At 54.7% G+C, this 232,346-nt stretch overlaps 5 protein-coding genes and 3 long non-coding RNA genes across 53 annotated transcripts in view; 5 read left to right on the top strand and 3 right to left on the bottom strand.

Moving 5' to 3' along the window:
- Positions 1-5,496: 5,496 nt before the first annotated feature.
- TXNRD2 (thioredoxin reductase 2) lies at positions 5,497-71,951 on the bottom strand. The gene is given in 17 exon segments (NM_001256472.1): positions 5,497-7,201; positions 8,059-8,156; positions 8,335-8,406; positions 10,149-10,241; positions 10,592-10,687; positions 13,326-13,462; positions 25,423-25,597; positions 28,048-28,139; positions 29,048-29,067; positions 40,390-40,460; positions 44,214-44,276; positions 44,762-44,840; positions 47,151-47,225; positions 47,868-48,012; positions 49,173-49,229; positions 60,968-61,036; positions 71,660-71,951. Coding segments are annotated over 17 exon segments (1,575 nt in total). The 5' UTR covers positions 71,763-71,951; the 3' UTR covers positions 5,497-7,071.
- Positions 9,062-11,600, top strand: LOC134761197 (uncharacterized). Its single transcript, XR_010139495.1, has 2 exons — positions 9,062-9,463; positions 10,026-11,600. It is a non-coding gene; the product is annotated as an uncharacterized LOC134761197 (long non-coding RNA).
- COMT (catechol-O-methyltransferase) lies at positions 71,717-98,583 on the top strand. 8 transcript variants are annotated; one of them, XM_063722972.1, is made up of 8 exons: positions 71,717-71,856; positions 80,221-80,313; positions 90,790-90,880; positions 91,826-91,996; positions 92,120-92,408; positions 93,159-93,352; positions 93,706-93,837; positions 98,100-98,583. In XM_063722972.1, the coding sequence occupies exons 5-8, from the start codon at positions 92,120-92,122 to the stop codon at positions 98,298-98,300; spliced, it is 816 nt and encodes a 271-aa protein (XP_063579042.1). In that variant the 5' UTR covers positions 71,717-71,856; positions 80,221-80,313; positions 90,790-90,880; positions 91,826-91,996; the 3' UTR covers positions 98,301-98,583. The 8 variants fall into 8 exon arrangements, with proteins under 8 accessions (XP_063579042.1, XP_054399652.1, XP_024096010.1 ...); XM_054543677.2 differs by lacking the exon at positions 91,826-91,996; XM_024240242.3 differs by lacking the exon at positions 80,221-80,313 and having other exon boundaries at positions 71,719-71,856.
- On the bottom strand, positions 95,736-155,343 carry ARVCF (ARVCF delta catenin family member). 20 transcript variants are annotated; one of them, XM_054543657.2, is made up of 20 exons: positions 155,174-155,282; positions 149,037-149,090; positions 120,086-120,313; positions 111,447-111,605; positions 110,725-111,251; positions 109,257-109,756; positions 108,426-108,609; positions 107,489-107,606; positions 106,948-107,119; positions 106,248-106,265; positions 105,233-105,304; positions 103,659-103,786; positions 103,188-103,338; positions 102,687-102,885; positions 102,493-102,604; positions 102,305-102,395; positions 101,928-101,981; positions 101,456-101,541; positions 97,061-97,232; positions 95,736-96,979 (listed from the first exon to the last, which is right to left on the bottom strand). In XM_054543657.2, exons 3-20 carry the CDS (start codon positions 120,293-120,295, stop codon positions 96,936-96,938), a joined length of 2,997 nt encoding a protein of 998 aa, XP_054399632.1. In that variant the 5' UTR covers positions 120,296-120,313; positions 149,037-149,090; positions 155,174-155,282; the 3' UTR covers positions 95,736-96,935. The 20 variants fall into 20 exon arrangements, with proteins under 20 accessions (XP_054399632.1, XP_054399642.1, XP_054399634.1 ...); XM_054543661.2 differs by lacking the exons at positions 95,736-96,979; positions 97,061-97,232 and adding exons at positions 99,465-100,313; positions 100,787-100,906 and having other exon boundaries at positions 155,174-155,280; XM_054543667.2 differs by lacking the exon at positions 97,061-97,232 and having other exon boundaries at positions 155,174-155,281.
- LOC134761196 (uncharacterized) lies at positions 129,146-136,344 on the top strand. The gene is made up of 2 exons (XR_010139494.1): positions 129,146-129,305; positions 130,769-136,344. It is a non-coding gene; the product is annotated as an uncharacterized LOC134761196 (long non-coding RNA).
- Positions 155,344-155,589: 246 nt separating the features above from the next.
- On the top strand, positions 155,590-203,687 carry TANGO2 (transport and golgi organization 2 homolog). 17 transcript variants are annotated; one of them, XM_063722961.1, is made up of 10 exons: positions 159,690-159,714; positions 174,148-174,242; positions 177,766-177,899; positions 181,061-181,149; positions 190,171-190,290; positions 191,141-191,255; positions 193,638-193,708; positions 199,284-199,437; positions 201,081-201,185; positions 202,294-203,687. In XM_063722961.1, the coding sequence occupies exons 3-10, from the start codon at positions 177,772-177,774 to the stop codon at positions 202,412-202,414; spliced, it is 903 nt and encodes a 300-aa protein (XP_063579031.1). In that variant the 5' UTR covers positions 159,690-159,714; positions 174,148-174,242; positions 177,766-177,771; the 3' UTR covers positions 202,415-203,687. The 17 variants fall into 17 exon arrangements, with proteins under 17 accessions (XP_054399623.1, XP_054399629.1, XP_009232391.1 ...); XM_054543648.2 differs by lacking the exons at positions 159,690-159,714; positions 177,766-177,899 and adding an exon at positions 155,590-155,785; XM_009234116.4 differs by lacking the exon at positions 177,766-177,899 and having other exon boundaries at positions 159,653-159,714.
- Positions 200,216-208,332, bottom strand: LOC129052712 (uncharacterized). Of its 4 annotated transcripts, none has more exons than XR_008517845.2 (5): positions 208,178-208,332; positions 207,684-207,804; positions 203,640-205,684; positions 202,904-203,039; positions 200,216-200,900 (listed from the first exon to the last, which is right to left on the bottom strand). It is a non-coding gene; the product is annotated as an uncharacterized LOC129052712 (long non-coding RNA). The 4 variants fall into 4 exon arrangements; XR_008517844.2 differs by having other exon boundaries at positions 200,217-200,900; positions 203,793-205,684; XR_008517842.2 differs by having other exon boundaries at positions 200,234-200,900; positions 205,532-205,684.
- A 10,310-nt stretch (positions 208,333-218,642) lies between these two features.
- The window catches only part of DGCR8 (DGCR8 microprocessor complex subunit), a 31,296-nt gene continuing 17,592 nt past the window's right edge, over positions 218,643-232,346 (top strand). The window contains exons 1-8 of the mRNA XM_054543646.2: positions 218,643-218,809; positions 224,124-225,116; positions 225,592-225,751; positions 228,102-228,244; positions 228,409-228,691; positions 229,858-230,055; positions 230,292-230,393; positions 231,232-231,330. Of these exons, the coding sequence (XP_054399621.1) occupies positions 224,397-225,116; positions 225,592-225,751; positions 228,102-228,244; positions 228,409-228,691; positions 229,858-230,055; positions 230,292-230,393; positions 231,232-231,330 (1,705 nt within the window). The 5' untranslated portion in view covers positions 218,643-218,809; positions 224,124-224,396. The remainder of the gene's footprint in view (positions 218,810-224,123; positions 225,117-225,591; positions 225,752-228,101; positions 228,245-228,408; positions 228,692-229,857; positions 230,056-230,291; positions 230,394-231,231; positions 231,331-232,346) is intronic.

Here is a 232,346-nt window from a genome sequence, read left to right as displayed (position 1 = left end):
GGATTTTCACTCCTGTGGGTGCCCAGCCCCCTGCCCTGCCCCTGTGGGAGTCAGCTACCAACCAAAAGGCACAGCGGGGGAAGTTCTCTTCTGTCTCCAAGGAGTCTCTGCTTGTCCCCCTCACTGGGAAGTAAGGGAAGGCTCTGGGAACGCCGGCTTGGGTTTTGGGATTAGGGTAACCCGAGCACCGTACGCCATGTCAGGGCTGGGATCGGGCAGGCTCGGGCCTAAGATGCTTTGCTGGGCCCCACAGACAGCCCCCTCGCTGTCCTTATAGGCACATGGGATTGGCCGGGGGCCAGGACAAGCAGGGCTCCAGCACCCTCTGGCGGCAGGACCAGAGGTCAGGGAGATTTGAGGGAGTTAGGCCTCGCCTCGAGAGCAGGTACAGGGGAGGACGAGGGGCAGAAGCGTGGTCAGGGTGTGGCAGGAGTGAGGCTCGGCTGCATCTGCAGGAGAGCACCGAGGGCCCACAGGCACCAGGCCCAGGTCTGAAGCTGCGGCCCTGACGGTTCCCATGATCAAGTGTACAGGGATTAAGAAGCAGTGTCTGGAAAATGGGCCCACAGTCTCGCCCCTCTCTCCCAGGGTTGGCCAGAAGACCCATCCAGAGTGTTGACAGCAGCAATCACTGGCATTTAGTGCATGGACCTGGCCGCAGGGCGTGGGCACCGTGTGGGTTGTCATCTTCCACTCCTGGCCAGTGCAGGCAGTCTCGGTTGCTGTCGCCTGTATTCCCTGACGACCCGTAGTGACAGCGTGAGCTGGATGCTGTCACCGCCTGACGGAGCGCAGGGTGTCTGTGGAAAGTCCTCAACTCTTGGCCAAACTTCACCCTGCATGGTGGATTCTGGGAACAGAAAGCGATGATGCCAGCCACGCCTTCCGGGCTTGGAGGTGGGCCCTGTGGCTGACGCTTAGGGGGCTGCTGCAGGTGAGGCCCAAGGAGCACCCCACGTGTCCGGGGTCCCATCCCTCCCACACTCTGCCTCCCAGAACCCCGTCGGGGCTGCATCACATCTATTTCCTGGGTTATCAGTCTCATGGCAGCTCTTGCCTGTTGAAGAATCTTCTATCCAGTTATTTCCCAAGCTGAACATTCCAGGTTGTGGCTGGACAGGCCCTTGCCCACCTGCCCCCAACCCTGAGCTCCTTCCTTCACTAGCCCATCAGCAGATTGGCTCCTTGCAGCCGGCCCCGTGGGACCTGGTCTGGGCAGGGGCAAAGCAGAGCTGGGGTCTGCACAGCACTGGAGCACTGGATCCTGCCTGAAAGAGCACAGCCCAGAAGCCCCAAGCACAGCGGGGAGGCCCCTCAGCCCAGGCGCAGAGGGACATGGGGGCACACTGAGCCAGTTCCTCCCTGCCTGCCTTCTGCTCAGGGTGGCAGCCAGGACGCCAGCGTGTACCTGTTTACGCCCCTGCCTGGTCCAGGAAGGACCTCAGGCAGCTTGCAGGGCCATGCAGTGCCCAGCCAGAGAGACCAGCTTGAAGATGCTGGTAGAGGAAGGAGACGAGGCTGGGCATAGAATGCTCCTGTGCCAGGCTCTGTTGAGCTCTGGGCTTCCACTGGGAGGGCTGGGGAGGGGAGGGCCAGGGAGACAGAGGTGGGCTAGCCCAAGGACGCAGCCTGGGGACCCATGGGAGGGGTCTCGTGTGCCAGTGGCCCTACCAGGACGGGTGTGGGGCTGCTGCCTAGGGCTCCATGGAAGCCCAGGGAGTGGGATCTGGAAGTCTCTCTCAGCAGCTGGCTGGCTCCCTGGCCCGGCCAAGCAGGCAAAAGTAGGGGCCAGGGTGCTGGGTGGATGGGCTGCGGGGTCCCTGGTGGCATGGGGGCCCACGTCCAGGCCCTGCTAGAGCAGTCCCAGGTACGGGGTAGCTTGGCTGTGGAGAGGGACAGCACCCCAGCACACTCCCATTCTAGTCTTCACCCCATGTGAGTTGGGCTGAGGCCCCCACATGAAGTGGGAGGTCCACAGCCTGTGCATTTAGGGCCAGGAGATGGCATCTTCCTCTACCGCCCAAGAGTAAGACCTGGCCCAGGCCCATCTGGATGGAGAGGCAGTTTAGAGGGAGATGCTTCCTGATGGGGCTGGAGTTGGGCCCATGGAGGAACGTGCTTCTGCCTCAATAGGCCCTGTGCCCGGGCCTTAATACCTGTAGGGGCTGCACCACCTGCCCTGGCCACTGTTGCTGGCCCGCTGGCCTTGGGTGTGGAACCCCTGCTGCTTCCTGCTCCAGAGGGTGGGGATCCCCGTGTCTGGCAATGGATGACCCACAGCAACCCTCATGGACCCTGACTAGGCCCAAGGGTGGGAAGTGGCGATGAGTGAGGGCAGGTGGGCAGAGGCCAGCAGGTCTCATCAGGCTGGGCGGGAGGATCTCTTGCCCAGGGCAGGGGCACTCAGGGACCCTGGGGAGGAGAAGTGGCTCCCAGAGGGACACGGGGTGGGGCAACAGCCTGGGACCGAGACCAGGAGGTTCAGGTGACTCTGAGCTCTGGGAGGCAGGAGTGGCCCCCACCCACCAGCCCAATGCAGACACCAGCACGCCTCTCATGCCACCCACTGGAGCCAGGTGCCAACCTGCGCTCTCTTGGGGAGGGATGTGAGCATGGGACGGTGACGCCACTAGGATGGAGCCTCAACCTGAGGTGGCCCAGGCACCTGGAGCCTCAATAGGGCCTGGAGGGGTTAGTGTGGCCTCAAGGCCCTGCCCCGATGAGCACACTGCCCAGCCACCTCAGGGCATCCCTCCTTAAAGGTCTTGGGTCACCTCCAGTTCTTGCCCAGTGTGTGAGGGGTAGGTGGGGGCCTCAGGCCTGCCTCTGGGGCCTGCTTCAACCTGGGGAGGGGACCAGGGCCCAGGGCCCAGGCACTGGCAGCACCTCCGAGCTGCTGTACTGGGGCTGGAGTGGCCGTGGGCCAGGTAAGGCAAGCAGGTGTCAGCTGAGGTGAGCTCATGTGCCAAGACCCTGTGGGAGAAGCCCAAACCTGAGGCCAGGAAACAGGTGCTGTCAACTGCAGCCCCGCCTGACGCTGCTGCTCTCACAGGGCCAGCTCTGCCTGAGGGCCTAGCCAGCACTAAGGTCACCTCACGGCCAGGAGAGCAGGGCCGAGGCGCCCGATGGCTGCCAAGTGAGGCTAGGGCCAAGCAAGGCTGCAGCATGCTCAGGGAGGGGGCTGCAGTCTGAGCATCTCAGTCACCCCTCCCCTTGAGCTGATGACCCCTGCTGTACCCCCTGTCCATTCCTCAGAGCCCTGCCAGGCCCTGCCCTCCCCTGCTGCCCCGCTCTGGCCCTCGAAGCCCTCCATAACTGTGTGTCCCTTCCCCTGCATGTGGACCACCCAGGGGGCCTGGGGAACTGCCCAATGTCACTCAGGGGTGTTGGGGGCAGGAGAGGGTGACACTGCCCCATGCAGGGTGTGGCAGAGAGGGGCCACTCAGCCTCGCTGGGCAGCACCCCCCGCCCACTTCTCCTGCTCCCACGTCTTTGCGAAATCCGGTGCCACAGCAGAAGTGTGGAGGATGTCGCCGGGGGTAATTGCAGGTTACACAGAACAATCTGAGGAATTAAAATCATATTTTCATTGCACCATAAAAACGTGAAGGCGGCGGGAAGGTGGCCCCGGGGTCAGGTGGAGAGCACCCTGCTCTGGCTCCACCCTGCACTCCCTGGGCCGTCCCCAGGGAAACACAGGATCGAAACCACTGTTGGCCCAGCACACTGGTCCCGCACTGGGCAAGGGAGACTGGGAGAGCGGCCGCTTTGCCCACATTGCCCTGCTGGGCCCTGGTTCCTGCCCTGGCTGTGCAGCTACCTGGGTGGGGGCTCTGGGCCAGTGTCCCACTAGAGTAGTGAGGTGTGTGGATGGCCAGTGCCTGCGGGGTCCCCTGGGCCTGGTCTGCAGCCAGGTGCTTGCCAGTTCAGCACCAGCCCTGAGAGGGCCTGGGGCAGCAGTGCTGGCCTCTTTGTGGCAACTCTTCACCTGCGGCACCCATTGCTTGTAAACTGGGCTGGACCCCTGCCTGCCACTTACCAGGAGGGTATAAGCCCCTGTGCAGCAGGAGCCCAAGGACCCACGGCTGCCTGGGATGTGTGTGGTGGATGGTTTGGTCCCTCCTAGGGGATGCGCAGGCCGGCTGAATGGGCCACACAGCGTGGGAGAGCCGAGGTCACAGAGAGCAGGTTTGCAGTACATGGTGTGTTCTGGGAAGAAGGGGCACGCAGAGAAAACCACCTGGAGGGGCCAGTGGGGACATGGACGTGTGGGTGGCTCTCAGGCCACCAGCAACAGGCACTCCTGGTCGGCTGGGCGGGCAGGGAGGCGAGAGGCCCTCCCGGCAGAGTGCGGCCCAGTGTGTACTGTGGGCTCCACACAGCTGCATCCTCTCCATCACCACAAAAGCACCAAGGCCATTTCAAGTTTTCCCCGTGCTCCCTGGCAGGGGCTGATCCCAGGGCCGAGGAATCCACAGGCCCTCTGCCCCCTTTCTGGCTGCTGCCCACAGCCACCCCCCAGAGCCCAGGCAGCAGGTGTAGGCTGACCTCCCAGCCTGGTGGTGCCTCCAAGGCAAAAAACTTGCAGGCCTAGAGGCGAGCCCCACCCACAGGATCCAGCCCAGGCATGCCACCAGCCGTGCGTTAAATGGGACATGGCTGATCTGGAGCTGCACTTGTGGGAGGGCCTGGCCCAGCACTTGGCATCTTAAGTGGGCGTCTGAGAGCTCACGCGCACGCTTCACACAGCAAGTCGGGCTCCTGCAGGCCCATTAAGGTGCAAAGGCATTCCTCTGTGTGCTGACAAGCAGCGTCCCATCCAGGGCTCCGGGCCGGCAGACTAAGTGATGTTTTCTTAAGGAAGACACGCGATTAGCCACAGCTAAAGCCCCAGCACAATACAGGGCCGGGCCGTGGCTGTCAGCGCTGTCTCTCGGCAGTGACTGACAGGCACTCCCCAGCCCATCAAGCCTCAATGCACAGGATTAGCCTGACGCGGCCGACAAGCTGACTTGGAGGGCCACAGTGGAAAATCGGCAAAGTGACTGACATCCGGGGACAGAGAGCCTCACACAGCCCTGCTACCTCCTGTCATGGGCCTGCCCGCTGGCGGGCTGTTCCAGAACAAAGCCGGTGTTGCCGCCCCTCCCGAGAGCCTGCCCGGCACTGGGCTGCCCTTCTTGCTTCAAGATGCAGAGACCCAGGCAGAGGGTCCCAGGAAAAACCCTCAGTGGGCGTCTTCAGGCCAGAGGCCAGGCAGCTGTGGGGCAGGTGGGGCAGCTCCGCCTCCTGCTTAGGTGGGGTCCCTAGCACTGCAAGTCTGCTCCCCTCTGCCCAGGGCTGCTTGGAATTGTGCTCGGGGGTTCAAGGGGCCCCAGTGGACCCTGGGCTGCCCTGGATGGAAGCTACTCATGATTGAAGAGGGGCCTGGTGGCCTGGCCAGACCCCACCCACCTGGTCGATCCTAGGGGACCATCAGGGACACCACAGGCAGAGCACACTTCAGAAAAAGCACCCTCTTTATTTGCATTGCAGAAATGCCAGGGGGCTCAGACATGGGTGCCCACAGGGTAGGTTTCCACCCAGGTCGTCATCATCTGGCACCAAGGAGCCTGGGGGGGTGCCCAGCGGCAGAGGCTGAGAGGTGCAGGGGTGAGGTGGACAGTCCCCTGAGCCATCCCTGCGGGGCACACGGGCCACCTGTCCAGCACTTGCGCTCCATGCTGACCGTCTCACAGGCACTCCAGGAGAGGGGTGAGGCCCCCCAAACCTGGCCTGCAGCCGTCCTGCCAACAACAGGAAGGTCAGCACAGGGCAGCCACCCCCGCCTCACATCAGCCTAGCTATGTCTCCCACTGCCACACCCAGGGACCCCCAAGGGAGATGGGTGAGAAATAAACCCAGCAGAGAGTGGCCCCACCTCAGGGCGATGCGTCACAGGGAGCGACGCAGTGCTACAAAAATATTTTGAAATGATAAAAATTTATAGCAGGCTCCTAACAAAACAGCTCTGGGAGGTGTAATGTTCTGATAAGAGTTTCCTCAGGATGCCCTTTGTTTATCCCTATCAAGAGCGGCCCCGCCGGGGGGGAGGCAGCCACAGTGAAGCTGGGGGCCCTGAGTACCCCCAGAGAGGCCTCCCCAGAGCCCCTCGGCACCATGCGGACCCCAGAGCCTGTCCACAGGCATCTTGCGGGGAGCCCACTGCTCTGCCTGGTCTCCACCTCAGCCCCAGGGGAGAGATGGAGCCCAAACACCCCAACCCGGGAAGGGGCTGACAGCTGTGGGGGTGCCCCAGGTGGGCTGGATGGCACGGGCTGAGGGCCCACCCTGCCCCGGCCCCCGCCCTGCAGCCCGGGCCGGAGGATGCACTATCAGACCATGAGGCGAGGGGGCTCTGGCACAGGCATCCCTGGGGCAGAGGCCAGGAGCCCTCGCCAGTTTCTTCCTCCCCAGAAGAGGTCACGATGAACAACACACCCTCCAGTCAGCCTGGCTCTGCAGAGCTGGAACAGAACCAGATGTGCAGGGCAGGCTGGGCAGGGCCGGCCATCACAGGGCAGCGTCTCCACCTTCTGGGAGACAGGGAAACGAGTGGGTGCTGAACTCTGCAGGAGCCAGGCCTTGGTGGGAGGCCAGCTTCCCGACTGCAGCCCCTTGTGGAGCAGCAACTTGAGATGCCCGACTTTAGCCCACCTGGGACACCTTCCACGCCAACATCCACCTGGGATAGGCTGCTAAGGATGAGCCCCGTTTCTTGATACCTCCTGTGTGTGGGGAGCAGCTGTGGCCAGGCCGGGGTCTGGGGTCCCCCGGGGAGGTTTGGGCCCTTGGGGACTTCCCCTCCTGCCTGTCACTGCTCTGGCCTGGTTACAGGACGGAGCACCCATTCTGGGTGGCATGGCAGGTGCAGCCTTGCTGTACACCTGGAAGGAGCCCATGGCCAGGGCTCCTGCACCCCTGCCACGTGCCCTGTCCTCAAACAGAGCCAGCCCCACCTGCATACCTGGGTCTGGCCTCCGAGGAGCTGGCGGCAGGCGCACCATGTGCCCCGGCCTGCAGGGATGGCGCTTACCCTCAGCAGCCTGTCACCGTGGGGTCCAGGCCTGAGCGCTTGGAGATGCGCAGCTTGACTACCTCCTCAGAGCATGTGGGATGGATACCCACGGTCCGCATCACCTGCGCATAGGAGGCCCCACACCTGCACATGGGGGATGGGGGAGGCAGGCGGGGTCAGCACAGGGAGGGGGGTCCACAGCATCCCATCCCTGGGAAGAGGAGGGCCTCAGTGGCCGCTGGTCTCCTCACTGTCCCCTGACCCCCAGCCAGCAGCCAGGACCCCTGCCCACACCCGTGGGTGCCGTCCACCTCCCTCCCAGCAGATGCCTAGTGCTCGTCCAGCCCACCTCCCACCCAGCCACGCCCTGGCTTGCCCTGGCCTGGCTTCCTGCTGTTCCATCCTCCGCCCCTAGGCACAGTCCTGCCTTAGGCCTCTGCTCTCTGCTTTACCCACGGACAGCGCATCCTGGCCTCACCACACCACCACCTCCCAGGCCCCACATCCAGCCAGCCACCTCTCTCAGGCCATGCACAATGTCCCAACCTCCAACTACCCCTGTCAACCACCTAGAGGCTTTGCCACGGCTTCCTTTGACCCCGGGACCCCGAAAACACACAGCCTGAGCCCAAGACCCAGGCAATGGCCCCAGCTCCAGAAGACACACAGCACCCCTGGGGTGGCTCTCCAGGCATTGGCACTCTGCTCATGGTGGCGTAGTGCTTGGCCAGGTGGGCAAGGGCCCTAGCAGTGACCCGGGGCCACAGGGGACACCTCACCTGGCTCTGGCTGGCTCAACAGTGTCTGGCTGGGGCAGAGCCACCTCTTGTCCCCCCGAAACCCGCCCTGTCTGAGGAGGGGCCTGAGGAATCTCTGCTGCAAACCCACGAAGGCCACATAAATGCAGCAAGAGTGGCAGCAGCTCTCCACTGTAGGACTGCCGGCACTCGAGGGACACCCGGCTGCGCATCGCATCGCGGCCTGCATTCCTCGGGACTTACTTGATCCCCAGAGCAAATCCTTGAGTAACTTCGCCTGCGTTGGGGCCGAGGAAGTGCAGGCCCAGCAGCAGCTGCGGGGGCTCCCTCAGGCACACCATCTGAAAGCCGCACATCTCAGCCACCAGCCCAGGAGGGGGCTGGGTTGCGTCCACCCTGCATCCACCCTGCACCCTGCCTGGGGGGCATGGGTGGGGCCAGTCCTCAGGTGTTCACCCTGCCAGGCTCTTTGCCACCCTCCCTCTCATCCTCAGCACCCTGGGCCACAGGGATGCTCACCTTTACATAACACTGGGATGCATCCCGTCCAGCCACCGTGAACTCCAGTGGTTTATAATGGGCGTGATAGACCTGAGGACAGGATACCAACCCTGGATCAGTGCTGGGACAAACAAACCTCGTGGCACCTGCAGCTCCCACAGGCTGCATGGGCAAGGCAGGGTCATGGCGGGCAGGAACCATCCATCTGGCCTGAAGGTCTGGTCTGGGATGGGGATGAGGGCTTGGCTGGCCACGGGGTGTGTGCAGGCCCTCTCACATGCAGGCAGCCAGTGGCTGGAGCCATGCTCTGCAGGACAGACCCTCTCCCACCCAGGCCTGGGACCCCCGTAGACCACAGCAGCAGAGCAGGCATCAGACAATCCAAGCAGCCAGGCCGAGCACAGCAAACCTGGGAGGACATAGCTCCCCTACGACAAACGGCGGAGGCAAGAATGGGTGAGCAGGCGGCCTCCTGGGCTCCCTCAGGCACCCTGGTGCTCTCTTGGCCCTCACTGGAGCAAGGCCGCTGCGGCCACACTGGAGCCAGAGCTGTTGGACAAAGGCTTTCTCAGCACCTCTGAAGGGCTCGACAGCGTGTCCGAGGCTGCGGCCAAGTAAAAAATGAGTGGGGCCCTCACATGTGCTGCACAGCCATTATTAATTAATGGAACTTCAGAGAATATTGTTCTAACTAAGACAGAATTGAAAAGAAAACAAACAGAGTATTTGGCCATTCAACATCGTGGAACATAAAACAACATTATAAAATGCCAGGAACACATGTCCCAGCACACTTGTGATGAATCAAACAAAAATAGCAAATAAAGTGCCTCGGGGAAGGCTGGCCTGTCAGGTCCGTCCTGTTGATGGAGAGTTCTGGGGTGCAGGGGGAAGGGGCCAGCCCTGGAGCCCAGTGACTCATCCTCAAAGGCCACAGGCCCCACCGCCCAGGCCGCAGGCTCCGGTTTCTCTGGGTGCCTGCAAGCTGCTGCGGCAGCAAGATGAAACCGCACCAAAGGCTTCCAGCTACCATGGCCCAGCAGGCTTCGGAGCCCCCGCATCCCTCCATGCCACCCCAGAGCCACAGCCACCTGCCAGAGCAGACCCCCAAAGCAGCCTTGCTCGATGAAAACCCCTTTCCTCCAGGGTGAGTGCCTGAGCCTGGAAGAAGCTGGAAGGGGATGGGTGTCAGGATGCGGTGGAGGGCAGGGGGGTGAGGGGCTCTCGCCTGGGAGAAACCCTGGGCAGTCCAGGAAGACGAAGTGCAGGGTGGTGGGGGGCTGGGGGTGGAAGCAGAGGTCGGAGGCCCCTGGGAGAAACCTTTCTGGGTAGAGTGGGATTCACGGCCCTGCGAGGTGGGGACAGCACAGAGGCACCTTCGGGCCCTGGTGCTTTCAGGGACAAGCGGCTGTGTGCTGCAGTGGGGCCAGCGCTCAGCTGACCTCAGCAGGGGAGCGGGTGGCACCATGGTGGTGACCCTGCTGGTGCTGGGCACCCCTGCAGCATGGCTGGGGTGGGGCTGGGGGTTTCTGGGCCACAGGGCTTCTCCTTGCCCTCAGAACAAGGCAGCCAAGGGCCTTCCCCTCACTGCTGTGACACATGGTGGCAGAGACCAGAGGCACCTAAGCCCAGTCACCCCAAGGCTGCCAAAGCCCAGGCACCCCCACTTCTGAGGCTGCCCCCAACGTGTCCCTTTCCGCTACACACAGCCACTGCTCAGGGCCCCTGGAAAGGAGAGACCTTGACACCCTGCTCACAAGGCCTCCGCCCAGAGCGTGGGGCGAGGTCTCGGAGTCGCCACTGTCCTCAGCTGTGCTGCTCCCGGGCCTCACCTCAACATGCTCCTGCCCGTGGCGAGCCACTGCCTCCTCCTCGGACAGCCCCACACAGCCATACTCCAGCGGGGTGAAGACGGTCGTGGGAACCTGAAAGCAGGTCTGGAGTCAGGGAGGGCCCTTGGGCCCCCAAAACCGAAGTTCCCCACTGCATGTGACACAAAGGGCAACGATCACAGACCAGGACCAGATGCGCCCAGAGCAGGCTGCAAGCACAGTAGGCGACCCACCTGCCCGCGCCTGCGCCACACTCTCAGAACTGAGCCCCACACGCATGCTTGCACACACACGTGTGCACAACACACCCGCATAAGCGCACACACACACATGCCCACACCTACATGCAGACACACAGCGCACAAAGGCCCCTCACCCCAGAAGAGCTAGCCTCGAACTTGGCCTCTCCCGGGCTGTACGTGGCGTCCTGCTAGAGAACTCACATTGTCGTAGTCCATCAGATCTGAGGACCCGCCGAAGAGCCGCTGCACCAGGAGCCTCCCGGCCATGATCGCTGTGGGTGTCAGCTCAGGCCGCCCCTTGGGGAAGGGACAGGGGGCCACGTCAGCACCATGTCCGGGGTTATATGCAGCCCCCATGCCATCACCCTTTGCCCTCCGAGTGGGCATCTCCCTTTAGAAAATCCCCAACACTGGCACCGAGCACGGTGACGTACAGCATTCCCTCTAGAGCTCGTCCTCCTGCGGGGCATCCCAGGGACCTAGGTAGGTTGCTCATTCTCCTGTTTGCTGTCCTCCACCCTGCCCTGGGAAAGGAGTCCGCTGCTGATGAGGCTGGCCGTGCCACCCTCACACGCTCAAGCCTTCTCTTCAAACCCCTTCTGCACATTGCTGACCTCAGAGGGCTGCCCCATGACCAAGCTCAAAAGAGCCGCTGCTACCGTTTTCATTCACTGGAATCCCCGGCTAAAAAGGGACCCCAAAGCATTCTATGTGCTCCTGATGTGCAGCTTGACCTGCACGTCACAGTCCATAACAAATTCCAAATCAGAACGTCGCTGTGCTGGAGATCCCTCCGTCCCAGGGTGTGCCCAGCCTTGGGGGTTCCAGCACCGTCCTCTGGGATGGGCTGCCAATCACCTTGGCAGCAGGAAATGCAGATGTTGTTTGGCATTCCAGAAATGCATAGAGATCCGTGGAGATAAACTCAGAGCGCAGCCTGCGCATTCCAGCAGGCCTGACTAACTACGGAAACATCCCGGCTGCGCACAGCACACAACATCTCATTAAACAATAGCCCCCGCCCCGCCCACAGGCTCTTACATCTCATTAAACAATAGCCCCCGCCCCGCCCACAGGCTCTTCCCAGCCGCTCAGCGGACCACTGGTTGGGTGTTAACTCTTTGGACTATTCAGAATGACCTTTCTGACAGAGTGGATTTAATGTTTAAATAAAGAATGCCTTTGTGTGCGCCATGCATTTCTGGCAAAACAGTTTGAAATGTTCCAGTTTCCAACACAGAAGCCTGGGAGCTACACACTTGCAGAGGGAAAACTCAGACTCCCAGACAGAAGGGAGGCTTCCCGCTGTGCACAGAGATGCACATGGCGCTGTCTCAGGGTGCAGTGCCCACAGGATGCAACAGACCCTGCAATCAGAGACCACTGCACCTACATGGTCCACAGGCAGAGGCTGCGCTTGCAGAAATCACTGAGCAGCTGAAGCATGCAGCTAAGCAAGCTGGGGCTGCAGGGTGACTGAGGCACATGGAGCCACATGCTCTGTCCACACAATCAGGTCAGCTAGATGGGCCCTACAGGACCCTGCAGGGTCCGCCTGGAGCCTCAGAGTGTGACCTTATTTGGAAATAAGATCTTTGCAGATATAATTAAGGTAAGGATGGAGATGAAGTCATCCTGGATTAGGGTGGACCCTAAATCCAATGGCAGAGAAACTGTAAGAGGCAAATCAGGGCCCAGAGACACACCCAGGAGACTGTCACATGATGATGAGGCAGAGAGAGAAGTGATACAGCCAAAACCCGAGGGACGCCTGGGGCGTCCTACCCCAGAGGCTTCTGAAGGAGCCTGGCCCAGCTGACACTTTCTGAGATGGAGTCTCGCTCTGTCACCCAGGCTGGAGTGCAGTGGCACGATCTTGGCTCACGGTAACCCTCGCCTGCCTCCTCCCGAGTTCAAATGATTCTCCTGCCTCAGCCTCCCGGGTAGCTGGGATTACAGATACGTGCCACCACGCCTGGCTAATTTTTGTATTTTTTTAGTAGAGACAGTTTCACCATGTTGGCTAGGCTGGTCTTAAACTCCTGACCTCAAGTAATCTGCCTGCCTCAGCATCCCAAAGTGCTGGGATTACAAGCATGAGACACTGCACTCAACTCCAGCTGACACTTTGATTTCAGACTACTGCCCCCAAACGTGAGAGAATCCATGTCTGTTGTTCTGGGCCACCCGTGTGTAGTGATTTGGTACCACAGCCCCAGGACGCTGACACTGACAGGTCTCGCTACAAAGAAGCTCTCAGGGACCCTCCAGAGCCACTTTCAGCAGCAGGCGCTGGACACATGCAGGACAGGCCGAGCACTCCTGAGGCTGCCGGGGTGCAGCATCCCAAGACTGACCACCCAGGTCCCTCACTGGGGCCATGGGTAAGGAGGGCTCCAGAGCCCCCACCCAGGAAAGACTGGCGCTGGTCTCCATGTCACAGCAGCAGCTGAGAGCAAAGGACCTGCCCCGGTGTGACGCCCAGAGAGGCAAGCCAGAGGATACTGAGGTGGGGAGGGCGGGGCCAGGTGGGCCCGAACTGGACCTGCCTCTCAACCCTGTGGGGACAGGACGGCCCCAAGGCCATGGTGGCATTTCTAAGCCTATGCCTCTAGCCTACCTGCCAGGGTTTGGGGCCTGCGTGCAGAGCTGACCCACGCCCCATTCCCAGCAGGCATCTGCTGCTGGTGCTTGCAGCTGTCTTTAGACCGTCCACACTCCCACCACAGAAAGGAAAGGAAAGGCAGAGAGCCGAGGCCCATGTCCAGGTTACCCCAGAACTCCAGACAGGCTGGCCCTGGGGTTTGGCCCAGAGCCTCTGTGATCAGAGAAAGTGTCGTTTCTCTCCCACAGGATGGCAGCAGCTGGAGCCCAGCGAGCAGGGGTGGTGGAGCAGGCAGGGGCAGGGGCCCTGGTCCCAGGACGCATGCCATACCTCCACCACGTCACCAATGGCGTAGATGTGGGGCACAGAGGTGGCTTCCCGGGAGTCCACCAGGATCTTCTGAGTGTCGGGGCTAGTATCTACCCCAGCCTTCTCCAAATTCAGACTTCTGGTGTCTGGGACTCGACCTGAAGGAAATAAAGAGGGGGCTGAAAGGTCATCTTCAGTGGCTTTGACCTAGAGCCGTTGTGTTTAAACTATTTCTCAGAATGTCCACTTAGGGACTGGGTGCAGTGGCTCATGCCTGTAATTCCAGCACTGTAGGAGGACGAGGTGGGCAAATCACCTGAGGTCAGGAGTTCGAGACCAGCCTGGCCAACATGATGAAACCCTGTCTCGGCCAGGTGCGATGGCTCACGCCTGTAATCCCAACACTTTGGGAGGCCGAGGCAAGTGGATCACCTGAGGTCTGGAGTTCAAAACCAGCCTGGCCAACATGGTGAAACCCCATCTCTACTAAAAACACAAAATTACCTAGGTGTAGTGGTGCACATCTATAGTCCCAGCTACTTGGGAGGCTGAATCGCTTGAACCCAGGAGGCGGAGGCTGCAGTGAGCTGAGATTGCACCATTGCGCTCCAGCCTGGGCAACAAGAGCAAAACTCTGTCTCAAAAAAAAAAAAAAGAAACTAAAAGAAAGAAACCGCGTCTCTACTAAAAATACAAAATTAGCTGGGTGTGGTGGTGTGCACCTGTAATCCCAGCTACTTGGGAGGGTGAGGCATAAGAATAGCTTGAACCTGGGAGGTGGAGGTTGCAGTGAGCCAAGATCACACCACTGCACTTCAGCCTGGGTGACAGAGTGAGACTCTGTCTCAAGAAAAAAGAACGTCCACTCAGAACTGGCCAAACGTGAAGCACCAGCAGCGTAGAGGGGGTCCTGGCCTCTGCAGGAGGTGGCAGGCAGGTCTGAAACGGACGCTGGTCAGATGAGACAAGGCACATGAGACAGCCGGCACAGGAGACAAGGCAGGGGTGCCACCCGCGGAAACTGGAGTCGGCCTTAGACTGGTTCTTGACACTCGGGAAAGGAAGAGGCACTTGCCAATGCTGGCGCTCCCTGACATCAAAGAGTGCTAAGCGCGGGACTCCAGAATCTTCCACATGCCCAGGCCTCAGGCCCTGCTACAGGGCCACCAGCACAGTGCCAATGGCTCTGGTACTGACTTCATCCGGAGAAACCAGCCCTTCGTGGGGAGCTGTTGGCACCTAGCCTGCCTGGCCTCCCTGCATCTGTCTGCAGCACTGCAGCCTGATACCTTCAGGCAGTGAGACCCATCAGCTCCCAGGCCTCAAGAGTCCAGAAGGGCCTCCTTCAAGGGACACCTGCTGGCTCCCGATGGCCTCCTCCCTATCTGGACAAGCTGAAGAGGAGCCAGCCACACCCTGGACTGTACCCCAACGATGCTCAAGTCCTGGGATCTGGTCCTCTGCCCAGGTAGGGCTTGAAGGTCTCTCCCCATTAGGAGAAAGCAAGAACCCACAACCCGCTAGTAGAGGGCCAAGTGAGCAGAGCTAGCAGCCAGGTCTCCCGCCTGCTCCGTGCTGCAGCCCCTCGTGGCTGCCTGGCACACAGCCCCAGCCTAGAGACCTCAGGGCCAAGGGGAGCTGAGCTAAGGGGCAGCGTCCAAACTAAACACCGTGCCCATTCTAGGGGGCAGCTGGCTCAGCTGATCCTGCTCTTGGGTGCAAAGGCCAAGAGGGGCAGGGGATGGCCAGTCCAGGGGGTCAGCACAGCTGCCCCCTGCGTCTCCACATAGCCTGGGGCCTGGAGAGAGGGCACCGCATGGGCCTCTTCACAGCTGAACAGCCAGCAGAGGTCCCTTTCTCCCCTAACTCAGATGGGTGTGGTTTTGCCAGGCCAGCGGGCGGCCACAGCAGCTTTTCCCTCCCAATCCCAGCTGCTCTCAGCTCCCAGGGGCTCAGGATGATCCACCGATGGCAAAGGCGATTTGGCATCAAAAGCATAGCTCCCCTACTCATCGTGGCTGGGACAAACCAGCTGCTGGCCGGTATGCGGGTGGCGCCCACCTAAGCATCTGGAAGCTGAAGCTCCCGTGAGAGGGAACCCTTAAGTCTCCAGCTGCTGTCCCAGGGCGGGAGTCAAAACATACCAGCTTGGCTAAGCCAGCTTGCGGGAGGCCGGCTCCAGCCTCTGTGCTCTGCTCAGCCGCAGGAATTGGGTGCCGGGAGGGCTGGCACCGGTCGGGGATCAGCCCAGACACAGGGGATGCCAGCCCACATCAGAGGAAGGAGCTGGGCCCCACGGGCAGGGCTGGGGCACAAAGGAGGGGCCGTGGTCCCTGCAGGCAGGGGGCTCACGCTCAGCCGTCTGGTCCCTCTCCAACCTGGTATCCAGCCCACCAGGCCCAGCACTTCCTGGTGCCTGCTCCATGCCAGAACAGAACATCTGACGCTGCACCCACACTCTCCTTTGCACGCTTGCCTGGCTGGTCCTGGGAAGCCAAGAGCACTCATCATGTTCCTCATGGTAACTACGGCAACTATAGACCTTGTAGGTGCTGACCAAACCCTGTCCCCAGGTCCCGAAGGAAATAAAGATAAATTTAAAAGTAGTCACGAGATAAAAGAGGCATGGAACTAGGTGGCCCATCCAAAGCCAGGACTCTTCCGCACATGCTGTGTGGATCACTCTGGGAAGTCGGTGGGAATGTAATGGAGCCACTAATGTGAAAAGCATGACAGCTGGACAGGCTGGATGGCCAGGGGAGAGTGGGCTGCGCGGCACAGACAAGCCTGGCCCCGCAGGGACTCCACAGCCCTTCGGGAATGAACAGCAAAAGAAGAGTGAGTGGCCTGTGGCAGGCAGCTGGCTCAGCCCTGAGGAGGGCAGCCCAGGGCACTGTAGGGTTAGAAGCTGGGCTGGTGGGAGGTGGCTGGGAGTGGGTGCAGGGAAGAGGCCAGCTCCACTTGGGTGAGGCCACATCCCTAGCTGTGGCCAGCCCTGATGGCAGGACACCAGGCCCTGAGCCCCACTATGGGTCTTGCTGAGCAAAGGACTGGGCAGTGGCCAGAGACGGGCCAGATCTCCCTGCTGGTGCTGGACAGCCAATCAGGTGTCCTAGGCCCTACTGGCTCAGGCCTGGAGCCCTGCAGGAGGTTGGACGACTCGTGCCAAGGTGGGGACCCAGTGGGGCCCGAATGGTGTGAGCAGCAGGATGCGGTGGCTGTGCCCAGTCAGCTCCCCACCATTTCCCTCCTATGCCAGGATAAAGCAGTTGTGCCTGGTCAGCTCCTGACCATTTCCCTCCTATGCCAGGATAAATGTGCACCACTCAGGCCATTTGGGGAAAGAAGGGTGCCTGCACCGGTGTCTTTTGCCCTGCTTGTTGTGCTCAGAGCTTTCCCAGCTGTGCCTGTGGCCCACTGCAGGGCTCCCCATGGGGCGGCTCTGTGCTCCCTGCAGCTCCGTCCTCGCAGCCTTGGCTTTTGAGCGCCCAGTGCAGCGTTTGCCAAGTGCTGCTGAATGGCCCCTCCTGGGGTAGGACAGGCGCTCTCGAGTCTCTGCTTCCTAGACACCACCAGGATGGAGACCTGGGGCACCGGCTTGCCATGTGTCAGTTGAGTTCCTGGGGCAGATCCTCAGAGGAAGGGCGGCCAGCTGAGTGGGGGCTTCCAGGCGCAGGGCAGTCCTTAGACTCTGTTCCTTCCTGGGGCAGGCGGCGCACAGCACTCTCTGTCATGCTGCTTTAATTTGCACTTCTTTGATGACTAGTAAGATGAAGTAATTTTTGGCCACGTGTTTATGAACCGTATTTCCTCTTTTGTAAATTGCCAGTTCCTGCCTTTTCTCATGCATTTATAGGCGTCTTCACCATGTTCCTGCTTTGTGAGAGCTTATTACGTAATGGATACATGACACTCTGGCATATTTTCTGCAAACAACAAGGGCATTAAAATTCCAGGTACAGCTCTTCAGGCTGCACTCATGAGCAGTTGTGGGCCACGGGATTCGTGGGCAGAGGAAGGGCACCAGCTCTGTGTTCCTTGCGCACATGAAGCATGAGGGCTCATAGGCCTGCATGCTGTGGACTTTGCTGAGCGGCACAGCTACATCAAGGGCACCTTGAAGGACATCCCCCTGCTGAGATGGTCTCCAGGATCCACACCAGTTTAAGCAGCAGACAGAGGTGTCCATCACCACCAAGGGCCTCCACACGGGCCAATTTGTGTTTGTGTACTGTAGCAAGAGGGCCCAGCTGGACGTCGGCAGCGTCCTCCCTGCAGGCACCACACCTGTACCATCAAACGCTGCCTGGAGGAGAGGCTGAGACTGGAACTTGTTGGCCTTTGAGAACTACACCGCAGTCACCAGGGAGACTTAAATGAAGCTGCCCTCCAAGAGGATCATCTCAGCCAACAGAGCTGTGGTCAGCGTGGGAGCCAGAGGTGGCCGAACTGACCAGCCATCCTGAAGGCAGGCCATGCCCACTACATATAAAGCAAAGAGGAGCTGCTGACCATGGTGCAGAGTACGGCCACAAGCCCCAAGGAACGTCCCTTCGGAGATGGCAACCACTGGCACGCTGGCAAACCTGCCACTGCAGAGATGTCTCTGCTGGTAGCAAAGTGGGTCTCATTGCTGCCCACTGGACTTGGTTCAGAATTGGGGCTGACGGGCCCAACACAGTTTGTCCTTCTGCCAAAAAAATAGTAATTCCAGGTACAAATGGACGTTCTCACTTCCTGTGTATATGTGTGGCTGGCCCACAACACTGACACTCAGGAAGCACTGGGCTGAGCACCTTTGCAGCCCGGAGCTGCCTCCAGCCCCAGGCCCAACAGTGCAGCACCCCTGACGCAGGACAGCCCATCTCCGCGTGTGGCCAGTGCTAGGAACAGCCATGCAGGGCAGCCCTCCTCTGATCACAATGAGAGCCCCACCAGCTGCTGTCAATGGCCCAGGAGATGGAGGGCAGCCACCATGCTTGTCCAGCCAGCCTGGCCCCAAGGAGGGACCAAAGAAGGCTGAAGCCCAAAAACCACCCACACAGTCACCATGGGTCACTTCCACCTGTTCTGATGGACACAGGGACAAGGGGACGGCCAGCCGCATGCAGTATCATGCGCCTCTCTCATCCGTGATGGGAAGAACAGGCATGCCTTCTGATTTCATGCCCGCCTGGGACACATGTTCCCAAGAGAAGAGCAAGGAGGAGGTGCCCCAGGTGAGAGGTAAGTGCCAGCAGGAGTACAGCAGGGTGAGCCAGTGGCTGTGATCCAGACAAAGGCAGCCAGGGCCAAGCACTGCGCCTGAGGACGAGGCTGTGGGAGTGGGAGGCTCCAGGGCCGGTGGGCGATGCGAGGCGGGCACGGCTTCACACACAGGCCCTGTGGGCCACCTGGCGACTGTCTCATGAGGCATGCGGCCCCCAGAGCCAGCCACTCTCACGGAGCCTGGCCTGCCACTTGACCCAATGAGGCACCTTGGACCAGGCACAGAAGAGCATGTGCCTTTGGAACTGGACTTAGATTCTTGAAGCTTATTTTTTAAAAATATTTATCTTTTTTTTTTTTTTTTCTGGAATCGCCCCTTCTCAATGAGCCCCAGGCCCCTACCCGCAGCTATGAGCCCACCAGGGGGAAGGGGACGCACCTGCCCTGCTGGCCTCAGGTCCCATCGAGACTCCATGTTAGCTGAATAAATAAGTGAGCCCCTGGGCCTCAATGGGACCTGATTGGCCACTCGCTGTGACTGCCAGCAGCCACCAGGGACCCCTAGGCCATCCCAGGGGTGTCTCATACCCAGGGCGGCTCCTCGGGGAGTGAGGGTGAGCTTCCCCGCAGGCAGCATAAGGGCCTTTCCTACTCAAGCTGCCTATGTGCATTATGATGCGTAAGACCCCACAGTCAGCCTTGGAGTACGGCACAGCCCCCAGCTCAGGCCCAGAGGACCCCCAGGAAGGAGCGTGCTCTGCGGCGAGTGGTCATTATTGCTTTAACAGTTATTATTAGACCAGGCGCAGTGGCTCACGCCTGTAATCCCAACACTTTGGGAGGCTGAGGCGGGCGGATCATGACGTCAGGAGCTTGAGACCAGCCTGGCTAACACAGTGAAACCCCGTCTCTACTAAAAATACAAAAACTAGCTGGGCGTGGTGGCGGGTGCCTGTAATCCCAGCTACTTGGGAGGCTGAGGCAGGAGAATCGCTTGAACCCGGGAGGTGGAGGTTGCGGTGAGCCAGATCACGCCCCTGCACTCCAACCTGGGCAACAGAGCTAGACACCGTCTCAAAAACAAATAAAAAACAATTATTATTATTATTATTATTATTATTAATTATTTGAAAAGAGGTTTCACTCTGTTGCTCAGGCTGGTCTTGAACTCCTGGGCTCAAATGATCCTCCCACCTTGTCATTCCAAAGTGTTGGGATTACAGGCATGAGCCACCTCACCTGGCCCTTTAACAATTGTTAACATAATTACAATTGCAACAGGTTGGCTGCCCCAGAGCACCTGTAGACATTAGAGGGTACATGGTAATATGCATAAATGATGCTGACCTATCTCTAGAAGACTTTTCACCATGTTGTTCTTCTTTTTTTAAATTGGTTTCCACTCAGTTCTAATCATAAGTACTGAATTTGACATGGTAACAAGACCCAGCTCGACATCTATGTATGCAGGTGCCAGCTGGCCTGTCAGATAGCTGTGGGCTCTGGACATGAGTGTGAACTAGCCCTCAAGCCAAGCGTGGGGCACCAGGCTGGCGGGTAAGCACAGGGCGCTGCCTCCTCCTACTCTGGCCTGGCCTCTGTGAAGTGTTAGCACCACCATGAGCCAGGGCTGAGCCAACAGTGCTGTCTCAGAAGTAGCAGCGCACACCCGGGGCCACGTGGTGTGGAAGGGAAGGCCGCAGCCACCGCTCATAGGAAGAGCTCCATGAATGTTCATCTTGGCCCCACTTTAAAAAATATCAAACTCACAATGCAGGCAGATTTGGGTCTCTCTTGATGTCATTAATTACAAACTAAATTTGCACTAAAAGAAAAAGGTGTTAGACTATCAAAGAGGGGCCTCCAATCCGTGTCACCTGCTCAGGGATGGCCACTCCACCCTGAGAGCATGGAGGCGTGTGGATGCCAGGGTCACTGCTGGGCCCATCCCCACCAGGAAGAGCATAGCCACAAACTTGGTTTCACGCAGCTGCAGCAAGGCGCATCCCTGAGAGCAGTCCTGATGGGCCCACCGCAGCCCCCTCGCCCGGGCAGCATCCACACCCACTGCGGCCCCTAAGCCCCAGCTGCACCCACACCAGCATGGAGGGCATCCAGGAGGAGCCGCCCTTTCCCTCTCACCAGGCTTGGGATGCTCCCACCCATCCCCAGCTTGGTTCTTGCTTTCTGCCCTTTCCTGCTGCCTGGCACTCAACAGAGGGACAATCCACAGGGACTTGTGTAGCTGAGTCTGTGGTATACGGGAGCCATCAGCAGAGCAGAGCTGAGCAAAGACAGTTGCCTGCCACGTACATGCCAGCAAACAGTGCCTGGGTGGAGAGAGGAGCCCAGGGCTGCAGCCCAGCCTGTCAACAGCTCCCCTCCTGGGCACCGACAGCCCCCATCATCATCTCCTGGGCACCCCAGTCTCTCCGGCTGTGGTCCAGGCACACGTGCCACGTGGGGCAGACTATACACGGGCAGCTTGTGGGGGTGGCCTCTGTGTGGTGCCAAGAGGAAGCTGGGAAGCCAAGCTCCCATGCTCCACGCATGTTGTGTTTCAGGCTCTGATGCTGGTTTACACACAGGTGGACATCTCTGAGTTATCTAAGAGAAAGCCCAAAGAGGAAATGGCTTCAGTGGCTGGGGTAAGATCCAGACGGATTCCTTCCCTGGGTCTCGCCTCACCTGCCATATCACAAGGCCCCAGGCAGACCCGTGGCCACCCTCCCTGGCACTCAGGCACAACAGCTGCCTGGCTGTGGGATCCCCAGGTTTAGCGAGTCCCCTCCTGTGTCTGCTGGCTCTTCCGGCTGTGGGCAGGACTCCTGTAGTGCAGAGAGGGATACGCCAGAGCCTTCAGCATCTCACCCTCAAGAGAGGGACAGAGAACCATCCAGAGGGGCTGGGGACGCCAAAGGGGCACACGACGATCTCAACTTCCAGTTTCTCAGGGCTGCAGTCCAGAGGCAGTCTGTCCCTTCTTTAAAACCAAATCTAAACTTAACTGCACTTAGAAGCCTTTGCACTGGGAGGCGTTTGCTCAGGACACCCCAGCCTGGCCCTGCTCCCCTAGACAGCCAGGGATTCAGGCCACAACTGGTTAACTCAGCGGGCGAATTCAAGCCCGCAGCGGTGCTGGCTGACTGTCTTCACTCAGCGCTGTAATCGGCACATCTGCAGACAGGAAATCCTCCTCACTGAAGTTCCCAGTCTATTATCTGAGACACCTGGTGTGGGCGGGTGATTCAGAGACAAACAATGAGCGGGGGCCCCCTGCACAGCAATTAACTGCTTTAACTGCTAATATGTTTAATCCACCACGTGGAGATCAAGGCTGCCTCGAGGAAGGGGCTCGGGTCCTCCTCGGCTTCCAGACTGCAGGGCCCACTTCACAATGCCAACGTCCATGGTCCTCGCCAGCTGCGGCCAGGCACCAGGCACACAGGCAACGGGCAGGGCCAGCACTCGGCCCCACACGGGAGCTCTGTGCAGCACCTGGGCTCCTGCTGTGTGTGTGTGTACCGGGCACGGGGGCATCCCCCCTTCCTGTCGGAGCCCAGCTTGTGCGGACGTAGTGCACACTCGGGACAGGAAGCGGAGTCGGAGATGTTGGCATTGCCAGCTGTGCCACCCCTAGGGCGCTTTATTTTAACCTCCCAGAGTGGATCATCCTTTATTGCAAGTAGAAATAAAGCTTGGTTAAAGGCTTATCGTACAAACCAGCAGAAAACGCTCGCAGTTGCTGACCGGGGAAGCGGCTCCTGAATGTTTACAAAACCTGGCTCTGAGCAGCAGCGAAGTCAGCACATGCCCGAGCGGCCCCCAGCAGGCGCGCAGAAGCCGCGCCGCCCTCGGGAAGCAGGGTCAGAGGCCAAGGACTGCGAAAAGCTTCCACCCCCAGCATCAATCACGCCAGGCAGACTGTCTGGGGGATGCTCATTTTGAAAATACAAAAAAATAAAACAGACTCCTAGCAAGGGAGGATGGGCGAGCAGGCCACCGCAGCTCTGCAGAGTAGGGAGGGGCCTTGCTTGTTGCCTGCCAGGCTGACGCCCCGGCTTTCCAGGGACACAGCCCCCAGCCCATTGGTCTGCTACAACCCTATGGGCTCAGTCGAGGGCTGCCCCTCGGTTCAATGGCAACAGCTCCCTTATGCTGTGGGTGAACGGAGGTGTCAGCAGACAGAGGAGGAGGGCTAGGGCGCGGTGGGAGGGAAAAATTCACCATTTCCCCTTTAGAGTGGAGTTTATTTGGGAATGATAGTAGGAGGATAAATTTTGAAAGAAAAATAAAGTGGAGTTTAGGATGAGAACCATCAGTACACTTCAGAGTCCAAAATGTTACCTAATCCTTCATAGTGTTTATCATAATAAACTTACTTAAAATCTACTTTTACAACGTGACTGAGAGCATCGCTCTTGCTGACTGATCACCTCCGGGCCAAGAGCCCTGCGTGCGCTCAGGCGTCTCAGGTCCTCCCCGGTCATCACCTCTGCGCTTGTGTCCACTGCACAAAAGTGAAGCCTCAGCCGCTCCAGGCTGGTTTCCTTTCTGATTTCCCATTCCGAGTGACTGCTTCAGAAGTGCATCACCCTATGACACAGCTTGTGCCTCCGGGAGCCCTCCCCCAGGGGACACTGACACCTGGCCAGCCCCATGCAAGCCCGGTTAGCTGATGGAGGTGGACCCAGGTGATCTGAGAGGGACCCTGGCTCTGATCTTGGGCTCTCACAGGAGACAACAGACCAGGCTCAGCACGGAAAGGCCTCGGAGAACTAACAACATTGACTAGGTTGCTCCCGCCTTCAACATGCAAGTTGACTGGGCGATTGGGAAAACTAGGAGCCTAAACTAGACGGCCAGGCACCGAGGTGGGTAGGACATCTGAGCAGGCATGCTGTATGTGCCGCCACCCACCCTGACGAGGACCCGCAGCCCTCCTTGCGGCAGCCCATCTGCAATGGCCTCCGCGCCCAGCTTTGCAGCAGGCCTGGGACAGGGCAGTGTCTGGGCGATCCCTGTTGGCTCCAGCTGCCCCTCGCCAGTCCCCTCAGACAGCTCCGGCCCAGGCCTGGGCACAGGTATCCCCTGGCTGCATCTACACTCCCCACACCTGCTCGGCCTCTGCCCCATGCAAAACTGGACCTACACCTTACAGAGAGCAAGAAGGTGAGACCAGACTGTGCCCAGCAAGTTGTAGCCAGCCCACGCCTGGCCAGGAAACGCCCAGGCCTCTGCCCAGTACTGGAAGGGTGATGTCTTTGGAAGCCTTCGAAATGTGACTTCTGGAAAGGCCTGCAAGATGCCACTCCTGGCATGTAATGACCTGCCAGGCCCAAAGGGACCCACTGGGAAATACTGAAAGCCACGAGAAGGCTGGGCAGAACTTTAAAAAGTCTGCATCATTTTCACGTGCTGAAAACAGGCGGCCTGTGCACACCCATGTTCACAGCAGCATGATCCACAACAGCCAAAAGACGGAAGCAACCTAAGTGTCCACTGACAGATGATGGACACACATACAACTCAGCCTTCAACAGGAAGGAAATGCTGGCACATGCTACACAAATGCTAACTCTAACAGATGCTGCAACATGGATGCGCCCTGAAAACATTGTGCTAAGAGAAATGAGCCAGTCACAAAAGGACAAACATTGCATGATTCTACTTACGTGAAGTCCCTGGAGGAGTCAGATCCATAGAGACAGACAGTGAAGGCTGAGTGCCCGGGGCAGCAGGGAGTGAGTGTTTAATGGGGACAGAGCTCAGTTTGGAGATAATGGAAAAGTTCTAGAGATGGATGGTCATGCTGCTTGTACAATATGAACGTACTTAACACCACTGAACTATATACTTTAAAATGCTTAAGATGATGAATTTGATGTTATGTGTATGTCACCACAATTTTTAAAACTTTCAAATACATATCATTTTTATGTTAAAAACAACAAACTAGCTTGGCTGGGCACAGTAGCTCAAACCTGTAATCCCAGCACTTAGAAGGCTGAGATGGGAAGACTGATTGAGCCTGGGAGGTGGAGGCTGCAGTGAGCTATGATCACACCACCGCACTCCTCCTAGGCAACAGAGAGAGACCCTGTTTCACACGCAAAAAAAAGAAAATAACCTAGCTGGAAAGCCTGAAGCAGCAAAACATTTAATATGCTAAAGAAAAAATACATACTGGCCAGGTGCGGTGGCTCACACCTGTAATCTCAGTACTTTGGGAGGCCAAGGCAGGTGGATCACGAGGTCAGGAGATGGAGACCATCCTGGCCTACATGGTGAAACCCCGTCTCTACTAAAAATACAAAAATTAATCAGGTGTAGTGGTGGGTGCCTGTAGCCCCAGCTACCCAGGAGGCTGAGGCAGGAGAATCGCTTGAAGCCGGGAGGCAGAGGTTGCCACTGCACTCCAGCCTGGGCGACAGAGCGAGACTCCATCTCAAAAAAAAAAAAAGAAAAGAAACATACCAAGACTTAAACCTGGAAGATGACAATCTTCCAGCACAGGACAATCTTTCAGCACAGGATTTATGTGCTGAAACCTTAATAAGCAATCGCTCAAGGGCCAGGGAAGGTGAGGACGATTGCCTAGTTGCTCCTCGATGAGGACACCTGGCTGATGCTGTCTCAGTCTCTTCTCTGGTTTTTTCCAGCACGTCCCACAGTGGTGGGGAGACACACAGAGATGCGAGGTGCTGGGGATGGCAAGATGGGCACAGCCTAGTGTGAGTGCTGCCCCACAGGCCTTCACGGTTGCTCTCGAGGTGCACTGGGGAGCGGCCAACCCGCCTGGCAGCCAGCAGGATGGGGGAGCCCTGGGAGGTGACAGGAAGTGGGGCAAAGATTCTCCATGCGCCTCAGGGAGACCAGAGACAGAGGGTGTGGCTCGACATGCCCTTACCTATGGCCCACAGGACGGTGTCGAAGGTGCCCATGTCCTCCTTGCCGGTGGCGCGGTCCTCCCAGGTGACCTGCAGCTGGCCATCAGGGAGCCTCCTGACCCGGGAGGGGGCACAGCCCCTCAGGAACCGGGTGCCATGAGATGCCATGTGCTCTATGACCAAGGAGGACATTTGCTGCAAAGCACAAGAAGACAGGCCATGAAGACCAGGTGGCCGTGGGAGAGAGGCTCTGGCCCTGCCCTGCTCTCCAAGGCCTCAGTGAGGGGTGGAGAGGGGTCTGTGCGGAAGACGGGGTGAGACACCCCGCCCCCTGCTCTACGTCCTCTTGCTCTCTGTGGAGTGTCTAGCCCCTGTCCTGGCTCCAAGCCCTCAACCCTGGGCCCTATGGTCAGGATTCACTCAGCCTGTGGGCTCCACTCTAGATGCTAATTAACTAAGTCTTCATCAGCCAGATATGGCCACACCTGTAATCCCAACCTTTTGGGAGGCTGAGGTGGGAGAATCCCTCAAGCCCAGGAGTTTGAGGCTGCAATGAACTGTGATCACGCTCTGCACCCCAGCCTGGGCAACAGAGTGAGACCCTATCTTTAAAAGAAAAAATAAACAAGGCCGGGTGCGATGGCTCACACCTGTAATCCCAGCACTTTGAGAGGCTGAGGCGGGCGGATCACGAGGTCAGGAGATAGAGACCATCCTGGCTAACACGGTGAAACCCTGTCTCTACTAAAAAACACAAAAAATTAGCCAGGTGTGGTGGCAGGCACCTGTAGTTCCAACTAACTGGGAGGCTGAGGCAGGAGAATGGCGTGAACCCGGGAGGTGGAGCTTGCAGTGAGCCGAGATTGTGCCACTGCACTCCAGCCTGGGCGACAGAGTGAGACTCTGTCTCAAAACAAAAAAAAAAAAGAAAGAAAAAAAAGAAAAACAAACAAATCCTGGTACATCTACACATTTCTTACAAAAACAAAAAACTTAGTCTTCACTAAAACCAATGGCAGAGAAGCGTGCCTTCTCCCAGGAGCTGTGCCCTGGTCCAACAAGATGGCCCCTGCTCCCGGCCCACCCCTCCACATGTGGCCAACATGCCCCTCTGCCATCCAGGAGCCAGGAGTGTAGGGAGGAGACTGCTCCCACCTAGAAATGTAGGCACAGCAGGCTCAGGTCCAGATCGGGGACAGAGAGAGTCCCGCTTCTCCCTCCCGGCCCAGGAGGCCTGTGTGCCCCAAAGTCCAGCTACAGATGGGGGCCCTGTTCCTAGGACAATGGGGCCTTGCACGGACCAGCAGTGAAGTTGGCCACGGCTTCTGGTTTCAAGAGGAGATAAACAGTCACTGCTAACATCCTCTGACACATGTGCGGGTGCGCCAGCTGGCTCTAGATGGCGTGTGTGGGAGTCTTGCCCGCGGGGCAGGGCTGGCTGTGCTGCAGAGGGGCTGCCACACAGGCTGTTCATCACTCCCGCACCCCTCCAGAGGCCTGGCGGGCATGGCCATCCCAGGCTCTGAGGGAGAACCATGGGGCCTGTCCAGGACACAGGGTCCCTCGCCCCTCAGCCTGGCTGCCTAGATGGTGCATCCTCCTTGCCTGGGCGCGGCCCCCATTCTGCAGGCCCCTTTCCTCCTCTGTCCACTGCCAGCTCACCCTCCCCGCATCTCAAGGCTCTGAGGCCTTCCTAGACACTGCGTCCCTACCACAGGGCTCAGTGGGTTTGCACTGAGGGACACGATGGGAGTGTGCCACAGCTTTAGGATGGAGCAACACATGGCCACATGGGTGGAGAGGCACGTCTCTGAGTCAGCCTGGGGGTGGCACTGGGAGTCTGGAGATGACAGGCCTGGCTCCTCCCACCTCAGGTGACCTCCTCAGGCTCTGTGAGCTGAGGGTCAGCTGAGGACCTATAGCAGGGCCTGCAGATCTGCACAGCTCACCCTGCAAGGGACCTCCTTCGTGGTAGTCATGGAGTGTTTGGTATCTCCACAACGACAACTCCAGACTTCTATTTTAACAGGAGACTTTCCCTTGAAGGGTTTTTAGCTAAAAAAAGAAAATCTCTATTGCTCCAATCTAGGAGCTCGTCCTGCTAGCCACATGAGTGTGTGCACCCCAGACACAGATGAAGGCCGCTGTACACAGCGTACCTGTCCGGAAGCCAAGACCCCACGGGCTGTCTCGGAGCCAGCGCTGCCCTGTGTCCCTCACCCCAGCTCACACATTACAGCTTATTTTACCCCCACTCCCTCAGAGGGGACAGGCAAGGGGAGAGCAGGGAGTCGGGGGTCTCTGAGGTGGAGCTAACACTTCTGCAGCACACACCAGCCTCTTACTAATGGGAAGACCCGGAGGGTGACCTGCTTTGCCGGCACAAGGCTAGGCCGAGCCTCCCTTCACTGCCTGCGGTCGGCTGGAGGCCTCTGGGCAGCTGTGCGCCCCACTGCCACCCTTCTCCCTCGCTCCAGCCGAGTGTTTGCATATTTCCTGGACAACCTCCTCATCCAATTCAAGGGTTATCTCTAAAGATTCAGGCATCACTCGTGGCCCATGACTGCATTGCACCTGCCTGGGAGGGGGCTGTGGGAGGAAGGCTGCAGAGCCACAGGGGCGGGAGCTGGGGCCTCCAGCGCTACCTGGTCAAAGCCGCGGAGGGGGATGCTGCGCATCATGATGGTGGTGTCCAGCCCAATCCCGGTGAGGAAGCCAGCACACTCCAGGGCCACATCTGTGGGGTGCCAGCTAAGGAGCACTGTAGATCCCAATTTTGGAAGCGATGGGACAACACCCCAGGGCCCTGTGCCACAGCCCACACCCCACCCATCCATGGCTGGCCCCGGAGGAGGCTCCCAACTCAAGACCCCCACCTCCACATCTCAAGTGCACAGGCTGGGGTTAGCAAGGAGCCACCAAGCAGCACCCACGGACTAGGCCGGCCTCTGGCCTCTGCTCCCATGGGCTGTCCATCCCGGCTCCAGGGCGAGGCCTGCATCCTGGTGGATTCCAGTTGGGATGGAGAGGAGTGACTGGTTCAGGGAGGACCTCGGCCATGGGAGATGCCAGGCAGCTGCTTTCTTCTACCTGTGCTCTCAGCCAGCGGCTCGGGGCTTTTTTTTTTTGAGATGGAGTCTCACTCTGTTGCCTAGGCTGGAGTGCAGTGGCGTGATCTCAGCTCACAGAAACCTCCGCCTCCCAGGTTTAAGCGGTTCCCCTGCCTCAGCCTCCCAAGTAGCTGGGACTACAGGCGTGAGCCACCGCGCCCGGCCAGGGGCTTTCATCTCCCTCAGATGTCCCCTTGACCCCAGGCCCTCCTGCAGCTCCTCTCCTGACCCTCCCTGTCTAACTGTCCCTTCTGAAGGAATGGGTCCAGGCTGGGGCTGCTCTTGAGGGAGGACAGCCCAGCTGCCTCATGGCCATGTCCAGCTGTCCCAGCTCAGGAAGAGCCTCCAGAAATTCCTGGCCAGAGGTCAGCCTCAAACTGTCCCCAGGCACAGTAGATCCTCCACACCGAGAGGCCCAGTAAGTGCCTGATCTGAGGCAGCAAAGAGCCTGCCGGAAGGGCGGGCGGCAGGGAGGGACTCAAGGGAAGGAGTGTCCAGTTCCCAGGACGGCCACCTGCACGCTTGCAAAGGATACAGCTGGCCCCAACCACCAACCTGTTAAAGAAACAGACAGAGAGAGAGAGCACGTGTAACTGAGGCCCTTATTAACCAAGTGCAGTCAGAGAAGAACCCTGCAGCCTTCGCCCAGGCCCTTGGTCAGCTCGTGGGCTCCAAGGTTACTGTTCAAACAGCTTGCCCCCGGGTGCAAAGCCCACTTTCCAAGGCTACACTGTCAAGCATGTTGTGAATCAGCAAATCGCCTGGTGGTGAAGGGCGTGTGTGTTAGTGACAAGTGGTACCTGTCCCCTGGAAAGCACCCGGAGGCATGGAGAAACATCCACCAGAGCAGCGCACGGCTTTCCTTCTCTCCCCCAGGGCCTCCTGGGCTAGGGTGGAAGCTGGGAGATGCCTGGCAGGATGGGGAGGCCACCAGACCGCAAGGGAAGACATCATCTGAGCAAAGCATTCTCAAGACCACAGAAGGCCAGGCCCTTCCATGTGCCAGAGGCACATCCAGCCCTATCACAGCTAGGCGCAGGGCCAGGAGGGCCAGCTCCCCAGAGAGGGGACTGAAGGACCCCAGGGACAGGGGAGGCAGCACAGGACGCTGTGACCAGCAGTCATTGGAAATATTTGCTCTTGTAGTGAAAACCGTCTATTGTTCAACCCCACACTCCACATGTGTTTTGCATGCACATGTACTCACGCACACTTGTATGTGCACACATGCCACACACCTGCATGCACATACTCTTATACGGGCACACACAAATGTACACACACACGCACACACTCACATGGGTACATTCATTCATATACACATATGCACACACTCATGTAGACACATGCATGCACACACATGCAAACGGGCACAGAACCTAACATGAACAAGAACTCCCAGCGGGGCAGCTGCACGTGGGTGGGCTCCCACATTACCCTTCAGTCTTTGAACAAGAGGAGGTGATGTAAGGACGGATAAGCCCAATGTCAGTGCTAATCCCAGCAGGTACTAATGATATAATTCCATTTCAAAACACGGTGTATCCCTTGGAATCATTCTGCAGGTGCCCTGCGGGAAGCATCTGGCATGCAGCTTCCTCACTGTAGCTGGGGACAGAACCGCGCCACTGTCAGGATTAGGGTGAGCAGACAGAGCTCTGTTGGCCGGTTGAGCACAAGGTGATTACACGCCTCACTCAGCATGTGAGGACAGTGAAGGGGGACCCTGGGACCCCCAGCCAAGGAGGACTGCAGAGATGCATTCCCAGCCCCGCTCAAGGCCAGCAACACTTGGGAAACAGGCACCATGGTATGCACACACTTCCACACGTGCACACACATGTAGGCACCACGTACACATCTCTACACGGAGGTGCACTTCCAAAATGGCAAAACCAAACTCTTTTTGGACTTGCTATATGCAGTGAAAGGTACAAGCTTTTGTTTAAGATATGAAGTTAGGGCTGGGTGCGGTGGCTCACGCCTGTAATCCCAGCACTTTGGGAGGCCGAGGTGGGCGGATCACGAGGTCAGGAGATCGAGACCATCTTGGCTAACACGGTGAAACCCCGTCTCTACTAAAAATCCGAAAAATTAGCTGGGCATGTCGGTGTGCACCTGTAGTCCCAGCTGCTGGGGAGGCTGAGACAGGAGAATGGCGTAAACCCAGGAGGTGGAGCTTGCAGTGAGCCCAGACTGTATCACTGCACTCCAGCCTGGGCAACAAAGCGAGACTCCGTCTCAAAAAAAAAAAAAAAAAAAAAAGATATGAAGTTATGAGTTACTGCAAATATAAACAGAACTCTGCTGCTTTGCATATCCTGCCCTAAATGCAACGGTGTAACTGGGCGAGAGCCCATCGTGCGGTGCCCCTTGCCCCCTGCTCCCAGAGGTGGCTGTGCATGGGCTAGATGCTTCCTGCTGGGCTGTGCAGGCACTAGGGGAGTGAGGCCAATGCATACCCTCTGTGGGCAGCCGGGCCCCTGAGCATCAGGGCCTTCGTGGCCCTGAAGGCCAACCCTTCTCCAGGAATGGGCCCTGCAGCCGCAGGACAGGGGCCAGGCTGCTCTCCGGGCCTCCTACCTCATTGCTAGGGATACAGCAACACACACTCCTGATTTCGCCACAAATGTTTGCTGTCTCTGCCACCGACGTGTACATCCCCACCTCCTACACGATGCTGACCCACCAGGCCTGGATTGGGGTGGGGGCAGGTGACTCTCCAGGCCCTCCCTCGGAGCCCCCCCAGTGCCCAGGCCTCCTGTCCTGGCACCCACGGGGCACAGGAGAAGCTCCCGCCTTAAGGGCCACCTTCAAAGTCACAGGTGCCCCCATCCCTCAGCTGCCAGCTCTGAATCAGCAACTGAGGGCACAGCTAGGAGGAGGTGGGCGCGGTGGGCACATTCCCAAGTGGGCATCCTTGACTGTATGTGTTTGGCTGAAATCTCTCAACAAAAGCTCACGTCTCGCTCGTGTGGAGGGTCATTTTGGGCCTCTTCTTGTTGTCATGAACAAGGATTATTGACAGCATTGGTTTTCACTGTACCCCTACCCACATTGATCAAATTATGTGAATGTTTAACCTTTGAAGAATGCAGGATATGAGAATTCAAACAGAGAACTCCGTTCAGACCAGCTAAAGTAAGAAAATGCCCGAACAAAATGAGACAGACACCAAATCCTCCAGATCACAGGGATAGAGAGTACCCAAAGACAGGGACCTGCAGACACCTTCTTCAGGCCACTCACGGCCCAGCAGGGGTGGGGACAGACAGGAACGTGGTGCAGCAACCAACTCAAGCCATGGCTGGCCACAGGAAGTCAGAGGTGCTGGCCACAGAAGTCAGGGGACCAGCTCACAGGACCTGGGGGTAGGGGGCTGGAACCACCCAGAGGTTGGGCGTGGTGGGTCACGTGTGCAATCCCAGCACTCCAGGAGGCCAAGGTGGACAGACTGCTTGACCCCAGGAGTTTAAGACCAGACTGAGCAACATAGCTTGTCCCCATCTCTACAAACTAAAAAAATTACTGGGGCATGGTGGTATGCACCTGTAGTCCCGGCTACTCGGGAGGCTGAGGAAGGAGGATCACTTGAGCCCAGGAGTTTGAGGCTGCAGTAAGGTGCACTCCAGCCCAGGAAACAGAGTGAGACCCTGTCTCTAAAACAAACAAAACAAAACAAACAAAAATCAGTTTTCCATGTGATCCCAGCAGCTCCACTCTCTGTGCTTTTTGGTGTGCAAACATTTTCCAAAGAGGCATAATAACTACTGCAGGATTAGCCTAATCACAGGGCAGGCTTTCTTGTTCAAAATTGGAATGGGGGGAGGAAGCAGAAACAAAAGCATTAATTCAGGCCCACGAAGCCTAGGCTTAAAGAGCAATCCATCTGCCTCTTGAGCTTGAAGGCCTGCTCTCCAGAGGGAATACTCACACAAAGTGAGTCTCATGGGAGGCACCTGGCCCCTTGGAGGTCCTGCCAGCCCAGGAAATACCAGATGGGCCGCCAAGCTGCAGACACCCCAGGGAGGCAGCACAGGGCTGGGGGTGCTACAAAGGCCTCCTTCCCTGGCTTGGCTGGGACCCCACCAGCCCCACCCAACCCCTCAGGGGCAGATGCTGGGCCGGAGCCTCTGTGCGCTGGACCTGTAACAAATGCCACTGAAAGCCCTACCTTGTCATGTCTTAGCCACAGGGACGCACACAGAGAGGTGGCGGGGGCTTTGCAGTCTGGTAACAAGCCCCAGGAGGACAGCTGGTCTCCCTATTGCCAAACACAAGGACATCCCATCACATCAGCAGAATGTGCCACTTAAATTAAATTTTCTCCCCAAATGGCTGTGGTTCTTCCCAAGATAAAATTTATCTTCTTCCCTCTTGCGCTTAGGAAGAGAGAAAAATGATCGCAGTACCTTGCTGGCTTCCGGACTTCCTAAGGGTCAAATGAAAGCTCTTTCCATGACACACTGACAGGCAGCCTTAAACCAGCCCAAGTTATAAAAACACTCTGCCTCTTGGAGCCCCAGGAGTGCGAGGACAGACAGCAGCAGGCTGGTGGAGCAGCCTCAGAGGGTGGACAGGCCTGGCTGGCTGCAGCCCCTCCCCCAGGGGCCAGTGTGTGGGCTGGTCAGCCCCTGACCCAGTCTGGCAGCTGCAGGAGAGGCTGGCCCCATGCTCCGTAAACCCCCACAGGGACCTGGGCAGGGGCTACAGAGCCGGCAGCAGGAACAGGCAGGCCCTGGTTGTTTCCGGGAAGCAGTACCTCCATTATCGGACCTGAGAGGACGCTGCGGTCTCATTCACGCCCTCTGCCCATCCCAGTGTTGCCAGCTCAGAGCCCTGCTTTGCAGAAAGCGGACCTACAGACACAGCAAGAGGGCGGACTAGAATAGAGTGACCACAATTCCCTATATTGGGGTTAGGGCACCTGAGCTCCAAAACCCGGCACTGAGGGAGAAGACGAAGCCCAGGGCCGTGGGCATGCAAGAGGCAGAGACAAGGCACACTGGCGGGGCCCAAGTCCCTGCCGGGTGCAGAGGCTTCCCGGTGGAGGCAGCCCTCCAGGTCAGGGAGTGGCAGGAAGATTGTGTGGCTGTGGGACTGGAGTTGGAGCTCAGCTCCTTGGCCCCCCTTGATTGCCAGGCCCCTCTGGGCCTCGGGCTCCTCTTGGCTGCACTTGGATCCCAACCCCCAGTGCCTGCCTCTGTAAAGGAGCTCCCCGGTGTGGGCTCATCGTCCTCGCCTTCCACTTTCCTCCACCTGCCGGGGGCTTGCTCTGTGGAATGGAAGGTTTGGTTTGCAAGGCTGCACGCCCCCTCTGAGCCTAGTCATTTGGGGTCACGTGCCCCTCTGCACCCCTGCCTCCCTGCAGTGGCCATTGCTCCCAGAGGGGCTCCACTGCCTGCCCAGGGTCGCTGTACCTCCCCAGAAACCTCCTCTCTTCTTCAACCTGTCTTGCAGTTTCAGAGAAGGAAAGACACAACACCAGCAGAAAAGGCAAACGGGCTGGCACAAGGCGGGCGTCTGCATGGCAGAGGCAGAGCAGGAGCCGACCTGCAGTCCTTCCCAGGGTCCCCACCAAGACTGGGAGGACAGCCCCTTGCGCCGGGGCGTGGCTATGGGACTGGGGCAGCCAGAACATCCCCCACCCCACCCCAGTGCACTCAAGGGTCCTGCTCACCCACCCACAAGCTCACACTGCTTTCTCAGGAGTTTTCTGAGTTTTCTGCACGTCTTCCTCACCTCCTAGGTTACAAACCAGGTGCTCAGCCCACTCTGGTCAACAAGTATAGCCCCATCTTGCCAGCATATGGCTGTTTAGTGAAGGGCACTGTTTAATTCTGTCTCCCCTTGCCTGAGCTTGGACACGACCCCCCACCTCTGCCATCTGTCCAGCCCTGGGCTCCCTAAGACCTGGATGCAAACAAAGGAAGAAGGGGGCTCCCAACTTGGGGCCCGAGGTGCACTGTGATGCCTGAGTGGCCTCTCTAGGGCAAAAGTGGCATGGTACGACCTTGCAGGCTGGGTCCCAGGCTCCACCGTGGGCACCACTCGCCAGATCTGGAGCTCCTGGGAGTGGGCCCCATGCAGACGTGTGCTGAAAGGAGTTCCTGGCGGCAGCCTGTGCCTGTAGTAGAGAGGGACGAGGGAGGCCTCATGCACGCCGCAGAGCCCACCGAGGGCCTGGGGACAGGGGGACAGGGAGCCTTCTTGGTGGAGGAGCCAACCAGGGGACACAGTGCCCACTGCAGGAGGGGCACTGTGATGCTGGGCACCCTGAGTTGCCCACCTGGCCTTCTGGATGGGACCAGGTAGAAATGTCCCACCCAACTACGGGAGGCACTCAGGGGCCAGGGGAGCAGCCCCGGGATCCATATTAATTTCAGCTCCATTTTAAAGGCGAGTTAAAATAAACATGGGGAATATTTATAAGGCAAATAAATCTGGCAGAAACAGCCCCTCCAAGTGTGAGTGGAGGCCTCCCCTCAGCCCCAGCCCAAGCTGATAAAATACAGAAATGCTACTGTAGACCCTCCGGGCTTATTTTGACTGCGGCAGAGGAATGTAACATGTAAACACTGACTCCCATATTACACTGTTACAACTTGCATTAACAGCGCCGGACAAAAGCCGCATTTTCACAGAAGCATCGTACGGGGATATATCTCCAGCTTAATTTTTAAAAAAACCATTTCCTCACATAAATCATGCTCAGAATGAAACGGGTGACTGATACATTGCAAACACTTTTTTTCTTAAACAATAACATACCTAGATTCCTTCTAAACGAAAGAGCTTTAAAAAAAATCTTCTAAATGTTTTTTTTCTGAAGAAAATAAACACTGCAGTTTCTTTACCGAACAAAATATCTGGAGCCGTGTCTTCCCGGCCTAGCTGGCTGCCCCCAGCACAGGGTTGCAGAGGAGCGCTCCCCAAGCCCCAGCCACCTTGCTAGGGAGACAGCACGGCCAGGGCACCCAGAGCACCAGGTCCCCTCCCCAGGCCCAAGCGGGCAGCCTCTGAGGGGAACAGGCGCGACCAGGGTGGCGAAAGTGCCGGGCTGCAGTGACCATCACCGAAGACCCCAGTACATCGAGGGGCCCAGCAGACATCCTGGTGCTGCCGGACGTCTAAGGCCATTTCCCTGCAGGTCCAGCAGACAAAGCATCCTGCAGGGGCTGGAGGGGCATCCAGACTCCACCCAGAGAAGCCTATGTGAAAGACAGCCAGAGGCACAGGCAGGACTCAGGACACCAAGCGAGAACAGTGCCTCGAGATGGGCACTGGGGCCCGGACAACCCATCTCCACCACGCCACAGAAGAAGTGCAGCCAGTCCAAGGAAGTAAAAGAAAATCCGACTTGCAGACGCCCATAAGGAAAATACAGGGCTTAAAAAAAAAAAAAAAAATCTTGGGGGTGGGGCAGGCCTTTCTGAACATGCAATAAATCAAAAAGCCACTAAGTGTAAAAGATTAAAGTTACATTAAAAAACTTAAACCATTTGTACATCACACAAGTTAAAAGACACTAGAAGCTGAGAAAATCTGCACCACAAGCGACAGAGGATCACATCCCTAATACACAAACCAGCTGGAGGGTAAGAAGAGATAAGAGAAGACAAAAGCCAGGCGTGAAAGTGGGCAAGGACCATGCTGGCGATTTGCGCAGCACACACGGGCATGCTCACAGACACGCTCATCTCAAATGAGGCTGTGACACGAGGCTTTTCACGTAAATGTGTGAAAAGACCACTGATCACAGCAAATGCAAACAGAGTCAGATCATGTGTAACTCAGCAGATAGTCAAAGATTAAAAAAACAGTCTGGGTGCGGTAGCTCACACCTGTAATCCCAGCACTTTGAGGGGCCAGGGTGATCACTTGAGCCCAGGAGTTCAAGACTAGCCTGGGCCACATAGCGAGTCCTTGCTCTAAAAAAAATAATCATTAGCTGGGCGTGGTGGCGGGCGCCTGTAATTCCAGCTACTCAGGAGGCTGAGGCAGGAGAATTGCTTGAATCCAGGAGATCAAGGCTGCAGCGAGCCATGATCGCACCACTGCACTCCAGCCTGGGCGACAGAGCAAGACCCTGTCTCAAAGATAAAAAAACAGATAACCCAGAAATTATGGCATAACAGGAAAAAGTGATTGGTGTGACAACAGAAAAACTTAAAATTTCTGCATGAAATACTATCACCAAGTCCAAAGACAAACTACAATCAGGGGGTCCAATGGAAGGCAGCAGGCAGTCGATGGAAACCAGCGCAAGCTCGGCACAGTCTCAGGAGAGTGTGGGTGCCGTGGGTAGCAATGACCCCTCTCAGGAGAGTGCGGGCACCGTGGGTAGCAGTGACCGCTCTCAGGAGAGTGTGGGTGCCGTGGGTAGCAGTAACAGCTCTCAGGAGAGTGTGGGCACCGTGGGTAGCAGTGATCGCTCTCAGGAGAGTGTGGGCGCACCGTGGGTAGCAGTGACCACTCTCAGGAGAGTGTGGGCACCGTAAGTAGCAGTGATCGCTCTCAGGAGAGTATGGGTGCCGTGGGTAGCAGTGGCGGCTCTCAGGAGAGTGTGGGCGCCGTGGGTAGCAGTGATCGCTTTCAGGAGAGTGTGGGCGCACCGTGGGTAGCAATGACCACTCTCAGGAGAGTGTGGGCGCCGTGGGTAGCAGTGACTGCTCTCAGGAGAGTGTGGGCGCACCGTGGATAGCAGTGACCACTCTCAGGAGAGTGTGGGTGCCGTAAGTAGCAGTGACCACTCTTAGGAGAGTGTGGGCACCATGGGTAGCAGTGACTGCTCTCAGGAGAGTGTGGGCGCCATGGGTAGCAGTGACTGCTGCCCAGGCCAGGGGTATGGGAGGAGAGGCTCCTTTCTGTTTTGTGTCTTATCAAAAAGCTGATGCCTGAGTTACCAAGGACAGGGAAGCAGGCAGAGTACACATGGAATTGGCCTGTCAGCACAAAGTGTGAAGATGGAAGGGCAGCTCCCCTTGTAAAGCGTATAAGACCACCTCACAGCCACTAGGATGGCCACTGTCAAAAAAACAGAAAACATCAAGAAAACAGAGTTTAAAGGAAAAAATAAAAATTAAAGAAAGAAAAACAGAAAACAACATGCACTGGCGAGGATGTAGGGAGCCCGGAGTCCTCCTCAACTGCTGGTGAGAATGTAAGATGGTGTGGGCGCTGTGGGAAACAGGATGGAGGTTCCTCAAGACCATATGATCCAGCAATCCCACTTCTGGGTTTGCATCCAAAAGAACTGAAAGGTCTCCGAGAGGTATGTGCACACCTATATTCACGGTAGCACTGCTCACAACAGCCAAGAAGCAGAGGCAACTTGGGTGTCCACTGACAGATGAATGGATAAACAAAATGTGGTGTGCCTGTACAATGGAATATTACTCAGCCTTAAAAAGAAGGAAATGCAGATACAACATGGATGAAAAGAGTTCCAGACATGGACAGTGGTGATGGTTTCACGACATTATTAATATATTTAATACCATTGAACTGTATACTTAAAAATGGTTAAAGTGGGCCGGGCGTGGTGGTTCACCCCTGTAATCCCAGCACTTTGGAAGGCCAAGGCAGGTGGATCACCTGAGGTCAGGAGTTTGAGACCAGCCTGGCCAACATGGTGAAACCCCGTCTCCACTAAAAGTACAAAAAATTAGCGGGGTGTGGTGGCAGACACCTGTAGTCCTGTCTACTCAGAGGGCTGAGACAGGAGAATCGCTTGAACCCGGGAGGCGGAGGTTGCAGTGAGCCGAGATCGCACCACTGCACTTGAGCCTGGGCAACAGAGTGAGACTCTGTTTCAAAAAAAAAAAGGTTAAAGTGGTAAATTTTATACTACGTCTGTTTTATCACAATGAATAATTGGGAAAATGTGTCAGAAGCACTTCTGATGGTAAACAGATGCACCTCGAAGGTTTTCACTGCAGCATTGATAATGATGAAGAAGAGAAACTACTGAGATGCTCATTAACAAGAGAAAAGTCAAAGGAACTACACCACATCCATTCAAGGGAATCCAGTCCTGACCCCACACAAAGATGCCCCGTGAAGTGTGAAACAATGACAAGCAGAGCATGTGACACACCACTCACACACACACACCACACACACACACTCACACACCACACACACACACATCACTCACACACACATATCTCACACACACACCCCACTCACACACACCACTCACACACACACCACACACACACACCACTCACACACACACCACTCACACACACCACTCATACACACCACTCACACACACACCACTCCCACACACACCACTCACACACACCACACACACACCACTCACACACACACACACACCACACACATACCCACACCCTTCACACACACACACCACTCACACACACCACACACACCCCACACACACCACTCTCACACACACCACACACACACACACCACACACACCACTCACAAACACACACCACTCACAAACACACACCACTCACACACACACCCTTCACACACACACACCACACACATCTGCACGCACACCACGCACATTCGGGCACACACAGAGGTGGGACCGTTTTCCACTGGTATTTTCTCCTGGGGAAGGCTCGAGACTGCTATTGACCAAGCCTCTGCCGCCCTCTGGTGGCCTCTCTGCTCCCTGCCAGCATGAAGTCTCCACACCCCACAGGCAGGAGCTGCCTGGACCTGGGACCTCGGGATGGCCCCCTCTGTGGGCATCAGAATGCACTTAGTGACTCTGCACCTGCTCCCATGGGGAGTGAGAGCCACTCGCACGCTGCTAGCCTCCCTTCCACAATCAAGATGTTGTTTCTGAGGCCTTTGGAGTCTTTGCTAGATTTCAGGGAAACCCAATGTACAAAACCAGAAGACAGTGTGGGTGTTAGATGAGGGCTGGGATAGGGATTGCTGGCTCTCCCCTCCTTAATGTTCTCCCTGATGTCCTTGATGGGACCCACTGGAACCCCAGGGCTCCTGGGAACCCCATTTGACAACCACTGACCTAGATAACAAACAGCTGACTCCCCTTATATGGCATTCCTGTTATTACCTCCAAGGCAGCCACAGGACAGAGCATATCAGCGCTGCAGAGGGCCACAAGTCACAGGCTTATTGTTTAGTTTTGAGACAAAGTCTCACTCTCCCAGGCTGAGCACGGTGGTGCAATCACAGCTCACTGCAGCCTCAACCTCCTGGGCTCAAGCAATCCTCCCACCTAAAGCCTCCCAAGTAGCTGGGACTACAGGTGCACAGTACTATGCTCAGTTAATATTTTCAGATTTTTGTAGGCTGGGTGTGGTGGCTCATGCTTGTAATCCCAGCACTTTGGGAGGCCAAGGTGGGTGGATCACCTGAGGTCAGGAGTTCAAGACCAGCCTGGCCAAGATGGTGAAACCCCATTTCTACTAAAAATACAAAAATTAGCCGGGTGTGGTGGTGGGCGCCTGTAATTTCAGCTACTTTGGAGGCTGAGGCAGGAGAACCACTTGAACCTGGGAGGCGGGGATTGCAGTGAGCCAAGATTGCGCCACTGCACTCCACTCTGGGCAACAGAGTGAGACTCCATCTAAATAATAAAAAAAAAACCAACAGATTTTTGTAGAATTGAGGTCTCACTATATTGCCCAGGCTGATGCTGATCTCGAACTCCTGGCCTCAAGCAATCCTCCCGTCTCAGTCTCCCAAAGTGCTAGGCTAACAAGCGTGAGCCACCACACCTGGCCACAAATAACAGGCCTTTTTTCCTTCTTTTGGGTAAACCGGAAAGAAAGCCCCAGGAGCCAAGCACCAGCACAGGCTCTCAGGGCCCAGTGCTCACTCTGGTGAACAAAAAGAGGACCCCACCATGCACTCGCAGGCCTTACGTTTTTCCAGGGGATTCCTTCAGCCAGAAGATGTCATCACTTGTGATTCCATATTCCAAGGCACCTTCGATCTGTCAAGACAGAAATGACCCCTTGGACAAGAGCTCCATTTGGCCTGTCCTAGGGCTTCCTTAAAGAGGATGCCAGCTTTGCAGAATCGACCAGAGCTGTCCCAGGGCACACAGGCACAGGGCTTCCCTGCTGCCAGTCCTTGTCTGCAGGCTGTGGCCTCTTTGGGGCTACAGGTGGCCTGTCTGCATCTAAGCTGCTGCACTCCAGGTCCCAGTGCCCTCGCAGGGTACCTTTCCCCTCTGTTCCCCAGGACCCTCCCCTTGACTCTGGTTCAGAGCAGGATACGGGGCCTGAGGTGGGTACAGCAACTGCAGGGGCCATACAGGCAGACAGCTGGGCCCCCTCAAGTCTGCCTGGGTTCTGGACAGACACATCAAACAGACAGGGGCATGCAGCCCCAGGGAGCAACACCTGGGTTCTGGGGGGTCCAAACTCAGAGAGAGGAAGTGGGGAGAGAACAGGTCAGCAAGTCAGGGCCAGCAGAGCTCAGGTGTGTCTGCGTGGCAGGGGTGGCCTACAGGGCCAGCCAGAGGAGAGGAGGCACAGGGGGTAAGTGCCACAGGCTGAGGTGGGCAGGAACTGAGGGGCAGCTCTGAGGGCACCTGGCTGAAGCCAGGACGGCCTTCACACTCTCAAGGGCTGGCCCGGGCGGGCTCTGAGCCCAGAAATCATACAGGTCACCTGAAGAGGAGCGGCCACGCAGGTGGGAGGCCCAGGGTGAACGTCCCCTTAGCGGCCATGAGAACAAGATATGCTGGTGGAGGAAGCGGATCTCAAACAGTTTATGCTTCCAATTGGCAAAAAAAATAAAGTCAGGAATTTCTCAGGTTTGCTCAAGGAAAACCAAAAGGTCTGGCAATCAAAGGGACTAAAACGCAAGCAAGCCTTGGCAGACACCCTGGGAGGGCGTGGTGGGGAGGGCGGAGCAGCCCTGAGTTGCCTGCCTCCTAAGGACCAGGAGCCCCTGCTGGATCCCCTGTGGGCCCAAAGAGCCGTCAGCAGCTGCCTATGAGGCGCAGAGCAGGGCCGGGCCAGGCCAGGGCCCCTGTGCAGGGCTCCCTGGTGCGGATGCACGTGCAGCTCTGCCTGGGGCCTCAGAGAAGCCCAGTGACCGCTGGGCTGCTGGAAGCTGGCTGTGGCCTTCTTTAAGCAGAACCACCATGAGCCCAGATGCCAGGAGAGGGGATCACTTGGACCCTGTCTGCAGCAGCTGCCTTGAACAACCGCACAGTGTCATCCTACAAAGCCACACAGCCCTGAGCCCCACCTCTGTGCATAAGCAACCTGCCCCCACTAGAGGCTGCTGTAGCTGCCTGGCGGCCAGACAAGTCCCACGGCCTCTAAGGACTGGGGGTGCTTGTGCTCCTCATGGCCGCTCCTTTCCCTGTTTCCACAGTAAGCACAGGACGAAGTGGAGGCTGGGGTCACATCCAAGAAGCGGCAGAACCTCCCCTTGCTCTGCCTCCACCGGACTGCCCCTGGGTCTAAGTCAGAGGTGGTGTGGCCTCCAGGCCGAGAGAGCCGTGGTCTTCAAGAGCTTGGCTGCAGCCTACTTAGAGGCTTGGAGCAGGCGGCACACGGTTCCCTGGGAGACCCGTGAGGACTGGTCTCAGCCAAACCTCTCTGCTCACCCCCAGCCCATTTGCTTTCCCTGCCGCAACTGCCCCCCAACCCCTCACCCCGGGGCCCCTTCCTCAACTCTGCCCCCACAACCCACAAGACTGGGCCAGGAGTTATTCGCCTCTCTGTTAAAAACAGCGATAAAACTGGCAAGAACCTGTGAGATTCAGAATTATGGAAATTAACCACAGGCTTGCAACAACACAGGGAACATTTAAAGTCAGGAAAAACAGCTGAAGCTGAGTGAAAATGGGAGCTCCAGGGTGTTTTAACTCACTCTGGTCCCACTCCCACCTCAGCGGCAGCCCTGAACAGTGACGTGTCAGAGAGAGCAGAACTCAGCTGGGGTCTTTCAATGCCCCCCGCAAAGAAGAGTCAGAGTCAGCATCTATAGGGTCATCTTTATCCAACTTCACTGGAGCTCAGCCAGGGCTAAAAGCCTCTCTCTGGGGGCACTTGTCTGAGGTTTTCTTCTCACAGCTGCCTGAGGGGATAGGTAACAGCTAGAGCCAACAACTGCCCAAAAAGCTTCAAAGGAAAAGCCAAAGTATGAGATGTCCACTGCAGCTTTGAAAGGTTCCAGCATATTCATGGGAACCTAGGCCAGGCACACACATGGCACTGTGCACACATCAGGAAGGACCAAGGAGGCCCTGAACCCTCACCTCCAGCTGACCTTCATCTCTGCAGAGGCAGGAAGTGAACGCTAGGGCAGAGCTGTCTGCTGCCTGCTAAGTGTGGAAGGCATCCCCTCCAAATGTACACAGAGCCCTCAGCAAAGACCGGGAGAGTTCTTAGTTTAGGGAAATCTCCATGCAGTTCTTAGCTGACCACTAAGCTAACCAAGTAAAGACTTCAGTGGCCACATACAACAAAGAATAAGAGTCTACAAAGTCAGTTCCAGAAAGTCACCAAATAAGCAGCTGTAATAACAGAGTCCTGGGGCAGAAGAAGAATCTGGTTTCCAAAGTTTCCACATTAAATTATTTGAAATGTTCAGCTTTCAATAAAAAAATTACAAGATACATGAAGAAACAAGAAACGATGACCCTTACACCCCGCTGGAAGGAATGTAAAACACAGTCATTGTGGAAAACAGTCTGAGGTTCCTTGAAAGATTCAACATAAAGTTACCACATGACCTGGCAGTTCTGCTCCTAAGTGTAACCCAAGAGAAGTGAAAACTGAAGTCCACCAAAAAACTTCTTTGCAGATGTTCACAGTGGCACTATTCATTAATAGCTAAAAAGTGGAAATAACACATGTGTTTATCCAAGCAAGCAGATAAACAAAGTGTGGTCTATCCATACAATGGAATAGTATCTAGCCATAAAAAGGAATGATACTGACACACGCTACAATGTAGGTGAACCTGGAGGATGTTATGCTCAGTGAAGTAAGCCAGTCACTAAGGGACACACACGTACGAGTCACTAAGGGACACACATGTACCAGTTACATGAGAAGGACTTAACATGTACGATTCCACTTACACGAGGTGCCTAGTGTTGTCAAATTCATAGAGACAGAAAGTAGGTGGTGGTTGCTAGGGGCTGGGGGAGGAGGCACTGGGGAGTTGGGTTTAATGGGAATAGAGTTTCAGTTCGGGGATGATGGAAGGAGTTCTGGCAATGGATGGTGGTGACTGATGGCCGCACAGCTCTGTGAATGTACTAAAAACCACTGAATTGTATCCTATAAAAGGCTAAATTTTATAGCGTGTGAATTTTATTTCAAACTTTTTTTAAACTGGGGGACGTGAAGGAGGAAGATGAAGAATGAGGCTTATATCCTGAATGTTCCAACATTCTGAGGCTGAAGGGAAAAGGGGGAATCAGCAATGGAGACTTAGGAAGCAGGATCCTGGTGTGGAAGGGCACGGATCCAGCGGGGCAGGGGGAGAGCAGAACGAGAGCTGTCCTGAGGATCTGGCAGCATGGAGGCCACTGGGGACTCCACATTTCAGCAGTGTGGATTCAAGAGAATTGGAAAGCAGAAAGTGATGATAGTGAGTATAGGGGGAAAGGGTGTGCAAGCTGCCGCTGTGGGAAGCGCGTGTGTAAAAGTGTATCCCTCAAAGAGGCCGGGAATGGGCCATGGCAGCAGGGACACTGTGCTCTGGGGACACTCACGTGCGTGGGGTATCTCGGCCGCCCTCCAGTAGCAATGATGATGTGGTCAGCTGATAGCAGAATCTGAGAAGGAAAGGAGAAAGCCGTGGGTCAGCAGGTGCATGGTGATCACCCCACTGGAGGGCCTGAGCACCACAGACCTTGGCCAGCAGTTCCCACGGCCCCTGCCCTGGAGCGTGCACCCTCGGCCAGCAGTTCAGAGGCCCTATGGAACTGGAATCCCATCAACCGTCAGCCTGGCGGGAGGGGGACGGGCAGAAAGGACGGGGATGTTCTAACTCCAAGCACTTCAAGGCACCCTCAAATCCCCAGAAAATCCTGCAAAGAGGGTGTGGTCACCAACCCTGTTGCCATGTCACTCCAAGCAGCAGGGCAGCAAATTATTTGATCATGTTAAAGACAAGTGCCCAGCCTCAAAAGAAGCCACCTTTTCGATTCCAGCAGCATGTGTTACTGAGAACAGCACCCAGACCAAACACAGCTGCAGTTGGTGCCCAAGGTCTGCAGAAGGGTCCACAAGGAGCCATGCGAGTAAGTCAGATGCTCACCTCTTTCCCACCTTTGGCAACGCCACAAACCGTGTGCTCGTCAACAAAGCTGGCTTTGATGTTAAAGTACTTGACTTTTCTGAAAGAGAAAGATAAGATTTTCAAACATTTCCTCTGCAAATTAAACCTCACCAACTGGATCAAATATGGAGCACTGGTAAAACGGAGCTCCAGCCCCCAGCAGGACCTGGTGCTGTGGCTCAGATGGACCAAGAGGTAAGCGGCAACCATGCTGAGAAGGATGGAGGGGATGTGGGGGCACCTCGCCTGTCCCCCAGGGATCTCAGGGACATGTTAACCACAGGTGTCAAAGCAGGGACAGAAGCCAGCTCAGCACAGTCCTGAGAGGCCATGTACAGCCCTGGTGTGCAGCAAGAGGTGGCTGGACCTCTCTTGGGGACAGTCCTCATCACCTGGATATGTTCCAGCAGGGAGCTGTGGTACCCGCCAGATGGTGTCACCTTCTGACTTCAGGGGTGTGGTAACGCCAAGAGAACGGGCATGACAAGGCTGGCGAAACGGTGGCTGGAGCATAGTGCACAGAAGCAAATGACCCACACTTTCTTCTTTTTTTTTTTTTTTTTTTTTTTCTGAGTCAAAGTCTCACTCTGTCGCCCAGGCTGGAGTTCAGTGGCACGATCTTGGCTCACTGCAACCTCCACCTCCCAGGTTCAAGCCATTCTCTTGCCTCAGCTCTTGCCTCAGCCTCCTGAGAAGCTGGGATTACAGGCTTGCGCCACCACGTCTGGCTAATTTTTGTATTTTTAGTAGAGATGGGGTTTCGTCATGTTGGCCAGGCTGGTCTTGAATTCCTGACCTCAAGTGATCCACCCACCTCAGCCTCCCAAAGTGCTAGGATTACAGGCATGAGCCATCGCGCCCCACCCTTTTTTTTTTTTTTTTTAAAGACATCCTCTCACTCTGTCACCCAGGCTGGAGTGCAGTGGCACGATCATAGCTCACGGCAGCCTCGTCTCAAGTAACTGGAACTATAGGCATGGGCAACCACACCTGGCAAGTTCATTTTATTTTTTATAGGGATGTAGCAACAAAACTATGTTGCTCAGGCTGGTCTCCAACTCCTGGGCTCAAGTGATCCTCCCACCTCAGCCTCCCAAAGTGCTAGGATTACAGGCATGAGCCACTGCACCCAACCAACACTTTCTAAGGACAAAAGGACCATGCTGCAGCAAGGGTTCTGGGAAGGCTCTGCCTCCTGCTTGAGGCTGCCTTCTCCCCACTGACAAGCCTGCGCTTCTATGGGCTGTCTGAGCTGCGTGAAGTTCCTACAGCAAGAGCCCTTCAATCACCTCGACAGCCAGGAAGCAGCCGTGGGACACAGCCGGGCAATGCTCATGACAGCACTTTTCAGAAGAGTGAAAAAGCAGAAACAGCCCAGGTGTGCCCCAGCCTCCTTCTGCAGGTGGCTCCGGAGCAGGCAGTGGGCTGGGCCTGTTTGGTGCCTGCCCAGGAGCTGCCCAGGGCAGGGAGGAGGGAGGGCAGAGCCTGCTGCCTCCAGGAAACTGTACCAGGGGATACAGAGCCCCACAGAGAAACACAGAAATGCCACAGCACAATGTGGCTTAGCTCCCTGGATAGGGGAGAGCTCATGAGGTCCAGGTGGAGGGCGAGCAGTTGGCTTCCTGGCTCCACTTTCCTGGGTTTAGTGGGCACAAAACTGCTGCCCGCTGTGAAGCCCCAGGAAGACCCGCCCTGGGGCCAAGCAAATGGTGCATGAGAGAGCCACCAGACCTCTGCAGGACCACTGTCCCCTCCACAGCCCAGGGAGAAAGGCTGGGCCAGAGGTGGTACCAGTTTCAGGCATCTGCTGTGCTGGCAGCTGAGCCCCAGGGGAAGGTTGCAGGCCGGGGGAGCATCAGCCTCTGTGCCGGAGATCCCCCAGGGGCTGACAGGAACGGTGACCAAGTAGGGACATTTGCTCCAGCGGAAAGCACCAGGCTCCTGCATCCACACCCAAGGAGCTGGAGGTGTGCAGTAAGAAGGGGGTTCACAGGGTGGGGGCTTGCCACTGGGATGGCCCTCACCACGTATCAGCCCCAGGCCCAGCCATGTCCACGCTCTCTGGCCTGAGGCCTCCCAGCCCCAAGCGCCTCCTCCCCGTGCAGCCCTGGGCTCTGGCCATTCTGCCAATGTGCCTCACTCATTCCTTGGCAGCACCTCCAGGCTCTGCTCAGCAGCAAAGGGCAGTCTCCCCTTCCCCTGCAGTCACTCCCATCTGCTCCTTGTCCTCATCCCCACCCATGAGCAGGACGTGAACCCCCAGAGCGTGCCAGAGCATGCTCTGCACAGTAAGTAAGTGTGTGTCCAGGCATGGAACGCCCGAGAGAAGGCCCAGAGGGCGGTCCACTCCCGGAGAGAGCTTCAGTACCTGTCCTGAAGCTGGACACGGTGGCCCCAGTTCAAGGATTTCACGTGATTTTGAACAGCTTCTGCCATCTTCCTCCTGTGAAGATACGAAACAAAATGTAAAAGCCACAACACAGATGTTAGTTGCAGGGCCTCACAATGAACTATTAGATTCAAATGGTACATTCATAGAAATATCAAAAAACAAGAGTGCTTTTAAAGGTGGCAAAACGTGACATCCATCCCTACGTGCCACCGCCTGTCCCAGGCTCGGGGCTGTGGACCTTTGGACTCACAGAAAACAGGGGCTCTGACCCACGGCTCTCCAGATGCAGCTGCTCTGTGCCCCAAAGGCTACCCACTGCAGGCAGAGGCCTATCTGAGCCACTGTGGGTGTGGCTGGGACACGTGGTCCCCTTCCCAGAAGAGCTCAGCTGAAGCGCCCTCCCACCCGCACTCCTGGCCTTGGAGATGCACTGTTCTTGGTGGGGCTGTGCTGTGCATGGCTGTAGCATCCCTGGGCTCCCCACAAAGGGGAGCAAACCCTTCCCCAGTGACAACCTAAACTGTCTCCAGACATTCCCAAATGTCTGAGGCAGACAGCACAGAGTCGCCCCCGGCTGAGAAACCCATCCTACAGCCCACTCCCCATGAGGGTTCGTGGAGGATAAGCCTCCTCTTCCTCTTCCACCCAAGAGTAGAAGAAAAGCACTGGAATGCCACGGCGCCAGATCCTTACCAGTCATGCAGCACGGGCTGGGCCACCTCCCAGCCATAGTGGGGGGCATCTTGGATCAGTCCCCCCAGCAGTGCCGCCTGGTGCATCAGCTTCTTGGGGATGCAGCCCACGTTGACGCAGGTGCCGCCGAGGCCCCACCGGGTGCCTGGGACATGGGAAGAGCACATTTGAATTTATGTTCAGGTGACTGCTGGAGGCTTCCCTGTTCTTCTAGAGTGTTTGGAATTCCTTTAAGTTGCTTTGTAACTCTAACACAGCCCAGCTGACATGCCACACGAATCTGCTCTCTATAACTGTACTCAAAAATAAAAAGTTGTTTTTATTTTTTTATTATTTATTAATTTATTTATTTGAGATGGAGTTTTGCTCTTGTTACCCAGGCTAGAGTACAATGGCACGATCTCGGTTCACCCCAACCTCCGCCTCCTGGGTTCAAGCTATTCTCCTGCCTCAGCCTCCCGAGTAGCTGGGATTATAGGCATGCACCACCATGCCCGGCTAATTTTGTATTTTTAGTAGAGATGGGATTTCTCCATGTTGGTCAGGCTGGTCTTGAACTCCCAACCTCAGGTGATCCTCCCGTCTTGGCCTCCCAAAGTGCTGGGATTACACATGTGAGCTACCGTGCCCGGCCTATTTTTATTTTTAATTAAAAAAAAATTTTTAGGCTGAGTGTGGTGGCTCACACCTGTAATCCCAGCACTTTGAGAGGCCGAGGCGGGCGGATAACCTGAGGTCAGGAGTTCAAAAACAGTCTGGCCAACATGGTGAAACCCTGTTTCTACTAAAAATACAAAAATTAGCTGGGCGTGGTGGCACACGCCTGTAGTCCCAGCTACTCAGGAGGCTGAGGCACGAGAATCACTTGAACCCAGGTGGCAGAGGTTGGCAGTGAGCCAAGATCGCACCACTGCACTCCAGACTGGGCGACAGAGCGAGACTCTTTCTCAATTAAAAAAAAAAAATTTAGAGATAAGTTCTCACTCTGTCGCCCAGGCTGGAGTAAAGTGGTGCAATCATAGCTCACTGCAGCCTCGAACTCCTGGGCTCAAGTGATCAAGGCCTGCCTTGGCTTCCCAAAGTGCTGTGAGTACAGGTGTGAGCCACTGCACCTGGCCAGAGTCGTTTTCAATAATGATGAAGAACTTTAAAGTAATGATGAGTGAAACAGGACACTGTCCAGAAACCATGGACAGCAGGGCTGAAGGACTTTGGTGTCAGCTGCCCTCTGTACAGGAACTGGGCCCATGGCCCACCTCCCACCTCCTTCCCCAGGACACCCGGCTCCCATAGGGTTCTGCCTACCTTGGGGAGAAGGTTCCACGTAGTCCACCACGGCCACCTTCCTTCCCAGCTGAGCGGCTGGAAGGATAAGGAGAGCAGCAGGTGAGCGTGGGGAGCTGGCTCAGGACTCAAGAACAGGCACTCCTCGGAGCTTGTGAGGTCCAGAAGAGCGTGGGCAGGGCCTGGGCCTGTGGCTGCCCACACAGTGGCTGAACTGCGCAATGCTAGGGACCCCTGATCTGCCTCTGCGCTCTGACCCGCTGAGCTGCACAATGCTAGGGACCCCTGATCTGCCTCTGCGCTCTGGCCTGCTGAGCTGCGTGATGCTAGGGACCCCTGATCTGCCTCTGCGCTCTGGCCTGCTGAGCTGCGCGATGCTAGGACCCCTGATCTGCCTCTGCGCTCTGGCCCGCTGAGCTGCACTGCCTGCTGGCTCTGCATTGAGTCTTCCAGCCTCTTTCTGCCACTGCCCACCCAGCTGCGCTGCCCACAGGCAGGAGCCCTCAGACCTCTCAGGGCCCGCAGCCTTTGTACCATCCACCCCTCACAGTGCTGGCATCAGCCCCACCTGCCCCTGCACGTTCATGTTCACCATAAGCCCAGTGCCCACCCAAGCATCCCTGGGTGGCATCCCCCAGGTAGCCACTCACCGGGAATGGCTCCTGACTCAGAGGCTCTCCCTTGCCCCTTCCCATCCCAGCCAGAGCCCCCTAGGTGGGTATTCGCTGCCTCACTCTCAGGACCAGGACACCAAAGCTCAGGAGAAGTGACGCAGCAGCCCCAGGGTGGGCCAGCCCCAGAGCAGGAGCCGAGACCTGACTCCAAACCACACTTCCCGCTGCAGAGCCACCCAGCTGCCCTCCCAGCCATCAGCGGGGCCACCCAGGGCCACAGGTTTTGGGGCCAACTCAGAAACCATTAGCCAGGACCGGGCATGGTGGCTCACACCTGTTATCCCAGCACTTTGGGAGGCTGAGGCAGGTGTGTCACTTGTGGTCAGGAGTTCAAGCCCAGCCAGCCTGGCCAACATGGTGAAACGTGTCTCCACTAAAAATAAAAATTAAAAAATTGGCCAGGTGTGGTGGTGCAAGCCTGTAGCCCCAGCTACCCGGGAGGCTGAGGCAAGAGAATCGTTTGAGCCCAGGAGGCAGAGGCTGCAGTGAGCGGAGATCACACCACTGCACTCCAGCCTGGGAGACAGAGCAAGTCTCTGTCTCAAAAAAGAAAGAAAAAAAAAAAAAACATTAGCCAGGGCTAATTTCAAGCTTCCATTTGCCTAGGCTTGGGCACTGCATCAGCAAACGTCAGGCCTCGGACTTGACTGCCTCCCAGGGCACACATAAATCTCATGAACCCTAAAATGCCAAGGAAAGTGTTTGATTTGTGGCTATTAGAAAGCAAGATTAGAACAAAGTTTTGTAAGAGTTCATTTTTAAAATCCATTTTGCTTGGCTGGGTGCAGTGGCTCATGCCTGTAATCCCAGCACTTTGGGAGGCCAAGGTGGGCAGATCACGAGGGCAGGAGATCGAGACCATCCTGGCTAACACAGTGAAACCCTGTTTCTACTAAAAAATACAAAAACAAAATTAGTTGGGCGTGGTGGCGGGTGCCTGTAGTCCCAGTTACTCGGGAGGCTGAGGCGGGAGAATGGCGTGAACCTGGGAAGCGGAGCTTGCAGTGAGCTGAGATCATACCACTGCACTCCAGCCTGGACGACAAAGCGAGACTCCATCTCAAAAAAAAAAAAAAAAATCCATTTTGCTCACTGAATTAATAATGGCATTCCCACGCTCAACTTAAAAGCTCAAGCCAAGGGGATGCTTCAAAAAGCTAATGTTACCCAGGCGTGGTGGCTCACGCCTGTAACCCCAACACTTTGGGAGGCCAAGTGGGGCAGATCAGGAGTTCGAGGTCAGGAGTTCGAGACCAGCCTGGCCAACGTGGTGAAACCCCACCTCTACTAAAAACACAAAAATTAGCAAGGCATGGTGGCAGGCTCCTGTAGTCCCACTTACTCATGAGGCTGAGGCAGGAAAATTGTTTGAACCCAGGAAGCAGAGGTTGCAGTGAGCCAAGATTGTGCCACTGTACTCCAGACTGGGTGACCGAGCGAGACACTGTCTCAAAAAAAAAAAGCCAATGTCCACAAGGCGCAGTGGCTCACACCTATAATCTCAACACTTTGGGAGGCCACGGCAGGCAGATTGCTTGAGCCCAGGAGTTTGAGACCAGCCTGGGCAATATAGCAAAACCCTGTCTCTACAAAAAATACAAAAATTAGCCGGGTGTGGTGGCGTGCACCTGTGGTCCCAGCTGCTCGGGAGGCTAAGGTGGGAGGATGGCTTGAGCTTAGGAGGTGGAGATTGCAGTGAGCCAAGATTGTGCCACTGCACTCCAGCCTAGGTGACAGAGCAAGACCCTGTCTCAAAAAAAAAAAAAAAAAAAAAAAAAAAGCCAGTGTGTAACTTCCACATCTGACCATGATGGAGCAGCAGGGCCCAGATTTACCCTCCCCCTGAAGCAACCCAAAACCCAGGTAAAATGCGTGAAACAACGGGCTTTCAGGTACTCCATGTCAGGCAACAAAGGACCTAAGAGAGAGGAAACAAACATGGTGAGCCCTGGGGAGTCTCCAGGACCCAGCACTGCAGGCCAGGGGAGACGGGGAGAGTCCAGCACAGGAGAGGGCTGAGAGCTGGGGGAGACTGAGGCAGCCAGAGATCATGCATAGAAGACAGTGAGGAGGGGGCTGCCCAGAGAATCTGGGAGATCTGATTGGCGCATGTGTCTTGGGAAACTACCTGAGACCAGACAGAACCACCTGGAAGGACTGGAGGAGACAGAGCCCACACAGGGCAGGGGACAGTGCCTGTTCCCAGAATCTGGACTGGGAAAAGCATATAATTCCTGGGGCGTTGGGTCATGCCCCAGTAGTTGAGAATCATTAGCCCTAAACTGGGCACTGCTCCATACGGTACCTAACAAATCTTTTGCAAAAGACCCAAAAGGATCAAACTGACTCTTAATAACTGCATCCCAGAACAGAGCTCAATAATAGTATTTCCAGAAATACAAAAATGCCCAGAACCCAACAAGGTAAATTCAAGTGTCTGGCATTCAACCAAAAATTACCAGTCATGCAAAGAAGCAGGAAAATACACCTATAAAGGGGACAAAAAAATAATCAGTCAATGGAGACTGACTTGGAACAGACACAGATGTCAGAATTAGCAGAAAACATCAATAAAACAGGTATTCTAACTATTCCATATTTTTTAATTTTTATTTCCTTGCTTAGATGCCTCACTTCTGTGCCCTAACTCCACCTTATCACATATGATAAACTATCTGTTCATGTGTCTGTCTCGGTAACTAAACTGCAGAACTCCATGAGTCAGGGGCTTTGGTCCTGGTTTGTCTTTGTTGTTCCGGGTCCTGGCCCAGAGCTTGGACCACATTAAGTATTCGAATAGTTTGTTGAAGAAATTAACATGTTAAAAACAAACCTTTCTCACAGAACACTGTTCCTCCTTCAGTGTTCAAGATCCCAGACCTTTGGGTCCCTTTTTACCTACTTACTCCCTACCAAAAGTTCTCTCTCCTTCGACTCCAGGGTGGTTTTATAAACCTCTTATGCATCTCAACTTGCACTATATGGTAGCTACTTCTCACAGCCAGACTTTTGGTGTGGGAAGGATCTTTTTTTCTTTTTTTTTGAGATGGAATCTAGCTCTGTCACCCAGGCTGGAGTGCAGTGGCACGATCTTGGCTCACTGCAACCTCCACCTCCTGGGTTCAAGCGATTCTCCTGCCTCAGCCTCCTGAGTAGCTGGGATTACAGGTGCGCACCACCATGCCCGGCCAATTTTTTTGTATTTTTAGTAGAGATGGGGTTTCACCATGTTGGTCAGGCTGGTCTTAAACTCCTGATCTCATGATCCGCCCACCTCGGCCTCCCAAAGTGCTGGGATTACAGGCGTGAGCCACCACGTCCAGCCAGGAAGGATAGTATATGCAATTTGTTGTACCTACTTACCTGAAGTTTGAGTCTCCTTCATAACATCCTCACCAAGTGCTCACCTATGCCTGGTGCCTTTGTCTGGGAATGTACTGCCTTCCCAAGTGGCCATTTAATTTTGAGAACTCTCCCAATATAAAATTCCTCCTCATATTAATTGGAAATGTTTTCCTATAACTCTTAACTATCTCCAATCCCTCTCCCACATGCCCACTCTTTAAAATTTAAAACTATTTTTTTTCCTTTCCCTTAAGTTTTCTCTTTTTGAATTCCTTCGATGATGAGTTTCGAGGATAGATTCCTTCAACTAGGATAGTTTAGGTCACTTCTCTCCAAATGACCCACCTTCTCCAAACCTCTGTTCAGAAGGGACTGCGATGCTCCCAGTAGGAAGTCTGAGGCCCTAAAAATGGGCAGCTCTCGACCTGTCCTGGCTCTGGGCTGTATCAGCCTTGAACTCGGTCACATCAAACATCTGACTTATAGAAGTTAACACAGCAGACTGGGCATGGTAACTGACGCCTATAATCCCAGCACTCTGGGAGGCCGAGGCGGGCAGATCACCTGAGGTCAGGAGTTCGAGACCAGCCTGACCAACATGGTGAAAGCTCGTCTCTACTAAAAATACAAAATTAGCCAGGTGTGGTGGTGGGTGCCTGTAATCCCAGCTACTCGGGAGGCTGAGGCAGGAGAATTGCTTGAACCCGGGAGGCAGAGGTTGCAGTGAGCTGAGGTGGCACCACTGCACTCTAGCCTGGGCAACAAGAGTGAAACTATGTCTCAAAAAAAAAAAAAAGTTAACACAGCATTCACTGAAACCCCTGAGGCTTTTTTTTTTTTCTTCAAATCTTGTGGACTTCTGAGTGGTACAACTGCAGCTGCCTTGCCTGGTAACTTAGGTACCTGGTTTGTGGGTCCAAGTGTAGGCCATTCGGGTAGACTTGATTTTTTTTTAATTTAAAAAAAGGTTTTTTTTTTCTTTTAAAGAGACAGGGTCTCACTTTGTCACCCAGACACTGGTGTGCAGCGGTGTGATCACAGCTTGCTTACGCCTTGACCTCCTGGGCTCAAGCAATCCTCCCAGCTCAGCCTCCCAAAGTGCCGGGACCACAGGCACACACCACGCCCAGCCCTCAGTGGTTTTGATGGATGAGTGTATCCCCAGACCCTCCGAAGGGGAGGACAGTGCCTTATCTCTCTCCTTCTTCCACCAAGAAGGCCGCAACTGGCCTTTTAACTTTGATCCAAGCGAGGCTGAAAAGCAAACAGGGCGTTCATCTTCATCCTTTATAGCCACATAGCCACATCTCTCGCCCACAAGCAGATTCCACCACCCCCCGCACCCTAAGGCCCAGCCTCATCAGCCGCAGGATCTTCACCTGGCCTTTCACACCGAAGCAGAAGGGGTGATGGTTTACTTTCAGCTGCATGGTCTCCATCGTACCCGTAGACCCAACAGCCAAGCTTCCCCTCCGACCCTTCTCCTCAGCTCACTGCCCCACTAGCCATTCTGCATGTTCAAACAGTGCAGGAGCAACACGGAAGATATAACCAAAGGCTCAGGATGGATTGTAGAGATGAAAACTACAATACAGGAGATGAAAAATACACTGGATGGGATTAATGGCAGGTCAGATGTTGCAGAATCTTTTATTGGTGGGTTTGAAAACATAGGAATAGAAACTATCCAAAATGAAATGCAGAGTGAGAACTGTTTCTAATGAAAAGAGCATCAGTAGGTTGTGGGGAAGCTTCATGCAGCCTAATATACATGGAATTAAAAGTCCCCACATGTGAGGGGAAGAGGGAGGGACAGAACAGTTATTTGATAAAATAATGGTCAAAACATTTCACAACTTCACGAAAACTAAAAATTCATAGAACCAAGAAGTTCAACAAACTCTAGCAAAAAAAATAATAATAACAGAACAACATCAAGGCACACCATAAGTAAAAACCACTGCTCAAGGCCAATGAAAAGAGAAAATCCTAAAAGCAACCAAGACACGCTACAGAGAAACTAAGATAAAAATAGTAGCAAATTTCTCACTGGAAACAATGCAAGCCAGAAGTCAGAGGGGCAAAATTTTTAAAGTACTGAAAAAAAAAAAGGGGGGGGGCCAGGCATGGTGGCTCACGCCTGTAATCCCAGCACTTTGGGAGGCCAAGGCGGGCGGATCACAAGGTCAGGAGATCGAGACCATCCTGGCTAACACAGTGAAACCCCGTCTCTACTAAAATCACAAAAAATTAGCCTGGCATGGTGGCATGCGCCTGTAGTCTCAGCTACTCAGGAGGCTGAGGCAGGAGAATGGCGCGAACCCGGGAGGCAGAGATTGCAGTGAGCCGAGATTGCGCCACTGTACTCCAACCTGGGTGACAGAGCAAGACTCCATCTCAAAACAACAACAACAACAACAACAACAACAACAAAAGAGGGCAAAATAAAGATGTTTTCAGACATACAAAAGCTGAAAGAATTCATTACCCCCAGAGCCATATTACAAGAAATGCTAAAGGATGCCCTTAAGGTAGAAGAAAAATGCCAGATGGAAATGTGGATCCTCACAAACGAATGAAGAGCACAGAAATACATGGGTGAGTATGTGAGATTTTCTCACACGATTTAAGTATATTTTAAACAAAAATAATAATGATGTATTGTGGATTTATAACATGTAACAGTAAACACATGATATAATAACATAGAATGAAGGGTAGGAGGGGTGGAATAGATGTGTGCTCTTTTAAGAGTAGACTGGCAAGTTAAGGTACATGCCATAAACCCTAAAGCAACTCAAAATAAATCAAAGACCTAACTGTAAGAGCTTGAACTATAAAATGCTTAGAAGAAAACACAGGTGTAAATCTTTGTGACCTTGGATTTCTTAGCTATGATACCAAAATCATAAGCAACAAAGGAAAAAAATAGATAAATTGGACTTCACCAAAATTTAAAACTTTTGTGGCACAAAGGATACCATCAAGAAAGTGCAAAGAGGCCAGGCACGGTGGCTCACGCCTGTAATACCAGCACTCTGGGAGGCCGAGGTGGGTGGATTACCTGAGGTCAAGAGTTCAAGACCAGCCTGGCCAACATGGTGAAACCCCATCTCTACTAAAAGTACAAAAATTAATCGGGTATAGTGGTGTGTGCCTGTGGTCCCAGCTACTCGGGAGGCTGAGGCAGGAGAATCGCTTGAGCCCGGGAGGCACAGGTTGCAGTGAGCCAAGATCACACCACTGCACTCCAGCCAGGGTGACAAAGCGAGACTCCATCTCAAAAAACAAAACAACAGTGGCTCACATCTGTTAATCCCAACCCTTTGGGAGGCCAAGGTGGGCGGATCACTTGAGAGGTCAAGAGTTGGAGAACTTGGAGAGTCAAGAGTTGGTGAAACCCCGTCTCTACTAAAAATACAAAAAATTAGCTGGATGTGGTGGTGCACACCTGTAATCCCAGCTACTCGGGAGGCTGAGGTGGGAGAATTGCTTGAGCTTGAGAGGCGGAGGTTGCAGTGAGCCAAGATGGTGCCACTGCACCCCAGCCTGGGCAACAGAGTCAGACCCTGTCTTAAAACAAACAAACAAACAAACAAACAAAAAACAGCTGAAATGTCCAGAACAGACACATCCATGGATATAGGAAGTAGATTAGTGGTTGACAGGGGCTGGGGAGAGGGGGGAAGAGACTGACTGCTAATGGGTACAGGGTATTTTGGGGAGAAACTAAAATGTTATTGAATAACACAGGTTTGAACTGCACAGGTCCACTCATACATGGATTTTTTTTCAATAAATATAATCTCTTGACCGGGAACAGTGGCTCCCACCTGTAATCCCAACACTTTGGAAGGCCAAAGTGGGCGGATCACCTGAGGTCAGGAGTTCGAGACCAGCCTGGCCAACATGGTAAAACCCCATCTCTACTAAAAATACAAAAATTAGCTGGGCGTGGTGGCAGGCACCTGTAATCCCAGCTACCCAGGAGGCTGAGGCAAGAGAACTGCTTGAATCCGGGAGGCGGAGATTGCAGTGAGCTGAGATTGTGCCATTGCACTCCAGCCTGGGTGACAAGAGCGAAACTCGGTCTCAAAAATATATATATATTATCTCTCCATATCCGCAAGTTCCAAATCTGTAACCAAACACGGATTGGAAATACAGTACTCGGCTGGGCGTGATGGCTCACGCCTGTAATTCAGCACTTTGGGAGGCTGAGGCAGATGGATCACTTGAGCTCAGGAATTCAAGACCAGCCTGGGCAACATAGCGAAACCCCATCTCCACCAAAAAATACAAAAAGTAGCTGGGCATGGTGGCACCTGTGGTCCCAGCCACTAGGGAGGCTGAGGTGGGAAAATCGCTTGGACCCGGCAGGTGGAGGTTGCAGTGAGCCGAGATTGCGCCATTTACTGCAGCCTGGGCAACACAGTGAGACCTTGTCTCAAAAAAAAAAAAAGAAAGAAAAGAAAGAAAAAGAAAAAAACAGTATTCATAGGATGCAAAACTATATATACAGAGGGCTGACTCTGTATCAGTGGGTGCTGCAGGGCCGACTGCCTGACTCCAGTATGCATGAATTTCGGTGTCCATGGATTTTGGTAACAGCGGGGGGTCCTGAAACCAATCGTCCTCGGGTACCGAGGGACAAACGCATACGTAATGTGAGGTATATCTCAATAAAACTATTCTAAAAATATGAAACACTTAGGGACATATCTGATAAAATATGTGAAAGACTATACATTGAAAACTACAGGCCAGGCACAGTGGCTCATTCCTGTAATCCCAACGTTTTGGGAGGCCAAGGTGGGAGGATCATTTGAGCCCAGGATTTTGAGACCAGCCTGGGCAACACAGAGAGACCCTCATCTTTCTTTTTTCTAATTAAAAAAAAAAAACTTGAATAAAAAAGAAACTACAAAATGCTGCTAAAAGAAATGAAAAAACACCTAAATAAGAGATATACCACACGACCCAGCTGGTCCATTTTTAGGCACTTACCCAAAATAATTTAAAACATATATCCACACACACACACAGACAGATGTTCACAGCAGTACTGTCCACAACGGCCAAAAGGTGGAAACAATTCAAGTGTCCAGTACAGGGGAACACGTACACGAAATGGCACAGCCATAAATAGAACACTACTCAGCAATGAAAAGCAAGAAGCCATCGACACTCGCTCCAATGAAGACGAGTCTCAAGGTCATTACCCTGAGTGAAAGAAGCCAGAAGAGGAAGATGACATACAGCAGCATTCCGTTTATACGCAATTATAGAAAATGCAAACTATAGCGACAGACAACACATGCCTGGTTGCCTGGGATGCAGGGGGGGGGAAGCCGGAAGGGATTGCCAAGGTTTCAGAAAATGTTGGGGTGTTATGGGCTGAGCCATATCCCCTCAAAATCCCTATGTGGAAGCCCTAAACCCTAGCACTTCAGAATGTGACTGTATTTAGAGACAGGGTCTTCAAAAAGGTAATTAAGTTGGCTGGACGCGGTGACTCATGCCTGTAATCCCAGCACTTTGGGAGGCTGAGGCGGGCAGATCACTTGAAGCCAGAAGTTTGAAACCAGCTTGACCAACATGGTGAAACCCCGTCTCTACTAAAATACAAAAATTAGCCAGGTGTGGTGGCAGGCACCTGTAATCCCAGCTACTCGGGAGGCTGTGGCAGGAGAATCACTCGAACCCAGAAGGCACAGGTTGCAGTGAGCCAAGATCCTGCCACTGCACTCCAGCCTGGGTGACAAAGCAAGACTCGCTTGCAAAAAAAAAAAAAAAAAAAAAGAGGTAGTTAAGTTAAAATGAGGCCATAGGCTGGGCACCGTGGCTCACACCTGTAATTTCAGCACTTTGGGAGGCTGAGGTGGGCGGATCATGAGGTCAGGAGGTCGAGACCATCCTGGCTAACACAGTGAAACCCCGTCTCTACTAAAAATATAAAAAATTAGCCGGGCGTGGTGGTAGGCGCCTGTAGTCCCAGCTACTTGGGAGGCTGAGACAGGAGAATGGCGTGAACCCGGGAGGCAGACGTTGCAGTGAGCCGAGATCGCACCACTGCACTCCAGCCTGGGTGACAGAGTGAGACTCCGTCTCAAAAAAAAAAAAAAAAAAAAAATGAGGCCATATACGGGTACAGTGGCCACACTTGTAATAGCATTTTGGGAGGCTAAGGCAGGGGGATGGCTTGAACCCAGGAGTTTGAGGTTGCAGTGAGCCGAGATCACGCCACTGCACTCCAGCCTGGGAGGCAGAACAAGACTCTGTCTCCAATAAAAAGCCAACAAAAGAAGAGGGCGTCCACCTGATCCATCAGGACAGGGACAGTAGACATGTACAGAGGGACGACCGCCATCTACAGCCCAAGGGAGAGGCCTCAGAAGAAACCAGGCCTGCCCGCACCTTGATGATTTCTAGCGTCCAGAACTGAGAGACAATAAGCATGTGTTGTTTCAGCTGCCCAGTCTGTTACGCAGTCTATTACGGCAGCCCCGGTGGACTAACAAGGAGTGGAGGACACACTTGCCAATCTTGACTGCGGTACTGGCTGCACGGACACATGCACATGTCAAGAATGATCAGGTTGCCCATTTGAATAGGTACAGTTCATCTCAAAAAAGCCGCAAAACCACGTCATCCTCTGCAGGGAAATGCCACTCTCATGAAAGGCAGAGACATACCCAGGAGCTGTCCACATTCCGGATTAAAGGGGACTCAGGTCTCTGCAGCTGGTCGCTCCCAGCACGGGAGTGAACACACAGCCCAGATGCCCAGTCTGCTAAAAGGAACAGCACTAGGCCTCGTGGTTGCCTGCGCCATCCATTTCTGGGAGTGGTTCTGAGAGTACAATGTGGCACTGACCCTGGGTACCTCTGCTGATCCCCAATAGGCCAGGAGACTTCCCAGGTTCCTACACACTCCCCGGCCCCCACGGAGCAAGAGTAGTGGATTTCCTTTATACCATGTATGCTTCTAGAGCCCAGTACTGGACATCAGAGAAGCACAGCTTCAGGGCCAAAGTGCCTGGTTAACTCCTTCTCATTTCAGCCCCACCTCCCTCTCATCCCCTCCCCTCCCCATTCACCATACCTGCCCCCTTATCATTGTTTAGACATGGCCAGAGCAGACCAGGAACTCCTACAGCAGGGCACAGAGTCCGGCAAAGTGCTGGTGGCCTGTGCATCATGTGGATTAGCAGAGAACTGCAAGGTGTCGTCTCTGGACACCTCTGGGTCCAGCCCATTCGCCCAACATCTTTACTCAATGGTGCCAGGCCAAGTAGAAGACTCAGCCAGCAGAACTGACCATGGGCCCTGGCGGAAGGCACCAGCACTAAGAACAAGGACAGGGACAGGCAGGAGGGTGCAGCTCCAACCCCACAGCTAGCCAGGCAGGTGCAGAGAGCAGGCAGGCAGGGTGACAGCCACAGTAAGGCGAAGGAGAGGACTGTCCAGAAGCACGTGAAGGAAAGTGGGGAGCCCGCGGAGGGTGTGAGTGGTGGGAGCTGAGACTAGTCAGATTGGGGCTGTCACTGTGAGTAAAGCGGAAGAGCTGGAGGGCTGGAGCTGAGGAAGGCAGTTCAGCCATGAAGTGCCAAGGTGGCCGCTGGGTACAGCAGACAGCTGGAGAGTGGCAGGGAACAGGCCACAACACAAAGGCCCCTGGGGTGACCCCAGCAGGGAGGCAGCGCATTTTGCTCATGGACGCTTTCTGGACAGCACCACCCTCTCTAGGGTCCCTAAAAGCTTTGAGGCCTTGCCACGAAGGATACAGAATACATACCCTCCTTGGCACAAGCCAAGCCGCCAGATCCCCCGCCGACCACCAGGAGATCATAGTCCCGCTGACCTGCTGAGAGAAGGGATGAGAGGTGGGAAGGAATGTGCCTGGTTAAACGTGGTACAGGATCTATTTTATCAGGATTGGAGACTCCATTCTGTCATGGTGACAAGACACCACACATCAGAGCAGGAAGAGTGACTCGATACACACAGTCTGCGCAAATCCAGAGACCAAGCCATATGGTGGTGAGGTTGGCCGTGGGTGTGTGTGATCATCTTTGCAAATCACACGCACACCATACCAACCACTCTGAACTCAAACTTCACCCAGTGTTCTCAGCCAGACACAGAACTAAGATATTTTCTTTTTTATTCTATTTATTTTTCAGACAGGATCTCACTCTGTCACCCAGAAGATTGTAGTCCGCTGCCCCGCTTGGGGGAGGGATGAAAGGTGAGAAGGAACACAGTCAGCACAGGGCTGGGACATAGACCTGGAAGGGCCCCCACGACAGGGGCACAGTGGCACAATCACAGCTCACTGCAGCCTCTACCTCTTGGGCTCAAGTGATCCTCTAGCCTCAACCTCCAGAATAGCTGGAACTACAAGCACCGACCACCACGTCCAGCTAAATTTTTCTGTTTTGTAGAGATGGGGTCTGGCTATGTTGCCCAGGCTGGTCTCAAACACCTGGCCTCAAGCAACCCTCCCACCTTGGCCGCCCAAGGTGCTAGAATTACAAGCATGAGCCACCAAGGTGGACTAAAACATTCTCCTCAAGTCCAAGTGCCTTTCCGTTGTGAAGGCTGCCCTCTGTCACAAGTGAGTAAGAATAAAAGCACAGGCCGGGCGCGGTGGCTCACACCTGTAATTCCAGCACTTTTGGAGGTCAAGGCGGGCGGATCACGAGGTTAGGAGATCGAGACCATCCTGGCTAACACAGTGAAACCCCGTCTCTACTAAAAGTATAAAAAAATTAGCCGGGCGTGGTGGCGGGCACCTGTAGTCCCAGCTACTCGGGAGGCTGAGGCAGGAGAATGGCGTGAACCCGGGAGGCGGAGCTTGCAGTGAGCGGAGACCACGCCACTGCACTCCAGCCTGGGAGACAGAGTGAGACTCCATCTCAAAAAAAAAAAAAAAAAAGAATAAAAGCACAAGCAGCCCCTGTCCCTCACAGCTGGCCAGTGCACACAGCCAGGGTCTCAGTGTGCCCAGCTGCAGTCAGCTAGGAGGGAAGCCACCCTGGGCACAGGGAGAGCTGCCTGGGCTCAGGTTTCATCCCTGGAATTCCTTTTGGGCTGGTTGTGGTGTCGCCTCACCTTGGTCCTCCATAGTGGCTCACTGCACATAGTGCCACTCTCAGCCTTTTTAGCCTGCAAAAGGTGTCATCCACGTCTACTCTGCAAGCTACTGGCGAGCAAGGCAGGCAAGGGGCAGCCAAAAAAGGGAGGGTTGGAGAAGGGAGTGGAGGGAGGAAGTAGAGAGGGGAAGTACACTGAAATGGGCCTGAGGTCCGGGACACCCAGCACCAGGCACCAGCCAACTCCCTGACGAAGGAAGGAAGAAATAATAGAAAGTCATCAGTCTGCTGGGGTGAGGGCAGGGTGGGGACTGATGACAAGACTCTGGGGTATAAAACAAGTAGTGCCCTCAGCCCCCTCTGCAGATATGAGCCTGCCCAGATGAGAAGCACCACCCTCCCAGAGCATCTGGAGCCGGTCGCTGCTTCAGACAAGGCCAAGAGGTTCCATGATCAGAGCAGGGTCTGTCATACAAGGCTGGGCAATCTGCCCAACACCTGCATCAGAGCCTAGCGTCTGCCATGAGAAGGCTGCACCTATCTTTGCGCCACCTCCACCTTCCTAGGCAGGCAAGGCTGCAGAGAATGTCCTTGGAGTGTCATGTCTCTCCACACCCTGGCTCTGCAGATGCCCCACAGAGAGGTCTAGAACCTGCACTCCTAAAGGATACAAGAGCTGGAGCCTAGAGGAGCCCTGGCTCACAGCTGAGAAAGCTTGGGAAGCTGCATCCAGGCACTAAGGCCATGGCCTGCAGCCAGCCTGCCCCACAACCAAACCTACCCACTGTTTCACCTGGCAGCCAGCACCTGAGTGCACATGAGATGTGTGCGTAGCTGCGGGAACTGACAGAGCCACAACTCGGTTCCAACAGCCAGTCCAAAGCACACTCAATTCCTAATTCAACTCAAGGGCTCTGGAAAGGCCTAAACTGTTGTAAATTATTCTAATGGCTTTAATATAAGTCTAGAGAACCAAGGACTGCTGGTTAGGGAGAAAATGCCACCAGGTCCCCCAGGGAGCATGAACCTGCTGATGGAGAAGCATCTCTCTCCTCCGGCTGCCTGGTAGCCAGAAGCTTTGCTCAGAACGTCCCTACCTTCCATGGCAGGTGCCTGTCCTTCTTGTTGCCATAGCAGGGCCCTCATTAGGTCATCCTGCCCTGCAGCCTTGCACTGTGCCCCCTCTGTCTGCTATCAGGCAGGGTGAGCAGCTGTCTGTATGGATGTGCTTATCTTGGGCAGCTTGCTCGCCCCCTGTGCACACCCAGGAGCCCTCTCGGGCTGACAAACACTGGCATAGGGCAGTCGTTTGCAAGCATAGGAAATCTGCCTTTAAGCACTTGGAAGGGCTTGGGTGGCCTGCTGGGGAGGAAGGACCCCAAAGTACCTCAAAGGTGGGTAGGGCAGATGCTGCTCTGTGGGAGGAAGGGCTGGGTGGCAGGCGTTACCTGGGGACACACCACCTGTGCACTCCAGTGTCCTGGAGAACCTCATAACCTTGCCTTTCACCCACTTTAGCCAGGCATACCCTCTCTGCCCACAGGGCTTGGCCCCAGCAAGTGTCTGCCTTGCCTCTGCCTTCTGACATATTGTCCGTTAATTTTCTGCTCCTCTTTGAACCCACTGCCTGGTACAGGCTAGCAAAGAGCAGGAGCCTAGAGCTCATAGCAAGGCCCAAGAGAACCCAAGAGAATGCAGCACCCAAGAGAATGCAGTGAGGGCAAGTGGAAGGGTCCCCCAAAATGTGCACCAACAGGCAGGCTGGCCACCTCAGGGTGCCACCTCAGGGGCCCTCCTGTATGGTTGCTCTATCTTGAGCTCTTTCCTGGCAGCAGGTGTTGTCATTCTGGCTCCTGTTCAGGGGCTGCATCGCCCACTCACTCCAAGCCTGGGACAGGTCAGGTCTTCCTACTCTAAAAGGAGAAACTGCAGGGCCCGCAATCCCAGCTACTGGGGAGGCTGAGGCTGGAGGGTGAGTTGAACCCAGGAGTTCAAGGCTGCAGTGAGCTATGATAGCACCACTGCACTCCAGCCTGGTTAACAGAGTGAGACTCTGTCTCAGAAAAAAAAAAAAAAAAAACAATTGCACCCCTGGGCCGGGCACAGTGGCTCACTTCTGTGTTGTGGGAAGTCAGGGACCCCGAATGGAGGGACTGGCTGGAGCCGTGGCAGAGGAACATAAATAGTGAAGATTTCATTTCAATATGGACATTTATCAATTCCCAAGTAATACTTTTATACTTTTTTCTTTTCTTTTTTTTGAGGTGGAGTCTCTCTCTGTCTCCCAGGCTGGGGTGCAGTGGCACAATCTCAGCTCACTGCAAGCTCTGCCTCCTGGGTTCACACCATTCTCCTGCCTCAGCCTCCCGAGTAGCTGGGACTACAGGCACCCGCCACCACACCCGGCTAATTTTTTGTACTTTTAGTAGAGATAGGGTTTCACCGTGTTAGCCAGGATGGTCTTGATCTCCTGACCTCGTGATACGCCCGCCTCGGCCTCTCAAAGTGCTAGGATTACAGGCGTGAGCCACCGCACCTGGGCCCCCAAGTAATACTTTTATAATTTCTTATGCCTGTCTTTACTTTATCTCTTAATCCTGTTATCTTCGTAAGCTGATAATACACATCACCTCAGGACCACTGTGATAATTGTGTTAACTGTAGAAACTGATTGTAAAACATGTGTGTTTGAACAATATGAAATCAGTGCACCTTGAAAAAGAACAGAATAACAGCGATTTTTAGGGAACAAGCGAAGACAACCATAAGGTCTGACTGCCTGTGGGGTCGGGCAAAAAGAACCATATTTTTCTTCTTGCAGAGAGTTTATAAATGGACGTGCAAGTAGGAGAGATATCGCTAAATTCTTTTCCTAGCAAGGAATATTACTATTAAGACCCTGGGAAAGGAATGCACTCCTGGGGGGAGGTCTATAAATGGCCGCTCTGGGAGTGTCTATCTTATGCGGTTGAGATAAGGACTGAAATACGCCCTGGTCTCCTGCAGTACCCTCAGGCTTATTAGGGTGGGGAAAAAACTCCGTCCTGTTAAATTTGTGGTCAGACTGGTTCTCTGCTCTCGAACCATGTTTTCTGTTGTTTAAGATGTTTATCAAGACAATATGTGCACAGCTGAACATAGACCCTTATCAGTAGTTCTGATTTTGCCCTTGTCCTGTTTCCTCAGAAGCATGTGATCTTTGTTCTGTCTTTTGCCCTTTGAAGCATGTGATCTTTGTGACCTACTCCCTGTTCATACACCCCCTCCCCTTTTAAAAACCTTAATAAAAACTTGCTGGTTTTGCGGCTCAGGTGGACATCACGGTCCTACCGATATATGATGTCACCCCCAGCAGCCCAGCTGTAAAATTCCTCTTTGTACTCTTTCTCTTTATTTCTCAGACGGCTGACACTTACGGAAAATAGAAAGAACATACGTTGAAATATTAGGGGCAGGTTCCTCCAATATCTGGCGCCCAATGTGGTTTTCTTTTTCCTAAGTGCATGTGGGAACCCTATTCCCTTTGGTAGGTGTGGAGAAATGTTCATCAGTCCGGTCCACAGAAACGCTTCTTTGGCTCCCTGACGATTGATGAGTTGTCTGTGTATTGTCCAGGGTAACTATGGGTCACGCGGAGTCTAAACATTATGCTTATCTCTGCTATATTAAATTCCTGTTAAAACGGGGGAGTTCGGGTTCCCATGGAAAATATGGTCACCCTATTCAGGGCAGTGGAAGAACACTGTCCTTGGTTTCCTGCAAAGGGAACATTACATGTGGAACCATGGGATCATGTTGGTGCAAAATTCCGAGAACTGGTCCCGACAGGAAATTATGTTCCCGTCACTGTTTGGGGTGATTGGGTCTTGGTACATGCCATCCTAATGACATACCAATCCTGTGACACCCTGCAGTTACCACAGTTTTCTGAATCTGGCCACGCTCTACCTCTTCCTCAGCCTTCCTCTCTCACTCGGCCTTCATTATCTGCTCAGCCCCTCCCTTTGCCTATTCCTCCCCCACCTGACGATATTGAGGATTCAATATCTAACTCCAGTGACTTTGGCTTAACATCACCCCCTGATGATCTTATTTCTTTTCACGAAGAGCAGACACCTGTAGCTCCTGCGGCCCCAACTCAGACAGCCCAGGACCATATCTATGCTAACTCTTCCCTCTCCAAACCTTTGCAGTCTTCGCCTCCGGAGCCATCCAAACTACAATTTACCTGTAATTCTGCAGGCCCTCCCCCATCCACTACAGCCCCTCACCCTCCTATCATTTTGGTCCCTCAACCGGTCACTTTGCCATCCACTCAACCTGTTTCTCTGTACCATTCTTCACGCAGGGACACCCCTGCCACTCTGGTTGCGCAGGACTGGGCCAGTAATCACCAGTATGCTTCTGCCTCTTCTGCTCCCCCAATGCCCCTTTCTTATACTCTCATACCAGTCCAACCCCTTCAATCTCAGTTTCCCTTATCTACACATACTTTTCCTGTCACTTCTGTGCTGACTCCATCTCATGTGCCTGCTCTTGAAACTTCCATGCAATGCTTATTAAGCCAAAACAAACAAACAAGTAGATCAGAGGCGTGGGCTTATTTGGTCACACTGGAACCTCCTAATGCTCAAGGGGTACAAGTGCGTCGATATACGCCGCTCAATCTTACCTTTTTAAAAGAATTCAAGGATGCTTGTACTCAGTATGGTCCTACTTCTCCATATGTTAAAATGGTATTACAGACTCTTTGTACTGAGGTCATTTTGCTTCCTTTAGACTGCGACCTTTTGGCAAAAGCTGTTCTAACTCCATCTCAGCATTTACAATTCCATACCTGGTGGTCAGAGGAGGCCCACCTGCAGGCTCAGCTAAATCGGGCTGATGGCATTCCAATTACTCAGACTCAGCTCACAGGCTCCGATAATTACTCTGATACTACGGCTCATTTAGGCTTTGATGCTGTCACCACGGAACAAGTAACAAAGGTGTGTATGAGAGCTTGGGATAAATTACGCACCCCAGGCCAAGCTCCTGTTTCTTTTACTACTGTTAAACAGGGTCACAATGAATTATATCTTGATTTTTTAGCTAAATTACAAGATGCTGTTGAAAAATCTGTCTCTGATGAGCGCACTCAAGGTATTCTTCTTCACATGTTAGCTTTTGAAAATGCAAACCATGAATGTAAAATGGCCATGCGTTCCGTCCTACGTCAAAATTTACCTGATCATGAGGTGTTGCCTTCATATATTAAAGCTTGTGAAGGCATTGGATCGGAGACCCACAAAGCTATTCTGTGGGCACCGGCCATGAAGCACGGCAACCAAACTGGCTCAACTAATTCTTTTCTTGGAGCCTGCTATAATTGCAGTCAACTTGGTCATACCCAAAAAAACTGCACTGTTAAAAACTTAAAAGCGGCCAAGCCGGCTCAACAAACACGGCCAAATGCTCCTGCTACTGTTTGCCTGCGTTGTCGTAAAGGTAAACATTGGGCAAGTACTTGCCACTCTAAGTCTGATATAGATGAAAATCCCTTGCCACAGAACCAGGGAAATGGGAAGCAAGGCCAGTCCCAGGCCCCAATATCAAATGGGACACCTCAGACTCAGACCAATGTTGTGTTTTCACTTCAAGCAGTCCCAACACCGCCCCCAGCACAAACAAATTTACCTACAGACAATCCAGATGGGTCCCAGCCTCTTCTTCTGTCTCAGTACAATGCTTGCCTACCTCCACAGTAGGGGGCAGGGCGGTCGATCTCTGTAGTACCATTCCTCTAAATTTACTACCTAATTCATTGCCTTTAATTGTCCCCACGGGGGTCACTGGCCCTTTACCTCAAGGTTCAGTGGGCCTGGTGTTAGGCAGGGCATCCACCTCTGCTAAAGGTGTCATAGTTCATACTAATCTCATTAATTCTGATTCCTCTGATGAGATTAAACTTATGTAAACTTATGGTGTCTGCCAAAGTTCCTGTTTCCTTTCCGGCCAGTGAATCAATTGCTCAATTACTTTCACTACCTAATATTGTTTTAAACAAAGGAGATAAGACATGGGGCCCTGGGATGGGCTCCAGCGGTGAAAAAGCCACTTATTGAATTAATGTAATTTCTAAACAACCACCTACCTGCACCATACACATTCAAGGAAAAAAGTTTGAGGGCCTAGTTGATACTGGGGCTGATGTTTCTATTATTTCCTCTAATTTATGGCCTTCCTCCTGGCTTAAACGTCCCGCTAACATGAGACTAGAAGGTGTTGGAAAAGCTGAAGAAGTTCACCAGAGCACATTTATCTTGCCTTGCACTGGCCCTGATGGTCAAAAGGGAACAATTCAGCCTTATATCACACCAATCCCCACTAATCTTTGGGGCAGAGATTTGCTGTCACAAAGTGGGGCTGAAATTAATATTCCACATAACTCTTATAGTGCTCCCAGTCAACATATAATGGAAAACATGGGATTTGTTTCTGGACTCGGTCTTGGTCCGAAACATGAAAAAATTACTAAACCTCTTCAAGTTACTGTAAAAGAAGACAAGGCTGGTTTAAAAGCATAATTTAACTACTCCCCACTCCCAATTATATTTAGCATTGTTTACTTTAAGCTTTCTAAATGTTCCTAATAACAATACTTTGACTGCAGCTAAATGCCATTATACACGCAAAAAATTCTCCCTAAAGGAAGGCAAGCCAGTGTCATGGAAAAACTCTCAAACCAATACCTGCAACCTGGAACAATTATAACGTGGGGAAGACGGTATGCTTGTGTTTCACTAGGAGATCATCAATCCCCTGTCTGGGTGCCCACTAGGAGACTTAAACTTCGTGTGAATACTAACAATAAAAACCACAAGGAAGAGACATTTGCGTTACAGACTGCCCTCATACCTGGTGAGATCTGTGCCGACTCCTCAGAAACTGGCACACCAAATCAAAATGGGTCTGGTTCAATCCTCCCTAATGGCAACGTAAACCCCTCTAACTAATCCCACTTCTAATTATCTTTCTTTTTCTCCTTACGAACCTAAAAATCTCACCATTTCTATTAGCCTGAAAATAACATCCCTCTGTTCTTCTCTTCCTCCTTCGGCACTGGATCTCACTTACAATAGGTTTTATTTAATAATTCTCTTCCTTATACTTTCTATCTCACCAGTTTCCCCTTAAACTGATTTACCTGCTACACAAAATTATTCTTATTGGGCTTATGTGCCTTTTCCTCCACTTATTCGACCTCTCACCTGGATGGATGCTTCTGCAGAAATCTATACTAACGATAGTGTGTGGATGCCTGGAGCTACAGATGACCGTTGCCCCGCTCAGCCAGGAGAAGGCACTGCGTTTAATGTTACTATCGGTTATAAATACCCTCCTCTGTGCCTTGGACACGCAACTGGTTGTATCCATCTAGAAGCTCAAGTCTGGGCTGCTTGTCTTCCAGAGAGATTAGCTATCTGGAAATGGGGACATTTGGTCTCCGGCCTCTCCCTTTCTCCTTTAAGACAAATAAAAAGGGAGTAATAGGAGATACCCCATACTTTCAATATAAACCTGTAGGAAAACCATATCCTAAAAATTTTGAGGGCCCATCTAAAACTTCAATTTGGGAATGACTGTGTTAACTCACATGCAGTAGTATTAAAAAATGACTCGGCTGGGCGCAGTGGCTCATGCCTGTAATCCCAGCACTTTGGGAGGCCAAGGCAGGTGGATCACGAGGTCAGGAGATCGAGACCATCCTGGCTAACATGGCGAAATCCCGTCTCTACTAAAAATACAAAAAAAATTAGCCAGGCTTGGTGGCAGATGCCTGTAGGCCCAGGTACTCGGGAGGCTGAGGCAGGAGAATGGCGTGAACCCAGGAAGCAGAGCTTGCAGTGAGCCGAGATCGCACCACTGCACTCCAGCTTAGGCGACAGAGCAAGACACTGTCTCAAAAAAAAAAAAAAAAAAAAAAAAAGACTCATATTATGGTTTAGTAATAGACTGGGCACCAAAGGGCTATTTAAAAAACAATTGCTCCTCTGGCGGAAGGGAATGCCTGGAGGCTGCTTATTTTATTTCTTACTGGGAGGACCAGGATCATCATCCTATTTTGCATAGAAGGTTCAGTTTGTTCTTTCCCTTAAAATGGGAAGATAAGGGCATTACCCCCCGAAGTCTCGTATGATATTCCCCATTCTGAGCCCAGAATACCTAGAACTTTGGAAATTGGCTATTGCCGTGTCTGGACTGTGAGTATGGGAAGGGGAAACTTCTCTGTCTGTTGTCCCCACTACCGCCCTCACATCCGTGATTCTGAACCCCATGATAAATCCCCTTTGAACCTTTTTCCTCTTTTTGATGCTGATCCCCTTTTATGGGACTCCACTAGCACGGGTGCATTTAACCTTCCTGAGCTTGCCCACCTGACACATGCGGCCAAGAAGCTTTGAAAGATGGAGTGCCCTGGCCGAGGGTTCCAGGTCTCAGCAAGGCCACGAGGTGGTGACTGCCTCCCAGAACTCTGTTGGGCCACCCTCCATCCTGGAGATCCCCAAAACCTCCATAGCAACAGCTCTGCCGATTCACACACGCAGTCAGCCCTCCCTCCCGAGTCCACCGCCGGCAGAGGGCCAGCCACCCTGCCTCCCATAGCCGCCATCCCTGGGAAGGAGCCCTGACCCCGTCCTTACACCCCTCTACACTCACTGCCTGTGGGGAGAGCTGCTCGCTGTCACAGGCATCCAGGGGGCTGGGTCGAGGGGCCCCCTGCATGGTGGGGGACCATGTTGTCGTGCATGGAATGAAACCGGCCACACATAACAGATATGGTGGCGCTCTGGTCGGATCTGGGGGAGTCTGTCCTACAGGATGAGGTTCGAACCCTCCTGAGTGATCAGACACCCAGCCTCTGCTTCGAGTGCTCAGTTATGATTATTGTCCTGCTTTAGTTAACTGTTCCTCAGGGGCTCCAGGAGGACGAGTGTGTATCCTCCCCTTGCTCTGTGCAGCCTCTAACCTCTAGACTCTAGGGGTCTGGGGAGAAGTTGGGAAGTCTGGCCATTGGGGCCGGTGCCTGGTGACCTCGGGAGGTGGGATATCATCATCTTCAGAACTGTAGTTGTTACTGGGACACCAGCTCCGGGAGACCACAGGTGCAGCCAGCACAGCAGGACCTTAGACAAGGCACCCAGCCCCAGTTTCCCCATCTGGGAAGGGGGCTACCTGTGGCTAGAAGCAGCCCGGACTCCTGAGCAAGACTAGACCAAGAGGCCGGTATATGGACACCCCCGCATGGGCATCCCCACGGGGACACCCTGGCCACCGCCGCGCGGACACCCTCACGAGGACACCCCGGCCGCGCGGACACCTAGCACGGGGACGCCCCGACCCCATCCTACCTGCTGCGCCCCGCGCCGCGCCCCGCACCCCGCCCGCCACGGCCTGCGTCCGCCACCGGAAGCGCCCTCCTAATCCCCGCAGCGCCACCGCCATCGCCGCCATAGTCGTGGGGCTTCTGGGGCTGCTGGGGCTGCCCGCCGCGCTGCCTGCGCCGGACCGGAGCGGGTCCAGTCCCGGGCGCGCCGCCGCGGGAGAGGTGAGAGCGCTGGCTAGACAGGGGCCGAATGCGGCCGGATTCGGGGCGGGGGCCTTCAGACTTAGGGTGGAACACTGGAATAGGGTGTGGGGAATTCGGACCGCTGTAAAGGGATCCGACTTTGGGTGGGGGTCTCCGGACTTGGGGTGGGGAATCTGGATGGGGACTGGGGCATTCGGACCTTGGGTGGGGATCTTTGGACCGGGATGGGGTCCCCAGACTCCTTGTGGAAGGCTGAGGTTGAAGATCTGTGCTGTGATGAGGGGCTCCAGATAGCGGTGGGAGATCCCGCTTCAAGACTGGGTTGGGGGTCCAGACCAGGAGGATAAGCCTGTCCCTGGAGTAGGGCTTGACCTGGTGAGGGTGTGGCAGAGTCACAGGGGAGGGTCCCACTTGGTCCTTGGGCTGGGATCAGACTCTCAGAGCTGGAGAGTTGCAGGAGGCCTGGGGGAGGGTCTGTGGAGCCCCAGACTCAGAGGGCCTTGGTGACTTCTCCAACAGGCTCCCTGTTGGAGGCCTTGGGGTACCCCAGGGCCTTTCCCTGCAAGAGAGTGGCTGCTCCACCAGGAAGGGGCCCAGGACTCCCCAGGGTCAGGGGGATGTGTGGTGTGCAAGACCACGTGGGAATGTTAGAGAAAGGGGAAGTCACTCCGGGTCTGCCCTGCTAACAGGCTTGCTTTTTGGATTTTTCCAGACAGGGATTTTTGTGTCCTGTTGCTTTTTATTGTTTAAAGTGACCCTCCAAGTCTGAGGGACCATGGGAGCTGCCCTGCAGAGCCCAGTGAGACACTAGTTAATGCAGAAAAAACAGATTTTACTTGGTAACTACTGACAACATGAGAAAAAGCTGGCTCCATGCTGATTTGTCTAGACGTGCCTGGAGTTTAAAGGGAGAGTGAGGGAGTAGGAAGGGGTGGGGACTCAGTAGAGTTAGGGAAATAGAAAATCACCAAAACTGGGAAGGGAGGGTTGGCCCCTGTGAAACCAACTGATCTGGGTTTGCCACTGGAGCTTACCGAAGTCAGGCCCCCAACCTCCCACAGAGACTGGGAGACAGGGGCCCCATCCTCAGGTGTTGGCTGGAACACACAGGAAATTCTTGTGGCAGCCTTGAACTTCTCAGGCAGGCACTTTAGAGGGGGCTAGGATCGTTCTGGGAATGTGGCCTTGAGCTGTTAGGAGCTATGTTAGTGTTCGTTCCAGCCTGGATAGGCCAGGGTGAGGCCCAGTGGAGAAGGGGACTCCAAGGAGCCTGGCTGGAGTGTGGGGAGGGAGGGTCTTTGTCAGCACTCCCCCTGTGCAAGAGGAGCAGAGACATGCTTCTTTCCTCTCAACAGTACCCATCCATTTTCTGTTCTGTGTTGTGTTCGTAAAGTACCAGCGGGACCATCTGTTGAGACTTGGTAGCAAAGGATTTTTGCTGGATGATGCAAGCAGTCAGGCATTTTAATGAGGAAACAAAAATAACAGGCCAGGCACAGTGACTCATGTCTGTAATCCCAGCACTTTTGGAGGCCGAGGAGGATCACTTGAGGCCAGGAGTTTGAAACAAGCCTGGGCAACGTAAAGACCCCATCTCTACAAAAAATTTAAAAATTAGCCTGGCTTGGTGGCATGGGCCTGTAGTTCCAGCTACTTGGGAGGCTGAGGTGAAAAGATCGTTTGAGCCTGGGAGGTGGAGGCTGCCATGAGCCATGATCTTGCCTCTATACTCCAGCCTGAGCAACAGAGAGAGGCCCTATCTTAAAAAAAAAAAAAAAAAAAAAAAAAAAAAAAGGAAAGAAAAGAAAAAGAAAAACAAAGATGAATGGAGCTGTTGATGAACCCAGTTTTTGAGCCTACAGGGCAGCAGTTGAGGATTCTGGCCTTTGGGCCCTAACAAGGCCAGCAGGGGCACTCAGGGATTTCCTGGTGTGTGGTGTGAAGTCTGTGATGATGGCATAGGCATCGGTATCCCAGTTGTGGTTACTTTCTGGAGAGAGCATGCAGCAGGCAGGAGCTGGAGGGGGGTCTTCCTGGGCGGCCTGTGTAGCAGTGGCACCAGGCACAAAGGCTGCCCCTGGAGAATCTGTTGTGGTGCTGAGTTCTTTCAAGTTTATATCAAGTTTTCCGGCTTCAGTCTGCAGGGCTTTTTTTTTTTTTTTTTTTTTTTTCAGATCCTGGGGGCAAAGGGCAGCTACAAGACCACCTGAGTCTCAATAGGTATTTGAGTTCTTGGTGACACCAAGTCAGGGAGGAGACAAATTGGAAATGTCAGTCTGAGAGAGTGGTAGGTAGCCAGATACTGAAGGAAAGTAGATGGGAGGATTTGGTAAGGGCTGACGTGTAGGAAGGCAGTGACAGTCCAAGTGATGGGCAGATCATAAAACCTCAAGGATAGGCCGGGCCTGGTGGCTCATGCCTGTAATCCCAAGCACTTTGGGAGGCCGAGGTGGGCAAATCACTTGAGTCCAGGAGTTCGAGACCATCCTGGCCAACATGGCAAAACCCTGTCTCTACTAAAAATACAAAACATTAGCCCCGGGCGTGGTGGTGCACTCAGGAGGCTGAGGCAGGATAATCGCTTGAACCTGGAGGTGGGGGGCTGCAATAAGCCGAGATCGCACCACTGCACTCTAGCCTGGGCAACAAGAGCGAAACTCCGTCTCGAAAAAAATTAGGCTGGGAGTGGTGGCTCACGCCTATAATCCCAGCACTTTGGGAGGCCGAGGCGGGTGGATCACAAGGTCAGGAGATCGAGACCATCCTGGCTAACATGGTGAAACCCCATCTCTACTAAAAATACAAAATTAGCCAGGCGTGGTGGCAGGCACCTGTAGTCCCAGCTACTCGGGAGGCTGAGGCAGGAGAATGGTGTGAACCCGGGAGGTGGAGCTTGCAATGAGCCGAGATCACGCCACTGCACTCCAGCCTGGGCAACAGAACGAGACTCCGTCTCAAAAAAAACACCTCAAAGACAGTGAACTAGACTAGGATCTGACAACTCCCAAGGGGGTGTTATATTTCTCCACTGAAGCATAGCATTTCTCTTTACAAACGCTTCCCTTTTTGATTGGAGATAATCAAAGTGAGATTATTCTTATTTACCAGATAATTCTGGTCTCATTAAATTTGGCCTGATTATTTACATAAATGCAGCATGAACAGTAATTGACCACACAGGCCTTTTTAAGTTTGCTGAAACTTTTAATAGGGAATCTTAGATTGAGCTCTTTAAAGCCTTTCGAGGTTAGGAAGCCAAGCCAAGAACTTCCAACCAGAATTCACCTGCAGTGTCTATAGTTTTGGGTGAATTCCTCTCTTCTTGAGGTCCCTGAAATATCCCAAGGTTCCTGGGCCTTGGAACCTTGGGATATTTGGAAGTGACTTTCCTTACTCACATGTAAGACCAAGAACCCCGTAAGCCAGATACCAGGCCAGATTTTTCAAGAGCTCTTTGTAAGCAATGGCTCCACAAAGTCAACCTGAAAGCCATCTGGTCATACCTGATTCTATGTGCATCATCCTCAAACAGGACATTCCAGTCCAAACCTTGGTAATAGAGCCAGTGTTTCCAATTGTGTCCTGTTACAAGGAGAACAGATTCTTATTGAAGTTATTCAATAACTATATTGCCATGAAAATAGACTACTCAATAATAGTTTCTGATTTTTGGAGGGATCAGGCCGGAAGAAAAAGATAATTGCTTCTATTTTGTTTAGAGAAGTATCATTTACTATAATATTACGAGTCATTGATAGGTTAAAAGAAAAGGGAAAGGTTTCTTTCTTTTTTTTTTTTTTTTTTTTTGGGGCAGAGTCTCGCTCTGTCGCCCAGGCTGGAGTGCAGTGGCGTGATCTCGGCTCACTGCAAGCTCTGCCTCCTGGGTTTACACCATTCTCCTGCCTCAGCCTCCTGAGTAGCTGGGACTACAGGCACCCGCCACCACGCCCGGCTAATTTTTTGTATTTTTAGTAGAGACAGGGTTTCACTGTGTTAGCAAGGATGGTCTCGATCTCCTGACCTCGTGATCCACCCGCCTCGGCCTCCCAAAGTACTGGGATTACAGGCGTGGGCCACCGTGCCCGGCCAGGGAAAGGTTTCTTTTTTTAATATCCAGAAAATAAAATATAAAGAGCCAACAATATTCTGAACAAAAGTCATAAAAAGATTGTAGTCATCCTTCAGCAGTTTACTCAGTTGCATGCAGGTACTGAATTCTTGTTCTGCTTGATCTTGGGCTAGCAGGTACATGAACCCATCATTTCTCAACCAGTGGAGATCCTGGCTCAGTGCAGTCATGTGGTCTCAAAGTTAAGAAATGCTGTCACGCCCAGGTGCAGTGGCTCAGGCCTGTAATCCCAACAGTTTGGGAGGCCAAGGTGGCTATATCACTTGAAGTCAGGAGTTCGAGACCAGCTTGGCCAACATGGTGAAACCCTGTCTCTACCAAAAAATACAAAAATTAGCCAGTTGTGGTAGCAGACACCTGTAATCCCAGCTACTCGGGAGGCTGAAGTGGGAGAATCGCTTGAACCCGGGACATGGAGGTTGCAGTGAGCCGAGATCACACCACTGCACTCCAGCCTGGGCAACACAGTGAGACTCCATCTCAAAAAAAGAAATAAAGAAATGCTGTCAGAAGCCTACCCCAGAGTACCTGTCATGGGCCTTTTCATTGGTCCCTTTTTGTTGAAGATGAAGCACTTTGCCCTGTAGCTGATTGCAAGAGCTTTCAGGAAAGCATCAGAGTAAAACTCTAATGACAAAAGACTTAAAATAGTGTAGTTAAATATCTAATGAGAGATCATTACAAAATCAAATGATTTACAAGGAATATTGGTTATTTATGACACATAGCATTTTAAATAATAACCAGAATGATGATTGCTGTTATATGAGGACATGTCATTGGCAGAAGGGTATTCACCAGTTTGTGGGAACTTTATACAATATCTGGAATCCTTATATTAACATTTACCAATATACATATAACTCAAGGAAGTTTAAATAGCATTAAAAAAAATTTTTTTTAGTTTTTTTTTTTTTTTTTTGAGACAGAGTCCCACTCTGTTGCTCAGGCTGGAGTGCAGTGGCACGATCTCGGCTCACTGCAACCTCCGCCTCCTGGGCTCAAGCAATTCTCCTGCCTCAGCCCTCCAAGTAGCTGGGATTACAGGTGTGCACCATCACACCCAGCTAATTTTTGTATTTTTAGTAGAGATAGGGTTTCACCACATTGGCCAGGCTGGTCTTGAACTCCTGACCCCAGGTGACCTGCCCACCTTGGCCTTCCAAAGTGTTGAGATTACAGGCGTGAGTCACCGCGTCCGGCCCTAAATAGCATTTTTTATTTGACAGCACCTTGCATGAAATTCTGTAGGGTCCAGCCCTACAGGGTCTGTGGGTTTTTCTCCCCGTGTGCAGAGACGAGAGATCATAGAAATAAAGACACAAGACAAAGAGAAGAAAAGACAGCTGGGCCTGGGGACCACTACTACCAAGACGCGGAGACCGGTAGTGGCCCCGAATGCCAGGCTGCGCTGTTATTTATTGGATACAAGACAAGGGGGCAGGGTAAGGAGTGTGAGCCATCTCCAGTGATAGGTAAGGTCACGTGGGTCACGTGTCCACTGGACGGGGGACCTTCCCTGTTTGGCAGCCGAGGCGGAGAGAGGAGACAGCTTACGCCATTATTTCTGTATTTCAGAGACCTTTAGTACTTTCACTAATTTTGTTACTGCTATTTAGAAGGCATAGCCAGGTGTACAGGGTGGAACATGAAAGCGGACCAGGAGCGTGACCGCTTAAGCACAGCAGCACAGGGAGACGGTTAGGCCTCTGGATAACTGTGGGCAGGCCTGACACTCCACAAGAGGTGGTGGAGCAGAGTCTTCTCTAACTCCCCCAGGGAAAGGGAGACTCCCTTTCCTGGTCTGCTAAGTAACAGTTGCTTTTTCTAGGCACTGACGCAACTGCTAGACCAAGGTCCGCTAAGTAACAGGCGTCTTCCCAGGCGCTGACGTTACCACTAGACCAAGGAGACCTCTAGTGGCCCTGTCCGGGCATAACAGAAGGCTCACACTTGTCTTCTGGTCACTTCTCACCGTGTCCCTTCAGCTCTTATCACTGTATGGCCTGGTTTCTCCTAGGTTATAATTGTAGAGTGAGGATTATTATAATATTGGAATAAAGAGTAATCGCTACAAACTAATGATTAATAATGTTCATATATAATCATATCTATGATCTATATCTAGTATAACTATTCTTATTTTATATATTTTCTTTATTATACTGAAACAGCTCGTGCCCTCGGTCTCTTGCCTCGGCACCTGGGTGACTTGCTGCCCACAAAATTCACCATGAAATAAACCTAATTAGTTTAACATCTCTCTTACAAGGTCACAGGACAGATCCTTTGAGGTCTTCCAGAGGCCCTCCAGGAAATCTCAAGTCAGTTTGAGATCAAGACAATGTCACAGGCCACATGCAGTGGCTCACGCCTATAATCCCAATACTTTGGGAGGCCGAGGAGGGAGGATTGCTTGAGCCCAGGAGTTTGAGACCAGCCTGAGAAACATGCTGAGGCCCTGTCTCTACAAAAAAAAAAATGGAAAAATTAGCTGGGCATGGTGGTACATGTCTGTAGTCCCAGGTACTCTGAAGACTGAGGTGGGAGGATCACTTGAGCCCAGGAGTTCAAGGCTGCAGTGAGCTGTAATTGCACCACTGCACTCCAGCCTCGGTAACAGAAGTGAGACTCTGTCACTAAAAAAAATTTAGGCCAGGTGCGGTGGCTCACGCCTATAATCCCAGCATTTTGGGAGGCCAAGGTGGGCAGATCACCTGAGATCAGGAGTTCAAGACCAGGCTGGCCAACATGGCAAAACCCCATCTGTACTAAAAATACAAAAATTAGCTGGGCGTGGTGGCATGTGCTTGTGGTCCCAGCTACTTGGGAGGCTGAGACAGCAGAATTGCTTAAGCCTGGGAGGCAGAGGTTACAGTGAGCCCAGATCACACCATTGCACTCCAGCCTGGGTAACAGAGCGAGACTCTGTCTCAAAAAAAAAAAATTTTTTTTAAAGAAACTTTATACATAAATCCATTCAATGATTATGAGGTCAATTCTAGCCAGCTTTGACCTCATAACATAAAATTTCTTTTCTGCAGACTTTCTTGAGGCCAGGAGTTCAAGACCAGCCTGGGAAACATAGGGATAACTTTCTGTATCCATTCACGGTTGCTTTTGTTTTGAGACAGAATCTCAGTCTGTCACCCAGGATGGAGTGCAGTGGTGAGATCTCAGCTTACTGCAGCCTCGACCTCCTGGGCTCAAGCGATCCTCCTGCCTCACCCTCCCAAGCAGCTGGGACTACATGCATGCACCACCACACCAGGCTAATAATTTTTGCGTTTTTTTATAGAAACAGGGTTTCACCATGTTTCCCAGGCTTGTCTCGAATTCCTGGGCCATTCTTTGTCCCATATTTTTCCTCTTTTTGTAATTTTACTTCAGGACAAAATTACATCCTTTCTTTAACAAAAACACTCTACATTCTTTGCATACTTTTCATATAAAAACACATCCTATCTTCCTCCCATACTTTGTATATGAAATTGTTTCCCTCATTCTTATTGTTTCTAGGAGTTTTGTTTTCATATATTGATTATAATTTTTAACCATTAGTAACCGGTTTTTTTTTTTTTTTTTTTAAAGAGACAGCGTCTTGCTCTTTTGCCCAGGCTGGAGTGCAGTGGCACAATCAGGACTCACTGCACCCTTGAACTCCCAGGCTCAAGTAATTCTCCGACCTCAGCCTCCCAAAGCACTGAGATTACAGGCATGAGTCACCACGCCCGGCCATAACTTGTATTTTACAAATAAAACTAGGAAGAAGACAATTGGAAATTGTCTGTCATTTACCAGTTTATTGGCAAATTTTATGAATAGACCATCTTATAATCTCTAGAGGTATATCCTTTTTATAGTACAATGTTTTTAAGTGCTGAGAACATGTTTATTAACAGACCAGAATACCTGTAGCCAGTCTGTACCATATAAAAATAAGAAGCCAAAAAGTACAAAAGTTATGCTTAATAATGAATGTTTCAGCACTTTCTTCTCTTCAGGTATTATTTAGATATTCAATGAATGTCTATTATTTAACTTTACTTAGTATGACTCTGAGGTTGAAAGTTACTGAAAACATCTTGGAAGCTTTTTTAGGCCAATATACTATCAAATGCAATTAACAAAACACAACTCACTAGTTTATATAAGAGCTAGTTCTCACTTTTTTTTTTTACTCTATTTTATATATTTTTTCTTTTCGTTTCTTTTTTTTGTTTTTTGATTTTTGTTTTTTGTTTTTTTTGTAGAGACAACGTCTTGCTGTGTTGCCCAGGCTGGTCTTGAACTCCTAGCCTCAAGTGATCCACTTACCTTGGCTTCCCAAAGTGCTGAGATTACAGGTGTGAACCACCACCCAGCCCTATTTTACATTTTTATCCGAACTGTGTTTCTGGCAAATTGGACAAGTTAAGGGTCACTTGCTCAGTGTGAGGGGAAGGCTTTCTACCTGTATTTGTGGATAAGACCTTTACGACTTGTTTTGCCCTAATGGATGACTACATGTTTCCAGTGAGCTCAGCTGGTTGCTTTTGTGGGTCCCTGAGGCACTGCAAGCCCCTGATGGGACAAGAAGCCTAAAGTTCCAGGGACCATGGGGAGTTGAGGGGCTAGAGGGGGAAGAGAGAGGCCTGCAGCAGGGGCTGAGGGGTAGAGGAGGCCAGACTTGAAGGGGGTGTCTCCTTCAAGAGAAAGTAGTGGGGTGTGGAGGTGATAGGAAGGGAGAGGCCTGAGAGGAGCTAGTTTGGGGAGATCTCAAGTATCCCAAAGGAGCCACTGATGTTCCAAATTATCCTTGGTAAAGTCACATCAACAAGGAAGGAAGCAGACAGAGGCGCACTTGTCCCTCGCAGTTTTGTTTTGACATGCTGATTAAAGTAGTGCAGAGGGCATGATCAGCAGGGCTCTAGTAAGAAGCTCCCACGGGAGGAGCAGGAACACAGAACAGAGGGGGCAAGACAGCTCCACTAGGAGTCAGGAGTGAATCCCCTCTGGGAACGAGGCGCCAGGAAGAAGAACTTCCAGCCCAGGAGGTAGGTACTGTTCAGAAGAAGCCTGGGGAAGGCGCGGTGGCTCACGCCTGTAATCCCAGCACTTTGGGAGGCCGAGGCGGGCGAATCACGAGGTCAGGAGATCAAGACTATCCTGGCTAACGCGGCGAAACCCCATCTCTACTAAAAATACAAAAAATTAGCCAGGCGTGGTGGTGGGTACCTATAGTCCCAGCTACTTGGGAGGGAGGCAGGAGAATGGCATGAACCCGGGAGGCAGAGCTCGCAGTGAGCCGAGATCACTCCACTGCACTCCAGCCTGGGCAACAGAGCAAGACTCTGCCTCAAAAAAAAAAAAAAAAAAAAAAAAGCCTGGGACTCTTAGCGCCTCAGAGCCTTACTCAGAATCATAAAATCATAAGAAGCAATGTCTGTCCTCACTGCTGCATCTGATGTTCTTCCGGACCATTGGATCACAAATCAAACCATGTGACTCCCGCATGAGCAGGCAGAGTGGAGATAACACGGATCGCTGTGCACACTGTGGGCTCCGGTTGTTGCATCCGAGGGTTGATCGGATGGTGGTTCCCATCCAGATCCGAGTCCTGGCCCCTGATCGCAGAGAAACACAGCCGGACATTAAAGTGATGAGGACAGAAATTATAATATTTGGTGACCAGTGACAGGAGGGGAGAGAGCCGAGCTCCTCTCCGATTTGTGCAAAGAAGTGGGGAGTGGGGAGGAAGAACAGTGGGAACTCAGTGGAGTGAGGAAAGTGGAAAATTACCAAAAGCAGGAAGGGAGGGTTAGCCTTGGGAAACCTATCTGGGTTTGCCATGGAGGCTTACTGAACTCAGGCCCCCAGTCCCACAGAGACTGGGAGACAGGGGCCCCATCTTCAGGTGTTGGCCAGAACACACAGGAAATTCTCTTGGTAGCCATGACTTTCTCAGGCAGGCACTTTGAAGGGGGCTGGGATCATTTTAGGAATGAGGCCTTGAGCTGTTAGAAGCCATGTGCAGTATGGCTCACACCTGTAATCCCAGCACTTTGGGAGGCTGAGGCTGGAGAATCACTTGAGGCCAGGAGTTTAAGACCAGCCTGGGCAACGTAGCAAGACGCTGTCTCTACAAAAATAATTTTTAAAAAATTAGCCAGGCACTGCGGCATGCCCCTGTGTAGTCCCAGTTACTCAGGAGGCTGAGTAAGCAGGAGGACTGCTGGAGCCCAAGAGTTCAAGGTTGCAGCAAGCTGATTGCACCACTGCACTCCAGCCTGGGCAGCAGAGGTGATCACGCCACTGCACTCCCCCCTGTGCGACAGAGCGAGACCCTGTCTTTAAAAACAAATAAGGCCAGGCAGGTGCGGTGGCTCATGCCTGTAATCCCAGCACTTTGGGAGGCCAAGGTGGGTGGATCACGAGGTCAGGAGATCGAGACCATCCTGGCTAACACGGTGAAACCCTGTCTCTACTAAAAACACAAAAAAATTAGCCAGGTGTGGTGGCGGGCGCCTGTAGTCCCAGCTACCGGGAGGCTGAGGCAAGAGAATGCCATGAACCCGGGGCATGGAGCTTGCAGTGAGCCGAGATTGAGCCACTGCACTCCAGCCTGGGCAACAGAGCAAGACTCCGTCTCAAAAAAACAAAAAAACAAAAAAACAAAAAAAAAAACTGCTGGGCACAGTGGCTCACGCCTGTAATCCCAGCACTTTGGGAGGCCGAGGTGGGCAGATCACAAGGTCAGGAGTTCAAGACCAGCCTGACCAACATGGTGAAACCTTGTCTCTACTAAAAATACAAAAATTAGCTAGGCGTGGTGGTGTGAGCCTATAATCCCAGCTACTCAGGAGGCTGAGGCAGGAGAATCGCTTGAACCCAGGAGGCGGAGGTTGCAGTGAGCCGAGATCGCGCCACTGCACTCCAGCGTGGGTGACAGAGTGAGAGCCCATCTCAAAAAATAAATAAATAAATAAATAAATAAAATGAAGCAGCAGCAGCTTTGTTAGTGTTTGTTCCAGGCCTGATAGGCCAAGGTGAGGCTCAGCCGAGAAACATGCTCAGAGGAGCCTGGCCGGAGTGTGATGGGGGAGTCTGTCCAGGCTGCTGCCATGATGGGCCTCAGGACTCATGGCCTGGGCACTGGGGGTGGGGCTGCCAGCCAGCCTTGAGGAGAGCAATGAGGAGGTCAGATTCCACTCACATCCAGTGCGGTCTGGATGCAGGCCTGGCTCAGAGCCTGGTCCAGATGCTGGGGCTTTGTTTTTTTGTTGTTGTTTTTTTGAGACGGAGTCTTGCTCTGTTGCCCAGGCTGGAGTGCAGTGGCACTATCTCCACTCACTGCAACAACCTCCACCTTCACGGTTCAAGCAATTCTCCTGCCTCAGCCTCCTGAGTAGCTGGGACTACAGGCACCCGCCACCATGCCCGGCTCATTTTTTGCATTTTTAGTAGAGACAGAGTTTCACCATGTTGGCCAGGATGGTCTCCAACTCCAGACCTTGTGATCTGCGTGCCTCAGCCTCCCAAAGTGCTGGGATTACAGGCGTGAGCCACTGTGCCCAGCCAGCTTTGTTTACGGTACCCAGCAGCTGCCAAAATCGTCCCCATTCCCAGGCAGGGCAGGCTCCCAGGCTCAGTCCAGCGGGGCAGATGGCCAGCCTGCACGTCACCCCACTAGGCATGTCCAGGCCCTTTCTGCCCCTTCCTAAAGGCACCCCTGTCCTTTCTGTCCCCTCCACACTGAGCCGAGCCGGCCTCCACTCTTGCCCCAGGCCTGCCCTCTGCTGGGAGCCAGGATGCTGAGCTCCTGCCACATGAGCAGGTTGACCTGCAGGGGGTCTCCAAGCAGGTGCCACGACAGAATCCGATGTGACCAGAACACCCTTGAAGGATAAAGCAAATGTGCGACTACCATGCAGGTCTGGCCCGTGGAAGGGAGGGGAGGGGGCCCCAGCGGGGCCACAGTAAAGGAGTGGAGGGGCCCCATAGGCAGGGATGGCCCAGCTGGCCCCCTGGGGCTGTGGATCTGCAGGTGCAGTGCAGCCTCTTGCCTCTCTCAGCCCAGCCCTTGCATCTGCCTCTTGGTGTGTCTGTGAAGACAAAAGTCACCGTGGTCTCTGCAGCACCTGGCTTGAAGCAGGTGTGCAGTCCATGTGAAAGCCTTCCCTTTAGGTCCTAGGTATTGAGTCCAAAAAAAAAAAGCCTTCCCCTGAGCCTGGGGGCCTGGCCCTACTGAGGATACCAGACGGGGGGAGGCTACAGGAGGCTGCCCTCTGCCTGGCCATCTGACCTTCCATTCTGACCCCTTCCCTTCCACACCAGCCCCTTTCCCTATGTAGGGTGCAGTCTTTGTTGCAACTGCTCACCTCTGCCATGGTCGGATGAGAGCAGCCACGGACAATGTGTGTGCAATTGTGCGTTTTTTGTTTCATTTTGTTTTGAGACAGAGTCCCACTCTTGTTGCCCAGGCTGGAGTGTAATGGCGCCATCTCGGCTCACTGCAACCTCTACCTCCTGAGTTCTAGCGATTCTCCTGCCTCAGCCTCCCAAGTAGCTGGGATTACAGGCATGCATCACCATGTCTGGCTAATTTTGTATTTTCAGTAGAGACTGGGGTTTCACCATGTTGGTCAGGCTGTTCTTGAACTCCTGCCCTCAGGTGATCCACCCGCCTCAGCCTCCCAAAGTGCTGAGATTACAGACTTGAGCCACCGTGCCTGGTTGATTGTGCGTTCTGATAAGGCTTCATTTACAGAAATAGCAGGTAGGCCCCTCACAGGGTGCCCAGGGCAGGTGCACTGTCTCACCTCTTCTCAGGTGTCACGGGGGTGAGAGGCTAGTCCTCTGCCTCCTCCTTCCTCTCTGCAGGTTGGAGAAATGACAGCTTCTTGTACTGAGGGTTATGAGACAGTGGCAGGAGGGGGACACTCCCAGAGTGCTGCCAGAGAGAAGCCAGGCCCCATCTGGATTTGATGGCATTTTTATTGTGGTGGTGTTTTAGAGACAGTGTCTCTGTCGCCCAGGATGGATGACATGGTGCAATCATGGCTCACTCCAGCCTCCAACTCCTGGGCCCAAGCAATCCTCCCACTTCAGCCTCCTGAGTAGCTGCAGCTATAGCCATGCCTGGTTCAATGGGTATTTTGTGGCCATTAAACTTCTGGTCATTCCTTTAGATTCCCAGAGGCTGGATGGAGGTGAGTGGCCAGCCCCTGGGTCCAGAGATGAGCGTGGGGCCTGGCTGCAGCCTGTGGGGTCTCCCAGGCTGGCCTCCAGGTGTCCTCTCAGCCTGTCTACAGGCCCTGCCCAAGCGTGTGGCCTACCTGGTGCTGCCTGGCCTGTCTCTAAGCACCTGTACTGGCTCTCCCTGGATTACTGGATTGCAGTCGAATCCCCTGCCAGAATCCTGGTCCCCCTTTATCACACCGGATCAGCCCTGAAGGGCGCGGCTGCTTGCAGCAGTTCCAGCCTTCGCTGGGGGTTTCCAGCCCTGTTGAGCAAGCCCCAGGTAGGGCCCTCTGCAGCCTCCGTGGGGGACCTGTGTGCTGAGCAGAGCTGCCCCTGTGTGTAAACGCTTAGAACTGGTCTCCTTCCTGCCATCTGTGTCCTGTTTGTCACATGCCTGTGGCTCTATGCTTGTCTCCCCGACTGGGCCGCCAGCCCTGAGAGGGCAGGATGAGGCACTTCCAAGCCACAGTGGCTTTCAGTGTGCAGGGGGCTGTTGGCATTGGTTCTGTGTTCTGGAATAGTGAGGACAGTGTGCCCCAAATGGCCAGTGGCCTTTCCGAGGGTCACTGCAGCTGCATGTTGGCCCTCTGTAGAGAACGGAGGATGCACAGCCATTTCAGGGCACAACCTGAGGTCTCCTGAGCTTGCTGTGCAGCCGAGTCTTTCTCTCCGTGGCCCCTGGTAGCTGTCTTTCTCCCAGGAGGAGGAGAAAGACACCTTCCTGAGCAGGAAGATGTGGGTGAATAGAGACCAAAGTGTCAATCACTCTTCAGACAGAGGTGATAGCAGAATGAGCAAAACTGATGGACCCCAGATCTTTGCAAAAGGAACAAAGTCAGTTTCTAGTTATCTTTCTTTCTTTTTTTTTCTTTTTTTTTTTTTTTTTGAGATGGAGTCTCGCTCTGTCGCCTAGGCTGGAGTGCAGTGGCGTGATCTTGGCTCCCTGCAACCTCTGCCTCCCGGGTTCAAGCTATTCTTCTGCCTCAGCCTCCTGAGTAGCTGGGACTGACAGGCGCTTGCCACCACGCCTGGCTAATTTTTGTATTTTTAGTAGAGACGGGGTTTCACCATATTGGCCAGGCTGATCTCGAAATCCTGACCTTGTGATCTGCCCACCTCAGCCTCCCAAAGTGCTGGGATTACAGGCATAAGCCACCACACCGGGCCCATTTTCTAGTTATCTTTTATGGATTTTTTAAAGTTAGCCTAGAAACCAGGTCATAGAATTAGTTTATTTTTTAATTTCTTATAGAGACAGGGTCTTACTATGTTGCCCAGAGTGGTCTTGAACCCCTGGGCTCAAGTGATCCTCCTGCCTCCACCTCCCAAAGTGTTGGGATTACAGGTGTGGCCACTGCTCCAGCCATAGTTCATATTTTTAAAGGATTTTTAAGAGTCTCATTTCACTGATGTTACTTGCAGTATATTTATGGAAAACATTCCTGTCTTTTTTTTTTTTTTGGAGACAGAGTCTCACTCTGTTGCCCAGGCTGGAGTGCAGTGGCATGATCTCAGCTCACTGCAAGCTCTGCCTCCCGGGTTCACGCCATTCTCCTGCCTCAGCCTCCCGAGTAGCTGGGACTACAGGTGCCTGCCACCACACCCGGCCAATTTTTTGTATTTTTAGTAGAGACGGGGTTTCACTGTGTTAGCCAGGATGGTCTTAATCTCCTGACCTCGTGATCTGCCCGCCTCAGCCTCCCAAAGTGCTGGGATTACAGGCATGAGCCACGGCGCCCGGCCAGCATTCCTGTCTTTTAAAGAAAGATGAGACCAGATGCAGTGTTGTGCACCTGTGGTCCCAGCTACTCAGGAGGATGTCTTGAGCCTGGGAGTTCAAGGCTGCAGCTGCAGTGAGCCTTGATCACACCACTGCACTCCAGCCTGGGCAATTGAACAGGACCCTGTCCCTAAAGAAATAAAATAAAGGCAGATGAATGTCATCTAGGGTGTGTTCAATGTGAGAGAGAATACTGACCAGGTGACAGAGGTGATGGACTCTCTAGCTCTGCAGCAGACTGCTGGGCAGAGAAGCTTGGGCAGGCCTGGCACTGAGGCCCAGAGGCTTCATGCTCTTTAGAGCCGGAGGTGTCAAGCCCAGCTGCCTGTGTCCTGGCCGCACTGTGAGGCACTGAGGATGCCCTCACAGGTGCATGTGCATGTGGCAAGCATGTGCAGGTGCTGTGTGGACACGATCATGCCTGCCCTCTACTGTGCTGGAGAGGTAAGACCATCAGCAGTTTCACAGAGGAGGGAACGTGGGCCTCGCGGGGGTCTCATGAGCTTGCGAGCTGATGGCCAGGCAGCCGGTGCAGAAGGTTCATCCATTTTGATGAACTGTGAATTCATCTGTACTTTATTCATTTTAATAACTGAATCATACCTCATTGTATGGCTCTACCATGTTTTATTTATCCATTCAGGTGCTAACGGATGGAAGGGTTGTTTCTACATTTTGGCCATTGTGGATGATGTTGCTATGCATATTGGGGTATGAGTATCTGGTTTAGTCCCTGTTTTCAATTCTTGGTATACACCTAGGAGTACAATTGCTGGGTCATATGGTAGTTCTATGTTTAACTTTTTTTTATTTTTAATTTTTTTGGGTTTTTAAGAATTTTTTAATATTTGTGGGTACATAGCATGTTTAATTTTTTTTTTTGAGACGGGGTCTTGCTCTGTTGCCCAGGCTGGAGTGCAGTGACAGGATCACAGCCCAGTGCAGCCTCAACCTCCTGGGCTCAGGTGATCCTCCCACCTCAGCCTCCCAAGTATCTGGGACTACAGGTGCAGACCACCACGCCTGGCTAATTTTTAAATTTTTTATAGAGATGGGGTCTTGCCATGTTGCCCAGACTGGTATGGGACTCCTGGACTCAAGCAATCCTCCCATCCCAACCTCCCAAAGTGCTGGAATTACAGTCGTGAGCCACCAGGTCTGACCACATGTTTAACTTTTTGAAGGACTACCAAACTGTTTTCCACAGCATTCACACCAGCAATGCAAGAGGGTTCCCATTTCATCACATCCTTGCTAACACTTGTTATTTTCCTTTAAAAAAAAAAAAAAAGCCAGCTGGGCACGGTGGCTCATGCCTGTAATCCCAGCACTTTGGAAGGCCAAGGGGGTGGAGCGCTTGAGCTCAGGAGACCAGCCTGGGCAAAATATCAAGAACCCACCTCCACCCCATCTCTACAAAAAAAAAAAAAAAAGCTGCGTGTGGGGTGGTGCACATCTGTCGTCCCAGCTACTTCGGGGGCTGAGGCAGGAGGATCCCTTGAGCCCAGGAGGTCGAGGCTCCAGTGAGCTGCGATCGCGCCACTGCACTCCAGGCTGGGCGACAGAGTGAGACCCTGTCTCAAAAAACCAAAAACAAAAAAGCATATTTCAAGCATACACAAAAGCAGAGAAAATTCCCCTCGGTCCTCCGGCCTGCACCCCGCCGCCCCCCACCACAGGGGCATTCAAAACTGTCTTTTTGCCTCTCTGTAAGGTAAAGGGGGACTCTTGATGCTCCCCAGACCACGCAGCCAAAGTAGGGCGATCGGATCATAGGGGTCCCGAGTCGGACACTGAGCTGGTGTGCCCACTCTCGAGTCCTGGGACCCCAAACTAAAGGAGCTGTTCCTTTTCCCCATGGAGGGCTGACGGGGCAAAATCCCAGCGCTGGGAACAGCCGAGCAGCTTTGAGCAGCACAGGTGGGTTTCTACGTGGCTTTCTTTAAAGGGAGGCCTCATTCTCGGCTTTTCAGGACCCGCCCTCCATTTCCTCACTTGCCTGCTCTTTCGTCCTGCGAAACTGGGCAGTGGCCGGTGACAGCGCAGGGTCAGCCCTCGGATGGCCAGGTGGGCGTGATCCCACTCTCCTCCGTGGCTGGGTGGGCGTGGTTCCAAAGTCAATTGGATGTGGTCCCGCCTCCCTGCCGGCCCAGTGGGCGGGGCCTCCCCTCCCACACCAGCTGGCAGAGACGAGGGTGGGCGGGGAGGCCCTACGGGGCTAGGGCTGAGCGGAGGTGGTTAGCTGTCCGGAGGTGGGGTGGGCAGGGGCCAGGGCTCTGTTGGTGGCCCGGGGCAGCCAGTCCCTCTGCTCAGGGCTTCAGTTCCTCACACTCACAAGGGAATCCCAGCGCTCTCCTCTGGCGGTTGCTGGAGGGCCTTGTGAGGTGGCCGTGGGCACTGCAGCCCCCAGGCACTGCATTGGGGCCTGGGCGTGTTGGCCTTTGAGCCTTTGGCCTTGAGCACTTCCCCAGCCCCCATGGCTCTTGGCCGTTGGGGCCCAGTTGGCCGCAGAGCCGCGGGCAGGTGGGACAGGCGGGCACTGGGTGCCTCCTGGCACCAGCCAGGCCCAGCCTGCAGAGTGGAGTGGGCCGGTCCCTCCTGCCGGGCAAAGGAAGGGGGCTTCGGGCTCCTCCCTGCTGTGGCCTGCTCCCCTCTGCTGCCTCCCACTAGCCCTGGGAGACACTGCCTGCAGATTTATGAACAGACAGACCTAGAGATTAGACATTCAAAAGCCAAATTCTTGCACAATTCAAGTATTAACGCAGATTTGGATTTATAATTTGGGACTCCAAGGTCTACCAAGTAATTTGCTGTTTCAGCAGAATAGCCCTTTTAATTTGGGGTATATATTTCTAACACTTACTGTTTTTTAAATACGGAGAGTAAACAAAGTGGCCCATTATCTGACCACACAAATACTAGTAGTAGTAATTATAGATAAATAAACCATAGCAGATAAATAATAATAAACAAAGCAACAGGGTGTGTCATAGGAAATCCCCACCATGAAGAAAGGAGCAAGGTGGAAAGTTCTGGCTTCTTCAGGTCTGCATGGTCCCTCTCCACCATGGTTCCCCCTGTCATCTTCCTGCCAGAATAAGGACACTGTCCTTAGGGAAGCACCATCTCGTTTTTTCCCCACGAGCCCCGTGGGTCATGGCACGTCCTGCCCCACTGGGAAACACAGTGGGCCACAGGTTTCCCTGCAGGCCTGGGACCCTTTCCCAGGGTAGCAGCAGAAAGCAGCATGATTCCCACTCCTGCAGCTGTGGACAGGGGCACCCCCACTGTCACTGAGCCCTGCACCGGGTTCCGTCACCTGCTCGGGGCTCTGGCCTTTGGCCTTTTCCTGGGAGCTGCATGTTGGCCACTGTGACCCATTTGTCTCATCATCTTTTTCTTACTGGTTTGTGTATGTTCTTGGTAAACTAGCCCTTGGTCTTACACATCATTTCCAAGGTACTAAGGACTCTTCAGGGGAAATACAACTTGAGCAGAGTGGTTCCCTCCTCCTGTGGTTCACGAGGTGCAGGTGCACACGCACATAGCCCACAAGGCAGTGTGGACAGGGACCAGGAGACTGCCCCTGGGGTCCCTGGCTGGGGGACACTAGTAGGGATGTCCCTTGGCCTCTCTGAGGCCTTCTGCTGTCTCTTCTGAGGCCGGAAAGGCAAAGCACTGCCCTCGCCCTGCTAGGGAAGGCTCGGGCTCAGGCCAGGCTGGCCCTATCTGGGGAAGGGGCTCAGATATCTGGACCTTGGTCATCACCAGGTTAGGGTTTATGTTGATGATTATCCAAAGGCAAAATTGATTTCCACAGAAATAACATCTGCTTTGCTGCCGAGCTCAGAGGAGATCCCAGACTCTTCCCACAGCCAGAGGGCTGGAGCCTGCTCAGAGGTGCTTTGAAGGTGAGTTGGCCAATGGAAGCCGGGGCAGTACCAGGGTGGGTACAGATTCCGGCCCTGCATGGGCACAGGTCTGCTGAGCACATGTCCACTCTGCCTGTGTAAACAGGCCACGTGGCCTGAAATCCCCTAGAAGCCTGGTGGCCGCATGGCCTCCCCCTAGGGTGGAGCCTCTGCTTCCCTGTTCTCTCCTGCTCTGTCCTCTGGTGCCCTGAGGCTGGCCTCCAGGGGTGTCCCCTCTGTGGCCCTCGGCCTGCCTCCTCGTCTGGGTGTGCCTTTCTAAAATGGAGTGTCCAGCGGAGAGTGGGATCTCCTATGCCACTGGGAGTCCAGGGCCCCATCCCAGAAAGACCTCTGAGTGACCACAGGGGCCCTAGAGGAAGTTTCCTTGTGTCCTTCCCGTTTTAGGGTCTGTGACCTGAACCCCTAGGCTTCTGCCTCAGGCCTCCTGTGCTCTGCTCTCTGCCTGCTGGGTCCCCTCACCAGGCTTCTGTCTGTCTGGTTCCCAGGCTACCTGCCTGGAGGGTCACACCAGGAGGATTTCAAACAGGTTTCAAGTGGGGTCACTTGCCATCACTGTGCCCCACGAGGTACACTGTTGTGGGCGGCAGGGCTGGCCTTTTTCATCTGGGACATGCCACGTTGCTGTTCCCAAGGGGAATGGTGAGTGGGTCTGTCCTGGTGTGCCTGGCCTGGGGACTGCCAGTGTCCTTACTTGGACACTCAGTGAAAAGGCCACATGAATCCCTGGGGTGTCCAGAGCATGGGTGACCAGCACGGGCTCACCACATGAGGCCAAGGGGCTGCACCATGCAGCCTCTCCTTTGGCCACCCGTCACTACCCCTAACTCCGGGCCCTGGGGCTTCCCTACCCCTGGGTGTCCTCTAAGCCAGCTGGGAGACAACAGCCTGAGTCTGTGTCTGCTTCTGTATTTTGTGCGGTTTTAGAGGATCCCTGGGCTGCCTGGGGAAGCACCCAGGGCCAGGGAGTGTGACCCCGCAGGCTCCACACAGGACTGCCAGAGGCACACACCTGCTCTGTCCACCCGAGGGCACCAGAGGGCACGAGAAGGCTGGCTCCCTGGCGCTGACACGTCAGGCAACTGAGGCACATGGCTGGTATCTCTGAACCTTGCTCCTCTGCGAACACAAGGGGGCGATGGTGGCACTCCAAGCAAAGGGGCGTGTGGGTGCTGCAGGAGGAGCACAGAGCACTGGCGCCCCTCCCCTTCCGCCCTGCAGATGCTGGAGGCCCCGCCTCTGCTGCTGGCAGCTGTGTTGCTGGGCCTGGTGCTGCTGGTGGTGCTGCTGCTGCTCCTGAGGCACTGGGGCTGGGGCCTGTGCCTTATTGGCTGGAACGAGTTCGTCCTGCAGCCCATCTACAACCTGCTCATGGGTGACACCAAGGAGCAGCGCATCCTGCACCACGTGCTGCAGCATGCGGAGCCCGGGAATGCAGAGAGTGTGCTGGAGGCCATCGACACCTACTGCGAGCAGAAGGAGTGGGCCATGAACGTGGGCAAGAAGAAAGGTGGGATCCGGGCCGGCAGGTGCTGAGCTCTGGGACAGGGACCCAGGACCAGGCATCAAAGCCCTTACAGGAGCAGCTGTTATCACCCCGTTTCCAGGGGGCTGGGAACCCTGGGATATGCCCAGATAGGGCTGGGGGGCTCCTCTGGAGTCCCAGGGTGCCAGGGTCCCTGATGACCCCTCCAGGCCCTGCTGCCTGCTGCCCCAGGACAACAGGCCCCCACACTCACAGGGTCTGACGGTGGTGCAGTTGCCCTTGAGCTCTGCTCTGGCCACCACGGGACCTGCCTGGGGACCAGTCAGACGGGTTCTCCTGGGCCCGCCCCCGGCTTGCACTTCAGCCTGGGGCACAGGATGTGTTACTGGGCTCACGGAGTGACTCAGGGAACTAGCGCCGCCCCGGTGCCCAAACGCGGGCAGTTCGGGGATTCAGAGAGGGCAGCTCTGTGTTAGGACACACTGGGGCCAGCCAGGAAGGGTGGAAAAGATAGGGACCAGCGTAAGCATAGAGGCTAAGGGACCATGGGAGCTCCAAGTGTGCTCACAGTGGGGACCAGGTCCTGGGGGCTGGGGACACCAGGGAGGTAAAAGACTCCTCCAGCGGGTAGGGAGGGTGAGCAGAGGAGGGCCAGCGGCCAGGCATTTGGGAGAGGCTGTTGCTCTTTGGGAGAGGCGGGGGGCCGTGCCTGGGGATCCAAGTTCCCCTCTCTCCACCTGTACTCACCTCTCCTCCATCCCCCACCCTGCACAGGCAAGATCGTGGACGCCGTGATTCAGGAGCACCAGCCCTCCGTGCTGCTGGAGCTGGGGGCCTACTGTGGCTACTCAGCTGTGCGCATGGCCCGCCTGCTGTCACCAGGGGCGAGGCTGCTCACCATCGAGATCAACCCTGACTTCGCCGCCGTCACCCAGCGGATGGTGGATTTCGCTGGCGTGCAGGACAAGGTGCGCATGCCTGACCCACTGTCAGACCTGGAAAAAGGGCCAGGGCTGTGGGCAGGGAGGGCATGCGCACTTTGTCCTCCCCACCAGGTGTTCACACCACGTTCACTGAAAACCCACTATCACCAGGCCCCTCAGTGCTTCCCAGCCTGGGGCTGAGGAAAGACCCCCTCAGCAGCTCAGTGAGGGTGGTCTCACAGCTCTGGGTAAACTGCCAAGGTGGCACCAGGAAGGGCAGGGACAGAGTGGGGCCTTGTCACCCCAGAACCCTAAAGAAAACTGATGAATGCTTATATGGGTGTGTAGGGATGGCCTCCTGTCTGTGAGGGTGTGGGCACTGACAGGTGCTGTTCCAGGTCACCCTTGTGGTTGGGGCGTCCCAGGACATCATTCCCCAGCTGAAGAAGAAGTATGACGTGGACACGCTGGACATGGTCTTCCTCGACCACTGGAAGGACCGGTACCTGCCGGACACGCTTCTCCTGGAGGTGAGCCCCAACCAGGATGGCGTCTGTGCCAGCTGCTGCCCAGGGCCCATTCAGTCAGCCTCAGCCTCTCCAAAGAGCCAGGCATCCCAGCAGAGCCCTGTGTGGACAGAGCTCACTCTGGAGGCACCTCAGACACAGAGCTTGCTCTGGAGGCACCATCTGAGGTCCGGGAGTGTGGGGGACTGAGGAGGCCCTGTGGTGGGTGGAGATGGGTGGGGAACTGGGCCAGGGGCCTGGCTGGGTGGCCTGCTGGGAACTGGGGAGCCAACTGCCTGTGCAGGTGCAAAATGGGTAGCAGAAGTGGGGTGCACACCCCAGACCAGACACCAGGGCAGAAAGGGCACAGGACCAAGGAGATGGGGTGGGGAAGGGCCACTCTGGGCCCAGCCTGCTCTCCCCCAAGCAAGCCACTGCTCGTGCAAAGAAAGCATGTGTCTCCTGCAGATCTTCCTCCTGAGGCCCCATCTTGTGCGTTCCCCCAACCCAGCCCCACTGGCGAGGACCCTGAGTGCCCCGAGTGAAGCCAGGCAGCGGGTGGGGCTGTCCTTGCTTCCCTGGGGGGCGTGGGGCACTGGTGGCCCTTCACAGACTGATTTAAGGAGCCTCACATCAGTGACACACTGCCCCATCCCTCCCTGGTGGTCAGCAACACTGAGTGGCTCTGTGATCCTCCACTGAGCTTGGGACACCCACCTTCACGGCCTCCCCACCTGGTGCTCGCTCACCTGCAGCTCTCCCAGAAACTGGACACTGCTGTTAGCAGCCGGACTAGGAGCACAAGGGGCACAGCCCCCATGCCTGGCTAAGTAGGGCCGCTGGGCCCTGGACACGGATTGGAAGGAACCAGCACTAGCAGAAGCCTGAGGTGTCAAAGGGCAGAGAATGTTCCAGGAACAATGGGAGTCAGGGCACACAGGACTTTGGGCAGGTGAGGATGAGGTTAGACCTGTCTTCGGGAGCTGGGCTCAGGAGCTCATGCCTGTAACCCTTCCACTTTGGGAGGCTACGGCAGGAGGAGCGCTTGAGGCCAGGAGAGTTCGAGACCAGCCTGGGCAACATGGCAAAAAAAAATATGTATATATAGATATGTATTTTAGATGGAGTCTTGCTCTGTCACCAGGCTGTAGTGCAGTGGCACGATCACGGCTCACTGCAACGTCCGCCTCTTGGGTTCAAGCGATTACCCTGCCTCAGCCTCCTGAGTAGCTGGGACTACAGGCGCGCACTGCCACACCCGGCTAGTTTTTTGTATTTTAGTAGAGACGGGGTTTCACCACGTTGGCTAGGATGGTCTCAATATCCTGACTTCGTGATCCGCCCGCCTCGGCCTCCCAAAGTGCTGGGATTACAGGCGTGAGCCACTGTGTCCGGCCTTATTCCAGCTTTTAAAACAACAAAAAACAACAAAAACTTTTCTGGAAAGATCCCTGTCAGCCTTGTGGAGTGTGGAGAGGGCTGTGGGGGCGGCATTTCAGATGCCCTGAACTCACGAGGAGGCACTGAACCCTGGCCGTGGAGACGGAGAACCTGTAGTGGCCAAGGGGGTGAGCAGTGGGAGGGTGGGAGGGAGACCTACGGGCCAAGACAGGGTAGCTGGAGGGGGGCTCACCCCTGACAAAGGAGCATGATGCTGGCAATTGGGTACTGATGGCAGAGAGCAGGCGCTCAGCCAGATGGGCTTCACTTGGGCAGGAAAGACACCCACAGCTGGGCCTGCGTTACTGCGGCCGAGTTTCAGCAGCTGTGATGTGGGTGCTAATTACAGGGGCCTGCCTTCATAGAAAAGTAGCAAACATTGCAGTTTAGTAACTAGGAAACTAATAGTTTTCTCAGTACTGCTTGCGCAAAGCTGGTAATTATCTCAAAAGAAGCAAAGTCATGAAGCGGGAAGTCATGAATTGGAAATGGGTGTCCTTGTTAAACGCACATCTGCACACTCAGGGCTGGGACCCTGTGCCCCCTTGTAGAGGGTTAGGGGACAGCCTGGCTCTTGTGAGGGCCTAGCCATCCCCTCAGTGGGTTCTGTGAGCATCGGAGGCACGGAGGGTGAGGGGCTCAGGAGCAGGTTGCAATTCAAAATCAAGGGCTGCTTTGAGGCGGCCTCTCCACCGGGCTGCCATAGTCACCAAGTCCAGCCCACGCCCAAAGAAAGAGGAATGAGCTCCCCCTTAAAAAATAAAGAGAAAAAGACAGAGTCTTGCTCTGTGCCCAGGCTGGAGTGCAGTGATGACATCATAGCTCACTGTAGCCTCAAACTCCTGAGCTCCAGTGATCCTCCCACCTCAGCCTCCTGAGTAGCTAGGACTAAAGGCATGCACCACTACACCTGGCTAATTTAAAATTTTTTTGTAGAAATGGGGTCTCCCTATGTTGCCCAGACTGGTCTCAAACTCCTAGCCTCAAGCGATCCTCTTGCCTCAACCTCCCAAAGTGCTGGGAGTACAGGTGTGTGCTCGGTCTGAGGCTCCAACTTTTTGTTGTTATTGTTGTTGTTTTTTGAGACAGTCTCTCGCTCTGTCGCCCAGGCTGGAGTGCAGTGGCGCGATCTTGGCTCCCTGCAACCTCTGTGAGGCTCCAACTCTTGAAGGGAGGAGAGTCTAAGGAGGGTGGGCCAGATGAAAACCACCCCAGCATAGTGTCACCTGCTCCTCTGACACTGTCACTTCTCCATGGCATTAGATTTTCAGTCCTGCTCAGATGCTGATGCATGTTTAGCCAGTTCTCCAAGTGGTCTGAGTAGCTGGTAGGAGGCTTGCAGTGTCGGGGGACAGGCAGGACAGGTGCTGCCTTCTTTCCCCTCTTGACCAGTTTCGTAAAGGAGTGGGCCCCTGGCAGCCTCCAAAGGTGACCCATGCTCCTTTCTGCCCTTCCCTCCTTCTTTCCTGTTTAACTCGTGCAGGTGCAGTGGTCTGGTGTCTTTCAGTCCGCTGACGTCTTCTGTATCCCTGATGACCAGATCGGGCTCCTGAGTCCCCTGGCGCAACCCGAGAAGTCCAGGAGCCCAGGCCCCTCACTCATGCACTCCCTGGCTGGGACTGGAAGGCAGCCGCCCTGCTCGAGGCCTAGGCCATTGTCCTCCTCCTGGGTGGCGCTTTGTTCTACGTCTTTTCAGCTGACATTGCTAGGACATTTTTTTTTTTTTCTAAATGAAAACACATCATGATTCATGGTGGTACTTCCTGCTCAACTCCGGACCTTGGGGCTGTCCCCTGACCTCACTGACCTTGCAGCTGTGTGGTGTCCATACTGTCACGTGAAAGCCCCCTGCTTTCTCTGCAGCACACGGGCTGGAAACGACTGCCACCCACCACCAGGACAGCTGCAAGCCCTGTGGGACTCTCCAGGCCCATCCCAGAGGGATGTGGGGTCGGATTCCAGTGTTTCAAGGCACCTGCCTGCAAATTGATTTTATTATACTTTAGATGTTTGAGATTGCTTGTTAACTTTGGTGACTAAGTCAAATCTCCAAGGCAAGGTGACTGAGGTGTCCCTTGCCCTGGTAGGTCCTTCCTCCCCATAGGCAAACACTTCCTCTCAAGGTTTCTTTATTGTTTATGTGATGTAAGCAAACCCTTTTTTGATAGCTTTGATAGGCAAGCATCCTATGATCCTATGTAGACCCCACAGGCCATGCCCTATGGTTGCATGTCCAGTAACAACTCCTTCCTTCTGCACAGAACCCAGGCAGAGAAACTCTGTGTCCTCCCAGGGCCCAGGCACCGGTGAAGATGGGGGGTCTGCAAATGCAGGAGCTTGGGGATGTCCAGAACTGACCCCAACGGGCAGGCTTGTTGGTGGGAGGTCTGCCCCACCTCAGCCCTGCAGGGTCACCCTGGTCAGGCCAATATTGTCTCCAGGGACCATACCAGCAACCCCTCTCCCTGGGTGCCTCTACCTCGTAGGCCTGAGTTCCTGGCACTGGGTGTTGAGGGCCCCACTGTTTCCACTCATCCAGCTAGCATTTATTGAGCACCTACTGTGTGCCACATGCTGTTCTAAGGGATGGATACTCCTGAGATGGATACAGGAGCTGATGAGAGAAAGGTCCCTGTCCTCACGGGGCCCACGTTCTAAAGGTGGCACCCGAGTCTCGTACAGTCCTTTCCTGCAGGAGTCACGCTGGGCAGAAAGTGGAAACCTGGCCCCAGGGGCTAGGCACAGGCGTGGTGCCGTGGCCTAGCGAGGAGCACCCATCCTGGTTTGGGGCAGGTTCTCTGGGCACTTCTGACCCTCACCTCCCCCATCCCCCGGTCTGTTTGCAGGAATGTGGCCTGCTGCGGAAGGGGACAGTGCTACTGGCTGACAACGTGATCTGCCCAGGTGCGCCAGACTTCCTAGCACACGTGCGCGGGAGCAGCCGCTTTGAGTGCACACACTACCAATCGTTCCTGGAATACAGGCAGGTGGTGGACGGCCTGGAGAAGGCCATCTACAAGGGCCCAGGCAGCGAAGCAGGGCCCTGACTGCGCCCCCGGCCCCCCTCTCGGGCTCTCACCCAGCCTGGTACTGAAGGTGCCACAGACGTGCTCCTGCTGACCTTTTGCGGCTCCAGGCTGTGTCCTAAATGCAAAGCACACCTCGGCCGAGGCCTGTGCCCTGACATGCTAACCTCTCTGAACTGCAACACTGGATTGGTCTCCTTTTTTAAGACTCAATCATGACTTCTTTACTAACACTGGCTAACTATATTATCTTATATACTAATATCATGTTTTAAAAATATAAAATAGAAATTAAGAATCTAAATATTTAGATATAACTCGACTTAGTACATCCTTCTCAACTGCCATTCCCCTGCTGCCCTTGACTTGGGCACCAAACATTCAAAGCCCCCCTTGATGGACGCTAATGCTAAGGGCGGGGCCCCTAGCTGGCTGGGTTCTGGGTGGCACGCCTGGCCCACTGGCCACCCAGCCACAGTGGTGTAGATGTCAGCCCTCCTGCAGCTAGGCCAGGGGCACCTGTTAGCCCCATGGGGACGACTGCCAGCCTGGGAAATGAAGAGGAGTCAGCCAGCATTCACACCTGTCTGACCAAGCAGGCGCTGGGGACAGGTGGACCCCACAGCAGCACCAGCCCCTCTGGGCCCCATGTGGCACAGAGTAGAAGCATCTCCTTCCCTACTCCCCACTGGGCCTTGCTTACAGAAGAGGCAATGGCTCAGACCAGCCCCCGCATCCCTGTAGTTGCCTCCCCGGCCCATGAGTGAGGATGCAGTGCTGGTTTGTGTCCACCTACACCCAGAGATGCCCCCAGCTCCTCCAAGGGGTCAGACTGCTAGCCACCTCAGAGGCTCCAAGGGCCCAGTTCCCAGGCTCAGGACAGAGATCAACCCTGTGCTAGCTGAGTTCACCTGCACCCAGACCAGCCCCTAGCCAAGATAGCACTCCTGGGCTCAAGGCCTGGCTAGCCCCCAGCCAGCCCACTCCTATGGATAGACAGACCAGTGAGCCCAAGTGGACAAGTTTGGGGCCACCCAGGGACCAGAAACAGAGCCTCTGCAGGACACAGCAGATGGACACCTGGGACCACCTCCACCCAGGGCCCTGCCCCAGATGCGCGGAGGCCCCTGACACAAGGCAGAAGCCAGCCACTTGTGCCAGACCTGAGTGGCAGAAAGCAAAAAGTTCCTTTGCTGCTTTAATTTTTAAATTTTCTTACAAAAATTTAGATGTTTACCAATAGTCTTATTTTGGCTTATTTTTAATGCTTTTTCTCAGTGTTTTTCTTCTGTTTCTGAGTCACGAACAGCAGGCACTGAAAGCAGTCCCCAAGCCACTGCCGAAGGTCAGTCCCGGAGGTGCTGCCCAGGCTCCAGGCAGATGCGGCGGCCCTGGCCCCAGCCAGCATGGGCTGGAGAAGGGCTCTCTACTGCACAGGGGCCTCACGTGACTGCAGGGCTCTGGGGAGGTGGGGCACCTGTGGCCTGACCCCCACCTTGCTGCTTCCAAAGCTTCCATGCCCAGGGCTGGGCCTTGTGGGGCACCCCCCCACACTGTGGTCTGCCTCCCTGCAGGGTGCCCAGGGAGCCCCTCCACCTTTAGGAGTCCAAGTTCTTTCCCAGCCCCCTCCCTGCCTAGCTGCCTGCCCCTGGCGCCAGACCTGGCCCGCACCACTGGGGCACTGTGCTCCCAGAGGCACCCTCCTATCCCACCAGCCCCAAAGCCCAGCCAGGCACCCTTCCCTGCCACCTCCCTGGGCCCTGCCCCAGCAGCCCAGTCGGGCTCCTTGGGCCTTCTGTCACTCGCTCACACACAGCACCATGTCAGTAAACAGCTAACTCAGGCCAAGGGAGTTAGGTAGGATGCGGGGAGTGGGGTGGGGGCGCAGGAGGGTGTCCCCAAAGTCAGGCTTGGCTGGGGCGAGGCGCTGCCAACCCCTGCCGCCAGGGGGCTCCAAGCTCCGAGGCACGATCTGCTCAGGGTGGCCCTTCTTCCACGATCCAAGCCCTAAGAACAAGAGGCTGGGCCTGGGCCCTGCAGAGGGAGAGGGGATGGTGGGACGCTGCAGCCACTGAGAGGCACAGGACCACGTGTAACCTCAGGGCAGGGCAGCCAACTCCACAGGCTACATGGATGGAGATGTGGATAGAAGCATCTGCCCTGGGTGGTGTGGGCTGACCCCAAGGGTCTTGGCACCGGGGCTGATCCTGACTTGCTGGTCCCCGAAGAGCATTGGAGGGTATGGTGCCCACCCCTACTCTGGTCCCATCTCCTCAGGCCCCTGATCCCACAGTGCCTGGGACAGGGCTGTGGGCCCAGGGAGCACCCTCCCTCTCTGACCTCTGCCTGGTCTTTCCGGGAATGGGCCACTGGGCTGCTGGACTGGAGGCCAAAGTCCTGCGCGGAACGTGCCGGAAGAGCAGAGCGTGCAGGCAGCGGAGACTAACAAGAAGCCCTGGCCCAGAGGGCAGGAACGGTTGGACGAACAACCAGATGAGAGAACGTACCAGGCATGCAAGCTAGACCCAGGAGTCAACGGGCTGAGGCTTAGCGTCCCCCACGGCGTCCACCAGCCTGACTGCGGGCCTGCTGGGCCCGGGGGGAGGGGCCTTCCTGCTGGGGTCGAGCTGCAGCGCACGGGTGGGCATTAGAGGCACAATAGAGCAGGTTAGTCAGAGCTCCCAGGGGGACAGGGCAGGGGCAGGGCCGAGGCTGGCGATGTAAGGGTGGGCCTGCCAGGACAGCACAGGGAGCACCAAGGGCACAGGGAGCTGGAAAGGTGTGGCTCACACGGGCCCAGGGGGGCACGTGCACACACACAGGCCTGCACAGGAAGCCAGGGGATTGGCACACAGCAGGTGGCAGGTCCTGGCCTCGCTGGTGGACCATGGTGGGCTCTCACACGCACATGCACAGAAGGGTGCACACACACTAGCTCACAGGCTCTGGCCCATGCAGGGTGTGGCCGGGCAGTGTCGTCCCCTGTGGGTGGGAGCTGCAAATTCGTCAGTACCCACAGACTGACTGGCGTGAAGGGGCTGCTTCCTGAGCTTGGCCGCACAACCCAGCTGTACCCCAGGGTCCAGAACAGACCCAGCATGGCCTAGGCTGCTCTCCAGCAACCCCTAGATACAGGGCCCCACCGGGGACCTGCCCACAGCCACATGACCACCTACTTTCAAGGGTTCCTTCTCAGAGGCCTCTCCTGCAGAGCTGGTGGCCCGTGGCCTCCGCTCCCTCCGGTCCACCGTGGAGTATCCGTCTGTAGATGGGGTAAGGTGGGGCATGAGGGGCACTCTGAGGGGAGCCCTGTAAGAGCAGATCTCCCTCTCAGCCCAGACACAGGGGACTCGTGGGACAGGGGCTTTGGGAGACAGCCCCCACCCACCCTGTCCTGGAGATCCAGGCTGGTGCCAGCTCTCACCAACACCCTGCCAAATCTCCAGACTCCCCTCCACTTGTGGGTCAGAGCCCCTGGCTGAGCACTAATCCCTCTCTAGCTTCCCTGTACCTCACTCTCTGAGCACCCCTAAACCAAATATCTCTCCTCCACCCAGCACCAACTACACCCCATAAAACCAGCAGGCCCACCTCAGGCCTTGGTCCCCTCCCGGCACAGAAAACCAACCACACTGCATCTGCACTCACCTGGGCCAAGCGCGTCCATGGGGATCACATCCCGGCTGCCAGTTTTCTCACCCTCTGCAAGGCAGGAGGAGGAGGCGGGCTGCATGCGGCAGCCAGAGGGGATCGGGGCAGAGAAGCCCACACGGGGCTGGCCCAGGTAGCCCTAGAGGCTCTGTCACTAAGTTGCCCAACCTCTGCCAGCTGAGAGCCTCACCCCAGCTTGACAACAGCGCGGATGCTGTGGGAAGGGAGTAGCCAAGACGCAGAGGGCAGGGAAAGTGGCCTATGGAAGCCGTCTCAGTGGGAGGCCTGGCTCCTCCTTCACCCTCACCCAAGGGTCAGGCAACTGGGACAGCTGGGGTCGCCACCCTCTAGGCTCCCTAACTTCCACCACTCACCAAGGCTCTTGTCCACCAGTGGCAGCGTGCTGTCATCGAAGCCCCCAGGACTCGGTGCTCCCTTAGGCCCCTTGGCAGTAGCAGCAGCTGACTGAGACATAAAACACAGACACAGGGTGAGTGAAGCACATAGAGTGGGAATAAGGCAAAGTGAGCACGGAACGGAGGGAAGGCCAGGGAAGCCGCACCTGGAAGCGCGCCTTGGTCCAACCATCTTTCTGCAAGGTACCACGCAGCTCCTTGTAGCTCCACACTGTCTGCAGCACGTGTGACGCCGCCTTCGCTTCGCGTACCGATTGGCTGTGGGGCCGGGGGCGGGGTCAGTGGCGGCACCTCCCCCACCTCCCCGGCTCCCCAAGCCACCGACCCCGCCCCTCCACACCTGGAGGCGACGAGAGCCACCAACGCTGGCACCCCGCGTGCCTGCAGGAGCGAGCGCGCGTTATCCAGGCTGTCGGACACGATTTCGTGGATGGTGTTGAGCACCGCCACCACGGTGTCTTCCTCCAGGCGGGCCCCCGGTCGCGGCGGAGCCTGTGCATTGCGCACATTCCGCACAAGCTCGGCCATGGCGTAGCTCCCTGAGGGACAGGACTAGGTGTCAGGACACACCTCTGTCCCACCTCTCCAGGAAGGAGCAGGGATCCGGCGAGGGGCACTGCCAGGAGAGCCCCTGGAGACCGCCACAAGCAACCCTGTGAGCAGGGCGCTGAGCTTCAGAGACAGGGCCGGGGGTGCTGGAGCTACCTAAGTTGGGACAGCGCCCAAGCGAGAGGGCCGGGGCCTGGACTCCCAAACCACTCATCCACCAAGCCCCTCCAATGGGACCCCAGAGCTGCAGGCACAGTTCGGTGCCCAGGCGTGGCTTTGCAGGCGTCCTCACCGATGAGGTCTTTGTTGCGCCGGTCCAGCGAGAGGTTGCGCAGAGCGATGGCGACGGCGCGCACCACCTTGTCGGTCTCAGACTGCAGCAGTTCCACAAGCACCGGCAGCCCGCGCTCTTTGCGCACTGTGGCGCGGATGTACGTGGCCCACTGCGGAGGCGGGGAGAGAGTTGCTCAGACATAAATGCCAGGCACTCTCCCACCTCCAGACGCTGACCGCTCTTCCTCCAGCTGGACCTTCCTGCTCCCGTGCCCGACAAAGCCCTACCCCAAAAGCTCAACGGCACCTCCACCGAGGCTTTCCCACCGTCCAGGGTGCACGCATTGCCCGCAGCCCATGCACCTCTTGGATTTTGGGGTGGTGTTGTGGCCCCTCCTTTCCCCGCCAGCAGAGGCAGGAGCTGCACCAGTGAGGTGCCTGGGATTCCCTCTCTCAGGACTTGCCCACCCTGCCAGACCTGGTCCCTCACCATCCAGTTGCCGGCACTGAGGTTCTGCAGAGCGCCGGCGGCAGCCTCCAGGGTGTTGAAGTTCCGGCTCTCCGTGAGAAGGGAGAGGTAGAGACGTACCACCTCGGGCTGGTACAGCAGCTCAAAGCCTAGGTGCAGGGCAACCGCCACCCACAGTCACCCAGAATCTGCTCTCATCCATCATACCCCTCCCGCTTCCCGCTTCAGAGCTCCCAGGGCGCGGGTGAGCTGGGGCCAGGGATGGGTGTGGATGAGTCACGTAATATTTACTATCAACATATAGTCACCCAAGGGGAAAAGCATTCCCATTTCACAGAGGAGCAAACTGAGGCTCAATCAGTTGGACCTGCCTGGCAGCAGGAGCATCCAGGAGGCCTGGGGTGGGGAGGGAGGCGTCAACCAGGAACGCTCTCCTAGCAACAAGACCCGCATTTCCCGGTATGTCCCTGAAGCTATGCATCCTGGCCACGCCCCTGGCAATAGGGCCCACCGTCCCTGGCAACAAGACCAGCATTGGCCGGTAACTGAGAGTTGTGTAACCAAGGCCACACCTCTAGCAAGAGGACCGGCTTTCACCAGTAACTGAAGCTGTGCAGAGAGCTACGCCCCCTAGCAATAGGGCCCACCCTCCCCCACTGACAATAGAACCCACCCTCTGTAAGTCAACTGATGCACTGCAACCAGGGCAGCTGCCCTAGCAACAGGAGGCACTCTTCCTGGCAACCACTCCAAGTTCCTGGGCAATTGAGGCGCCGTCCTGCTGCTCTGCCCAGTGCTCCAGAAATGAGGGGTCAAGACAGCCTTCCAAGCTTGCCTGTCCCCAAACTGGGGCTTCAGCCTGGCTTGGGTACTACCTCAATCTCCCCTGTACCTGCCCAGTGACATTGCATCACCCCCTCACCAGTCCTCATGCCCCATGCTCCCTCTACTCCTGCCCTGCTGGGCTTTCTGCTCCAACACACTCCAAGCACACTCCCCGCTGGGGTATCTGCATGAGCCCTGATCTGCCTGTAATGCTCCCCCATAGCCCTCCTGCGGCTGGAGCCCTCCACCCTGGTGACATGCAGGCTCTTCCAACTGGCTAGGCCCCACCAGGACAGACCTCTCTCTCAAGCCAGATCCCAGCATACAACCCAGTAGGCACTGCCCTGCCCCTGCAGCTGTCCGTCTGGTCCACCCTCTGAACCTGGATGTGAGCATGCCCGCCTGGCTCCCAGCCCCCTCAGATGAACTCAGCTTTGTGGCTAACACAGGAGGCCCTGCCTCCACTGGAGGCGTCCCTCCAAACCTTCCCACCTCTTACACGCCATGAGGCTGAGCAAGCCCCTGGCCTCTCTGTGCCTGTCTCCCCCAACCTTGTCTGACATGACCCATGGCACTGCCTCCCATTCTAAACCCTCGGCAGGTGTCCCGGTGCTGAATCACCCTCCAGGAAATCCTGCACCTACGGGCCTGTTTCCCCATCTGTTCCCTGAGGCCCTCCAGGCCTGCTTGATGGCCCAAAGCTTCACTACCAGGGCAATCCTGAGCCCAGACATCCCCCAGTGGAGCTGGCTTCATCTCAGCCCACTCACCTTTGGCGGCCTCAGTTCGCTTGGGCAAGTCTAGCGTGTCAAAGTTCCGGTCCATCTCACCATCCTTCTTTCCTGGAAGGGAAAGGTGGTGAGAGGTGAGGTAGACCCCATATGGGGAATGGGTGTATCAGGAGAGTTGGGCACAGTTCTCTCCTACCCAGGCCCCAAAAGGCACCCCCATGTCCAGGCCTGGGCACCTGTGGGAGTGGAGCACCGTTGTCAGAGTTTGGGCAGACAGTTTAGCCTAGGGGTAGGAGTTGGTGGCAGTGGGGCCTGGGGATGTCCCAGCCCTGCCCCTAGGACTTATCTCCCACCAGGTGCTGGGAGCTGTACCACAGACCCTCCCGGTGGCTCCCTTACAACTGCCAGGTATGTAGACTGAGGGAAGCCTCCTGGCTGGATGGTAGGTGGATACAAGCCAAGAAACTGAAGGCTGACCAGGACAAGACTCACTTGGGTCACACAGTAAGGCAGAACTAGGGGGAAACTCCCCCAGCTGGGGTCAGGACATTGTCCCAGGATCTACTAGCCAGGAGAAACCCCACAGCAGCCCACTTAACATTTGTGTAGCCCTGGCTTGCACACCTCTGTGACAGTGAGCCCACTGTCAGCCACTCTCCCCATGTCAGATGATGCTTCTACCCCTTCAGAAGGCAGCAGAGTGGAGCCAGATGACCTGGGGTCCCTGCCCTGCTCACCCGCATGGGACCCTGGTATCCCTCTGAGCCACATGATGCCCCATTCTATCAGAGAAACAGACTGCTCCTTGGTGCCCCTAGAGACAAGTACCCCCGGGCCCTTCCCACTCTTGGCTCTGCCCAACTCTGCCCAGGTAGGCAAGTCTGAGGTTACAGAATGAGCCCCGTGGCCTTCCCACCTGCCACTGTCATAAAGATGGCAGCCCGAGTGATGAAGCCAAGGGTGGGGCAGGGCCCTGGGGCTGGAACGTGCTCGCCTCTTCCCAGGTGCCCACTGCACATGCCAGGCCTGGAGAGCAGGATAAAAAGGGACTCACCTTGGTGGAACCACTCCTCTGGGAGGCCGGAGGAAGCAGAGGAGAGAGGAGAGGAGCCTGAACAGGCAGCACTCATCACCCCCCCATGCCCTCCCGGAGGCCTCAGGTTCCCACTGCACACCCTGGATCAAGCAGGCAGCATGTGGAACCTCATCCCATCACTTCTGGGCGCTGAGCACCCACCAGGGGGACAAGAAGAGGGAGGCCTGGGGTCAGTGGGGCAGGGGCAGGTGGCGTACAGGTCCCCCACAGCTGCTGGGGAGGTCTCGGGAACCTATACCCTGCTAGTGCGGTAGAGAAGGTGTGCAGGGCATCTTGCCCAGGCAGATGGGGGGCTGCCCCACAGGTTGGTGGCAGTCTACAGCTATTCTGTGAACACTCAGCAGGCAGCAGCCATGGCTCTTTCCCAACTCATGGGCGAGTGGAACTCTCCCCGGAGTAGAGAGACTGGGTCTGGGCATCGGTTGGTTTCCCTTGTGTACTCCCTGGGGGGTCCCACAGTGTAGATGGGGAAGGTTGGACCTGGGCCCCATCAACCATATGACCCAGGGCAGTCCAGCCTCCTTGACTCCCGGCTTCCCTGCCTGCCTGTTGGGGCTGACCAGGTGTCCTCTAGCCTCCATGATGGGGTGCTGTGGGTGTACAGAGAGCCTTCCGCTGGGGCAGGAGTTGAGATGGTACCCCAGTCCACCCCACCCACCTTTGGCCTTCTTGCCACCAAAGCAGCTGGCATCATCCCGCCTCCGGCGCTGGGAGCCTACAGCACTGCCCAGGGGCCCGGGCTCGGCCTCCTGGTACCTGTCGGCCCCGGGCACCTCCTTGTGCACGTGGTAGGACAGGTTCCGCATGATGCACACGCAGTTCTCCACCGACTGCAGGGAGAGGTGAGTGGGTGGGGCAGGGCACCCTAGGCACAGGGCTGGCCCTCAGGAAAGACTGGTCACAGCTGGTGTGCATGAGGGCACCGGGAGCAAATGGACAGGGAGGCCACAGTGGAGGGGAGCAAAAGGGCGGTAACCACCAGGGAGGGTCCATGGGAGGAAGCCTCTGCCTCATGGCGCACCTTCTGCCTGCAGGACGGTGCCCACTTCAGTGTGGTCACTGAGAAGCGCGCCACACCCAGAACGCCGCCCCAGACCACAAGCCCATTCCCTTGTGCTGCTCCCACAGTTCCAGCCTCCTGGGACCTGCATGATCGTCTCTCCAGCCCTTGGTATGAGGCTGTGACCGTCCCTGCCCACCTTGTTGTCAGTGTCCTTCCGGCCCACAGCCGACTGCAGGGCATGCAGGAGCGCGTCCACCAGCCCTTCACACTCCCGGAGTCGCCGCCGGGCCTCAGCACCATCGGAGCTCACATTCCTGTGTGGCCAAGAGCAGGCCAGGTGACCCCTGGCTACCAGAAACTCCCCAGCCCCACCCTGGCCTTGTGGGCTTGTCTTCATCTGCAAAATAGGCCCTGCTGCTGCCCTCCTCGCACTAATGGGAAAGGACCCCACAGCCTGGAGCTCAGTGGAAGGGTAGAAGCTAACTGCCCCCAGGCCTCAGGAGGGGAGCCCTGGCAGACAGCTATCTTGGCTGGGGATAGCTGGGCAGGGAAAGACAGGGCTTCCCTGCCTCCCAGCTGACCTGGAAAGGGACAGGTGCACTCAGAGAGACCTGAACCTGTGCAAGGGCAATTCTGGGTCCCTCGCCACCCCAGTGGCAGCTCTGGGCCCTACCTTACCCCAAGGTCAAGAGCCTGCAGGGCTGCGGGGGAACACCCTGATGGACAAGCAGGACTGTGGGGACCCAGGACTCTGTGGGGTCAGCAGGGCCTCCCAGGGGTAGGAGGGGAAGGGCAGAGGTCACAGGTGGCTGGGATGAGCCTCCCAGGCAGATGAACAGGAAGGTCCCAGCTCCCCCTCTGGCTGTCAAGTGATGGGAAGGTAGGTGAGAGCTGGGCAGGGCTATGGTACCACAAAGACCCCTCCAGAGGGTGCCCCTGGGAAGACTGGGGCACCATGTGGGGGTGAGGACAGCCCCATCAGGCCCCACTTCTCATCCACAGGATTTGTGCCACAGCTCTGAAGCTCCTAAGCTCTGGTGCTCCTAAGCTCGCCGCCATCTTCCACACTATCTGGGACCACGAGGACAGGGCCTGGTGTGCATGTGGGCTTTAGCACCAGGCCTGGTCCACACCTCAGGCAGCCCGACGTGTTCTTGAAGACAGTTGTCCACTCAGCGTCCCGTGGCTTGGAGTCCTCGTTGGGCTCACGCTCCCATCCTGAGTGGGGCACGATCACCTCGTGAGTCAGCGTCTGCAGGCCATGGTCAATGATGACCATCTTCAGGGGCTCATAGGATGACAGGTTCCACAGGGTGCCTGTGGGGTAAGATTGGCCCATCTGTGCTGACCATATGCACCGCCTGCCTACCTCCCCGGGTGGCCACGCTCAGGACCTGTCCCACTCTCCTCATGTCCCAGCTCACACAGAACAGTAGGAAGTAACAAAAGCCGTGAGTGGTTCTGGGGGACACCCAGTACTGGTTTCCAGCTAGGAAGGAGCCCCAAAGGGGAGGAGGTGCAGAGGAGGGTGTGGCAGTGCTGTCCCGTCCCACCCATTCCCTGCCACATGGCAGGTGGCACCAACACTCCTGAGGCCACAGGGCCTCACAGAGACACGGTGACCCTACCTGTCCCTCAGCTCTCACAAGGCACAAGCCCCATCACTGCACTGTTGGGGTGGGAACCAAGGAGGTGGGTCCCAGGAGAGTTTCTGTGGGGGCAGGAGGTGAGGGGACATGCCTGAGGGGCCCAGTGTCAGCCTCCCCGCTATGGTAGAGACTGGGGAACCTGTCACAGTGTCTGGGCCTGATGCCTGGCTCCTGGGGCAAGCGTCTCAGCAGCTGCACTCCTGCCTACCGGGTGCTTTCCCAGGTGGTCGCAGGCCGAGTGGCCTCGCTCCTCCCGGGTTGAGCCTCACACTCTTCTCTTCCCAGGGGATGTGGGTATGGCCAGGTCCCACTCACCAGTGACAAGCTCGCGGACCTCGTTGTCCCGGGCAGCCCGCAGCAGGCGCACCAGGGCAGGCACACCACCGCAGTCCCGGATGGCGGCCTTGTTGTCAGTGTCGCGGCCATAGGAGAGGTTGCGCAGTGCCCCACAGGCCCGGCGCCGCACCTCAGCCCGCGGGTGATCCAGCAGTGCCACAAGCAGCGGCAGCCCCCGCAACTGCCGTACACGCCGCTTGACACCCTCGTTCTCAAAGCACAGATGCTGCAGGTAGGCAGCCGCATTGGCCTTCACGGGGTCCACGGGGTGCCGCAGCATGGCCAGCACCTCAGGCAGCTCAGGGTCCCGCCAGCGCGGCTCCTTGCGGGCGCTATCCACTGAGGGCGAGCGCCGCACCAGCCGGTCCAGGCTGCCCAGGCTGCCCCGTTCAGGCTGGGCCAGGGGCGCCGTCACCGTTGGGAACGCAGGCCGCTCGTCCGTCAGCTCGCCGCCATCATCTGCTGTGTCCTCGTAGGCCCTGCACAGGCAAGTGGGGCGCGTGGACATCGTCACAGCAGCCGCCAGCCCTGCCTCTGAGCTGCCCCATCACACCTTCTTCAGGACTGCAAACTCACCCAGCAAGGCTGGGCTGAGAGCACCTGTATCTCGGCCCGGAGCATGGTGGGGACACAGAGAGTCATGCACCAGCCCAGTGAGAACCAATTCAGAGCCAAATGCCAAACCCCAGCCAGCGGCTATCAGGACCCAGGTAACCCTCCCAGGACAGCAAGCTCACTCACTGCTGTCACCGGGCAGTTTCCCAATCCTGAGCAAAACATGTTTCTGTGCGACATCTGCTATGGCTGCTGGAAAGACCGTCTCACCTCCCTTCCACAAAACCACCCCATCTTCCATGAGGCCCATCTCTGGCTGTGCCAGGATGTAGGGGAGTAAATGGCCTCTCCGCATGAAGCCATCCCAGCAGGACCACCTGAGGGGTATTCAGGCCACCAGCCCCTTGGGGCACAAGATCTCCTTAGCTCTCAGTAGCCCTGTGGGTTGCTGTCATCAAACCCCCTGCCCTGAGGCTAGGAGTGACGGTCAGGTGACTTGGCCAGGGTCACACAACAAAATCCAGACCCGGGCTGTGGTCACATCCCCACTCCAGAGATGCAGAAACTGAGGGCAATGGGGACAGAACCAGGGGCTGTAACAAGGGCCAGGGCTCTGGGTTCTGGTTACCCAGAGTGTGGCTGGAGCAAGGCCAGTGGCCGGCACTCTTCCCAGCTTTTCCTGGGCCCTGGGCCTGCAGGACAGTGCCCAGCCGAACTCCTACCATCCCAGGGTCCACCTTTCTTCTGTCCCTGACGAGAGCCAAGGCCAATTCAAACTAACGTGCATGACTAACTCAACTGCAGCCACTTGACAAGTGGGGCACTCTGTAGTTGGGGGGTGGACGGCGGACTTCCCAGAGGAGGTAGCCACAGGGGACCGGGTGCAGCTCACCTGGTATGAAGGCCCCGCCCACACTCAGGCCTCCTCCTCGTGGCCGTGCCATAGTCAGGCTCCAGCTCAGGGCCACCCTCGTCATCAGCGGCCAGGCTGCGCGTGTCATCCTCCAAGCCATACGGCTCTGCCTGGAAGCGCTCGGGCAGGGAGCGGCCACCTGGTGGCCCAGGCTCAGGACCCACCGGGAAGGCTTCCCGGTGGCCAGGCAGCGTGAAGCAGCCATCACCAGGGCCTGGGCCAAGGAGGCCCACATGTGGGGGCCGCATGCCCAGCCCTCGGGACAGGCTGCCATAGCTGGTGCTGTCCCGGGGCTCGGGGCCTTCGGGAAAGCCACTCCCGCTGCTGAGGTAGGCTCGAGAGAGTGTGGCCGCTGGGCCACCACCACGCAGCAGGAAATGCCGGTCCAGGGCACCATCTGCAAAAGGGCCTAGTGGGGGGCCGCCATCCAGCAGGGGGAGTCCGTCTGGGCCTACGGGCACCTGGCGTACTGTCCGAGTGGTCACCGTCTTGACAGTCTTGGTGACCTGGTGGATGGATAGACAGGTAGGTGGGGTAGCACGAGAGGCCTAGAAACTGCTTTGCTGGGATCTGGCTGGCCTTAATTTCCCACTCGAGCAATGAGAGGCTCCAGGTGGCAAGCTTCCATGTCCACTCTGCAGGTGGGACAGCTGCAGCAGCCTGGCCCTGCTCACCCACCCACTGCCTGGGCCTGGCCATACCTTGGTCTCGGTGCGCCGGGTCGTGCCATCTTCGGATGTGACAATAGACACATGGGAAGTGGGCGTGCCGGGGTCCTCCTCCACCGTCACGGTCTCCTCCAGCACATCAGGTGCCTCCGGCATCGTGGCCAGTGAGGCCTGGCTGCCTGGGCTCTGTTCCTGGGGCAAGGAGGGACACTGGTGGGCAGGCCTGCTGCTCAGTCATCCCTGGAGTGCGGGTCCCCACACACAGCAGCTCTGCCTCAGCTCATGCTGGCCAGCACACCAGGGTGCCTTCCTCCTGGTCCTGAACCCACCCACCCCAAGGCCTGTCTCGGCCCAAGCTAACAAGGACAGCAATAAGTTCTTGCCCTCTGAACATCGAGGTGCTAACCCTGTCCTGGGACCCCATCCTGGGAGGACCCTGGGGCTGGACCCCCATCTCAGGTCTCCTCAGGCTGAGTTGGCAGATAAGGACACAGACCCTGGGGGTGAAGTCTAGAGGGCCCTCCCCAAGCTACATGGCCTGGCTGCCACAGGCTCCTCCAGGCTCCAGGAGGTGCCAGTGAGACCTGCAGGATGCCTTCCTGATGTCAACCACCACCCCTAGCTGGGACATCATGGTGTCCTGGGGCCTCCTCCCTCACCTGCCCCAGACACCTTGAGTATAGAAGCCTTATGGAGGCTGTTTCAGCACTGCCTACTGACTCCTGTGGCCACATTAAGGTTCCCGCCACTAACGCCAGCCAGACGCCCTCAAGGGACAGAAATACACAGTTCCCAGAACACCCCATGCACCTGCAGCACCAATATGTCCTTATTCCTTCCAGCCCAGACATTCTTGAGTGTTGTGTAGGCACAGGCTTGCCCTACCTCGGGCCAGTGGCTGGCGCCCCCAGTGAATGAGACTCTGGGCATCGTATCAGAGACCAGACACAGTAGGTTTGAGCCTATGGGTGCCCTTGCCACCATTCTGCGTGGGGTGACGACACTGGAATTCTAGGCAAGACAACTCTGGACTGAGACTTTTCTATCCACATGCCTACTGATTGGACTTGCCAGTGGGGAAACTGAGGCTCAAAGAGGATAGGCTGGCCCACATCAAAGCCAGGCCCAACCCCTGCCGCACTGAGTGGCTTGAGGACCTGAGACCCACAGCCTGCCCCGGGCCTCTGACTGCACAGGTGCCTGGCCCCAGGGCCACATGGCACCAACATCCGGGGATCGGCATCTAGCCAGGATGGGCAGGAGCTGAAACCCAAGCCCTGGTGGGTGGGTGAGGGGGAGCACATTCCCAGGCAGCCAGGGCAGGGTCAGCAGGAGGACAGGTCCCGCTTTGTGGCCCAGGCCCCTGGTCCCTGCACAATGGGTCCCTTGCCTGGGCCCCCTGGGGCCTGCACAGACACCAAGCTCTGCCAGGCTCCAGAGGCAGACTCTGCCCATTCTTGGGCCTGGGAGGTGAGCCAGGTTAGATGCTCAGCGCTGCCCTCAAGACCTGCCTGCCAAGGCCCGTGGGCTGGGAAGCCTCCCCAGGTCAGGGTCCTATCCTGGGGGAATACTTGACCCCCAAATGCATGCAGTGCAGATGTCCAGGAAGGGGCCTGCACCAACATCTTAGGACAGGTGTATCCCTCAGACTGACAGAGGAAAGAGGTGGCCACAGATGGCACCTCCCACCCCCTCTCCCACGGACAGGGTCTTGGAGGATGACAGATAACTTCACAGATGGGGAAACTGAGGCCTGGCAGGGGGAGAGGATTTACCTAGAACTTCACAGTCCAAGTGGGATTTCAAGCACCCCCAGAGAAGGCAATCTGGCAAGGAAAGCTTTGGGCCTCATCTCGCCCTCAGTCTTGAGATGTAGGTGGAATGCTTGCTGCGGACCTGGCTAGGAAAAGGGGACCTGTTCCCTGGGAAAAAGAAATAGACTGAGGCCTAGAGTGGGGACAACTGGCACGCTGCCAGGCAGGGCAGGCTGGGCTCTTCTCCAAAGGCACTGGGGAGCTGGGACTGCTCTGAAGCAGGAGAAGGCTTGTGTGGCCCATCACTGCTGGGGCTGGGCTGCCCCATCTGTATCTGGCAAATGTGTGTCAGGCCCTGAGCTCTCTCCGCTGGGCCCTGGGGGGTGCTCATCAGAGTTCAAGCAGGGGCCCAGGCACTGAGGGGCTGCAGTTCTGGCGACAGAGTAAGGAGGGTATAAAGCAAGACTGAGGGGACGTTACCCAGGACACTCTGCCAGTGGGATGTAGCCCCTCATATATATATATATATATATATTTACATCTATTAAAGACTCAGAAAAAAGCCCCCTCTTCCCTAGCTAGGCAGTGGGGGTAAGGGGGAGAGGAAAAGGGGAGGACATCTCAGGACCCCGATGCCACTCTGTGGCCCAGCTTATCCCTCCCACCAAGGCTGTGGTGAGAGTCTGACAGGCAGAGCTGGGGTGGTCCAGGAGAGCCACGCCCCCGCAGCAAGACCTGGCAACCCTGGGGCACCACCCATCAGCCCCGGCCTAGCAGCCCCGCAGTAGGATCCAGAGGCCCCAAGAGTCCCTGCTGGCAAATGACCTCAGGGAGCTAAAAACGAGCGATGACTTCACCCGGTGGCAGGAGCATGAGTCAGCCAGTGATCACAGGAAAGCCCGGCCCCCGCTACACATGCCCAGGCACACACACATGCATATACATGACCCCTCAGACAGGGACACATGCATGTACATGCACGTGTGTGAGTACCCAGCCCGGCACAGGCCAAGCACATCAACCTGTGTGCTCTAACAGCACCCCAAGGGCACGGCGCCCACTGTTTCCAGAGGCACACTCGTGAGCACACAGCCTCCTGTCCTCCACCGTGTATCGGAGACCCTTATCCATGCAGGGCCTCACAGAGTCTCAACACACAGGGGCCACCAACTCTGCCAATCACCTCCCCAACATCCACTCTGGGAGTCTCAGAGCTGGCTGGCAGATGGAAAAACTGAGGTGTAGAGTAGTGAGAGGCCCATAGCCATCTGGTAGCTCAGGTCTCTGCAACATCTTTAGGGTGGGGCTGTGGAATGGTGGGCTGACTCTCAACAGAGGAGTTGGCTGCAGTCCCTGGATCCCTGTCTGGCCCCAGGGTCCATGTCTGACGTGCACCTGCCCAGGCTGGCCCACTCTCAGGGACCCTGGCCCTGCAGCCCCACATAGCCTCTGCCTCAGACCCAACTCTGCGCTGTTCCCCTCTGTACCCCAGACATGGGCTCTACCCTGAACACCCCACCTCCAGCCCAACCCCACATGCTGCAACCTGTCAGTCGTCTCTCATCACCCCCTCCCCATCTGGGGCCCCATCCTTGCTCCTCTTGCACCCCGCCCGGCCTCCCAGCACTCATTCCTCCCTTGGCTCTTCAATCTCTGGTGCACCAGGTCTGGGGCCCCCAGGACTGGCCCGGAAACAGGCTGCTGCCCAGGCCTGGGGTTTCCCATGAGCTCCCTTGGGCTTGTGGGAGGAGCCAGAGTGGCCAGGGAGCTAGACTACCTACCCCTGCTCACAAGAGGGTCCCGGGAACACAGGGCTGAGCCCAGCATAGGGGCTCTGGGCCCCATCACGAACCTTCGGCTCAGCTTCTTCACAAGGAGGTGGGAAGGACAGAGGGGCTGGGGTCATGGGACACGCTGGGTAGCACCAGTCCCATCTTTGTGGCAAAATGCAAGGAACACAGGAAGCAGAAAAGCAAGATTGGACCAACACACAGAGGGATGCTGGGGCACAGGTGGCTGGGCCCTGGTCCCATAGTACTTATCTACCCAAACCACCGGACTTCACAGATGCACAACCACGGTCTGTGTCCTGAAGAACAGACTGCAGGGGCAGGCCCCTCCCCTGTCCAAGGCCTGGCTAGCATACACAGAGAAGGAGCTAAGGTGAGATTGCACACCTGGATCCCACACCTGCAGGCCAGGCTCCCAGAGGGCAGGAGGTGGCTGCTGTCAGATGGATGAATGAATGAATCTCCTCCATCCCCATTATGGCCCTCCCAGGTAGAGTCCAGGACAAGCCAGGCTGGCATCTCCCACCAGGCAGCAAGCCCTTGGCCACCACAAAATGCCCTTTCCCTTGGTGCCACAGCCTCTGACCAGTCTCCAGGACCTGGAGCTTACTTCTCCACACAGCAGTGCACCTGCCAGGGCGTGGCCCCAGGCAGAGAAGCCAAAAAGCCAAGCTGGGGGAGCAAGTTTGGGGTGGGAGAGCAGGGCCGACTGTCATCCACCTCAGCTTCCCCAAGCTCAGTTCGGGGTCATCAGACACACTGTGACCATGGACTTCCCAAAAACTGGTCCCTCCATCTCTGAGGGCCAGACCCTGGGGGCCACACCAGGGCCGTACGACAGACAGGGGCCTGGCTGCCCAGGTAGGCAGGTGTGTGGGAGACCTGCCTCCCACCACAGAGGGTCTTGGCTGGTCTCTCCTCTGCTCAGTCTCCCTGCCTGTTACTGAACCCAGCACTGCTCTGAGCAGACGGCAAACTGCCTATGCCTCCCCCCACCTCAATGCTGAGAGGGGGAGGACCCTGTTTTCCTTAGAGATCTCCTCCAGCATCCATTAGTGGGCAGGGCCTGTCTCTACCCCTCCCATCACGTGCGCCTCGGAGGCAGAGAAGACTTCCATTAACGCTCCGGAAGCTCCTTTGCAGGTCCCGGGAGTCAGAGCCGGCGCAGGGGGTGTGGAGGGGAGAGGAGGAACCCTCTCAGGGAGCAGAAGGCCTACCCGGGCTTCCCTCTTCAGACTTCAGTCTCCTTCCTGCACAGACAGAAGCTGCTCAGGAAGGCCCTGGCTCTCCACCCGGGTCCTCAGGCACCTGTCCTGGGCGCTGGCCAGGAAGCGTCCATCCGGTCCGGGCCGGTTCCAAGAGAAGGGTCAAACTGCCAGGGGTCCCGGCCCCCCAGGCCCCGGGGATGGGCTCTAGAGACCCTGCGGCCCGTCCTGCACACCCGGGGGCACCGCGCTCACACCGCCACCCACCCGGCCATGGCCCCAGCCTGACGCAGCCTAGCTAGGGGCGCAAGACAATAGCCGACTCGGGCCAGCGGCTCCGCGGAACAAAAGCGGGTCCTCCGGGGCAGGCCGACGCCCCGCCCTCTGCCTCCGACCCCGGGCCAGGGTCCCCCCAAGCCAACTTCCCTCCAACCTGTCTGAGTTCGGCCGGCATCGGGCCGGGACTCGGGGGGCGCTGGCCAGCAGCGGGGGAGGCGGTGGCTAGACCAGGCTCGGCTCCGGCGCCTCGGCCGCTCGGGCTCAGGCTCGGCGGACTCGCTCCCCGCGGGGGCGGATCTGGCGGCGGTCACGGCGAGCAGCCAATCGGGCGGGGCCGCGCCCAGGTGGGGCGTGGCAGGGGCCGGGGCGGGCGTGGCGGGTGGGCGGGCGGGGTGAGGTCCCGCCCCCCAGAAACAGGGGGCGGGGCCCTGCTGCCCCTGGTCGCCCCGTCCCCCCACCTCCCCCCACCTCCCCCCACCCACTGCCGGCCTGGACTTCTGCTCCCTCCCCCTCCCTGCGGCAGGGGTGTCACTTTCCCGCCGAAAGACTTTGGCCAAGTCCTTCCCAGGCCTCGCTTTGGCCTCGGTTTATGACCACACTTCAGTCCCCCTGCAGAGGGGGAAACAGTTCCGGCAGGGCAGGTGCCCGTGCTGCGATGCACAGAGCACAAGGCCTCCCTCACTGGCACAAACCTGGCTGCGACTCAGTTTCACCTACCATGAAATGGGGGCCGATGAGACAGTAGTCACAGCTCTGTGAGATCCCTCCAGTCTCCCAGATCCCCCCTCACCCTCCTGCCCAGCCGCCACTCCGAATGGGCCTGCGAGGAACTGTCCCCACACAGTTCGATGGGGACCTGGAAAAAGGCCCCACAGGGGACCCCCACTTTGTATCTTGAGTTCTCCCCATCGAGGCACTGAAGCCCTGAATGCACCCCCACCGCTCCCCCAGGCCAGCCTCAATGTGGGCCACACCCTAGGGAATCTGGTTCTGCTGCAGTGAAAAACGGGAGGGGAAGGGCCGGGCTGGAGCTACCTTCTTATGTCAAACCCCACCAAGGCCAAGCCAATGGCTCCAGCATCACGAACAGGGAAACAGGTTCTGAGATGAAATGAGCTGGGGACCAACCCAGGGAGGCTCAGTGGGTCTGGCAAGAGAAAGGGCTCGGGCCCAGGCCTCCCGCTGGCTTCTCCGCAGACCCCTCAGAAAACAGCCTCCGCAGGGACCACTCCCTGCTGCCCTGAGTGCCATATACAGAGGCCACTCAGCTAGCATGCTTAAGATTCTAGATGCCCACCATGTGCCCCTCTGAGCCTCAGTTCCCCCACCTGCAGAGGGGTGAGCTACTCTACCACTGGCCAGACCCCTGTATCTTGCATCTAGGGCCGACCTGCCTGGAACCACTGAATCAGAGCGCAGAGGACCAGACACTGTGCCAAAATGCGCCCGCATCTTATCTTTAAGCTGGCTCCATCTTCTCAACTGCAACAGCAGCTAGCGCCCCAGCCACCTACCCACCTAAGACGAGCCCAAGGCAAGTTCCCTGATGGCACCCCTCCCCACTGGGTGGGCATCAGCCCTGTTTCAGCTGGCTGTCTAGAGGAGGGGCCCCTTCCTGCTGGAAGATGAAGGGCAGGTAGCCAGGACCCTGGAGCAGCCCAGCGAGTGCAACAGCACTCCCCCTGGCCTAGCTCCCCAGCCTCAGCCCCCAGCTACCTGCCTTGCCATTACCCTGGCTTCCCAAAGCCCGGGCTCTGACCCTGTGGCTCAGCAGGTAGATCGCTAGGCACTTCCTACTGAAACCAATCTGGGAAGCCTGGCCAGCCCAATGAGGCCCTGCCTCCCCTAGTATCCTCATCAGCCCAGCCAGTTGAGCTGCAACCCTGGCAACACATGCTCTCGTCAATCCCAGCCTGAGAACATCAAGAGCAGGGGGTCGGGGGGGAGTTCAGGGGCAGGGGTGGTAGATGGAGCGGCAGTAGCCTGAGGTCTTGAAGTCTTGCCTGAGGAGGTCAGGGTAGCTCCAGGCTGTGGGAACATCTTCCCACCAGGGCATCAACCCTCCGGGGTGCCTCGGGTCCTCCCACACTGCCTGTCCGAGGACTGTTCCGGTCTGGGAGGGTTGGACTGAGCACACTGGCGCCTGAGAGGCGGCCTCGGGGTCACTGGCTTCCACTGTCCCTATGTGGCCCAGCTGGGCCCAGCGTTCTGCTTCCCCTCAAGTTTGAGGGTACAGGCCTCACATTTTGGAGTATCTCAAGTCTGAGGGCTGTGAGGGTGGCCCCAGCACTGAGACCCACCAGAGGCCTCTGAGCATCAGGGGCCATGAAAAAGGGCCCCCCAGTGAGTCTCGGACCCTCTGGGGACATTAATTTGACTCTGACCATGCACTGGTGCTGGGCTGGGCCTTCTATGTGGGTCTCGTGAGCAGACGTAGGAAGCATGACTTGCCTGCTGGCCGACACCAAGACTCAAGAAGTAGTCACCAACCCCAGGTCCCTCGGCTTGACACAGGCTGCTGGTTCTGAGCCCCACATGCCCCAGACAGGTGAGGAGAGCCCATGGGGCCACCTCAACAGAGACCAGCGTTTGCTCCCTTTTTCTCTACATGAGAAGGGTCAGGCTGCCCCAAGCCCCTGGCATGTGTGTGCCAGGTGCAGGTCCCTAGAGTCAGAGCCCAGCAGGACCAAAGAAGGGCGGGTGGGGGTGCAGGTGCTGGGAGTATGCTGGGGGGAGGTCTGGCTGCTGGGTTTAGCGGGGCAGGGAGCTGAGCCAGGGAGACAGGACTCTGCTGGGTGAGCCCTCTAGGGTCACTCTGTGAAGAACCCAGAGGCCACAGCAGGAGGCAACCCCCCCAGCCTCTAAGCTGGGTGGTGAGGAGAGCCCCCTTCCCCGTGGCTGCTGGGACAGCTCCACCCTGACTCCCCACTGTGCTAGCCCTCAGTCAGTAACAGGAACCATGATAATCACACCACATCCCAGGTCTCCCTGCATGTACTTGTTCCAGCCTCCTAACCCCAAGCCAGGGGCTCTTGCTGTTTCATCTACAGGTTAGAGCACTGGGGTGCTGGGAATGGGGTGTCCCAGTGGTCTAACTGCTCACTGCGTACCCCAACTTTAGAGTTCTTAGGGCCTGGCCATGGAACACAGAGGGCTCTATACCTCCTGAGGCTGAGTAGTGGCCGGAGCCCGGTCTGAGGATAATGGCCAGCAGAGAAAATGAGGCTCCCAGGTCAGCCTCTAAGCTGCAGGCAGAGCTCTGGGCCTCCTCCTGGGGCTGACCCACCAGTGCATGCAATGAACACTGTGGCAGGGTTAGGCATGGTGCAGGCAAACCCCTAAAGTGTCTCTAGGCAGACCAAAGAGCTGCCCAGAACAGACCCCATCCAGCTGCCTGGGCCCTGAGGACTCAGTGGAGGGTGCTGTTCTGAGTGTTGGGCTGTGTCCTGCCCACTCTTCACATGGTGCCTAGCACACCCAAGTGGGACTTCCAGCCCAACCTGGGATCCCATTTTCCTTTCCTCCCCAGGAGCCCCAGTAAACCTTGCAATAAGCGAGTGCATGCTGGCTTGTGGTCCACCAGGACCCACTGATTGTTTTCCCACTTGGCAATTTTCACCCTTCCCAAGTCACTAGGCTGTTACCTGGAGGACCAGCTGTTGCCAGGCCATTGGCAGGGGCTGCCCACCGCCCATGCCACCACTGACCATGCCAGGCTGCTGGGCACGCTCCAGTTGCAGGGCAACATGGCGCCGCTCCTGCTCCAGTGCCCGTGTCAGCCTCTCGAAGCGGGCCTCCTGCTCCTTCACCGAGGCCAGGATGCTGGCGGCCGAGTGCACATTGCAGTCCTCCATGACCAGAGCGCCCGCCAGCTGCAGGCAAAGCAGAGTAAGCTCAGTGGGGTGGGGCACAGCCTGGCAAGGCCATCATGGGCCCCTGCCCGCCCCACTCACAGACCATACAACTCACTCCCAGATCAGAGCATCCAGCCCTCTAGATGGAAGCACATTGATTAAATTCTAAATTAAAAGCCATTAATCCGAGGCTGGCCGGAAGCAGCCGGCTCACTCCCCATGGGTCATGGGACTCTGACCCGGCTCCTCCGCTTCCTGCTAGGCCTAGCAGAAACATGGGCCGTGGGCGGCTTGGAGCCCACTGGGAAGGGCAGGAAGAGCTCATTAGAGCTTCCTACCTCCCAGGCCCTCTGCCACCCATAGCACATGCCAGCCCACCCTCCATTTCACAGGGCCACCCCACTCCCATCTCACAGAGGCAGATGCCAGGGCCAAGAAAGGGTGGGGGACCATTTGTAGCCACACAGCTGGTGTGGCATGGCCAGTGTGGCCAGCAAGCAGGGAGTGAGAAGCTGCTCCACTGATAGGTGCCCAAGACCCCGAGGCAGGCACAGGTGACCACAGCCTGAGAGCTCCCGACAACACTGGTCTGCAGACCAGCAGTCCAGCCTCCACTCATATCCACATTGGCGAGGAACAAGAGTGGTGCCTGCTACACGTGACAGAGTAAAAACTGAGGACAAGCCTGGTTGAGGTTCTGGCTGGGACTGCATGAAGTTAGAGACCATAAACCTGAAGTGGCTGGTGTGTATGATGCCCTATCCAGAAAAGGGCAGGGGCCAGGCATCTGAGGCCAGGCACAGGGTGGGATTGGGCCTGCTGGGCCCAGCCCAGTGTTGCCCCTCAGGGCCCCAGAGCCCCAGGGGAGCAGGCGAGGGCCATGAGGGCTTGGCAGCTGCAGCGACAAACCAGCACTTTCCCTCCCAGCTTGCCCCCTGGCTGCCCAGCATGTTTGTTTTTCATGGGTAAAAAAAAAGCAGGACAAGTATGCGGAGCTCAGATCCAGGCTCACCGCAGTGGGCAGGGCACAGCCACGAGGCCACACTGCCCAGAGCACAGTGAGCATGGCCGGGTGCCCAGGGCTGCTCAGGCATCCTCCTGCCCAGTCCCGCCAGCCCACTGAGGCCAACTCCGCTGGATCCCTTGCCCTTGCACCAATATAGGGCCCTCCACGGGGAGGACACGCACTGTGGGTGACATCCCCAGAGTGTCAGCACTGCTGCTCACTGGTCTGGATGGAGCCAGCTGCAAGGACAGACCCTCCAAGAGGAAAACCAGCACTGGGCTCAGCTGTGCCAGTGCTGGCTGGGCCAGCAACACGGTGCGGGGACATGGGTGCACCTCATAGGTGAAGAGACACTGTGGAGCCCAGCCCCACCGACAGCTGGGAAAACAGGCCCAGCAAGGGCAAGAGACTAGTGCAGGCCCCCAAAGCTGCTCTCCATTTCCCCAGCACCTGTCCCACAAATGAAACTGTCAACACGACCTTTTGGGGAAGCCAGCATGAGTGGAGGAGCTGTTTTAAGCCAGCTGCAGAATGGAAGAATGCAGGGAGAGCTGGGGACCGCCGCCCAAGACTGAGGTGCAGACTGGGCACTCCAGCAAAGGGATAAACAGCACTGCACACCCAGAGCATGGTCACACAGCTCTTCTCTACACACCTGATGCTGTCTACCCACAGGCCCCAGACCCACCAACACAGGGGAGCCTTGCACACGAATGGACTGAACCTAGTGCTAGGCCCGAGGTGGGAATGATAGGGTATTCCCCCTGGGAGGGCCAGGGCGGATGGCAGGGGCAATGTCACTTGAGCCCTCAGCCCAGTCCTGGCTGCAGCACCAGCTCATCTCAGCTGAACCTCAGAATCAAGGGACAGAAGGGAATGGGACGCTGCCCTGGATGGCAACAATCAGGACCACAGGGTAGCCATTGGCCTCGTGGACCTGGGGTGGCTTACTTCCCTCCCTGTGCAGAGACATGGACCCTCGCCTACACCACACACTCTATCCCCCATCTAGCAGGACCAGGCTTGGGCTGCAGACCCTGTGGACAGCTTCCCTGACCTAAGCCCCTCCAGCACACCCTGGCTCTGGGGTCTAAAGATGCCCACCCTAACGGGGGCCCACTGGCTCTGGCTGAGGGCTCAATACTCCAAGGCCACAGTGGGAAGGTGACCAAACCCCACGATGACCTTCTCATTGCCGAACTTGGCTTGATTGGTGCAAAACGATCATGTGTCTCCCTGGAGACACATGTTGGCCAGTGTTGGGGGGAGAGTCCGGCAGCCATGCTCAGGAGAGCAGAGACCTCGGTGCTGGGCCTGTGCCATCTGCCCCAGCCACAGGATGCACCCTGCATTTGCCCTGGGGAGAAGTGCCCTGGGCCTGCAGGTCATGGCCTCGGCATCTCAGGTGTCTCAAGAGCAACCCGGGATACACTCCAGGCAGAGCACAGAAGGCCCAGGCCCACTCCCCTGACATGGTGGCCTCTGGCCTATGACAGGAGCCCGTGTGGATACAAGGGATCCTGGCCCAGAACCAAAGAGGGCTGCTTTTCAGATGATAACTCAAAATGCTGTTTTTATATTCAAGTAATAAATATATGATGTCAAGGAAAGCAAAATGTGCACGGATTCTTAAGATCGATGGGGCCTGAGTGGATGCTGGGCAGAGTGGGCACCGGATTTGCCTTTGCTAGAGCCCAGGAGGGCCCTGGGGGCAGGCTGGGAAGGGGGACACTGCAGGGACCTTGGCTATCCTCTCCAGCCAATGCCAGCTTGGCCTCCCCTAACCTGGGAAGGGCCCAGCATTGCCTTGTGGGGTGGACCCCTCACGACCCCCCACCCAAAACACAGCAACCAGCTTCATGCCCAACTCTGAGGAGGCCACTTCTTGCCAAACATGCTGGCCCCAGAAGTTTACTTAGCAGAAAGGCAGGAATGACACTGCACAGCCCACGAGTGACCAGACATCACGGCCATGTGGACAACACCATGTTCCAACCAGAAAACATCAGGAACTGAAGAGGGGCTGGAAAGGTCAGGGCTAAACTGAAACTCTGAAAAATAAACTGCAAAACAAAAGTGACGACCCAGCCCCAGCCACAATGGACATTGGCCACGTACCCAAGGGAGTCCAGGACCAGGACGAGAGCCTCCAGGTGCTCTCACAGGACGAACTGCTGGGCAAGCAGGAGGCCCGAGGAGAGAAGCATGGCAGGAGAAAAGGGTGGCCCCAGGCACACAGCCCATAGGAGACTAGAGGGAGGGCAAGCAAAGGAGAGACCGGGAAGGATGGACAGACAGATGGATACAGGGATGGATGGGGGATGGATGAATGAATGGAGGGTGGCTGGGGCAGTGGTGGAGGATGGACAGAGGGATGGACAGATTGATGGAAGGGTCGGGGGATGGTGGGGGATGCACAGAGATGAATGGATGGATCAATGGGGGATGGTGGGGGATGGACAGATGGATGAATGAACGGGTGGCGGGGGATGGTGAAGGATGAACATATAGATGAATGAATGGATGGGTGGGTGGGGGGATGGTGGGAGATGGACATACAGATGAATGGATGGATGGGTGGGTGGGGGGATGGTGGGAGATGGACATACAGGTGAATGGATGGATGGGTGGGCGGGGGGATGGTGGAGGATGAACATATAGATGAATGGATGGGTGGGTGGGTGGGGGGATGGTGGAGGATGAACATATAGATGAATGGATGGATGTGTGGGTGGGGGGATGGTGGAGGATGAACATATAGATGAATGGATGGGTGGGTGGGTAGGGGGATGGTGGAGGATGAACATATAGATGAATGGATGGGTGGGTGGGTAGGGGGATGGTGGGGGATGAACAAATGAATGGTTGGATGGGTGGGTGGGGGGATGGTGGAGGATGAACATACAGATGAATGGATGGATGGGTGGGTGGGGGGATGGTGGAGGATGAACATACAGATGAATGGATGGATGGGTGGGTGGGGGGATGGTGGAGGATGAACATACAGATGAATGGATGGATGGGTGGGTGGGGGGATGGTGGAGGATGAACATACAGATGAATGGATGGATGGGTGGGTGGGGGGATGGTGGAGGATGAACATACAGATGAATGGATGGATGGGTGGGTGGGGGGATGGTGGAGGATGAACATACAGATGAATGGATGGATGGGTGGGTGGGGGGATGGTGGAGGATGAACATACAGATGAATGGATGGATGGGTGGGTGGGGGGATGGTGGAGGATGAACATACAGATGAATGGATGGATGGGTGGGTGGGGGGATGGTGGAGGATGAACATATAGATGAATGGATGGATGGGTGGGTGGGGGGATGGTGGAGGATGAACATATAGATGAATGGATGGATGGGTGGGGGGGGATGGTGGGAGATGGACATATAGATGAATGGATGGATGGGTGGGTGGGGGGATGGTGGGAGATGGACATATAGATGAATGGATGGATGGGTAGGTGGGGGGATGGTGGGAGATGGACATATAGATGAATGGATGGATGGGTGGGTGGGGGGATGGTGGAGGATGGACATATAGATGAATGGATGGATGGGTGGGTGGGGGGATGGTGGAGGATGAACATATAGATGAATGGACGGATGGGTGGGGGGGGATGGTGGGAGATGGACATATAGATGAATGGATGGATGGGTGGGCGGGGGGATGGTGGGAGATTGACATATAGATGAATGGATGGATGGGTGGGTGGGGGGATGGTGGAGGATGAACATATAGATGAATGGATGGATGGGTGGGGGGGGATGGTGGGAGATGGACATATAGATGAATGGATGGATGGGTGGGCGGGGGGATGGTGGGAGATGGACATATAGATGAATGGATGGATGGGTGGGCGGGGGGATGGTGGGAGATGGACATATAGATGAATGGATGGATGGGTGGGCGGGGGGATGGTGGGAGATGGACATATAGATGAATGGATGGATGGGTGGGCAGGGGGATGGTGGGAGATGGACATATAGATGAATGGATGGATGGGTGGGTGGGGGGATGGTGGGAGATGGACATATAGATGAATGGATGGATGGGTGGGTGGGGGATGGTGGGAGATGGACATATAGATGAATGGATGGATGGGTGGGTGGGGGGATGGTGGAGGATGAACATATAGATGAATGGATGGATGGGTGGGGGGGGATGGTGGGAGATGGACATATAGATGAATGGATGGATGGGTGGGTGGGGGATGGTGGGAGATGGACATATAGATGAATGGATGGATGGGTGGGTGGGGGATGGTGGGAGATGGACATATAGATGAATGGATGGATGGGTGGGTGGGGGATGGTGGGAGATGGACATATAGATGAATGGATGGATGGGTGGGTAGGAGGATGGCAGGGGATGGACAGAGAGAAACGGATAGATGGGGGGATGGTAGGGGATGGATGGATGAACGGATGGATGGGTGGGTGGGGGGATGGTGGAGGATGGACAGATGGATGGACAGATTGGGGATTGAGGGCTATGGACAGATGGGTGAATGGATAGGGAGGTGGATGAAGTCATAGAAGGGTAGACAGCTAGATGGATGATTGGATGGGTTTATAGATGAATAGATGGATGAGTAATAGACAGATTTGTGGGTGGGTGGCTGGAGGGATGGGAGAAGAGGAGGCCAGATAGAAGGGGGTGTAACTGAGTGAGTGAACAAGTGTGTGGACAGGAGGCTAGTAGGTGGTTACGTAAGAAAATGAGGGGAGATGGGAGGATGGGTGAATGGTGGCTAGTTGGATGGGAAGGTGGCTGGATGGATATGGGTGGTGGTAGAGGGATAAAATGATGGAAGAATGTGTAGGGTGGGCAGATGGGATGCTGAAGGCTGGATGGATGGAGGAGTGGATGAAGGAGAAAATAGAGTGGGATGCATGAATGGAAGGGTGGGTGGGCTGTGTAGGGGCCAGTGGGCAGGAAGGAAGTGCTGGAACCTCACTAAGTGGGGAAAGCCCCGGCCCACAAACCCTCTGGGGCAAACCATGATCAACACACACTGTGAGGAACACGAAGGCACAATGAGGAACCTGAGGGTAGAAGCTAAATCCTTTCCCTGAAACCAAAGCTGACGTTTGACGACATCTTGCCGACCCAGACATTCCTCCTCGGGAGTGCAGCCAGAGCCTTGTTCGGAAAATGAAATTATGGGGCCCGAGTCCAATGTGGGTTGAGGAATTAGAGGAATTTCCGAAGGGTCAGGCCAGTGAAGGGTGGCAGGCAGGGCCTGGCTCCCATCCTGACCCCTTGCCAGCTGTCTACCAGAACACAGCCAGGGCTGCGCTGGCCTCCGTGAGGGGAGAGAGGGGACGGATGACCATCGAGCCTCCTCCCACATCCCCTTTCCCCTCCACCCATCCCTACAAGGAGGAAATGATGCCAGAAGTGCCCTGGCAGATGTTGGACCCAGGCCCAGCACCGACCTTCTGCCTGGGAGGACATCCTGGGAGCTGCCAGCACAGAGACTTGCTCGCCCCCCTAGCTGGCCAGGCCTTGTGGGGGCCCCATGTTTACCCTGTTGCCCCTACTGTGGTCAGATGGTGCCCGAAGCCTTGCGGGTAGCTTCTGGCCAAGCCCACTGGCCGGGCACTGTACTCAAGCTGGGACAGGGCCAGAGCCAGGGGCCTGGGGTGTGGGGTTCACAGGGCGGAGTCCACGTGCATCTGTGCCAAGGCCAGGACCACAGTCCCTCGCAGACTGTGTTGGGTCCGGGGTGCCTGGGCTGGGGATGACTGTTCTCAGCCTCTAAGCAGCAGAAAGAACCCCCGAGGAAAGATGCACAAGCGTGACTTTGTGACTTTGTGAGAACGAAACTTTCTGTATATCCAAAAAAAAAAAAGGGCCACACAGTGTGGTCATGTTTTTTAAAGAACTGACACCATTTAGAGCAACACATGCAGTGAGCGTTTTGATGAAATGATGGGTGCCGGCGTTACTCGCAGACCATGACTCCAGCACGGTGAGGCTGGTGTGGGGTGTGCAGGACCCATCACACTAGGCTCTCCACTTCTGTGCATTTGTGATTTTCCATAATGGAAGAAGCAGCCACAAAGAAAATGAAAAGACAATCGACATGTTGGGATCAAGTATTTGTAACATACAACAACAAAGTGGCATCCTCAGCCCATTAGGTGCTCTCATAGGCTGCTCCAGAGCCCCACAGTCCTGCCCCTGCTGGTCTACCACTCCTCGAAGCACGGGCCGCTGGCATAATCAGAACCTCAGTAGGAAATGGACAAACCAGATACCCTCCCCACCAGCCAGGCGAGTGAAAGCAGAGGCCAAGGACTAATCTCCCCAGGGGCCAGGGTGGTGGCCACTGTCGGAGAGCCATAATCAGATTCAGCCTGGAAATTTGATTTCCCCAGCAGAGACAGCTAGCCAGGCTGGATGAGACGCCATCAGGGGGTTGGGTAGAGGGACAGAGATAGCTCCCTAGGCTGTCCACATGCTCACTCAGTGGCACCCGCTGATCATGTGAGGGACCACTCCCATGTCCAGGGAGAATACTCAGAAAGGGCCTCTTCCCATGCTGCTCCTGCCCAGCACTAATGCAGTGCCCAAGGCCAAAGGTGGCCAAGACCAAAGCTATACTGGTCAGCCCCAGGGGGACTGCTGGATGGGAGGTCCAGGGGGACTAGGGGCTGTGTGGGGTTGATACGGAAGCTGGGGGTCCAGTCAAGGCAGGGACACTGCTGGGGGCCAGGGAGCTGGACAGCCTAAGGTTAGGGCAAGGGCTGGCTCTAGTGGCTGAACGAGCCCAGTGACTGCAGGCAGGACGGGACAGGTGAGCAGGCGGGGCAGGCGAGTATCCCAGCAACTGTCCCTCCTCTGTGGGAGGCATGAGCCACTGCTGGAGGTCCCCAAAGGGTCTGGGCTTAAGATTCCCAATCCAGCAGGTCACAGACACCTGCTCCCTGTGCCAACAGCAGCATCCTTTAAGTCTCTCTGGTCTCCTGAGACCTGCCTCTCCATGAGGAGACATGAGATGGGATGGAAAGGAGTCCTCCAGGTCCTGATTCAAAACAGCCCCCAATGCCCTTCCTGTGCCTGACCCAGACTCTAGCTGCAGCTGCAGCAGTGGGTGGTCCTGCAGACTCCCAGCCATGGAGTAGTGGCAGTGAGGGGCCACATTCTCTGGGCTCCCTGCCGCAGCCTGCCCAGGGCACCACCAAGGGCTCAAAGGCTGGGGAGCTCCAGGGAGAGGGCTGCAGGGGCTGACAGCACAGTGTCTTCTCCCCTGCACACTCAGCCCACCCACTCCGCCCCCAATGATGAACATGAAGTCTGTAGGGGTGTGGAGAAGTGTAGTGCCCTACTAAGTGGGCCGGACATTGGTGGCGGTGGCTGGCCCATTGCCTCCACGGCTTCCTGGGACAGGCACCCACCCTGCAAGGTGCCGTGTGGCTCATGCCCTGCCTTAGGGAGGGCAGGCGCAGTGGAGGTGGAGGTGGGGTATAATAAGGCCCAGACATGGAGCTGAGCCCCATCCTCTGTACTCTGGGGTAGGCACAGGGACCAAAGCATCCCTGAGGAGGGAACTGATAGGGTTCACAGCTAGGCTGGGATCAGAGGCAGACAGCCACAGGGCCTGGTAGCCCTGCCCTACCATGCCCTATGGCCCCACTGAGGCACTGTAGGGGACAGCTGTCCACCAGGCTGAGGGGCCTCAGCGGGCAGGTGCAGCAGTCACCACGCTGGCCACCAGCCTGAGCGCACAGGGCCCTCCGCCTGCAACGCCCTTTCCCACCCCCCGGAAGACAGCGGGTAGACCCCTTCTTCCCAGCCCCTCTATCACCATGGCAACACCCAGGCTTCTCCTGAGGGACAGAGCCTCTTTGTGGTGACACAAAGCTCCTTTGAAGGGAGGTGGGGTGCAGCCCCTGGGAGCCTGTGGCCAAAAGGCCCCTGTGGGGTAAAGCAGGGCCCGCCGGCCCAGCCCCCCTCCCAGGTTTCGGAGCCAAGGAAGCTGAGGTAGGAGAGCCTTGAGGTTAGGCCAGCCTGCCCCAGCTGCCCACCCACAAGGGTGTCTGGATGGATGAGCCGGGCAGCCCAGGAGGCCAGGCTGAGGCTGGGCAGAGACAGCACCGAGAAGCCTCTCTGCAGGAGCTGGGGGGTTCCCGCTTTCCCCCATTGTTTTGACAAAGAACACATTCTGCTTAGATAAGTGGAAAACAGCACTGGCAGGGGGGCTCCTGCCGGTCAGGAAATGCCCAGGATGGCTGCAGGAACAGTGCCTGGTGGGAGATGGGGGCAGGAAGTCCTCCGTGGGAGGGCAGGCAGGGGCTGTGAGACGGCAGGTCAGACAGTGGGAGGTCTGGTACCAGGTGTGCTGAGAGGACTGTCCCCGGCATCTGGGCCCCACTCAGTTTACTGTCCTCTCACTTCTCTGGCCTCAGCCTCCGTCTTCACCTACCCGCCCAGGGGACAATGTCGCCAGCCTTGCTGCAGCCACAACTCTGGGACAGGCCAGAGTTGGATAACAGGGAACCTCACCACGGCTTGGCTTATTCCAGGGCTGGGGAAATGGAACCCTGAGGATGATGTGGGTCCCTGGCACAGTGACAGCATGGCTGTCCCATCCATGCTCCAGCCCCACAGCCAGGGAGGCAGAGGAGGCCAGGCCACATTTCCCCAGACTCCCAGCCCTGGAGCCCCTCCTGTACTGGCCTGAGAGTCCCTGCCCCCACCCCCACCCCCCCACCCACTGACTGCTGCTGACCAGGCACCTGGCAGCTCCCTGCATGTGGGCACCCTGCCTAGAGGCCCTCCCCAGTTGACCTCACTCTGACCCACAGCAGCTTTGCTAACTAAGCCCCTGGGGTGGGGGGGGGTGGGGGGGGTCACTGGCCCCCCGCGGCAGCATGAGGAGGCGCTAGCCCAGGGAGAGATCCATCCTTTTGTAGGCAAATCTACCCGACTACTAGGGAGTGGGGCCAAGGGCTGCCCCCACAGGGCAGTGCCTGGGTCAGCAAGCACTTGCTGCATCCCCAATGGAGGCCCTCACCACACCCCTCCCAACCTGCCTTCCCCACTGGCATCCCACTCTCTGCTGACACCTGCAGGCACAGGGGTGGGGGTTGGGACCCTCCAGCTGCCGTGGCGGGGAGTGGCCATAGGGTGGTTGCTGTGGTGGACGTAGGCCATGTAGTTCAGAATGGATCAGAGGATGGTGTCGGTGAGAGAATTAAGTCTGGGCTGACCGCAAGGGATCAGGCCTGGGTGGCTGGAGGGAAGGGCCAGGACCCTGAGTCGAAGGGTGCAAAGGGGGTCTCTGAGGCTGGAGAGGCTGAGGGACCACTAGATGCATGAAGTTCTGGAAGAAAGGGGTTCAGGCTGGAGACAGAACCACCGGCAGCTTCAGCCTGTGAAGCCGAGAGATAAGACAGGTGCAAGCCCCAGTGCCTCCTCCAAAGGACCCTCCCCTGACCTTCTAGAACAAGGGTACAAAGTCACTTTCCCAGCCATCATCTTCCCTGCACTGGAAGGGGCAGAACCAGGACCCAGCACTGAGAGGTGAGCCTCAGGAAGGAGGCAGTGCTGCCATCCCTTGGGGACAACAGCCTGTCCCCTGAAAGTCCCAAAACCCTTGGGAAAGGTGTTCCTCACTGTACCCTTCTCCCACCCAGCACATCAGAGGAGCCAGTGGTGTGAGATCTTGACCCAGCATGAAGTAGAGCCCACCCTGTCATATGCAGGGAGGTTCCACGTCCCCTTTGGTCTGCCCTTGCCCCAGGGTCCTGTGTGGCCTCTGGCCAGCGCTGGCTGCTCCCAGGGCGCCTGGGGCACAGCCCATCCCTCCCAGAGCCTGAGCTGGACGCTGGCCTTGCCACTCCCAACCCCCTCCTCTGCTGGGAGCCAGCTCCACTCCAGAGTGCCCATGGCAACAGGCCTAGACACCAACCTCCAGCAAGTGCGCAAAGTCCTGCCTTTCATATGCAAGCAACGCAGAGGGCCAGGCAAGGGGCTGCACCACCCCATCCAGGGCAGATTCCAGGCCCTGCAGCCTCCCATCTGGCTCCCACCCCCACATACCAGGAGAGTTTCAGGACTTGACTGTGTGTCCAGTCCCCGCCACAAAGAGGTGGGAGAAGTGCTGACAGTTTGGGGCCCTCCTCAAAGCCATCTACTGGCACGTGTGCAGCCACCCACACTGCTACGGTGTGAATGCTAGTGTCCCCCAAATTCACGTTAAAACCTAATCTCCAATGTGACAGTATTAAGAGGTAGGGCTTTTAGGAGGTGATTAGTGCCCTTATATGATCAGTGTCCTTATCAAAGTGGCCCTTGGGGGCTGGTTTACCCCTTCCGCCATGAGAGGACACACAGAAAGCGCCATCTATGAACAGCCCTCACCAGACATGGAATCTGCTGGCAGCTTGATCTTGGACTTCCCAGCCTCCAGCACTGTGAAGGGTATGTTTCTGTTGTTTATAAAGGACTCTGTCTAAGGTATTTGGTGGCAGAGCGTGAATGAACTAAAACACACACAGACACACACACAAGCACACCCATGCACAGGGACCCACAGCTGACCCACAGGCACACGCACCAGCAGGCACACTCGTCCACACCCACGTGGCTGCTGCTTATCCCACCTAGAAGTCCTGACAGGCCCTTTGGGGGGTGGGGGACATCTTGGCTCCTGGTGAAGATCAGCATGCTAGGCAGACCCCATTCCTGTCTTGGACACCCGGCAAGGCAGACCCCCACCCAGATCCCTGAGGCCAGGTCAAGCCTGCCCCTAACACCACAATCTGCAGGACCCCTCTGATCCCACATGAGGTTCCTCTGAGACAGGTGGGAGTGGCTGGGCCTGCAGACCTCGAGCTTGCACAGACCCACCTGCAGGGACAAGCACACCGTACAGCAGCCTAGTGCCCAGGGAAGACCCTTCCACCATGGGAGGACTCAGGAAGCCGCTTCCCGCTGAGTCACATTTAGTGCATTTCTTAGGAAACAGCTAGTATGTGCCCGAGAAGGTTAAAGACGGTGTTCAACTCCACTGGCCACAGACCACAATGAAAAGGAGCTGCTGGCCGGGCACGATGGCTCACACCTGTAATCCCAGCATTTTGGGAGGCCAAGGCGGGCGGATCACCTGAGTTCAGGAGTTCGAGACCTGCCTGACCAACATGGAGAAACCCCATCTCTACTAAAAATACAAACAAAATTAGCTGGGCATGGTGGTGCATGCCTGTAATCCCAGCTACTCAGGACTGAGGCCGAGGCAGGAGGCAGAGGCTGCAGTGAGCCAGGATCACACCACTGTATTCCAGCCTGGGCAACAAAAGCAAAACTCTGTCAAAAAAAAAAAAAAAAAAAAAAAGTAAAGAAAGAAAGAAAGAAAGAAAAGAAAGGAAAGAAAGAAACGAAAGAAAGGAAAAAGGAAAGAAAGAAACAAAGAAAGAAAGAAAGAAAACGAGCTGTTATAAATAATGAGGATCCCATGGAGATTTAAAGAAAATCCCAGCAGAGGCAGTAAACAGCAGACTGCAGAAAACACAGTGTAAGGGTGGAGAAAGTACACTAAGACGGTCCTCCCAACCCCAGCAGCAAACAGGAGAGATGACAAGAGGATGGTGGCAGCCACAGAAGACAGAGCCCAGGGTCCCAACTTCCACATGATAGGAGTTCCCAGAGGGAGAACTACAGACAGTGCTCTTCCAACCACAGAAAAACAGCCAGAAACCACCTCAACAGGAGTACCTCCAACGGGGCTGTCGGCGTCGGGGCTGGAATCTGAGTTAGGGTGTGAGCTTTCTGTCCAGAAAAGAAGCCCAGGAAGTCATGGATGTGTCTATCTCTGGCTTTTACAATTCAGTCTCATTTCCTCTGGCTCCTAAATGCACTGTGTTCACTTTGAGGTGTAGGGAGGAGGGTGCCCAGCTCTGACCTGCAGGCTGTGCTGAAGCCTGGGCCTCTCTCTGCACCAGGCCATCTGCGGGCCTGCAGGGGCTGCATGCTGTCCCTCTGTAAATGTCAGCCTCAGCACGCTGCTGCCTGCTGCCTGGCTCCCGTCTCTCACAGCTCAGACGCTGTTTTATGATAAAAAAGAGCTGACAGCTTTGTTAAAACAAACAAACGCCTCTCCTCTTTACTTGAGATCTTTTACAAAGTTAACATCGCTCTGAAACCCCGTAAGGAAAAATTATGGTGAGGTTTCTGGATTTTCAGAGGCAGCAAACTCATCTTACCTAGAGCCCTGGACTACCCAGAGAAGTAGTTTTAAGAACCGAAAGAAGAGAAGAATTAGGGAGTCCATGAGGCCTGGATAACCCAAGGGATACTGTGCTTGCACTGCTGGGATTCAAATTTGGGGGCTGCCACCACCACAAGTTTGTGAGAAGCCCACAGCCTGCATATGAAGATTGTGTCAAGGGAATAGCAGCTGCTGATGTGTGGAATTGATTTTTTCAGCAAGAGCCTGTGATTCTGAATGCATTAAGGCAGCTCCAGTTGTCTGTAGCAGTCCTCTGTCAGCTGCCCATTGGAAGCATTTTTACTGGCTCAGGATAGGTCTGTGGACTGATGACTCCAACAGATTAGGTACAAATCCAAGAACCACAAAACAAAATCTAACCAAGCCAAACAACAACCGAACAATAAAACAGAACAAAAAAAAAAACCTCAATTTGTTTTCCTTTTCTTTGTGTAACATTAAAATAAAAAGATGGTAACAGACTACCATAAACAATTATGCATCAACAAATTAGATAACCTAGATGAAATGGAAAAATTTCCTAGAAACACACAACCTACCAAGACTGAATCATGAAGAAATAGAAAACACTGATTAGATTTACAACTAGCAACAAAACTGAATCAGTAATCAAAAAAATCTCCAGCAAAGTAAAGCCCAGGACCAGATGGCTTCACTGGTGTATTCTACCAAACATTCAAGTAATTTTAACACCAATCGTCCTCAAACTTTTCCCAAAAATAAAGAGGAAGGAACACTTCCTAATTCATTTTATGAGGTCAGCCTTACCCTAATACCAAAGCCAGGAAAAGACACTACAAGAAAAGAAAACCATAGGCCAATAACCCTTATGAATACTGAAACAAAAATTATCAAAACAAACAAACAAACAAAAAAACACTAGCAAACCAAATTCAGCTGCATTTTACAAGAATTATAAACCTAACCAAGTGGGATTTTACTCCTGGAATGCAAGGATGGTTCCATGTACAAAAATCAATCAATGTAATACACCACAGTAATAGAATAAAGGACAAAAATCACAATCATGTCAAATGATGTAGGAAAAACATTTAACAAAATTAGATAGTCTGTCATGATAAAAACACTCAAACTAGGAAAAGAAGGAAACTTTCTCAACATGATGAAAGCTATATATGAAAAGCCTGTAACATCATACTCAATGGTGAAAGACTGAAAGCTTTTCTCCTAAGATCATAAACAAGACAAAGATGGCTGTTTTGACCACTTCCATTCAACACAGTACTAGAAGTTTTAGACAGAGTAATTAGGCAAGAAAAAGAAATAAAAGACGTCCAAATTAGAAAGAAGAAAAATCATCTCTGTTCATAGACGACATAACCTTATATAAAACCGTAAAGATTCTACATGCATTTTTTAAAAACTCTATTAGATGTAAAAAATGAAATCAGCAAAGGTGCAGGATGATAAAAAATGAATACCCAGAAATCAGTTGCATTTCTATATATGAACAATGAACAACCTGAAAGGGAAATTTAAAAAACTATTCCATTTACAATACCATTAAAAAGAATAGAATACATAGTATTAAACTTAAGAAACTTAAGATCTGTACACTGAAAACTATAAAACATTACCAAGAAAAATTAAAGAAGACCTAAATCAGTGGAAAGATATCTCATGTTCATGGCTGGGAAGATTTACCACTGTTATAATGATGATACTACTGAAAGGGATCTACAGATTCAGTGCAATTCCTATTAAAATCCCAATGACGGCCAGGCATAGTAGTGCGTATCTGTAGTCCTAGCTACTCAGAGGCTGAGGCTAAAGAACTGCTTGAACCCAGGGGTTCAAGGCCGCAGTAAGCTAGGATTACACCATTGCATTCCAGCCTAGATGACAGAACAAGACCTGTCAAAAAAAAAAAAAAGAAAGAAAAAAAAAAATCCCAAAGACATTGTTTGCAGAAACAGAGAAATCTATCATAAGATTCATATTGATCTTTAAGGAGCCCAAAGAGCCAAAACAATCTGGAAGAAGAACAACGTTTAAGGACTCACACTTCCTGATTTCAAAACTTACTCTCAAAGCTATAGTAATCAAAATAGTGTAGTATTAGCATAAGGACAGACACATAGACCAAAGGAACAGAATACAGAGCCCAGAAACAAACCCTCATGAATACGGTCAAATGACCTTCAACAGAGGTGCCAAGACCATTCATTAGGGAAATGATGGTCTTTTCAACAAATGATGGAACTGGATACACACATGTAAATGAATGAACTCACACCCCTGCCTTATTACATATACAAAAATTAACTCAAAATAGATGAAAGATCTAAACATAAGACCTCAAACTATAAAACTCTTAGAAGAAAATATAGGGGAAAGTCTTCATGACACTGGATTTGGCAATGATATCTTGGATAAGACACCAAAAACACAGGCAACAGAAGTAAAAATAAATTGTACTATATCCAAATTTAAAATCTGTTCATCAAAGGACACAATCAATATAGTGAAAAAGCAACCAACAGAATGGGAGAAAAGATTTGTAAATCACATATCTGAAAAAGAATTCATACCCAGAATATGTAAAGAACTCCCAAAACTTAACAACAGCAAAAAAACAAATAACCCAATTGAACTGACATTTCTCCAAAGAAGATATATAAATGGCCAACAAGCATGTTAAAAAATTTGCTCAACATTTCTATCATTAGGGAAGTGCAAATCAAGGCTGCAATGAAATATCACCTTACACCCATTAGGATGGTAATTCTAAAAAAAAAAAAAAAAAGTGTTGGCAGGGACACGGACAAATTAAGACCCTTGTGCACTGCTGGTGGGAATGTAAGATCAGTATGGCAGTTCCTCAAAAAATTAAAAATAGAATTATCATATGGTCCAGCAATCAGAAAATTCTGCATTATGTATCTAAAAGAATTGAGGCCAGGTGTGGTGGCTCATGCCTGTAATCCCAACACTTTGGGAGGCCGAGGTGGGTGGATCACAAGGTCAGGAGATCGAGACCATCCTGGCTAACACGGTGAAACCCCGTCTCTACTAAACACACAAAAAAATTAGCTGGGCGTGGTGGCAGGCACCTGTAGTCTCAGCTACTCGTGAACCCGGGAGGTGGAGCTTGCAGTGAGCCAAGATCGTGCCACTGCACTCCAGCCTGGGTGACAAAGGGAGACTCCGTCTCAAAAAAAAAAAAAAAAAAAAAAAAAAGAATTGAAAGCACAGTCTCCAAGAGATATGTGCACAATCATATTCACAGCAGCATTATTCACAATAGCCAAAAAGGGGAAGCAACCCAAGTGTCCACAAGTGGATAAATGGATAAACAAAATGTGGTATAGATATACAATGGAATATCACGCAGCAAATTCTAACATGTGCTATTCTCACGATGCTAAGTGAAATAAGCCAGTCACAAAAAGACAGATACTGTGAGATTCTATTTATATAAGGCATCTAAAGTAGTCAAACAATAGGAAAAGTAGAAGCAATTCAAAAAAAGGGGCAAACAGGGAGTGTTCTAATGGGTACAGAGTTTCTATTTTGCAAGAATAAAAAAAAGTTCTGAAATTGGTTGCACAGCAATGTGAACAAAAAACACTACTGAATTGTACACTTGAAAATGGTTAAGATAGTAAATTTTGTTATGTGTATTATACCATAATTAAAAATTAAAATTAAAAAAGAGGCTCCCTGGCCGGGTGTGGTGGCTCACGCCTGTAATCCCAGTACTTTGGGAGGCCAAGGTGGGCGGATCACGAGGTCAGGAGATGGAGACCATCCTGGCTAACATGGTGAAAGCCCGTCTCTACTAAAAGTACAAAAAAATTAGCCGGGCATGGTGGCAGACGCCTGTAGTCCCAGCTACTTGGGAGGCTGAGGCAGGAGAACGGCGTGAACCCGGGAGGCGGAGCTTGCAGTGAGCCGAGATTGCACCACTGCACTCCAGCCTGGGCGGCAGAGCAAGACTCTGTCTCCAAAAAAAAAAAAAAAAGAGGCTCCCTCACATAATAAGTAAGAAATTGCAAATTGCATAATACCCTTTTATTTATTTATTTTTTGAGACGGAGTCTTGCCCTGTCGCCAGGCTAGAGCGCAGTGGCGCGATCTTGGCTCACTGCAACCTCCGCCTCCTGGGTTCAAGTGATTCTCCTGCCTCAGCCTCCCGAGTAGCTGGGACTACAGGCGCGTGCCACCATGCCTAGCTAATTTTTGTATTTTTAGTAGAGACAGGGTTTCACCATGTTGACCAGGATGGTCTTGATCTCTTGACCTCATAATCCGCCTGCCTCAGCCTCCCAAAGTGCTGGGATTACAAGCTGAGCCACTGCGCCTGGCCTACCCTTTTGAAATAAATAGTATATCAAAGGTAAAAATTTAAGGCTGGGTGCGGTGGCTCACACCTCTAATCCCAGCATTTTGGGAGGCCAAGGCAAGTGGATTGCTGGGCCCCAGAAGTTCGAGACCAACCTGGGCAACATGGCACAACCCTGTCTGTACAAAAAGTACAAAAATTAGCCAGGCGTGGCCAGGCGCGGTGGCTCACACCTGTAATCCCAGCACTTTGGGAGGCCGAGGCGGGTGGATCACCTGAGCTCAGGAATTCTAGACCAGCCTGGCCAACATGGTGAAACCCCGCCTCTACTAAAAATACAAAAAAAATTAGACAGACATGGTGATGGGCGCCTGTAGTCCCAGCTACTAGGGGGGCTAAGGCAGGAAGATCGCTTGAACCCAGGAGGCAGAGATTGCATTGAGCCAAGATCGTGCCACTGCACTCCAGCCTAGGCAACAGAGTGAGACTCCATCTCCAAAAAAAAAAAAAAAAAAAAAAAATTAGCCAGGCATGGTGGCGTGCACCTGTAGTCCCATCTACTTGAGAGGCTGAGGTAGAAGGATCACTGGGGCCTGGGAGGTCGAGGCTACAGTGAGCTGTAATCATGCTACTGAACTCCAGCTTGGGTGACAGAGTGAGACCCTGTCTCAAAAAATAAAAATAAAAATAAAAATTTAAGAATACAGAATTGGCTGTTTAGAAACAGTGAAAAAATATACTCCCGCATCATACCTTAAAATGTATGGGTTATAGCCAGAATTGTACTCAGAGGTAAATTAATAGCCTTAAACCATTTAATTGTCAAACAATAAAGAACGAATATGAGTAAACTAGGCCCCAAAAAAAATTCCCATTGAAATTACTAAGAAAATATGGAAGTTAAGGGAATAAAAATTGTACCTATCACTGACTACCTTTCACAAGCCAGAGAGAAATTTTCAACAGACATTGTTCAGAGAGAACAGGACTAGAAAGAGATACAGAAAATTAACCTGTGAGCCCAGGATCACACTGTCAAGTTCCCTGTTGTGCTCTCAGGCCCCTGCCTGGGTGGAGATTTACAAAAATCTAAACCTTCCCCTGCCTCTACAGCTGAAACTGACCCAAGTCGGAGACAGAAACCACCTGGGCTTCTGCTGGGTGACGGGCCAGGGCACGGGCAGCAGCCAGCACAGCACCTGACACATAGCAGGTGCTTGAATTGTTTCTGCTGCACGAAGAAAGCAAGGATGAGCAGCCAGAGAACAGTGCACTGGCCAGCAAAGCATCGTAGCTCCCGTGTGCAGACCAGCCTGAAGAATCAGAGCTGGGCCCTACACTGAAGGCAATTTGTCCAGGAAATTGAAGAAGTGTCATGAGAAGGACTGCCCTGGGACTCCAGAGGCTCAGGAGGTGCTACCTTGGTGAGGCCATCTTTGCATTTAGAGTGATCAGGGAGTGGCCCACCCTAGCACTCTGCAGAGTCCAAGGTAGGGGTGGGCAAGGAGCAAGGATGGTGGTGTCCCAGGGACTGATGATGGCTTTTATCCTAAAGGGGATGGGGAGATTCATGGGAGGAAGTCATAAACATTTGCTGAAGGAGTGGGCAAGAAAACCAGGCTCAGTGCAGGAGCTTCCAAGGCCCTGGCAGAAGGAGCCCTGACCAGTTGCAGAGGAAGGGACAGGGGACACTGCCCCACTCCTACTCAGTCACCTCCCTCGATGCCCAAGCCTGCTGTCCTCAGATCTGGGGGACACTCCTCCTGCCCTATCAAAGCGGCAGTGGCTCTGGGAGGTCATCACTATTGGTGGGTGATACAGTTTGAATATTTGTCCCTGCCCAAATCTCACACTGAAATGTAATCCCCAATGCTGGAGGTGGGGCCTGGTGGGAGATGATTGGATCATGGGGGCAGATTTCTCATGAATGGTTTCACGCCATCCCTTTGGTGCTGTCCTTGCGATAGTGAGTGAATTATCACGAGATCTGGCTGTGTAAAAGTGTGTGGCACCTCCCCTCCTCTCTCTCTCGCTCCTGTTTTCACCATGTGAAATGCCTGCTCTCGCTTCCCCTTCCACCAGGACTGGAAGCTTCCTGAGGCTTCCCTAGAAGCTGATGTTGGAGCTATGCTCCCTGTACAGCCTGCAGAACTGTGAGCCAATTAAACTTCTTTTCTTTATAAATTACCCAGTCTCAGGTACTTCTTTATAGTAACGAAAGAAGAGCCTAATACAGTGGGGGTGGAGAGGCTCCAAGTAAGCAGGGCAGGACAGGTGGGCTTAGGGTTGGAGAAGACCACCAGGAGTAAGGGGACCATGCCAGCCTACGGACTGGACCTCGAGACCCAGGGCTCCCCAAGACACAAGGCTGTCAGCCTGGGTCACTGGGTCACAGGGAGCCTCCTTCCTTGCACCACACTCTGGGGCCTGCCTACACCCACCCCCAGCAACACTGAACCTTGGAAGACCCTGGCTCTGCAAAGACAAAAGTCTGTGAACATGAAGCCTTAATTTAAAATTAACCAATGTCTCTGTTTCGAAGGTTTGGTAAATAAATGTCTGGAATTCTTTCTTCAAACACAAATAACTGAATTAGTCTCATTACAAACAATAGCTCCCTGCAGATGGGCAAATGCCATATAAATGTCACCAAAAAGCCTGGAAAATGGAGGCTGTGCTTGTCTGGGGCTGGGCTGGCTCGCTGAGCCTCAGTTTCCCCATTATAAGACCCTCCCCTCCCACATGTTCTGAGGCCCTGGAGGAAGATGGGTCTCACCCAAGTCTCTGGCCCCAATCGAGTCTGGGCTTCAGCAGGTAGAGCAGTTGGGTTGGGGGAGCTCCAGCTGAGAGGAGGTGGAACCGGGTGGGGTCCTGACCATGCCCTGTCCTCTCCAGGGCCCTAGACAGGTTGCCAGCCCTCCTGGGAGGCAATAAGACCCCACTGTCCCCAGGCAGGGGGACACAGGTGAGGCTTACAGTCTCTGCTCACTGACTGGAGGACCTGGGACCACAGCCTGCCTGCCCCAGTGTGTTCAGAAGGCCCCTCCCCAGCAAACTCGGTTCCCAGAAGGTGCCAGGTGCAGCCAGTGTGCTTAGAACATAGGCCGGATGCAGTGGCTCACGCCTGTAATCCCAGCACTTTGGGAGGCCAAGGCGAGTGGATCACCGACGTCAGGAGCTCTAGACCAGCCTGGCCAACATGGTGAAACCCCGTCTCTACCAAAAATACCAAAAATTAGGCTGGGCACAGTGGATCACACCTGTAATTCCAGCACTTTGGGAGGCCGAGGCCGGTGGATCACCTGAGGTCGGGAGTTCGAAACCAACCTGACGAACATGGTGAAACCCCGTCTCTACTAAACACACACACACACACACACACACACACACACAAATTAGCTGGGCATGGTGGCTCATGCCTGTAATCTCAGCTACCTGGGAGGCTGAGGCAGGAGAATTACTTGAACCTGGGAGGCGGAGGTTGCGGTGAGCTGAGATCGCACCATTACACTCCAGCCGGGGCAACAAGAGTGAAACTCCTTCTCAAAAAAAAAAAAAAAAAAAAAAAAAGGAAAGAAAGAAAAAATTAGCCCACTGTGGTGGCACATGCCTGTATTCTCAGCTACTCAGGAGGCTGAGACAGAAGAATCACTTGAACCTGGGAGGTGGAGGCTGCAGTGAGCTGAGATCACGCCACTGCACTCCAGCGCAGGCAACAGAGTGAGACTTTGTCTCAAAAAAAAAAAAAAAAGAACATGAGGGGTGTCATCCTTCTCCCCTCCATTCCTGGGCCCTGGCTCCAGGCCCCCAACCACCTCCTGCTGACCTCACTTCTCCTGTACCCTAACTCCTCCTGTACCCAACCCAGAACCCCATCCCAAATCTCCCTGTCCCCCACCTCCTCCCGAATCCCTCCTCTCCCTCCTCCTACTCCTCTCCGGGCTGTCAGGCCTTCTCAACAGGGTCCCCAGAGCCCCACCCTTCTCTGTGCTGGGAGACCAGGTAGCCAATGGCATGTTGCAAGGGGCACAGCTGATCCCCTCCACAGAGCCCTGGCGCCCGCACCTGCACATGGGCCTGTAACAGGAGGTGGGGGGGAACTAAGGTGCACCAGCTGTGTGCACAGGAGGGTCAGCCCTGTGTGCCATCTTCACAACCAGGATCCAGCAATGCCCTTGCTGCAGGTCCCAGAGCCCTGCCTGGGAGGTGATCATCTGCAGGAGTACTGGCATCACCAGGCACCAACCCCCACGGGGACCAGGCTTGGGTGAGAAAGGGCACAGGACTGGGGGGGAGCAGAGGCTGAGTGAGAAGCTCCCACACCTACTGTGTGAGGTGCTGGAGGCAGGATCAGTGGGGACCAGCTCCGGGCCCAGGATAGCCTGGATCCCATAGCAGACCAGGAACTGCGTCACCTCACACACCCCCGCTGGGGGATCTGGGCTCCTAATTCACAGATAAGGAGCCATGCACAGGGTAGGGGCACCTCATGGAAGGGGCGGATCCCTGAACTGTCTGTCTTCCCAGTGGGGGGTCTGTCTTCAGTGCAGGGCCCTGGGCAGGCGATGTCTGCAGAAGGTGGGAGTGGCTGTCTCTCTGGAGAGGGGTTGCTGTGGCCACTTCCTTCAGCTGCTCCCTGAGGCCTTGGTGTCCCTGGTGTCTGATCATCCCACCAAGGCTCTGCCCCCAGCACACACACATCTTCCGCCCCACCGGGACCTCAAGGTCAAGCCCAAGTTGTTCAAATACAGAAAAGCCACTCTGGACATAAAATGTTTGTTGCTGCAGCCCTGATGGTGGAGAAAAGCTAGAAACAGCCTGAATGTCCAGGATGGGAGCCGTCTCCTGAACATGCCTGGGAGAAGAGCAAGGCCCGAGGGGAAGGAGCCGGGGTGCCAGAGGAGAGGCAAGCCCAGCGCAGTGGGACACCATGGGTATGACAACAGAGGGCGCTGACAGGCAGTGCCAGGGGCACAGGACCATGGCACATATCACACTTAGAAAGCACACATCGGGGAGGGTGGCGGAGGTCAGGTGTGCTGGACTATGGACCTGCAACAGGCATGAGTTTTTGTTCCTCCTTTACTGTGTTTTCTACATTTTCTATAAACAAGCACATACTGCTTCATTATTTAAAGGGCTGGGCACGATGGCATACACCTGTAATCCCAGCACTTTGGGAGGCCAAGGCGGGCAGGTCACTTGACCAGCCTGGCCAACATGGCAAAACCCCATCTCTACTAAAAATACAAAAATTAGCCAGGTGTGGTGGCACGTGCCTGTAGTCCCAGCTACTCAGGTGGCTAAGGCACGAAAATCACCTGAACCCGGGAGGCAGAGGTTGCAGTGAGCCGAGATTGCACCACTGCACTCCAGCCTGAGCGACAGAGCGAGACTCTGTCTCAAAACAAAAAGCGGGGGTGCTGGCACTACAGTCACCTGGCCTCTGCCACTCGGTGTCTTGGCCTCTCCCTGGCTCTCAGCCTCTCAGGCACCCAGGGGAGCCTGACCCAGCAGATAAAGGAAACGTGTCTGTGGTACTGCAAAGGCCTCAACTCCAGGTCTGAGGTGGGTGGTGGAGCCTCTGAGGAGGGAGATGCTGCCTAGTGAAGGGTAGGCCTTGTTGGAGTGAGACCTCTCCACCTATGCGGTCCCTGACTGCTCAGTGGCCTGGCCTCACTTTTTTCACCTGTATACTCACTGGCCCTCCAGGCACTATGGACCCCGTGGATGGGCCCTGGGGGCACCCAGCACCTTCCCCCAGGGCACACAGCAAAAGCCCTGGGGAGGACTGGGAGGATGGGGTTGGTAGCCATCTCTGCAGCCTCATTATCTTGCAAAATGCAGAGAGCAGCAAATAAATTCAGACGTGTAAATGGCCTAATTAGAATTTCAGGAAGAGTAAAAATATTTTAAAAAGAAAAAGTTTAACTAAAGGCATATTTCAAATACTGAACTTATCAACTGCAAAATGGTCAACCTGGCAAGAGAGGCCACAGGGGAGGGGGTGTGGGGCGCCCAGCCCCCATCTTCCCCAGCCTCACACCGTATAGCTGTCCCCACGTCCTCTGCCAGGCAGGTGAGAGAAGCCTCAGGCTCCCCAAATCTGAGCTACGGTGGGGCATTCCCGCAGGAACACCCCCACTGCACTGGACCTGACTCAAAGGATGCCCTCCGCTGAGGGTCAGGCACCCAGCCTGAGTCCAGGGAGGCTTCACAAACAGCCAGAGCCAACTGCAGCCAGTGGGACAGGGGAGGCCCAAGGAGAGGCCAGAGAGGCAGGGCCAGAGAGGCAAGCCCAGGGGCCTGGGATGCTCCAGGGAGGACAGGGCTGAGGCAGGAGCTGGGGTAGACACAGGGGATGAAATGCACCAAACAGCTACCACACTGCAGCCTGTGGACAGCTCAGGAGAGCCCCTGTGCACAGCACAGCCAGAGCCCTTGCTGGTGGCCTGGGCACTGCAGGCCTCCCCAGGCTGACCCCACAGTACAACCTCACCACCAGCCATGAGTCATCCTGAACAAGGGGAGGCACAGCAGGGGTGGCTGGCCAGTCTACACCAGGCTCTCCAGCCATGAAGGTAAGGTCCTCGTGCAGCAGCCAGATCGCCGACCACCACCTGCCCACCAGCCTGAGGCTGGGACACAAAGAGGACACACATGAGCCCCTGGTCTGGCGGTGCCTCTGTCAGAGGCATGTGAACCAGAACAACTCCATCTTGAATAGGAGCTGGGTAAAATGAGGCTGAAACCTACTGGGATGCCTTCCCAGACAATTAAGGCATTCTAAGTCACAGGATGAGACAGGAAGTCGGCACAAAACACAGGTCATAAAGACCTTGCTGATAAAACAGGTTGCAGTAAATGAGCCGGCGAAAACCCACCAAAACCAAAATGGCCACGAGAGTGACCTCTGGTTGTCCTCACTGCTACACTCCCACCAGCGCCATGACAGTTTACAAATGCCATGGCAATGTCAGGAAGTTACTGTGTATAGTCTAAAAAGGGGAGGCATGAATAATCCACTCCTTGTTTAGCATATCATCAAAAAATAACCATAAAAATGGGCAACCAGCAGCCCTCAGAGCTGCTGTCTGTGGAGTAGCCATTTTTTTATTCCTCTACTTTCTTAATAAACTTGCTTTCACTTTGCACTGCGGACTTACCCTGAATTCTTTCTTGCGTGAGATCTAAGAACCCTCTCTTGGGGTTTGGATCAGGACCCCTTTCCTGTAACAACTCTGCCTCGGGTCACGAGGATACCAGAGCCCATGACCCTAGAGGATGAGGCCAGTCCTCCCAGCAGCCTGGGCAAGGGACACCCCCCTGCTTCCCCATGAGAGGCCACGTGAGCTGACATCAGGAGAGCCACACCCCTCACCACAGGCTGGCTCAGGGGCTGTGGGCCCCGGGGCCCCAGCAGCATCCCCAACCTTAGTCAGCATACAGCATCAAAAGGCCAGAGACGGCCAGGTGGCAGTGGGGGCTTCTGAGGGTCTCACCACAGTGGGGGCCCAGGCCTTATTCTCAGGAAACGGGTCCCAGGCACACCACAACCCTCGCAGGGGGAGCCAGCCTGCTCCAGCAGTGCCAGCTCACAGGGAATCCCATAGAGGTCCCAGGGAGGAGAAACCACACACACCCCCAGAGAACAATCACACACACCCCCAGAGGCACGCACAGGATACTTGGATGCCTGCCAGCAGACTGACAGCCAGAGGCCCCCCAACCCCAATCTTTACAACACCGGCAACCACAAACCCTAAGACACAAGGGCGTTGGGGCATTTCCAATTTCTAATGACAGAAGACACTAGTCAAAGTCAAGAAACAGTTCGGGCCGGGCATGTGGCTCACACCTGTAATCCCAGCACTTTGGGAGGCTGAGGTGGGAGGATCACCTGAGGTCAGGAGTTCGACACCAGCCTGGACATGGTGAAACCCTATCTCTATTAAAAAAAAAATTACAAAAATTAGCTGGTGATGGTGGCAGGCACCTGTAATCCCAGCTACTTGGGAGGTTGAGGCAGGAGAATTGCTTGAACGTGGGAGGTGAAGGTTGCAGTGAGCTGAGAATGCGCCACTGCACCCCAGTCTGGGTGACAGAGCGAGACTCCGTCTCAAAACAAACAAACAAACAAAAAGGAAACAGTTCAGATGCAGCTGTAAAAACAAAGTTAAATCCTTGCCACCCATTTATATCAGAATAAATACCAGTTGGTGCTATGGGCTGAACGTGTCCCCCAAAGTTCACATGTTGGAAACTTAATTCCCAATGTAACAGTGTTGAAGGTAGGACCTCTAAGAGGTGTTTAGGTCACAAGGGCTCTGCCACATGAATGGATTAATTCCGTTACTGTGGGAGTGGATTTGTTACCTCGGGAGCAGGTTACTGATAAAAGGATGGGTTCCGCCTCCTTCAGCGCTCTCTCACGTGTGCTCCTGCCCTTCTGCCACCTCCTGGGGGACGCAGTGACAAAGAAGGCCCTCGCCAGATGTGGCCCCTCAATCCTGGACTTCCCTGTCTCCAGAATTGTTAGAAATAAGTCTTTGTTTTTCAGAAATCAGCCAGTCTCAGGTATTCTGATACAGCAGCACAAAATAGACTAAGACAGACAGATTAAATTCTGTGTACAAAACTAAAGTAAAAATACCTTCTAGAAGAAAAGACAGGTGCATCTTTATCTGGCTACATGCTAGGGAGAGCTGACTACACAGAGAGACGGAATATCTAAAAATGGGGAAAAATCCAACAGACTTCACCACAAAATATGAAACATTTTTGACATCAAAATGATCATAAACAAAAACTAAAAGAGTGAGAAAAATGTACAGCAGGCAGAAAGAGGAGTGAAGAATTAATATCTTTAATATACAAAGACTCATACAATGGCTGAGAAACACATCAAAACCCAAGAGAAAGCCTGTCACGGGGGCCAGGCGGCCACAGGAGACGAAGCCGCAACCCCCTGCAGGCACACGGCGGCTGATGGAGGAGGCCAGGCTGGTGCTGGTCTCTGAGAGGACACCACTGCTGGCCAGCTATGGGAAAGGGCAGGGCATGTGTGTCCCCGCCAGCCCTTCTCACTCAGGCCTGGTCTCAGCGTGCACCACCCCATCACACCCTCCCAGCTCCCCCTCCTAAGGGAATCATGCTACTCATCACCATCTTGTAACCCCACAGTTGGCCACTGGTTTCTCTGTGTGTTGTGGATCTCCTCAACCAGGCTGGGAGCTCCTCAGGGGCAGGGCTGGGCCTGATGTGCCCATGATGCCCAGGACCCAGCATGAGGCTGGGTGAGTGGGTGCTGAGTGTGGTGACACATAGGTGTTTACATCAGCCCCTGTCCCAGCTGAGCCCTGAGGCTCCCTCCCCAGCTCCCTCCCACTGTGGACAGGACCACACCCCAGAGCCCAGCAGAGCAGGCAGCCACAAGCCAGGGCCCAGGTTGCCCAGGCCAGAGCAGAGATGGCACAAATGCCATCACCCATCGCACCAGTGCCCAGGGCAGACACGAAAAACCAATCACCACAGCAGACAAGAATAAACAATCACCACATTCCAGATGGGCAGGACAGGAAATGGGGAAAGGCAGAGAAAGAGGTACAGAGAGGGCCACAGAGAAACACAGAGAAGACCAAGAACTGGAGGGGGGAGGGAAAAGAAGGGACAAGAAAGGAGCAAGCAACAGAAGAGAGAGTGAGCAAGTGTGCCTGGGCAGCCTCGGACCTGCCCAGCCAACCACCCTCCTGCAGACCCTGTTACCAGGGCTGTCGTTTGGCATCTGGCTGACCTGGCCTCCCTGAAGTGTGGTAACCTACGAGGAGTTAAGGGCAGTGGGAGAGCCCCTCCTGCCACCCTGAGACGCCGTCACCTGTGCCACAAGCAAGCCAAGTACCCTGCCTGAGCCTCTTTGTCCCAACCCAGAAGACCCCGCATGGCCAAATGGCCTGAGCAGTGACATTCTTGGCCAGACACTGGTCCTCCCACACAGCCAGGCGGCAGCAGACCCAGCTCCCACTAGGCTGGCCCAGCCGGCAGCTTTCCACACCCAAGGACTTGGGAACAGGCAAGAAGTCAGTCATCCTGTCCCTCCCGTCTGTCCCAGAGCCCTCAGCCCAGGTCACTCAGGCATCCGGAGGCCATGGCCTTCTCCCTACCACTTAGGCACAGCACTGGCTGGGCCATGCCTCCACACTGGGCACTAAGTGTCACTGAGAAACCACAGGGCTGTCAGCCATGCCTCCCACAGAGACTGCTTTTTGGGGGGACAGGCAGATGGCCAGGGTAGGGACTGGAGGAACAAGAATGGCCAGGAGCCATTCTTTTAAGCCATCACCCACTCTGCTGAACAGCACCCATCGCGGCAAAACTCTGGCAGCGTGGATGTGAGCAGGGCATGCCTTACCACCCTTCAGAGGGTCCTGGGGGACATGGACCACTCAGCCTCCAACCCTGCCATGCTTCCCGGGCACTATGCCTCAGTCCCACTGGAGCTAGCAGCCAGGATAAGCAGAGGAATCCCAAACACAGATAACATCCGAGGCCACGGGCCAGTACACATGGCCTACGGCTGTGATCAGAGCACGTTCAGACTGTTCAGTTATGGGCTGTCTGCAGCCATTTTCATCCTACAATGGCAGGGCACTGCAGCTGTGACAGAGACCATAAGGCCTGCAAAATTGAATTACTTACTATCTGACCCTTTCAAACAAAGTTTTGTGTGCCTGGCCTCCAGGACTATCCTCTGTCCCTGTGGCTGCAGTCTCTGGGGGGGAAGTGAATGGCCTGGCCCAGCAGGCTGTGCCAATACTGGATGCCACTGCGGCTGGCATCCTAGCTCAGGCAGGTGAAGAGCAGACCCAGTGAATGTCCAAACCAACACTGACCAGCAACCTTGTCAGCCATCCCCAAACAGGCTTATCCCTAAAGCCAGACATCAAACCAGTGGTTGCTGTCCATATTCAGGCCAGTAACAAACCGAAGCTGGTGGCAGGAGGCCCTCACATCCACCCTGTCCAGCCCAGGGGCTGTGCCTACCCAGGGTGAGAAGGACCAGGAGCACACAGTGTCCAGGGCCAGTCCATCCCTGTCACCCTCACCCGCCAGGCCCACCAGAATACTCTGGTGTCCTATGTGGGAGAGGATGTCCCCAAGCTAAACCCAGGCCACTCACCTGTCTTGAGGGGAGATCAGCATGTCCCAATGCCCACCCTGCGGGCTCTGGCTCCTGCAGGGAAACCAGAGGGCACGAGTGAGGTCAATCCAGCTGGGTAGGTCCCTGCTGGATAAAGGTACACGAGCCCAGACCATCCTCTAAGCAAGACCTTGTCATGCCTGACCTGAAGGTCATCCCATGGTGCTCCTGACTCATAACCACACACTCATGTGTACCTTCTTGTCCCCACGTGTCCAAGACTGCAGTTGACACTGGGCTGCCAGGGTTCCTTGTCAGCATTTCTAATGCTGTTGCCCATCCTTCAGAAACTTGATCCTTCAGAGATGTGGACTGATAATGATGTCTTCCCCATCACACACAGCACATAGTACTCCCACCCCAGGGTAGCCAGGCTCAGGGTCCTGCTGGCCCACGCAGGTGCTCACAGCCCCATAAGGCATCTGCTCCACCTCCCTAGAGTCCGCTCCCGCCTTGTGGGCCAGGCCGTGTGCCTCTCCTGAGATTCCCTGAGGCCAACATAGATCCTGGGCCCTCCCAGGCAGGCAGCTGCCCCCAACAGTCTCCAGTACAGGGAAGGCGGGGAAGCAGGTAGGTTCCTGGCCCTGGAGCTGTGGCCAGGTGTGAATAACCATTTGTCTGGGACGCGGGACCTGGCACTCAAGCCTGGGGAGCTCAGGCTTATGGGCTGGAGCAGGAGACAAGGGGGTGCCTGTGCTCACACAGCTTTCAGCCTTCCTCAGGGGAGGACCCTGCGGCTTCCTGTCTCAGCTAATGGCCCCGGGGACACATTCCCTCTCGTTATATCTAGGCCTGGGGATATTGCCAGAGTGTTCATGGCGTAAAAATGAAAAACAGGACACCACAGACAGACACAGAAGGGCTGGGCCTCGGATGGGAGGCTGTCTCTGGGGGACATGGGTAATGAGAGCTCTCTCCCCCAGCTCTACGGTGTTTTCTAGATTGTTCCGAGGCCCTGCCCAATAGTCCTTTGTGGTCATGGTCCATTCTGGTGCCCCAACAGTGTGTCTCCCTGTCTCACAACAGCCTCTTCATCATGGGAAGGGGTCCAAGTGAGGGTGGGTGACTGGCTATGCCTCAGGGTGGGATCATGGGGGGTGGGATGCAGGGCCTGAGGCAGGGAAGAACCGGGGACCAAGCCAGGCACATGTGCATAAGCATGTGTGTGCATGTAAATATGAGTGTGTGTGTGTGCCTGAGATGGGCAGGCCCAGTTGGGAGCCCACCCACCAGCACTGCGCCCCCAGGAAGGGGAGATGCTGCTCCTACTCCAAGGTCTGAGGCTTAGGAACCAACTTTTGCTCTGAGTGTGACATTTCTAGGAAACCTCTGGTTTTAGCTTAAGTGTTCACATAAGTTTTGTACCACAGAGAACCATGTGACTTTTTTTTTTTTATCCCTGATAAGCACCAGCCTCTCCCCAGGAGTCACCATGTGCCACAGACCCGAGACACACTGGCTGTGAGCCATCATCTCACTGACTCTACCAGGTGCCTCAGGTCGGCTATATACCCCATTTTACACATGGAGAAACTGGGTCCAGGCCAGACAGGGGCTGGGCCAGGATTTAACTCAGGTCTTCCTGCCTCCAGGGCCTCCCAAAGTCCCCCCCCCCCCCCACCCAGTTGGGGAAGTGTGGCCAAAGGAGAACATGGGTCCTTCCTCATGGGCCTCCCACCTCACGGGGGTCCAGCCAGGCCAAGAACCTGCAACCATATGGTAGAGCCAATAGGAGACCCTGGGAAGGGGTCCAAGTGAGGCATTGGAGAGGGTTTCCCCCAGGAGATGGGTGGGAGCAGAGAACAGCAGCACCGCAGGAGGCTGGGTAGCAGGAGCAGCCAGAGCTGCGGGTATCCTTCCTAAGGGTGCACTAGTCACAGCAGCATCGTACAGGCAGGGGCAGAGCAGAGCATCTGTGGCCAACCTAAGGGAGCTCTGGGCAGTGGACGGACAGAGGGACGACAGACAGGACAGTGATGTGAAGGCAGAACTAGTGATAGGATCATATGGGAAGGTGGGGAGGTGCTCACCTTGGGGAGCCCCCCTGAGTACCACTTCAAAGCTGCTCTGCAGGCTCTGGGGTCACCCGCCTGGCCAAGGACCCAGTACCAACCACCTCAAAGCCGGGGAACGACCACGCCCTTTACTGGGCCCTTTTCCCAGTGAGGATGGCCTGGGCCTACCCATGCCATGGGCCCTCCTACACTGGGGTTCCCCACCAAACTGTCCAGACCCGGTGGCTGGCCATGGGGCTCTGTCAGCCCCTGGCTATACCCCACTGATGCCCTAGGAAGCCCTGTGGTTCTGGCACAGTATCCATGGTCCAACCAGAGGGCTGACAGGTCTCACACTGGGGCATGAGCCTGGCCCAGGCCACACAGTCAGATTAGCAAACTACAGCCCTTTGGATAGCTGATGGCACAGGGCAGCTCCCATGGGTACACACTGGGCCCAGAACTGGGATGGAGGATGCAGCCTGGGCTGGGTAGGCAGTGAGGGGCCGAGGTGAGCTCGCTCTGCACTCCCTGCAGTGTGGCCTCAGCAGGCCACCCTCTCCTCAAGTCTCTTCGCTTCCTGCTCTGTGAGCGGGAGGTGACACTGACTGCAGGTAGCTGAGAACATGCCCTGGCAACAGCCAACGCAGGCAGGTGCATGGAGTGCCCCGTGGCCACTGGACAGGGAAGGTCCGTGCTGCTCACTGACAATGGTGTCCACTACAGCAAAACCGAGTGTTCTCCTAGGCCTGCTGCCTCTCTGGGCACATAGTGAGAATATGCCCACTTCTGCTGTGGACACTGAGGCACAGCCCACACCTGGGAAGGCCTGGGAGGCCCCTGGGCACCCACTTGAAGAACACTGCACTTTTGGGGCTATGCAGACACAGGGCTAGTCCTTCACTGTCCCTGCTGAGCCTGTGTGTGGTCACCCACCATCTGGCCTTCAGGCCTCCTTCTGCCTGCACCAAGCATGTGGGGGGCACTGAGGGATCTTGCTTGGCTAATTTCTGACTCCACGCCCTCAATAGGCAGCTCAGAGGCCGAGCTCCGGTCATCCAAGCCAGGTGTCTGGGGAAGGGTCCTGGTCTGCCGCAGGAAGCTGGGTGGAGCCGGTCTTGCCTGCCGTGGCGGTCCCAGCTGCCCTCTGGTGGCCATGCTCAGCTCCCCGTTGCTCTGCCAGAGGCGGCAGCCCCTCAATCAGCAGGGGCAGTGGGAAGGGCCTGTGCATAACTGGTTATGGAGTGGGGGGATCTCTGTGGCCTCAGGCACCCACCAGCTCTGGGTCATCTTCCCGACCTGAAATAGGCCAAGATGTGAAGCCCCTGAGCCAGGAAAGCCTACCAAGGGATCCCTGATCCCATGTCTCCTCAGAGTGACCCAAGACTTCATCTTGGGTTTTTCTGTTTGTTTTTTTGTGTGTGTTTTTTTTTTTTCTTTTTTTGAGACGGAGTCTCGCCCTGTCACCCAGGCCAGAGTGCGATGGCACAATCTTGGCTCACTGCAACCTCTGCCTCCCAGGTTCAGGCAACCCTCCTGCCTCAGTCTCCCCAGCAGCTGAGATTACGGGCGTATGCCACCAGGCCCAGCTAATTTGTTTTGTATTTTTAGTAGAAACAGGGTTTCACCATGTTGGCCAGGCTGGTCTCAAACTCCTGACCTCAAGTGATCTGTCTGCCTGCCTCGGCCTCCCAAAGTGCTGGGATTACAGGCGTGAGCCAGCGTGACCAGCCCATCCCAGTTGTTTTTTTTGTTTGTTTGTTTTTGTTTTTTGGAGACAGAGTCTCGCTCTATCACCCGGGCTGGAGTGCAGTGGTGTGATCTCGGTCACTGCAACCCTCACCTCCCCGGTTCAAGAGATTCTCCTGCCTCAGCCTCTCGAGTAGCTGGGACTACAGGCGCATGCCACCGTGTCCGGCTAATTTTTGTATTTTTAGTAGAGACAGGGTTTTGCCATGTTGGCCAAGCTAGTGTCAAACTCCTGACCTCTGGTGATCCACCTGCCTTGGCCTCCCAAAGTGCTGGGATTACAGGCGTGAGCCACTGCGCCCGGCCTCATCCTGGTCTCAATTGAAGCTGGTGGCAAAAGAACAGATGCCTCCCCATGACTAAGCCACCATCAGGGAAGTCCCCAGGACCCCCAAGGCCCACCTGGTGCTCTGCAGTGCTGTCCCTGGACCCCCACCCTCGATTCCTGGCCCTATCTACAGAGTGGGCCCTGACTCCCTATCCCAGCTCTACCCTGTCACTTTCTCTGCCAGGGCCAGGCGGGGAGCACGACAGATGGGCTGGACACAGGGTGGCGCCTGCCATCCGTGCGCAGAGCTCCCTGCTCCACCCAGAGACTGGGGATCCTGCTGCTCCTGCTCCTTCTGTCCTCACTCAGAACAGCCTCATGCTCCCCCAGGTCAGACTCCTGGGGTGAAGGAGCACAGTGAACTCACCCTGAATCCCTATGTAGCACAAACAGGAGGAGGGGTGCTACCTTACCCTCACAGAGCCACAGAGATGCAGAGGGCCCCGGGACTGGGAGGAGACTGTAGGGCCACCTCTGGAGGGGGTGCCAGAGCAAACATGGGAGCCAAGCAGCCCAGATGTGGTGGGTGGGGAGGCTCAAATTTAGCAGGACTGAGGGTCAGAACTTGTTCTCCCAGGAGGGACCTTGGTCAGGAGGTCCTTGAGTTTATGCTGAAAAGCCTGACAGGGCAGCTCAGCCAAGAGCTGGGCAGGGGCTGGCTTGGCTGTGCTCAACTACCCTCTCAGCTGGGACTTGAATCCCTTAGCGAATGTTCTGTGCCCAGTCCTCTACTGGGCCCTGGTGGACCCCAGAATGGGGGTAGGGTGGGGTCAGGGGACAGCTGGGAGCAGACATTGCGGATAGGATGGGGCAAGACTGGGGGAAATGCCTTCCCAGACACGCCGTGGCTCACACTGTGGCCTGATCTAAGGCCTGGATCACCTGCTCAGGAACTGACCAGCCACCGACATGGCACACCGGGCAAGAGAGCGCTGACTGCCCCCTGCATTCAGCACCATCCCAGCTCCAATACAGTGAGTACAAGATAGGTAACACCCGCCTTGTTTGGACCAGACCTCTAACCACCGCCCAGATCCCAGAGTAAAGGCAGATAAGGCAGTAGTAAGGAAGTAGGAAGAAGTAAAGGCAGCTACCCCAGAGAAGCTAAGGTCGGGAGAGGTGGAAGCTCCCACTGCACCCCACTGGCCCATACCATAGGGGAGGTTTCCCCCACAGCAGCGTGGGTACCCACCTGAGGTTATTAAACAGCAGCATTAAGAGCCTACTCTTAAAAATACCCACGGGGCACCTTTCTTTTCCTTATTTCTAAATATGCCTGGGTGTAGGGAAAGGGAGCTGAAGTCCTTTAGTTCCATTTTAAGTATGTTACATTACACATAGCTAAGAAACGGTGAAATATTGTAAGCAGCCTATATTTAATTATTTAAAAATTAAAATAGGCTGGAGCTCTCAGGCCACCTGCCCAGGGAGACTCCCCAACAAACCGAGCAGAGGCTCCCTCAGAGTGGAGAAGACATGTCTCTGCACGGGCCCCGACGGGGCGCAGGGCGGCGTGGGGAGGGGGACCCAGGCCGGGGGTCCGGGTGGCGTGCCCTCTTTCACCCCCGAGGCGGCAGGAGCAGCGCGGCGCGAGGACACCTCCGGGCCGTCGGTGCCCCTGCGCTTCCCGGCGGCGCGCTGCCCCAGGAAAGTTCCCGGCCTGCCGCCCCTCGGGCCGTTGGAAAGTTTCCGTGGCTGCAGGGCCCTGGCAGCTGGGCACCAAGCGTCGCGCGGGGCGGACACGGCTGCGGGGTCGGGCCGCGCTCAGCTGGAGCGCTCAGCGCAAGGCGCCCGGCCGGGTCGGGTAGGGCCCCGAGACCGCGCACAAAGAGACCCGCCCCCGCCGGCCCGGGGTCTCGGGCGCCGCAGAGCGGGCGGACAAGACGCGGGTGGGGCGGAGATTGGCTCCGACGCCCGGCGGGATAGGACCCTGTCCGGACCGCTGCCCGGAACGCGTCCCATATCTGCAGCCCCGCCCCCAGTCCCGGCTCCGACCCGAGGCCCCAGCCCCGGGTCCCGCACCCCGCCTACTGGCTCAAGCTTACCTGGAGCGCAGCGTGGGCGGCCCCGCAGCGCGGCCTCGGACCCCAGAAGGGCGTCCCCGGGTCCCCTGGCGCGCGGGGAGCGGCGTTCCCAGGGCGCGGCGCGCGGCGTTCCCAGGGCGCGGCGCGGGTCGCAGTCCACGCGGCCGCAACTCGGACCCGTGCGGTGGCCGCCCCCTCCCTCCAGGCCCAGCGCGCAACCCGAGACCCCGGGCCAGCCCTCCCGCCCTCACGCGGCCCGTGCGCAAAGCGGACCGGGCCGGCGACGCGAATCTCCGCCCCGCCCCATCTGATCGCAAATTTTCCCATTGGTCGAGAGACCCGGCGCGGCACGGCAACCGGCGCCGATTGGGCGGATGCGCGGAGATGACGGCTTACCATTGGGCCTCCGGAATGTCAGTCCCGGCGGATGACCGGCCCCCTCGCGGAGGGGCCGCGGCCCCGCACCTGCCCGAACCTTTGCCGCGGCGGTGGCAGGGTACGCGGAACCGCTCCCTCCCAGCCGACTTACGAGAACATCCCCCGACCATCCAGCCCCGAGCAGGGACTGGCAGAGCCGGCGCCCCTTCCCCGGACTCCGGCCGCGTAGCCTCCATCACCACCCCCAGTTCACAGGTATCCTTCTTCAGCTCCTGCTACTCGCTGCGCGCTTCGCGACGCGCCCTCTTGTCGACCTCGAATTGTATTCCTCACGCAAACCGCGAGAGAGAGTTCTGCTGCTATCCCCATTTTACAGTTGGGAAACAGCCTCAGAGAGGTTCTCACTTGCTTGTACACAGTCGTCTGACCCTGAGGCCTGGGGGCTCTCTCACCCTCACCGCCTCTGGGCCCCCGCAGCGGGGAGACGGTGGAGGTAGGAGTTGCAGTGTTTCCGAGGGCAGGAAGGGACCCCCTCGGTAAACCAGGGGCTCACCTCCCCCACCAGGCCTGGATGTAGAGACCTCTTGGGCTTGTCCCACCCTGCAGGCCCCCCATGGGGCCGCCGTTTCTTACCTCCTCCTGGCATCCTCACAGCCCCACAGCTCTCCGTCTGGGGAGGCAGAGTTGTGCGTTTATGCCCCCACCCCGTACTACTGTCCATTTTCTTCACCCTACCTGGAGTCAGGAAGAAACGCTGCTTCACTGCCTGTTGAGATTCACATAGGTTGCATTTCCTTGCCAGATTGAGAGCACCTGACATGAGTGGGACCATGACCCTCCGCCAGCTCTGCGTAACCTTGTGGTGTGGGGGGGAACCAGCAGGGATGCTGCCCAGTGGGCTTTTCTAGGGGGAGGTCCTGAAATGACTTCTTAGCCAGTGACCCTGGCTCATGCATGCTGTCAGCCTTTCCCGCCCTGGATGCACCTGGAGATGACCAGTTCCTCGCCTCATTGCATTCTCCAAGGCCGCCTGGGGAACCAAACTGCCCACAACCATGCTTATGAGTGGTGGGGGGGGTTTGACCAGACACTCTTGTCTTATCCACCCATATTGGGAGTCCAGTGTGTTCATCCAATCATTCCTTGGCCAGGACAAAGAAAATGAAATGGCCCAAGGCAAGAACTCACTGCTGGGACCACCGCTGGTTCCATCTGTGTGCTGGCAGCATGGTGAATCGATCCCAGCTGCCTTTCAGAGCCAGGCAGCTACTATCAATCGATTGGAGCTGGCACTTGACATGTCAATTGGCCTCCTGGTGTAGGGTCGTTGCTTGCTACTCTGGGAGGGTGGAATGAAGTATCTGTCCCTAGAATAGGGGCCCTCACAAGCCAGGTAGCTGTCATCCTGTGGAGCAGCACCATGGTGACATTCTGGCTCAGGTGCTGTGTAGCTGAGGGGTCGTTTCCTCCATTTAGGAGTAGACGTAATGAGTCCAGCTGCCCCCAGCCATCTCTCCAAGGCCATTGGACCCTGCCCCTCTTCTGACAGTGACCTCATGGTCCTGCACCACCCCCTCCCCACACTTGCAAGAGGGACTGGACAGACATCTGTTGAAAGAGCGCAAAAGAGAGAACCATACACCAAAATCTGTGCAAGTGAGACTACCTCTCCCCTCATCACCACCCCTACCACCCATAGGGTTGCAGAGACCTGTCTGCCCTTGGCAGGCAGGATCACTAGCTGAGGTCAGAGGATGTGGGGGTAGCACCAATTCAAACAGGACTCAGGACCGCTGTCCAGCAGTCGGCCCATAAGGCTGCAGCCAGGGGTCAGAAACACAACAAGGGAGGCTGGGCGCAGTGGCTCCTGCCTGTAATCCCAGCACTTTGGGAGGCCAAGGCAGGCGGATCACCAGAGGTCAGGAGTTTGAGACCAGCCTGGCCAACATAGCAAAACCCCGTCTCTACTAAAAGAATACAAAAAAAAGTAGCTGGGCATGGTGGTAGACGCCCATAGTCCCAGCTACTTGGGAGGCTGAGGCAGGAGATCGCTTGAACCTGGGAGGCGGAGGTTGCAGTAAGCTGAGATTGCACCACTGCACTGCAGCCTAGGAGACAGAGCAAGACTCCATCTCAAAAAAAAAAAAAAAGAAAAAAAAAAAAGAAAAACACAGCAAAAGAGACCACAGGGACCAGTAGCCCAGTGTTCTCCCTCTCTCATCCTCTCACCTAGCTCCATACGGACAGCTGTGGGGCCCCTGGGGAAAGCCACAGAGAGAAAATGCTTTCAGCTGGGTGTCAAGAACTTTTCAAGAGTTGGAGCTGTTGAAACCAAAAGAGTGGCCACAGAAGGTAGTGAGCTTCCTATCTGAGTTTGTGTGCAATTAGAGGTTGGATGCCAGTGAGCCTCTTGCAGCCCCAAGATCCCAGGGCTTAGGTGCCCACCCTACACCCATTTCATCTGCTGTCGCCTGCTTCCTGGCATCGCATGTCATCCAGACTGGAGTGTCAGTGGTGACAAAGAACATCAGAGTCTCTGCTCTGGCTCTGTCTAGCTGGGAAAAGTATGGCTGAGGGTGGGGTTGGCCCAAGGCCACAAGCTATGACAGAACAGGATGCAAACCACCATCTGACATGTTACTGCATCCCTCTTTGTGGGCAAAGGGAACCTTGGTCAACTCATGTCCAGCTTTGAGGTGCATGGCCTGGTGCTTTGGGGAAGCCCACTCTCCAGCTGCTGCCATGAACCCCAGGGCACAGTCCATCACCCCCAAGCCCCAGATCCCACTTGTCCACCACCACCACCTCTTGGCCCTATAGACTGCATAGGTTTGGCTGCTCAGAGGGAAATCACTGGTACCAGCCCCACACGATCCCACTGCTGGATGGTGGGAGAGACAACCATGTCTGGCTGGGTCTGCGGCCCGCTGGCCGTGAGTCCCTGGGCATCTGGAGTCCTTGTAAAAGGTTCTGTTGGGTTCCAGGAGAAATACAGACAAGACAGCAAAAGTGTGGAGCACAACGGGCCCGCATGTAGGTCCAGGTTAGACTCTTGCCTTTGCTGATTACCAGCCAGGCTCTTCCCATCCCTGAGCCCCAGTTTTCTGCAGGGCATCAGGGCACCTAGGTCTTCAACGCAGGTTGAAGCTAATGTGGTCTCTCTTGCTTGCCACCTTTTTTGACTTCAACTGAATGACATAACTGCTCCAAGTCTCAGTGTTTACATCTATAAAGTGGGGTGAAAGAACTGCTGACCCAGACATTGGGTTTAGAGTGCTTTGCACATTATCATTATCCCTAATGTCTTTGTCATCCATGTCATAGTGTTTTGAGTGCTCACTTTGAGGCAGGGACTGAGCCTCTGGGCTTTGACTCTCCACCTTTCTGCCGCATAGGCCCAGGCACAGCCCAGAGGCCACAGGAGCAGGGGTCCCAGCTGATGCCTCTGTCCTGTTGGGAGGGCCCCAGTCAGTGCCCACCTGCTCACCCTGCACAAGTCAAGCTGGGCCGGCCCCTCGTCACTGGGGCCTGGACCTGGATGTGAGCTCAAAAGCTACACTGGGGGGTGGAAGTGGGGGAGGTGGTGGGTGTGCAGGGTATAGTGCTCAAATGCCTAGTCCAGGGTCTGGGGGTACATACTGGGAATGATAGGGACATCAAGGAGGAAAGAGCCGACCTGGAGGCCATAATGTGAAGGAAGGGATGACCAGGAGGAGGATGGCCAGGTCCAGAGGTGGGGTTGAGTGGACAGGATGGGGAGACCAGGACGCAGTCTGAGGGGGCCGGTCCGGAAGTGAGCATTCCTGTACCTCTTCCGAGAGAGGCCGCAGGGTAAGCAGGTGACAGATGGTGTCCATGAGGGCATGGACTCAGGGGCGGCTGCGACCTCCCACGGCGTCCCTGCAGGCAGGGAGCCGCGGAGTCCCCGAAGGCCGCCGGATCAGGAAGCGCTCAGACGCCCGCGCAGTCCCAAGCTTTGGCGCAGCCCCGGGGGCGGGGCGCCAGGAGTCTGCAGCCTCCGAGCGATAGCGCGCCCAGCCAACGGGACGCCGGCATGCGGCGCGCCGCCCCGCCCCTCGCTGCGCGGCCCAATGGTGAACGCACCGGCTTCGGGCCGGGCGGGTACTGGGCTGGCTGCGGTGGCGCGCGGGCGCGGCACCCGGAAGTCGGCGGCGGCTGAGGCGGTGAGTGCGCGGCTCCCGGGCTGGCCGACTCCGTTCGTGGCCTGGCCGGCCTGGGCTTAGGGGTACCGGACTCCGGGCTCCGGGCTCCGGGCTCCGGGCTGTGGGCTCTGGGTGCGCGGACCGGGCCAGGCTGCTTGAAGGTGGGTGGGCTGGCCGCACCTCCTCGCCCTGCCTCAGTTTCCCCTTTCTGAGGTATGGTATAGAATCAGGCGGCTGGGTCAGGGGCGACCACGTCGATCCCGGCCGACGAAAATGCCCCGCGCGTTACTGGAAGGCGTTTTTGATAATCCCCGCTAGCACGGGATGCGAGGGACGCTGGCAGGTGGGACCAGACTCGCTGCGGGGAGGCTGAGACTGGCAGGGCTGGGAGCTGCGTGGTCCCTGCAGGGTGGGTGGGCTGCGCGGCCTTGGCCAGCATCAGGGACAGCTCTGGCGCCCAGTCACTCTGTCCCCTACCCGCGGCCTGCTGCGGGCCAGCAGGGTGACAGCTAATGTGGGTGTGAGTAGACAGTAAGTGCTGGGTCATCCCTGTGCCTGGATGCGGCCTTCCTGGGGAGGTTTGGGTAGTTAGATCCCCCACCCCCACCTCCAGAGCGTCAGAGATAGGGGCTGGCAGGGCTGCACTCAGGGCAGTCCTTGCCCCACCGCTGGGCTTTGTAGCAGCCTGGGCTTTGCCCGTTTTCCTCTAGGGAAGTGGGCACAGAGGGCTGTTTGCTGAGACCCCCACCTTCCCTGCCCCCAGCGCCTCTCCTGTGCTCCCTTGGCTTCCTGATGGGCCACAAGCTTTAGAGTGAACCGTCTGCCCTTGGACAAGTCCCTGGGCTTCAGGCCCCCTTCCTTTTCAGGAATGTCATATGCCCTGCCCTGGCCAGGCGTGTCTGCACTGGCCAGGCCTGTCGTGTGGCTCTAGACCTGCTGACCACTGTTTTGCTGCCATTCTGGGCACAGTGCCCTCTTCCATGAGGCAGATGTGACGGCAGCTAAAAGGGGGTAGCTGAGTAGCTCTTTGGAAGGCTTTCTCACGCTAGCTCATTTGCCTCTGGGCAGCCTTTTGGGGCAAGCATTCATTGATCCAATCCTGCTCACACAAGGAAAACTCAGGCTAAGGGGGCAGATGGTGTTCCCAAGGTCATTCAGAGCCAGGGCCCGCTCCCAGTGCCTCTACTACTCCTGGGCCACTCTCTTAGGAGCGTTCCTGCGTCTGTGTCCTGTTGGGTGGGCTGGGGGCAGCTGGAGAGGGTGACCATGTTGTTAGATGGACACAGCAGAGCCTCTGTTCCCACAGGATCCTAGTGCTCTGGTGGTCCAGGGTGGGGTGCCCTGGTGCCCCCACCCCCTTGGACCCCTACACAGCTTTGTGTTACTTGCATGTCCTCAGACTGCAGGCCCCTCAGACCAAGCCCCTGACTGCTGTGATGTGTGGTGGCCATAGCCCTTCCCTGAGCTAAGGTGACCAGCTGTCAGCTCTTCCTGGGCTGCCCAGCCCCTTGTGCTTCCTTGGTCTTCACTTGTGGGCTGTCATTCTGATTACGTTTTGCAGTGTGTGTAATCACATGCAGTGTCCTGGGAACTTGATCCTGTGCCCGGCTTCTGCGCCAGATGGCGAACTTGGAGGGCACCCAAGGGTGCTGCTTCTGAAAACACCCACGGAGATATGAGGGGCTTCTCAGGGACCCCAGAAGGGGTCTGGAGAGAAATGGCCCGGGATAGGAAGGCTGGGAAGACTTCTCGAAGTAGGGCCATGCTTGTCATTGACACTCCAGATGCATGAGAAGCAGGGCCCATCCTTTGGTGACGTGTCAGTCAGCACATGGCAGCAGCATGACAGAGCCTGGCCTTTGTTGGCCCCTACCATAGGGCTTGGGCTGTCTTGAAAACAAGCCTATCCCTACCATGAGGATGGGCTCCGTGAAAACAAGGTCACCCCAGAAGCATTGAGCTGCCTTTTGAGGTTATCAGAGCTTTTTCCCCTTTTTCTCTCAACTTCCCTTTTACACTGCAAAAATAGTTTATGCATGCTTAAAAATAAAAAAGGCCGGCCTCCTTCTCTCAGCGGCTGCTCCCCTGGTGCACTTGCTGACATTTGGGGGTGCATCCATCGAGATCTTCAGTGCCATGCTAACTTGAAACTTGTGTTTGCCTTCATCCTCTTTGCGGGCATGGTAGGAGTGCCCCTTTCTTTTTGTTTTTACTAACCACTCAGGCCGCAGGGGCCGCTGCGAGGCTGGCCTGTCCCTGGCTTGTGAGGAAGCTGAGTGTTCCTCCCAGGAGGGCCTGAGGATGGGGCCGCCCTGTGTCCAGAGCTTGCTGTCTGCTCACGATGCCTCTTGTTTGTGCTATTCCTTGGAACTGGGAAGAGACGGTGATCCTCTGATGTGAGGCTGAAGTAATGCCCCAGAAGCATTGTGAAGATCTGAGGAGAGAATACCACTGTAGAAAATGTGTCATGATAGGCCAGGCACGGTGGCTCACGCCTGTAATCCCAGCACTTTGGGAGGCCGAGGTGGGTGGATCACGAGGCCAGAAGATCGAGACCATCCTGGCTAACACGGTGAAACCCCGTCTCTACTAAAAATACAAAAAAAATTAGCCGGACGTGGTGGTGGCAGGCACCTGTAGTCCCAGCTACTCGGGAGGCTGAGGCGGGAGAATGGCGTGAACCCGGGAGGCAGAGCTTGCAGTGAGCCGGGATCGTGCCACTGCACTCCAGCCTGGGCAAGAGAGCGAGACTCCATCTCAAAAAAAAAAAGAATATGTGTCATAATAAAATGCCATTTAGGCCCGGCACAGTGGCTCACACCTATAATCCCAGCACTTTGGGAGGCCGAGGCAGGTGGATCACCTGAGGTCAGGATTTCGAGACCAGCCTGGCCAACATAGTGAAACCCCATCTCTACTAAAAAAAAAATACAAAAATTTGCTGGGCGTGGTGGCAGGCGCCTGTAATCCCAACTACTCGAGAGGCTGAGGCAGGAGAATTGCTTGAACCCAGGAGGCGCACGTTACAGTGAGAGAGGTCACCCTCTCCAGCTGCCTCCAGCCCACCCAACAGGACCATTGCACTCCAGCCTGGGTGACAAGAGCAAAACTCCATCTAAAAATAAAAATAAAAATAAAAAATGCCATTTAATAGCCAGAGAGTGTAGACTGGTGAGCTCTTGCTGCGGAGATAAGAGGGAGCAGGGCATTGCAGTGGTCTGGAGACTCAGAGGGTTTCCCGACGTTAGGTCTTTCTTTGCCCAGGCCCCGTGAACAGCGACACTGTGTTCCCATGTGTGTTTACCTCTTCTGCTGGCAGCCACCGGGAGCCCGCGTCACATGTCTGTGTCTGCCTTGTCCTTTGAAAAGAGCAACTCATGCTTTCAAGCTCCGCCCCTGGGGGCTGCCACCGCTGATGGGGTGGGGATTACAAGGGGTGGGGATTGGGCGCCCGGCTGCTCAGCCCTGCAGCACCAGCCCTTGTGGCCACTGAGGCCATTAAATGGGGGCAGCAAACTATAGGGCTCAGTCGCCCAATAGGAGCCCGACTTTACAGCTACCCTCCCAAGTGTCTAGGTCCCCTTGGCCCTGTGGTACTAATAGCTTGCCATTCCTCTGTCACCACTGCTTTCTGCTTAGCACACCTCCCCTCTGCCCATGTGCTATGCTTGCCTTTTTGGTTGCCAAAGGGAAGTGGTTCCACCAAAAGCCTGTGTCCCATCCCTTCTGGCCCCCAGGGTCACCGGGTATGGTGTTGCTGTGACAGCCCAGCTGCACCCCGTCCTATGCAGAGCTGTCTTGCACCGGGGCTGATTGGGTCTTCTCTTGCTTTCTGTGAACAAGTGACTCATGGGTTCTTGCCCTTCCTTCCCTCTCTTCCCTGCCCATGGAAATGTCCCAGCTCCGGCAGGGAAGGAGGGCAGGATCTGTACACTTTCTTTTTTTTCACTTTTTGAGACGGAGTCTTGCTTTGTCACCTCAAAAGGCTGAGGCAGGAGAATCGCTTGAATCCCGGAGGCAGAGGTTGCAGTGAGCTGAGATCGTGCCACTGCAACCTCCGCCTCTCGGGTTCAAGCGATTCTCCTGCCTCAGCCTCCTGAGTAGCTGGGATTACAGGCATGCATCACCACGCCCTGCTAATTTTTGTATTTTTAGTAGAGACAGGGTTTCGCCATTTTAGCCAGGCTGGTGTTGAACTCCTGACCTCAGGTGATCCACCTGCCTTGGCCTCCCAAAGTGTTGGGATTACAGGCGTGAGCCACTGTGCCTGGCCAGTGCACTTTCTTTTGAGGGTAGACATTACTGTTCCCCGCCGGGAAGCATGCCCACTGGGTGTGGACGCTTTCAGTGTCTGGCATGACAGATTGTACAAAGTGAACCCAGCCACACAGCTACCATCCATATCACACCACCACCAGCACCCAGACATCTCCCTCGTGTCCCCCAGTGACTGCCTAGATCAGGTGGCCCTGCCCTGCCTTCTGTCCCCATGGGCAGATGTTGCTTATCTCTGGCCTCTGCATGAAAGACCAAGCAGAGTGCTATCTTCTGGCTGGGACCTCCCTGCTGCCTCAGGAACAGGAGCTTGTTCCTATTCATCACCTTGGAAGGGCACAGGCTGGCTTCCTTTCCAGGTTATGGACTTTCTTACTGTGTCACTTTGTGGACTTGGGCACCTGCAGAGTGCCTGGCATGGTGAGCAGGGGTTGGGGCATGGCGTGATCTAGGCAGGTTTGGAAGGTTCTTTGAATAGCCAAGGGGGACAGTCTGGAGGGTGCCCTCTAGACACCTGAGAATGCATTGAAGCTAGGGTGACTACTGTAGCATCAGAGGCCTGGTGACACATTTAAGGCCTCAAGGGGCCCGTGTGACTAGGAGTCCAGGGTGTGGCTGAGGTGGGCCAGACTGGATGGCCAGCGGCCACCTGAGGACAATTGGCTGTGCGTCTCGGAAGCATGGGTGGTCCCCACCTCACAGCAGTCACACAGGCAGACAGTGGGCAGATCCAAGAGCTTCACCAAGGCTGGGCGTGGTGGCTCTTGCCTATAATCCCAGAATTTTGGGAGGCTGAGGGGGGGGAATCATGAGGTCAGGAGTTCAAGACCAGCCTGACCAACATGGTGAAAACCTGTCTTTACTAAAAATACAAAAATTAGCCAGGCATGGTGGCACGCGCCTGTAATCCCAGTTACTCGGGAGGCTGAGGCAGGAGAATTGCTTGAACCCAGCAGGCGGAGGTTGTAGTGAGCTGAGATCACGCCGTTGCACTCCAGCCTGGGCGACATAGCGAGACTTCGTCTCAAAAAAAAAAAAGAGCTTCACCACTGTGCAACCATACAAGGTAGATAAGAAAAAGGAGTTCTCATTTTGGGCCAGGGAGGGCCTTTAGCAGGACGGGACATGACTGCTGTACAGTAATGATGGGAAAATCCCATGTAATATAAGGCTATTTCTACTAGGCAGCATCACAGGCAGAGCTGAAAGGCAGGGGATGGCTAGGGAGAAAACGGTTGCAGGCCTGGGACAGGCGCATGGTTGCCCACATCACACCAGCTGCACTACGGGTCAGTGAGACAAAGGCCTAGCAGTCAGTACCCATGTTGGTGAATTGTAGGCAAGAAAATACAGGAGGTCACAAGTTGCCCAGCCAGTGGGGGATGCCCATAAAACCCTGGCGGGAACATTTCCTACACTGCATACACCCTGGAGGTGGGTGAGTGGCAACAGGTTCTGGTGCTAGACGTTAGCGGGGACTTGGCCAAGTCTGTTTATCGGAAAGCGTCACCCGTGGATGGAGCAATTCCACCTCTTGGGTCTATCCTAGGAATGTCCTCAGCTGCTCTCCCACTGCTGTAAAGAAATACCTGGGACTGGGTCATTTATTAAAAAAAGAGGTTTAATTGGCTCTCGGTTCTGCAAGGTGTACAGGAAGCATGATGCTGGCATTTGCTCAGCTTCTGGGGAGGCCTCAGGAAACTTACAATCATGGCAGAAGGCAAAGCGGGAGCCGGCACTTCACACGGCTGGAGCAGGAGGAAGAGAGAGATGGGGGAGGTGCCACACACTTAAAACCAGATCTCGTGAGAACTGTATCACTGTACAGTACCGGGGGGGATGGTGCTAAACTTTCATGAGAATTCTGCCCCCATGATCCAATCGCCTCCCACCAGGTCCCACCTCCAACACTGGGAATTAAATTCGACGTGAGATTTGGTGGTGGACACAGCCAAATCACCCCATGTGCAGAGCATGTGCTAGGGATGGTCACTTGATGGGACTAAGACACCAGCCAGAGCTGAGAGGCAGAGCAGCGGGAAAGCTGGGCAGTGGTGAACCAGTGGGGACATGGTTCTGGTGGAGACAGACCTCATGGCCAATCAGGGAGAACAGAGCAATGGGACCCTAGTGTGTTAACCCCACAGCATACATGCATCTGCTCACATGTGTGTGCAGGCAGGTTAAGAACACTCTGGCGCCACAGGCAGCCCTTGGCTGAGGCTTTTTTTCCTTTTTTTTTTTTTTGAGACTCAGAGTCTTGCCTTGTCACCCAGGCTGGAGTGCAGTGGTGCTATCATAGCTCACTGCAGCCTCAAACTCCCGGGCTCGAGCAATACTTCTGCCTCAGCCTCCTGAGCAGCTGGGACTACAGATGCATGTCACCATGCTTGGCTAATTTTATTTTATTATTATTTATTTTATTTTACTTTACTTTTTTGAAACGGAGTCTCACGCTGTCACCCAGGCTGGAGTGAAGTGGCACAATCTCGGTTCACGGCACCCTCCGGCTCCTGGGTTCAAGTGATCCTCCTGCCTCAGCCTCCTGAGTAGCTGGGATTACAGGCCTGCACTACCATGCCTGGCTAATTTTTGTATTTTTAGTAGAGACCGGGTTTCACCATGTTGGCCAGGCTGGTCTTGGATTCCTGACCTCAAATGATCTGCCCGCCTCAGCCTCCCAAAGTGCAGGGATTACAGCCATGAGCCACTGCACCCAACCTTATTTTATTATATTATTAGTATTATATTGAGACAGACTCTCCCTCTGTTGCTCTATTGTGGGAGTGCAGTGACATGATCATAATTCACTGCAGCCTTGATCTTCCAGGCTCAAGCCATCCTCCTACCTCAGCCTCCCAAGTAGTTGGGACCACAGGCATATACCACTGCGCCTGGCTAATTGTTTTTATTTGCTTTTTGTAGACAGGGACTTGCTGTGTTTCACAGGCTGGCCTTAAACTCCTGGCCTCAAACAATCCTCCTGCCTCAGCCTCCCAAAGTGCTGGGATGACAGACATGAGCCCTGCCGGGATGGGGCTTTGGCCCATTAAATGTCATTGGAAATGTTTCCCCCCAGAATGTGCTCCTGGGTGGCCTGAGCGATGGGATTAACAACTATGGGTCCCACCAGCCTCCAGAGCTGCCAGTCGTGGCAGCAGGAGACTCAGCCTTGGGCTGGGGCACAGACAGGCTGAATAGAGGGTGAATGAGCAGGCAGCATATGAGAGGGACCAGCGTTTCTTGGTATTATACAAAAGCTAGTGGAGGTGGTGCTGGTTGGTGTGGGATGGGCGACTGGCATGGTCCGGTGCCTGATGCCTGTTGGCCTCTTTGGAAGGGGAGGCTGGCAGTAGTGGGTTCTGGGACATGCAGGAGGGTGGCCTGGATTTGCCCTGCAGCACTGAGGTCTGCCTGTTCCCCACTGGGTCCTCCATTTGAGGCCCTGTCAGCATGGCCCTTGTCCCCCTTGCTTCTTTTCCCCATGGGCCTCTGCAAGGTCACTGCCCACCCTCCACCCCACCTACCTGCCTGTGTGGTGAGCACTGAGAGCCAGGGAAGCAGATCCTCACTGCCGGGCAGCAGGCCATGTGCGCATCCATCAGGGTGCCAGACCTTGTCCCCACGCAGCCCTGGCTGGGGTCACTGCCGCTGCTGCTGTCTGCCTGTGGCTCTGGCCCATCTTTGCCCAAGCATTCTGTCTGAGTGGTTTTCTTGTCATGCCTTTTTTAGACACCGCATGGAGTGAGGTTTGGGGCTTGCCTCAACTGGAGTCTCATTCTTCTTAGAGAGGGAGTTTAGCCCATTTCCATTTGGCCTTAGGACAGAAGGCCCTGTTGGTTCCTCTGAGAAGCCAGGGGAGGAGCCCTAGGCTGGAGAGGGGATTCCAGAGTGGGGTGGCTCTCAGAAGCAGAAGGTGGGCAGAGAGGACGGTGCACGCTGGGAGAGTTCTCGAAAGCATCAGCAGATGGGCCCAGAGTGCCTGGAAAGCTTCCGTCCTTCACAGACAGCGGCATGCACTAAGAATAACCCATGCCAAGTCCAGGCTTTCTTCCTGTTTTGCAGAATTACCAGGTTGTTAGGCCAGGGGAACGTATGCTGGGATTCTGGGAAGAATTCCACCCACACTGGTATTCTTAGAGGACGAGAAGCCCTTGGCTGCAGTGTGAAGAGGGCTCTCTCTTTCCATTCTTATCTCATAGAGCCTCTGGCCAGGCTCAGGGGTGCTGAGGGACTCCAGGAGTGTTGGGGGGATTTCCTCCCTGGAAGAGGCCTATGCTCTGTCCCTGCTGAGACTGGTGGCATTTGCAGTCACATGGTGAGCTCACAGTGACTGTCCCCCTCTTACCTCCCTGGCAGGGTTGGCAAAGGCCACACCAAAGTCCCAAGTGATTTGTTCCCAGGCCTCCCTGCACAGAGGCTGCGCATGTACCCCGGGCATTCACTCTAGCTGTCTGGGCTGCAGGGAGGCAGGGTGCCTGGCCCGACTGGAGATGGCACTCTACTGGGGGTCGTAATTGTTGACCATCACAAAGGCAACCTCTTTCATCACATCTGTGTGAGAGGAGCTGGACTTTCTCAGATATGGATGAGCCTCACGACGCACATCCTTTCGTCCCTTGTGTGTCTACCAAGTCCCTATATGCTCCGGGAGGCAGTGGTACAGGCTGAGGTGGGAGGATGGCTTGAGCCCAGGAGTTCGAGGCTGCGGTGAGCTATGATCACACGACTGCACCTGGGCGACAGAGTGGAGGTGATGTGTTTCCTCAAGTAGCCGTGAGAACAACGCTTCTTTTCTTGTCCTGGCTCAGGAACCTCACCACCATGCCACGTTGCCCTGCTGCGCTGTGCTGGTGTCTTAGGTCGGTGGCAGCACATTTGCCCACCTCACAGGCCGTGCTTTCAGTCTTGGAGTATGGCTCCTCTCGACTGCTGCCCACACGGCCTCCTGTCGTCAGCCTGGACTACATATCTGGGCTGGGGCCTGGTGGGGCCTGGCCATGTGCCTGTGTCATGCCAGTTGCTTTCAAGATGATGTTTCTAGTAGGACCACATGTGAGCACAGTGACCACCATGGCCAGGAGGAAGCTGGCTGCCCATCACCAGCTTGCCCAGGGACCTCTTGCACCCTGGCGGGGATCAGCAGATCCTGCTATGGGATAGCAGAAGGCAGCATGCTGACTTCCAGGAGTGTCCACAGCGTGGCTGGGCAGAGCAGAGCTACAAATGAACAGATCCAGTGCCGAGGCCATCCTGGCTCTTTTGGGGGCTGCCATGCCGTGGGCGCAGGGTCCAGCAGGCCCACTTGATCCCAGCATCCCACGTGTGCCTGCTCGGGGTGGCCAGCTCACTGCTTCTTCACCTGTAGCCCAACCAGCAGGTGCCCCACCATGAGCCCCTCCAGGCTCACCTTGCCCATCCCCTCCATGTGACCTGGGACTCTTGGTGGGATGAGATCACAGCTGCACAGCACACAGCACAGGGAGGAGCTCATCAGCATCTTCCCACCTGTGGTGCCCTGGCCCAGCCTCCTTCCGGTTGGGGTTGGACCCACCCTGTCAGCCGGGTTTTGCGGCGCCTGCCCCACCCGCCCTGTAACCTACTTGCCCTACTGCTATCCCGGTGGCCGTGAGGCCAGGTGATGGGATGGGGGGGTGTAAGCATTTTCCGCCTGGAGAGGATGGGCATGTGGCCACCATCTGACTGCTTCTGCAAGCCTGGTGGTTGTGTGCAGGCTGCCCGGGTGGTCGTAGCCCCTTGGGGCAGGCGGGGTCCTGTGCAGGATGCAGAGACTGGGCGTGGCTTCCTGCAGATGGTCAGATGCCTCTGGGCTGTGGCCTCTGAGACCCAGGGCAAGGCTGCTGGCTGGACCCCAGACCCTCCTGCCTGCCACTTCCTCCAGCTGCTCTTTGTGGTCTGGCTCTGGCCGCCTGGGCCTCAGGGCCAACCCTGCGTGGCTTTGACCACTCTGGCCTTCTTGGACTGCCAAGGACATGCTAAGAGTTCGTTGGGCTTGGCCCAAATGCTGAGCCCAGGGCAGGGGTGGGGACAGGCAGGGTGGGGCCTCACCTGGAAAGCCAGACACGATTCTCCCTGGGATACCAACCCTCCTGTAGAGTTGACCAACTCGGGCACCCTTAAGGGCGAGCTCTGTGTGGCACAAGAGATGCCCTGAGGAGCCCAGCCTCACCTGGTGTGATGGGACCTGTGGAAGTTGTGGGAAGTGGTCCTGGCTGCCCGTGTGCCCACCTGCCCTGCGCCCAGATCAAGATGTGGTGACCAAAAGGACAAGGACTATATCAATGGCTCCCTCCCAGAGCCTGGCAAGTCAGCAGGCATGAGAGGGTGTTGGAATGCTGTGGTGGGCCTGCGTGGGGGCCTTGTAGGACCTAGGGAACCTGCAGGGCTTGGCTTAGGGAGCACACAGGGGCCCAGGCAAAGGCAAGGTCACAGGTCGGGATAGGTGAAGCTGGCAGGGGGAGGGGGAGACCTGCTGGCTAGAGCTGGGTTGGGGGCCAGTGGGCAGTGTGCCTGGCTCGAGCAGGGGGCGAGGGATTGGAGAGAAAGGCAGTTCCTGATGGTCCCCTCCCCAGGGGCTGGCTTTCCTCTGGTCCTTCCCTCCCAATGACCGCGTCTTCGTCGAGGCCACAGCCCTTGGCTCTGCGCCCACACCTCCAGTGCCAGGCTATCCGGAGATCTGTTGATGGCCTTCCCTTGGACCATGGAGCCCTCCCTGCCACTGGTGCCTGGAGGGCTGGTCTGCTGCCCCTGCACCCTGGCCAGCTAGGATGGTGGGGTCCTGCAGCTGAACTGGGGGTGCCTTTCTGTCTGTCTGTCCTATGTGTATCAGTGGCCAGAACTGCCCTCATCCATGGCCTTGCCAGCAGCTGGGCGTGCAGCCAGGGAGGGCTGAGGTTGGCTGAAGTTGAGACCAATGGCCTTCTCTAACACCCCAGAGGAGCATGTCCCTGGTGAGCAGGCCTTGGGCAGCCCTGGGCTCCAGGCCAGTGGGATTCCAGTAGAGACCAGCTGGCAGGGCTTCTCCAGTGACTGCAGCCAAGGGTTCTCATGTGCAGGAAAGACCAGCTCCTCCAGAGTGAAGGGACTTGTGTCTTCTGGCCACATGGTGAGTGCTGGGCCCACCCCATCTGTGGCACCTAGCAGGTGGACACCTGGGTGCACCTCCAAAGCCCAGTGTGCTCCCCATCTTCCTGCACTGCATTCAGGATGGTTCTGCATCATCAGCTGCACCTGATCTGCTCTTAAACCCACAGCCGAGCTTTAATGTGCAGTCACTGAAGCTTTCATTTCTAAAATAGCTTCCTAAGAGTTCTTTTGGCTAGGCATGGTGGCTCATGCCTGTAATCCTAACACTTTGGGAGGCCGAGGTGGGTGGATCACCTGAGGTCAGGAGTTGGAGACCAGCCTGACCAACATGGAGAAACCTCGTCTCTACTAAAAATACAAAATTAGCTGGGCATGGTGGTGCATGCCTGTAATCCCAGCTACTCGGGAGGCTGAGGCAGGAGAATCGCTTGAACTCGGGGGGGCGGAGGTTGCGGTGAGCCGAGATTATGCCAGCCAGCCTGGGCAACAAGAGCAAAAACAAACAAACAAACAAACAAACAAAAAACCGAGTTCCTTTTGCTGCTTTGTAAACCCGGTTTGCTCTTCATCACTTCCTTTCCCCTGCAGATGTTTCTGAGCTGTCTGTTTTCTTTCTGCCATCAGAGCATGGTTGGTTGATGATGCATGTACGGTTATCTTTCTGCTGGTTCTTGCTCATGGTGCTTCTTTCATTATGTGGTTCTTTCTGACTATGTACTGCTTCTGGTCTTTGAAAAATGATTTTGAGACTTCTTTGAAGTATAGGATGAAGATATCTTTCTGCAGAGAAAACTTCAGGCACAGGGACACTACAAGTGCTGGAACCCCTTAAAACTGTGCTTGGCTTGCGGGTCCTTGTACCCCCAGTGTGGACCTGGACGACTGGCTGTGCCACAGCTTCTCAGGAACTTCCCCTCACTTTTGTGCAATGTCCCCATGACCCCTGGGGGTGGCTGCGGCTGTAGTTCATTTCTCCCTGAGCATTGCTCTTTGGAGTCCCAGCCTAAATTAGGGGAGAGTCTTCTGTTAGGTTCTCCATCCTGTGGAGGTGACTGGACCTTGTCTTCTGTCTCCTTCGCCCCCGAGGCCACCAGAGCATGAGCCTCAGTGTGTTCAGTGGGCAAACGCTCTCAGGCAGGATTGGCCACTGTGTTCTGCTGTCCTCTGTGGGCCACGCTCTCCGAAGTGTTGGCCAAATGCTGCATGAGCTCATCAGCTCCTGGCAATTTTTAAGATGTTTTCATATTTTATCGAGCATCTTGAGTTGTTTTTACTAAAAGGATTGGCCCTAGTAGCCTGCCCACCCTCGGATGATGGCCCCCTGTGGGCACTTCCAGGGCACCCGGCAAGGGGACCCAACTCACTTCCAGCCCCCCAGTCTGCTTCCCACAGGGCCCCCTTGCAACGGCACACCCTTTAGCTTCCCATCCTATGCAGAGTGGTGGCCAGCAGACCATCTCAAATGGCTGCCCATCCCCCCCACCCAGTGCGTCTGCACGTGGCGCTTATTGCTATCCCAACACTTCAACTGCACAGCCACCAGCTCCTCACTGGAGCAGATGGTCCCCAACGGCCATCCCTGATGCCCGTGCTTGTGGAGGCACGTACACTGAGCCCTCTTCACCTCCCTCCCCACTCATTAGACTTTTCTTGGAGGAATCTTTTTGGGTCTCTTCAGTATTTGAGTAGCTTCTTGGCTGTCCCATGTCCCAGCTGTGAGCATTGGCTCTGCCCTGGAGCCATGTATTAAATCATTGCACATGTGCACATTTCAGGGAACTTGGGTGTCACCCTTGGGTGGCCTCGGAATCTAATCTCCGTTCTGCACTCGTTTGCATTGTGGAAAACTGCCTGCTCTGGGCCCCAGAGGTCCCCGGGTGAGGACGAGGTATATGCTAAGTGTGCAGTCACCCAGCGTGTCCCCGGCACGTGTCCATGCTAGCTGCTGTGGGTGCTTGGGGCCCTCAGGTCCTGTGGGATGGCGAGTGTGTGTGCTGAGCGGGGCCTGTAGGGCCTGCATCCCAGGTGAGTGGGCCATGCTGTCGGAGGCAGAGGCAGGGCTGCCTCCACTGGTGGCGTGTGGGGTGGGGTTGGTGCTGTTGCAGGGAAGGAGATGTGCATGTGGGGGACTGTCTTGAAGGAAGAATGTATACAGTGGTCTATTTCCAAGACAAAGTGTCTTAAATTGGCTTAGGTCAGCAAACTACAGAAGAAACAGGATATACTAGGCCCCTGCTTGGATAGCTGATGCGTGCTTGTTGGCCTCCTCTTTCCCCCTACTTAGTTGCCTTCACCCAAACCAAAGAAGTTTAGTCTAAGCTGAAAGTTTACTAGCCTGCAAAATAGCTCATTTTGTCTGTTCTTATCAGCCTGCCTGCTACTTAGGTCATAAGTTAAATACTTAAAAAGTCCCTGAGCTAACTAGGACTGCAATGCATTTAGGGCTGCAACAAAATACAGCAAGATAACCCCCCCAAAAAAAACACCTGAAGCCCCTACCCAACAATTAATAGGCGACGTCTGGGAAAATTCTGACCCCATAGTACTCGGCCTATGAGGAACTGGGGGAGGGACCTGCGCACTAGGGGATAAATTGCTTGTCGAAACTGTGCTGGGTGTGCCTGTCTGACACTTGATCTTGTAAGACTGTCATTAAAAGTCTCACTTTCGCTGTTCTCTGGGTCTCTGAGTTCATTCTTTAGATTTGGATGGGTAAGTTTGTTTCTCACAGTGTGGCTTCTGCCCTCACTTCTGCTGCCCCCCCGGGGGCCCCCTCAGCACCCCAGCTCAATGTGTCCGGGCCTTAAGACTACCATGATGCTGATGGGATGCTTCTGTTCAGGGCTGGTGTTGCAGGTGGTGGAGAGACAGTCTGGCCAGTGCCGATGAGTGCGTGGGTTTGGGAGGTGTTTGTGTGGCACTGGCCAGGAATGTGGTGTCCAGTTGCCCCACATCTAGCAAGCGGTACAGACACCACAGAGGTGGTTCTGTCTGTTCTGGCCTGTTGCAGATTCGGAGGGCAGCCCTGAGTGTCTGCCATCCACTCAACTCAGTGTTTTCCTTTTCCCGCAGACCTCACGACCTGTGTCAGCAGAGCTGCCCTGCACCACCATGTGCATCATCTTCTTTAAGTTTGATCCTCGCCCTGTTTCCAAAAACACGTACAGGTAACCCCCTCGCTCTGCGTCTGCTGCGCCCTGCAGGGTCCCGGGTGCCCAGCCAGTTCTCATGCCACCTGAGCTGCTGTGTGCAGGAAGGTGTGTGTGCCAGGCCGGGGCTGCACAGGCCTGGCACTGCCCTCCAGGACAGGGTCACTCAGTGTGGGATGCTGTCAGAATGCCTCTCGGGGCGGGGACTCCAGTCGATGTACAAAGATGTGAAGACTCAGCCACAGAAGGCAGCCATAGATAGGACAGAGGAGTGACATGGGTCCAGGCAGGCCGAAGTTCTATGGGCTTTGAGGAGGGTCGGGCAGCAGAACTGGGACAACGGTGTCAGTGAGTGAGAGCCAGCTTGGGCTGGCGGGTCGCAGCTGCTGGTGAGAAGTCAAAATGGTGGCCAGGCTGGGGTCTGTGTGTGGGTCCTGAGCTGAGGAAAAAGAACCTGGGGAAGAGGGGATGCTGAGGACCAGCCAGAGGAGTCAGGAAACCGAGGCCAGAAGCCACCCCTGACCCTGGACTCAGGACGGCCACACCTCCATTCCCCAGGACACCCCAGCGTTTATACACACGGAGAATGAGGCAGAGATGTAACCCACATCCAAAATGAAACTTGTAGCCACTCTCTAATGCAACTGCTTGGGAAGTTTTCATCATTTTAAAATCTGTACCAGAAGGGATTTGAACCATTTCAAGAGGGTCTCAGATTTGAGTCACTGCGAAGTTGCATAGACACCATGCTGCTTGTCTTCAAGGCTGAGTGAAGTCATTTCAGGCCAAAGAATCGGGAAGGAAGGGTGTCTGGTGTTTTCCCTTTTTGCAGTTGGGTGAGTGGCAGGGCCAGGCCAGGGTCCAAGCAGCAGACAGCATGCTGCAGGGAAGGTGGAAGAAATGTTAAGAAAAAACTATTGACTGCTACAGGGACTGGAGTAGTGTTGGGCTGGCTAGTGAGTGAACAGAAGTCTAAAGAATGTAGGGGCTGGCCGGGCACGGTGGCTCACGCCTGTAATCCCAGCACTTTGGGAGTCCAAGGTGGGCGGATCATAAGGTCAGGAGATCCAGATCATCCTGGATAACTTGTCTCTACTAAAAACACACAAAAAAATTAGCTGGGCATGGTGGTGGGTGCCTGTAGTCCCAGCTACTTGGGAGGCTGAGGCAAGAGAATGGCGTGAACCCGGGAGGCAGAGCTTGCAGTGAGCCGAGATTGCGCCACTGCACTCCAGCGTGGGCAACAGAGCAAGACTGCATCTCAAAAAAAAAAAAGATTAAGGTAAAATAAGGTCATGTGGGTAGGCCCTAATCAATATGATGGGTGACTCAGATACGCACAGGGGAAGCTGGCGTGTATACAGAGATAGAAGCAGTCGTCTGCATACCGAGAGACCCTCAAAAGGAGCCAGCCCCGCTGACGCCTTGATCTTGGATCTCCAGCATCCAATGCTGCGAGACAATAGCGTCTGTTGTTGCAGACGCCTGGTCTGTGGTGCTTAGTTACGGCAGCCCCAGGAAACTAGCATGCTGAGGAGAGCCAGCCAGCTCTGTGTGTGTTTCAGGGCTGCCTCCTGCAGGGTGCTGAAGAGACTCAGCCCACCCCGAGTGCTCCCATCTCTGGAAAGGAAGCTTGATGGCCGGCCTGAGGGTGCTGGTCAGTGCCACCCAGCCCCCTGGGTGGAGAGGAGGAGGGTTGACATGGGCCCCTCTTGCTTTCACTCAGAACCCGTGTGTTGCTGCCAGGACCTGTCCTGCAGGTCCTGCCATTCCAGTTGGCCTCGGGACTTCTCTGGACTATTTTCCGAAACCCTAAGCCAAAGACGAAATGTGCCACCCCTGGGTGACTGAGCAAATGTGCGCTGTGTTTTCCTGACTTCATGGGAGGGTGTGAGACACCTCTGGTGGCTGCTTCTGCTCTGGCTGTGGGGTGTCCAGCCAGGGGAAGGGCACGCTGCAGGCTGGGAGCACAGGCACTTCTATGGAGCCCCTGACAGCACCTCTGCAGCACTTTGGGAGGCCTCGTACAGGTACCCAGCTAGGCTGGGCTGGACTCCTCACCTGTGGACTGGGGTAAAAAGTAGGGTGCTTTAGGCCACTATGTTTTTATTATTATTATTATTATTATTATTATTTTAGAGGCAGGATCTTGCTCTGTTGCCCAGGCTGGAGTACAGTAATGTGATCATAGCTTACTGCAGCCTCAAACTCCCCGGCTCAAGCGATCCTCCCACTTTAGTATGCCTAGTAACTGGGACTACACCATGCCCGGCTAATTTTTTTTTTTTGGTAGAGACAAGGTCTCACTGTGTTGTCCAAGGTGGTCTCGAACTCCTGGGCCCAAGTGATCCTCCTGCCTCAGCCTCCCAAAATGCTGGGATTACAGGCATGAGCCACCATGCCCGGCCTAGGCCACTGCGTTTGGTAATTTGATACCCATCACAGAAAACCAAGACCCTGCAGCAAGATAACACAGTCACTTCATGATGTCACCCTATCTCTTTAAAAACTGCCTATTTACGGCTGGGTGCAGTGGCTCACACCTGTAATCCCAGCACTTTGGGAGGCCGAGGTGGGTGGATCACTTGAGGTCAGGAGTTCGAGACCACCCTGGCCAACATGGTGAAACCCCATCTCTACTAAAAATACAAAAATTAGCCTGGCATGGTGGCGCACACCTGTAATCCCAACTATTAGGGAGGCTAAGGCAGGAGAATTGCTTGAGCCTGGGAAGCAGAGGTTGCAGTGAACTGAGATAGCACCACTGCACTCCAGCCTGGGTGACAGAGCGAGACTCCATCTCAAAAAAAAAAAAAAAAAAAAACTGCCTGTTTACCACCCCATGCGATGCCCCTTGCTGGCTTCAGCCTAGAGTGGCTGCAGGACAAGCTGTTACTCCATGGGGCAGCTTCCATGGGGTCACCACTGAGGGTTTGATCACTGGATCTCAGGCCAGAGTACCTCCTATCTGTCACAAAACTGCCCCCCAGACAGTGCACACACTCACCCCCTGGCAGAACACACTCACCCCCTGAGATGATGCACATACCCCCCCAGATGGTGCACGCACTCACCCTGACTAGCAGCATGGGTTTCAGGTGGTGATGGATAATTAGTGGTTTCAGTTATTGGAACAAAATAAAGCCGAGGTGACTTGCCATCCTCAGGGACCTCGCCATGGTGGGTGCATCCCTGTCTCTCTGGACGTGGGGCGCAGATAGGCTTCTATCCATGTGCAGCCCTACCAGTGATGACTGAGAGAGCTACTTCCTCCTCCCTTTGGGGCTTGATCTGGGTGCTCAGCATGCTGGCTCATCCCTGAATTATGTATTCAATGAAATCCCTGGCAAACCACCAGCAATTCAGCTAAACAGTGACTGCTGGGACAAAAATAACCTGACAATTAATGTTCCTGAGTTATTAGGCAAACATATATAATTGCTCCTTGTTTAAAAACAGACAGCTGAACATCTTAGGACAAAAGTCCATGCTCAGTCAGCTTTTCTTCTTACTTTTCTCCCCTTTATTTTCCCTTTGCAAGAGCATTATGTCAGAATCAGCACCCGAAGCCAACAGCCCCAGCCTGGTTTGGGGTTGGACTGGGATGAGGTGTCCCTGGCTCCCCCGACACCTGTTCACCTGCAGGGCTCTGGGACATGGAAGCCGAGGAGGAAGGTATTTAAGAGAGAATGCTGAGCAGAACCACATGGAGCTTGACCCCACCCATGGGGTGGAGGAGCTCTCATCCCAGACCCTGGTGCATCCCCACCATAGCACTCAGGGACTGCGGTGTTCCCCCTTCTCCTGCCCGCTGGCCAGGACACAACCAATGGGCACCTTCTACAGGACTGGCCCATCCAGGTCTGGGGCAAGTACACTGCCTTCTGCTAGCACTGTCCAGCCCAGGGAAGGTGGGCTCAGCTGCTATCCCTGCTGCAGAGGTTGAGGGGCACTTCTGCCCAGAAGGGACATGGAGACTTGGGCCGGGTCTGGGTTGAAACATGGCAGTTAAAGGTACAAAGGCTGAGGCTCATCAGGGACAGAGACCACCTTCCCCTACCCCAGGCAGCACATCCCCGAGACCTGGTGCAGCCCTGGGGCCAGCTGGGCGTCAGAGCAGGCTGAATGGGGCACCCTGGAGGTGGTGAGGCTTCCATAGCAGACCCCAAGGGCTCTAGGGCATGGCACAGTCCCTGGCAACGACCAAAAGCATTTCCTGAGTTCTGCGGGCAAGAAGCTTCGGGGGCAGGCGCTGAGTGGGGGGCACACATGTGCACACAGGCGTGAATGCCTCCAAGGGCGTGAGTGGTGGGTGCTAGCACCACGTACTTTTTTGTTTGAAATGGAGTCTCGCTCTGTCGCCCAGGCTGGAGTGCAGTACCACGATCTCAGCTCACTGCAACCTCTGCCTCCTGGGTTCAAGCAATTCTCTGCCTCAACCTCTCGAGCAGCTGGGATTACAGGTGCCCACCACCACGCCCGGCTAATTTTTTTTTTTTTTTTTTTTGAGACGGAGTCTCGCTCTGTCACTCAGGCTGGGTGCAGTAGCACAATCTCGGCTCACTGCAAGCTCTGCCTCCCGGGTTCACACCATTCTCCTGCCTCAGCCTCCCGAGTAGCTGGGACTACAGGTGCCCACCACCACACCCGGCTCATTTTTTGTATTTTTAGTAGAGATGGGGTTTTACCGTGTTAGCCAGGATGGTCTCGATCTCTTGACCTCGTGATCCTCCCACCTTGGCCTCCCAAAGTGCTGGAATTACAGGCGTGAGCCACCGGGCCCAGCCTAATTTTTGTATTTTTAGTAGCGATAGGGTTTCACCATCTTGGCCAGGCTGGTCTTGAACTCCTGACCTCATGATCCACCCACCTCGGCCTCGCAAAATGCTGGGATTACAGGCATGAGCCACCGCACCCAGCTGTGAGCACCACTTTCACTCTCAATTTTATGAATGTCTGTTATTTCACATTTAATCAGGAGCAAATATTGTTTTATGAAATTGACGTGCAATGGTCAATATGGAAATTATTTTTAAACACTTGTCAGGATCTCACCACTGCAACTTGGTTTCAGACTCACAGTGTGATGGCAGGACAGCCGAGCTCTGCTCCTTGGAGCTGCCTTTCCGGCACAAGTGCTCAGGGGGTCTTCAGCCATCACTTTTTTTTTTTTTTTTTTAGAGACAGGGCTTCTCTGTTCCCCAGGTTGGAGTGCCATGGTGCAGTCACAGCTCACTGCAGCCTCAAACTCCTGGGCTCAAATGATCCTGCTGCCTCAGCCTCCCAAGTAGTTGGGAATACAGGCATGCACCACCACACCTGACTAATTTTTGTTGTTTTTTTTTTTTTTGAGACGGAGTCTCACTCTGTCGCCCAGGCTGGAGTGCAGTGGCACAATTTCGGCTCACTGCAAGCTCCGTCTCCCGGGTTCACACCATTCTCCTGCCTCAGCCTCCCAAGTAGCTGGGACTACAGGCGCCCACCATCACGCCCGGCTAATTTTTTGTACATTTAGTAGAGATGGGGTTTCACCATGTTAGCCAGGATGGTCTCCATCTCCTGGCCTCGTGATCCACCCACCTTGGCCTCCCAAAGTGCTGGGATTACAGGTGTGAGCCACCACACCTGGCCCCGTATTTTTTTTTTTTTGTGGATATGGGGTCTTACTTTCTTGCCCAAGCTGGTCTCAAACCTCCTAGGCTCAAGTGATCCTCCCACTTTGGCCTCCCAAACTGCTGGGATTACGGGTGTCATCCACTGTGCCTGGCCCAGCCATCGCTTCTTAGACCCTCAGGTCTAACGGACATTGCAAGAACTGACCCCTTCCACTCAGTCACCGCTATGTCCTTATTTGTTTTCTTCTAGTGTCCAAGCTGGGACTTGAAACTCAGTTTTCTTTCCTCAAGACCAGGGCTCTTAAAGTTTAGTTGTCTCTCCTAATTGCAAAAGAAATATTTGTTTGATTAGGCTGGGTGTGGTGGCTTACACCTGTAATCCCAGTACTTGGGGAGGCTGAGGCAGGTAGATCATTTGAGGTCAGGAGTTCAAGACCAGCTTGGCCAACATGGTGAAACCCAATCTCTACTAAAATTACAAAAAATTAGCTAGGTGTGGTGGCGGGTGCCTGTAATCCCAGCTACTCAGGAGGCTGAGGCAGGAGAATAGCTTGAACCCGGGAGGCGGGAGTTGCAGTGAGCCGAGATCACGCCACTGCACTCTAGCCTGGGTGATACAGACAGACTCCATCTCAAAAAATAAAAATAGAAATATTTGTTTGATTCATAATGCAAAAAAACTAGTAAAACAGTGAAGTTCCCATCCACTCCCAACCAACCCCAGAAATTAACTCCAAAAGACACAGAATGGAGCAGCCCTCAGAAGCCTACATGCTGTGCCATTCAATCTGTATCCTTGAGCTCACGCTTCCAGGAGCCCACAGGTTTGTTGTGGGTGTTCCCGGGGCTGGGCACAGATGGACAGAAGGAGGGACAGCCCCCCACCCTCCAGCCTGGGCTCCCGGCATGCTTGCTGCCAGCCCCTAAGGGCCTGGTAGATCCATCTCCCGCCATTGAATGGTGTGGATGTGTGTCCCTGCCCAGCATCCTCCTGTTCCCTGACAAGGCTCTGAGTGCGGTCCTGGCTGCAGGCTCCCGAGAGCTCACCTGGAGCCACTGTGCTCCTTCCTCCCGTGCAGGTGCGGCAGGACTGCCGCCTTCCTGCCCTCTCTGAGACTGGCCCTTAATTGCCACTGAGGCCAGTTTTGTGTGTGAAGAGAGAAAAAGACTCGGCTCTCTCGTTTCCATCTGAAACCGTCAGTGATGCTTTCCTCGTTGCAGGCTCATCTTGGCAGCCAACAGGGACGAATTCTATAGCCGACCCTCCAAGTTAGCTGACTTCTGGGGGAACAACAACGAGATCCTCAGTGGTGAGTCTTCCTGCGTGGTCGGCGGTGGCTGCGCCTTTTTGCTTCCCTAGCCCCTGCGTGGCCCAAGTGACCCTAACTGAGTGGTGCTGCTTCCGAGTGTGATGGCGGGGTGTAGAGGTAGAACTGACGGGGCTCGTGGTCGGGGCCAGCCCCAGCACCGGGCATCGCCAGAGCTGCCCACCCAGCACTGTCTGCGTGGCTTCCTGTGCCATGCGTCTGCATGGGGGCCCCATCATGTGAAAGGATCAGTTGGTTTTATATGGATCCCTCCTTTTTGCTGAGGGCGTGTGGGTGGATTTGTGTGATGTACAGATCCACACTCAGTCACTCTGTGAAGCAACCCAGTCATATGAGTGTGTGCATGCGTGTGTATGCGTGCATGTGTGTGCCTGTGTTTGCGTTTCTGTTTGTATGTGAGCACCCTTGCTTCAGGGATGGCGAGGCTGAGTTTGGGGAGCTGGTGGTGCTGAAGCCCTGTCACCTGCACCTGCACCATGCCTGTGTTGCATGAGGTGTACTCATAGGGCAGAAGTAGGGGTGAGAACCAGGTCCTCCCCTCCAAAGATACCAGCCTCATTGAAGTCCTGTTGGACAGGAAGCAGTTCCTGCCCGTGGGGTGGTGGGAGTCTACCTAGAAGGTGTGCATAGACGGCTGGTGAGGCCACCGGTTACTCTGCCTGTGTACCAGGCGCCAAGTGGGCCCGAGGCATCCTGGCATGCTCCAGGGTGCCCACTCAGGCCAGATGTGTGACCTCGTGGGCCCACGGAGGCTGCATGTGCCCTGTGCTGCCTCCCAGGCCGGGAGGGCAGGTGTTGGGATTATAGGTGTGAACCCAACACTTAAGGAGGCTGAGGCAGGAGGATTACTTGAGCCCAGGAGTTCAAGACCAGTCTGGGCAACATGGTAAAACCCTGTCTCTACAAAAAAAATACAAAAATTAGCCAGGCATGGTGGCATGTGCCTGTGGCCCCAGCTACTCAGGAGGCTGAGGCTAGAGAATTGCCTGAGCCCGGAAAGCAGAGGTTTCAGTGAGCTGAGATTGTGCCACTGCACTCCAGCATGGGTGACAGAGCGAGACCCTGTCTCATTCAATCAATCAATCAAATAAAAGCTCAGCTGTGGGGTTTTGTGAGGACTCCTGTGTAGGCCTGTGGCCTGGCAGTAGTGTGAGAATGCTGCTGAGGCTGGGTGGTCCTGGCACCGTGTGGGAGGAGGACAGGTGCATGGAGACTGAGGCAGGGTGGTCCTAGGCCTGCTGGTATAGGAGGATGCAGTGGGTGCAGGGCTGGTCAGGATGGGTGGGTGAAGACACAAGACTGATGTCCTTGGAAGATGGAAGGTTTTCGTAGATGAAGATGTGACGGCTCAGAGGGTTACCCTCCTCTGGCTCCTTGACTATTATGCCCTCCTGGGCTCCATCCCACCCTGGCACCCAGGTCTGTCAGCTGCCTCTGAACTAGTGCCAACCCCAGGAGCTCCAGTCTTGTGGAATTGTTCACCCCTGTGGTGTTTTGATGGTGGCAGCTGGTGCACGGATGTACATGGGCTTCTGCCAAGTGTCGGGGTGACCATATCACTAAGGCCCACATCCTCTCACTCGCTGGCATCACCAAATTGTGTGCAAAAGTTTAGGACAGTGGTTCTCCGGGTGTGGTCCTTGGGCCACCAGCTTTCCTTGAGAACTTGTTAGAAATGAAATCACCCTGGGGCGGTGGCTCACGCCTGTAATCTCAGCACTTTGGGAGTCCAAGGCAGGAGGATCCCTTAAGGCCAGGAGCTTGAGACTAGCCTGGGCAACATAGTGAGTCCCTGTCTCTACAAAAAAGAGAAAAAAAAATTAGCCAAGTGTGTTGGCACATGTCTGTTGTCCCAGTTACTTAGGAGGCTGAGGTGGGAGGATCGCCTGACCCTGGAAGGTAGAAGCTGCAGTGAACAGAGATTGAGCCACCGCAGTCAGCCTAGGCAACAGAGTGAGACCCTGTCTCAAAAAAAAGAAAAAAAATGCAAATCAAAATCATTAAATTCATAAAAATGTGGCCAGTACTTTTTTTTTTTTTGAGATGGAATTTGCCCAGGCTGGAGTGCAATGGTGCCATCTCAGCTCACCGCAACCTCCGCCTCCCGGGTTCAAGCTATTGTCCTGCTTCAGCCTCCCTAGTAGCTGGGATTACAGGCATGTGCCACCACACCAGGCTAATTTTGTATTTTTAGTAGAGATGGGGTTTCTCCATGTTGTTCAGGCTGGACTTGAACTCCCGACCTCAGGTGATCCGTCCGCCTCGTCCTCCCAAAGTGCTGGGATTAGAGGCATGAGCCATTGCACCTGGTGGCCATTGCTTTTTCAAGTAGTTTTTCTGTCTTCTCTCTCACTCTCTCCTTCCCTCCAGTTACACACATGTATTAGTTCACTTGCCCTTGTCCCACACCTCTGCGATGCTCTCTGTGTACTTTTCTCGGTGCCCCTAGATCTTGAGGTTTTCCAGCCTGGTGTCTGGGAGCCAGCTCTACTCCCTGCCCTGTGTGAGCACTGGTGGTTCTTGCCCCAGTGTCATATAGTCTCCTCCCTGAGATGCTGATCAGACATTCTCTGTGCAGCTCCTTCCTTTCTGGACTTTTGTGCCACTGTCTTAGTTCGTTTGTGTTGCTCTAAAGGAAAAAGCTGAGTCTGGGTAATTTTATTTTTTTTGAAATAGGGTCTCACTCTGTTGCCTAGGCTGGAGTGCAGTGGCACAATCCTGTCTCACTGCAGCCTCTAACTCCTGGCCTCAAGTGATCCTCCCACCTCAGCCTCCCTAGTAGCTGGGACTACAAGTGCACATCACCATGCCCAGCTAATTTTAAAAAATAATTTGTAGCGACAAAGCCTTGCTGTGTTGCACAGGCTGGTTTCAAAGTCCTGTCCTGAAGTGATCTTCCTTTCTTGGCCTCCGAAAGTGCTGGGATTACAGGTAATAAGCCATGATGCCCAGCCAAGGCTGGGTAATTTATTTTTTTTGAGACGGAGTCTTGCTCTGTCGCTCAGGCTGGAGTGCAATGATGCGATCTTGGCTCACTACAATCTCCACCTCCCAGGTTCAAGTGATTCTCCTGCCTCAGCCTCCTGAGTAGCTGGGATTACAGGCACCTGCCACCACACCCTGCTAATTTTTGTATTTTTGTATTTTTTTAAATTATTATTCTTTAAGTTCTAGGGTACATGTGCAGAACGTGCAGGTTTGTTACATAGGTATACATACATGTGCCATGTTGGTTTGCTGCACCTATCATCATTTACATTGGGTATTTCTCCTAACGCTATCCCTCCCCCAGCCCAATTTTTGTATTTTTAGTAGAGATGGGGTTTCACCAGGTTGGCTGGGCTGGTCTCGAACTCCTGACCTCAAGTGATCCACAAGGCTGGGTAATTTATAAGGAAAAGAGGTTTATTTGGCTTAGAGTTCTGCAGGAGACCTAAAGCACAGTGTCAGCATCTGCTTCTGATGCAGGCCTCAGGAAGCTTCCACTGATGGTGGAAGGGGAAGGGGAGGTGGTATGTGCAGATCACACGCGGAGAGAGGAAGCCAGAGAGAGGGAGGAGATGCCACGCTCTTTTAAACAACCAGTTCTCAAAGGAACTAATAGAGCTAGAAATCATCGCTGTGAGGACAACACCAAGCTGTTCATGAAGGATCTGCCATTAGGTAGATCTGTCTCCCATTAGGCCCCACCTCCAACACTGGGGATCAGTTTTTTGGGGTTTTTTTTTTTTTTTTGAGACAGAGTTTCACTCTTGTTGCCCAGGCTGGAGTGCAATGGTGCGATCTCGGCTCACCACAAGCTCTGTATCCAAGGTTCAAGCAATTCTCCTGCCTCAGCCTCCCGAGTAGCTGGGATTACAGGTGCCTGCCACCATGCCCAGCTAATTTTTTGTATTTTTAGTAGAGACGGGGTTTCACCATGTTGATCAGGCTGGTCTCGAACTCTTGACCTCAGGCAATCCACCTGCCTCAGCCTCCCAAAATGCTGAGATTAGAGGTGTAAGCCACCTCACCCAGCCCAGGGATCAGATTTTAACATGAGGTCTGGGGGACAAACATCCAAACTATGGCAGCCATGAACTCTGGTTGTCTCAGTTTCCCCAAGCACTAAGCCCCTCTTCTCAGCTCAGGGAGTCTGCTGAACTCAGCCTGGTCCCCCTACTCCCTGGGCTGGGTCCTGGAGCCTCTCTAATCATGGGCTCACTTTGTTTCCTGTCTGTCATATCCTTTTTTGTAAAACCCGTTTGATATGGTTTAGCTGTGTCTCCACCCAAATCTCATCTTGAATTGTAGTTCCCCAAATCCCCACGTGTCCTGGGAGAGACCCAGTGGGAGGTAATTGAATCATGGGGCAGTTACCCCAATGCTGCTATTCTCATGATAGTGAGTGAGTTCTCATGAGATCTGATGGTGTTTTTTTTTTTTTTTGAGACGGAGTTTCGCTCTTGTTACCCAGGCTGGAGTGCAATGGTGTGATCTTGGCTCACTGCAACCTCCACCTCCCAGGTTCAAGCAATTCTCCTGCCTCAGCCTCCTGAGTAGCTGGAATTACAGCTGCTTGCCACCATGCCTAGCTAATTTTTGTATTTTTAGTAGAGATGGGGTTTCACCATGTTGGCCAGGCTGGTCTCGAACTCCTGACCTCAGGTGATCCACCTGCCTCCGCCTTCCAAAGTGCTGGGATTACAGGCGTGAGGTACCGCTCCCAGCCAAGATCTGATGGTTTTATAAGGGGCTTTTCCTGCTTTGCTTGGAACTTCTCCTTCCTGCCACCATGTGAAGAAGGACATGTTTGCTTCCCCTTCTGCCATGATTGTAAGTTTCCTGAGGCCTCCCCAGCCATGCTGAACTATGAGTCACATCTCTTTCCTTTATAAATTACCCAGTCTCGGGTATGTCCTTGTAGCAGCATGAGAATGGACTAATAAATACACCATTGTTTCATGTGTTTTATTTATTTGTTTGTTTATTTATTTTGGTTGTTTTATGCAGGAGGGTAAATCTGGTCCTTGTTGCTTGGGCAATTTGGAAGTTTTGTTCTTGTTTTAATTATTGATTTGTAAGAGTTGTTTATCCATTCTGGATATGAGTCCTTTGTGCCTATTCGTTTCCTTAATGATAGCTTATGGTGAGCTGAATTTTTTTTTTGTTTTTGTTTTTGTTTTGTTTTGTTTTGTGGTGGAGTCTCACTCTGTCGCCAGGCTGGAGTACAGTGGTGTGATCTCAGCTCACTGCAACCTCCGCCTCCCAGGTTCAAGTGATTCTTCTGCCTCAGCCTCCTGAGTAGCTGGGACTACAAGCATACACCACCACGTCCAGCTAATTTTTGTATTTTTAGTAGAGATGGGGTTTCACCATGTTGGCCAGGGTGGGCTCAATCTCTTGACCTCGTGATCTGCCCGCCTCGGCCTCCCAAAGTGCTAGGATTACAGGTGTGAGCCACCGCACCCAGCCAGAATATTTCATTTTAACAAAGTACACAGTTTATCTTATCTTTTATGAGTTGTTCTTTTTGTGTCTTATCCAAAAAGTCTTTGCCTACCCGGAGGAAAATATATAACAGTATTTTCCTCCATTTGCTTCTAGAAGCCTAATTTTGGTTTTTATGTTTGGTCTATGATTTATCTCAAGGTTTTGTACATGGTGTGAGATAGGGATTGAGGTTTACTGCCTCCAACCCCCAAATCTCTCTAGTTGTTCCAGCATCATTTATTAAATAGATTATCTTTTGCCTAGTTCATTACTATGGTAACTTGGTTGTACATCAGTTGAACATATACGTGTGGGTCTATTCCTGACTCTGTTGTGTCCCATTGATCTATGTATCTGTCTTGATGCGAACACCACGCAATCTATGAGTGCTGCTTCTTTTTAGTAAGTCTTGAAATCAGGCTGAGCACTGTGGCTCACACCTGTAATCCCAGCACTTTGGGAGGCCGAGGTGGGCAGATCACCTGAGGTTGGGAGTTCAAGACCAGCCTGACCAACATGGAGAAACCCTATCTCTACTAAAAATACAAAATTAGCTGGGTGTGGTGGTCCATGCCTGTAATCCCAGCTTCTCGGGAGGCTGAGGCAGGAGAATCACTTGAACCCGGGAGGTGGAGGTTGCGGTGAGCCGAGATCATGCCATTGCACTCCAGCCTGGGTAACAAGAGCGAAACTCTGTCTCAAAAAAAAACAAAAAAAAGAAATCAGACAATGTGGGTCTGCCTTCTTTTTCGGGACTATTTTGGCCATCCCAGTTCCTTTGCAGATGCATAGATATTTTAGTCAGTCTGTTAATTGCTATAAAACAAAAAGCCCCCTGGGATTTTGACTGGGCAGGTTTTGAATCTATAGGTCATTTGGGGAGAAGTGTCACCTTAGCAATACTGAGTTGTCTAAGAAGTACCAGGTGAAACAAATAACAACAACAAGAAACACTGTTGAGGCTGGGTGCAGTGGCTCACGCCTGTAATCCCAGCACTTTGGGAGGCCGAGGCAGGCAGATCACGAGGTCAGGAGATCGAGACCATCCTGGCTAACATGGTGAAACCCTGTCTCTACTAAAAAAATACGAAAAAATTAGCTAGGTGTGGTGGCGGGCACCTGTAGTCCCAGCTACTCGGGAGGCTGAGGCAGGAGAATGGCCTGAACCCGGGAGATGGAGCTTGCAGTGAGCTGAGATCGCACCACTGCACTCCTGCCTGGGCAACAGAGCAAGACTCTGTCTAAAAAAACAAACAAACCAACAAACAAACAAAAAAACACTATTGAATCTTTCAGTGAATATGCACATCTCTCCTTAAATCAGGTCAGCTCAACTTGAGACCCTCAACAGTGCCCTGGAGTTTTCAGTCTTTGTCACTCATTTTTCATTAAATATTTTCCTGGTTTTTTTTTGTTTTTTGTTTTTTGTTTTTGAGACGGAGTCTTGGTCTGTTGCCCAGGCTAGAGTGCAATGGCGCCATCTCTGCTCATTGCAGCCTCCACCTCCCGGGTTCCAGCGATTCTCCTGCCTCAGCCTCCCGAGTAGCTGGAACTACAGGTGCCTGCCACTATGCCCAGCTAATTTTTGTATTTTTAGTAGAGACAGGGTTTCTTCATATTGGCTAGGCTGGTCTCGAACTCCTGACCTTGTGATCTGCCCACCTTGACCTCCCAAAGTACTGGGATTACAGGCGTGAGCCACCGCACCCAGCTTTTTTTTTTTTTTTTAATCACACTAAGGATTTTAAAATGCCGTTATAAATGGTATATTTAAATGTTCACTTTCCCGTTCTTGCTAGCATTTACTTATTAGTTCTAATACACTGGTTTTGGTATTCCTTTTGGGTTTTCTTCATATATGATCCTGCTGGTTGCAAATACAGTTTTGTTGGGGTTTTTTTTTTTTTTTTTTTTTTTTTGAGACGGAGTTTTGCTCGGAGTGCAGTGGTGTGATCTCAGCTCACTGCAACCTCCACCTCCCGGGTTCAAGTGATTCCCCTGCCTCAGCCTCCCGAGTAGCTGGGATTATAGGCTGCCTCAGCCTCCTAAGTAGTTGGGATTACAGGCATGCACCACCACACCTGGCTAATTTTGGATCTTTAATAGAAATGGTGTTTCTCCATGTTGGTCAGGCTGGTCTCCAACTCCCAACCTCAGGTGATCTGCCTGCCTCACCCTCCCAAAGTACTGGGATTACAGGTGTGAGTCACCGCACGGGGCCACAAATACGGTTTTATTTCTTTATTTTTGATCTTTACATCTTTTCTTTTTCTGTTATAATTGATTATTGTTATAAAAATAATATCTTAGGGCCGGGCACGGTGGCTCACACCTGTAATCCCAGCATTTTGGGACGCCAAGGAGGACGGATCACCTGAGGTTGGGAATTCGAGACCAGCCTGGCCAACATGGAGAAACTCCGTCTCTACTAAAAATACAAAATTAGCCAGGTGTGATGGCACATGCCTGTAATTCCAGCTACTCAGGAAGCTGAGGCAGGAGAATTGCTTGAACCCGGGAGGCAGAGGTTGCAATGACCCGAGATCACACCATTGCACTCCAGCCTGGACAACAAGAGCGAAACTCTGTCTCAAAAAATAATAATAACAATAATAAATAAATAACATCCTAGCCAGTGCAGTGGCTCACTCCTGTAATCCCAGCACTTTGGGATCCCGGCTGAGACGGGAGGATCGCTTGAGCCCAGGAGTTTGAGACAAGCCTGGGCAACACAGTGAAACTTTGTCTGTACAAAAAAATGCAAAAATTAGCCGAGTGTGATGGTACCTGCCTGTGGTCCCAGCTACTTGGGCTGAGGTGGGAGGATCGCTTGAGCGTGGGAGGTGGAGGTTGCAGTGAACTGTGTGATTGCCACTGAACTCCAGCCTGGGTGACAGAGTGAGACTCTGTCTCAAAAAAATAAAAAATGAAATATAATAATAAAAATAACATCTTAATGACAGCCTTTTTTGCCCCAATCTTTGGATAAAATGACCCCCTGGTCTAAGAAGGAGCCCTCCTGTGGCTTTCAGGGCCCTCCAACCTTGTGGCACTAGCAGTGGCCCATGCCCTGCAGAAGATTTGGCAGGGGTGAAGGTCCTGGTTGTGAGCTGAGCTCCTAGTGAAGGGCCTGCCCTTTGGACCTGGTGCATCCTGCTGGGTGAGGACAGCCAGCGTCCCTGCACCCCATTCATGCGATTGGAGCCTAGTGCTGCCCCTCAGCCTTGACACTGGCCCAAGTGGGAGGATGTGTTCTGCAGGGCGTCTGTTGGGATAGGTGTGGTTGGTGTCATAGTCGTCCTGCAGGACAGGGATCTCACTTGCACGACCCGTTAACCTCAGGGGCCACCTGGCCTTGAAGAGTTCCAGCCACGATTCCACAGCTGGAGCTGCTGGGCCAAGACGCATGTCTAACGTCCTCGAGGAGCTTGAGGCAGGAGCTGGGCCGAGTATGCGTCTCCCAGGACTGGGGACCAGGTGGGGGACTGGAATGGGTGGCATCAATGGTGGTAACACGGTCATCTGCCACAGGGCTGGACATGGAGGAAGGCAAGGAAGGAGGCACATGGCTGGGCATCAGCACACGTGGCAAGCTGGCAGCGCTCACCAACTACCTGCAGCCGCAGCTGGACTGGCAGGCCCGAGGGCGAGGTAAGGCGAGTGGGGTGGGGCCAAGGTGAGACAGGGTGGGGTGGGGCGGGCCTAGGTGAGACAAGGTGGGGCCAAGGGACTATAGGACTGGCCAATGTATGGTGGAGTGGGGCGGGCCAAGGTAGGAAGTGCCAAGGTGCTTGTGCTTGGGAGTGGGATGGGGCAGGGCTGAGGTACCGTGGGGCAGGGCCAGGTTACAGAGTGGGCAGTGCCAAAGCATGGCAGGGCAGGGCCCAGGTAAGGGTGGGGACAAAAAGGGGGCAAGCTGGGCCCCGTGGCAGGTGGGTGGCTTCCATGGGCATATCACTGCCGCCACTGAGGTGTGCTGCAGGGGTATGCGGCAGAGAAAGGAAGAGTGAGGAGGGGAGCATCCCCATTTCCCACACCCTGGCCCTCTGGCGTCGCAGCCGGGAGCCCACTCCCACCTGACCCACGCAGCACTGTTTACTCCTCTCAGGGCGCACTCTCCCCTTGTCCTCATGCATGTCACTCCTGACTGCTGTGTCACTGTCCCCTGCCTGGAATGTTTGTAGAGTAGATGCCTTCCCCGAGACGACAGCTCTGTGGACACACATTGTCCCCACTGAAAGGTGTTTACTTCATGCTGGATTTCCATAGGAAGACATAGTGGGGAAAATTTTTTTTAATAAAATGAGCAGTTTTCAGTGCTGACCTGAATGGCAGCCAGGCTGATGAGGTGTGGCTGACTCTTATGGCAGTCATGACGGGCCAGGGCTCCAGTGGGACCCCTCATCTTCCTGCATCCTCCCCAGGGGGCCCCATATCAGTGTTCCTGGGAGAAGAGCACATCCCTGCAGCTGTGGACACAGCATCTGTCCCCTGCCTACAGGTGAACTTGTCACCCACTTTCTGACCACTGACGTGGACAGCTTGTCCTACCTGAAGAAGGTCTCTATGGAGGGCCATCTGTACAATGGCTTCAACCTCATAGCAGCCGACCTGAGGTGGGTCTGCCAGAGGGGGATGGCGGCTCTGCCCAGCACTGCCTTGGGGGCAGGCCTCAGGCTCATCAGGAAGCGGGGTTCCACTGGGGGCCATGGCAGCCTCTCCAGGGACATTGCTCCTCATGACTTGGCAAATATTCTGAGAACTGAGCCTGTCACAGATGTACCAACTCGGGTATTTGGGGGTGAAGCCCAAGGCTTCCTGTGATGGCATGAAGGCTGCTGGCTCCCTGGAGAAAGCTGAGGCTGTGAAGAACAGTCGCATAGAGTGGCCCTGGCTGGGTGTCCTCCCTCCCACGGGCAGACTGTGCAGAGCAGCCCTCCGCAGCCCTGGCTTAGAGTGACTGGGATGCTGTGCTCCCAGGGAAACTCCTGTTGGAGATGAGGCCGCAGGAACTGCAGAGGTTTTGCGTGTTTTGCCCTTCCGTGAAGTGAGCATTCCTCCCTCCTGCCCTCCTCCCCCTCCAACACCCCAGAACTTGGCCAATGCTGTTAGTCCGGGGCCTTCTGCCAGGACAGGCAAACGGGAAGTGGTCAGCACACTGTAGCGGGCCCTGAAGCTGCCTCCTTCCACAAGGGCAGGTCCATGGGCCTCTCTCCTGGCTCCCGAGCTCCAGGCCTGCTGTTCATTGAGCATCCGTTGTGTGTGGCATGCCCAGCCCTGCCCCGCATGGGTCTGCGCACTTGCTATGGAGGCTGAGAGAGTTGCGGTGTCCCCTAGGTGGAAGGCCGAGGGCTGGCATGGGGCACTTGCTGTCCGGAGCTGTTCTTCCTGCCCATGCCTTCGTGACTCCAGGTGGCAGAGCCCCTGTGCACTCTGCATGCCCCCATGCTCAGGAACCACTTTCCCCGGTCAGTAGCTCCATGTGGGTCTGATTAGTCTCAGGAGAGTTCATCTGTGGCCGTGGCACCAGCAGGACTCGGCCCTCAGCAGCTGTGTGGAGGTGGGGTGCCAGGGGTGCCATGCCCTGAGCAGATGCACGGGCTCCTGTGGTTGGGGGGTGGAGGTTTGGGCTCCTCAGGGCCTGTGCAACTCTCCCAGCTCCAAAGGCTGCAGAGTGAGGGTCAGCCTACTGGTCCTAGCCTGAGGATACAGGCAGTGGCCAGGAGAGCATACCACAGGTCAGGCAAAAGCTGGTGCCAGGGCTGAGGCTGGAGGGTGGGAGCCATCGGAGGCCAGTGAGCAGCCCTGCTGGTAGGTGCAGATGAGGAAGCTAAGGCCTGGAAGGGAGAGAGGCTTGTCATGGCCACAGCTATCCCTGGGTGAGGCCTGCCCTCCGCCTGGCCTGTGGTATAGTACTGGCAGCATGGGTGTCCAGATATATAGGTCCTTACACAGAAAGCCCAGAGAAGCTTTTTGCCTGCAAACAGTCTCTGAAATTATGAACCAGGTATCTTAGGAAAGTTGCCAAAGACCATGGTGAGGAAGAACGGGAATGGAATGTGAACGTAGACAGGGGGCCCTTGAAGCCTACCAGGGGTGGGGAAGGTGGGTCCCACCTGGGGGCAGCACTTCGGGGAGGAAGGCACCACGCCTGGCTCTTTCTCTGCATCTGTTCATCTTCAAGGCCCAGGGCTCCATGCCCAGCATCTATCCTGGGAGGGCATCTCACAGGCCACAAAGAGAGCCTCTTCACTTCGCAAAAAAGGCACTCCAAGTTCTGGAAGACTACTGTGGTATTGAGGATTGGAATATTTTCAGCTGGGGAGCATTTAGAACTATTTTCTTTTTTAAAAATAATTTATTTATTTTGTAGAGATGGGGTCTTGCTATGTTGCCCAGTCTGGTTTTCAAACTCCTGGCCTCAAGCAGTCCTCCCTCCTTAGTCTCCAGATTAGCTGGGACTATAGGTGTGAGCCACTATGCCCAGCTCTGCTGTCCCTTAACTATTTTAAAGTGTACACTTAACACTTGAGAGTAGGAAAATGTGGTCTTTGGTGCTTTCTTTGGAAGCCTCGATCACCCTGGGGCCACCTGTCCAGAAACGCTCATAGATGAGCTGTGGTGGGGGGCCTGATGGAGAGGATGGTGATATGGGGATGGGGCTCAGCCCTGCAGTTGTCCACATGGGCAGCCTCTGTGTGTCCATGCCATGGGGCATTCGGCATGGCATGAGGGCCTTTTAGATGCTGTGCCTCCTGGGCTGGTGGGCCCCAAGGTGAGCTGGGAACATACCTGTGATGCTGGACAAGAGCTGGGGCCTCCATGACCCCGCCTGCCAGGCACCCGAGGGGCTGGATCCTGCAAGCTCCTGACCTGGCCGCAGTGGGCTACTGTGCACATTGCTAGCCTCCAGAAACAGGGCTGTGAGATCACTGGGCAGTGTCAGGGGGAGGACACCCTATGGCTGTAGTCTGACATTCTCTCCCCTTGGCCTGCAGCACAGCAAAGGGAGACGTCATTTGCTACTATGGGAACCGAGGGGAGCCTGATCCCATCGTTTTGACGCCAGGTGAGCCTGCCCTGGCAGCCTGATGGGGTGGGGGACTGTTTCTATGCAGAGGTCACCCCTGTGCTTTTTAGAGACCAGGCCCTTGTCATATTACTCTCCTGGGACGACTTTGTGGCCATTTAAGTGCCTTATGGTCTGTAGGGACCTTGCCCTGCACCTGGACACTTCAGAGAGCCCTGGCTCCCTGCTCACCCCCTCCCCATGGGCCTTTCCTGCTGAGCAAGGTGCACCCCTGTTCTGGGCTTCCCACCGCAGCCCTGCAGCCCAGCCGGCCACCCCCAGCCTCGCTTCCTGTGCCGTCCCAGTGTGCCCTGTACCTGTTCCTTCTCAGAACCTCTGGAGCCATCACCACCCGGGGTTCTTGCCTGGTCTGCTCCCTGACGCACACGTACACACCCCACTCCAGCCCCACACAGATGGACGCCTCCTGCACCTAGTCCCCAGTCTGATCCCCGGTCCCCATCCTCAGAGCCTTGAGCTCCCCTGCACCAGGTCACACTCCACGGCTGGGCCCTTCCTGCCCTGGCTCTGCACTACTGCCCAGGCTGTGCCTCCTGCTACGTGCCCTTCCTTTCCCCCTTCTCGGGTGCTGCGATTTCCTGGAAGCTTCCTCTGCCAGTGCCCCAACCTGGACAGAATGTGTCACATTGCCCCCATCTGCAGCCATGTTCTGGGAGGGAGGTCTGCATTCTTGTCCCAGGTCTGGTGCCAGGACAAAGCAGCACTCCTGGGAAATGGCATTTCCCCTGGGTGCACAAAACTGTAGGGACCAGAGCCCAGGTTCCGGGGACCGCTGGCTCACTCACTCCCACACTCGCTGCCCACAGACACTCCTCACTGGTGGCATCGTGGAACTGTGTGCCTTAGACGCCCGCTCTGGTCCCTCTACTCAAGCTGCTGGCTCACACAGGGTGTTCCAGCGCCTGGGGAGTGTGTCAGTGCCCTTGGTGCCACCCACACCCCTCTGTGAGGGGGCCACCCATACCCCTCTGTGAGGGGGCTCCCTCGCACCCCTGGCTCGTCTGAAGCTCCATGCCCACGTCACACAGACTTCCTTTTGCATTTGGCACAAATCACCAAGTCAGATTGCAGGTCACAGGTGCACACCTTCCCACTGGGTGTACACGGTGGAACTGAAGCCCCAGGCGTCCCTGGAGGGGCCCGAGGGAGATGATAAGCAGTCCCCAGGACAGCTGAGTGGCCCTATCCCACCTGCATCTTGGGGGGCTGGTGGTGCTGATGGGCTCATCATGAGTCCTATGGTCCTTGCCTGGCCCACACTGGAGCTGGCTTCCAGCTTCTCAGTCTGCCCAGTGATGTTTCATCCACAGATAGGCCCAGCCCCCATTTGCTAGGGTGGTGTCCAGGCCCAAACCCCTGGACTAGTTGGGATCTCCAGAGGAGGCATCTGCCTGGAGGGTGGCTTCCAGTGTGTCCCACCCATTGCCCCCGCGCATACCAGCTGGTGCCCTCTCCTCCACCTGGGGCTTGTCCTTCCGGCCACCCTCTGTGACCCTGGTCTTCCCCTCCCTACCTTGGATACAACTGTGGGCGGCCCACCTGAGCTCCCAAGAGCTGGGCAGTGGCACAGACACAGACACTACCAGCGAGGCAGGGATGTGGCCCCAGACGGTCCTGAGCTTGCAAAGGATTGTTCTGGCTGTCTCAGCCAACTCTTGCTGTTCCACCTGCCCCAGAACCTCCCCATCAGTTCAGGGTCGTGGGGCTGGAATGTGTGGCGAAGTAGGTCTGTGGCGGTGGAGTTGGGCCATGCTGAGCCTGTGACTGCCCAGGAGAGAATTGGAAACTAAAAGGTGCAAAAGCAGTCAGAGACTCCCTACCACCCCCCAAATTCTGAACATTGGCCCAGAGGCCTCTGGGGCAGTCACTGTAACCATCCGCGTGACACCCTTGGTTCTCAGAGGCTGAGACCTCTGTGGCCGGAGATGCTTATTTTCTGCTCACTTGTTGTTTTGGAGAACTTATTTCTGTCTACATCCTGCCTCATCCCTGAGCCTGCCCCACCTGGTCCACATTGCCTTTATTTTTTTTGATAACAGCTTTATTGAGATATGACTGACTAGCAGCATAGTTCACCCATTTAAAGTGTATCATTCAGTAGGTTTCATTTCATTCACAGAGTTGAGCAACTATCATCACTACCTAATTCCAGGACCTTTTCTTGATCCCCAAAGAAAGCCATACCTGTCAGCAGCCACTCCCCATTCCCTGTCTCTTCAGCCCCTGTAACCTTTAATCTGCTTTCTATCTATAGATTTGCCTATTCTGGACACTTTGTATAAAGGGAATCCTATAATATGTAGTTTAGGGGACTGACTTTTTTCACTTAGTGTTGTTATCTAAAAACTCACCAGCGGCCAGGCACGGTGGCTCACGCCTGTAATCCCAGCACTTTAGGAGGCCAAGGCAGGCAGATCACGAGGTCAGGAGATCGAGACAGTCCTGGCTAACACGGTGAGACCCCATCATTCCATAAATGGGTGAGACCCCATTTCCATAAAAATATGGAAAATTAGCCGGGCGTGTTGGCGGGTGCCTGTAGTCCCAGCTACTCGGGAGGCTGAGGCAGGAGAATGGCGTGAACCCAGGAGGCGGAGCTTGCAGTGAGCTGAGATTGAGCCACTGCACTCCAGCCTGGGCGACAGAGTGAGATTCCGTCTCAAAAAAAAAAAAAAAGAAAAACTCACCAGCATGGCTAAATAATAGAAAGGAGAGTTTTATTTGCCGTATCAGTTTGCAGACCCGAAAGAGAGAGTCTCTAGCATGAACTGAGGTGCTCTCTTTGAAGAGGGGAAGGGCAGTTTGAGTTTTATGCCTCCCGAGGTCCATATCACACAATAGAGTCATACATATTCAGCAGGTTTGGGGAAAAGCCATACATATTTATGAGGGGACCCGAGAACATATGCAATAGATAAACATACATGTAACATACATCCCATGTTCACTTTGGGGCAGAGTTTTAGCATTAAAATGAGGTGGAATCTGGCTGTTTCCATCAGAAGGTGAGCTCGAGGACACAGTTGGAGTGCAGCCTCTATGAACTGCTGAAACTGGCTTACAGTCAGTAGTTGCTTATCAGAAAAGAGTGTTTGAAGGCTGGTTCTCTGTCCAGTCAGGGTTGTAGTGGTCTGGGCCGTCAGAGTTAGGAGGGTCTGATAACGTGTGTGATCGCTGCTGTTGTGAGGGAGTTTATCAAGAGTGTGGTTTTTCTTGTAGCCGTAGGAATTTAGGGAGTTGCTGAGCCAGCTGCCCTGAACTCTCTAGCTAGTTGGTACTTTTTGTTTCTTTCCTTCATCCATTAATGGACACTTGAGTTGTTTCCACCTTTTGGCTGTTGGAAACAGTGCTGCTCAGCGTGACCTCACAGCATTTGTGTGGTCATATGTTTTTATGGCTCTTGTGTGAATACCTAGGAATGGAGTTGTTAAGTCGTGTGGGAACCCTGTGTAACCTTTTGAGGAACATCCAAACTGTTTCCCAAAGCAGCCACAGCATTATACATTGCCACCAGCAGTGTATGCGGGTTGCGGCTTCTCTGAATCCTCACCAACACTTGCTATTTTCTGTGTTTTTGATGATAGCCACAATAGTGGGTGTGAAGTGGTGTGGCCTCGTGGTTTGGTTTGCATTTCTCTGATGGCTATGATGTTGAGCAGCTATTCTCATGCTCGTTGGCCATTTGTATGTCTTCTTTGGAGAAATGGTTATTCAGATTGGGTTGTCTTTTTGAGTTATAGGAGTGATTTATACATTCATTCTAGCTACAAGTCTCTTATTTAAAGCACAAAACTTTAAATTTTTAAGTCCTATGTCTCTCTCTTTTTTTTTTTTTTCTTTTGTTGCTCATGCTTTTGGTTTCTTATCTGAGAAACCATTGCCTAATCTAAGGTCATGAAGCTTTCCCCAGTACTTTCTTCTTAGAGTTTTATAGCTTTTGCTCTTTCACTTAGGTCTTTGGTTTGACTTAAGTTAACTTTTTTTTTTTTTGAGACAGGGTCTGGCTCTGTCACCCAGGCTGGAGTGCAGTGGTGCAGTCATGGCCCACTGCACTCTCAACCTTCTGGGCTTAAGAGATCCTCCCAGCCGGGCACGGTGGCTCACGCCTGTAATCCCAGCACTTTGCGAGGCCAAGGCGGGTGGATCATGAGGTCAGGAGATCGAGACCATCCTGGCTAAACCGGTGAAACCCCATCTCTACTAAATACAAAAAATTAGCCGGGCGTGGTGGCAGGCGCCTGTAGTCCCGGCTACTCGGGAGGCTGAGACAAGACCGTGAACCCGGGAGATGGAGCTTGCAGTGAGCCGAGATTGCGCCAATGCACTCCAGCCTGGGCGACAGAGTGAGACTCCGTCTCAAAAAAAAAAAAAAAAAAAAAAGAGATCCTCCCTCCCAAGTAGCTGAGACTGCAGATGTGTGCCACCATGTTCAGCTAACTTTTATGTTTTGTAGAGATAAGGTCTCACTATTTTGCCCAGGCTGGTCTTGAACTCCTGGGCTCCAGTGATCCTCCTGCCCCAGCCTCCCAATGCGCTGGGATTATAGGAGTGAGCCACCTCTCTCGACCTGAGTTAACTTTTGTGTATGGTGTGAGGTATAGTCCAGCTCCATTCTTTGCCCATGACTATGCCATTGAATGGTCTTCCATGTCGTTCGTGATGGAAAAAGCACTGTGACACCTGGGGCTGGCGGCTTGGCTCTGGGGGCCCCAGCAGAGCCAGGGCTGTCTTCCTGGGAAATGTCTCGGCCAAGATATTCTCCTGGAAGTCTGACAGGGAGAGGGGTGGTGTCTCGGTCTCCCTGGTGCATCATTTGGGGTGCATGGCTCCCATCAAGCCCACCCCTGCTGCCCTGGCCTCTAGAGAAGAGCCTCTGAGGTGAGGTGTTTCTCCGCCTCAAGTCCCTGCCCTTCACTTTTTGTGACATGAGAAACCCTTTTCCTGTTGGCCATGCCTTCTGCCAACACTCTGGGAGCTTGTTCTGAGAAGCCACAGTTCAGAGTCTGTGCACTGAGCCCCCCTGGCTCTCCTAACCTGGGGCCTGGCTGGTACGCAGAGGTGGGCCATGCTCTGCTGAGGCCCAGCCTACACCTGTGCCCACTGTGTGGCACTGTTGGGGGTTCCTCAAACAAGGACATGATTGTGGTGGGTGCCTCCTGGCCTCTGGTGGCTAATTCTCCCACTCTTGAACTTCTCAGGCGGCCCCCCAAACTGGCGTGAGGTGGAGAGGTTCCCTCTTGGCTGCCCCCTTTGCCTGTGAGATCTCAGGTTGCTCATTTCTTATTCATCCATCCATCCAGGCTGCTGGGCATCTGTGCCTTGTGGTCTCCTGTGGGTGCCCCCTTCCGCCTACTGCTGAGTTCTCCTCTCCTTGCCATGCCATCAGGTCAGGAATGAGCATGGGGAAGGTGCTGGAGCATGGAGCGGCTTGGCCCCAGTCTGGCCTGATTTCATGGTCCCCAGCTGTACCCCATGTTAGGTGGGTGGCAGGTGGCAATTTGCCCTGACATGGCACAGCAGGGCCTCTGCATGGCCCGCTGATTGCTCCCCACAGGCACCTACGGGCTGAGCAATGCGCTGCTGGAGACGCCCTGGAGGAAGCTGTGCTTTGGGAAGCAGCTCTTCCTGGAGGCTGTGGAACGGAGCCAGGCGCTGCCCAAGGATATGCTCATCGCCAGCCTCCTGGATGTGCTCAACAATGAAGAGGCGTGAGTGGGCGGGTCCTGCTGGGGTGAGCCCCAGTGTCCTGCCACCAGGGCAGAGGGAAAGGCAGGCCCTGCTGCCCCGGGAGGCCCATGGAGGTGGCCAGGCTGGTTCCCCAGCTGCAGGGAAGCTGATGGACATCCTGTCCTCCCTGCCTGTCCCCTTGAGCCAGCTGAGGTTTCCAACACCAGGGACTTTTGATGACAGGAGATGGGCCCAGGCCTAGGCCCAGAGGAGGCTCAGTGCGCCCAGAGGCTTGATGCAGCCACGTGGGGCCCAGAGCAGATGGATGCTCCTCTCTGCATGCTGAGGGCTAGCAGGAAGTTCCAGAAGATTCTAGACACTCAGCAAACCCAGGCTGAAGAGACACATCATGGAAATGAGTGGCTAGGGTCCGCACTCTCAGGGTTGATGGGGCTTCCCGCAAGCGGTCTGTCCCCAGCAACCCTGGGCTGAGTGCTGGGCAGGGACTTGCAGTTCCGGAGACTGCCTGGGTGTAGGAGCTCCCACCTACTTCCTTTCCCGTAGGTCTCAAGGCCCCTCAGGGGCCAGGCACTGGGGTCTTGGTTGCCTCAGCCGGGGGTCCTGGTGCTTGCCATGCCGGCCTTTCTCCCACTGGGCGAGATGCCCCACCCATCCCTCGCTCCCCACCCAGGTCAGATCACTGCCCTACCCAGGTGACCCAGCGTCCACTCCCACCCTGTCCAGCTTGCCCCCTTCAGAGGAGCCCCCATGGACCATCTCCCACTCCTCCCCCGGGGCCCCTTTCTGCCCCCTGCCTACCTTCCCTCTCCTCTGGGCCTCTGATAGGCAGCTTCATCCTTCAGCCTCAGCATCGCTGCCTCACTAGAAGAGCCCCACCTGGGCATGCCCAGCAGCCCCTCCCAGCTGTAAATCCACACAGCCCTCATCAATGTGCCATCTGGGGCAGGCCAAGGACCGGCTTGGCTGCCCTCACTGATGGCTGGAGCCCCGATGCTAGCTACAATGGCTGGCTTGAGTAGACGTCTGTCACAGAGGCAGATGCCCACAGGGCACCTCTTGGGGCAGGCAGGGAGCTTGTATGTGCCATCTGGGGCCAAAACTCCACGATTGAGTCATAAGTTAAGAGTAGATGGAGATTTTCCGCCTTGAGCAGAAACGTGGAGGAAACAGGCCTGGTGTGGTGACTCACGCCTGTAATCCCAGCACTTTGGGAAGCCGAGGTGGGCGGATCACCTGAGGTCAGGTGGTCAAGACCAACCTGGCCAACATGGTGAAACTCCGTCTCTACTAAAAACACAAAACTAGATGGGCTTGGTAGTGCACGCCTGTAATCCCAGCTGACGGCTGGAGCCCCGATGCTAGCTACAATGGCTGGCTTGAGTGGACTTCTGTCAGGAGAATCGCTTGAACTCGGGAGGTGGAAGTTGCAGTGAGCCAAGATCGAACCATTGCGCTCTAGTCTGGGCGATGAGTGAAACTCCTCCTCAAAAAAGAAAATAAGAGAAAAGAGAAGAGAAGAGAAAAAAGAAAAGAAGAAAAACAACACTTGCAGTTCCCCGGCCACTCCCCAGAGCCAGTTAGGCCACCAGGTGGGCTGGAGCTAGACCCGGCTGCGGGCGGGCCGCAGAGGGACTAATGGCCACCGCTTCCCTCCATCCTGCAGGCAGCTGCCAGACCCGGCCATCGAGGACCAGGGCGGGGAGTACGTGCAGCCCATGCTGAGCAAGTACGCGGCTGTGTGCGTGCGCTGCCCTGGCTACGGCACCAGGTATTGCAGCACCGCGGGTGCGCCACCTCCTATCCCATGTCCCACCTCCCACGCTAGAGGGCCGGCAAAGAAGCCAAGTGCCCCCATGTTCCGTAGCCAGGGCCAGGCTCCTTCCTCGCCTGAGTGGATTCCAGAGCTTCTGCCCTGTCCAGACGCAGCTGCAGGGTGAGCAGATACCACAGGCTCCCGGGGCCCCACAGGCTGGGCTTAAGGAGCCAGTACACAGCCACACGGGGCCAGGATGGCCTCAGAGCTGCCTGCACATTGGTGGATCCCTGCAGGCAAACGCCCCGGCACCGTGGCACTAGGCCTACAGGCTGTAGCCTTGGGTGGCGGCTGCTGGCCAGCCTTTCCCGCCTGGGGCTGGCTGGCCCATTGGCAGGTGCAGGGTGTCATTTCTTTCAGCCCCTCCTCTGTCATAGGCTCATCTTCCTGTGTGTGAGGGGAAGGCAGGTGCCAAGTCCACTCCCTGACAGGCCGCATAGTCGCTGGGTCCCACCCCACGGGGTACACTGTGTATGTGTCTGCCCTGGGAACCAGCCTATGCCGGGGCTGTTGGGGGATCCGGTGCCACCCTCCATCTGCAAAGCCCACAGCAGAGAGGGTTAGAGGAGAGGACAGTGTGCTGAATGTTTGCTTCAGGTGGGCTGGCATGGCCTGGGCAGTGGAAGAGAGGGCACAGGAGGGGAGCCTTCCAGACAGAGGAGGCCTGGGCCCCAAGTGATCAACAGCTTGACCTCTTGGAAGAACCAAGCGTGGCTGTGTCTGGGAACCTGGGCCTCCAAAGGGGAAGTGTGTGGTCAGCCCGCAGGCTGCCCTGTGCCGTAGCTCATGCTACACGGGGAGAGCAGGACAGGGTGGGGTGGTTCCCAGTGAAGGTGGCAGGACTCAGCAAGTGTGAGCCTGTGGAGCCAGCCAAGAGCTGACACGCCACTGACGGCCCCTCATCATCCCCAAGACTGAGGCTGCTGCTCTCTGTGACTTGGGACAGCCTCCAGGCATGGGGTTCCTAACTCTACCTGCCTGCATTCTTGCCCTAGCTGTGGCTGTGACAGGCAAGGCAGGGCTGAGGGACACCAGGTGAACGAGGGCCCCTGCTGTCTTTCAGAACCAACACCATCATCCTGGTCGATGCGGACGGCCACGTGACCTTCACTGAGCGTAGCATGATGAACAAGGACCTCTCCCACTGGGAGACCAGAACCTATGAGTTCACACTGCAGAGCTAACCCCACCTCTGGGCCTGGCCAGTGGGCCCCTGGGGGGCCCTGCCTTGAGGGGCACTGTGGACAGGAAACCTTCCTTGGCCATACTGCATTGCACTGCCCGTGGCTTGGCCAGCATCCCCCGGATCAGGGCCCTGTGGTTTGCGTGTTACCCATCTGTGTCCCCATGCCCAGTTCAGGGTCTGCCTTTGTGCCAGTGGGGAGCAGCAGAGTCTGATAGCAGGTCTAGGACCGACCCAGGTATACCATGAACATGTGGATACACCTGAGCCCACTCTTGCACATGTACACAGGCACTCACACGGCACACACATACACTCCTGCATGTGCACAAGCACACACACGCAAGGCATATACATGGACACCGACACAGGCACATGTACATGTACACACATAGGTGTACTACACATGTGCACACATGCACAGTTGCACAGACACACACACACAGGTGCACATACACGATGCCGGACAAGGCAGAAGGGCGACTCTCACCTCTCATGTGCTTCTGGCCAGTGGGTCTTTGTTGTGGTCCAACGACAGGAGTAGGCTTGTATTTAAAAGCGGCCCCTCCTCTCCCTGTGGCCACAGAGCACAGGCGTGCTTGGATTCTTGACAAACAGACCTGCTCCTGCAGAGGAGACAGCCACATTTGGAACTGGGCACCAAGAAGACCTGAGAAAAACCCACTGTCTCTTTTTTTTTTTTTTTTGAGATGGAGTCTTGCTCTGTCACCCAGGCTGGAATGCAGTGACATGATCTCGGCTCACTGCAACCTCCGCCTCCCAGGTTCAAGCAATTCTCCTGCCCCAACCTCCTGAGTAGCTGGGATTACAGGCGTGTGCCACCATGCCCAGCTAATTTTTGTGTTTTTAGTAGAGACGGGGTTTCATCATGTTGGTCAGGCTGGTCTTGAACTTCTGACATGGTGATCCACCCACCTCGGCCTCCCAAAGTGCTGGGATTACAGGCGTGAGCCACCACATCCGGCCAAAAAACCCACTCTCATAACAGAAGTGCAGACTTATTGCCAGATTCAGTGCCCTTGAGTGTGCCAGAGGTCCTCTGTGTTTGAGACAATCCTGTGTGTGCCAGGAGGCTCCGTGTGCACCAGGGGCTCTCAGACTCCCGCTTACCCAGCTGGAGACCATGCCTCTGGCAACCCCATCTCAGCCAGCCCTGCTCTCTCCCTCCTCCCTCCAGGTGAGGCAAACTTCATAGGAATCTGTACCTGAATGTGAGCTGCTGATAATAAAACTCTGAGGCTTTGGTGAGCACATTTCGAGGCCTTTCCCTTGTGTGCAGGGTGCCAGTGGGAGCTGCTGCATCTCCTGTGCAGCCAGACACCCTGGATAAGGCCCTTCCCACCTCCCCCTTTACTCACGGCTTCTTCAGCACCACTCGTGGATGCCTGTGGGTCAGTCCATCTGTCCTTAGGCAGGGGCCGCAGTGAGAGACCCCATGCGCGTGGGATGTGGTAGATGCTGATTATGGGGCCAGTCACCCATACAGGACTATCAGGTCGCCATGGCGGCCCCACTGGAGGGAGGCAGGCTGGCCTGGACTTCTGTTGGATGGTGGGGGCCAGGGGATGGTAGGAGAGGCAGGAGAGCAGGTCTGCATCTGTCTCAGCCCCAGGAGCTCCTGGTTTGGGGCCAGCTCTAAGGAGCTTGCATCCCTGAGCCTGGCCAAGTATAAGGGGGTCCCAGATATCCAATGCTGAGACCTAGACTTTTCTAAGCCTCTGCACCCAACCCCTAACTTGGCCTTTTCAGATCCATGAGAGTGCAGGGTGGGTGTGGACCTGCGCCACAGCTTCCTGGCCTGATTGTGACATGATGCGAGTCCACCTAGGGAGGAGCAGGGGCCTCCCCGTCCCTTCCCCTTCCTGCCCAGACCACTCTGCTGGGCTCAGAGCCTTCCATGGCTCACTTTGAACTCAGAAGAGTTTCCCAGCTGCGACCCAGGCTGCACCCCCAGGCCTGAGGAGAAACTCAGGCCCCAAGTCCCATACGTGTCCTCTGAGTCAGGACAACAGGCTCTCAGCTGGGGGCACTGCCCTTGCTGCCAACACATTCACCTGCCCCAGTGGCCACCGTGTCCTGTGCCGGTGACCAGTGCCAGCCCCCAACCTGGATGGCCCCCTGCCCTCATGAAGAGCCCCCCGGATGTTCACCTCTGCCCAGAGACCCGGCCTGCCCAGGAAGAGCAGTCTCTGCTCTTGCATGGGTCCCTCTGCCCCCACCCTGCCCAGGGCTCCCCAGCAGCCTGAGCCCCCTAAGGAAGCACAGCCCTCAATGGTGATTCTATTGATGTTATGAGTTGTGTCCCCCAAAAAGATATATCAGTGTCCTGACCCACAGTACCTCAGAATGTGACTGCATTTGGAGATAGGGTTCTTCCAGGGTAACCAAGGTAGAATGAGGTCGTTAGTGTGGGCCCTAATCCAATATGACGGCTATCCTTATAAAAAGAGGAACATTTAGGCTGGGTACAGTGGCTCATGCCTATAATCCCTGCACTTTGGGAGGCTGAGGCAGGAGGATTGCCTGAGCTCAGGAGTTCAAGACCAGCCTGGGGCAACATGTCGAAACGCTGTGTCTACCAAAAAATAATAATAATAATACAAAAATTAGCTGGCCATGGTGACTCACACCTGTAATGCAAGGCTGAGGTGGGAGAATCGCTTGAACTCAGGAGGCAGAGGTTGCAGTGAGCCGAGATTGCACTACTGCACTCTGCCTGGGCAACAGAGGGAGACTCTGTCTCAAAAAAAACAAAAAAGGAAGATTTGGGCTGGGCGCAACAGCTCACATTGTAATCCTAGCCCTTTGGGAGGCCAAAGCTGGAGGACTGCTTGAGCCCAGATTAGCCTGGGCAACATAGCAAGACCCCATCTCTACAGAAAAATTAAAATTAAAAATTAGCGGGGCATGGTGGTGCACACCTGTAGTCCCAGCTACTTGGGAGGCTGAGGTAGGAGGATCACTTGAGCTCAGGAGGTGGAGGCTGCAGTGAGCCGTGATTGCACCACTGCACTTCAGCCTGGATGATGGAGAAAAACCCTGTCTCTTAAAGAAAAAAAAAGGAAAAAGAAAGATTTGGACACGGACAGATACGCACACAGGAAGAACACCGTGTAAAGACTGGAATTCTGCTCCACGAGCCAAGGCATCACCAGAAGCTGGGAGCGGGGCCTGCTTCAGAACCTCTCTTAGAGCCTTCAGAGGGAGCAGGCCTGCCGTCACTCTGATCATGGACTTCCAGCCTCTGGAGCTGTGTGACAATAAATGTCTGTTATTTTAAGTGGTTCAATTTGTGATGCTTTTTTTTTTTTTTTTTTTTTTTTTGAGACAGGGCCTCACTCCATTGCCCAGACTGGAGTGCGGTGGCAAGATCACAGCTCACTGCAGCCTCCACCTCCTGGGGTCAGGCAGTCTTCCCACCTAGTCCCCTGAGTAGATAGGACTACAGGTGCATATGACCACGTCCAGCTAATTTTTTGTATTTTTTGTAGAGACGGGATTTTACCATGTTGCCTGAACTGGTCCCAAACTCCTGGGCTCACATGATCCTCCCACCTTGGCCTCCCATAGTGCTGGGATTACAGGTGTGAGCTACCGAGCCCAGACTGTGGTGCTTTTTTTTTTTTTTTTTGAGATGGAGTCTCACTCTGTCACCCAGGCTGGAGTATGGTGGCACAATCTCGGCTCACTGCAACCTCCACCTCCCAGGTTCAAGCAATTCTCCTGCCTCAGCCTCCCGAGTAGATGGGAATACAGGCGCCCGCCACCACATCCAGCTAATTTTTTGTATTTTTAGTAGAGACGGGGTTTCACTGTGTTAGCCAGGATGGTCTTGATCTCCTGACCTTGTGATCTGCCCGCCTCGGCCTCCCAAAGTGCTGGGATTACAGGCGTGAGCCACCGCGCCCGGCCGACTGTGGTGGTTTTTTAAGGCGGCCCTAACAGACTAACACAGTAGTGATCTTCACTTTACAGATGAAGAAACTGTGGCTTGGGGAGATACATAATGGCCCCCCAGTTCCCAGCCAGGTGGAGAGACAGAACCATGGGCCAGGACAGAATAGGATGAGTACAAGGTGGCATCTCTGGGGGTGCCTGCCCCACAGATCCATGGTCTTCCCATGCTGGTGTCCCCACAATGTCTGGCACTGCTCCCCACTTCACCTTACTTGCCCAGGCCTACCCCACACCCTCAGCTCACAGCTACATACTCTAAACAGCTCCTGCCCCAGGGTCTTTGCGCTCACAATTCCCCTGCAGATATCCAAACCACACTCTTCCCCTAATTCCTGCAGGTCTTTACTGAAGTCTCAGACAGGCAACTCATTTAAAGTTTCAGTTTAGCCCAGCACGGTGGCACACACCTGTAATCCCAGCTACTTGGGAGGCTGAGGTGGGAGGATCGCTTGAGCCCAGGAGTTTGAGGCTGTAGTAAGCCATGATTGCACGACTGCACTCCAGTGTGGGCGACACAGTGAGCTCCCATATTGAAAGAAAGAAAAAAATAAAAAAGGAGGCTGGGTGCACTTTGAGAGGCCAAGGTGGGTGGATCACTTGAGTTCGATACCAGCCTGATCAACATGGTGAAACCCCATCTCTACTAAATATACAAAAATTAGCTGGACATGGTGGCGGGTGCCTGTAATCCCAGCTATTCGGGAGGCTAAGGCAGGAGAATCGCTTGAACCTGGGATGCAGAGGTTGCAGTGAGCTGAGATTGTACCACTGCACTCTAGCCTGGGTGACAGAGCTAGATTGCATCTCAAAAAAAAAAAAAAAAGGAAGGAGGAAGGAAAGAAGGAGGAAGAAGGAAGGAAGAAACTCTCTTTTTCTCTATGGCAGTGAGCACGTACCATCTGGCGTGCTGTGTGCTAGGATTGTTTCTTGCCTGTCTCTCCATCAGAATGGGAGCTTCAGGAAGGCAGGGACCTTTCTTCTCTTGCCCACCACTATACTCTGATGCCCAGGCCAGGCAAGCATTTGAGCCCAGAATGACAGTGCTGGTGCTTCCCAAGCCCCCATCTATTTGGGCCAACCCCTTGATGCAAGGCCCTTGTGCTAATTGAGGGTATAGGGGCCCAAAGCCAATGCCTTCTAGAAGAGCTTTGGACGTGACACCAGGAATGGCTGGGCCTGGACAATGGCCTTCCTGGCACTGCCCAGCCAGTCCTCTGTGCTTGTCGCCAGATGCACCTGATCCCTGAGTCCCCAGCATGGGTCCCTTTCTCCCAGGCAGATGGGGAACTCACCTCCTTCTCAGATGCCCCTTCCCAACATAAGCTGCTTCTGTCCTCTGGCCCCGAGATTACCAAGGTGAGCTGTGTAGACATAGAGTCTGGAGGCGTGGGGCTGGCCAACGTGGAGGCAATTCTATGAACAGACATGGCCAGGCCAGGAATGCGGCATGGCCTCAGGTCTCATCCTGGAAGGCCGGGGGTCTGCCTGCAGACTTCCTGAGACCATGTCTTGTTCTCATCTGCCAGCAGATGCCTGGCTCATGGGTGAACTGGGCCTTAGGTGGAAACACAGGAGCCCAGAGGGGAAAGGATCCTCCCCCAGCTTGGGCTGGAGTCCCAGCTTCCAGGCATCAATCTTTGCAACCCTGGGGCTGGACCTGGATAAGATTCCATGGTAAGGATCCTTCTCCATCACCCAGTCAGTCCCAGGCTGTGTGGGAAACTGGCTGTGGTGGGCAGGTGTGAGGTCTCAAGTCTGACAGGGGCCAGTGGAGCCTCCAACTCACCAATCAACCAAGTGTAAGAGGTTGCTTTGGATGAATGGCCATGTGCTGGGCTCTGACTGGCCCAGCCACCGGGAGGCTGGCATCCCCTAGCTGAGTCCTGGAACCAGACCCTCCAGGGCATGGAGCCCATTGTGAGGTGTCTGGTGCTGAGGTGGTGGGGGAGGCCTGTGCAGGCCTACAGCTTTGTCATCTGCAACATTCCTTTCCCCACTTTCTTTTTTTTTTTTTTTTTTTCTTTTTTTCGAGACGGAGTCTCGCTCTGTCGCCCAGGCTGGAAAGCAGTGGCACGATCTCGGCTCACTGCAAACTCCGCCTCCCAGGTTCACGCCATTCTCCTGCCTCAGCCTCCTGAGTAGCTGGGACTACAGGTGCCTGCCACCACGCCCGGCTAATTTTTTGCATTTTTAGTAGAGACGGGGTTTCACCGTGTTAGCCAGGATGTTCGCAATCTCCTGACCTTGTTATCCACCCGCCTCAGCCTCCCAAAGTGCTGGGATTACAGGCGTGAGCCACCGCGCCTGGCCATTGAAATAATTTCTAAATGAAAAAGTTTAAAGAAAGTGGGAGGCCGGGTGCGGTGGCTCATGCCTGTGATCCCAGCACTTTGGGAGGCTGAGGCGGGTGGATAACCTGAGGTCAGGAGTTCGCGACCAGCCTGACCAAAATGGAGAAACCTTGTCTCTGTGAAAAATACAAAATTAGCTGGGCATGGTGGCACATGCCTGTAATCCCAGCTACTTGGGAGACTGAGGCAGGAGAATCGCTTGAACCCGGGAGGCAGAGGTTGCAGTGAGCCGAGATCGTGCCATTGTCCGCCAGCCTGGGCAACAAGAGCGAGACTCTGTCTCAAAAAAAAAAAAAAAAAGAAACTTCGTCTCTACAAAATATACAAAAATTAGCTGGGCATGGTGGCAGGTGCCTGTAATCCCAGCTACTTGGGAGGCTAAGGCAGGAGACTCGCTTGAACCCGGGAGGCAGAGGTTGCAGTGAGCCGAGATCGTGCCATTGTACTCCAGCCTGGGCAACAAGAGCGAGACTCCATCTCAAAAAAAAAAAAAAAAAAATTCAATTTACTAAAGGATTTAAAAAGTAGAACAAAAAATTCCAGTATCTTTCACCCAGTTACCCCAAATGTTAATGCCGCACCCAATCACAGAAAAATGATTACAACCAGGAAATTAACACTGATAATGTTAAAGAAAGAATTACTGAATGACACTTGCTAAAGCACTGTAGGGAAGACTTTATTCAGGACCGTCTTGCTAGGTATAGGGACCACGGGAATGAGATTCTGCAGTGGGGGAGAGAGATTAGGCTCAACTCCGAATGGGCAAGTGGGAATTGATAGCTGAGGGGCAGGGGTGTGGGAGCTGGGTCAGCACATGGAAAATGACTAAGAAGAAACATCCCGGGTAAGGGAGATTCTGGCTACACCAATTAACAGGATTTTTGCTGAAGACAGGCCACGGTAACTAGACATCTTCACCTGGGGGACAGTGTAGGAACGGATTAGATAAGGAGGGTGATCAGATGTCGAGGGTCAGGGGATGCTTCTTGCGAAAGTGACTTTGCAGGGTTCTTGCTCTAAGTGAAATTTACAAGGAAGTGCACAGATGGGCCTAGAAGAAGGTTCAGGAGCCTGGTTTGGCCAAGCAAAGAATCTTTGTTGGTCCCTCCTCTTGTTCAAGGAAAGAAGAGGTTATCTTTCCTTGAATAGTATGAGTCCATTTCCTTGCTGGGCTGCCTTTTGTTCATTAAGGGCCAGCTGAATCACCTGCTGGGACCGGCAGTAGAGGAGATATCCTCCATGGCGTGAGCCATCAGGCGTTGCACGTTGAAGATAAAAGAAAAACAAAGATATTAGTTGGAACCAACTATAAACTCAGTTTCTGAGTTCAGAGGGCAGCTACTCAAGATTTCCAGGTGCTGTGCTTGAAGCATCTTCAGATGGAGTAGGGGCTAACAGACTATCATGGATGGCAGTTTGCGTGTCATGAAGTCTGCCCACAAATTATATGTTATGGTGCCATCTTAAAGTTTCTTTTTTTTTAGACAGAGTCTCGCTGTTGTTGCCCAGGCTGGAGTGCAGTGGCGCAATCTCGGCTCACTGCAACCTCTGCCTCCCAGGTTCAAGCGATTCTCTTGCCTCAGCCTCCAGAGTAGCTGGGACTACAGGCACATGCCACCATGCCCAGCTAATTTTTGTAATTTTAATAGAGACGGGGTTTCACCATGTTGGCCAGGATGATCTCAATCTCTTGACCTCGTGATCTGCCCACGTCGGCCTCCCAAAGTGTTGGGATTACAGGCATGAGCCACCATGCCTGGCCTAAAGTTTCTATCAAGTTGTCCAGGTTCAGCTTAAAGGGCTTCAGGAAATGGGAAGTTTTAATTTTTAGCGTTTCCAGGCCAGAAGGGTGGGAAAAAAACTGGAAACATCAGTTTAGAGAAAATCAAATATTGGAGGAAACTAGAAGAATTCAGGATTCAATCCAGTTTGTAGGTAAATATCAAAACCTCAAAAACAATAAACAGGGCTAGAATCTAATAATGGGTGCGCTATAATTTTCTTCTGAAACTAATTTTTTTCTATATAGTCACCCTACTTCTATCAAAGATGTTGAAGTAAGACTAATTTGTTTGTAGCTAAGTTTAGGTTGATTAAACTTGGCCTAATTACTTACATAAGTGCCGCAACAATAGTGATTGAACACATAGGCTTTCTTTAAGTTTGCTTTGCTAGGACTTTTTTTTTTTTTTTTTTTTTTTTTGACACGGAGTCTCGCTCTGTCGCCCAGGCTGGAGTGCAGTGGCGTGATCTCCGCTCACTGCAAGCTCCGCCTCCCAGGTTCACTCCATTCCCCTGCCTCAGCCTCCTGAGTAGCTGGGACTATAGGCACCCGCCACTATGCCCGGCTAATTTTTTTTTGTATTTTTTTTAATAGAGACGGGGTTTCACCATATTAGCCAGGATGGTCTCAATCTCCTGACCTCGTGATCCGCCCGCCTCAGCCTCCCAAAGTGCTGGGATTACAGGCGTGAGCCACCATGCCTGGCCTGCTAGGACTTTTAATAAGGCATCTCAGATTGGGCTTTTAAAAGACTTGCCAGGCTAGGAAGCCAAGCCAAACTTCACCATCATACTTCATTTGCAATCATTATAGGTTTGGGTGAATTCCTCTCTTTTTGAGGTCCCCCAAAATATCCTGACATCCTTGGGCCTGTCAGGAAGTGACTTTCCTTACTCACCTACAAGGCAACCGTGTGACCCATGTATTGAAGGTTTAAAACCCATTTTTCCCCAAGGGCTTTAATGGTTCCATAAAGTCATCCTTAGTTACTTAAAGTTGTCTGGACATATCTGAAAATATGGCATTCCAGTCAAAGCTTTGGTAATATAAACAGCATTTCCAATTGTGTCCTGTTACAAAGAGAACAGGTTCTTACTGAACTTATGTAAATAACCATATTGCCATTAAAATAAAAATACTCATGAATAGTTACCGAATTATGGAAGGATAAGGTACAGAGAAAAAATAATTATTTCACTTTTGTTTACAAAGGCATACTTTACCAAACTGCTGTAAGCTATGGATAACTTAAAAGAAAAGAGAAAAAAAAGTTTCCTTAAATCTAGAAAACAAAACATTAAAGAACCAGCAATGTTTCAAACAAAACATAAAAAAATTTATCCTGACTGGGTACAGTGGCTCACACCTGTAATGCTTAGGGAGGCTGAGATGGGAGGATCATTTGAGGCCAAGAGTTTGAAACCAGCCTGGTCAACATAGTGAGACCCTATCTCTACAATAAAATTAAGTAAATAAATAATTGTTATTGGTTTATTAATTGCCATGTAATTTATTCTTGTTCTGTTTGATCTTGATCAGCAGTTTCACGAACCTCTCAGTGTCTTCATTCTAGTTCTGGAAATTCTGGCCAGGTGTGGTGGCTCACGCCTATAATCCCAGCACTTTGGGAGGCCAAGGCAGGCAGATCAATTGAGGCCAGGAATTTGAGACCAGCCTGGCCAATATGGTGAAACCCTGTCTCTACTAAAAACATAAAAATTAACAAGGCGTGGTGGTGGGCGCCTGTAATCCCAGTTACTCGGGTGGCTGAGGCAGGAGAATTGCTTGAACCCGGCAGGCAGAGGTTGCAGTGAGCCGAGATTGCACCACTGCACACTGGCCTGGGTGACAGAGTAAGACTATGTCTCAAAAAAACAAAAGAGAAATCTGGAAATTTTTTTTTTTTTTTTGAGACAGGGTCTCAGTCACCCAGGCTGGAGTGCAGTGGCACGATCTTGGCTTACTGCAAGCTTCGACTCCTAGGTTCAGGCAATTCTCCTGTCTCAGCCTCCAGAGTAGCTGGGACTAAAGGCATGCACCATCACACCCAGCTAATTTTTGCATTTTTAGTAGAGATGGGGTTTCACCATATTGGCCAGGATGGTCTCAATCTCTTGACCTCGTGATCCGCCTGCCTCGGCCTCCCAAAGTGCTGGGATTATAGGTGTGAGCAACTGCGCCTGGCCCCAGCCACATTTCTTAAGTAATCAAAAACCTAATAAAAGACAACATGAAGAACAAGGAACTATCTTGATATAACACAAAAATCTTTGTTTCCAAGGTAAATTATTTAAAAGGTAAACAGAGGCCGGGCGTGGTGGCTCATGCCTGTAATGCCAGCACTTTGGGAGGCCGAGGCGGGCGGATTACGAGGTCAGGAGATCGAGACCATCCTGGCTAACACAGTGAAATCCTGTCTCTACTAAAAAAATACAAAAAATTAGCCGGGCGTGGTGGTGGGCGCCTATAGTCCCAGCTACTCGGGAGGCTGAGGCAGGAGAATGGCGTGAACCCGGAAGGCGGAGCTTGCAGTGAGCCGAGATCACGCCATTGCACTCCAGCCTGGGCGACAGAGTGAGACTCTGTCTCAAAAATAAAAAATAAAATAATAATAATAATAAAAGGTAAACAGAAATCTTCATAATCTCAAATACTCTAAGAAAACTTTGTCATTTCAACAGAGAAGATCAAATTAAAGTTCTGCATCATAGCACTACTAATAAAGCTAATTTTAACAAAACCTTATAAATGAATCCATCCAATCTCACACAAGATAATATTTCTTTTCCAAGACTTCTTTCCTGTAGATCTTTTACAACTTAAAAAAAATATCTGGCTGGGCACGGTGGCTCATGCCTGTAATCCCAGCATTTTGGGAGGCCGAGGTGGGTTGATCATGAGGTCAGGAGATCGAGACCAGCCTGGCTAACACGGTAAAACCCTGTCTCTGCTACAAATACAAAAAATTAGCTGAGCGTGGTGGCGGGCGCCTATAGTCCCAGCTACTCGGGAGGCTGAGGCAGCAGAATGGCGTGAACCCGGGAGGCGGAGCTTGCAGTGAGCTGAGATTGCGCCATTGCACTCCAGCCTGGGCAACAGAGCGAGACTCTGTCTCAAAAAAAAAAAAATTAATAATAATAATAATAATAAAAGGTAAACAGAAATCTTCATAATCTCAAATACTCTAAGAAAACTTTGTCATTTCAACATAGAAGATCAAGTTAAAGTTCTGCATCATAGCACTACTAATAAAGCTAATTTTAACAAAACCTTATGAATGAATCCATCCAATCTCACACAAGATAATATTTCTTTTCCAAGATTTCTTTTCTATAGATCTTTTGCAACTTAAAAAAAATATCTGGCCGGGCACGGTGGCTCCTGCCTGTAATCCCAGCACTTTGGGAGGCCGAGGCGGGTGGATCATGAGGTCAGGAGATCGAGACCAGCCTAGCTAACACAGTGAAACCCTGTCTCTACTAAAAATACAAAAAATTAGCTGGATATGGTGGTGGGCAGCTGTAGTTCCAGCTACTCGGGAGGCTGAGGCAGGAGCATGGCGTGAACCCGGGAGGCAGACGTTTCAGTGAGTCGAGATCGTGCCACTGCACTCCAGCCTGGGCGACACAGTGAGACGCCATCTCAAAAAAAAAAAAAAAAAAAATCTATCAGTACTTTTCTTCCCCTACATTTTTTTTCTTTCTCATTCTGGAACAACCAGTTGCTATATATATTAGCACAGAGTCAGTTATTCCTTTAAGGGATTTTATAAATTAATTTGGTGCTACTATCTGGAGGTAGAAAAATATCATGTATACATAACATACAAACATACATATGTAGTTGCTCTGCAACTAAAGTTGGCAGAGGCCAGACCCGGTGGCTCATGCCTGTAATCCCAGCACTTTGGGAGGCCAAGGCAGGCAGATCACTTGAGGCCAGGAGTTTGAGACCAGTCTTGCCAACATGGTGAAACCTGGTCTCTACAAAAATACAAAAAAATTAGCTGGGCGTGGTGGCGTGCGCTTATAGTCCCAGCTACCTTGGAGACTGAGGCAGGAGAATAGCTTGAACCCAGGAGGTGGAGGCTGCAGTGAGCTGAGACTGTGCCACTGCACTCTAGCCTGGGTGACCCAGTGAGTCTCTGTCTTAAATAAATAAATGAAAGAAAGAAAGAAAGAAAAAGAAAGAAAGAAGGAAAGAAAGAAAGTTGGCAGAGTATATAGTCTGAAGGGGTTTGAGGAGAGGGGATTCAAGTGACTGAGAAGTTCCGATGGGAGAAGTAGGATCCAATAGAGAGAATAGAGAGGCCTCACAGTGGGAAGAAGAGACTTCCAGCCCAGGAGTCAGGGAGTGAATCCCCATTCAGAACGAGGAGCCACGAGGAAGACCTTCCAACCCAGGAAGTATTATACCTTTCAGAAGAAGGCTGGGACCTTAAAAATAAAAATCTCTCCTTACCAGCTAAAATAAAAGTTTGTCGACAGTCATGGTCCAGGAGTTTGACTCACCAGTAGATCCCCAATCAGCCAGTCAGGAGAGAAGACAAAGCCTGCAAAATTGCACACTGAGAGTCCTGGGTGAGAGGCCTGTGGCACCACAACCATTAAGAAAAAAATTCTTCAGCCCTTGTCAAAGCACGGTCGGGAAGGCCTTATTCAGGAGCACTGCCACTGGCATATGGACCACAGGCAATGGGGTTTTGCTGCAGGAGAGAGATTGGGCTCAACTCTGAATACAGCATGGACAAGTGTGAACTGATAGCCAAGAAGCAGGGCGGCGGTCAGTGGATGGAAAATTACTAAGAAGAAACATAAGCGATAAGGGGGATACTGGCTAAGCTGACCTAAGAGGATTCTTGGTGAAGACAGGCTGGGGTGATCAGACATCATCTAGAGGATGGTAGAGGGATGAGGAATTTCATAAGTATTGAGGGCGATCAGATATCAAAAGCAGGGTGGTTCTTGCTAAACTGGAATTCTCAGACGGGCCTAGAAGGTTTAGGAGCCTGACTAAAGTTTGGCCAAGCAAATAATCTTTTGTCAATACAACAACACGATACTTTTTACTGTTTTTTTTTTCGTTTTTTTTTTTTGAGACAGAGTCTCCTGCTGTCTCCCAGGCTGGAGTGCAGTGGCGCAATCTTGGCTCACTGCAACCTCTGCATCCCGGGTTCAAGCAATTCTCCTGCCTCAGCCTCCTGAGTAGCTGCAACTACAAGTGCATGCCACCGCGCCTGGCTAATGTTTTTGTATTTTTAGTAGAGACGGGGTTTCACCCTGTTAGCCAGGATGGTCTCGATCTGACCTCATGATCTGCCCGCCTCAGCCTCCCAAAATGCTGGGATTACAGGCGTGAGCCACCGCGCCAGGCCAATACAATAGTATTAACTAATCTACAGACCTTGTTTGAATTCTATCAATTGTCCCACTAATGTCCCTTTTCTAAGCCAGGATCCCATCTATGGTCTGGATTCCACACTGCATTTTGTTATCTCTTTTAATTGAAGATGGCTCCTCAGTCTATCTTCGACTTGAATGATCTTGATACTTGAAAAGCACTGGCTGGTAATTTTGCAGAATGCCCCTAATTTGGGGTTTGTCTGCTCTTCATTCAGATTCTGCCTTTTGGGCAAAAATACCCACAAATGAAATTGTGTCCTTCTCAGGAGGGCCACAGTATGTCCTCTTACTGGAACTAACTTTTTTCATTTCTATTGAGGCAGAATTTATATACAATGCAATACACATATTTAAATGGTACAATTTGCTAAGTTTGCTGGCGACCTTGATGGCTTGGTTAAAGGTGGTGTCGCCCAAGTTTTTTTCCACTCTAAAACTACTATTTTCCCTAGGCAATTAGTATCTTGGGGGAGAAACTTTGCAACTCTGAAAACAAAACAAAACCTGTTTGTCATGTTTTTGCCCAGTATTTTTTTTTTCTTGAGACGGAGTCTCACTCTGTCGCCCAGGCTGGAGTGCAGTGGCGTGATCCCGGCTCACCACAACCTCTGCCTCCCAGGTTCAAGCGATTCTCCTGCCTCGGACTCCCGAGTAGCTGGGACTACAGGCACGTGCCACCATGCCCAGCTAATTTTTTTGTAGTTTTAGTAGAGACGAGGTTTCACCGTGTTGGCCAGGATGGTCTTGATCTCTTGACCTCGTGATCCACCCACCTCAGCCTCCCAAAGTGCTAGGATTACAGGCGTAAGCCACCGTGCCTGGCCTATTTTTTTTGTTGGGGGGGCGGGGGCTGGGGACCGAGTCTCGTTCTGTTGCCCATGCTGGAGTGCAGTGGCTCGATCTTGGCTCACTGCAACTCCTGCCTCCCAGGTTCAAGCAATTCTCCAGCTTCAGCCTCCACAGTAGCTGGGACGACAGGCACCTGCCACCAAACCCTGCTATTTTTTTTTTTTTGTATTTATAGTAGAGACAGGGTTTCACCATGTTGGTCAGGCTGGTCTCAAACTCCTAACCTCAAGTGATCCGCCCGCCTCGGCCTCCCAAAGTGCTGGGATTACAGGCATGAGCCACTGTGCCCGGCCTTGCTCACTATTTTTTCTGGAGACGGTCTCGTTCTGTCACCCAGGCTGGAGTGCAGTGGCCCGATCGATCTCAGCTCATTGCAACCTCTACCTCCCGGATTCAAGCGATTCTCCTGCCTCAGCCTCCCGAGTAGCTGGGATTACAGGTGCCTGCTACCACGCCTGGCTACTTCTTGTACTTTTAGTAGAGACAAGGTTTCGCCACGTTGCCCAGGCTGGTGTGGAACTCCTGAGCTCAGGCGATCCGCCTGCTTCGGCCTCCCAAAGTACTGGGATTACAGGCGTGAGCCACAGGGCCCGGCCCACTATTTTTATCACTCAAGATTTTCGTCTACAGCAGCTATTATTGGGGTGGCTACCCAATGGAAAATTTTTCTATTTCCACTATTCCTTCCACATTTATTGACAGGAAAGCTAGTCTAAGGAAGAGCTGTACCCTCACTTACTCATACCCTCCTTTTCCTTTTTTTTTTTTTTTTTGAGACGGAGTCTCACTCTGTCGCCCAGGCTGGAGTGAAAGTGGTGTTATCTCGGATCACTGCAGCCTGGAACTCCTGGACTCAGGCGATCCTTCCACTTCAGCCTCCCGAGTAGCTCGGACCACAGACGCCCGCCACCACGCGGCTAATTAAAAAAAAATTTTGGGCCGGGCGCGGTGGCTTACGCCTGTAATCCCAGCACTTTGGGAGGCCGAGGCAGGCAGATCAACTGAGGCCAGGAGTTTGATACCAGCCTGGCCAACATGGTGAAACCCTGTCTCTACCAAAAATATAAAAATTAGCCGGGCGTGGTGGTGGGCGCCTGTAATCCCAGTTACTCGGGTGGGTGAGCCAGGAGAATCGCTTGAACCCGGGAGGCAGAGGTTGCAGTGAGCTGAGATCGCGCCACTGCACCCCAGCCTGGGAGACAAAGCGAGACACCGCCTCAAAAAAAAAAAAAAAGAAAATTTGTAGATACTGGGGTCTCACTATGTTAGCCAGGCTGGTCTCGAACTCCTGGGCTCAAGTAATTCTCCTGCCTCGAACTCCCAAAACTGGGATTACAGGCGCAAGCCACCGCGCCCGGCTGAACCCTCCCTGTTTTGGAAATCCTGTATTAACAAATGGAACAGCGCCAGACAGTTGAGCACACGCGTTCTTTATAAATGATGATGTCTGATACAGTGATGCTTTTAACCGAGTTGTGTAACGCCTGTGTGTGCACGGTCTCTTCTGCAGTGTCCACCGAAGGTGGCCCGTCTGCGCGTCCGCTCCCGGCGTACTCCGCGCTCCCTGTTCCCGGCATTCCCCGCGCTCCTCGATCTTCCCGCGCTTCCCGCGCTCCCCTGCTCCCGGCATTCCCGGCGCTTCCCGTTCCCGGCGCTCCTCGCGGCCGCCGCCCTCCGTCCGGCGCGCCCCGCCCGGGCAGCGACTGTTAGCGCGACCGCGGCCTGGGCTCCTGGTCCCGCCCGCGCGGCCGCGCTATTGGGCCGCGCGCGGCGGATACGCGCGCTACGCGCCGCCGATTGGCGGCCTCCGCAGCCCGCTCTGCGGCTCCCCCAATGCGGGGCGGCTGCGCGCGGGGATTGGCCGCACTCCGCGAAGGCCCGCCCTCCGCTTGCCCGGCCCGGCAGGCGGGTCCCGGCGACCGGAGAGCCTGGACAGGCTTTCCAGATGTCTGCGGCGGTCGGTCGGTGAGGCTTTCCCGGCTGTGGTTTGGCTGCGGGCGGCTCGGGCAGCCCGCGGGCGCCTCAGGTAGGTGCGGGGCGCGAGGGGCGCCCCGCGGGCGGTTGGGCGGGCGCCACGGCCTGCGCGAGGGCGCGCCCTTCCCTCCCGCCTTCCTCCGGGACCGAGGCCGCGGGCGGGGCGGGAGCGCGGAGCCCGGCCTTTGTGAGGCAACATGGCCGCGGGCGGTGGAGAGCGCGGGGTGGGGACCCCTCCGGGGCTGGGGGGCGGGCCCCGGGCCCAGGCGTTGCCGACGCTCGTCGCTGTCCGCCCGGGTAAAGAGGCTCCTCTCCCGGCGGGCCCGAAGCCTAGCATCGCCTTCAGGCGGGAAAGGTGTGGACAGAAGGGCCAGTGCTCGCCTGGGACCCTGCTGGCTTTAACACAGTTTGGGAAATCCAAGAAGTCGCCTAAGTCTTTTTGTCCACAGAATGCTCACGGGTTGAGTGTCACGTAGATAATTGGGATACGGTTTTATTGTAACAATGAGCATGGCGGAAATAAATGGAAGGTGGCAACCTGTTGACAGTGATGCCTGTCTGGTGTCAACCCATGGACTTGGGTTTCTTGTGGCAGGAGTCTGATTTGCCTTTTTGCATGCTTGCATGTACCTTGTTCCTGCACGGCAGTCCTGTCTATGGCTGTCGACTGTTCGAGGCCAACCACCAGGCGAGGATCCACTGTTTCCTGGCCAGACTAGACTCCCAGCTGTGGGAGCGGCCCAAACCCTGCTGCAGGCCTTCACTCACAAAAGGGAGTGAATGGCCAGCCCGGGGTACCCAGTGTTGCCTCTAAGTGCAGGATATGAGGCCTGTTGGAGGATGACAAAAGGAACGGATGAGGTCATACTGCCGCTGGGTTGGGCGGGAGGCTGCAGCGGGAGAGACTTGACCAAAAGGCAGCCTCCATGGCGCTGGCACTGGTGCTGGCCCGTCACAGCTAGTGCCTCTCTTAGCCAACACAGCAAGTGGGCTAGGAGGAAGGGTGCTGTCCAAGTGTATGGGTTTTCTCCCCGTGCCAAGGGTCCGGGGGAGCTTGCCGTGAGCCCGTTCCTGTCCGATAGTCCTGTTGACAAGGCAGGGTTTGCATGCGGTGTTTGGTCAGCTGGAGTAGTGGGGAGGCCTACGGGCGGAGAGCTGAGCTCCCTTTGAGCCCTTTGCGGCCAGGTGCTGTGTGGAGCACTTCCCAGGGGTTGTTTTATAGTCTCACCGTGACTTTGGGGTAGGAAATGTGCTTAGGACTGGCTTGCCCAGTCTTAGACTCTCTTGTTGTAGCCCTCTCCTTTGTGATGTCATCCAGCCTCTTGGCTTTAATGCCAGCTTTCCTTGACATCTTCACAGCTCCAGCCCTGGCATCTCTTCTGAGCTCCAGCCTGGTGTTTCTGGCCACCTCTTCCATATCTCCATGTGTTACTTTGGCACCAAGCAGCCGTATCCAAACCAAATTCAAATCTTCACCCATGCCAAAACATTCCTTGGCCTGTCTAAAGTCCCTTTGATTCCTCTCTTTCTTACACCTTTATGCAGTCCTAAGGAGGTCCTGTCAGCTCACCTTCTATTTCTAAGCACAGACCATTTCTCACCACCTTCAAGTTAACATCCTGGCCCAGCCTACCTGGTGAGCCTCTAATTCTCTTTACTGTCACCTTCGGTCCTCACTTCCCATCCACCACCTATAGTTTTTCTGGACACAGAGTGATTCTTCGTTTTTTTTGTTTTTGTTTTTGTTTTTGTTTTTTGAGACAGAATCTCGCTCTGTCGCCCAGACTGGAGTGCAGTGGCACGATCTCAGCTCACTGCAACTTCTGCCTCCTGGGTTCAAGCAATTCTCCTGCCTCAGCCTCCCAAGTAGCTGGGACTGCAGGTGTCCACCACCACCACGCCTGGCTGATTTTTGTATTTTTAGTAGAGACGGGGTTTCACCATGTCGGCCAGGCTGGTCTCGAACTCCTGACCTCAAATGATCTGCCTGCCTCAGCCTCCCAAAGCGCTGGGATTACAGGCGTGAGCCACTGTGCCTGGCCACAGAGTGATTCTTTTTTTTTTTTTTGAGACAGAGTCTCGCTTTGTTGCCTAGGCTAGGCTGGAGTGCAGTGGCGCGATCTCCGCTCACTGTAAGCTCTGCCTCCTGGGTTCAAGCCATTCTCCTGCCTCAGCCTCCCGAGTAGCTGGGACTATAGGCACCCGCCATCACACTCAGCTAATTTTTTGTATTTTTAATAGAGACGGGGTTTCAATGTGTTAGCCAGGGTGGTCTCGATCTCCTGACCTTGTGATCCGCCTGCCTCAGCCTCCCAAAGTGCTGGAATTACAGGCGTGCACCACCGCGCCCAGCCCAGAGTGGTTCTTTTAAACCATAAGATGGTATAAAACAGAGGTGGTGTAGATGCAAGCCAGCTTGCCTGCTTGTAAAGCAGCTCCATCACTTCCTAGCTGTGTGACCTTGAGCATGTGGGTGAGCCTTTCTTCCATAATGCTATGTGAGAACTGGGTGAGTTAAAATGCTTAAAGTGCTTAGAACAGGGCCTGGCTGAGGTTTGGTTGCCACTGCTATCCTGGAATCAGCTGATGCCACTGTGTGGGCTTTCCTATCCGGTGGCCCATCTCTCTCACTAAGAGCCAAAGTCCTGGCAGCAGCCTGGGAGAACCAGCCCTGATCCATCTGCCCTCATGGACCTGGCCCACTGTCACGCCCCCTCAGCATACTGCCCCAGCTGGCCACACCACATTCCTGACCCCAGCCCTCTGCTTTTCCTCTCAGTGTCACCTGGAACATCCCCTCCGCCCAGCCCTGTAACCCACCTGGCTCACTCCTCTGCCTTCACGTGGACGCAGGCCATGAGGCCTTCTTGGATCCCCCTTCCTAAAACTGCCTCCCCTTCTTCAGGCGTTTTCCTTGTTTTGTTTTTGCTTGAGTTCTTCTTGGCATGTGACAGGGTACATGCTTTTCTTAGTTGTTAGCAGTCCATCTCTCCCACTAAAATGTGAGCTCTGTAGGGCAGGGTTTTGTCCACCTTGTGTCTGTAGCATCTAGGAAGGTGTGTGTGTGCGATGAATGGAGAAAGCCTATAGAGGGGAGGAAGGAACTTGCCCAGGACTGCCCACCACTGAGCTCTGGGCCTGCTTTCCCAAGGAGCGCACTCACTTGTAAGGCACCAGGCTTCCCTGCTGTGCATTTCTTCAGTGCCGCCGCTTGGCCCCATTAGCACCTTTGCTTGGAACGTCTACTCTGGCTGCTTCTTCGCCTTCTGTGGTAGCAGGCTTCCCCATTCTGTCCCACCGTTGGTTGGTCTCTAATCCCCTGCTCCTTGTGGCTTCTTCACGTAGCTTTTTGTGTCCCAGAATCATGGATTGACTCACCAGGGTCTCTATGGGACTGCCAGGTTCTGAGGTGTCTGGCCCTGGTCTTCCTTGTAATCTGTGGCACTGGGCGCATTGACCCTTTGGTCTGTTCTCTGTAATGGTCTTTCTTGGTTGCCAGGAGACTGACCTCACCCCAGTTAGTGTTCCTCATGCCTGCCTGGTTGCTGCCCACAGCCTCTTGAGCGTCTTCAGCACTTTATAGTCAGTTGTTAGCTCTGTGCTGTGTTTCCTGGATCCTCAGCACATTTGATGGACACATCTTTGGGGACATAAGGTGTGAAATTCCCATTGGATTCAGAAATGTTAGGACATCTTAGAATCCAGGAAATGGGGTGACAGTGCAGTGGTCATTGACCTGCTAGTGTGTCCAGGCCCTGTGACCTTGTCTCTTGTCCATATAGTGCGTTCCTCGGAGTAGATGGCCAGTGGATAGTTGTTAAATGTATTGATTAAACCTAAACTAGTCTCTGGTTTTCATGTTGTGTCCCCTTCGAAGTACAACCACCATGCCCTATCCCTTGTTAAATGTGTGATGTCTGCATCTCCTGTTCTTTCCGGGAATCTTGGGAGGATGTTAGGTCATGCAGTGCGGTTTGCATGTGTGCATCTTTACTGGTGTGCACGCATGTGCATGCATGCGTGTTCCCGTGCACGTTGTGGGAGTGTGCATGTGTGTGTGTCTGCATGTGCTCCTCCTGCTCTGATGCAGGGTTTTCTGGCTGCCCCCTCAGACCCATCTTCCCTGCTTCGTGTTGTCCCTTTCTTCATGCTTCCTCTGTAGTAAGGCTTCCTAGAGTTGCATCCTTAACCCTCATCTCTGGGTGGCCTTCCTCCTGTGGGTTTGGCGACTACCACCTCAGTGCGTCCTGGCCTTCCATGTCTGGGGCAGTCATGGCTCCAGGGTTGTGGCCTTGGCACCTTCAGAGCCTGCCTGGAGGTCCCCTCTGTTCTCCTCGCCAGGCTCCTGCCTGCATGCTGGAATTGGGGTGTCCTTCCTTGTCTTTAGTTCCCTGTTTTCTCTGCTGTCCACCTCCATTGGGTCAACAAGTGCGGTCAGTTCTGTGACACTGTTCTTGGCCCATTGCCAGGGCCTCTTTCACACCTTTGTCCTCTGGCCTGGAGGACTGTCCCCGTGCCTCGGATGCAGTTACTTCTGCCTGGCACAAATGTGGGTCTCCCCTCTCAAGTAGGAACCTACTTGTGGCATGAGAGTCGCTTCACCTTCAGTGGCTCCTTATTGTCCCCAGGGCGGAATGGGCTGCAGATGGCACCCAGGCCTCTCTGTGCCTCGGCTCCAGCTGTCTCTTGTGGCTCCCCACCCCAAATCCTGGCAGGTCCCTTCCCCACAGCCACCCACCCCTCTCCTCCATCGGGAACAGAACTATGCTGCCACCTCTGGTGACCTCAGCACGCTGCATCACTGTCCCCGTCCACGTGCTACCCTGTGGGCCCAGGAGAGCCCTGGGGTCCCTGGGTAGCAGAGCGCCTGACCATGCCTCTGAGGCCCCTAGTGCCGCAGAGTTGAGCTGAGGGTCTCGCGCTCGCCCTCTGACTGACCCAGCCCTTGCAGGTGAGTGGATTGCTGTGCTCTGGTGGCCTGAGGGAGGCCACGTGCCTTCTGTGTGTTCCAGAAAGGGTGCCTCCCACCGCATGCTTGCTTATCTGAGTTAGAAGAATGCTGTGGTGGAGTTTAGTGTAAATTTTTAAAATATTTTTTGAGCCTTATGATTATATAGTTTTTGTGTTTCTGAAGTAGGAATTAAAGTGGGCAGTTAAGAAAATATTTAACTTTGGACTTAAGTTATAATTCAGGTTCTGAAGAAAAAAAGTAAGGTTAGTTTGTTTTGATGCCTAAAAGGTCCTCTTAGGGAATATTATTTTGAAGCCCTTTACTATGCTGTTAATAGTGCTCGGCTTTTAAGTTGGTACCAGGGAAGTGGAAAGTTTCTGTCATTTTGTGACGATATTTTTAAATTTCTTTGCAGGTAGAAGAAGAAAGGTGCCACTCCGGCATGAAGACAGACTCGCTTAGTCGCCAGTCACTTAAGCTGAGTGCATTGTGATTTCCAATAATTGAGGCAGTGGTTCTAAAAGCTGTCTACATTAATGAAAAGAGCAATGTGGCCAGCTTGACTAAGCCGCCAGCACACAGCGCGGCAGGACGCGCCCGGGTCTCAGCGGACTTGTGCATGTTAGCTGTGTAGATTTATGTGAGGGCTTGTAAAACTCTGGTCTTGTAAACTAGTCTTAAGCGCTTTTAATATGGAGACAGATGAGAGCCCCTCTCCGCTCCCGTGTGGGCCCGCAGGAGAAGCGGTGATGGAGAGCCGAGCTCGCCCCTTCCAAGCGCTGCCCCGTGAGCAGTCTCCACCACCTCCCCTGCAAACGTCCAGTGGTGCAGAGGTAATGGACGTTGGCTCTGGTGGTGATGGACAGTCCGAACTCCCTGCCGAGGACCCCTTCAACTTCTACGGAGCTTCTCTTCTCTCCAAAGGATCCTTCTCTAAGGGCCGCCTCCTCATAGACCCGAACTGTAGTGGCCACAGCCCGCGCACCGCCCGGCACGCACCTGCGGTCCGGAAGTTCTCCCCTGACCTTAAGTTGCTTAAGGATGTAAAGATTAGCGTGAGCTTTACCGAGAGCTGCAGGAGTAAGGACAGGAAGGTGCTGTACACAGGAGCAGAGCGCGACGTGCGGGCGGAGTGCGGTCTGCTCCTTAGCCCTGTCAGTGGGGACGTGCATGCTTGTCCCTTTGGCGGGAGTGTTGGTGACGGGATAGGCATAGGGGGTGAGAGTGCTGATAAGAAGGATGAGGAGAATGAGCTGGATCAGGAAAAGAGAGTGGAGTATGCAGTGCTCGATGAGTTAGAAGATTTTACTGACAATTTGGAGCTAGATGAAGAAGGAGCAGGCGGGTTCACGGCTAAAGCAATCGTTCAGAGAGACAGAGTGGATGAAGAGGCCTTGAATTTCCCCTACGAGGTATGTTGGCAGCCCCTCCTCTGGAGGGCTCTTAGCAAAACCCAAAGAGAGATTTGGGAATTGCGGCATCTTTTGAAAGCAGGGAAATTAAAAAAAAAAAACAAAACCAAAATCCCCTCTGATGTGGAATAATGTTAATGTGGAGAAGAGAAAGATGTAAGGAGTCCAGATTTTTAAAGTTTCCTAATGAAAAATTTGGCCCATGGGTAGGCCCTGCACCCCTGATCCAGCGCGTGGGGCAGCAGGTGCTGCTGAGATACGCTCCTTGGCAGTGTGTGCCCCTGGATCAGGTGTGTTGGTGTCAGCTGGTAGCTTCATCCCGTTTGTTTTTCAGATGATCATGCACCCTAAGGGCACATCTAGGCCCCCTGAGAGCACTTCCTTTCTGTGTCTGTTCTCAGGAATGCTGTTGAGCTCTGCTGTTGCAGGAGCATGAGCGCCAGGGGCTTTGGTGTCTGAACAGCGTGTTTTGCAGGATGACTTTGACAACGATGTGGATGCTCTGCTGGAAGAAGGCCTTTGTGCCCCCAAAAAGAGGCGAACAGAGGAAAAATATGGCGGAGACAGCGACCATCCGTCAGATGGAGAGACGAGTGTGCAGCCGATGATGACCAAGATTAAAACAGTGCTCAAAAGTACGTGTGTGGGTCAGAAGCGGTGGGTGTTCCAGGGCAGTGGAAGGGTGGTTGCTTCCTTAGCAGAAATGCTTTGAGAGAGCTCTGGTGCCAGGTAGTGGGCTGGGTGGAGGCATGTTTGAGGACAGGACGGAAATATCTGAGGAGGGAAACACAGGATGCAAGGACGTCCTGATGCATGACCCAGATGCAGATCCTGGTGTGTGCTATGGAAACCACAGAGCAGCAGGCACTGTGCAGAGGAATGGGAGGGGACTTCTGAGGGGGTCAGGAGGGGATGTTGGTGTATGCCAGGAGCCAGCATGACCATGAGCTGGAGGTGTGGAGACCAAGGGCAAGGTGGGTACACAATGAGATGGCAGGTGATAGTTGTGATCCAGGTTCTAGTTCTGGACCAAGTGTCACAGGAAGCCACCAGAAGCAAGTGATGTTACCTGATTTTTTTTTAACAACATGGCTTCTGGGCCACAGCATGGTGTGTGCACTTCAGGTGGGCAGGGTGGAAGTGCCCTGGTAGACGTGGCACTTCCTCAACTTTGAGTTGAGGGCAGTGGGGAGAGCACTTGGGAGGCACCCAGAGTTGCACTGTGAGGCTCTGTCATCGATGTGGTGCAGGTGTTGGGGGAGTCAGAGTTGGTGGCTTGGAGGCACCTGTGAGGGTCCTGGTGGAGATGTGGGGCTTGGTAGAGGGACTGAAGAGATGCACGGGGACTCAGGCTCACAGGTGAGACCCCAGGCTGAGGGCTGGGGTACAGAAGGTGGCAGGGTGAGACTGGGAGCAAAGCAAGGGGCGGGTGGCACATGGCCATCCTCCTTGGGCCATTGAGGGGACAAGTTAGCTATGCCAGGTGCCACATGTTGCTGCCTATGTCGTGTTGGTAGCAGTTAAGCAGGAGGGCTTTTGGGCTAGACGGTTGCAGGCAGGGTGAACCTGGGGCTTCAGCTTCTGGGGCTGGGGGCAGGAGTCTTGACCTCGGGGCCTCTAGGAGGCTGGTTTGGTGCTGCATTTTCAGCAGGCTCATTCAGAAGGTAAACCCACATTCGTCCTGCACAGCTCACAGGTCAGCAGCCATTCTGGCCTGGATGCCTGGATGTTCACAGACGGACAGCTGCACGTGACCCCCACCTCAGGTGGCTGGGCCAACTTTGTGACCACTCACTGTCACAGAGGAGCAGCCCCAGCGGACCCGTGGCCCGTCTCTTGCTTGGCTCCATATTCCCTTTGCTTCTTTTCCTAACTTAACCCAAAGCTGGCAGGAGGCAGCTCCATCTTGGCCTGACTCTGTGGGGAGAGTGTCCCCGCAGTGTGCATGCACCCTTGACCTTTAACACTCCCTCCCTGAAACATCACCTGATGGTGGCCTGGGTACAGGTGTCAGGTCCAGGGTCAGGGCCACTTGGTGGGTACCTGGCCCTGAGAGTCACTGGCCCTTTTTCCCCTTATGTATATTTTTTAAGGTTTCATTTGCTTTCTTCTGTTTTCTAATTTTTTTGTTTGAGGCGGGGTCTTGCTGTTACCCAGGTTGGAGTAGCTCACTGCAGGCTCAGCCTCCCAGGCTCAAGTGATCCTCCCACCTCGGCCTCCCAAGTAGCTAGGACTATAGGTGTATGCCACCATGCCTGGATAATTTTAAAAAGTTTTTTGTAGGGTCGGGGTCTTGCTGTGTTGCCTAGGCTGGTCTTTCTAAGTTTTTAACTTGTTCCCAATACCTGTGAGAAAATTAAGTTTTAGTTACATCTTTGCCTTAACGCTCTTCCCAGCAGTCAGGCCTGGTGGCAGGTGTCAAGTTGATAAGTCGTAAACCTCTTCCTCACAACTGCCTATAAAGCAAAGAAGGGGTTGGGAGTACTGTATTAAACCGACTTAGAAATGGAATCGTTTGAAGCAGTGTTTTGTATGCTGCTGAGAGTGCAGCTCAGTTACAATAAAGACTTGTCACCTGGTCACTGGGAGCAGTGGCTGACAGCCATGCAGTTTATTAGCAAAGCTCACCCGGCCCCAAGGCGCCTCTGGCCACAACCGGACAGGCAGCAGAGGGGAGTCCAGTGTCCGCAGTACTTACCAGATGTGGAGGCAGGAGCTGAAGCTGGGACTTGTATCTTGCACAGACCTGTTCTGTGCTCCTTCATGTGCTGGTTTGACACGTGTAAATTCCCACCTCAGGCCACATGCTATCTGTCCTAGGCCTGGAGGCATAGCAGTGAGCAAGGCAGAGAGGAACTTCGATTCTCTGTGAAGACCCAGATAAACACATGCTAGTACCCAACAATTTCTTGTGCAGGAGGTGCTGTGGCAACAATTCCAAGTGTTTTTACAGTGATTATAGGATGTTCTTGTCTTCCCGTGCAGGTCGTGGCCGCCCACCTACAGAGCCGCTGCCCGACGGGTGGATCATGACATTCCATAACTCTGGAGTCCCAGTGTACCTACACAGAGAGTCTCGGGTGGTCACCTGGTCCAGGCCATACTTCTTGGGAACGGGAAGCATACGGGTAGGGGAGGCATCAGTCGTGACTTTAGGCTTGTAAGTTCTCAGACCAAAACGTGCACATCCACACACACGGCACCGCAGCCAAGCAGAGGCCGGTGAAAGGCATCAGAGTTTCAGACTCTCGGGTTGTCCTTGTAATCCATATTGCAATTTCACTATCCACAGAAACACGACCCTCCTCTGAGTAGCATCCCTTGTCTGCATTATAAGAAAATGAAGGACAACGAGGAACGGGAGCAAAGCAGTGACCTCACTCCTAGTGGGGATGTGTCCCCTGTCAAGCCCCTGAGCCGATCTGCAGAGCTGGAGTTTCCCCTGGATGAGCCTGACTCTATGGGTGCTGACCCGGGGCCCCCGGACGAGAAAGACCCACTAGGGGCTGAGGCAGCCCCTGGGGCCCTGGGGCAGGTGAAGGCCAAAGTTGAGGTGTGCAAAGACGAATCTGTTGGTGAGTTTTTGAAGGATTCTTCCCTTCTTGCCTCCTGGGACCCATGAGCTTTGTTTTTCTAATGAAGGCCATAATTGTTCCTAGTTCCTAGTTGTACTTGTGAGCAAGGGGCTGCGCACCTCCACTGTTGGTGTGGCTGAAAGGCTTGTCTTCCTGTCCTTGCAAGAACCTGCCTGGGTGCAGCACCCTAGGCTCCTGTCTGTGGGCTCTGTGGCATCTGCATGGCTGAGGCTGCTGGGGAGATGGCTGCTGGCACTGGCAGTGGGCCCTTTTCTCTCTGGTTGTTTGTATGATCTTTCCCTAAGTCTTGCTTTTTCAGTAGGATGTGCTCATGTGGCATTGTTTTGATTTGTCTTGATGAGCTCAGTGAGCCATGACTCAGTGTTGGGAAACTGTCACCATTCTGTGGATAGTTCCCTCTTCAATCCTGCAATTGCTTGCTGGATGTGTACTAGTGTTTCCCATTCTCTCTTCCATGTCTTTTAGCCTAGTCCCACCATTTAAGTCTTAGTTCTCTCTTCAGGTGTGGCAGGTCTCTGTGAACCCACCTGTTGGATTACTTTCAAAGAGCACTTTCCATTTTCTAGGTTTCTGTTTGTCTGTACATCACTACCCAGCCTGTCTCATAACTCCGTGGAGTGTGGGGTGCCCTAGAAGAGCCTGTGATGGGGGCTGTTGCTGAGGATGGGGAAGTGGCCCGGGAGGAAATGTGACAAATGCGAGGCCCTGTGCAGGGAGCTGCCTGGGTGTGTTGCTGACTACAGAGGTGGCCTGGATGGCCAGAAGGAAAAGAGTGAGGTGGTCAGAGAGGTGGCGGGCGCATGGAGCCCGGGTGCTGCTGGCATTCGGGCACCTGTTTTGATACAGGGAGGAAGTCCCGAAGGCCATTTGACTTTTTTAAGCTTTCTTTTTTCCTTTTCATTTTTGTATTCTTCTTGCCCCAAATAAAGTAAAAGAACATCTCAGAAATTCATCCAGAAGGGACCTGCCAGAATAATCTGAGCTGGTGTAGGGAGGCCTTCATTCTTTGCTTCCCTCCCATTTGAAAGGGACGGGGAAGGGAAATAGTGTCATGTGGCCTGGGCCTGCCCCATGCACTGGGCTGTGAGAACCTGACTCCTATGTTGGAAGTTAAGTAATTTGTTTCTCTGGTAAATCTGGGACAGATCTCGAGGAATTTCGAAGCTACCTGGAGAAGCGTTTTGACTTTGAGCAAGTTACTGTGAAAAAATTCAGGACTTGGGCTGAGCGGCGGCAATTCAATCGGGAAATGAAGCGGAAGCAGGCGGAGTCCGAGAGGCCCATCTTGCCAGCCAATCAGAAGCTCATTACTTTATCAGTGCAAGATGCACCCACAAAGAAAGGTATAAGCCTCTGCATTTTAACATCAGCAGACTGGTTATGCTGTTATTTCTAATGTGATGTGTTGAGGGCATGTTTTATGAGTTGCATTTCGTTCAAAGCTTATGTTTATCCCACGAATGCAGGGGTCTGCCACATTCACAGTGGTGAGCCCCTAGTTACTGACATGGTAACAGGAAGCTGTGTGCTAGCTTGTGGCACTGCTTCACACTTGCTGAGATGGTCCTTTTTGTCACAGAGTTTGTTATTAACCCCAACGGGAAATCCGAGGTCTGCATCCTGCACGAGTACATGCAGCGTGTCCTCAAGGTCCGCCCTGTCTATAATTTCTTTGAATGTGGTAAGTCTAACCTTCCCCATTTCAGTCCTAAAGAATCACAAGGTGTCACTTCGGTCAGGGCTGGGGAGGCAGGCGCTGACCGCTATCCCTACTCTACTGGGACGGGAGGGAAGGGAAGGGTAGAGAGCAATGTGCTGCAGATGGGTGGCTTGTTTCCTGGAGCTGCGCCCCGTCTGAGTGGGTGGCTCTGCTTTCCCCTTCCAGTCTGTCCCCTCTCCCCACCTTCCTCTTGTCTTGCCCCGTCTGCCTTACTGGTTTCTGATCCTGTGTTGTCATGGACAGCCTTACTGCGAGCAAGGCCTCCCCACTGTGCGCTGGGTCCTTTCCCTGGTCTCCTGGTGCCCCTGGGTGTCTGAAGGGTCCTTGGGCATGCTTTTCCCACCAGCTCTGTCTTCCTTGGGTGCCCTCATCACACCTTTGTGAAGACCAGTCTGTCTTCCCCTTGGAAGCTGGAGCCTGGGGGTCATTCATCCTTTGAGGTGGTGTTTCTTTGGCAAGCCACATCTTGTGCTTTCCCATTCCGACAGTCCTGTGTCCGTCTTTCATAGACCTCAGTCCCTGTCGTAGGAGGCTCTGCCCCGAGCCTCCTGCTGCCCCTCTGGCTCACCATCTCCCACGTGCCCCATTTCCCTCCACTTTCCCAGCTGTGCCCTTTGCTGCTGCCTGTCTGCTGCCCGTCTCCAGTCCCAGGGAGCCCCAGGTCTCTGCAGTCAAGCACAGGCTCACTCTCTGCAGGGACAGCCCCTGACTGCGCCTTGTCTGTCGGTGTGGGCAGACTGTGCACACGCTTTTAATGTCTTGACTCGTATGTTTTAAAACAAGTAATTTTAATTTTAAGAGAACCCAAGTGAGCCTTTTGGTGCCTCGGTGACCATTGATGGTGTGACTTACGGATCTGGAACTGCAAGCAGCAAAAAACTTGCGAAGAATAAAGCTGGTAATGCGCTTGCTTGGGTGTCAAAGATACGTGCTGCCTGCTGTGTCTGCCTCGCTGCTTGGTTGGGGGGCGCTGAGCAGTGGTGACAAGTGGGGGATGTGAGTGGGCCATGTTTATTTTATTTATGTAATCATCTACTTTGATTTTTAAAATTACATGCTCATTGGAAAAGACTCAAATAGAGCAAAATGTGAGACTTAAAAGTAGAAGGCCTCGGCTGGGCGTGGTGGCTCATGCCTGTAATCCCAGCACTTTGGGAGGCCGAGGTGGGCGGATCATGAGGTCCGGAGATCGAGACCATCCTGGCTAACATGGTGAAACCCTGTCTCTACTAAAAATACAAAAAATTAGCCGGGCGTGGTGGCGGGCACCTGTAGTCCCAGCTACTTGGGAGGCTGAGGCAGGAGCATGGCATGAACAAGCGAGGCAGAGCTTGCAGTGAGCTGAGATCGTGCCACTGCACTCCAGCCTGGGTGACAGTGTGAGACTCTGTCTAAAAAAAAAAAGTAGAAGGCCTCTCTATTGAGTGACAGCTGGGCCAGTATGTCCCTCCCTAGTCCTGGCCCTGCACATACTCAGGGGTGTGCCTAGAGCCAACTGGGCTGTGCTGGGCACACGCTGTAGTGCTTGTTTGTTTTTAAACTGAGCAGCATGTGGGCATGCCAGGAGGGAGGAGAAGCGGGCCAGCATGCTGTCGGCATCCTCCCCCAGTGGTGCTGGCTCTTACCGGCACTATTTCCTGAGTCCTCCCACTCCATGTTTGGGCCTAGCCACACAGAACACCTGGCACAGCGTGGCTCCGGGAAGGCCGTGTGTCCTGGCGAAGACCCACTGCCCTTTTGGACCATGCCCTTGCCGTTTGCATTCATGCCCTGCATTCGTGGTAGTTGACATTCTTTCACAAAAAGCCATTTGCCTCAGCGTCAGGGTTAGTTGGCCTCTTGTAGGGTGGTGTTGGGTGTACCCCAGGCCCTCGCACCCACAGGTCGATTCTCGAGGTATCTGTCATTGCCGTG

Source organism: Pongo abelii, chromosome 23 (genome assembly GCF_028885655.2).
Source record: "Pongo abelii isolate AG06213 chromosome 23, NHGRI_mPonAbe1-v2.0_pri, whole genome shotgun sequence".
In the NCBI taxonomy this organism is placed as follows: domain Eukaryota; kingdom Metazoa; phylum Chordata; class Mammalia; order Primates; family Hominidae; genus Pongo; species Pongo abelii.
This window is presented reverse-complemented; position numbering and strand designations above follow the sequence as displayed.

Bases quoted from the DNA above. Each gene is read 5' to 3' on its own strand.
- COMT (XM_054543677.2), top strand. From the start codon at position 92,120: ATGCTGGAGGCCCCGCCTCTGCTGCTGGCAGCTGTGTTGCTGGGCCTG. The intron at 93,353-93,705 runs GTGCGCATGCCT...GTGCTGTTCCAG, and splicing joins TCGCTGGCGTGCAGGACAAG to GTCACCCTTGTGGTTGGGGC. The intron at 93,838-98,099 runs GTGAGCCCCAAC...GTCTGTTTGCAG, and splicing joins CGGACACGCTTCTCCTGGAG to GAATGTGGCCTGCTGCGGAA.
- ARVCF (XM_054543657.2), bottom strand. From the start codon at position 120,295: ATGGAGGACTGCAATGTGCACTCGGCCGCCAGCATCCTGGCCTCGGTG. The intron at 109,757-110,724 runs GTGAGCTGCACC...TTGCCTGTGCAG, and splicing joins GGGCGGGGCCTTCATACCAG to GGCCTACGAGGACACAGCAG. The intron at 102,605-102,686 runs GTGTGGAGGGGC...CCGGCCCCACAG, and splicing joins GTGGCTCTCGTCGCCTCCAG to CCAATCGGTACGCGAAGCGA.
- TANGO2 (XM_009234121.4), top strand. From the start codon at position 174,304: ATGCCACCTGAGCTGCTGTGTGCAGGAAGGTGTGTGTGCCAGGCCGGG. The intron at 190,291-191,140 runs GTAAGGCGAGTG...CCCTGCCTACAG, and splicing joins CTGGCAGGCCCGAGGGCGAG to GTGAACTTGTCACCCACTTT. The intron at 193,709-199,283 runs GTGAGCCTGCCC...TGCTCCCCACAG, and splicing joins TCCCATCGTTTTGACGCCAG to GCACCTACGGGCTGAGCAAT.